The sequence below is a fragment of the Carassius carassius genome, chromosome 31, assembly GCF_963082965.1.
Source record: "Carassius carassius chromosome 31, fCarCar2.1, whole genome shotgun sequence".
In the NCBI taxonomy this organism is placed as follows: Eukaryota; Metazoa; Chordata; class Actinopteri; order Cypriniformes; family Cyprinidae; genus Carassius; species Carassius carassius.
Window position 1 is genome coordinate 13,436,508 of NC_081785.1, and position 288,358 is coordinate 13,724,865.

The 288,358-nt window shown below is 38.0% G+C and overlaps 9 protein-coding genes, 5 long non-coding RNA genes and 2 pseudogenes across 25 annotated transcripts in view; 11 read left to right on the forward strand and 5 right to left on the reverse strand.

Annotated features, from left to right (window-relative positions):
* The window catches only part of LOC132111588 (MAM domain-containing glycosylphosphatidylinositol anchor protein 2-like), a 178,674-nt gene extending 155,980 nt beyond the window's left edge, over positions 1-22,694 (forward strand). The window contains exons 11-18 of one of the 2 annotated variants that reach the window (XM_059519025.1): positions 3,138-3,315; positions 5,003-5,020; positions 14,489-14,509; positions 14,972-15,127; positions 17,466-17,630; positions 19,943-20,073; positions 20,327-20,429; positions 21,205-22,694. In XM_059519025.1, the coding sequence (XP_059375008.1) occupies positions 3,138-3,315; positions 5,003-5,020; positions 14,489-14,509; positions 14,972-15,127; positions 17,466-17,630; positions 19,943-20,073; positions 20,327-20,429; positions 21,205-21,293 (861 nt within the window). In that variant the 3' untranslated portion in view covers positions 21,294-22,694. The remainder of the gene's footprint in view (positions 1-3,137; positions 3,316-5,002; positions 5,021-14,488; positions 14,510-14,971; positions 15,128-17,465; positions 17,631-19,942; positions 20,074-20,326; positions 20,430-21,204) is intronic. The other variant, XM_059519026.1, reaches the window with a different exon arrangement.
* Positions 22,695-38,157: 15,463 nt separating this feature from the next.
* LOC132111589 (mis18-binding protein 1-like) lies at positions 38,158-46,725 on the forward strand. Of its 2 annotated transcripts, XM_059519028.1 has the most exons (18): positions 38,166-39,370; positions 39,457-39,498; positions 39,529-39,555; positions 39,671-39,775; positions 40,153-40,433; positions 40,558-40,631; positions 40,826-40,947; positions 41,344-41,434; positions 41,502-41,614; positions 41,871-42,043; positions 42,182-42,257; positions 42,344-43,400; positions 43,603-43,772; positions 43,889-44,028; positions 45,420-45,559; positions 45,704-45,782; positions 45,919-45,970; positions 46,070-46,725. In XM_059519028.1, exons 1-18 carry the CDS (start codon positions 38,728-38,730, stop codon positions 46,174-46,176), a joined length of 3,492 nt encoding a protein of 1,163 aa, XP_059375011.1. In that variant the 5' UTR covers positions 38,166-38,727; the 3' UTR covers positions 46,177-46,725. The 2 variants fall into 2 exon arrangements, with proteins under 2 accessions (XP_059375010.1, XP_059375011.1); XM_059519027.1 differs by having other exon boundaries at positions 38,158-39,370; positions 39,457-39,555.
* A 2,356-nt stretch (positions 46,726-49,081) lies between these two features.
* Positions 49,082-51,420, forward strand: LOC132111591 (uncharacterized). The gene is made up of 4 exons (XR_009424826.1): positions 49,082-49,242; positions 49,348-49,452; positions 50,915-51,086; positions 51,327-51,420. It is a non-coding gene; the product is annotated as an uncharacterized LOC132111591 (long non-coding RNA).
* A 58-nt stretch (positions 51,421-51,478) lies between these two features.
* Positions 51,479-84,401, forward strand: LOC132111917 (HEAT repeat-containing protein 5A-like). Its single transcript, XM_059519536.1, has 21 exons — positions 51,479-51,492; positions 51,596-51,846; positions 51,933-52,055; positions 53,096-53,199; positions 53,368-53,373; positions 60,879-60,961; positions 61,121-61,191; positions 65,013-65,094; positions 66,527-66,632; positions 72,262-72,373; positions 72,690-72,835; positions 77,046-77,269; positions 77,425-77,429; positions 77,712-78,034; positions 80,146-80,254; positions 80,337-80,528; positions 81,565-81,692; positions 82,304-82,448; positions 82,739-83,082; positions 83,610-83,862; positions 84,060-84,401. The coding sequence occupies exons 1-21, from the start codon at positions 51,479-51,481 to the stop codon at positions 84,338-84,340; spliced, it is 3,102 nt and encodes a 1,033-aa protein (XP_059375519.1). The 3' UTR covers positions 84,341-84,401.
* Positions 67,015-67,578, forward strand: LOC132111592 (uncharacterized). The gene is made up of 3 exons (XR_009424827.1): positions 67,015-67,133; positions 67,268-67,457; positions 67,564-67,578. It is a non-coding gene; the product is annotated as an uncharacterized LOC132111592 (long non-coding RNA).
* LOC132111590 (uncharacterized) lies at positions 72,032-80,523 on the forward strand. The gene is made up of 4 exons (XR_009424825.1): positions 72,032-72,486; positions 72,690-72,861; positions 80,146-80,254; positions 80,337-80,523. It is a non-coding gene; the product is annotated as an uncharacterized LOC132111590 (long non-coding RNA).
* Positions 84,402-85,634: 1,233 nt separating the features above from the next.
* LOC132111593 (E3 ubiquitin-protein ligase HECTD1-like) lies at positions 85,635-117,731 on the forward strand. 7 transcript variants are annotated; one of them, XM_059519031.1, is made up of 43 exons: positions 85,635-85,883; positions 89,274-89,329; positions 89,987-90,224; positions 90,635-90,869; positions 90,988-91,215; positions 95,950-96,231; positions 96,403-96,673; positions 96,788-96,864; positions 97,259-97,357; positions 97,465-97,579; positions 97,860-98,034; positions 98,176-98,314; positions 98,412-98,582; positions 98,735-98,957; positions 99,084-99,347; positions 99,435-99,511; positions 100,089-100,223; positions 100,346-100,492; positions 100,570-100,664; positions 100,843-100,948; positions 101,056-101,190; positions 101,288-101,427; positions 101,568-101,891; positions 102,277-102,443; positions 103,665-103,841; positions 105,065-105,898; positions 107,002-107,223; positions 107,437-107,615; positions 107,935-108,091; positions 108,487-108,709; positions 108,821-108,875; positions 109,180-109,362; positions 109,727-109,940; positions 110,027-110,109; positions 110,265-110,392; positions 110,489-110,690; positions 111,353-111,490; positions 115,054-115,661; positions 116,014-116,092; positions 116,541-116,634; positions 116,868-117,018; positions 117,199-117,343; positions 117,454-117,731. In XM_059519031.1, exons 3-43 carry the CDS (start codon positions 90,085-90,087, stop codon positions 117,589-117,591), a joined length of 7,755 nt encoding a protein of 2,584 aa, XP_059375014.1. In that variant the 5' UTR covers positions 85,635-85,883; positions 89,274-89,329; positions 89,987-90,084; the 3' UTR covers positions 117,592-117,731. The 7 variants fall into 7 exon arrangements, with proteins under 7 accessions (XP_059375014.1, XP_059375012.1, XP_059375016.1 ...); XM_059519029.1 differs by lacking the exon at positions 89,274-89,329; XM_059519033.1 differs by lacking the exon at positions 89,274-89,329 and having other exon boundaries at positions 107,437-107,570; positions 107,938-108,091.
* A 689-nt stretch (positions 117,732-118,420) lies between these two features.
* Positions 118,421-121,304, reverse strand: LOC132111594 (AP-4 complex subunit sigma-1-like; annotated as a pseudogene).
* A 7,588-nt stretch (positions 121,305-128,892) lies between these two features.
* LOC132111595 (striatin-3-like) lies at positions 128,893-157,352 on the forward strand. Its single transcript, XM_059519037.1, has 16 exons — positions 128,893-129,359; positions 139,939-140,042; positions 140,137-140,210; positions 141,467-141,545; positions 141,692-141,868; positions 141,990-142,128; positions 142,207-142,348; positions 147,498-147,631; positions 150,983-151,158; positions 151,308-151,355; positions 153,859-153,980; positions 154,093-154,260; positions 154,335-154,475; positions 154,617-154,724; positions 155,279-155,365; positions 155,554-157,352. The coding sequence occupies exons 1-16, from the start codon at positions 129,111-129,113 to the stop codon at positions 155,721-155,723; spliced, it is 2,118 nt and encodes a 705-aa protein (XP_059375020.1). The 5' UTR covers positions 128,893-129,110; the 3' UTR covers positions 155,724-157,352.
* A 144-nt stretch (positions 157,353-157,496) lies between these two features.
* Positions 157,497-162,877, reverse strand: LOC132111596 (cochlin-like). Its single transcript, XM_059519039.1, has 12 exons — positions 162,659-162,877; positions 162,221-162,269; positions 162,044-162,088; positions 161,628-161,784; positions 161,421-161,554; positions 160,982-161,050; positions 160,847-160,906; positions 160,607-160,754; positions 160,423-160,526; positions 159,266-159,492; positions 158,652-159,165; positions 157,497-158,510 (listed from the first exon to the last, which is right to left on the reverse strand). The coding sequence occupies exons 2-12, from the start codon at positions 162,252-162,254 to the stop codon at positions 158,338-158,340; spliced, it is 1,665 nt and encodes a 554-aa protein (XP_059375022.1). The 5' UTR covers positions 162,255-162,269; positions 162,659-162,877; the 3' UTR covers positions 157,497-158,337.
* A 3,884-nt stretch (positions 162,878-166,761) lies between these two features.
* On the reverse strand, positions 166,762-169,597 carry LOC132111918 (visual pigment-like receptor peropsin; annotated as a pseudogene).
* A 329-nt stretch (positions 169,598-169,926) lies between these two features.
* LOC132111597 (sec1 family domain-containing protein 1) lies at positions 169,927-186,407 on the reverse strand. Of its 2 annotated transcripts, none has more exons than XM_059519040.1 (25): positions 186,321-186,407; positions 185,419-185,489; positions 185,219-185,307; positions 184,981-185,071; positions 184,749-184,871; positions 184,473-184,560; positions 184,290-184,379; positions 183,040-183,095; positions 182,526-182,611; positions 182,066-182,165; positions 181,521-181,660; positions 180,733-180,823; positions 180,574-180,647; positions 180,242-180,323; positions 180,025-180,121; positions 177,533-177,603; positions 176,015-176,094; positions 175,829-175,891; positions 175,665-175,740; positions 174,874-174,927; positions 171,810-171,862; positions 171,476-171,509; positions 171,075-171,140; positions 170,731-170,799; positions 169,927-170,129 (listed from the first exon to the last, which is right to left on the reverse strand). In XM_059519040.1, the coding sequence occupies exons 1-25, from the start codon at positions 186,349-186,351 to the stop codon at positions 170,106-170,108; spliced, it is 1,899 nt and encodes a 632-aa protein (XP_059375023.1). In that variant the 5' UTR covers positions 186,352-186,407; the 3' UTR covers positions 169,927-170,105. The 2 variants fall into 2 exon arrangements, with proteins under 2 accessions (XP_059375023.1, XP_059375024.1); XM_059519041.1 differs by lacking the exon at positions 186,321-186,407 and adding an exon at positions 185,956-186,304.
* Positions 186,408-187,693: 1,286 nt separating this feature from the next.
* Positions 187,694-193,075, reverse strand: LOC132111598 (G2/M phase-specific E3 ubiquitin-protein ligase-like). Of its 2 annotated transcripts, none has more exons than XM_059519043.1 (14): positions 192,670-193,075; positions 192,444-192,541; positions 191,820-191,921; positions 191,604-191,728; positions 191,019-191,181; positions 190,805-190,911; positions 190,325-190,441; positions 190,091-190,176; positions 189,905-190,007; positions 189,258-189,571; positions 188,939-189,120; positions 188,671-188,843; positions 188,157-188,368; positions 187,694-188,015 (listed from the first exon to the last, which is right to left on the reverse strand). In XM_059519043.1, exons 1-14 carry the CDS (start codon positions 192,719-192,721, stop codon positions 187,768-187,770), a joined length of 2,082 nt encoding a protein of 693 aa, XP_059375026.1. In that variant the 5' UTR covers positions 192,722-193,075; the 3' UTR covers positions 187,694-187,767. The 2 variants fall into 2 exon arrangements, with proteins under 2 accessions (XP_059375026.1, XP_059375025.1); XM_059519042.1 differs by having other exon boundaries at positions 190,091-190,215; positions 192,670-193,073.
* Positions 193,076-226,735: 33,660 nt separating this feature from the next.
* Positions 226,736-228,086, forward strand: LOC132112078 (uncharacterized). The gene is made up of 3 exons (XR_009424882.1): positions 226,736-226,889; positions 227,428-227,512; positions 228,049-228,086. It is a non-coding gene; the product is annotated as an uncharacterized LOC132112078 (long non-coding RNA).
* Positions 228,087-248,598: 20,512 nt separating this feature from the next.
* On the forward strand, positions 248,599-283,058 carry LOC132111599 (serine/threonine-protein kinase D1-like). Of its 2 annotated transcripts, XM_059519044.1 has the most exons (19): positions 248,599-249,188; positions 263,590-263,728; positions 267,691-267,822; positions 267,902-268,062; positions 268,327-268,350; positions 272,451-272,658; positions 273,422-273,499; positions 274,032-274,230; positions 275,081-275,204; positions 275,330-275,407; positions 275,606-275,891; positions 276,951-277,003; positions 277,397-277,469; positions 277,739-277,845; positions 278,016-278,177; positions 278,367-278,465; positions 279,130-279,397; positions 281,228-281,313; positions 282,022-283,058. In XM_059519044.1, exons 1-19 carry the CDS (start codon positions 249,024-249,026, stop codon positions 282,238-282,240), a joined length of 2,661 nt encoding a protein of 886 aa, XP_059375027.1. In that variant the 5' UTR covers positions 248,599-249,023; the 3' UTR covers positions 282,241-283,058. The 2 variants fall into 2 exon arrangements, with proteins under 2 accessions (XP_059375027.1, XP_059375028.1); XM_059519045.1 differs by lacking the exon at positions 268,327-268,350.
* On the forward strand, positions 263,740-266,526 carry LOC132111600 (uncharacterized). The gene is made up of 3 exons (XR_009424828.1): positions 263,740-264,261; positions 264,947-265,095; positions 265,209-266,526. It is a non-coding gene; the product is annotated as an uncharacterized LOC132111600 (long non-coding RNA).
* Positions 283,059-288,358: the final 5,300 nt, after the last annotated feature.

Genomic DNA, 288,358 nt, shown 5'->3' on the forward strand with positions numbered 1-288,358 from the left:
ATATATGCAATATTAAATGATCGTGATTAGCTAGCTGCAGCAGAAGAGAATATTATCAGTGAGTAATGTTATAATATACATATACATTTAGCATTCAAATGTTTTTTTTTTTTTTGTTTTTTTTTTATAAATCTCATGCTCACCGCTCCCTTTTTTTGTAAAAATGTTGTGAAATTGTAATCCATTTTAAAATAACTTTCTAATTTAATACAGATTTAAAATGTATTTGATGATTTTTTTTTTAAACATGATACACTTTTTTTCAGGATTCTTTGAATACAAGGTTTGAAAGAATCTTATTAACATTTATTTTTTGGACTCTTGATCACTATTGAATGGAAAAAGAGCAGATTGAACATTGAGCCTAACATTCCCTATTTGAGTCCTACAGAAGTCAGAAAATCACAACAGGTCTGGAACAATATGAGAAATTAGTAAATAATGAAAGAAAGTATGAAATTTTTTTAATTAACTATTCCTTAAGTGATGTCATATAACAGTTAAAAAGTATAAAGCTGAGCTTAGTTTCAGTTATGTGCACATGGACACAAGTATTGACATTCTGCAGCATGAATGATCTTTTTTCTCATCTGTGCAGTCAGCCAAGGTCATTTTCTTGGATCACAATAGGTTATATACACAATAGGTATTTAAGTTGGGTATTGTATCAGTGGCACCAAAGTTCTTCAAGTTTGTTTTGTCAGCCCATGTGTGCTCTATCTGCCCTGTGCTCTTCACACTCTCCTTCAGTGTGAGGGCTGAATGCTTCAGTATTAGCCCCTCACATCCACAACAAGGTTTAGAGTGTTTTGCTCAAGGATGTATTAAGATTTGAGGGCTGTGCTGAAAGACACAGAAGGTGCCCGGAGCTGTGCACACTGAACCGCATGAAAAAAGCAGATGCATTTCAGTTCTTTAATGACCCAATATGGTGTTGAAGGATGCTCCATGTCAAGTGTTTAGCTCTAGTGTAAAAAAAAAAAAAACAACCTTGACATTGGGTTTTTCTTGTTTTGTTTGGAGGTTAAGAGCCAGTTTAATTTTTTAGCCATGCAAAAATGATCTTCTGTGATTATGGGGTTTAATTGAGTTTTAGGTTTAGCAGCTTTACATAGATAAGATCAAATGCTGCTTAAAGCCGTCTGTGATAATACCACTTATGAATGTATTGATCTTTTTAAAGGGGAGAGACTTTGAAATAAGCTGTTGTTGTATGATGCATTGCAGCAGGAAGGTGCTTTGGGAGGAAGAACAGTCTATCTTTTCTTATATGTGCCCGCACCAATGCTTTTCCCCTCTACAAGATCTGCAGGCATGGAATTAGAAATCTCACAGAAGCAATAAACAGTAATTGGATTTGGCGATGGAAATCTCATTACCAGGAGAGAGAGACCCTGATGGGAACACTGGCAACTTCTCAGGGCTATCGCTGCCACCCTCCCCTCCTCTCTCTCGCCCCACTGATTTAACCAATCATCTTGTATTTGAATCCAGTGATACTCTTGGTGACGAGGCTGAATGTCTGTCGTTGGTTTGACAAACAGCAATTTTAAAACAGATTCAGGTGCTGCACTGAAGCCAGTATGATGTAAAATTGAGGTTTAAAAACTTGTATTAATGTTTAAGGTCCTGTTGTTTCATTATTTCTTGATTATTTAGGAATATATTAATTTTATATTACCATACAAAAGTTTGGGGTCTGTAATTTTTTGATGTTTCTGAAAGACGCCTTTTGTACTCATTAATGATGCATTTATTTAATATAAAATACGATGAATACAGTAATATTGTGAATTTTTACTGTTTTCTATTTTAATATATTTTAAAAGTGATGGCAAAACTGATATCCAGAATATCCAGAAGTGATTCCTCCAGTCTTCAGTGTCACATGATCCTTCAGAAATCATTCGAATATGCTGATTTGGTGCTCAAGAATCATTTATTAGAAACATGTCGTGCTGCTTAATATCTTTTTGTGGAAACCATGATACATTTTTTTCAGGACATAATCTGAAATTCAAAAATAAATTGTTTTAAAAATACAAATTGTGTCAATTATTGCTTCCTTGCTCAATCAAAGTATTAAGTTTTTTCAAAAAAGAAATAGTGCATGTCAGATTACTCAAGAAAAATGTACTTGTACTTCCTACAAAAAATATTTTGTGTTTACCCTCGCTGCAAATGAAAACTTTTAATCCTATAGACAAGTGAAAGCTCTGGGTATTCACAAACACTTCCACAACCTTCAGATTCTCTGTTAGTGATGAGAACACTCATTCTGGTCTGTTTACTGCCCAGCAGCTCCCTTCAGGAGATCCAGGAAGATTTCATATAGGTGCTGGATTTTAATCAGACATGTCTTCTCTTTTACCACCACAATAATGACAAGAGGCATCAGCTGAAATCCATTTATGCTTTCATTCAAGCACGAGCTGAAGCAAGGAATTGACTTCTTCTAATATTGCATAATAATTCAACTTGCAGTAAAAAGTTAATTGAGAGGGTCAGGGAGCTAAAATGCCTTGTCAAAATCAATTAGTCAGCTCACGTATCTCACAAAAAATTCAATAATGTTTCTTTTTTGCCCGTTCAGGAACTTTTTGGGATTGTCACCCCATGCGCTTTCTTTCCTCGGTGAAAAGCATTGTTTGAAAATGTCACCTCTGGTGTGTGTAGGTGTTTGTTTAGAGCATTTGTACTGATTTGCATCGGACAAGTGGGACCATCTCCGAACGCAACAGTACATTTTGAATAATGCCATTGGCCGGTGCCATTATAATCAGAAAAGTTCAATTTGAAATAAAGAACCCTGTGTTCTTAGCTTAAAGAATACAGACAGAGAAAAATACTAAGGAGAAAGAGACTTAATATCATAATAGCTCTGTGAGACATTAAAATGGCTAGAGAAAAAGAGCTGGTCAGCTCTTTTCAATATTACGCTCAATATGTGTTGCATTATAATATTAGTATTTAGAAAGGATGTTTTTAATTAATAGTACAGACTGAGACGTATGTTTTTCTTCCCTAGGGAATGTTATTAAAAGGACCTTTTGGGAATCATTACTTGTGTATGTTGGCTTGATGCTTTATCATAAGGTGTTGAAATAAAGAACTCATAATTATGCTCTTATCCTCAGACGGGGCATCAGAGATGGTGGGAGCAAGAAATCCCAATAGAAGACAACATTCAGAAAGGAGAACTGCTCACCTACAACCTCACAGAACTCATTAAACCCGAGGCCTACCAGGTCCGCCTCACACCGATAACACGGTTCGGAGAGGGGGATTCAACGGAAAGGATCATTTGCTACAGTGGTAAGAAAAAGCTTGTTTGATTATGGTCATGATTGTTTTCCCTTTTTTCAGGTAGTTTTTTTTTTTTTACTATGTGAAAGTACCATGGCATGATAATTTAGATCTACAAAATCGAATTAATATCATTGCATCCCTACTAATAAAGTCCATATGGAATCTCTAGGATTTAAAGTCATCTTGAAATACAAAATAATAAGAATACTAAAATTTGTAATTCTTTAAGACACTTTTCTCTGAAATCATTATGCATTCAGTATAATTTTGTTATGCATAAGTTTTATTATTCAGTTAGAGAAATGAAACATTTTCACCGGTGATCTCAGACTTTTGGACCCCACTGACTGAGTGTAGTGTGTGTGTGTGTGTGTGTGTGTGTGTGTATATATATATATATATATATATATATATATATATATATATATATATATATATATATATATATATATATATATATATATATGCTTGTTAAAATGCAAATATTTATCTGCATGTGGAGAATGTTAGTGTACTGATACTGACAGTGATGTGTGTCTGTGTGTTTTAAAGTCAAGGTCACTTATAATACAAATAATTCAATTTTCCGTTCATTTAAGTTCAGATGATTTGATACTCCAAATAAAGTGCAAATGCCTCATCTTATTATTAAATCTTCTTTTAATATTTGTGTGCAAATCTGCTAATCTAACAAAAGACCAGCAGAGGACATTTTAATTATTGTTATTTTTTAATGTAATAGAGACCTCTGCTGGCTGAGTACATGAAAAATGCACCTATTATTTATCTGTTGACATGCATTTTAATAGCAGCTGTCATATTTGTAATACTGCTTCCTGTCACTGGTAATTTTATGGGTGATGCCAGGGTTCTTGTTTATGATTGGTTCAATTTGTTTACATTTGTACTGCTACCTATTCCATGCCTTTATCTCAGAATATCAGGATAAATGAAATATAGCTCATCACAAAGCCAAAAAGTTAACCAAAATTAATATGTACTTATTTTAAACAAATCTGTTATATATAATTATTGAAAGAATACAACTGTATCACAAAATAAAGTTGCTATCAAAACACAAGTGGGTAAACCCTTTCTGTCAAAAGGAGCTTTACATTTAAGATCAAGCAGTCAGCAATAGGAAAGAAATAAAGAACAGTCACAAATCAATAGAATAAAACTCAAAGCCGGCAAATCCTGTGTGAAATATGCCTCAGTTCCTTTGGCAGGCCTGTGTCACTGCTTGTGTTCGTAGGGGCCGAAAACAGATGGGCATACTCAAACCTGAGCAACAAACAAAATAAAATAAATTTGAAAGCAGGTTCCTGTGTTTAAGATAACATCTCATACTTGCCTTCTCTTACTCTTGCACATGAGTTCTGTCCTCGTTGTTCGTCCCGGCCCTCTCTCGTCTCCTGATACCTGATTGGTTTTCCTTTACAAAGCACCCAATTACATTACAAAGAAATAAAAAATTATAATTTACAGGCACAAAGAGTTTAGGAGCACATTTTTATACAGTAACTTGCCTAATTTTATACAATTTTAAACACAAACTTATTTAAATTGAAATATAAATCTGTAAAAGATGACCACATGGGCTATGTTTTCATGTTATCTACTATTCTCTAAAATTGACCAGAGCTATATATCTTACTGTATATCTTACTGTTTTGTTTTGTGCTTCTTAAAGAGGCCAGTCAAGATGCAGGTAACGTATATCAAGTCACCTAAACCCTACGTCTGTGGTGCCTGAACCCCTTCCCTTCTTTACTGGAAAACCTATCGTAATGTGGCAGCTTTATGACCTCACCAATGGCTGGATGCACTTGGGCACATTCATTAACTGTGCACAGTGTTCTGTTATCAAGCTTGCACAACCCCAGTGTGATATTAGAGACTCTTTAAAGGCGCTGTCTTTATTTTAAGCCTTTATTGAAATACTGTGGAAAGTCGACATGTCCTGGTGTGTGACATGCTAGACTCCATCCAAAACTATTTTAAGTAAAGTAAAGTGAAAGCTATCAAGTGAATGCCCTTTACCCTCTGTGTGGTATATAAAATTAGGGATTTGCAAGAAAAGGCCACAGAAGACCTGTGCAGACCAGGTGCAATTTCAAAAGCAGAGAAAAAAATCTTCAAAAAATCATTTATTCTTTCATCTGATCATTATTTCATTTGCTCATTGGTCATAGTTTATTCAGAAGCTTGCCCATGTGATATGAAGCCCTATGGCTCTACACGGTCTTTGTGTCAGGTAATGGAAATACCAGTGCTAAAAAAATTGAAAATGTCTCATTCCATAACGTCTCCTCTGCTATTCCATTTCCCCTAAAATCATTTCGCCACAGGGCTCATGGGAAAATACCATCTGTATTGAGAACTTCCATCAAAGGGTCCAGCTTTTGCCACTGTGACATTATGCATTTTAATTGTCTCAATAACCTGGAGAGGGTGATAGCACAATCACACCACTCACAATCCATATCCCAGCTTTCATAATCATACAATGGCATTTAAGCTGCATGTAAATGGTTGGAGAAGCTCTCTGTGAGGATGCCTTCTGTTGGTTTGCTAAAACTGCACATTTATGTCTACGTTTATGCATTTGGCAGATAGTTAAATACAAAGTGTCTTACATTACATTCAAGATACTTTTTTTTCAGTTCATGTGCAATTGCTATTAATATTTTATGTTAAAGGGATAGTTCACCTAAAAATTAAAAACACACTTACCCTCATGTCATTGCAAACCCCAAACCAGTTCAGCGAAAACTCCGCCCCGCAGCTGATTCTAAAGATTTCATTGGTCATGTCAGTCACAGCTCTGGATGCCTACACCAAACACTAACTCCTCACTCCAACCCTAGCCTATGCTGGGCGGGATTTTTGCTAAACTGGTTTTATTTAATTTTTTTATAGTCATATTTATCATTTTTAAATAATATATAAAAAATAATATATTTGTGTATTGGTATATATTAATTACATTCATTAAAAAAAATAGCAACAAATATTTACTTTTATTAAAACAGGATAATTTATCTGTCTGTGAATTTGAATGTCACACTGCTTATTTGCCTCAAAATAATAATGAAACATTATTTTGATTAATCTGACAGTTTGATGAACCAAGTAAAGATGTTCCATTATTGTTTAGTATTTTTCATACATTTACATTTACTGTATGCAGTTGGCAGATGCTTAAATCCAAAGTGACTTGCAGTAAATTTAGTGTGTACAGTTTTTTCAGTTCATGTGCAACACCAGTGAATTTATTATGTTAAAGGGTACTTCACCCAAATATTAATAATCTATAATTTTTTAGACCCTCATGTCATTCCAAGCCCATATGACTTGCATTCTTTTGTGAAATACACACAAAAAAATATATATTTGGAAGAATGTCTCAGTGTTTTTCAGTCAATGGGATCCAGTGTTGTTGACTTTTATTGAATGGACAAAAAAATGTATAAGGTTTAAAATATCATAAGAAAGCAAATCTTATAGATTTGGAATGACATAATGAAAAATGAATAATTCATTTTTATGGTCAATCATTTTTTGGTCCATGGTTTATTTTACTTTTTTTTACAGAATGTAGAAAATTTATTCACAAGAATGAGCCAGAATGTGTTTTTTATTGGAAAGGCAAGCCATCACAACCTGTGGCAAAGGTTGCACAGTGTTTGTTAAGACTTTGAATGGCTGTGGTTCAAATTAGTGCATGGACAGTGCCAGACAAATTAACAAGCCACCAAGAAGAATTGATGGACTGTGTCATTTGGTATCATTCTACAAAGCAGTTATTCAACACATAAACTTGCCTGCTGCCTGTAGATTGCTTTGGAAAGCCACCAACTGGCAGCTACAGATGAGCCTTACAGAGAACACAATCAGACTGAGAGGACAGTGCTAACAATCTATTATAATTGTATTGTCAAACAGTTAGTACACCTCATCACGACTTCACTATGGTTGTCATAAATGGCATATTGTTTGTTTATTTGTTTAATGCTGATGATATTAATAATAATGATCGACTGCAGGTCATTTAAATGCTAATGTAAGTCAAAGCATGCATTATAACAAAAGGCTTTAATTTGAAGTATGTTGATGAGGATGCATGTTTGATTCTACTCATTAATTTTATAGGCCTTTGATTATGTGTGGGATTACTTGGACTCAATGGTAACATAAAGTTCTGAGATGCCTTCAGGTGTTACAAACACGCCAGGTTCCACCTCCACACAATCACAACGCACACCCTCACCGGAGTTCTAAATCGCATCCACCTGATCCTCATCACCAGCCTATCACCGCAGCACCATAAAAGCCACACACACGCACTCAAACATTGTCCGGTCACGTTCGCGACAAGATCATTCCTGTATGCTTACTATAAGGACTAACTCCTCTTCTACTCTCTCCAGCGATTCTCTCCGAAGACCCAGTTCCCCAAGTGTGCGTGTGTGTGGCTCACCGTCTCTCCAAGAAGTCTTCACCCTACCTTCACGGATCCATCCTCATTGTCACTCATCACTACCTGCTCCTCTGCTTGTGTCTGTGTACAATAAACATCTTCATTCTGTTACTCCTCAGCTTCCCGAGTGATCCGTAACAGATGACCGGACCCGCACCGCCAGGCACAAGCATGAGCCTCACGTACCCCTTTCAAGATCTGGTTGATGCACTCCGACGAACACTCATGGCAACACCAGCACCTCCTACACCAGCGAGCACTTCCACCGACCCTGTCATCACTTCCTCACCTGCCGTTCACGCCAGTCCCATGGCCAGGCCAGCGCCCTACTCTGGTTCGGCGGAGGAATGCAGCGGATTCCTCCTTCAATGTTCGCTGGTCCTGGAGATGCAACCGCACTTGTACCCCACTGACCTTTCAAAGGTAGCCTTTATTATTTCCCAGCTGCAAGGTAAAGCACTACTGTGGGCAGATTCTCTCTGGACTCAAAATAACCCAGTTATCCAGTCTTATTCTAGCTTCATCAACCATTTCCGTGAAGTTTTCGGCAGACCAGCTTGGGACTCTTCCATTGGTGAGAAGCTGTATAATCTAAAACAAGGAAAAATGTCTGTCAATGAATATGCCCTTCAGTTTAGGACTCTGGTGGCCTCCAGTGGATGGAACAAACAGGCTTTACTGACGACCTACCGTCAAGGATTGGAACCCCGAGTGCGGTTGCATCTTGCTGCATACGAGGATACCATCGGACTCGAGCGATTCATCCAGCTATCCATCCGCTTTGCCACTCGTATGCAGTCATGCTTAGAAGAGCACCAGGGCCAGTCGCATTCCTCCACACCACTCTGCCGACCAGAAAACGTCAGCCCCCCAGAACCAGCCAGTGAGCCTATGATCCTCGACTCCTACCGCCTCACTATGGCGGAGCGTCAGAGACGGCTGGTCCAGAATCTGTGCCTCTACTGTGCAGCCCTGGGGCATGCAATAGCAGTGTGCCCCGTCCGTCCTCCTCGTCCTATGGTGAGTGCCATTCCCCTTCAGCGACGTCTTCTGCCCTGAACGGGCCTCCAAGCTGCCTCCACACCGGCCGTGGGACTGTGCCATCGATCTGCTGCCGGGTGAACCAGTGCCAAAGGGAAGGATATATCCCCTATCCATTCCCGAGGAGAAGGCCATGGAGGAATACATCAAGGAGGCGCTGGCCCAAGGGTATATTTGTCCATGCTGCTTCGAGCTTTTTCTTCGTAGAGAAGAAGGATGGAGGCTTGAGGCCATGTATTGATTATCGAGCACTCAATAACATCACTGTTATTGAGTGCTGCCCTGGAACATCTCCGTGTTGCCACTGTGTTCACCAAGTTGGACCTCCGCAGCGCATACAACCTCATCCGGATACGTGAGGGGGACGAGTGGAAGACCGCCTTCATTACCCCTACTGGTCACTACGAATATTGCGTCATGCCTTATGGGCTTGTTAACGCCCCCTCCGTATTCCAGGATTTCATCCACGAGGTACTCCGGGATTTCCTCCACAAGTCCATCTTGGTATATATCGATGATATCCTCATCTATTCCCGGAGCCTGGCAGAACATCAACTACCAGGGACTACCAGCTGTATACCTCAAAGCCGAAAAATGTTCCTTACATCAGCCCTCAGTGCAGTTCCTTGGCTATACCATCAATTGCAGTGGCATCCGGATGGACGAGGGGAAGGTGAGCGCAGTCAAGGATTGGCCCACTCCAACCACCATCAAAGAATTGCAGCGTTTCCTAGGCTTCGCCAATTTCTATAGACGGTTTATACACAACTTCAGTACCATCACCAGTCCTCTTACCAATCTCCTCCACCAGAAACCTAAGTCTCTCTCCTGGACTCCAACCGCCACAGAAGCCTTCCAAACCCTTAAACAGGCCTTTACGACTGCCCCACTCCTGGTCCATCCTGATCCCGATTGGCCCTTCATGGTGGAAGTGGACGCCTCAACCACTGGAGTGGGAGCGGTCCTATCCCAGCAGCAGGGGAATCCCAGCCGCCTTCATCCATGCGCCTTCTTCTCCCGGAAACTCAACCCGGCGGAGGTAAACTACGACAACGGAAATCGGGAATTGCTAGCCATCAAACTAGCTCTGGAGGAATGGAGGTATTGGCTAGAGGGAGCCAAACACCCATTTCAAGTCCTCACTGACCATAAGAACCTAGAATACCTTCGAGTAGCCAAGAGACTCAATCCCAGACAGGCCCGCTGGGCGTTATTCTTCACTCACTTCCAATTCACCATCTCGTACCGCCCAGGGGTGAAAAACGTAAAGGCAGATGCCCTATCCAGATGCTACACTCTCGAAGAGAAATCTGAAACTCCAGAAACCATCCTCCCAGAAAATATCATTGTCTCTCCGATTACTTGGTCTTCTGACACTCTTGCTCCAGCCGAGCCTCCTACCAACACCCCTCCGGGTTGCCCACCGGGACACCTATACATCCCCAGGACACTGCGCACCCCACTCATCCACTCCACTCATACGTCACTTGGCACTGGTCACCCAGGGGTCAATGAAACCCTCTCGCTGCTAAGGGAACGCTTCTGGTGGCCCAACATGGCCTCAGATGTCAGGAGGTACGTGAGTGGATGTACCAGCTGCGCCATGTCCAAAAGTCCTCGCCATCTACCATCTGGCAAGCTCCATCCTCTGCCCGTTCCTAATCACCCGTGGTCACACCTAGGGGTGGACGTCATTACTGACCTCCCGCCTTCAGATAACAATACCTGTATTTTGGTTATAGTGGATAGATTTTCTAAATCCTGTCGTCTTCTTCCTCTAAAGGGCCTACCTACAGCCATGGAAACGGCTGAATTACTGTTCAACCATGTCTTCAGGTACTTCCGCATCCCAGAAGATATCGTATAGGACCGAGGCCCCCAGTTCATCTCCCGGGTGTGGAAAGCCTTCCTTTCCCTCCTAGGTGTGGCCATCAGCCTGTCCTCCGGGTATCATCCTCAATCAAACGGGCAGACGGAGAGGAAGGTCCAGGAGATCGGACGCTTCCTCCGTACCTTCTGTCACGGCCACCAGAACTCCTGGAACCAATTCCTGGGGTGGGCCAAGTACGCACAGAATTTCCTCCACCAACCCACCACTGGACTCACTCCCTTCCAGTGCGTACTCGGCTACCAACCACCTCTATTCCCCTGGTCAGGTGAACCCTCGGATGTCCCCGCCATCGACTACTGGTTCCGGGAGAGCGAGAGGGTCTGGGACGTGGCACATCACCAACTTCAGCGGGCACTTCGCAGACGCAGGACGACAGCCGACCTTCGCCGATCCGAGGCTCCTAACTACCAACCTGGTCAGAAGGTCTGGCTGTCCACCCGGGACATCCGCCTGCGTCTACCCTGCCGCAAGCTCAGTCCCAGATTCATTGGCCCATTCACCATCACCCTGCAGATCAATCCGGTCACAAACTCCAGCTTCCCCCTGAGTACCGGATTCACCCCACATTCCATGTGTCACTCCTTAAACCTCACCATCCTTCTGTCTCTCCCTCCACAGAACCTGGCGAAGCCGAAGCCCCCCCGCTTCTCCTCCTAGATGACGGCGCGGCCTACACAGCCAAGGACATCCTGGACTCCCGTCGGCATGGTGGGCAGCTGGAATACCTAGTGGACTGGGAAGGTTACGGTCCAGAGTAACGTTCCTGGGTCCCACGCAACGACATCCTGGTTCCCACCTTACTCGATACCTTCCACTCCAATCATCCCAACCGACCAGCTCCCAGGGAAAGAGGACGCCCACCACGTCGTCGGGCTCTCAGGAGCGGGCCGTGGGGAGGGGCGTACTGTTACAAACACGCCAGGTTCCACCTCCACACAATCACAACGCACACCCTCACCGGAGTTCTAAATCACATCCACCTGATCCTCATCACCAGCCTATCATCGCAGCACCATAAAAGCCACACACATGCACTCAAACATTGTACGGTCACGTTCGCGACAAGATCATTCCTGTATGCTTACTATAAGGACTAACTCCTCTTCTACTCTCTCCAGCGATTCTCTCCGAAGACCCAGTTCCCCAAGTGTGCGTGTGTGTGGCTCACCATCCCTCCAAGAAGTCTTCACCCTACCTTCACGGATCCATCCTCATTGTCACTCATCACTACCTGCTCCTCTGCTTGTGTCTGTGTACAATAAACATCTTCATTCTGTTACTCCTCAGCTTCCCGAGTAATCCGTAACATCAGGTTTTTTATGGGCATCGCAAAAACCCAGTCTCTATAAGACAGCATGGCTTGTACTGTATCTAGCCTGAATTGCATTACTGCAATTTATTACTCAGCTCTGCACATTTAGGTTTTTATCTTGCTTGTTCAAATGAAAGAATTGAATATGTTTGGATTTTACCTTAAAGCTTGCCTCTGAGTAAATCCTCTCCAAGTGGGAGATATACTGGGTCTAATTGCTTGTGTGTTTAATGATGTTGACGTTTTGCTTTTGCCTCCTGCTCCAGTAGCTCTAATTGTACTTTTACAGGGATGCAGGGAGAGAGAGAGGAAAAAGGAGAGAGCATGGAGCCCATCAATTTAAGGAACGTGTTAATGCAAGCACGTGTTTCCAAATGCACAACATCTGTTTGCTTTAACCAAAGCAGGCCTCTCCTCCTTACCCTTTAGAAACAGCTGGGCTGTTTACAGAAAGGGAACTGTAACCTTCATGGAATGATGAACTGAATTGCTGAAATAACTAAACTGAACTGAACTGAATGGGAAAAACAGCTAGTATGAGAAGTTATTTGTGATCACGTGTGAAATGTATATTGATTGTATTTTTATCATCAATGTTGTTTAGCAGTCATGCAATGTTTTGCAAGCTTAATTCAACATAAATTCTATTTTATTCTATTGATGAGAATTCTATTCAATCTTGTTGTTTATTGTTCTATTATCTAGTAATTTGTAATAATTCCTTTTTTTTCATTCTATAAGAAATACATTTTAACAAAAGTATTTTTATAAGCTTTTTTATATGAATTGCTGTATAGCCAGCCATTTAATAATTAAAATATATATATATATATTAAAACCTAATTATTATTCATGATAAAGTGTATATTGACTTTCCCATTCAAATTAGATCAGTTACTTTTATCTAATTATTTAAAAACAGAAAAATTATCTGAGTTTGTGAATGTCATTTCATACTAAATATTTGGCCAAAAAAATGTAAACATGAATTGTTGTAATTTGATGTTAATTTTAATAATGTAGGTTAAAATGGCATAAGGAATTGGAAGTAACATCAATTTTCATGTGCTAAGTTTATATTAATTTGTATAATAAGTTTTATTTTTATTTTAAGAGTCTTCTAGCATAACATATCCATCCATCGCATTAAACTACAACATTTATTCATGTATTTTAAATAAGTGTGATTATTAAAAAACTCTTGAGGGTTAATGAGCCAGGAAAATATCCTTGATAACAGAGAAAGCAGCAGCCATTTCCATTTGAAATGTTCTACCCTACCCTTCGTCCAGACGTAAAAGTTTTTATCAATTTAGCTTGAGATACTTCAAAAATCACCTCCAAAACAGAAAAATTCATCCATTTCAAGGAATGACTCGCTAACATTTTGTCTTCCTTGACAAAATCCTCTGTTCCCCTTAAGGCTGTGATTCCCATGAAACTTCCATCATTCACTCATACATTCATTTGTAAATTCTCTGTATGTTGACAGACATTTGCAAATTAATTTCCCTTTTCTTTCCGTCTCCTGTCAACTTTTTACTTCTTCATTTGTATCATCAATTTCGTGTGGAGCTGTTCCCCCTGCAGTTCTCAAAGCAGACATTTACACTGACAACCCCTGTGAACATCTGCTGTGTTTGAACGCCGTCGTGCTAATCTCTCTCATTATAGGAGCCTGATCAAATGCCAGAGCCGATGCCACTTTTCCGTCCCAGAAGGCGACTGTTGCACTGTACTCGTTTTACTGCTGAAACGTCAATTTGAGAGACGCATATTGATGTATTTCTTAAAATTCTTCTGCTGAAGTTATAGAGCCCTTGCCAATAATATGTTTTCTAACATTTTCTGAGAGGATGACCATTGATTTTTTTTCCCTACCCTACATAGAAATTCACAGCTTAGCGTAATCACTGCTCTTGGAGGATCCAGAGAGTTTTCCGACTTAAATAGGATTGCACAGGGTTTTTTTTGTATTCTATTAAGGCACTGAGCTAAGTTGGTTGAAATAGGGATCGGTTTCAGTCTCACTATCTTTTCCACACATGCCCTCTGAAACCTTTGTTCCACAATGCACCTTAGCCCTCATTGAGGCTGCCTGGAAGCACACGGCTTTCTGGCGCGCTCAGATAGGCTGCCTGTGAATGGAATGAAGAGAGAGATACAGGTCTTTATGGTTCACCTGAGCATTGCACAGCCTCATAGCGTCCTCTCCCCACACAAACACCTCTCATGCACTGACGTGCTATTTCACTTCCCCTCTCTAACTGTGTGATACATGGTAATGATGCCCAAAGCACTTTCTAAACACTTCTCTCCAAGGGCAAACACCATTCTCCCCTCTCTGAGTCCCTTGCTGTTTTTTATAATGGTTTATTAACCAGCTATGTACTACAAGCCTTTCACAGCTTGGATATTGCATGCATAACCTCTTCTATTTTCTGTTTTACAGCACCGGTGAATCCTCCTTGGAGTGAGTAATTATATATTTTTTGTATATTTCTATTCTATGTATCATTCTAGCATACATACACTATCATTCAAAAGTTGAGCATCTGTAAGTGAAAGAATTATGTTGTCATTTCATTTAATCTTTGTGGTTTCTAGTGATCAGAAATATTGTGACAGCGCACACACAGTAAATGATTAAAACATTTAAATGTAACATGAGCAAAGGTTGACTTATTTCATGAATACTAAAATCTGATCATGATAAATTTAGTCTTAAGAAAATGTATTAAAAAGTGTATGTCTCTAAAGATCATAAAAGGGTTTGTTTTAGATGCTCCCCATTCACTGATATTGTATAAACAACCAAAAACGTATTCATGTACAAATAATCATTCTGAAATGACTGAATTGTCTGTTATAGCTTTTTTAGATGCACTTTCTGCACACTCTTCATTGTTCTGTTTCTCTGCTGAACTATCCATAGGTAAGTTTCACTGCGGCTTTGAAGAGGACACCATCTGTATGTTCACCCAAGATAAAACCGAAGAGTTTGATTGGACAAGACATAGTGCTGCCTCCAGGGACACTAAATATACACCCAACACTGGGCCCAGCAGCGACCGCACCGGCTCTAAACAAGGTATACTGCACTTAAATATAGACCTTTAGATTTAGAACTACACCTAAATATTACAGCACAAAATTACAATTTTCAGAAGTAATTTAATGAATTGTCATTAGTCAATGTGGGTGGATGTCGAGTAAAAAGATACATCGTCAGCAAAGTGAAGCCTTGTAGAGAGGGGCTAATAGCATTAGCGTCCAAAGGCACTTTCAATTTCTCATGTTGCTAAAAGAGTGTGCAGGCTGGCTTTTGATTGGATGCCGTTTAGGGGAAGATGCTCAGTGCCTTCCATTAGCTGCACTTTCAGAGAAATGGTGTCAGGCATTAAACTTGACATCGGACTTGCACAGCTCCGGTGTGCAACTGGATCATTTCCATGGGTCAACACATCACTAATATAATCAGCTTGTCTAGTACTTTGGTAAAGTACAGGAATCTGGAGAATGCAAGTCATATGTTCAGAAGTGGGGTTTTATAGAGAGAGTAATGCAGGGATGACGTCATTTTTGTAGGCCATCCCAGAAGTTAGCATCACCCTGGTTCCTTCAAGAAAAAAGAGCTTTGCATTAGCTTTTAGATTACTGCAGAAAATGATCAACAAAGTTTGTCATTCTTGCACATGATGAATTTTGAAGCCTCACTTATTATTTAATAATCATTAAATATTGATTGAAACTCAAAACAAAGAAGACATTTAAAACTTGTGAATGATCAAAAACCGTGTTTCTATTAGTATTTTTTCACATGGAACAGATGAGAAGAAAAGTTCATCCATGTAATCTGCAAGGTGCATCCATTTTTGCGACCCCTGTTGCAAAATTACAACACAAACTCAAATTATCAAAACATTTAACAATACCTTAATATTTACATGATCTAGACATATTACTTGAATGTTGATTTATCCAGTCCAGAAAAACAAGATGATGTGCTTTAAGGGATGTTTACAGGTTGTGGGACTTCATGGCCAGGTAAACAGGCCTATTTTTAAATTTGTAATATCATTTCAAGGCTGAACAACAGGACCTATTAGTTGTCTAAATCTGGTCTTAGAAAGAACAGAAAACATGAGCAGGTTTATTTTAGTCAAGCTAACAAATTATGTTGTAATATTACAGCAGTGGGCTTTAAAGGGTTAAGTGAACTTAAAGCAATCTTCACATAAACCCATTATAATAAATGTCATATTTAGCTACCTGTACCCTTCAGCAAGCAGGAAATATACAGAAATTTAATAAAGTTATCAAACACTTAATGCATCTGTGCACATCTGAAAAGTCTCCTGTTCGATGTGATCATAAAGACATTCTGCGTCTAAATAAACAAAAAATTCTTGTCAAGAAAAAAAATACAGATGCAACAATTGTGAGTGGGGTGACTAACCCTTATGTTAATTGTGTTCAATATTTTTAACGTGTTAAACTGAAAAAATTAATCGCATGAGTTAACGCGTTAATTGTGACAGGACTATTACAAATTACAAAGTCTGATTTAGAATAGTTTAGAAGAGAGCAAGTATAGACACAGGAGTTTAGCTTTTTATCGTCATGATGTTTAATGTCCCTGACAGTCGCTTTAGTCCCATTTGGCCACTTGATAGCAACTACCTTTTTCAAGCCAAAAAAACCTCACAAAACTACATATTAAAAGAAAATGACATATTACTGATGTATTTTGTCACAGAATCAAATTTTTTAATATCTTAAAGCTTGTGTTAACCACGGACCTTATGTTTAGGCATTTAACCAAAAACCCATTCTGAAAAACTATTGACTGCAGGACGATGAAACTGGAAGTGCTAAAACGTGGGTTTTAGGACTCATTCATGCAGCACTCTGTTAATATTTCAATTAATGGATATTTAAGGGCTTGTGTGAAAAAAACCCAAGTCAATATCTCTTTAAGTCACTCTGACCTGATATGAAAAGAAGAAAAAAATGGCCTTTTAAGAGGTTATGAGAAATGTGAATTGAAAAATCTTTTGTCCTGTGCTATGGAGTCACTGAGGTCCTATTGATTATTCTTAAGTCAGTGCAGAGTTAGGTGGAGGTGTGCTGAGAGAACTTTTTGAGCCGCTGTATGACATTGATTCTACACAGTTAAAATGACTGTGCCAAATGTAATTTGTATATGCTGCTGTTTAAATGTATCACTGTTTCCATAAACAATTTAAGCAGCACAACTGTTTTCAAAATTGATAATAATAAATTATATCGAGCACGAAATCAGCATATTAGAATGATTTCTAAAGGATCATGTGACACTGTAGACTGGAGTAATGATGCTGAAAATTCAGCTTTGTCATCATAGGAATAAATCAGTTCATTTGTATGTGCTTGTGCACTTTGTACAGGTTTCTACATGTACATCGAGACCTCACGACCACGTCTGGAAGGAGATAAAGCACGACTGTTGACTCCATCCTTCAATGTTGCCCCTAAAAATCCCTACGGGAATGTGGCCACCAACCCAACATACTGCTTCAGCTTCTACTACCACATGTATGGGAAACATATAGGTAGGTTAGCACAATACATCATAAAGAATCCTGATGAGATTAACTTCCAATTCGTGTTGATCAGTGTTGGGAAGGTTACTTTGGAAATGTAATAGGTTACAGATTACAAGTTACCCTATTTAAAATGTGTAACCATTCCAACTGTTTTAATAAAGTAATATAACTTATTACATTTTATTACTTTTTGATTACTTTTCTAAATTATTCTCAAACATGTATACCAGGCAGTGTTAACCTTAAAGTAGAACTTAACTGATTATTGTCAGACTCCTTCATCACTTGAATTAAGATTATAATAGTTTAATTTAAGGACATACATAAACCTAAATAGGAAACAAGACGGTTATTAAATAAGCATGTGTCCTATTCTGTGTCCCAATTCTGTGTGTGTGTGTGTGTGTGTGTGTGTTAGTCTGTCAATCTGTCTTCCTTAGGTTTGACATTGAAACCTTCGATGTTGATTGTATTTTCATAGTTGGCCTATACGGAACATATTTTGCCTAATATATTTTGCACTGAACTGTTAAATTTGTGCCCTTTTCTGATTTCGTTTTTCAATCAGAATTATACAACTTTGCCAAAACGCACCTTGACCATTCTGAGGCAGATGAGACTAAAATGTAATTATTTGGCCTCAAAACCAAATTATATGTAACAATAAATCTAACTGAACCTAAGCAGTTCTGCAAAGAAGAGTGGGCAAATATTGCAAAGTCTACTGTAGATGTGCAAAGTTATAGAGACAAGAGACATATCCCAACAGACTAAAGGCTGCAATAATAGCAAAAGGTGGTTCAACAAAATACTGACACAAAGGGGTGATCCTTTTTCATACCTCACAGTCCTCTGGATGTTGGAAAAAAATGTCTTTTTTTTTCTCGGCGGCAGAGAAGTCAACTCAATGGTTCTGTAAAAACAAAAACTGTGTCCGTCTTCATTCCAGGCTGCAATGCAACAAAATGTGATTATTTTAAAGGAGGGTGATTCTTTTCTATACACACTATAACTTTTATCTCAGTCTATTTTTTATATTTTACCTTTTACTCTGTGGCAGAAATTGCCATATTTATGTTTTAACATGCTGGTCAGAAAAGTGCAGTGTACACTTTGGCCTTTTCTGGGATGGAAAACCTTGCTATTAAAGGTTTCTAGTGGACTGTAAGTGCTGTAAATGATTTAGACCAATAACTCAATTTGTGCTATATGGATACATTTCTATAGTTCCCTTTTTCATGCTCACTTTATGCTGTTGCAGTTGAGCTGGACATGCAATTGCACTTCTGTGGTAGTGATGACCTCCGCAGCCCCTCAGACAAGCTTGTAACTGCAATTTTCTGCTTCACAAAGCAGTGTGCCTTTAGAATAGAAAGTGTGGGGCTAATTCCAACTCACCAGGGTGTTCTCTTCCTGGCTTTTGACACGTGGTCCCGGGTTAAAAATCCATGTGCCCAACAAGATCTTCTGTCTGGTTGCACAGCAAAGAACCAAGATAACATGGTTAGATGGCTGTTTTGATATGAAAACCTACACAAGGTGCACTTAAATGTGCACTTAAATCAATTTTTGTTGTACTGACACCTAGTGGTGTGGAAGCAGCATCATGCAAATGCGATCATTTACAGATGTAAGTGTACAAATGCAGTGTTTACACACAGCCATAATTGATTTAGTGCACAAGTGAAACAGGACATAACAGTTTAGTAACAGGATGTTACTCAAATAAAGTGAGCGACATTCAGCTGTCCGTGTAATCTCAAAATGTAAAATACAAGTTATTAGAGTACTGATAAGCCTAGAGTCTGCATCTAATTTTCAAAAGCACTTCTTCATTTCTTGATGTGTAAAACAATTTAATGAGGGGAAAATATTACATCATTAAAGAAGAACAAAGCATAAACAAGGTTTGTGTGCGTGTTGTGCATTGTTTTAATGTTTCGCTTTGGTTAAAGGATTATATCTCCAGAAAGTTTATCTTAGCATTAATTGCATCACATCTCTGTAGCACTAGTCTCATTGTCTCATGTCCGAATCCCGAATCTGAGAGATTAATACAGATTTTCTTCCTAGTTTTCCTTTAAGCAGTGTAAAATTAGAGTGTAGCGTTATGTGGCATATATACAGTATTACAACAGCAGTGGTTGTGTTCTAAACAGTTTAATGATTGATTATTTTCCTGGAGATGAAGATGAGGTCTCTTCAAGGTCACTGGACCTTGCAGTTGCTATGTAACTCAAAGGAAGGGTTCAAAGTCAACTAACCATATTGCATCTAATGACTTCTACTAATACTGAGTGCATCTGCCTTTTTTCCAGGAACATTAAATGTGTATTTGAGGCAGAAGAGCCAGACGGGTCAAGATACTTCTGTTTGGACCCTGAGTGGGAACCAAGGAGACCGTTGGAGGCAAGCTAGAGTTAACATCAATCCCACATCCTCTTTTCAGGTGCCTCTTTCTGCTTTATTTTTCTTGAATAGTAATACACAAATAATGATCATATAATAAAAATAATTATAATAATATAATATTTTATGATACAACATGGATACTATTCTGTTCTTATTTATTATATTTCTTATAACTTATGTAATTATTTAATGAACTATAGATATTTTAATATATATGAATTCAGAATGAAATGAATAGCCACTACAAAGTGAAAATGTGTTTGGCTTTATTTTCCCGTCCATTCGTGTAGATGGTTTTGGAGGGTATACGTGGTTCTGGCATTGAAGGGGATATTGCTGTAGACGATGTGACCATAGAAGAAGGAGAGTGTCGAGACCCCCCACCCAGTAGTAGTGAGTATAATGGACAAGAGTTTTAAAGCAATTATATGAGCAATGGCTTTTGAGTTTATTGCAATGAAATAAATAAGTAAAAAAAACTATCATTTTTATTAATGCATTGAATTAATACATGTAATTTATTCATATTTATCAGGTTAACATTTATCAATTTTAAACAATTTGCAGCATTATAACTTCAGTTTTTGATCCTTTAGAAACATTTTGAAGTTTCGTTGATAAATTAGAATTAGAAAAGAACAACTTTAATTTGAAAAATTAAAAAATCTTTTGCAGTATGATAAATGTCTTCACTGCTCCTTTTGATGAGGTTATCCCACATTCTTATTGAATGAAAGTATTCATTTCTTTCCAAAAAAAAATAAAATAAAATGCTGAATTTGCTGAATACCTGTTTAGTCTATCACAATGAATCACAAGAACACACAAGTGTGAAAGAAAAAGCTAATATAACAAAGCTAATATAACATGGACTGTATTTTCTACACTTTTTACATTTTTCTTATCTATAACAAGATAATCCACCAGCTCGAATGACTCTTTTCATGACTCACAGCAAATGTTTACAGTTAATTTCTCACTCTCTTTTGAATTAAAGCATAGCATGTTGCAAAAAAAAAAAGATGTTTTTTAGAGATACAGACCGTAGACAAACCTCATTAAACTTCTAGAAGGCAGAATTGCTAATCTCTGAATATTTATACAGAACTGAGAAATGGATATTTGTTCCCATCAGTAACTGCATTTGTTCTTGTCTTTATTTCCTCAGATATAAGATCCCTGGCTTCTCCCGCTGCAGTGCATATATGGCAGCTCTGGCTCACTTTACTTTTGGTCTTGGTTGGCCTCCGAAGGTGACCTCATCACATGGAGGTGGAACCCAGCTTTGGCATTCATAGAGATTTCGGCTGACACGGACTGCCTGAACACAACAACCAAAGATTCATCCCGTCTACACAAAAGGAACGTAAAGGTTTTAGATCAGTGTGAAGGAAGAGGAAGCCAGGGAAGGAATCTAAAGCTCGCTAACACAGTGATTACACCGGAGTCCACTCAAGACCTTGTGGAAAAGCCCATTACTGGTGTCAGTGTTATAAAGAACAGAACAGGTGGATGGTTACAGCAGGACGGCTTGAGAGACTTAATAGGGGAATCTTTCAAAGCACAAAGACATAAGATGTATTTCCATCACTACATGGTTTTTGCTTTGTTTTACGTCTGCTACTGTCATCAAAGACCTCATAATGTCACAACACGTAATCCTGAACCACACGAAGGAAGCTTCCGAGGAGGAAAAAACAATGATGGTAACAAAAATGAATGATCGTTTGGAAAAAAAAAAAAAATTCATTTTTTTTTTATGTCTGAAAATAGAGATATGTCAAATACAGTTACGCTTTTTGTAGGTCCTTGTGCTCTGATGTTATTGGTTTGACGTGAACATCAGGGCTCCACAAATGCGTGTTGTTTTAAAGAGCGTTTGGAGCATACAATCTCAATGTAAAGTCTGTTTTCGGACAGTTAGGGCGTTCATGTACTCCTCCTTTGTGCTTTAACTGATCAAACTTTAACAGCTCATCATGCAGCTAACACAATGAACACCGTCTCTCACTGAGAATCCTTGAGTTGACCTTTCATTTCAGCACGGCTCTGCTAAACAACAGCTGTAGAGAACTGTTTAACATCACGCTGTACCTGCTGCTAGTGTGGATCTGCTTATGGTGGTTACGCTGGACCCCTTGCAGTTGTTTTCTTTAGGTGCGTAAAGATAGCCGTCAACTTCGGACCATGTTCTCTAAGGAACATGGAGTTGCTGTCTGTAATGAAATCAAGTGCCTTCAGAACCTTCTGTAAAATCATTCTACTGTGCTACTTTATCATCTAGCATTTCCTTTAGGCACAGTTTAGCGTACATACACACGTGAGATGAAAGGTGAAAGTCAGAGAGCCACGATGAGAGACAGGTGCCATGTTGCAGCCTATCACTGATGTCTTGAGTTGCACATACTGTTGATAGATGGTGACTTATTTTTATTTCGACAGCATCCCTGCCACCTGCTCCACATCCGACTGATATAAGGAAAACAATGGTGGTGGGACTGGACTAAAAGCACCATTGGTTCATCAGTAGGACATCTGGGAGCTATTATCACAGGTGAAAAACAGCCAGGAGAGTCACTATGAAATCCTCCTTCGATCTGATGAGACTTCTGTGCCGCCGAAAAAAAAAAACATTTTTTCCAACATCCAGAGGACTGAGAGGTATGAAAAAACAGATGGACCTTTAGAGGAATGATGCTCTCACTGTACAAGATGATTAACCTTGATCTGGATCCATCCGGTTGGATTCGTACAAATGATATTTTATTACTCTGATGAAAATGACTGCTTTTACTGAACTAAAACTCTGAACTACCTGAGACCCTCTGATACCTTAACCTGCTGGTTTTTGGACATGTATTGTAAAATCACTTTTCTCATTCATAACGTTCATTTCCAAGGAAGAATTACTTTAGTCTTTCTGTTTTGTCAGCCCAAAAATGTTGTTTCAGACAACAATATATATATATATATATATATATATATATATATATATATATATATATATATATATATATATATATATATTTCACAACATTTTTTCATTTCTAAAAATCCCTTTGCATTACTATATTATGGCATAATTTGAATCTATAGTATGACTTTATAAAATGATATAAAATATATGAGATTATATGCAAATACACCTGGTTGGTAGGTCTATGGAAATGGTTTGACACTTATGAATATCCAGACAAAGCACAATGTGAAATATTAATATAAAAATTCAGAAACAGTTCCTTCAAAACAAAATAAGTTGTTTTTTCTCCATTTTATTAAAGTTACTATCAACAGGAATAAACTTACTTTACATAAAGAAAAAAGATATTTTACATCTCGGTTCAATAAAAGGCTTTCATGGTATTGTGTGGGGTTTTTTTCTTTTACATATTTATATATATTATTTAGATATTTTCATTACTGTAATTAGACTTTTTGTATTTACTCTGACATCTTGGAAGAAAATGTGCAGGAAAAAAATGCTGTTAAATGGCAAAGCAAAAACTTCATATTAATTTAATTTAAAATTATAATTTCTTATCCTCTGAAACAAATCTTGAGTACTGATTGATCCGAGGAAAATTTCTCAGACAGATTTTATGTACTGGAGGAAGATAGATAGACAGATTTACAAAAATGGATCTGTTTTGTCAATTGTATCAAAAAAAATCAACACTATATTGTTTAATTTGCCCATAATATGTAAATATGCTTAAATTGAATCACTTCTGTGTTGTTTTATTTGATTCAAGCCAAATTCAAACATTCAAGCAGCACTGTGTGTGTGTGTGTGTGTGTGTGTGTGTGTGTGTGTGTGTGTGTGTGTAGATACATTTTGACATTGCTTAAAATGAAAGCTTAGAATTTTTGAATAGATAGTGCAGTTGCAGTTGCGCTAACCATTATTTAACAGAACATTTGCCATCTCAATTATGATAAAACTCATGTGTGGATGTGCCTTGGGCTTCAAACTCCCTTAAAGCCCTTAAAAGTGTCTGCTAAATGAACTTGGGGATAGGCTACCACTAATCCTTACAAAGACACTTCTTATTTTTTAGTTTGAGGGGTCTCACCACAGGAGGTCTGGTAGTTTCATCAAAAAAAGATTACAGATTCACTTTTGGACCTCGTTTGATCTTCTGCTTACACAAAACACAAAGTTAAGATTGTACGAATGTAAAGATGACACTCGCTCTTGCTGAAATGCATACTTTTTCAGTTGAGTAACAAGCTTATTTACTGATCTTGACAGAAATTTCAGCCTCTTGTGTCCAGATATGTCATCTTGTTTGTGGGTTTATCAGAACATCTGAAAGGTTGGGTGGCCAAGTCAAAAAATGAAAGCAATTCATTCTAGGACAGCCATTTCCATGAATGTCTGAACTATGCAAACTTTTTGCAACCTCTGACCCTTTGTTTAAAAAGTGAAAAAAATGAACTTCTATCAAGCGTGGAGGACTTTTGCACATAATGCCCTGGAGCTTATGATGTTAGGAATGGTTAAAGACCCTCCTTTAGGTTATCTTATAAGTATCCATATGATTATCTGTAATTTATGGTCTGAAAGTCCCTACAAGCAGGTCCATTTGTCACCAGTGACAAGCACACACACCGTAATGTATAAAGCTTAAGGCAACTTTCCCTTTTGCCTTCCAGTGCTGTCATGTGAAATGAGATTATAGCTGAACCGGTTGGACACCGTTCTATATTTATCTCATTAAAATGATTGTATGAGGTGCTAGTTAATAGCTATCATACATCAAATGTAAATGATATATTTTTTTTGGGGGGGGGGGTCCGGGTGTTTTGAGTGGTATGATTTCTGTGTGCCTTGTACGTGTGGGCAGAATATTTTCCCGTAATCCATTATTTCATGGCAAAATGCTCCAAACAAAGCAAGTGCCATCTGTTTCCATGCCTGCTGTACATTTCCATTTCTATCCTTCTCTCCCCTTGCCCCACTTTCTCTCATGTGAAAATATTAACTTAACATACAAATGAAAAAGCGTTGCCAGGCCAGTGATGCAAAGCAACAGAAAAGTGCATTGTTTGAGCGGATTATTGAGAAGAGCTGGACAGATTTTTGAAAATATCCTCAGCATGCTGAAAACACTGGCCTTGCAGTTTGTCCGTAATGCGCTTCTTCTTGCATCCCCATATCATATCAAGCAGAGAGCTGTTCAAGTATCTGCCAATGAGTTTTTAATGACCTCCACATTTATACTCAGGCAGTGTAGCTTTGCTTTTCCTGCAAATGTGGTTTTTGTTATGGATACCTTTTGTTTGGTTAGTTGTTTCAAAAAAGCAAATACCTCATAATTCAAATAGCTTCATATAAAATGAGTGGTCCAATAGATCAATAATAGTACAACTTCTAACCTGTTTGAAAAATGCATATAATCATCATCGTAAACATTGGTTCACTCATTTTATGAATAGCTTTTATTAAAACTATTTGAAAAACACATTTTAGTGAAGTATCAACCAATTATTATTATTATTATTATCATGCCCATTAATTACTAAAGCCATTTGAAAACATGATTATTAATACTTTTGAATTAGTGAATACTAATACGAATAATAATAAGTTATAAAATTGCTAGATCCTGCAATTTAGATCCTGCAGCACCAAGTATAGTGTTTGACAGCTCTCTAATCAAAAATTGAAGATTGTATTATATAATAGAAGAAAAGCTTTCCCCCCTGTGGCTGGTAGATTCTGCAGTTCAATTAGACTTCAGTCCTGTGATGTGTGCGTTCAGTGGAGTCTGAAACACTGTAGGGCTCGCGATTCCATCCACCAGAGATTTCTCTGTGAAGTCTCTGCTTTACACGTCAACGGGCTAACATCTTCTTCTCACACACACACTGAGAACCTGAGCCTCTGCCTTTTTTATACACTCTTGTGAGTTATTTCACACTTTGCAAGCTGGGTCTTCTACAACACATCATGTCATTTTGCCTAAGCGCAAGTGACACCGAAGAGAATCAAACAAACATTTTATGAAGAGTTTGATAGAACACATATAACATTCAAATACCATTTCCCCAGATGATTCTTCAAATAATCATACAAGCGGTATTTCGTTCCCTTATACACTTTTTATACTTGTAATACAAAGAGCCTTGCAGGCAGCTGGGTGCTTAGCTCACCGAAGTTTCAAGTTCTTCGAGCATTAGAATGAGCTTTAGTTTGGTTTAAAGGTGGAGAGTGTGATTTTTGCTGGGTTAAAATACTTTCTCCTATCCCAGTTTGATGTGCAAAGTCAACAATAAATAATTAGTTGGTTGATTCCCTCAAAAAATATGTGTAAAAACTAGGTTTGAGGTGCTTTTAAAACATTACTCTGTTTTAGCAGTTGGGTCCTGTAAGCCTGTTTGCCCGGACAACTGCAGGTGGGTGACAGGTGAGGAGACCTGGATCTGTTTAGTGCCTTTCTTACAGAAGTTACACAGGTTACCTTAAAATATTTTCGTGTCGGTTACTTAGAATCTGCCACAACATTCTCACTGCCTTGATTCACGCTGTATAAGTTTGATGCCAATGCAAGTAGTTGGTGAACACTGTGAAAGTGATGCTTTTAAATTACAACTGTGACGTTCCTTCACCTGGGGTTAAAAGCGGGGTTTAGAACAACAATAACCCAGTATTAAGCACAGTGTGAAAACACAATTGTATTTCCAATTCTTCCTGTAGAGTCTTGTGGATCTTCCAGCAGTGGTTTCATCATGTAAAATATTGACTTTCTTCAAAATGTGTCTGGAAAAAGTAGGCTATTATGACTTATTTTGACAGACTGAACATTAAGGTGATGGAATATAAATGCGCTGTATGAGAAGAATGAAAGGTGCATCAATGAACAGGAGCTGCTTCCCATGCTAAACTCACCAGATACTGCATCCAGTGTCTGAAGATTGTTCTGTATGTCATCTGATGCAGGTCCACCTGTCAGACAGGTTGCAGCTGTCACTGTTAGAGTAATCCATTCCAACTCTGTCAGAGATGCCAGAGCAGATGCCATCACAGTATATAGACACTCAATGGGTGGTGGGAGTTTAGGCAGAAAATATGATGTGATCAAAATGCATTATATTGAGTTTGACCACTTATTATTACATAGAGTTGTTCCAAAAAATTATTTGGACACTTCGAAAAATATTGGAATGTCATTAGATAACAAAATGTCTAGAATAGAATAGAATAGAATAGAATGTTTAATATTTTAAAAAGAGATTGTACAAGCATTAAGCAAACGTTTTCAGAAAATTATGTTTGTTTGGTTCTAAATTATGTTAAATAAATAAATAAAAGATAATCTTCAAAATGAAGACAGAATATATTTGGATTTTTTTTTTTTTTTTTTTTTTGCAAGCCTTTAGTGGAACATGTTTATACATCCACTAACAGTAACTTAGAGGAAAATAGACATATTTAATATATTTAATTCCAAGAAGTAGATAATGTGGAATGTTAATTAATAATTGCTATGAACTGATATAAATTATGTTTTAATAATAACAAATACTGCACTCATAAACTTATGTTCATTTATTATTTTACTCTTATTTATTATTACTTTTAATTATTAAAGATGTTGGGTTTCCTTTGGGTATAGTTCAATACAAAAAAAAGAAAAACTAAAAACAGTCTCCTTCCATTGCAAATGCCAATTGCTTTGATATTTTATTATGCAAACAAATTCATGCATTTTCTAAGTTTGGCTTAATTTATCCAGATATTTTTGGGGGCTGTTGTATGTGCTTGGTTTAACTCTATCCTAATTAGACAGGAAGGAGAAGTAACTAGGGTCATACAGTACTTGTAAATGACTAGGCCAAACATGTACCTGTGTGTTGTTGTGGAGCATGCCGTTTTGTTGTGCTGAGTTGCACCTTCAACCATTAAACCCAGCAGCTCATCTTCTCCAGAAACTGGTGGTGAAAATAAAAGTTTAGATGAGTTTGAGAAAGTGTAAACAATGTAGGATGTTTCTGTTTGTCTTTTAAGTAAACACTGTTGATTTACTCTTTATGGAGGTTTCCATAATGATTCGATTACTGAGAAGGCACATACTACAGTGCCTTTAAAGTTCTCTGGAGGGGAAAAAAGTGCGTGGTTAAAAATTTATAGCTGCATATTTTCACAACAGACATTCCTCGAGGCATTTGAAAACAACATAGCAAGATTTTATCGGTGTAGCTTGAATTCAAATGTATTTTTTTCAACAGCCTGTTTGCTATAAATTGCATTTCCAAATCTGCTACAAAAGTAAATGATTCCCGAATGTGCCTGTCCAAACCTAACCTGAGCTACTGGATATTTTTAATTTTGTTCTACCTGGTTTTGTTTTAAGGAGTGACCACAATGTCACCAAGGAGACAGGAAAGGAAAAATGATGGAGGTTCATTCATATTGATAATCAGCTGTCATAAAGGAGCCAGAGTGAGTGATGGCGGCCGTTCTGCTCAGCTGCATTTGGTTAGTGGCTATATTTACGATAACATCCTCCTGCATATACACACTCAGCAGTACGTGTCTTATATAAATGTACCATTTCTTATATTTAGGGTGTGAACAGAGGGTGAATCTTCAGAGCATGGCAAGTTTCTTCTACAAATGTTTTTGAGCGAATGAATGATATCTGGTTTGTGACTGTATTGTTTTTTTTGAGTCGAGATTCACAAGTTGCTGATCTGATTTTTCCCTGAAGATTTCTAATCTGCACTGATAGCCAACAGCAAGCATCAACACAGGCCAGAACATCTCTGGAACCCTGCTGTTGGGGCATCATACTTATTTAAGTGACAGAGAAGGTGTGGACACAGTGAAGGTCAGGCCTCCTATTTCTCTGATTGAGTATTGAGCTCAATATTAGAGGACGATGCTCGGAAATGACCTGTTATTTAGACAATGATAGCATTGTGCTATTGCTTGCCCATGAAGACCCTTACATGCATAAGACAGATACATGTACCAACTTACAGATTCCTATCATGTAGACTCGAATACTGTATACAGACACACACTTATCCTCTCGTCGATTTGGGAAAGTGACAGTACCTGGGACAATCCTCTTACACGTCTGCATTTGGGTGCTTGGTTTGTTTCCGTGGTGCATTAACAGGTCAAGTAATTACGGGACTGGGAGTAGGCTGTTTGGGTCAAAAAGCAACACACACACACTCACACACTCAACTCAATCATGCAGTCCTTGACCCTGCAGCAGCGAGAGGATGCATCTCCCAGATCAGCACAGCGACCCAGCAGATAAGAAATGATGAATGCAGATTGTTCTGTGGCTGACACTATCATCAGTCTGTGGTGACTTAGTAGCAGCAGGAGTCTACACCCTGGGCTCCGGGCGTCCGTGAGTGATGACCACTCCTACAGCATGCTCGGCGACATACTAGTGGCTGCCGTGTATGAAAACCAAATACCAATCCTCTATCAAACGCCTCCGGAATTGCTTCTTTATCTCTGTCTGCAACTGTATGACAAAGAGAGACATCAGCTTGCCGCTTTTAATCTATTAGTATTCCTCGGGAAGAATGCTTTTTTTTTTATTGTGTGTACTGTGTTTTGTAGCACAGTGCTCATGGTTTGCTTAATAGTGGGAACTGAGCCATCAACCTTCAGTTTTACTATCTCTGAGGCTGAAACGATTGGACAAAAATTCATTATTTTCTCATTATTTGCTCACCTCCTTTTTTCTTTTTTTTAAATAGTGTAATAGATGCTCTTTTTTTCATCTAATTGAGCTTTCAAGTCTATAAAAGAACACAGAAGTCTTAAAAGTGATCCATACAACAAAATCTTCAGCCATCTATCGCAATTCAAATCGCATTTTTGTATTATTAATATTATTAGTAGCAGTAGTAGTATTGCAGTATCTTGAAACAATGAAGACCCAATTAAAAGCGATTATAACCGTGACATCAAATCCAAAACTAAGCCAAACAAAAGAAAAAAATAAAGAAGAAAGCTTATTTTGTGCATTTTAAATCAAAGGATAGATTTAAGACTTCACAGTTTTTCTTGATTTGTTATTTCTCTTTTCTGGTGCTGTTTAAAGGTAGTGACTTATTTGTATCTTAAAATTAGTAAAAGTATATATTTTTTTCCATTTCCCATTTACATTTGACAATAAATAATTAGGCCTGTGTATAATTATCATAATAGGCCTATATAGAATTAGTAAATTCACAATATACCTTGCTTTAAACTCAACATCATTATCATGAAGATAAACATCTTGAGTTGCATTTCAATGTAAATTCATTTCTTTCATCACTGCAGCCAACTGAATTCGATGCGCATTAACCAGATCCGTGCATGAATCATTCGGACTGGTATTGTGAACTGAATCAACTGATTTAATGAAACCTTCTGTCTCAGAAGAATGCATCATTCACGAGGTAGATGTAATGCTGACTTTTTTGACATTTTACTGGGTTAGTAGTCATTCCAGGGAAGTCAGTGTTTAAGATTTCACACTTTACATTTGTAACCCCTGGGCTCACGTTTCTGATTTGCATATTTATGAGACCAGTAACACTGATTATTGAACGATTACAAATCGCCACATGTACTCATCATGTTTCACTAACTCTTTGTAGATGTAGGAAATGTCACTATGAAGAGGTAAGCATTGCTCAGTGTATGACTGGTTGTCTGCTTCTAGCACTGTTCACTCTTGGCACTGCAGGGTTTCATAACCCTGGGTTTAAAAGAGGATAACCCACGGGCATAATTACTTACACTAACTGTGTGTAGAAATGATCACATCCAGCTTCTTAGCAGGTGGCTATTCTTTCTGTTATATGTTAGTTTGTGTAATTTTTTTACTCATAATCTGTGGATATGATTGTGTCCCTCTGTTCTACCCACAAAAAGATTTTCTGCCTTTCTCCCAAAACTTGATTTATTAATGCTAAATTCCCTTTTATCTCTCTCTTTTAAATAAAAATGCAATGGGCTCCCCATGCAAATAGACATATCGATTATTTTTCTGATTATGTATCTATAATAAATGTTTTCATGCACTACCAAATATAATGTAAAGTATTTGTCTGGAAGAATAGTATTTTATTTATAAAAAGACCATTATTAGGTCTATTTTCCTTCAGCTCCCTATGGAATACACTGTTCTCTAGTTCAAAGAATGGGATTATTTATTCATTGTTTACATCAGCACTTTGAGCAGCTTATGAAATAGAAATGTTCTTATGGCACTCATCCACGTGTTTGACCAGCTCTCTTTTTTATTATTTTGCTCCACCGCTTTATTGTTCCCACTGTTGCTTACCATTCTCTTTCTTTCTCTATCTAATGGGGTATGAACATATTAAACATTTGGGATATTTTTCATTAGAATCTGAAAATAATGTTTTTGACAAGAGGCTCAAACTAATGTCTGAAATTTAATATTCTTCTGTGACTTAGATTTCCTATTAAATTCCTCTCTTTAAGCTTTATTGGTTAATGGAAAATATCTACATTCCCTTTTTTGAACAGGATGCATTTGGCTGATTATGAGCTGTATGTTGCATGTCCTGTTCTTGAAGAGGGTCAAAGATTTGGCTGGGATTGTAACCGAACCCAAGAAAATAACAGTCACCTTAGGTAAATATGCAAGATTTGAATTAGGAGTTCATTTTGCACGCATTCAGCTTAAATTATGTGAGACTGGTGGTTAGAGTTTTGGAAACATATTTGGGGAAATTTAACATGTTTTTCTCAGCTGTTTAAAGCACAATTTATTGCAGTGGATCCACTGGTGAGCGAGTGATGTAAAAATAAATGTGTTTTTTAATTTATTAATACATCTGTTTTGATGAAGAAACATCTACATCTACATCTTGGATTGCCTGAGGGTGAATACATTTTAATAAACATTTTCATGTTTGGCAAAAAAATACAAAATAAAAAATAAATCAACATTTGGACATTTATAGTTCTATTGAGAACCTCCTTGTATACTTTAAAGAGTGATTTTGAGACATTTTTGAATAAGATGATTTTTTACACTAGTAATGGTACTGATTTTATTATTTTACTTTTGAATTGTCCTCAAAACATCTGAACTATATGAAAAAAGAAAACATATTTGCTGGAGTTTTATTGTTTCCTAAAGACCTCTATTTATATCCGTCACACTTTTTACTTCAGTTATTATGGTTTTTAAACATCTTATAAAACCAATTGAAGATTTGTGTAATTGCACTCAATGGGCCCTATTTTAACGATCTAAACGCAAAGTGTAAAGCGCACGGCGCAGGTGCACTCAGGGCGTGTCCAAATCCACTTTTGCTATTGTAATACTCGGATTTGCGGGTCTTGAGGAATTCGTGCTTACCGAGTATTATGCGTGGGTTCTTGGCTATTTGCTGTATCTGTCGTGGTCATTTGATAGTGGAGTCAGGACAAGTCTTCTGTGCTCAGAACTCTTCTCTTAACTAACTTGTCATCGTTCCACCAGATTTTCTCGTGGTCTTTTTTTTCTCTTCCTATCCTTTCTCCTCCCCTCTCCCTATCTTGACGTGTTTTCCTTTCCCTCACGCTCGCGATATCTCGCGTACTATCTAACTTTATTTAAACCTTCCCATTTCAATTCTTACACTATTTTAACGACGGAAAAACGGTTGGCGCTCCCGGGCGTATGGTCTAAACGGGTTGTCCCTATTCTCTTAATGAGTTTTTGGGGCGTAACGTGCAATAAACCAATCAGAGTCTCATCTTCCATTCCCTTTAAGAGCCAGTTGCGCTCATGCCATGACGGATTTGCACAAAGACAGAACTCATCTCCAAGCTGAAACAGATCTGCTCGTGTGCGAGCAAACAGCCTAATTCTGATACATGTGATTACTATCCATTATGGCATATATATATATATATATATATTTACTAAGCCTACAAAAATCTTATACTGCAATCCTTTAATTTTTAATATTTGGCATGTTTGTGTGCTGCTGTACGTCCCTGTGTTTAATAAGCAGCGTGTAGAAATACTAATAAATACTAGTAGAAATGCTTTAAATAACAAAGAAAAAACATTGCGCCAGACTTTAGACCAGGTTTGAGTTGGTCTATGGTGCAGTCTATTTTCAGCTCCTTAAAATAGCAATGCTCCAGCAATGCGCCTGAACACACCTCTTTTTTTAGATGGGCGCATAAATGAGCGCAAATGCATTTGCAAATTAAACAACGTGGCGCTGGACGGGAAAATGTGAACGGCCACGGACTGAAACTAGCAAACACACTTGCGCTGCGCCTTGCGTCGCATTGCGCCGGGTGTAGATGATAGGGCCCAATATCTTACAGTTACCGAGGTATAGACCGTGTGACAACAAATATATATATATATATATATATATATATATATATATATATATATATATATATATATATATATATATATATATATATATAGATATATCATATAATGCCATCCTCCTGCGCATGCAGCACTGTTTTTGCCAGCTTCCTGTATAGCTCCCTTTAGTTGTGACACAGGTTTCATTGTGCCAGTATGATACAGCGTTTGCATCAGGATGAGCTGGCAAGCTATCTCCCAGATAGTCTGTGTGTTCATACACCATCTCCTTTCTCGTAGATCAGACAGCCATTTCATAATGATGGAGAGCTTGGACTTGACTGTATTACACGAGCAAATTGCTTTCTGATAAGAATGGAGAAGTCGTTTACTCACAGTAGAGTGGGGGCTTCACCATTCTCAAAATGAGAAATGATTGTGTGTGGAGGAGAATGCAAAATCCCTCCATAGACGGTCATGGAAGAAACTAACAAGTGGATAGCATCCACTTGATGGCATTGATTATGTGTGATAATGTGGGTAGGTGCATAATGTCCCCCACAGCCGTTATTGTATCATTTCTCCATTGCCATTTTCATCTCAGTCAAAACTAAATTGATAAGGGTGGCGTTTCATTGATTCATTCAAGATACCTTGAATTCAGCTCCAGCTAGTCTGGCATTCGAATTATTTAGGATTAGATTAGTGAACTTAAAAGAAGTCCAAAATTCCCATCCAGAGCCCGACAGCTGTCAAAAGCTGCAAAGTGTTCCAGGCTCCTTTTATGGTTCAAAACACTTTCAGGGGAAATTCAAAAGATGCTTTAATAGAGACATTTCCCCCCATTTTTAATCAAATGTAATTTGAACTTTGAGAAATTCTGTCATGGTGTGATTCTATAATGACTTTTGCCGGTTAGATACTCGTATAAAGGAAACAAAACACATGGGGATTTTGTTAATTTAAAGGCAAAATAACATTCTAAGCAAGCTAACACTAATTCATAATTGCAATATCAGAATCCTTTTTTTGGGTATTTGCAGAACACTTATAATTCTGAAAGATGTTGAAATGTCTGTCTAATAATAAAAATTCAAAGTGATTACCACAATCTCTTTCCATTTTCTCCAGACTGCCACTTTTACCATCGTAGAGCATCTGTCTGAGGCATTAGAACATACAGTTTTCTTGCTGAGGTAAAACACTGAAATATCCGTGACATGCATAATGACCTGAAATGAAACATTTGTGAAAACATAAGGAGAAGAGACAGAACCACATCTTTCACACCCTGAATGGCTGAAGCATTCTAAGCTACAACACTCTCTTTCAAATTACAGGTATGCTGAAACATTGCAGGCTTCCCGGTGGACACTATGTTTCCAGTCAGAAACTCCAAAAGTGTTTTCACTCAGTCTCCACTGTTACTTATGAGCACATTATTTCTCCCTCAGTGGGATATAATGTGGGATGATATGTTGGCCTTGTCATCTCTCATTTGATAAATGCTCCATCCTCAGCTAATGGAAGATTTCTCACAGCTTCAGTACGCCATAAAACTTCTCGGAAGCTCTTACAACTGTATAACCTTAGAGTGGGATTAAAACATCTAAACCTTCACCCTTCAGTATTATATATGCAATGATGGATCCGCTTTACTTCAGCTACTTGCTAGCACAATAGTGTTTAATTATATTAATGCCTCATCAGTTTGACTGGGCCTTGATTAGTTAAAACCAGATCAAAAGCCTTTAAAATAAATTTTTCATATTGTAAACTTTCATACATCCAAACAGAGAAATGCAGTGTGGTAAAATGTCCATAAATGTTTATTCAGCAATTATGAAATTATAAAACCTGAATATGATAATCCGGTTTAAAAGGATGTGATCCAATGAACCCACCTTCTGAGTGTGCTTATGGCAAACACTTTCTACAATCTTTCTACAATCTCCAATCTTTCCACTTTGTCATGTATGTATATTTGTCTTTCATAGAACTGCCTTGTCTTTACTTTACACTAAGCTTAACATTAATGCAGAATATCACATCTTGCGTTGTACTTCCAAAGTAAAAAAAATTCTGGTACATCTACTTGCACATAATTAGGTTTATTTATACTACGTATTTATTTATAAATATTGTTTGTGTTTTATGGTGTGTTTCTAGAAGGATGCATGAAGAGGTAAAATTGTGTATATTAATTTCTTTCTGTATACTCAAGTGTGAATATATTGCCACCTAGTGGGGGTGATTGGATGTTATGGGTGGAAAAGAACACTCATTTCAATAATTTAAGACCATGAGTGAATATACCATTTTAACTATATAGCACTTTGTTAAGAGTCAAGTATATACTGATTAGATAAATTGTCATTGGCACAACGTATTAAAGTAAAAAGCAAGTCATGTTTCTCAAGCTCTTTAGAATAAGCATCTTCTGCTATTAACAATATATTTCCATTTTCCATCTTCAATGAAATGTTGCTTTATGTTAAAAAGTCACGCATCGAGGCAGATGCTGAAGTTGAAGAAACACTGATTCTGGACCATTATGGTGTCTGAAAGACAGGAGTTGATTCTGAATGAATTTAACCGGGGTCAGACAGACATACAATGTTTACTCATTCTGACATAATATATTTACAGTTCATATACAATTCTCACCTCACTTTCAGGATATATATAAACATTAGCTAGCATGAAGTAACTGTGAAAAAGCGTTTATAAATCTTAGTTGATTTTAAGTCAGAAAGAGCTTTATTTACACACACAACGAATCTGAGTGTTTACTAATCATGTATCATTAAAATCAAAAGGTGCATCTGTTAATGTTACGTAATGGACCTGAGCTAACATGAACAGTTAATTAACATTAATAAAGATGAATAAATACTGTAACAAATGTATTGCTCATTGTTAGATAATATTAATGCATTAATTAACTTTAACTTTTTGGACCTTATTGTAAAATGTTACCCAAACAATAAAATAACAATAAAATAATCGAATACAACAATAAATGTTATCCTTAATGTTAGAATTGTATATGACTGATATTAAATATTTTTAATAATAATTATTATTATTATTTCATTTTTTATTTGGGTCTCCAATGAATCTATGAAAAACGAGTTCACCTTGTCGGTGATAACTTTTTCTCAAGTGAGGAATTTGTCTTGTTGGTATTTTAATTGCTTAATCCTATGTTTTCCTTTGGAATTTACTGAAGTTTCCCGGGTTTAAAACCCTTTTCTGTCTTTTCCAGAAAGGAAAATCCAGAAAGCTTGGATCTTCAAACCATTGTTTATAATGCACTGTTCGTTTGGTCAGGGAGGACAGACCGTTAAAGGCAACAGAGGAGAGGCAGAGGTCTTCATAGTTCAGCAGCTCCAGGCTGCTCAGGCCAGACTGCATCTGGAGTCACTCCTGTGTGAAAGACAAGATAGGACGGGTGATGACTCTGCTGAAAGTCTTTTCTTCACCATATTTTTCTTTCCTGAAAGCATATAAACCTGGATCATGTCCACATGCTCTGATTGGACACAAAAATAATTATCAGGGGGAATCCAAAATTTTGGCCCCATTCTCAAGGAAAGGTGTTTTGAGTTGGGCAGGCGCCTCAACAATGCCATGAAGAAAAGTTTTATAGCTAGGATTTTTTTCTTCATGGTAATGTAGTGTGGTAAGACTGACAAGTTGCGAAATAGCAGCACTTATCTCTGATATCGAGGCTCTCTTGACCTCACAGTCAGTTGTCTCAAAGATAAAAGTGAGCTGGTCAGACAGCAACACATTGACGGATGACAAGCCTCTGGAGGTGTTGTAAAGCCCCCAAGTGAGTGTCATCAGAGCTGTGCCATCAGTGCACTGAACCGATCCACGCCAGCCACAATCTGTTGCAAGACTTTTGCTGTTGCCTTTTAAACAAAAATAGACTTTAATTTCCTTTGGTAAAGAGTTTGCAGAAATCTGAGTCATAGAATTTTTGGAGGACAATAAAACTGCTTGGTCTCTTAAAGTAAGCGCAGTTTAAACAAACATTCAGTTTGTCGCAATCAGAGATAAATCCAAACTCATGGATCCAAATTTCTTCCGGTAACATTAGTTGAATCTCGGACATGGTTTCATTTAACAAACGGCAACATGTTTACTGCACATCTATTTCCTACACAGATCATTTGGTATTCTCTCCAAATATACTGAACAAAATTATAAACGCAACACTTTTGTTTTTGCCCCCATTTTTCATGAGCTGAACTCAAAGATCTTTTTCTATGTACACAAAAGCCATATTTCCCTCAAATATTGTTCACAAATGTGTCTAAATCTGTGTTAGTGAGCACTTCTCTTGCCAAGATAATCCATCCACCTGCACATTTTAGAGAGGCCTTTTATTGTGGCCAGCCTAAGGGACACGTGTGTAATAATAATGCTGTCTAATCAGCATCTTGATATGCCACACCTGTGAGGTGGATGAATTATCTTAATTAGCAAAGGAGAAGTGCTCACTAACACAGATTTTAGGCAGATTTAGGCCTTTTTTGTACATAGAAAAAGTCTTAGCTCTTTGAGTTCAGCTCATGAAAAATGGAGGCAAAAACAAAAGTGTTGCGTTTATAATTTTGTTTAGTGTACATACTTCTTACACACACTAACTTAACTAGGCTGGCGTTCTTTTGAATCGGATCTTTTAAAGTAATACATTGAACCGGTTCACTAAACCATTCTAAAAGAATAATTTATATTGAAAAACTGGAATGTCGGAAAAAGTGTGTTACTACTTTGAAAGTATACATGTTATATCCGAAATATTATTAAAGAGGTGTATATTAACTTTTCCAGCATGTTCGAATTTACAGAATTGTTTGAAACAATTATTTAAAAAGAACTGTCCGAAGAACCGATTCACTGAAATGAACCACTCACTTCCTAGGGGGGCATTATTGACGGAAGTGACGCAGTCCTTACGCGACGCGAGACGTTAGCCGCGCTTTATCCGGGAAAATTCAAACGAGTTTATGTGGTTAGCGAGTTGGTTTTTTGGGTTTTTTTTGTGTTGTTGGTTCTTTTTGTTTCACTTTGTGATGTGTAATCGATTCGGGAATCGGGTTTGTCGACGGAGTATTTTCGTTTTAACATTAATATTTTACAGCTAACGTTAGACTGGATTTAGAGAAGTGTTTATAGTTTAAATCGATAAAGATGTTTATAATACTAATGTTGCGTGTATAAATACAAAAACTGTGACAGGTTTTTCATAGAAAGTGTCCAATTTTATAGACGAGAGACAGTCTTTATAGACGAATCAATTTTTCGTTTTTAGTTTCTTTTGTTAATTAAATTTTGCTCTTCGCATCTTAACGTTGACTTTGATGAGAACATGGACCACTGTGGGGCTGGAAACATTTTCTAATAATACAACAATGTATCATCATCTGCAATACTATTTAATAGCTCCTGAAGCCCCTAAGCCTGGTGATATGATCACACCAGTGAAAACCATACCTAAAGTAGCTCACAATTGGGCAACTGGATCCAGCAGAAAGATTTCAAACCGAGATGTGTTGGTGATGAACTCCACTGCACAGAATGCTGAAGAAAACAGCCCAAATATCCCATGTGAGCTCAGCAGCATCAATCCCATGGCAGAGGTCGCCCCTCTAGATAAAGTGGACATGATGCTGAAAGGGTGCAGCGAGACGCCAGCAAAGATTTTTGCAAGAATGAAGGCAAAAGTTCAGAGACAAAATTCGGAGGGGCCTGGGGAAGCCTCTGATCATGTAAGCATCAGAGAAAGCCGTGACCGTGTCCCCTCAAACCCTGTAGCCCAGACCTCTCAAAAGACTAACGCAAACCAGGAGACATATGTGTTAGCCCTCTCACCTCCACAGTCACTGAGAGGAGATGCACAAGCTGGAGAAATGGACTTACCACAGGATACCCATTCCATCAATCTTCATAAAGTGCCTGGAAGACAACATGAAACCTTTAATATGGAGTCAGAGTCATTTATTGGTTAGTGCTCCATTTATTTATTTTTCAGATGTCCTACATATTGATGAAAATAAATTCTACTACAAATATCCCTTTTCTTTTTCTAGAGCCCTATGTTTTACTTGAGAATATACCTGGGGAGATGTTATCAGAGATGAAAGAAACACGAAAGCAAATGCCAGAGAATCTTTATAACAGAAACAGACGTATGATTTTAATATTATTATTTTAGTAATTGCTGTTGTTTGGCATTTAAGGACAGTTATATACAGTGTGACCTGACTTATTTATAAAAATCTGTTTGTATTCGTTTTTCTCAAGAGCCTCATATGCTGTTGAACAAGGTGGTTCCTGATGACATGTTAGCCCAGATTCAGCGGAAACCCATCACCTATGTCAGCGGTTCAAAGGAAATCAGAAATAAAGGTATGATTTTTAATTTCACTCTTTATTACTGATAAAATTAGAGTGGTTTCAAATAATGTATATGTCTGGATATTAATCTTTTTTTAATGACTTAATACTGATGCTCTGTTTATGATGACAAGTATTTGCAAAATCAGACAGAAATGCATAACTCTTAAGTTAGTTCTTATTTATATGTTTATATGTATGAATATATGTGCACTGGAAGCTTCTGTCACCACGACACATTCTGTGTGTGTGAAAACATACTTGACATTAAGTATTATTCAGAATTTTACTTAAAACTGGGTTACAATGCAGACTTAAGAAAAATAGCTATCATAAAAAGAACAATAAGACCCTGATCATTACACAGCTCTGTTCCTATTTAATTGCAGGTGGTGTTGTATTTGGTGAGAGGAGCATTGCAATAGAAAAGGACAGTGAGGAAGACCTCCAAATAGACACATCCAGTAGTCCTGAGTCTGAGTCTGATCCGTTTGGTCAGTCTGCTTGCACAGAAGTGGTCCCTGGACTCCCTCAGCCTCCTCATAATCTACTGGATGATCCTCTCCTGCAGCTCTGTCCTCGGGTGTTGATCCCACGAAAGACAGTGTCTGTGTTTCAGTCAAAACAACGAGCTAAACAAGCAGATGTAATTCTAGATGAAGGAACCAATGTAAGTAAAAAAAAATAGCATTTGTTTTTTTTATGGTTTTTAAAATCATTAACGAAACGAAAATGCAAAAATGTGATTTGGTGGTTTTATATTTTGTAGTTAGTACATTGTTTTTGTCTTTTAGGTGAGGGGGATTCATTTAAGAGACTGGGTTTTGAAACTTCTCAACAAAGACCTTGTGGTTGATGGTATTCGCATGTAAGATATTTGCTTTCTGCCTTTTTCCTATAAGTCAAGTTTGTTTGATTTTTTTTTTTGTTTTGTTTTTAAAGAATTGGCATAGTGGCTGCACTATAATATAATGTACAATGTATTACAGCGTTATGCTTTTTCATTAATCATCCATGAAGTTGTTTTATGTGGCTCTAAAATGATTTGTTTGATACATACAGAGATACTATGATACCTTGGCACAGCAGTTTTATCACTGAAAGAATCTCAAGCAATGTTCTCAAGACTTCATCTGGCAGAACCTATGTCCTCATTGGGAAAATGGCCAAACATCCCAATTCACGTAAGAAAATGCTTTTTAAATGTAGTTTCATAACAAGGTTCGGGAGGAGCACGTCAGATACTTAGCCTAATTAGCACAGGTGGAGCCACTTAAGATAATCAACCTTAGGGTATAAATACAGCTGAATTAGCCTACCTGTCTCCATCGACGGTTTATCAGCATCCCTCCTCCACCCCATCTCCTCCACTAGAGTTCATTTTACACTTTTATATACGGGCGGGGGGGTGTACTCTAGGTTCAGGCCATTCCTGAGCTCGGAGCCCCTTCCCCGGACAGCACGCAAAATATGCATTATAATACTTCAGCTAATTATATGTAAGTGTGAACTCGTGAAATCAAGCTGCATTACTTTGATGGTGTACATTTCATTTGACAATTTTGTTTTGACCCTTAAAGCGTTTCCAACATGGTTTTTGAAGAAGTTTCTTTTTGGGTTTCCAAAAATGTGGAAGGAGTACATGGATCAATTTTTGCGTGGTCATACAGGGTAAGTAGCCTCAACTCTGTTATTATGCTGTTTATCAAATTATAAAAATAAACTATTCTTGTTTTAGACTGCAGAAAAATCAGAAGGACAACAGTGTTGCGAAACCTCCCAATGCTAAAAATCAACAGGCCCCTAAAATCTCAACCCGCAAACTTCCCAAAATTCAGGGCAATACAATGTGTGAGTATATCATTTCAACAGTAAAGGTGACACTTATATCAGTAGACAGTTTGCAAATCTGTCTGAATGATTTATAATTGAATCAGTCATAATTAACTGATTCATTTATTGTCTTGCTGTGTTTATATTTAATTGGTGTCTGTATCAAAAATGTTCGGTTTTTGTTTAAACTATATTCATCCCCATAGGTTTGAAATGGTCACGCAAATATATATATATATATAATTTTATTTATTTTATTTTTTTTGTGGGATAGCTCCCAGTCCCATAACTCCCACTGACAACATTCAGCGGGGCAGTGCAAAAGTTTCCCGCAGTGGCCGACTCATCAAACCACCTTTGGAATACTGGAAAGGAGGGAGGATTGTTATGGATTCTGACATGAACGTCACTATCCATGAGGACTACTCTACCTCAGTGCTGTCCACGGTACTCTTCTCATTTCATTCAGCACTGCAAACAATGTCTTTGATCTCTAGTGGCCTTCACAGGGTCTTTTTATATTGTTATAGTGCATGTGGACCATTTCTTAAATTAGATTAAATTTGATGTTATTTTTCTTTCCAGCCAAAGAAACCAGTAACTATGGAAACATCACAAATCACAGAGGAACAATCATCCAGGCCTGAAACTCTGGGAAGAGGTGTGCATTGACAACACGTGTGTTTTTAAAGTGCATTTGTTTGTTTGTTTTAATTCATAATTTCACATTTGTTCGTTTTACAAAAGGGAGGCGTAACACATCTAGCAGTGAAGATGAACTGTCAGTGCCAATGAGGAGGATCAAGCAGCTTTCGAAACCCCAAAGAAAAGTCCAATCTCAGAACAATCCACCTCCAATTGAGAGCAAAACACTGAATAAACCTTCAAGAGCTCAGAAAGGACCAATAGTTATGGCCCTCAGCTCAAACTCAGGTCATGCTGTGAAACAAAAAGCTAGTCAACCTCAAAGAGCCTCTCTGAGAAAACAACAGGAAGGAAAAGAGAAAAATGCTATGGGTTCAGGGTCAGAGATGATGGAGAACACAAAGGTTGATTCAGTGAATGGTCATTTCTCACCTAGGGATGGAGCAGTGTCATATGATGATCAGGAATCGGGCTTTGAGAATGATCAGAAGACAAAGAACCACGGCAAGTTCCCAAAGCAAATTCAGGGGGAACCACAATCCATGCCTCACGACAGCAGTTGCTTACGCCGAAGTGCTCGCATATACTCCAGAGCCCTGTACTCTACTGACTCTAACAGCTCATTTGCATCTCCAGACCCTCCGAAAAGGCGACAAGGAAAAGGGTCCACACACCGTAAACTGCTAACAAAACCTCATAAAACTGAGACCTCTGTGGTGCGAGATTCTACCACCCGTAGGGAACAACCTGAACAGGACATAGTGAGAGGTTCACGTAGACCAAAAAAGATCTTGCAGCAAAACTCAGACGCTTTGGTAGGAGATACCGTTGATTTTCCCTCAGATGATGACGACAAAGAAAGAAGACGACATGACAAGAAGACCACGTTATTGTTGAGGAGGACAAGACAGAGGAAAGCTAAATCTGATCTTAAATCCAATAGACACTTTGCGTCCTCAGAGGACATGCATTCTGAGCACTCAGAGGATGAGGAAAGTGTTCAACATGCCGTTTCAAATAACAGAAGATCAAAGAAATATGAAACCGGAAAAGCAAACACAAGAAGCAGAAAGCCACAAACAGAAAACAGCAATAAGCATGAAGAAGATGAGCTATTAGATGGAAAATGGACTGAAGAAGAGCTACAAAAACTACATGAGTAAGTTTTAATCTTGAATTATGAATTCTATTGTTATTATTCTTTTTTTTTGGGGGGGGGGGGGGGGTAAGTTTACTTGGTTTTTTACAGGATAAGAAAAAAGTGGTTGTAAGAAATTCCATTATTTTATGGAATACCGTCATTCCTTTGGATGCATAAAATGTAGACAGCTCATGAGAGCACTGTTTATTTCTCTGGACAGGGCTGTCAACTCATTACCTAAGCACAAGAGCGGTTACTGGGCAAATGTTGCATATGTTGTCGGCACTCGTTCGGCTGAAGAGTGTCAGGAACAGTATAATTCCAATCAGAAGACCAACAAAAGAACCAGAATAAAAGCACAAAAGAAACCAGAAGCAGATGAGGAGCCAGGTTTCTATACTTTACTGTATAATTTGAAGGGTTATGACAGTTTTTACAGATTTACAAATTCATGCATTTGAAAATGAAAAAAAAAAAACAATCTCTGATCTTGCTTTTTCTCACAGGAAAGGAAATAGTTGAAATAACTGCTAAAGCTGGAACACTAAAAAGGAGACAGCAGATGAGGCATTTCTTGGATCACATGCCCAAAGATGACCATGATGATGTGTTTGCCAACTCACCAATGCACAATAAGCAAATCAAGGTGATTTTGTTGTCGATTGATTTTAAGCCAGATGCTCTAAGCCAGGGCTATTCAATTAGTTTCATTCGAGGGCCGCATTATCAAATCGAAAAGTTGAGGTGGGCCGGTGGGTTGGTTTGGGGGTTTATCTTATTTATTGAAACATAACAGTTTCAATAAATAAGCTAAAGTAACCCTAAAGAAGTGTGGTATTTACTTGGAAATGTGGTACCCAACAGTATGCAAATATATAAAACCATAATAAATAAAAACTTGATAATTTACAGCTGTGTACAACTATTTTCCTTGGAACAAATAAATTATTTATACAAACTTATAGCTGTTGGTGAGAAATAATAATTATTTTATTTATAATTGTTATGCTTAAATGAAAATATTCTGACAGTGAGACTTGTTAACCACAGGCTCCCACTGTATAAAAAATGCCTAAACACAAGTTAAAAACTATACGCACCTTTACAAAGAAACTGACATAATTTCATAACAAGCATTAAATATATATTCCTCTACCCACCTAATAAAACTAATGCAATATAAATCACTATATTTACTATTAAACTATATAATATTATAGTATATATTTACTATATTTATTTATTACTACATAGTATTCAATATAAATATTGCACATTTCTGCCCAACCATGGTAAATTACTACAGTAAATGTGGTAAATGTTTGTAAGGGTGATTAGGGGATTTAAAGTCTTCTAATTTCGGTCATGCCACAATGTTTCTCCTGCTTTCCTCAACAGTCTTGTTGGGAATGTTGAGGCTGTTTCATCCGATTTAATACTAATTAAATCATCGAGTGATTTGTGGTTTGTAACAGAAATGTTTCTGTCGAACTGAAACGCTTCCACTGGTTGTCGCAACGCTGTTTAATATTAGTGTGTCCGGGACCGGGAGTAAACGCAACTCCGCGCTGGGCCGTGTTTAAACAACTAGTGAAACAACTGAAAACATCGCTATTTGTTGTAACTGTACTGAACGAGAAACCGCTTCAGATGATTCAGTTACGGAGCGGTCCGAATGAATCCGAATAGTTTTAGACCGTTATGCAAGCGCGTTTAGAAAGAATCGAACCAAAAGAATGATTCATTCACGAAGGATTGGTAGCCTATCGCTGGTTCAGTCGACATAAATTCGGGACACATATAATAACTGCTGAAATATTCAAAACATTTCTCAGGTCAATCGGAGCGAAAAGAGGAGGAGGGAGGTTGGTGCCGTCGGGCCGCATGGAGATGATTGGCGGGCCGCATGTGGCCCGCGGGCCGCCAATTGAATAGCCCTGCTCTAAGCTGCACATTTAGACCTGATAAAGGCCCCTGTCTGAGTGATACCATATCTTGTCTATACCCTATGAAAATATAACCTGACATCTTCTTTAGTTGCCTGTATTCGCTGCAAATGGAGATGAAAATTTCAGCCTGCTTCAAAACCCTCAGACGCCGAGTTCTAGCATTTCAACTGCTGCTAAAACCCCTCAGTGTCTGCACATTAGCCCAGGAATGCTGGGATCCATCAACAAGTACGCTTTCATCTCGACTGCCAAAGCTATTTTTAGTGGACGGATGCTGAGAGCACTCATCAGGCTTAATGCCTCATTTTTCAAAAATGCAGATGTCTAATTTGGGTCTTTGTATAATAAACCATCAATTTTTTTTATTTTAAGGAATAACATGGACAAGTACATATTCCATTTTCAGAAGAACAAGAAAGGACGGAAACGGGGCAAAAAGGCAGCACCAATAGTAACAATCTCAAAATCTTACTTATCTTTAATGTTGTTACCATAAGTGATCCAACTGGTTTTTATATGTTTTATTGATCGTAACATGTTCTGTTTTTTCCACCTGTTAATGATGATGCAATATTCTTCTTGTGTAGGACAAGCTTACACCAACTCCAGTAGTCAAGAAGACTCTAAAGAGATGTGTTGGTATGCAAGTTACATTTTAGAAAACACAAACATGCTACAGCATATGGAGTTAAAAAATGTTGTTTATCAATATTCACCCCCCCACTGTGTTTTCAACAGCTGAAGATGATGACTTTGTGGTGTGGAATATGCTGTCAGATAAAGATATCCCATCCAGAGCTGATGATAGTGACGAGGAGGATGATTATTTTATGGAATACTGCTGAGTTTCACTATTATGGTATAGCATCATAGTTTAAAATGTATCTTAAATCCGTTCGTTTCAGTGCTGTTAATCACATTATTTTACAGTGTTTTAGCTTCTCATTTTCCCAATAGTTTTTAAGTGTTTTGGTTTGTCAAACACCAGTGCTCATGAAATGTTTGCTAGCTGTAGCTTACAAAACATCTCATATGAAGAGTTTTAATTTCCCTTGTTGAGCCAGTTCTTTTACAATGCAGTGTTTATCAGCGGGTTGTATATATATTTTTTTTTATTTGCCGTTCATAATCTGTGGAGGTTATACCATAAAATTCTAATGAAAGCGTAAAAATGTATCTGGTGTAAAAGAAGTTGAAAAGGCAACATTTTAGATTCTTTTATTTGATTATAGAGTAAATAAATATATAAGCAAATACAATGAATGAACAAATAAAACGGTTTAAGCTTAATCTTTGTCCACCAGTTTTACTCGAGTATGCTGTGCTAGCGGTACAGCTGTGGCTTTCTTTGTCATGTTCATTCAAGTTCTTTATAAATATATTTTTTTGGAAAATGTCTCTGTTGGTCTTTTAGTTTTCTGCTGTTTTTGAAATGCCGTGTAATAGCATATTAACAGTTAATGCCTTTATATTTTCATCTTTTTATCTCTAAACTAAACTTATACTATTCTTGCACCAACACCTTTTATATACTATTGTTCCACCCTCTCTCTCTGAACCATAGAATGTATTTAGATAAGCTATTTTTGATACAGTAACTTTTTGGTATGCTTTGGAGTCCACTCCTACATTGAAAAATCCTGCCTAATGGGTAGCTTTGCTATAATGTCCATAAATGCTGCCTAGGTAGGTAGCTATCTATTAACCAAAAATGCTGTTCAGGTACGCAGCTATTCTGTAATGCAGATAAATATAGTTTCATAAGGTAGATATAATAGCCAATAAAAAATAAAAGTAGGTTTTTTTTGTTTTTTTCTCGACATGCAGATGTCTTGTTATATTATACACAAACAGTCAACTTGAATAGGATATACCTCTCTCCCCTGACACTACAATTGATGGATTTAGCAGGTAATACACATTTTGCTCAGGATATTCTTATTTTAAAGACAGTGATTCGCTGATTTTGAAGATTTATCTCGCTAGCATGTCAGAGTATTAGTTACTTAGCATTGGATAAACGCTAGCTTTAGTCTAAAATACCTGACACTTAATAAATCACGGACAATTACATGTATGTTTTGGCTTGTGACATACGTTTAGTCAAAAGTAAATGTTAGAAGAGAACTATCTTTGGGTGAAGTTGGCAGCAAATCGGATTAGTCCTGTTCATTTAGTCTGGAGACGGCATCTGACGTTACTGTAAATCAATAAATCAAATACTTTTTTATGAAAACGTTTGTATTTACTTATCCAGTGGATATTATTTAATTTGTATTATTTGCAGTGGATTTTATTTGATTAGAAAGCTACATGTTAACAGAGTAGCATAAAACACTTATAATATGCATATTAAATTCACACTGAAACTGAACATAATGGACATAATCCATACTTCATAGCAGCGACATAACTACTTTTGGAAGAAGGGATGTTTCATTTATAATAAACCCTTTATAAACTGGCATGTTCGCACACACTTGCACATTCAGATTACATGAAGTTATGAAACCAGACATGTAATGAAGTCCTTATAAGTAAATGCAGATATGTAGAGTCAAATGAATTGCATAAGTTCTTTTTTAAAACATCTTTAGTGCATCCTTTGTGGCTGTTTTCAATCCTTCAGATGGCACAGACCCCCGAATGTGGTCGTCCTTGTTCAAGGGACACCCCATCCTAAAAGTTAAAAGGCAGCTATATATTTTCATTTATAAAGTCCCAATCTGTACTGTGAAAACAAAAAAAAAATATTATAAGTATGTGCAAAATGTTATTAGAGAATTTAGTTTCTATTTCATTTTATTATTATTATTATTTTTTTTCCCTACTCACCATAGTACTGTACAAGGTTGTTTAAGTTAACTAAAACCATTTAAAATAATAATTACTTAAAAGAGAATAAACATTTACTGAATTAAATTAAATAAAAAAAATCCAAAATTAATTTTATTTTAGCTAGTTGCCACAGCAACAATTTTCTTTTTCATTTAGTTTAACCCAATGTACTAAAATAGCGAAAACTATAAGTGAAAATAAAATGTAAAAAAAAACAACTTAAAATGAAAACGAAAACTGAATTAATTGTTTATTTGCTTGCTTATATATTAATTTTTATAATGTATCTGTATTCACTTTTTTTGTTTTAAACACTGTTTTTCTGTAAACTTTTAGGGGTTTTAAGTTAAACTTGTGGTTTATGTCAGGAAGGATAAGGTGTCTGGAATGTGAGTGGCGCTGCGGTCGAGCTCTCAGGTGAAAAGCTGGAGTGTGAGAAGAGACAGGAAGATGGAGCAGGCTCATAGTTTATTGCTGAACAAGGAAGCCTGCAATCAACTACAATAGCACCAGAGGGCTGAGTTTGTCTTCGAGTGGCTGCGTTTCCTCAAGAAACTACTCGCTGGCACAGACCGGGTGAGTTGAGGGTGCTGACAATAAGCTCTCAGTTTGAGAAGAGACACTTCTGTCTGTCTCTTTCTTTCTTTCTTTCTCTCTCTCTCTCTCTCTCTCTCTCTCTCTCTCTCTCGAGCACAAACACATGCAAGCCTCTTTGAACAGACTGATTATTTGTCTGCCTTTCCACCGGCTGTTTCTCAGCCTGGAATGAACTAGTGATCTGTCTGTCTGGTTCTTATTGGTGAAGTTCCAAGAAACCGCAATTAAAGAGCAGCCCTCAGCTAAACAGTGAGTCTGCATGTATTTGTGTGGCAGGCCAATGTGAAACAGAAGCAGAAGCGCCTGGTGGAGCAGCTGACGGCGGTACTGATGAGTTCTCCCGGCCCCCCGACTCAATGTCTGGCGTTGGTGTACTGAGTGGGCGACTCCCTCACATGCAGCCTCACTGTGGACCACTGCACTGACATCATCACAGCAAGGATGACTCGCCCAGCTTCCTGCGTACAAGACTGTGAGTGTCATAAATCTGCTCTCCTACACGCACGCGTCACGCACACCCAACGCCTGCGCTGCAGATGATCCACTGACAGTGAGTTTACTTATAGCTCCCTACAGGGCAGATGTGGCCTGTTCTGGGTGTGCTGTTTGAGCAACTGGGACAACTGCTCATCAACTCGTTTAAAGAGACTATGGCAAACCTTCTGAAAGCAATGAAGAGCGCAGAGGTACGTGTGACAGCACACAGGCATGTGATTTACAGAACACAGAGATGTGACTGTACTCTACTGTGAAAAAACATGCCTGTTCTGACACATAGTTTTGAGGTCAAACGGTGACTCAGGTGTTTTTAATCATCACATGCAGTATTTTTATTATGACCATCACAAATTGCTTAGGATCAGTTAGCTGATGAAGTACATTACTGTTGAACGTTTTTGGGGTCAGGACTTTTTTTTAAAGTCCTCGAAAATTCTTATGACTGTAGTGTTTATTATAAATGATTTCTCGGTGCACATCATAAATATTTTTTTCTTTCATATGCCCTGATAATCTTTAATCAGCTTTCACTTCTCCTTGCAATCTCTGATCTCGTCTCTGATGACATGTACAATAATCTCACTCCTTCAGCAACCCTTCAGTGATCCAGTGACCCAATCAGTGTCCTATGGTCAAATCAATCCTGCCTTAATTTTTTGTTGTTGTCCAAGAAGCTGTTTCACTCGGGTATACATCACAATAGGGAAGAAAGGACGATCACAACTTGTTTCATCTAGACTTGAATGTTTTTGATAGAAGCCTGTTATGCTCACCAAGGCTGCAATACAGTAAAACCAGTAATATTATGAAATGTTATAACAATTTAAAAAGATTATTTTCTGAATGAATATATTTGAAAATGTAATTTATTTCAGTTATGGCAACTTTGACTCCATTCTTAAGCGTCACATGATCCTTTAGAAGTCATTCTAAAATGCTGATTTGAAGAAACATTCATTATTATTATCTTACCATCATTGTTGAAAACAGTCGTATTGCTTGATATTTTAGTGGAAATCGTGATTTTGTTTTTGTTTTTGTTGAATGAAAAGTTAAAAAGAATCACATTTTTTTCAAATACGTTATTTTGTAACAGTGTAAAAGTTAATAATCATGTTGTATCAGTTGACTGAAGGCAAAAACACATTTTGTTCTTTCTTTCTTTTTAACTGATGTTTATATCAACCACAATTCAGTTTATAATATTCTTATTACATTATTATATTCTCACAGTATCACAATATAATTAAAATATGGATCCTAAATGTTAATTTAGTATTTCTTTTAGAGGTTTTAGAGGGAGAGTAAACACTTATTCTTCTTCCATTGAATAGCAAATATTATAAGATTAATAGAAATTCTTCATTTATTCCGAACAAAAGCTTATATGAATTTTTTTTTTTTTTTTGCTCAAGTCTTCCCAGAATTACTATTCATTTGTAAAGTGAATTATTGTTATTATTATTTTTGTTTGTATTATCATCATTGTTATTTTTGGAAGTGTGAAGTTTGGTGTGTCTTCGTAGTGATGAGAAGTGTCAGAAATTCCCCTGAATATTTCAAATATTACTATAATCCCCAGTGTATTTTTTGCTTTTTTTAGTTTAGAATCTTGAAGTTGTGAAATGAACTATTTTCTTTTTTTGATAGTGTCTTCTGGCGCTCCAGAGAGAGGCTGTCTTCCTGTGCTCCTCAGAGCTGGAGAATGTGGCCACTCTTTGTTTCCGGGCCTTCGAGGGCTCAAATTATGATGTCTGAGTCGCCATCTCAAAACTGCTTGGCACTTTATTAGCATTGGCACTGGAGCCCAGAAAAGCCATAGGTGGGTGGATTTTATTCAGTAATCTCAGTAACTTCCTCAGGGGACACTGAGCTGATCATTTACCCATGGAGATCATGGAGATGAACATCATTCCCTCCTCTCCTCTGTAACGCATTCTGCTTTTCTTTTCTTTCCTCTCCCACTCAATTCCATCTCTTCTATCATTTATCCACTCACACTCTCTCTCACGCTTCTCTTCTTTTCATTCTTCCTCCCCTGTTCCTGTGGCTTTGCTCTCAGCTCCGAGGCCAGGCTCTAAGCGCAGCTCCCTGGAGGAGGTGATGGAGCTGCTGAGTTCTGGTTTCCTGCGGGCCAGTGGAGCCGGATTCCTGCACACAGGTCACTAACCCTCCTACAGCCCGGATCCGAATGTTGCTGTTTTGAGTCACTGCATGACTGGCTTTATGTTAACGGTAAAAAAAAAAGAACAAATGAAGGTCATATAATAATCAAAAGAAATGTATTTTCTGCCTTTATTATGTATGAGTTATCTGTTATGCAGAAAAAAGGATTCTCTCTCTTAAACAGACATGTGTGGTGTTTGTGTCCATTCTGGGTGGCGCGTGGCTGGAGAATCACTTCTCCTGTCTTCTTTCTCTTCTCATGGTGTGTGTGTCTCATGGACGGGCGACGCAATACTCAGCAGATGCTGTCCCCTTCATACTGATGGCCGCTCTTGGCACTTTTCTGGGGAAGAAGGCTCAAATCGCTACTGCCAAAGAGATCTGTCAATTGATCCGCAAACAGAAGAGGGTTGTGGGTAAGAAACTCAGCCAAGGGCAAATAGTTAGGTTTCGTTGGACATTGAGTTGTCATTTCTTAAATGTATCCCTGTGTTCCTGTCAGACGCAGCTCTTCATGAGGGGAACATGGAGATACGTGTGAGTCCTGCGGATGTCACAGCTAGTCAGCATGTGCTGGTGTGTGCACTCTTAGAGCTGGGCAGTCTGCTGCAGGACCCCAGCATAGGTTTGTCATGCATTATTAACCAACAAACTCTGGGCACCCCCTTAAACACTTTCAAAGGATGTTTAGATACTCCATGGAGGGTGCATACAGTTAAAGGGTTAGTTCACCCAAAAATGACTCACCCTCATGTCTTTCCAAACCCGTGAGACCTCCGTTCATCTTCGGGACATAGTTTAAGATATTTTAGATTTAGTCCGAGAGCTTTCTGTCCCTCCTTTGAAAATGTGTGTACGTTATACAGTCCATGTCTAGAAAGGTAAGAAAACATCATCAAAGTAGTCCATGTGACATCAGAGGGTCAGTTAGTCATACATTTTGGTCCAAAAATATCAAAAATTACGACTTTATTCAGCATTGTCTTCTCTTCCGGGTCTGTTGTGAGTGCGTTCACAACACTGCAGTGGCACTTCTGACGTATGACGCTGCTGACGTGTTATTTTTGATGCTTGTTATTTTTAAAAAGTCTTACTAACTCCAGATTTTGAACAGTAGTGTAGTTTATTATATTGCAATTCTATATTCTGTTCATGCCAATACATTTTAACTATTGGATGGACAGGATGTTAAGTATTAAATGGTTAGAAATGATGGCCTCATAAAGGTAAAAATATTCTGGGAGACATATATTGCCCAGTAACAGAGTTACAGTAATTTCAAAAATAGCTGTAATATTTGTGTCAATAAAACTGGTATAGACAACATCCTGCTCCTAACATTACACATTTGTGATGATTTTTGTTTTTGATGGTCTTATACTGAAGTTTGAACCAGGATCAAAGAAAGATGTTTTTCAAGTTCTATAGAAATATCTCTGGATTTTGTGTAAGTGTGTCTGCTCTTTAATGGATGTGTCACAGTAAGGCCTGGATGAAGGAGTGAGCAGAAAATGTGCCTACAGCTGCAGATTCAACACATCCATCCTGCTTCAGAGACACCATCTTTAAAACTATTTCAGAAAGTGCTCACATTGTCGTCTCTGATGCCTTGAACTTTACTAAAACTGCGTGTTCAATAGTTTCTTTGTTTTGTTTTTCTGACAGGAATGTTGGACACTGTGATCTCTGTTCTTCTTCGCCCCAGCTCATCTGCTCGACTGGCTGCTGCCTGGTGCCTGTGGTGTGTTGCTGTAGGGATGCCTGCTCAGGTGGCAGTGTTGCTAGACCGCTGTGCACAGAGGCTAAATGCCCTGAAGTCATGACCAGAGGCTGTAATCAGCCGTACAGGTCTGTCCGCTAGGAGTATCACACTCCAAGGGCAAGGTATGAATGAGATTTGTGTCTATATGTGTCCTTGTATATGCCCTCTTTTAAAGCTCACGGTAAGTTTGTACATGTTTTTTTTTTCAAATGTTTTCGGTTCTATTTGTGCTATATAATAGATGCTTTAAGTTTGTTTGTACTAGCAGCATTTCAGATCCCTGTAGTCAGTGAGTCTCTGCTGTTGCTTGCTTGTAGGCGTTTCTACACAATTGCAGTTTTCAATCAGACGCCAAATCAAATGTCTAGACTCCCTTTGGTAGTTTCCACACTGCATCACTGCTCATTTTAATGAAGATGAGCTTGTGAGGTTGGTGTCTGAACATTGAAAATTGAAACTGAAAATGAATGACTAATTTTGAAATGGATGACTTGCTGTAAATCAACAATGTCATTGTTAATGTATTATTTAGTATTGCATACCAGAAAAATTTAAACCTTCTTTTCCGCGAACCGGTTATTTCAGACGGTTCGATTCAATAAACCGGTTGAAAAAAACGGTTCACCGGTTCTTTTACACTCGACGTAATGACGTCATTGGCGATGACGTAATGGTGTCACGTCTATTAAACATTGAAATATATAAAGTCAGTAATCATAACTTAAGTCAGTCAAAAACCTCATAATCATGATAAGTTTACAATTAAGTTTTGCAATAATAATTTAACAGCAATAATGTGCATACGAGGATTTAAGTCTTGAAGATATAAAGTAGCCTAAATAAATTAGGTGTCATCAGCGCTGAAACCATGACCCACTTACTATACATAATACATTGCGATGTATTTGTTATTAAATGAAAAGTAAGAAAGAAACGGTTTTCGGTTCAGTGTAATGATGATCCGAAAACCGATGCAACCGGTTCTTGACTCGAGAACGAGAATCGCTCTAACCGGCACGTGCTGCAGTTCAGTATCATCAGCTGCTCTACTTGTGTTCATGTTCTGTTTACTACAAACTCAATTTGTGAATGTGTCATCATCAACTATAAATACAGTACAGATATTTCATAAATCATCCCTTATTCCTATTAAACAGTCTTTAGAGTCTTAATTATTGTCCAACTTCCCTAAAAACCCCCTTTGGCCTATACATAATCTACAATATACAGATTAGAAACATTCATCTTAAAAAAATAAAATAAAAGCAAAATAAAATATAGTTATTTTATCACACTTTCCCATGACAGAAGACAGAATTAACAGAATACTTGAAAAATTACACACATGTGCTGTATCATCAGTTCATCGGTTATCAAATCGGACGCGTCCGAAAGAAACGATTCTCGGTTCAGTGTCCTGGTGATCCGACAACCGATGCAACCGGTTCTTGACTCGAGAACGAGAACTGCTCCAGCAGTGGGCGTGTTCGGTCGTCATCTGGCTCGGCTCGGTGTTCATCTTCAGTTCGGTCTTCACAGCAGTTCAGTCAGTGTACTGTTTAAGTAAATTAATTACCAGACATGGGGACTTGTGACTTGGTGACTTGGACTCGAGTCGACTCGAGTCGCTATTTTTATGACTTGTGACTTGACTTGACAAAAAATAAAATACTTGAGACTTGACTCGGACTTGGAAGTTAAAGACTCGGGACTTGACTTGAGACACCGATGACTTGAATGACTTGAGTGTTAATCACATTATGTTTTCAGTTTGAATATAAAATATATATATATTTTTTTTTTAAATAAAATTGATTACTCAGCTGGAGCGCAGGCTGAGAATCGCGTTGTCATGACTAGACCAGGACACTATCATCAGTCATGCCCTCTCTACCTTACGCAGACCACGCCCACTTAGATCAGATTTCACATCACATCAACATCTCAGCTTGAGGGGTACCGAGGGTCATCGCTTTTGTCGTCAATAATTCGCGCCTAAAAACGCGTGGAAATCGCTAGTTGCGCCGCTTTCTCCTTGTTTCCAAAGCGCTCGGACAGTTGCGCCCCTGAGGCGTCGAGCGTGTCGCACCGCGTGCGCGTCGCGACCGCGTTGCTTCCATTGTGAGCGCGCATACCGGTGGCGCATACATGATGGGATAGGCCACATCGTGCTTGGCTTGCAGACAAGACTCTCGAATCTTATATTTTGCAAGTGCAATACCTTGTAATAGAGGTAATGACTTACGGATGTACTCTGAGAGAGAGAGAGAGAGTGTGTGTGTGTGTGTGTGTGTGTGTGTGAGAGAGAGAGAGAGAGACACACTCGTGCTTCACCTGATGAAGGAAACCCAAACAGAGCCTGACTCCAATCACAACCCCAACATTCAGAAACTAATTGACAAAAATCTGAAGTATAATTATGATGAAAAATGAAAAAATGAATTTGAGCTCCAAACCAAACTCCAGTGTTATTCGGCCCTAAACAGAACCACAAAACTGGCAAATTACTTATCACTCAAGCAATTAAAAGAAAGACAAATCCTTTCAAAATATCGACTCAGTGATCATGATTTGGAAATAGAGATTGGTAGACATAAAAGATCCTGGCTACCGAGAGAAGAGAGACTGTGCAAACACTGTGAGCTGAATCAAACAGAGGATGAGAAACACTTCCTTCTTGTCTGTCCCAAATACAGCACTACAAGAGAAACATTCTTCTCACAGTTTGAAGCTTTGAATCGTTCATTCTTGTCTCTAAATGACTCAGAGAAACTACTCTATATACTTGGAGAGAATGAGACGGCAGTCAAAATAGCTGCTAAATATTTATACACCATACACACCATACGAGAGGGATAATTTATTATATTCAACTGTTTTATTTGATATTCTTAATTGTATATAATTACTATTATTAATATTAGAAATATTATCTGCTGCTGCTATTTTTATTGTATTGTATTTTATTGTAATCATATTTTATTCTGTATCTAAATGCTAAATTTGGCAATACTGTAACTCAAATGTCATGCCAATAAAGCAACTTGAACTTGAGAGAGAGAGAGAGAGAGAGAGGAGAAATGTAAGAAAGTTTAATGTTGTATGTAAACTGTGTTTGTGGGGAAGTCGTGGCCTAATGGTTAGAGAGTCGGACTTGCAATCGAAGGGTTGTGAGTTCGAGTCTCGGGCCGGCAGGAATTGTGGGTGCGTGCATGTAAAGTTCTCTCTCCACCTTCAATACCACGACTTAGGCCGGGTTCACACCGCAAGCTGCAGCGCGTTAGCAGCAGGTAGACAGAGCAGAAGCAGCGCGCGCCTATTTTGCTTTCACACCGGCAGCGGAGGCAGCGAGCAACTGAACAGCGGATTTTGGTCAGAGTACTCTATAATGGGTACGTTCACATTGCTTTATTTCCATTTAAAATACATTTAAATAAAAAGACTTGGCAAGAAACTTTTTTTAATTAATAATTTCATTGTTACTTTTGTTGCATCTTTGTTTTGCTGTCTTTGTTTTCCGTGCAGTACGTGTTATTGATAGAAGAAAGGCCATCGCGCTATATTTGTTATTAAGGAGACTATGAAAAAGACGCATACTTTGGGTTCATCCCATTAACCGACGTAGGAGAGAACATGGTGCATATTACCATCTTGTTACTGGGTTTGTTTGCAATCAAATTTACCAAAGGACACCCTGAAAACCAATTTAATAAACGGTTTTAAATTATGTGTATATTGTAAATAGTTCACAGCCTTGACTTCCTGCTCATCTTGAAATCAGCATTTACTTGTTTATTACATATGCATGTATCACCTGGTTTTGTTATTTGTGTGCTTATGTGTAATTTAGAAATTGTAAATAAATGGTTCCAATTGAATCAATTTTGAATCAAATAGACTATTGAGTTGTTCGCTCGTGTGCCAGCAAAAGCGTCAAAAAACACTATAAAATTACTTACCATCTGCAATAAGAGCCGCTGCAACTTCATCCATGCTTTTTCTTTCTCCTGCAAGTCTTTGTAAAGTACATTGTGTGGATCATAAAGAACTTGATATTTCTCAACTTCCACGATGAGACGAGTGTCGTCCATTATTGTCTTTCCAGGTGCACTCTGAAGACCACCGCCTGTGACACCACGTGCTGTTGTTTATGATTGTCAGCACGACATCCGTTCTTCTGCCAATATATAGGCCTAGTTATAAGAATACGACTACTACTAATAATAAATAAATCTCCAAGGCTAAACTAGCAATATAAATTATTTAAAGTTGTTTTTGTATTTCGGCAAAAAAGTTTATTTTTGGATAGAACTGTAAGTACTTTAACAGATTTTGTAAAAAAAAAAAAAAAATTATAAAATAATAATAAAAAAAAATTATAATAAAAAAATAGAAAAATGTGATTTTAAATATCATACATTGTTATGTAATTTGCTAAGAACACAGTAGATATCATTAATGCAAATTTTGGGCAAAATTCCTTTTTCGTTTCAGTACATGTGTATTTTGGCCCTGATCATTGTCACTTTATCTTCTATACATATTTTTTTATATTAATTTTCTTTCCTAACATACTCCAGTTCTTGTTAAAACACCCTATATGTGCTTTTTTGTGCATTTAGAGCACTTTTTGTGTGAAATCATATTTATTTTGTCCATCAAATGTGTACTTTCACTTTAACTGAGCGTCAGCAGCACAGCAAAAATAGACCCAGCGCCGAAACGATCGCGACACTGCTGCTTCTGCTCTGCTTCTGCAACGCTCTGCCGCGCAGCCTCTGCGTGCTGTGTGAACGCTCTCATCTGTTAACATAGGCACCGAAAAAAATACGCGCTGCTTCTGCTCTGCTGCAGCTTGCGGTGTGAACCCGGCCTTAGGTGCCCTTGAGCAAGGCATCGAACCCCCAACTGCTCCCCGGGCGCCGCAGCATAAATGGCTGTCCACTGCTCTGGGTGTGTGTTCACAGTGTGTGTGTGTGTGTTCACTGCTCTGTGTGTGTGCACTTCGGATGGGTTAAATGCAAAGCACAAATTCTGAGTATGGGTCACCATACTTGGCCGAATGTCATGTCACCTCACGTCGTTTGAGAGAGAGAGAGAGAGAGAGAGGGGGGTGTTCAGAGAGGAGTCTGTTGGATGTTTAGCTGTTATTTGTTTTATGGACTCAATGTTGAAAATGTAAAACATTTCTGTTGGCAGAAGTGAAAAATAAATAATTTTATGAAGTTACAATTTTGTTTGATTCCATGATGTATTTTACTGAACATGAGTATTTACAATGCAAATCCAAATTATTTTAATTTACTGTTACTTATATCTTGTCTTTTAACTTTATTAAGATCAGATTCTGCAGGTAAAATTACAATAATAAGGTGACTTGACTTGGACTTGACTTGACTTACTACAGGACTTGACTTGACTTGACTTGACATAACTTGTGACTTGACTTGACTTGACTTGCCCAAGAAAAAAATACTTGGGACTTACTTGAGACTTGAAGGTTAAGACTTGAGACTTACTTGAGACTTGCACATGTGTGACTTGGTCCCATCTCTGTTAATTACCCTGGGATATTGGTTTATTCTGACTCAGATGGAGTGTCAGCCACATTAAAAAAGTTAACAGCTTAAGTAATTTGTGGATTAATGATTATTGGAGACGCGAACCGTTTCAAATGATTCAGTTCGATTTGGTGAACTGGTTCAACCGGTTCACTAAGAAGAACCGGTTAAATTGAACGATTCGTTCACGAATCGGACATCACTATTCTGTAGAATATATTTTTTTTTAAGTATTGTTGTTATGATGCTAGAATTTCTCATTTAAAAAGAAATACCTTAAAAATAACAATATTCAGTATCATTTTCAATACATCACAGAAGATTGCCACAGCATTAAGGGCATAAGACTTTACAGGTGCATCTCAATAAATTTAAATGTCGTGGAAAAGTTCATTTATTTCAGTAATTCAACTCAAATTGTGAAACTCGTTTATTAAATAAATTCAATGCACACAGACGTAAGTAGTTTTAATTCTTTTAATTGTGATGATTTTGGTTCACATTTAACAAAAACCAACCAATTCACTATCTCAACAAATTTGAATATGGTGACATGCCAATCAGCTAATCAACTCAAAACTCCTGCAAAGGTTTCCTGAGCCTTCAAAATGGTCTCTCAGTTCACTAGGCTACACAATCATGGGGAAGACTGCTGATCTGACAGTTGTCCAGAAGACAATCATTGACACCCTTCACAAGGAGGGTAAGCCACAAACATTTATTGCCAAAAAAGCTGGCTGTTCACAGAGTGCTGTATCCAAGCATGTTAACAGAAAGTTGAGTGGAAGGAAAAAGTGTGGAAAAAAAGATGCACAACCAACCGAGAGAACAGCAGCCTTATGAGGATTGTCAAGCAAAATCAATTCAAGAATTTGAGTGAACTTCACAAGGAATGGACTGAGGCTGGGGTCAAGGCATCAAGAGCCACCACACACACACGTGTCAAGGAATTTGGCTACAGTTGTCATATTCCTTTTGTTAAGCCACTCCTGAACCGCAGACAATGTCAGGGGCGTCTTACCTGGGCTAAGGAGAAGAAGAACTGGACTGTTGCCCAGTGGTCCAAAGTCCTCTTTTCAGATGAGAGCAAGTTTTGTATTTAATTCGGAAACCGAGGTCCTAGAGTCTGGAGGAAGGGTGGAGAAGCTCATAGTCAAAGTTCCAGTGTTAAGTTTCCACAGTTTGTGATGATTTGTGGTGCAATGTCATCTGCTGGTGTTGGTCCATTGTTTTGTTTTTTTAAATCCAAAGTCACTGCACCTGTTTACCAAGAAATGTTGGAGCACTTAATGCTTCCTTCTGCTGACCAGCTTTTTGAAGATGCTGATTTCATTTTCCAGCATGATTTGACACCTGCCCACACTGCCAAAAGCACCAAAAGTTGGTTAGATGACCATGGTGTTGGTCTGCTTGACTGAACAGGAAACTCACCAGATCTGAACCCCATAGAGAATCTATGGGGTATTGTCAAGAGGAAAATGAGAAACAAGAGATCAAACAATGCAGGAGCTGAAGGCCACTGTCAAAGAAACCTCCATACCACCTCAGCAGTGCCACACACTGATCACCTCCATGCCACGCCGAATTGAGGCATTAATTAAAGCAAAAAGAGCCCCTACCAAGTATTGAGTACATGTACTGTAAATTAACATACTTTCCATAAGGCCAACAATTCACTAAAAAAAATTTTTTTTATTGGTCTTATGAAGTATTCTAATTTGTTGAGATTAATTAATTAAGTAAGTGAATTGGTGGGTTTTTGTAAAATGTGAGCCAAAATCAATTAAAAGAATCAAAGACTTTAACTACTTCAGTCTGTGTGCATTGAATTAATGTAATACACAAGTTTCACAATTTGAGTTGAATTACTAAAATAAATGAACTCCATACTCACACACACCCTCTCCACACTGGGTATGAACCAGTTTACTGCTTTTCGATCTTCAATATGCCCACATAGACAAGATATGCCTATACTCTAACAACCAATGTGCTAGTGTATTTTCTGTTTTCAGATTTTTTTAACCTCCTTTTTGTTCTTTCTGGTATTTTTATTCAAGGACTGACTGTAATGGAGCATCACTTACCTCGATTGCTGTTGCTATGGAAATGTGCCTTCCCACAGTCTGTGAAGGACGTGGAGAATGAGCAGCGGCATGGAGACTCTTTCACCTGGCAGGTGACCCTGGAGGGGCGAGCAGGAGCACTGTGCAGTGAGGGCTTTTATGAATCTTCTCACGTATGTCTCTCTAGATCTACTCCCTTGACATCACAGTAATAAACTTTGTTTTAGATTCTTTACTGTTGACTCCAAATAGTAATAAACAGGATGTTTGGTCTTCATAGCTTGTTTCATCTCCTTTATAGCAGTAAAGAGTCTGGTGGTGCACTGCGAGTGTATGAGATCCTCACAATGGTTCAGCCTAAAAGATATGAAGGTCAGCAAATTCTGAAATGAGAAAGTTAATTGGACTAGATGTGTTGATGTTTTATGCATTTTAATCAAGACTCACAGTTTGTGTTAATAAAAAAGTTTGTATTGTCAGAATTACAGCAGAAATACAAAAGAAGGTATATTGATTGGCAGGTGGGGGATTTTGTGTTAGACAGTTGGGGACTTTCAAGTCAAAAAGGTTCAGTTTGGTTCACCCTATCAGGGTTTAGTTTGTGAAAATGGCTGGCTGACTGTACATTATCCCTTACTTACTGAGTGGTCATACCATGGTATTCAGTTGAAATGTGCTACAGAAACAGTACATGTAAGCAGAGGTGGAAAGAGTACAAAAATATTCTACTCAAGTAAAAGTACCATTACATTAATGAAATTTTACTTAAGTACAAGTAAAAGTACCAGTCTAAAAATCTACTCAAGTAAAAGTAAAAAGTAGCTCATTTAAAATTTACTCAGAGTAAAAATTACTTAGTTACATTTTAACAGTGGGAGGGAGTCAAAAATGGGACAGGCCAAGGTTGTCAAACTCAGTTCCTGGAGGGCCACAGTCCTGCACAGTTTAGATATAACCCTAATTAAACACACCTGATCCAGCTAATCTAATCATTTAGGTTTATTTGAAAACTACATGATATGTGTGCTGGAGCAGGGTTAGAACTAAACTCTGCAGGGCTACGGCCCTCCAGGAACTGAGTTTGACACCCCTGGGATAGGTCTATTAATCTCAAACTACAACCCGAATTCCGGAAAAGTTGGGACGTTTTTAAATTTTAATAAAATGAAAAATAAAGGAATTTCAAATCACATGAGCCAATATTTTATTCACAATAGAACATAGATAACATAGCAAATGTTTAAACTGAGAAATTTTACACTTTTATCCACTTAATTAGCTCATTTAAAATTTAATGCCTGCTACAGGTCTCAAAAAAGTTGGCACGGGGGCAACAAATGGCTAAAAAAGCAAGCATTTTTGAAAAGATTCAGCTGGGAGAACATCTAGTGATTAATTAAGTTAATTGATATCAGGTCTGTAACATGATTAGCTATAAAAGCTTTGTCTTAGAGAAGCAGAGTCTCTCAGAAGTAAAGATGGGCAGAGGCTCTCCAATCTGTGAAAGACTACGTAAAAAAATTGTGGAAAACTTTAAAAACAATGTTCCTCAACGTCAAATTGCAAAGGCTTTGCAAATCTCATCATCTACAGTGCATAACATCATCAAAAGATTCAGAGAAACTGGAGAAATCTCTGTGCGTAAGGGACAAGGCCGGAGACCTTTATTGGATGCCCGTGGTCTTCGGGCTCTCAGACGACACTGCATCACTCATCGGCATGATTGTGTCAATGACATTACTAAATGGGCCCAGGAATACTTTCAGAAACCACTGTCGGTAAACACAATCCGCCGTGCCATCAGCAGATGCCAACTAAAGCTCTATCATGCAAAAAGGAAGCCATATGTGAACATGGTCCAGAAGCGCCGTCGTGTCCTGTGGGCCAAGGCTCATTTAAAATGGACTATTTCAAAGTGGAATAGTGTTTTATGGTCAGACGAGTCCAAATTTGACATTCTTCTTGGAAATCACGGACGCCGTGTCCTCCGGGCTAAAGAGGAGGGTGACCTTCCAGCATGTTATCAGCGTTCAGTTCAAAAGCCAGCATCTCTGATGGTATGGGGGTGCATAAGTGCATACGGTATGGGCAGCTTGCATGTTTTGGAAGGCTCTGTGAATGCTGAAAGGCATATAAAGGTTTTAGAGCAACATATGCTTCCCTCCAAACAACGTCTATTTCAGGGAAGGCCTTGTTTATTTCAGCAGGACAATGCAAAACCACATACTGCAGCTATAACAACAGCATGGCTTCGTCGTAGAAGAGTCCGGGTGCTAACCTGGCCTGCCTGCAGTCCAGATCTTTCACCTATAGAGAACATTTGGCGCATCATTAAACGAAAAATACGTCAAAGATGACCACGAACTCTTCAGCAGCTGGAAATCTATATAAGGCAAGAATGGGACCAAATTCCAACAGCAAAACTCCAGCAACTCATAGCCTCAATGCCCAGACGTCTTCAAACTGTTTTGAAAAGAAAAGGAGATGCTACACCATGGTAAACATGCCCCGTCCCAACTATTTTGAGACCTGTAGCAGAAATCAAAATTGAAATGAGCTCATTTTGTGCATAAAATTGTAAACTTTCTCAGTTTAAACATTTGCTATGTTATCTATGTTCTATTGTGAATAAAATATTGGCTCATGTGATTTGAAAGTCTTTTAGTTTCCATTTTATTAAAATTTAAAAAACGTCCCAACTTTTCCGGAATTCGGGTTGTAGTTGTTTTTAATTAAAGGAATCAGTTATTTAGAATAATAATACATTTGGGCTGTTGCCAAGGAAATCAGTATCAACAAACTCATCTTTTAATGCAGAGGAAATGCAGAATATTCATTGGAAGTGGCATTTAGATGTATCACACTGTGTAGTGCTGGACAAGAATGCATTTAACCTGCAGTTACAAATGCATGAATAATGTTTTGATATACAAGACATAACATGTTGAATACTCATTTGAAATGATAAGAAATTAATTATTTAAAAAAATCTAAAGATAGCCTACTTTAAATGTGAAATTAAAATGGCCAGTATGTGTCAGCAAGTCACTGTTAATAAGTGAGTCATTGCGATTGAACCGAATCATTTAAACGTTTGATTCATTCAGAAACGAAACACTGTCACGTTGCTCAGAGACGCAAAACTGTGCTTTGGTGGCTGTGTTTGGAATTATTTTCTGTTGTAGAAATAGAGCTAAAAAAGGCAATATGGTGTCTAAAACGCAAGTCTCTTAATTAACTTGTTTACTGAACTGTTATATATATGTATGTATATATTCATGGAAAAGATGGCATTCTTTGTGTGATTTTGATTTAATATATGAAATTATATAAATATGTGAATTTTCTGCCCCTATATCTTCAATTTTGCGATCATTCTAAATGCATTTTAGGAGACTGAATCACACAGTGAAAGAACGCACTATAAATGCGCGCGCACATCATTAAAACAAAAATAGCACACTCCTCACCACTGTCTTTTTGGCTAATTTGTGCAAAACCTCTTGCTAAAATGTCAAAGCTTCATTTTAACCACCAATGCAACGATGCAATTATTTAGCTTACCTCTACATTCTTGCGAAGGGTTGATGTCTTGTCGAGATTTTATAAGCTGCTAGTTTGGTTTTAGGCAAGTACAGCTTACACTGCATAATAGAGCATACATATGGCCAGGGGTTCACTTCATTTCCTTCGAGTTCAACTTCAGAATATGACGGGGTTTCGTTTTCAGCGGTGTCTGCACCACTAACGCCTGTTTTGTCCGTCTGCATCTTTCTTTTGATTTTAGCGCCAGTTTGCCCTCCTGCTCATTATTTACTGCCGTAGTTTCCAGGGAGCGATTTATTATTTTTATTTTTATTTTTTTTACTCAGTAATTAATGTGTTTTAAAATGTAGCGAAGTACAATACTTCAAACAAAATATACTTAAGTAAAAGTAAAATTACAAATTTAAAAAATTACTTTAAAAAGTATTAGTACACAAAAAAGCTACTCAATTACAGTAACGCGAGTAAATGTAATTCGTTACTTTCCACCTCTGCATGTAAGTCACCCATTTTTATTATGCTTTGAAATTTAAGAGAGCTGTTTAGGATACTTATTTTCCTATCCTACAGTAACATATGAAATTGTACTGTTTGATTAGCCAAATATGTATTTATTTGTTTATTGTGGTTTGGTTGTGTTGGCTCAGAGAGCTTTGACACAGTGTTGAAGCAGCTGCTGAACGATCTGACCGGGCCAGAAATCACAGCATGTGCTGAGCTGAACCTGAGGTGATTTTCCCCCACCTGGGAATTCAGCAGAAGTACGTCCACTGTTTCCACAGAGACTCCTATCAGAGGGCTGCTTGAGTGTTGTGGTTTCTGTCATTCATTGGTATGCTGTAGCTGTTAGATTGGAGTGCTTTTAGTTCAGTTCATTTGAAAGAAAACACTTATGTTCAATAAGTTTCTTTATATAGGATCTTTATTCAAGTTGTAAGCTTCATAATGCTTCACATGTGCAAATGAACAGGTAATGAATGAATGATGATGAATAGTTAAAATTCTCAGATGAAGTTGGCTATTTACTAGTTTGTTTCCCTCAACTCTATAGTGGCTTTCATTTTCCTAATGATGCATTCCAATTCATGAATGATTTATGTAGTTTTATGTTTGTTTTATGTTACATTCACTAAAATGTGAATGTACTAATGTTAACCAACATAACATTTTAAAGATATTCAGATTGTTAGGATTAAATGATACTTTTACTGATAGTGAATGCTTGTGGGAACTGGCCTTGATGAGGTCCAGAGACGTTTTTGAAGCACTTTCTTATGCAGCCTAGCCAAATTTACATCCAGACATCTGCATGCATTAGTATAATTGGGGTTTGTTCTGGCCCTGTCCCATGCATTATTAAACATAGCAGTGGAGAGAAAATTATTCTGATCATATGGGGCCATCAGTCCACTTGCAGTGTATCTGTCATCCCACTAGCAGCTTGTCTAGATTATTTTTTTTAAATGTTTGTTTTATTGTTAGAAGTGCAACAAAGATAACATGCTTTTTGAATCTATATTTTTACAGTTTTACAATTTTATATCTGTTTTAAAGAGGATTTTTAGAGAAGAACAGCTTTGGAATCATAAACAACTAATTTTTTTAAATATAATGGATAGATGAATGACTGAAATAATGTCAGTATGCTTTAATCGTGGTATTTTCATTAAAAAAAATAGTTTAGATTTCATAAACCACATGACAATGCCCTTTTCAGGTATCTAGTGAATTAAATACTTGCATTTACACCTTTTTTATTTTCACTTATTTTCTTTTAATTTAGGTCTTTGTGGATGATTATGATTGAAAATTAATACGCCTCACAGTGCAAAACATTTACCATGAAGGAATGCTAAAAGCCAAAAATCTGTAACTATAAGTAAATCTAGGCATCCAAACATTGTGATGTATGGTATGGATATTTATTTTAAGTTGTTATTTATTATTAGTGGTTTTAGAGTTTAATTTGTCATTTGCTTTATCTAGTTCTCACTTAATCTAAATGATGTAACTGTGGCATAAACAGTTCACCCAAATATATCCAATATCAACAAAGTCTGTAATATTGGCTGATAAACTGGTACATACATATAATGCATCCCTAGGGAAAATAAGATATTGCAGTAGTTGAACAGTACATCTGTTGTATTTACCGTCTCAGGGCTCAGTTCCTAGAGCAGTTCTGTGAGTTTGTGCATCAGCTGAAAGGAGCCCGGCTGGAGACTGTTCAAATCCATGTAGCTGCTGCTTTCTGCTGCACTTTGAAGGTAAGAAGCCATTTAAAATCTCTGCATTCACACCATGTTAAGACACTTTGTTTCTCTCCCCCTGTCCTTTTTTTGCCATATAGTGTTTGGCATCAAGTCGGAGGGAATTGGGGTCAGAGGAGGTTCAAAGACCAGCACTCTCTCTCCTATTGGGGGCGCTAGAGGGCCCAAACCCTCTGTTGTGTTGCATGGCTGCAGAGGGTTTAGTTAGGCTTGTGCAAGTTCTTAATGACCCCAGTTTCACTGTTTCCATCACACTTATGAGCTTTGACAAGTGCGTGCATGACAAGTTGAGTGTAAAAAAATAATATGGTTTTGAAATTAATGTAAATGTGTTTTAGACTAAAGACAGCGAGTGATGCCATCACACACACAGGTCATGCTTTGGCACTCAGCGCAGTCTACCATTACCTTAGTGGGATTAGCTCCCCTCAGTACCTTAGTGCCTGTGTTGGGGTCCTGTTCACCCTGTCCCAGGACAGGACCTCACCTGAAGTTCAGGTTCACAGACCACATGACTGTTTATTATCACTATAATAAATAAATCAGGATACCATTGATGTGCTTTCTTATATAGAGGGTTGTCAGGAAGACCAATGCACTAACCTTTCACTGAACTATTTGCATGTATGCAGATGTGGGCTGTCCATGCTCTTTTCATGGTTGTGGATCTAGCAGGCCCTTTGTACCACAGTCACTTGGAGGCTTGTTTCAATCTGCTGCTACCTTTGCTGCTCTCAACGCCACATACACATGTGGAAGTACAGCAAAGCCTGGGCCGCTGATTTAACGCCCTCATCACCTCCATGGGACATGATATGCAAGGTGCTCACATTTATTTACCCATAAACACACTCACACATTGTCATCATGCAGGTGAGACCTTTACACACTCTTTTCTCTCTGCTCATTTAATGTAAACTGTCCCCAGGTGAGGGTGCAGGTGAGGCCAATTCAATCGCTTGCCTCCAGCAGCTGCATATGTTTGCGCCACGCTTTGTCAATCTAGCCAGCCTGGTGCCCAGTCTCTGAGTACATCATCAATGTTTTCGGCTTTCTTGTACAGGAAGTCTTATTGGATTTTTCTTTGTTGGTATGTTTTGTCTGTCTCTCTGCTGTCAGGCCATTTTATTCCCTTCCCTTTGTTTGCACTTCATATTCCCTTTTTTCTCTTGCGTCTCTCTGTGTAATTACGCTCTGTTGTCGTCCTGTCATTTTTCCCAGTGTGAAACTAACTCAAGAAGGGTCTGGTTTTGAGCTTCAGCAGAAGACATTGGCACTGCCTCTATCTGCAGGGCTAATGCCAAGGATTAGGTTTGCTTGGCTTGTTCTTTTCTAACACTGACCACCCACACAGTGCACATGACATTCACATCCACAGCTGTGGGCTCATGCCAATTCAAGCAATTAGCTTTATTACTATGAGAGTGTCACGGTTGGTAAACCGTGATCTCAGGGTTTTGCACTTTGTGGGTGAAGTCTGTGTGTTACGCGTCAGCACTGATTAGTTTGTGGGTGTCTCCGCTAATTGTCATCAGCAACAGCTGTCACTCATTACTCATCCCTATATATTGGCTTGTCTAGCGTCTTGTGTTTGTGAGAGCGTTGTTCAATGTATGTAACCTATGTTTGCTTTCTTGTGTGTTTCTGCGTTGGATGTCTGTGTCTCCCCGGAACCCCGTCCACTCTACGCACATCACCAACAAGCAACTTCACTTACCTTCGGCTCGCTTCCCCGCAGTTCCTGTGTCACCCTCTCCTGCTGCCAACTCATCTCCGCCATCCGGATACTTCACCCACCTGCACCATCCTGGACAGTGTATTCCTCTCAGCTTCATCTTTGTGTCTTGTTGTCGTCTTGTACATTGTCTTCATTAAACTGTGTTAAACTCGCACTTGCTTCCTGCCACTCCTTCACCCAGTCATTACAGAACGCTCTCCGAGCCTCCGTACTCACAAAATTGGATTTACGTAATGCTTATCATTTGGTCCGCATAAGGAAGGGGGATGGATGGAAAACCGCCTTTAACACCCCTAGAGGGCACTTTGTATATTTGGTGATGCTGTTCGGGCTCTCCAACTTGCCAGGGGTTTTCCAAGCACTCTTTAATGACGTGTTGAGAGACATGGTAGATCAGTTTATGTATGTTTACCTGGATGACATACTGATTTTTTCTGCATCTCTCCAGGAACATGTGCAACACGTCAGACGAGTGCTCCAGAGATTACTCGAGAATGGACTTTTTGTCAAGGCGGAGAAATGCGTATTCCATGCACAGTCTGTCCCCTTCCTAGGGTATATTGTCTCGTCTGAGGGAATACATATGGATCCTGACAAAGTTAAGGCTGTGATAGATTGGCCATCTCCAGATTCCTGTAAGGCCCTACAGCGGTTTCTGGGGTTCGCCAATTTCTTTCAACGTTTTATTCATAATTTCAGCCAACTAGTCTCACCTCTGACTGCCTTGACCTCCCCCAGTACTCCGTTCAGGTGCTCGGATGCAGCCGAGACTGCATTTACCAACCTCAAGAGCCGCTTCGTTTCGGCTCCCATCCTTGTAGCCCCTGATCCCACACAGCAGTTCGTGGTGGAGGTCGACACATCAGAGGTGGGGGTAGGAGCAGTTCTTTCCCAACGTGCTGCCTCGGACGATAAGATGCATCCCTGCGCGTTTTTCTCACATCGTTTATCTCCTGCTGAACACAATTATGACATTGGTAACAGAGAATTGTTGGCTGTCAAATTAGCTTTAGAGGAGGGGCGTCACTGGTTGGAAGGGTCAGGGGTACCTTTCATTGTTTGGACCGATCACAAGAATTTAGAGTACATTAGAACTGCCAAAAGACTCAATTCCAGGCAGGCTCGGTGGGCACTTTTTTTCGGTCATTTTGATTTTACTCTGTCGTACCGCCCGGGTTCCAAAAATGTCAAACCCGATTCTTTGTTACGTCTTTTTGATCCTTCCGCATGCCCGGTGACTCCCAAGTGTATTTTACCTGAGAAAATAGTCGTCTCAGCACTCGTATGGGAGGTCGAATCGAAGGTCAAGAAGGCCTTAGAAGGGGTAACGCCTCCGCCCGGATGCCCACCGAATCGTTTATTTGTGCCAGAGGAGTTACGGTCCGAAGTTATTCAGTGGGGTCACTGCTCTAACGTTACTTGTCATCCAGGGATAAGCCGAACCAAGGGTTTAGTTAAGCAACGATTCTGGTGGCCACTTATGGCTCGTGACGTCCACGATTTTGTTTTGGCTTGCTCAGTTTGCGCCAGTGGTAAGTCATCTAACCGGCCTCCAGATGGGCTTCTTCAACCGCTGTCTGTCCCTTCGAGACCCTGGTCACATATTGCTCTAGATTTTGTGACCGCCCTCCCGCCCTCTAATGGCATGATGGTCATTTTGACCGTAGTGGACCGGTTCTCGAAGGCGGCACATTTCATTCCCTTGCCCAAATTACCTACAGCCAAGGAGACAGCGGTCACTGTCCTAGATCACGTCTTTCAGTTACATGGCCTCCCGGTAGACGTGGTTTCTGACAGGGGATCCCAATTCATATCCAAATTTTGGAAGGAGTTTTGTAAATTGTTAGGAGCGACGGTTAGTCTGTCTTCGGGTTATCATCCCCAGAGTAACGGGCAGTCTGAGCGAGCCAACCAAGATTTAGAGAGAACGTTGCGATGTTTACTCTCCAAGAATCCTTCTTCCTGGAGCCAACAACTCTCTATGGTGGAGTACGCTCACAATTCGTTACCAGTGTCAGCCACGGGCCTCTCTCCGTTTCAGTGAAGCTTAGGTTACCAGCCACCGGTTTTTCCTAGTCTGGAGTCTGAAGTCGCGGTCCCCTCCGCTCACGCTTTTGTCCAGAGGTGCCACCGCACCTGGACCAGAGCCCGCGAGACTCTGCTCCGGATGAGGGAGCGCACTAAGGCCAAGGCCGATTGCCACCGGTCAAAGCCTCCCGTTTACGTCGTGGGTCAAAAAGTGTGGCTTTTTACTAACAATATTCCTCCGCTCCGTTTCTAACAAATTAGCTCCCAAATTTATTGGCCCGTTTCCTGTCACCAAGATCATTAGTCCGGTGACAGTCCGCCTCAAACTACCTCCAGCGTACAGGAGAATTAATCCCGCCTTCCATGTGTCCAAAATTAAACCCGTGTTTTATTTACGTATTAATCCGCCTACCCCAGTTCCCCCACCGCCGCGTCTCATAGATGGGGAACCTACTTATTCGGTGAATCGTATTCTGGACTCGAGACGGAGGGGACGAGGATTACAGTACTTGGTGGACTGGGAAGGTTACGGTCCGGAGGAGAGGAGTTGGGTACCTGCTAGGGACATACTGGATCACTCCCTTATTGATGATTATAATCAGCAGGTAGGCCCTTCTGGGAACTCCAGGAGGCGTTCTTAGAGGGGGGGGGGGTGTACTGTCACGGTTGGTAAACCGTGATCTCAGGGTTTTGCACTTTGTGGGTGAAGTCTGTGTGTTACGCGTCAGCACTGATTAGTTTGTGGGCGTCTCCACTAATTGTCATCAGCAACAGCTGTCACTCATTACTCATCCCTATATATTGGCTTGTCTAGCGTCTTGTGTTCGTGAGAGCGTTGTTTCATGTATGTAACCTATGTTTGCTTTCTTGTGTGTTTCTGCGTTGGATGTCTGTGTCTCCCCGGAACCCCGTCCACTCTACGCACATCACCAACAAGCAACTTCACTTACCTTCGGCTCGCTTCCCCGCAGTTCCTGTGTCACCCTCTCCTGCTGCCAACTCATCTCCGCCATCCGGATACTTCACCCACCTGCACCATCCTGGACAGTGTATTCCTCGCAGCTTCATCTTTGTGTCTTATTGTCGTCTTGTATCATTGTCTTCATTAAACTGTGTTAAACTCGCACATGCTTCCTGCCACTCCTTCACCCAGTCGTTACAGAGAGCTTCAGTCCATTGCTCTCTCTCTCTCTCTCTCTCTCTCTCTCTCTCTCTCTCTCTCTCTCTGTTCCTCACACAACCGGGTGCACACACACACTCACAAGTTTAGACTTTGTTAGACAGTATTTGAGAAAAAACACACTGTTTTACAAAACTGTTTTTCAAACAGTTTGCTCGTCACATCATTTAAAGCTCAAAACAAGCCTTGACAGTAGCCCTGCTGTCCCTTTCTTTGTCTGAGCTTTTAAGTTTTATATTATTATAAATAATATTATGATATAATATCAGAGGTGTGCTGTATGAATAAATAATTTCAGCTAGTTTTTATTTCATTTCATTTCATTTTTTATGCCACCCAACACCAATGTCTCATATCTATTCTTCTGTTATTGATTCACAACTCATCGTTCCTAGTCGTAAGACCATACTAATATCAAGATCTTATGTTACTTTTAATTCCATGTGTAAAATTTAATCTCAGGACACTTTATCTCCTTTATCTTAAGTGAAATATGTTTTAATCCTATTCAGGATTCAGGAAAAGGCCTTGGGATTGGCTTAAAATGTTGTGAACTTTGTGTACAGGCTCATGACAAATTCCTTTTGTTTTTATCAGTGTTTTGTTAGTTTGACTTGCAAAGAGTTGCGTCCTTTGAGTATTTAGTTTTTCATGGTCTTATTGTTACGACTCGGCTGCAGCTGCTGCTGAAGAAACTCAACAGAAGGAGGATGGAGATCGATGACGACTCCTCTGCATTCCTCGCAAAGTCTGAATCCAGCGGCCCCTTCAATAACCTGCGCTGGTCCACTCGTGTGTTTTCCATGGAGTGTGTGTGTGTTGTATAATAGCACAGTGTGAGAATGGAGACAGGGCTCACTTCAACATGACACTTGCTCAAGAACAGCGTTTACATGAATCTGCAGGTTAGACACATCACTTCTGTTGTTAGAATTTTTTTTTTTTCATTTCCATTCTTATCCAAACTGCTTGTGTATTTGCTGTAACTGTATACTGGGATGTCTTTCTTGATGTGTTCAGTAAATCACTGGATCTTAGCGCCACCTTCTGGATTGATTTATATACATTTGTTAACACTGTTAATACCAGCACCCCTTCTGTCTCTCAGATTTCCTGGTTCTACACTTGGCGGACCGCATGGCTCTCATAGCAGCCACAGACCACAGCGATCAGCTCCGACTGGCTGGTTTACAAACACTGCTGGTCATTATCCAGAAATTCTTCAGTGTGCCAGAGCCCGAGTTCCCTGGACATGTCATTCTGGAGTAATATCAAGCAATGTGAGCATGAATCAGCCAGTATTAAAATCAACTTTGCACACTTTCATATGCCCAGAAAAGTGTTGAAAGAAAACAATTGCTTGGCTAGAACAAACATGAACATTGATTGGCAAATCAATTAAATAGGATATTTCCTAAATGCCTTTGAATTAATGATCGTTATTGCAAATGTAATTGTAGGAAGCAGGCCCCTGCAAACTGTTTATTTATTTTTATGTATGGACCCTTTTTTCTCACATTTTTATTGATTGATTGGTTGTGCTGAAATTTCCTAAACATACCACTTCTGGTTCTCAACTTCAACTTCAGGAGAAGATTGATGGAAAATATCAACAGAAACCCCAACTTCATCACATCTTATAATATATGTAATATTATATGTTATTTTATAGGAAGTTAAATTAATTGTGTATAAATAAAAAGATATCTAATTCAAAATAACATTTTGTTGAATTATCATTATTATTATTCAATTTAATCATTATTAAATTATTAGTTATAGGGACAAATGTAGCTTTTCCAGTTTCAGACAAACATTATGAGAACTTCGTTGCATCACCAGTTGTTTATATATTTTGAAGACCGCTAAACTAGAGGATATTTGAACTTTATGTTTTTAGCTGTAGAGTAAAGCTGTTATTCTTAGAACCCCCCAGAAGTACCTGAGCTTATTCATCAGTCTCTTGTTACTTAGTGCATGTGCATGTCTGTGTGCATGCATGTGAGAAAATGTATCACTTAAACTACATTAGGTTATCTGTGTGCATAGTGGGGGGCCTCGTTTCAAACAGTGATGTGAAGCATCTAAGCTATATTTTATATTACCATTCTCCCAGCCACTATTATAAGATGCATCCTTGGAACAGTATTGAAACAGGTACAGTGTGTTATGGGCACCTATTGACTTATTCACACTCTTGTTTTTTATTTGAAAGAAATTTTTGTATAGACATCCAAACATAGGCACAACTGTTATGATTCCCTCCACTACCTGTGGTGGCTCTGTTTTCCTCTATTAATTGTTTGGCTATGTGGCAATATGTATTCATGTGTTATTGTGTGCAGGTGTGATTTGTAACGAGTGGGTGGAGAGACACCCTTTAAAAGCAGAGGCACTCCATGGAGAGAGGGAGATGACTTGGGTTCGAGGCAGCTACCATGCTTGTTGATCTTCCTGCAAATTATGTTTCATTGTAGTTAATCTTCCTTTTGTTTTGGGTTTTGGCAATTGTCTAATAAATACCCTAGATAAATGAGTCCAACTGACTTTGTAGTCACTTTATGTTATGATCAGTCTGCCTGACTATAACATATGGGGGTTCGTCCGTTTTGAATCGTAGGAAGTAGTTTGTTTTGTGAGCGACTGGTTGGTGAGTACCATCACTTTTCTGGGTAGAGGAGCGTGCACCTCAATAAGTAAGTCGTCGGGCAGACACTGAGTCTGCCACTTTATTATTTTTGTTTTATTATTTTTGGTGGTATCCTTAGTCGGTACGTTTCGGGGGTTGTGATAGACTGCGTAATCGGTCTGCTACATCCTCACGAGTTTAACGTTTAATGTACACCGGGTAGGGGGATCCACTGAAGACTAGTAAGGCTAAGTTTAGTTTTTTTTTTTGATAGGTAAGTAGGGTTTTGGGTGTAGCAGTGAATCTCCCAGTCCTTTGGTACTCACTTAGTTTTTCTGTCGCTTTAGTGATTTAATAGTGCACTGCAGGAAGTAGTGTTTAAGCAGGTGGAGGTGTTTTAGCCCATTCATGTGTCTAACTTTCCCTCAACTTGTCAGTATTGTGGCGTGGTGGTGTTATGTTAAAAGTTGTGGTCATTTTGGGGTTAGCAGCCTGTAGTTTTTTTTTGTTTTGCTTATTTTGGGTTTCAAAATTTTTCGTTTAGTCATGTCTACAGTTCAAGAGTTTGCTGAAAAACCTTCTGTAGAGGCGTTTAATAATCTTAAAAAAGATCAACTTTTTGAATTGGCTACTTATTATTAAATTGAGTTGTCTGCTTCCGAAAAACGCCTTAAAGATAGCATTAAAACAGTTCTGCTACCAGTTTTGGTAGAGAAGAGGGTTTTGCCTCCTGTTGATATGAGAGATTCTATCCGGTTGAAAGAGCTTTCTATTCGAGAGAGAGAGTTAGACAATGAGAGAGAAGCGTTGCGTTTAAAAGTTTCTGAGAATGAGTTAGAAATGAAACGCTTAGAGTTAAGAGCTAGACAGGAAAATATTGATCTCAGTTACACCGGGTCTTTTGATGTGAGTAAAAACATTAGGCTTGTACCACCGTTCATCGAGAAAGATGTAGAGAAATTTTTTCTGCGTTTTGAGAAAGTTGCATCTACTTTAAATTGGTCGAAAGGTGTTTGGACTTTATTAATTCAGTCAGTTTTAACTGGCAGGGCACAAGAAGTGTATTCTTCACTTTCACTGGAGCAAAGTAAAGACGATGATGTGGTTAAAGCCGCTATTCTTTGTTGTTACCAACTAGTCCCAGAAGCTTATCGACCGCGCTTTCGTCGATGTGAGAAAACTGAAGATCAGACTTATATCGAGTTTGCTCGTGAGAAAGAGGCTTTATTTGATCGATGGTGTTCGTCAAGTGAGGTAGACAGCCAGACGAAGTTGCGAGCTTTGATTCTGGTGGAGGAATTTATAAACTGTTTGCCTGATGTTGCAGCTACTTACCTAAATGAACATAAAGTCAGTTCTCTGCATGAAGCTGCTGTTTTGGCAGATGAATTTGTTTTGACCCATCATATCTTTAAAGATAGATATAAGTCTGGAGGTTTATCTCCAAAACATAGCTATGCTGCCGTCCATTCTTCCAGTAGTCCAGAGCAAGCTTGTTTTTATTGTAAGAAGCCTGGGCACTTGGTGGCAGACTGTCCAGTGCTGAAAAAAAAACAAGCTGCAAAAGGCTTTGGGTTGATTAAAGCGTCTCCACATTTTACTTCGCCCTGTCTTGAATTTTCAAGCGATGTAAAGACTGGCTATGAACCATTCCTTAGTGATGGTTTTGTCTCGTTGCCTGATGATGATAATTTAATTCCTGTACGCATTTTGCGTGACACTGGTGCTGCACAATCATTCATTTTGAAAGGAGTTTTGCCTTTGTCTGAGACAACAAAAAGTGGCACCAGTGTATTAGTTCGTGGCTTTGAGATGGGCTTTACTGTTGTTCCACTTCACCAAATCTTGTTCAAATCTAGCGTAGTCACCGGCCATGTTGCGGTTGGTGTTCGGGAATCTCTGCCCATTCCTGGCGTGTCTTTTATTTTAGGCAATGATTTAGCAGGTGGTAATGTGTGGAACCGAGTGAGTTCGGAAATTCTCCCTCAAGTTGTTACCGTGCCTAAAATAGCCGACCATGAGTGTGTAGAGAAAAATCCTGATGTTTTTCCTGCATGCGCGATTACTCGTGCTATGTCGAGGAAAGGAGGGCGCTCTATTTCTCCTGTTGAATATGAACTATCCGATTCTTTCTTTGTGAATCTTGAGTCTGAGACGTTTCCTGAGTCATCGGCTATTGATCTATCTAGGCCTGATAAGAAAATGAATCAAATCATGACGGAGCCTGCGTGCTTGTCACGCACAAAGTTGATTGCTGCTCAAAAAGCTGATGTGTCGTTGGTCTCTTTATTCCGCTCTGCCTCATCTGATATTAACGTTGATGAGGAACTACAATGTTTTTTCTTTCAGGATGGAGTTTTAATGAGGAAATGGAGGCCTTACAATGTGTCAGACCATGGTAACTCTGTTTATCAGATTGTAGTACCCGTTGAGTACAGAGATAAAATCTTGAGTGTAGCTCATGACTGCGTAGCTGGTCATATGGGAGTCGCTAAAACACTAAACCGTGTTAGTCAACATTTTTACTGGCCAGGGTTGAAGCGGGATGTAGCTAATTTTTGTAAAACTTATAAGGTCTGCCAGGTGGTTGGCAAACCCAACCAGAAAATCCCTCCTGCTCCTCTATATCCCATTCCTGTGTTGGCTCCACCATTTGATCATGTCATTGTTGATATTGTTGGTCCACTTGTGCGTTCCACGAGTGGATATCAATATCTGTTAAAAATGATGTGTGCAGCTACTCGTTTTCCGGAGGCTATTCCTCTGCGAAAAATTTCTGCCAAGGTGGTCTTAAAGGAGTTGTTAAAGTTTTTCTCTGTGTTTGGTCTGCCAAAGATCATTCAGACTGATCGTGGATCGAATTTCATGTCTCGTGTGTTCACCCGTGTTTTGAAACAGCTCAGCATACAACATAATGTTTCCAGTGCCTATCATCCGGAAAGCCAGGGGGCGCTGGAACGCTATCATCAAACGTTGAAGAGCATGTTGCGGCATATTGCCTTGAGACTGGTAAGGATTGGGCAGATGCAGTTCCCTGGCTGCTGTTTGCCTGTAGAGAGGTGAGACAGGAGTCACTTGGATTTAGTCCTGCTGATCTTGTTTTTGCACATACCATACGAGGTCCATTGGCTGTATTAAAAGATCAGTTTTTAAATGAACTTCCTGCAAAAGACATTCTGAGTTATGTGTTACATTCACGTTCTCGTTTACACAGAGCCCGTGAGTTAGCCCATGAAAATCTTGAGAGAGCACAAGACAAGATGAAAATTTGGTATGATCGTAAGACCACAGATCGACATTTTGAGGTGGGTGATAAAGTACTTATGTTACTCCCCATTCCTGGATCTGCTCTACAAGCTCGTTTTACTGGTCCATATCTGGTAATGCATAAAGTTTCTGACCGCGATTATGTAATAGCCACTCCAGATCGACGGCAGCAGAAGCGCCTGTGTCACATTAATATGTTGAAGCCTTATTTTGAGCGTGCTTCTGTTTGCCTAGGTTCATCTCCAGCTGAGCTGGGGTCGGATTTGTCGAGGCCTACGAGTGATAAGTCCATGCTGTTGTCTGTTGTGGTGGAAGAGAGTGATGAAACTGAAAGTAATCCACCTCGTGCTCTAATTGAGGGTCGTCTTAACAACACTAAAATGCTCTCAGTTTTAGCTGATCACCTCCCACACCTCACCGATTTTGAGAAGACTGACATTTTGGACGTTGTTCGCCAATTTCCAGAGTTGTTTAATGATGTTCCAAAACAAACTCACCTTATTGAGCATGACATTGATGTGGGAACAACAACACCAATCAAGCAACATCCGTACAGGGTAAACCCTTTGAAACGTGCCGTGTTAAAGAAAGAAGTAGAGTACATGCTTGAAAATAACATTGCGGAACCAAGCAGGAGTCCATGGAGTTCTCCATGTCTATTGGTGGCAAAGCCTGATGGAACGTTTCGGTTTTGTACTGATTATCGGCGTGTTAACGCAGTTACTAGACCTGATTGTTACCCGTTGCCCAGGTTGAATGCTTGTATTGATCAGGTGGGTTCTGCAGTTTTTGGTAGCAAGTTTGACTTGCTGAAAGGCTATTGGCAGATTCCCCTCACCAGTCGAGCAAGAGAAATATCTGCATTTGTTACCCCCGACGACTTCCTGAATTATCACGTTATGGCTTTTGGAATGCGCAATGCTCCTGCAACGTTCCAGCGATTAATAAATACAGTGCTGTCTGGCATGTCTGGCTGTGAGGCCTATTTGGACGATGTGGTCCTTTATAGTGCGTCATGGCCAGAACATGTTCAGCAGATCCGAGAGCTATTTTGTCTACTGTCCTCAGCCAATTTGACTATCAATTTGGCTAAATGCGAGATCGGTAAAGCAACAGTCACTTATTTGGGTAGAGTAGTAGGAGGTGGTCAAGTGCGTGCTTTGGATGCCAAAGTTTCAGCTATTTGTAGTTTTCCTCCTCCTGCTGATCGTCGTGAGTTACGCAGATTTCTTGGTATGGTGGGCTACTACCGAGCGTTTTGCAAGAATTTCTCATCTGTAGTAGCTCCATTGACTAATTTACTTAGTCCAAAGGTGGTATATCAGTGGTCTGACCAGTGTCAAAGTGCCTTTGAAAATGCAAAGGCATTGCTTATTTCAGCTCCTGTGTTGGCTGCTCCTGACTTTGCGAACCCTTTCTTTTTAATGGTTGACGCGAGTGATCAAGGTGCTGGCGCTGTTCTCCTCCAAGAAGGAGTGGAGCACGTCCATCACCCTGTTTGCTACTTCTCTAAGAAGTTTAATCAACATCAACGGTGGTACTCCACCATCGAAAAGGAGACACTGGCCCTGGTTCTTGCTGTCCAACACTTTGAAGTATATCTGGGTGCATCAGGTAGAACGATCGTATATAGTGATCATGACCCCCTGAAGTTCCTAAGCCGGATGAGAAATGCCAATCAACGTCTGATGCGGTGGAGTTTGATCTTGCAGCCTTTTAACATTGAGGTCAAGCATATCCATGGTACTGATAACGTCTTGGCAGATGCCTTATCTAGAGTACCTTAGTCCAGTATTTCTGTTTACCGTTAATTGGTAACGTATGGTCGCAATTTTTTTTTTAAATTATGTTTCTTGTTTATATTTTGATTATGGAGACTGGAGTCACCATTTTGGTGTGGGGGTGTGTTATGTCCCTCCACTACCTGTGGTGGCTCTGTTTTCCTCTATTAATTGTTTGGCTATGTGGCAATATGTATTCATGTGTTATTGTGTGCAGGTGTGATTTGTAACGAGTGGGTGGAGAGACACCCTTTAAAAGCAGAGGCACTCCATGGAGAGAGGGAGATGACTTGGGTTCGAGGCAGCCACCATGCTTGTTGATCTTGCAAATTATGTTTCATTGTAGTTAATCTTCCTTTTGTTTTGGGTTTTGGCAATTGTCTAATAAATACCCTAGATAAATGAGTCCAACTGACTTTGTAGTCACTTTATGCTATGATCAGTCTGCCTGACAATAACAACAACTTATCTACAATACTTATTTTAGCATAAACTTTTAGATCAGAAGATCTCTAAGGCAAACATTTGATTGGGCTGTTTTAAATACTGAATGTTGTTTGATGTTGTAGGTTGGAGCTGCACTCCCTCCTAAAGTCTGCCAGGTGTGCTGTTTAAAGAACTTAACCATTGTTATCTATAATGATGCACTTTTCTGTTCCTTTGCATTTACCAGCAAATACCATGTAACCCAACACACTGTTTCAAATCTTAAGCTACATATTTTGTCACGGTCAAATTTGGGCATCCCAAATATGTTCCTTTTGTAGCATGAAAATTCCCAAAACAATCTTTTACACTTTAACCTCTTGAACCTGCTTCATGCTTGTTTTCAAATACCTCGAGTTCCCGTGGGTTCACTTGACCTAGTTTCTTTTGTTGCCATTCAGGTTTGCAGTGCATGGATCGCCAGTGGGGTCATCAGCGACCTGCGTGACCTGAGAAGGGTACATCAGCTTCTGGCTTCCTCTCTCGCCAAAGCTCAAAGCCTGGGACGAGGTACTGAACACCATCACACAAATATTAATTTTGTTAATTTTCCCACTCACCTGTGTCTGAGTAAATCTATGTGTCTGTACAGGTGTATATCACAGTGGTACAGGGCTCCAGGCAGCCATCTTCAGCAGCAGAATGATGAGGCTGGGACTGCAGGTCCAGCAGGGGCTGGTTTGCTCAAACTGGTCCAGACTGAGCCGCCTGTGGCTGGCTGCCCTTCAGGACCATGCCCTGCTCACCCTGCCCTCACAATACTCCAGTCAGCTCCCCTCCACAGGTCACCACTCACACTCTGTTTCTCAGATTACACACCTACTTAATGGAAAATAAGTAGATATACTTCTTTACTTTCAAATTTGATATTAGTGTTATGAAAAATAACTGTCTAATTTATGTGCTTCTAGTGCAAACAGATAAATATAAATGAATAAAAACTGGCTATTTGCAAAAAGATTGTCCAACCTTGTCGGCCAAAAACTCATACTATTGTTAAATTTAGGATTCTTTGATGAATTGTTCAAAAGAACAACATTTATTTGAAAAATAACTCTTTTATGATACTACAAGTTTCTTTACTGTCACTTGGGATCAATTTAATGCATCCTTACTGAGTAAAGGTTTAATATATATATATATATATATATATATATATATATATATATATATATATATATATATATATTACTGAACCCAAACTTTTGAATAGTAGTTTAAATGTTTAATTTTAAAATGGTAATTCAGATTATGCAGATTATTTTATTACCATTTAAACAATAGTGGATTGATTGATTATTTTTTTTTATGTACCTTGTTTAGAGCAATTTTATGTGAGTTCTAACATGCCTCTTTGTTTGCCAGGTGGCTCGTTTTACACTGCAGAGAGGGTGAAACCGGCCCGTCAACATTATTACAGTGCCTGGGCTACAATTCTCTGCTCTCTGGCTCAACAGCACTGAATTCATCATGGTGGATGAGGGACCTGTCAACCTCTCCAGACCGGTCACACCCTCCTCCATGGGCCAGTCTACCTCGCTGAGTAGTGTCAAATTCCCTGAAGACGTCAACACTGACCGCCTCCACCTAATCCTGGCTACAGATCTCAGTATATATCTCCTGTTTCATTAAGTGGATGTAGTTCAAGGTTTATAGGGTATCCAGAGCTACCTCACAATCATGATAATAATAATAGGCTGATAATAGGGATCATAGATACTTGAGATATTTTAAGATTTTACTTCTGAAAGATTTGAGATTAACATGTTTTTAGTCTTGTTTAATGTTTTATATTCAATTCAATACACTTTTCGCATTAGGAATCAGTGTGGAGTTTTTGTGTTCTCCTCACTCTGGAGACCAAATGGAAAAGATTGTTTCTTGTCTTCAGGCTCTGCAGGCCTTATTGGAGGTGTATTGGCCCCGTTCGAAAGTGGGCAATGATCAGGTATTCTCTTATCAAAAACAGATCAAAAGATTTCTATTTCAAATGCATGCTTTCAAATTTGAAGACACACACACACGCACGCACACACACACACACACACACAGACAGAGAGATATATATATATAAAACGACGACTTCGCCATCAGAGGAATAAATTGCATTTTAAAATCTCACAGTTTCACAATACTGTTTTTAGTACTCTATTTTCTGGTCAAATAAATGCAGCCTTGGTGAGAATAAGATGCTTCAGAAACATGTTGTAACATCTTGGCAACCCCAAACTGGTTTTTCTCATGTGTTGTTTAACATTGTTTTTCTTAAAATATTGCATCATTCACTCTGGAATCTCCCAGCATTCAACTGGCTGTGCTGGAACTGGTGCAACAGATTGTTTTTGCTGCTCAGGAGCATGTCAAAGAGAAATGTCACAGCGCAGAGGGTAAGTTTCTAGAGCTACTTTGGCTCAAACAGTGTAAAGCATACATAACCCTCTGAATTCATCTTTGTCTGCTGTATTGGGTCAGTTGATGATGCTGCAGCAGAGAAGGAAACTATTCCTGAGTTTGGTGAGGGGTGGGATACTAGTCTCTTGTTCTCTGCACACTTGTCAGAAAGCTTCCACAGCTCAGCCCAAACTGGCTGGCAGCCCTACTGGGCAGGAAGGACAGACCTGCTCCCTCAGCAACACTGACTGTAGACTCGTCACATCTGCTCTGGCCATCTTCTCAGAACTGCCCTCCATCTGTTCACCAGAGGGTAAGAGGTCCAGAGAATTACTGCGGCCATAGCAGCTTTCAGATTATGAGAAAATCATTCCTCCAGCCCACTTTTCATTTTCTTTAGTAAATTTAGGAATTACACTTTTTTTATCTTATTCTATTAGAAGGTCACATGAAACAATATACAGTTCGTTTGGTTTTGTCCTCTATTAAACATTTTGTCATACTTTAATATGAAATGTCTCTCTTTTTTATTTGTTATGAATCTATAAATAATCAGAAATCTGACAGTGTTTTATTCTAATCTGCTGCTGGGGGTGTTGAGAGAGGCGGTGAAGGGCTCTGTCGGAGCAGAGAATGGACAGCTGGTACCAGGCATCCCTCAGGCCTTGAGCACTGTTCTCTCCTCTCCCATGAGCAGAGCTGAGAAGAGTCTTAGGGCCTGGACTGAACTGCTGCGATGTGCACTGCATTCAGGTAGTTCTCGCTCATCTCTCTCTCATCAAACACAATCTGTCTGTGTGTGTGTTCAACGTTTATTTGAGGAACATTCTCTGGTTTTTCATGGATTGTTTTGGATGGATAAAATGGAGCCTGGAGTAGATGAGGTCACCGTGTTGACATCTCTCACCATCTTCCTGCTGTACGCCATTGCTGAAGTGACCACAGAGGTGAGCCCCTGCAGACGTGCTGCATCCAGACATTCAGAGCCAGTCTGGAATCTAAGGACCCTGTGGTGAGTGAAGAGGGATTTTTACACTACAGTTCCAAAGCTTGGGGTCAGTTTGTTTATTTATTTTTATTAATTAATAGATAAGCTAGTACTTTCATTCAGAATGGACACTTTAAATTGATCAAAAAGGACAGCAAAGACTTTTACATTTTACAAAAGATTTCAAATATATGCAAATAAAGCACTATAGTTCCCACAAAATTATCAAACAGCACAAGTATTTTCAACATTGATAATAATAAGAAATGTTTTGTTTGAGTAGCAAATCAGCATATTAGAATGATTTCTGAAGACTGGAGTAATGATGCTGAAAATTAACCTTTACCCTAACAGGAATAAATCACACATTAAAATGATTAATATAGAAAACAGTTCTTTTAAATTTCAAACATTCTGAACAGTAATATCTGGCTATTTAAACGAGGATCTTTGCTACAATTCCTAAAGAAGAAATAAACTGTTGAGTATTGTTCTCTACTCTCTTGTTCTCTAGCCATTTCCCATTTAGGTGCTGAGAGAAGTTATCAGTGGTTAGTATCTTTATTCCAAGGCCCAGTACCGGTAGCCAGGCCATTTATTCTAGCTCTGGGTGGCTGTTTGGTGTCACAACAGCAGGAGGTTGAAAAGAGTCATCTTCAAGGCCCAGCAGAGCTACAGGCCTTGCACGATGCCATCCGAGCCCTGGAAGCACTAGTGTTTGCTGCTGATGAAACTCACTGTAAGTGACTGGAAATGTTTACAAGTTATACCCCCAAACAACTGTAAGTTATGATATCATAAACATTTTTTTTTTCAGAATTCATTGATTATGAATGTCTTTTTTTATTACTCTTAGCAAAATATTATAGTGTTGTATAGAATCTGACTCAATATTATAAGGACACCAAGCACTGAGTATGTGTTTTAACCTTGCAGGTCCACAGCTGGTGGCTGTGCTGTTGCTCATCCTCATCTCTCTCCAGCTAGATGAGAATGCTTTGGCATCGGCTCCGGCAGCCTCTCGCTCACTGCACGAGTCTGCCTTAGGAGACCTCATGCGGATCGGCCCCCAGCACTCGGCTGTCTTCAATGCACTGATGGCCTCCACCCCGCACATGAAAGCCAGGCTGCAGGCAACCATCAAGGGCAACCAGGAGAGCATGAACACTAAGGCACAAACAACTCGGCTCATTAGCAAAAACACGCCAAGCATTTAACTGAAGATCAGTTTCCTGTGAATCCTCCTGACTGGATATGATACGAGTATTATGATTTTAATGACTGAGTGAATGTTGAGGTGGTGTTGTAATCAGCTTTGTTTTTAAAGATAAATCAATTTAAAATTTGTTTTTAGTAATTGTAGTCAGTTTTAAAACTGCATTAACCTCTATGAGGAACTTAATACATATTTACTCAGAAAGTAAGGTGAAGTGTGTTTCACAAAAAGCAAAACAGCTGAACCATGGGAGTGAATTTTATATGACTAACATTTCTATAAACATTTTGCTAGTTTTAATGGTTACCTTGCTGCAGCTCACAATTCAACCTGACCAACTGCACTGCTGGTAATTGGTTATTTGCTGACTTTACATATACAGTTCTAGAGCATTTAAATATTATACATTTAACATATATGAAATATTTTAAGTTGCTTAGAGATAGTTGCGTGTTCTGATTGCATATTCATGATAAATCATTACAAACAGATATTTGCATCACATCACTGCACTGCTATGTGAATATATCTGCAGTATGCATTCATATGGAAGTCATTTCTGCCACATAAGAAAATAAAATCATGGTATTTTGGTAATTTATGAGACAATAAGTCAAAATTGTGACATACTAAGTTAAAACTGAGTAATAAAGTATTTTTCTTTTTTTCTTTTTTTGTATTTGACTTTTCATAATTTTCACTTCAAATAATTTAACTTTTCATGTCGATTTTGACTCCGTTACTATTTTTCATTGTCAATATCAATTTGTATCGCACTACAAACAAGTTTTAATGCAAATGGAAGATTTTCAGCTAATATTGGACCATTGCTTATTGCCTGTTCCTATAAACTTAAGCTGCTGCTTTCTGCTAGAAGCAGTGAGATCAAGTGCAATTATGCATTTGTAACTGTACTATCTATTTTGCATGTTGTAAAATGTACAAATTAAAAATTAGGGCAAGATTGACATTTATTTTCTGAATATACTGGAAGAATACAATCTAGTTTTGCTTCAAGAGTCGCACTGGTTTTAATTCGCAGTGGAACCTGGAATATGTCCTTATTTAGACATGTCCAGTCTGCTAGGATCACTGGATAAAATGAATAATGCATTTCAAAGTTTTCAAGATGAACGTTTACCTACTAAAACAGTATTTGATTTCAAAGAGTAAGTGTCACTGTTCACTTTCTACAATTGTGCAATCTAGGTGAATGGTTTGGAGTCTTTGTGCCGACGTAGTGGACTGTAAATGGCGAGGTGTTTTAGCGCCCCCTATCGCTGAGCCACATCACTGCATGCCTCTTACTGCTGCTGCGGAGCCTCGTGATATGCGGAGCCTCGATTAGTCCTTTCGACGGCTCTCCATTTCACTCAATATTTCCCCCGTCGCCTTCCCGTTCACTTTGACCTCTACCTTACAGCAAACAGAAGCGGGGAATGAAGCAATATTCACATCTTGCCGTCTGACACAACTTCATCCAGAGACGAATTTCGTCCACCCTGTGTGTTTTTTCTTATCTTCTCGTCGTTCGGCGATAAGCGGTGAGTGTTTGTTTCGCTCGGTGGAGGGTTGGTTTCTCAGCCTGACAGACGCGTTCAGGCCGCGGGCGTCTATTCAACTTTAGCTCGAGGATTTACTGGTAAACACAAGGCCGCGTTAGTGTTACTTGGTGTTTTCTGTGCTTTTGCCTTAAGTTTAACTCCAACCGGTTATATGTGAATAGAGAACATATTCATCCCCAATATAAATGAAGTTTGGGATTAATTCAATTAGGTTTGTCGATGTGACGCTAACATTTTAGCTAATCCCTGCTAACTAACCCTCGCTTTCACGGCCGATAATTTGTGTTTATATCAATTTGCTGTGGAAACACATTGTCAAACATGACTTTAACGTGAAAATAAACGGTTTTGGACTCGGTCATGGAGTGTTGGCTAACATAAGCTGTCTGAACTCAAGAAAGAGGCCACCAGGACAAGATTGGACGTTAATGTATGACTTTTTTCCCCGAACTTGCCTTCTATAACGTTTAATCACAATTATTGAGTTTGATAACGTCTTATTGTTAATGGTTAGAGATTTTCAAGGTTAACTAACTGTTTGTTCACCTGTTTGGCTCCCAGGTTCATGTTAGATGACCATACACGAAGTTAAACACGCGACATGATATTATAACTCAAACACAATATGCGTGTATCCTATTAACGTTCAAAACTGCCGTCTGTGCTGACTGTTAAGGTGGTTTTGTTGTGCTCCTGTATAGCCTGGTGTCATGATGACATCGGTTGCAATCAAGTTGTTGTTTTTTTTCACTCCTTAGTCAGCTGCACTGGCAGAAAGTCAAAGAACCTCATTAGAATTATGTCTGTCCGTCAGATATCATGAATGCTAGAGCCACGGATAAGATGGATGTCTGCTTTGCTGGCACTTTATTTTAAGTTGATCTCTATGCTGTAAGAACAACAGCAGGCAAAATCTAAAAATACATTACTACTTGAATTAACTTGGACTGGAACTTACTTTGGTATTAGACACTTTACATTTCTTCCTTGCTCTCATATTTAGCTTAGGTGGGAATAATTTTAATGCTATAGTTAGCCCTGTAAAAAGACCAGACAAATAATATAATAGTCAGAAAAATGACTATTGACTATAATGAATATTAATATCAGTGGTCACTATCAATAATGCATCTTATTATAAAGATATTTAAATTATTAGTTTTGATCAACGTTTTGTAGTTTTAATTGTGAGCAGCTAAACATAAAAGGCCATGGGATACAATAATGATTTGAGAGATGTACAAATAAACATTCCTCAAAACAAAAGCCAGATGTATTAGGGCTGGACGATTATGGCCTAAAATCAAAACCTCGATTAATTGAACATTTTGCCTCGATTACGATTATTGAACGATTATTTTGGTTTCGTTTTTTTTTTTTTGCCCTCTTAGTTCACTGACAAGGTTTGTACTGTAAATATGATTGACTATCAGCAGTTATTTTATCTATGTTCTTAACATTTTCTTACTAGGGTTGGGTATCGTTTGAATTTTATCGATACCGATTCTTATCGATTCCTAGTTTCGATTCCAATAAGATAAATCCAATATAAAAAAATTAAGTCAAACATTTAGATGTCAAACATTTTTACAAAGCATTCTGTTGCAGCTGAATAACATGAGCAAAAATCAGCAGCCTAAAAAACTCTGCAAGAGGAATTTTGCCTGCGATTAAAAAAAAAAATACCATAGCAAAAACAACTAGATTTATATAAATTTCAAATATTAAAGTGTTAAAGACAAGTAATATGATATGTCAGTAATAAGAAAGGAACAAACAAATCAATTAGCAATATCATAAATAAATAAATACAACTAAACTAAATTTCAGGTACAGAAACTGTAATTAAAACTTTAAAAACACTGCATAGTTTTCTTTTTATAAATAAAATAAAGATTAAGTTATTAATCTTTAAAAAAAAATACTGCACATTTGTGTTTTCTTTCTCCTCTGTTTATGTTCACGTAAGACAAAAACGGCTGTGTTTATGATGATATACTGATGTAACGTTAGTTTTCTGTATCGTAGTTTCGACTCGGAACAACCTTTTCTACAGTTAAAATACATAGAACAGTCCGAGAACGGACACAAACCGGGAACCCGCAGCGCGACCGGTGTTCTGACAAATAATGCTACCTATCAGATTATGCTACACCGGCGACCGCTACTCTCTGTGCACGCGCTTGTGCTTCATGTGCGCTGCACACAAACATGCTATAATAAGTTTTGAGATTCTAAGCTACTTTAGTGATAAATCACAGGACAGCACTGACAATTACTTTCTGTGTTCCTCTGTGCGCGCGATCTTCATAGCTACTGTTTATATGAGTGTTCGTGCCACAATGCAGCTGCGCGAAATGGTAGCTCGATATAAGAATACACATCCGTTCATCTAATCGCTTAAATGTCCAAACCATAAATCAAATACAATTGACAAAGTTTAGTGAAGACGCAAGGCTCACCGCTCACACCGCTTTGCTTTTATGCCATTGACTGGACGGGGCAGAGTCATGTGGCTACAAACTCACTAGTATTCTTTTAAGGGGGAAGTGTTAACAGGATTAAAAAAAAAACGAAATAACCGACATGGGAAAATTATGTCGGTTAGAGGTTATGAATTTCGGTTTTGATTATTTTTCGATTAATCGTCCATCCCTAAGATGTATCATATTTGATATTTTTTTAACGTGATTAAAATATGAGAATATGTATTGCTCCAGTCCAGTAAATATTTAATTTTTAAATCTTAATAACAATATAAAAATGACTTATGTTTGCTTTATAAAAATAATTAGATTTTGTAACAAAAAAACCTGTGTACCATGAACTGAAGATTTAGGAATTTTTATTGTTATTTTTAACTAAAAAAAGTATGAACTACTGATGAGTGGCCAGAAGGCATGTAGTAGGTTCTATAAATATTTTTCAGCAAAGTTTTCGTCATGTTGATATTTGATAGGCCTTAGAAATTAATGTATCAAGTATGATACAGTATACAATCAAGATCATAATAATAACTATATGAAGATAAAATTGTGTGTTATTACTGGATTGATGGGCTAATAGCCTTGAAATAAACGCATCCAATTCATTTGAAGGTATTATAATTATAGGAAACTTTCTGAGTTGTCTTTCCAAGAGAGAATGTAACCCAGGGCTGTGACTTCAGAACTTGTTTTCAGAAGTTTAGTATATTGAATCTATTGTGTGGTTCACAATGGTCCAGTGTCACTGCTAAAAACAGGTCACAAAACCAAAAAGGTTTCAGGTTTGATTAATCACAGAACATGCATATTTAAACTTGTTTTACAGTAGCGAAGTGACATGGTGCTTGTGTGTGTGTGATGTTTTTTTCTCCTCTCCATCCAGTAAATCCAACAGTTGCTTTGATTGTCAAGTTCAACAGAACATTCTTCCTGAATCAAGTTAGTCATTTAATCTGTTGATAAGTGGATCTCTCTGTTAGTCTCTAAGAAGGTGGTGGATCACCTGAGCAGTAAAGAACAGATTTCTGCTATTTCACACAAATCTCCCATTCTAATGAATTTATCCTCATGATTGACTCAGCTTGTCTGTCTCAAGAAAGTAGTGCTGCTTTTTCTTTAATGTTTTTTTTTTTTTTGTCAGAACAATAAAAGCATAGTGATTTCTCAGTTTGTGTTCCGTACTGTGTCTCTGAAAAGCTAGGCTGTTCGTGCCATACAGGGTGAGTCACTGATGAACTATTCATCATGCCGAACTGTTGTTGGCCAAGCTTACTTATCAGCTAATCACAGCGATTTCTTTCAGTGCTTTGATTACAGGCAGCAATTCATCATGTTTATAGTCTGCTTTACTAAGTTCATGCATCTTCAAGGAGTCATCTGCTCCACCCATTTCATTATTACTCAAGAGTTTTCCTTCTGTTATTTAAGAGTAGTGTTTTCAGATCAGTGCCAAAAGATACATACCAAAACAAGTAGGAGAAGTTGGAAGTCAAAGCCCATGGCAACATTGCAGAGGATTTTGTGTGACGTTTTTGTCTTCTGTTGTATACCCGATGTCATTTCCATGCTCATATTTTGATCCTTTTTCTCATGAAGGTGAAGACTTGATGAGCCAACAAGAGGACCAGTGACTGCCCCTGTTCATTTCTCTCCTGCTGCTAGCAGGGTTGCTGGGTGTTGGGTAGTGGGGCATCATGGCAGACGTGGACCCAGACACATTGCTGGAGTGGCTGCAGATGGGACAGGGTGATGAGAGAGATATGCAGCTCATCGCCCTGGAGCAGCTCTGCATGCTGTTGCTCATGTCAGACAATGTTGACCGCTGCTTTGAAACGTAAGTCTGTATACTGACGAGGTGCCAGTTCTGGTTGGCTGAAGGTTTTATTGCTTTTGACCGTGACAGTAGAGCTATTCATAACTGTTATATTTAAATATAAAGTTTATATTTACAGTAAGGTTAATACGTTTTACAGCATGTCACATGAGTTAAAGATATACTGTTCATTTTGAGAGGTTGGAGTAATGTTTTGTTTACCTAGGAAGAACAGGAGACATGCATTGGATTTCATTATTTTCTGGCTTTAAATAATAATAGAAATTGATTTGACACATTTTAGGTTTATTGCATCATGTATGACTGTTGTATTATCTAACAAATTAATCTTGTATCAGCATTGTCCCTCCATATTGTGCAGACCTAATAAGCCTTCATTTCACTCTGACAGTGCTGTCTTGTCACCGCAGGTGTCCTCCACGGACATTTCTCCCAGCTCTGTGTAAGATCTTCCTGGATGAGAGCGCACCAGATAATGTACTGGAAGTGACAGCCAGGGCCATCACCTACTACCTGGATGTGTCTGCTGAATGCACCCGCAGGATTGTGGGAGTTGATGGAGCCATCAAAGCCCTATGTAACCGGCTAGTGGTGGTAGAGCTCAACAACAGAACCAGTAGAGATCTGGCTGAACAATGTGTAAAGGTAAATTGATATATGACTGCCTTGACTTTAAGACTTTTTTTTTCTAGTCAATTTTTCCATTGCTGTTTTTGAACTGTAAATTCCTTTGCATGATGGTCATACTGTCTTGTGTCACCAGGTTCTAGAGCTAATCTGCACACGGGAGTCTGGAGCTGTATTTGGAGCGGGTGGACTGAACTGTGTGCTGAGCTTCATAAGGGACAGCGGTCATCTTGTGCACAAGGACACATTGCACTCTGCCATGGCAGTAGTTTCTCGTCTCTGTAGTAAGATGGAGCCACAAGACTCTTCTCTAGAGACATGCGTGGAGTCCCTCTCTAGTCTGCTGAAACATGAAGACCACCAGGTAAGTGCATGAGTAACACTTCAAGGGATAGTTCACCTTAAAACTTGAGCGTTGTAAGGCTTCCTAGCTTTTTTTGTGTGATGAATGGAACTGCTTGAGCTCCCTGCATGAACACTGGCCGTGCCAAACTGTATATATCTGCAAAGCACTTCTTAAAGTTATCAACATTTTAGGAGTGAAAAAGAAACTTGTGCAATGAGAAAATAAAGTGCGGGACATGCTTGATGTTAAGAATTAAGTGCAATAAACCTTGAAAAGTGCTATCACACACCTGAAATGCATGCACAAAAGTCCAGCATGCGATCACGAATTCAGATCTCTTACAGCAGTTACTGCGCTTCAGCGGTTAAATACACACAATGAAAATGACCATCTTGGTTTTTGACTGAAATGAACATAAACAGCTGAGAAAGAAAACCTGTGTGTATCTATAAATTGGGTGCGTGCAGCTCTTAAAAGTGATAGCAGACTAATATTCCTGCTGCTGTCTATCTCTACAATGTTAATCAAGAAAAAAGGGAATTACTCACTAATCTTGACTAACTTTACTAGCTTTAATAAGGATAAATGTTTGAATGTTTCATTCATACAGTGAAGACTGTACTGTGTTTTACTTTTAAATTTTTATTACTTTATTCAATTACTGTATCATCTTGAATGCTACTGTTAAATAGACTTACTGTACCTAAACACACTGTTTATTTCATTTGTGTCTTTGTTTTATTGTATTAGTCCTTTTGTTTGTTACTTGCATCTGTTATTATTAATAACAAAAATGACTATATCATTATATAAATTGTTATTGTGAAATAAAATGACTCCTACCTGGAATAATATTTTGGCCATATTTCCCCCCCACTAGCTCATGCTCTCAGCTACCTTATCAGTGTTGCAAAGATCTATGCAGTAGGGCTGTCAAAATTGCTCAAAAATGACGTTAGAATATTCCCTAAAAAAAAAAACACGAAGATTCGAACATCTGGTGGCGCATGTTGTCAATGACGCGCATTACATCAATAACAGGACAAAATAATACAAAGAGACATAACTACTTGTATAGGTAGTCTATTTAAGTTTAAACATATTTGACAACGTATTACCTACACAAAAACAAGGAAATCAATTAATGGCCAATACTGCAGACCTCACGCTCTCTCACCCACTCTGCGCATAAGGGTTTAAATGAACAAACAATTTTTTCAGTGCTGATCAAGAGTTTTGTGCAAGCAATTTAAGGTCGCGAATTCTGTCCCAAATATAGAAGGCTTCATTCAGTGATTGAAACAAATATTATTAATATTAATTGAAGTTTTACAGCATATAGAACTGGCATTGAATGCTCCGAGCGAGCTGTGCTGTGGTAAACATGGAACTTTTCCTTGACATGAAACGATAAATAATCAAACCTCGGATCCATTGCTTGACAGAACTCCCCGAAGCCTGCCCCATCCACGACACTGATGGTTCTCATGTCCTTACAAATGAACGAAATTAATTTATCCGTTATGGCCTCTTTGTCGTGTTGCAGACAAAGAGCTTGTGGCGGGCGATGCAAAGTAACATTAAGTGTCAAGACGTGACTGTTTAGCTGGAGTTCCACACATTATGCCATGCTCATTTGGGTGCACATTTTTGAGATGTGACCTCATGGTTGAATGGTATGCTAACTGTATCTTGAATAGCTTGCATACAGCTTTATCTCACGGGTCAACAATTTTACCTCGCTTTCTCTGCTGCGGTCGAGTTGGGCTCTGCACTTGCTGTCATCTTCCATGAAGACGCGTCAACTTTCAGCAGTGATGCTGTGCCAGACAGTGCGACTCCTGTGACCTGTCCCTGAACCCTCAGGCGCGCTAGCGCGCCCACTCGCAAAGCAGACAGCCACGCCTCTACTACCGCGGGCGTTTTTTCCACTTTTTTTTAATTCAAAAATTTTCACCTTCGAAATTCGTTTTTTAAAAACTATTCGAATTTAGAATTTTCGTTGACAGCCCTACTATGCAGACCTGTAGGCTTGCCTGTATCTTAGTCATTGACTGGTAGTTGCTCACCATAGGCCTGTGTGGTGGCATTGGCTACTTTAACATACACAATTTTTGGTTCAGTCGGACTGAATTCATTCCGATTGATGAATCTGAATGTAGTGTTTACATGAACGCTAAATAAAGTGATCGAGTTGATGTAAGTCATAAGCTTCAAATCTGATTTTTTTTTTTTTTTACACGCGCACACTTCACAAATAAAGAGTTTCTCACCATTCGCACAAAATAACCACTCTCCTACATGGTTTCTTTATTTGTTTTTAACAGCAGAATTAATATTTATCTATTTATGGGCATTTATTGATAAATAATATACAGTTGTGGCCAAAAGTTTTGAGAATTACATAAATATTAGTTTTCAAAAAGTTTGCTGCTAAACTGCTTTTAGATCTTTGTTTCAGTTGTTTCTGTGACGTACTGAAATATAATTACAAGCACTTCATACTTTTCAAAGGCTTTTATCGACAATTACATGACATTTATGCAAAGAGTCAGTATTTGCAGTGTTGACCCTTCTTTTTCAGGACCTCTGCAATTCGACTGGGCATGCTCTCAATCAACCTCTGGACCAAATCCTGACTGATAGCAACCCATTCAACCCATGGAGTTTGTAAGAATTACTGGGTTTTTGTTTGTCCACCCGCCTCTTTAGGGATTGACCACAAGTTCTCAATGGGATTAAGATCTGGGGAGTTTCCAGGCCATGGACCCAAAATTTCAACATTCAGGACCCCGAGCCACTTAGTTATCACTTTTGCCTTATGGCACGGTGCTCCATCGTGCTGGAAAATGCATTGTTCTTCACCAAACTGTTGTTGGATTGTTGGAAGAAGTTGCTGTTGGAGGGTGTTTTGGTACCATTCTTTATTCATGGCTGTGTTTTTGGGCAGAATTGTGAGTGAGCCCACTCCCTTGGATGAGAAGCAACCCCACACATGAATGGTGTCAGGATGCTTTACTGTTGGCATGACACAGGACTGATGGTAGCGCTCACCTTTTCTTCTTCGGACAAGCCTTTTTCCAGATGCCCCAAACAATCGGAAAGGGGCTTCATCGGAGAATATGACTTTGCCCCAGTCCTCAGCAGTCCATTCACTATACTTTCTGCAGAAGATCAATCTGTCCCTGATGTTTTTTTTGGAGAGAAGTGGCTTCTTTGCTGCCCTTCTTGACACCAGGCCATCTTCCAAAAGTCTTGGCCTCACTGTGCGTGCAGATGCGCTCACACCTGCCTGCTGCCATTCCTGAGCAAGCTCTGCACTGGTGGCACTCCGATCCCGCAGCTGAATCCTCTTTAGGAGACGATCCTGGCGCTTGCTGGACTTTCTTGGACGCCCTGAAAGCCTTCTTTACAAGAATTGAACCTCTTTCCTTGAAGTTCTTGATGATCCTATAAATTGTTGATTTAGGTGCAATCTTAGTAGCCACAATATCCTTGCCTGTGAAGCCATTTTTATTTAACGCAATGATGGCTGCACGCGTTTCTTTGCAGGTCACCATGGTTAACAGTGAAAGAACAATGATTTCAAGCATCACCCTCCTTTTAACATGTCAAGTCTGCCATTCTAACCCAATCAGCCTGACATAATGATCTCCAGCCTTGTGCTCGTCAACATTCTCACCTGAGTTAACAAGACGATTACTGAAATGATCTCAGCAGGTCCTTTAATGACAGCAATGAAATGCAGTGGAAAGGTTTTTTTGGGATCAAGTTAATTTTCATGGCAAAGAAGGACTATGCAATTCATCTGATCACTCTTCATAACATTCTGGAGTATTTGCAAATTGCTATTATAAAAACTTAAGCAGCAACTTTTCCAATTTCCAATATTTATGTAATTCTCAAAACTTTTGGCCAAGACTGTACATATAAACCGCAGTGTCATGCTTCTCATATTTATCACGCAGTAAAAATGCCTTTCCACGTGCCCAAAACAGGTTGCCTGTGGATGAGAATCCAAAACAAAGACTGGTTGGAGGTAGTCCTGCTCCACTTCACAGTTGCCGAGTGAAAGGAGTTTTATAATGACAGAACACGCATTTATACAACACTTTATTCAAAAGGAAGAGCCATTTGTTCCGCGTGTCATATGGCATTATGCTATTTCTGAGTCATTGCACATGCGCAGTACTTTCAGTTTCATGGTTCAATCCGATCGAGTGTTTACATGCACTCTCAATCGTATTAGAAAAGGAATAAACCACCCCCTTCAATCTGATCGAAATTTCATTCTGATCAAGCTCAGTCAGATCGATTAAAGTGTTTACATAAAGGATTTTCAGTCTAATTGAGCCATCAATCCAATTACGAATGGATTATCTGGTTGCATGTAAACGTAGCCAGTGTCTCATGATTCTCCACAAGTCATTCTTTGAATAGAAAGTTCAAAAGATTAGCATTTGTTTGAAATATAAATATTTTGAAACATAAGTCTTTGTCACTTTTGATTGATTCAATGCATTGTTGCTGAATGAAAGTGTTCATTTTCATTTTTTTCTGTTTTTACTGAACCTAAACTTTTAAATTGTAGTGTAAGTAACTATTGGTTAATAGAAAAACAAAATCAGGTTTATACTTTCATGTGTAGATCTGTTTCTTTTTGGTAGTTGTAAAAGACTGACTTTGTTGGTAAAACTACAAATAAAGGCATTGTCAAATTAATGGTGATTATTGTTCTGGTGTCATGCACAGGTGTCTGATGGAGCTCTGCGTTGCTTCGCTTCACTGGCGGACCGGTTCACGCGGCGAGGAGTTGATCCAGCCCCATTAGCTAAGCATGGACTGACAGAAGAGCTGCTGTCCCGTATGGCTGCGGCAGGAGGGACGACATCTGGACCGTCCTCCACCTGTAAGCCTGGCAGGACCTCTAGTGGAGCCGCTCCATCTGCTGCGGACTCTAAACTGAGCAACCAAGTGTCCACCATTGTCAGCCTTCTGTCCACACTCTGCAGAGGCTCACCACTTGTCACACATGTAAGATGTATATTCACAGAAATATACTTGCCATTTGCTAAATGTCACGAGTACTGTGTGTTTCCTTATTTTTTTTTTCTTTTTAATGACATCACTGCAAGAGGATGTGTATTAAAATCACAGTTTCCACTGGTTTCTTTTCATAAACATTTGTGTTGCCTCCTCCTCCAGGATCTTCTGCGCTCAGAGCTGCCTGACTCTATGGAGAGTGCTCTGCAGGGGGATGAGCGCTGTGTGCTGGACACCATGCGTCTGGTGGACCTACTGCTGGTGCTGCTCTTTGAGGGACGCAAGGCTTTGCCCAAATCTACAGCTGGTTCTACTGGCCGTATCCCTGGTCTGCGGCGTCTTGACAGCTCCGGGGAGCGCTCTCACCGACAGCTTATTGACTGCATACGCAGCAAAGACACAGATGCTCTCATTGATGCCATTGACACCGGTGGTAAGTGTTCAAGTAGTGCATGCAAGATCATTTGTGGAGTGGGTTTGAGGGCTATTGTCACTTTGATGTCACATCTTAACTAACATGTACTGTTAATTTTTATTTCCTTCTAAGCATTTGAAGTAAATTTCATGGATGATGTAGGACAGACTCTCTTGAACTGGGCATCTGCTTTTGGAACACAAGAGATGGTAAGAATCTTTTACTTATTTATTTTTTTTAAATATGTGGAATGTTGAATTAGTTTTTCAGTGCACATGATGCAAGAAATTGCCTTCAGGCACAGTGAAACAGCATGAGCAAACGAACAGCATACTTGTGAATAAAGGTTACACAGTGAATTTAAGACAGCATTTTATGTGGAGAAGACACAACTAAATGTACAAGACTGTAATTTTGGCGCCACCAGCAGCAGTGTTACAAATGCCATGCATAATGAAAACTAATACAAGCTGTTTTCTTGACCCTATGTGTCTGGTATTTGCTCACGTTAGTTGTAATAATGGGGTCAGAATGGGCTCAGTGCAACAGATTAACATTGTTTAAGGATTGCAAGCACTCAGACTGTATTCTGGCCTGCTTAAGGTGGAGTTCCTCTGCGAGAGAGGTGCTGATGTCAATAGAGGCCAGAGGTCATCCTCTCTGCACTATGCTGCCTGTTTTGGCAGGCCACAAGTAGCCAAGGTAAAGTGTTTGTCATGTAACTGACTCTTTCTATAGTTATTATACATTTTTATTATACATGTTTTTAATGTATTCTATTTATTTTATGGCACATGTTTTCCCAATAGACTTTACTGCGCCATGGGGCCAACCCTGACCTGAGAGATGAAGATGGGAAGACACCATTAGACAAAGCTAGAGAGAGGGGACACAGTGAGGTTGTAGCAATTCTCCAGTCTCCTGGTGAGTCCATCAGCTTTCATCTCTACTTCATGACAATATTATTTCTCCTTCTTCTTTTGAAAGTAAAAGTTTCAGAAGATTGAACTAAAATGTGCTTTGTGGGATTGGCTTATTATTCATTAAATGTCAAAAGTGAGGCTATATTGTGCTATCAGTACATGGCCTAGAAATAACAACCATGTGCTTTAATGCAGTTGCTCACCATTAGTTTTGTAATGGTGAATTCAAGGGGATTTGTGAGATTTTGAAAATAAAGTGTTTCTTGTGGTGTTTGATATAGGAGACTGGATGTGTCCTGTCAATAAGGGGGATGACAAGAAAAAGAAGGATGTTAATAAAGAAGAGGAAGAGGGCAGTGAGCCGAAAGGTGACCCTGAGATGGCACCCATCTACCTGAAAAGGCTGCTTCCAGTATTTGCACAGACCTTTCAGCAAACCATGCTGCCTTCAATAAGGTGAGGGGCTCTAGAGGACCATCAGTGCCAAACCATTTCAGAAAGAAAATCAGTATAGTAACATTTTTGTATTTTGTTTCCAAATGTCAGGACATCAGTGCTTTCCTTTCATTGATAGTTTTTGTATAATCTCTTTCACAGGAAAGCTAGTTTAGCTCTGATCAGAAAAATGGTGCACTACAGTTCTGAAGTTCTACTTAAGGAAGTGTGTGACTCTGATGCTGGACACAACTTGCCCACTGTACTTGTGGAGATCACTGCAACCGTGCTGGATCACGAGGTTGGATGATTTGGTCTTTCCCCTCCTGATGATCTTTTCTGAAAATGAATAGGTTTGAAGTTAAGGCTTATTGACCTTTCTACTCCCTTTTTCACAGGATGATGATGATGGTCACCTGCTGGCACTTCAGATCATTAGGGATCTAGTGGATAAGGGAGGTGACGTGTTCTTAGATCAGCTGGCCAGGCTGGGGGTCATTAATAAGGTGTCCACTCTGGCAGGACCCACATCTGATGATGAAAATGAGGAAGAGGCCAAGCCTGAGAAGGTCAGACTCAACTCATTCCAGATTTGATGCTTTATTGTCGTTGAGTTTTTTTACTTTGTGCATCTAAAAAATCTGTGTTGATGAATAAACAGCTTTTTCTTGGAACTAATCAGAATTTGCTCTGAAATAAATGAGTCTGTCCTATTTTCCAGGATGATGAACCACAAGAGGATGCCAAAGAGATCCAGCAGGGGAAGCCTTACCACTGGAGAGACTGGTCCATCATCAGAGGCAGGGACTGTCTCTATATCTGGAGTGATGCAGCTGCTTTGGAGCTTTCCAATGGCAGCAATGGTTGGTTCCGCTTCATCCTTGATGGTAAACTGGCCACCATGTACTCCAGCGGAAGCCCAGAGGGCGGCTCTGACAGCTCAGGTAGGTTTCCTGCAAATAATCTGGTCAATCAATGAAAGAACAGAGCTATCTTTGCATCAATTAAATCGAACAGGATGGCTCCTGGGAACTATAGTAGCAGATGCTTTCTTTCCCTCACTCCCATAGAGAGCAGAAGTGAGTTTCTTGAGAAGCTGCAGCGTGCCAGAAGTCAGGTCAAACCGGTCACAGGCAGCCAGCCCATCCTGTCCACACAGGCCCCCACCAAACTCACTGTGGGAAACTGGTCTCTAACTTGTCTGAAAGAGGGTGAGATTGCCATCCATAATTCAGATGGCCAGCAGGCCACCATCCTGAAAGAGGACCTGCCAGGTTTTGTGTTTGAGTCAAACCGAGGCACTAAGCACTCTTTCACTGCAGAAACCTCTCTAGGTAAGTTTGGAATATTTGTTTAAATGCATCCAGTTTGTCAGTATCTTTCCTCAGTTGCTCAGTAATTGGATTCTTTGTTTGTCACAGGGTCCGAGTTTGTTACTGGCTGGACTGGTAAGCGAGGAAGAAAGCTCAAATCCAAATTGGAAAAAACTAAACAAAGGGTAGGATTACGGAGCATTCTTTTTATCCTTTAAAGCAGTGATCCTCAAATCTGGCTCGCGAGATCCACTTTCCTGCAGAGTTTAGCTCTAGCCCTAATCAAACACACCTGAATTTGCTAATCAATGTCTTCAGGATCATTAGAAAATCACAGGTAGGTTTGTTTGATTAGGGTTGGAGCTAAACTCTGCAGGAAAGTGGATCTCGCGAGCCAGATTTGAGGATCACTACTTTAGAGCGTGACTGACAGATGTGACCATTCATATTTGAGTCATTGTTACACGATTCTCAGTAATCATTCTAATATGCTGATTTGTTGCTCGAGAAACATTTCTTATCAGTGTTTAATAATACATATTTGTGGAAACCATAATACTTCAGGATTCTTTAAATAGAAAGATAAAAAAAGATATATATAATATATATATATATAATGGTTACATTTCTTTACTGTCACTTTTGATCAATTTAATATGTCATTGCTGAACAAAAGTATTAATGAAAAAAAAAAAAATATTTCTAACACCAGTACATTTTATTGTATTGCATGACATTAACTTTCTCTTTCCACCTCTGTAGGTGAAAACCACGGCCAGAGATCTGTATGACGATCACTTCAAGGCTGTGGAGAGTATGCCAAGAGGTGTGGTGGTCACTCTGAGAAACATCGCCACACAGCTAGAGTCTGCTTGGGAGCTACATACTAACAGACAGGTAGAATTAAGCTTAAAACTTTATCTACCCATACAATATACTTTTGTCAAGTTTATTTTAGGTCCCATGTAGTTGAGGTCAAAAAGAATATAACAGTGAGAGTTTGCTTCTTGTTTCTTCAGTGCATTGAAGGTGAAAACACATGGCGAGACCTCATGAAAACAGCTCTGGAGAATTTAATAGTTGTTCTTAAAGATGAAAACACCATTTCTCCATATGAAATGTGCAGCAGTGGCCTCGTGCAAGCACTTTTTACTGTCCTCAGCAATGTGAGTCAACAATTTAACTGTTAGGTTTAAACATGTCTGCTTTTATTACCCTTTTAATAATCATGTTTTCCTCACAGAGTGTGGAGCTAGATGTTAAACATGATTGTAAGCCTCTGATGGAAAGAATAGATGTGTTCAAGACTGCATTTACTGAAAATGAAGATGACGAAAGGTAAAGTTTAAATTCTGTTACACATAATGGTAGTTGAGCTAGATACGGCATGTAAAAATAATCTTACCTACATTTCTGGGTCTCAGCTAGCAGCTTATTTGTCTGATTTGAACACAATATGAGAACTTGTTTTTCTGTAGTCTGTTTGTCTTACATGGAAATTGTTTCTGTCCTCTAGCCGACCAGCAGTTGCCTTAATCCGCAAACTGATAGCAGTGTTGGAGTCAATAGAGCGCCTACCTCTCCACTTGTATGATACTCCAGGCTCAACGTATAATTTACAGGTCAGTATCCATGTTTGGTCTAATATTTTGAGTTTGGTGCATGTGAAACAGTGACAGGGTCATTATTAATGGTGATATTTCATTAAAATCTTTTTCTGTCATATTAGATACTGACAAGGAGGTTACGCTTCCGTTTGGAGCGTGCTCCAGGTGAAACGGCCCTGATTGACCGAACTGGTAGAATGCTAAAGATGGAGCCGCTGGCCTCTGTTGAGTCACTGGAGCAGTATCTACTCAAAATGGTAGGAAAGCTTTTTTGTGTTTATTTCTTCTATTATTCCATATTTACTCCAGAAGAGTAAAGAAAAGATCATAACTTTGTCTCATCCCTTTCCCCAGGTGGCCAAGCAGTGGTATGACTTTGACAGGTCATCATTCATCTTTGTTAGGAAGCTCAGAGAGGGTCAGAGCTTCACCTTCAGGCACCAGCATGACTTTGATGAAAATGGAATCGTGTACTGGATTGGCACCAATGCGAAGTGAGCTGCTTTGTGCTTTTTTTTTGCATGATCATTTAAAAGGATTTAATTGTACTTGTTTATTCTTACACTTCGAACCCCAACATGACCCATTTAAACAAAACGCTGTGCATAAAGAATCCACTTCTGTTTGACCACAGGACCGCATATGAATGGGTGAACCCCGCAGCTTATGGATTAGTGGTGGTGACTTCCTCCGAGGGCAGAAACTTGCCCTACGGCCGACTTGAAGACATCCTGAGCAGAGACAGCTCCGCCCTTAATTGTCACACCAACGATGACAAAAACGCATGGTTTGCCATAGATCTTGGTTTATGGGTCATCCCCTCTGCATACACACTTCGCCACGCTCGTGGATATGGTCGGTCCGCCCTCAGGAATTGGGTATTTCAAGTGTCCAAAGATGGTCAGAACTGGATGACTCTCTACACCCATGTGGATGACAGCTCCCTCATGGAGCCGGGGTATGTGTTTAACTATTATTTTGGAGTGTGCGGTTATTGTGTTCTGCCTACTTTGACTTGACCATAGCGCTTTCACACAGCGCGTTGATCCCAGAAATTTGCTAAAAAATTGCCAGAGTGCCTTCTGTGTGAGCGGAAACATGTCTGGGGATTGATCCCGGTAACGATCACGGGTTGAGGACCTACAGAAAATTGCCGGGATAAGTCCTGGAACAAGCCTGTGTGAACAATTCAGGAAAATCGCTGGCAGTGTGGATGAACCAAAAACAAATGATCCTGGGACAAATCACGCGACACATTATCTGTGTATTTTCTGGAATCTCAGTGTTAAGAGGCTTATGTGTCTTTTTTGTGCACCTTCTAATATGACTCATTACTGCCTTAGGTCAACAGCCACATGGCCTCTGGATCCATCCAAAGATGAGAAGCAGGGCTGGAGACACATTCGTATTAAACAGATGGGGAAAAATGCCAGTGGACAAACGCACTACCTCTCCCTGTCTGGTCTAGAAATCTATGGCACTGTTATTGGTGTGTGCGAGGACCAGCTGGGTAAGTACCAATCATTTCTAATACTACACTGTCTTAATGTAACCCAATTATAATACTTATGCGTAGTCAGAAAGCTGTTTGTTGTAAGGATATGAGTCTTTGCCATGTAATTGATCTGATTTCAGTAACCTAACGTCATTGATTTTTCTATTGAGATTTGGCTCCCAAGGCACTACATGGCAACATTCAACATTTTGTAATGTGCTACACTATTTCACAATACACAGGGTTTGGCTTTAAAGTTGTGATGTAACTAGGGATGCTCCGAATGGGATTTTTGAGGTCGATCACAGAAAGCAGTATCTGCCGATACAATCACGATACCGATCTATTTAAAACATTTATAGTAATAGTCCAGAGCTTCCCACACAGACTTTACTTGGGTGGGCTGCCCAGGCATATGTGGAGAAACATTTTTGCTTTCATTATTTCTATCCTTATACTTTTTTTTTTTTTTATCCGCCCAAAATAATGAAACCATTCACGATCGATTAACTAGTGTTAAATCTCCCCGCGCCCTACACGTTTCATGTCTGCTTGTTCTGTGTGCATGAGAACTGTTTACTCCCACTGACGTTCCCATGTGTGCTTCAAAGACGCCGCAGATATTTCACAGACACAGGGCTCGACAGTGTGAGCAATTCAATCACAAATAAAATAGATGTGCGTGAACTGTAAAATGTATTGAAGGAGCATGTGTGCGAATAAAGCGAAGTCCCTCCGGGTGAGTTTTCTTGAATTTACTGTCATAAAAATCGATTGCGCAAGTGACAGTTCCTGTATCAACTGATGTGTGACATTCCTGTGTGATGATTTGAAGTGGTTTGTGCATTTTGAGAGGGAAAGAGAGAGCACGCGCGGTGATTCACTTATGCTGTTTATAAAATTATGTCCCACAGAAGGTTTTCAAATGACTTTATTTAATGAAGAAATATGAATTGCACCTCACCTTCAGCATAATGATTATTTTACCCGCAACAGAGACTGAGATGTAATAGAAGTAGCTTTGAAGAGTCATCTCTCATCACGACAGTGTTGGATTAAGTAAATGAAATGATCAGGCTAACATATGAGTCATTAAAAGGAAGCTTTTTAGCAAACATGTCATTTTAATTTGTCTACACTATCACATAAAATTACCTTCCTTAATTGCATGCTATTTAAATGTGCTTTGTCTTTGCTCATTTTTGCAATCAGTTGAGGATTGTTCTGCATTGTCAGGTAAAGCAGTGAAGGAGGCAGAGGCCAACCTGAGACGGCAGCGCCGGCTCTTTCGCTCTCAGGTGATGAAGTACATTGTACCAGGGGCACGGGTGGTACGCGGTATCGACTGGAAATGGAGGGACCAGGATGGCAATCCTGCTGGAGAGGGCACTGTGACTGGAGAGGCTCATAATGGTGAGGACCAATGTCACTTTTGTTTTCTTAGTGTTTGCATCCAACCATTGATAGCTTGTATAGGACAGCACAATGTGTAATGCTTATGCCATAGCAGATTTCTGTACAACGGTGTTCAAGGTGTCACTGCATCGGACCACTACATGAAAAGTTTTTTACTGCCCAATCGACAATGGAGTTCAGTGGTACTTCAATGTTTAAGGGAAACAAATTGTGAACATCAAGTGCATTTGCATGTTTTGAGGAGCTTTCTGCAGCAAATCCATCACAAGTGAGGGGTGGTGATGGAGTTACCCATTACTGACGTGCACACAGTAAAACAGAACAAAGGTTAAATCACATTGGACTTGTTTTCCCAGCATGCCTCAGAGGGGCTGCTTTCAGATCAGCCCTTCTTATTTTCAAGTATCTTCACAAATACTTTAGTGTAGTTAAAGAAAACAACCTATGGCTGGGTTGATCTGAAACCAATCTTTCTTCCTGTGTTTACTTTACTGATCTGACGCTGTCCTCTTGCTTCTAAGAAAATCTGTTTCACACTCTGAAGTTCAATGATAAGTGTTAGATTACTACTTTTTGCTCTCTGCAACTGTCACTCCATACTTTTTTGTTTTTATTAGTTTGCTATTTTGAAGTACAAGCTTTATCCCTCTCCCCCAACTTAACAGGTAACATTTTTGATGTCCTACTCGTATTATTTTAAGCATTCACTCTGTTGCTATTGATTCTTTGGGAAGCCATGTTTCCGTGTGTAAAACAGCATTTTTAACCTGTCTCCATCAGTCAAGTCAAGTGCATGTTGATGTCACAATTTGCCAGCTCCGAATGAACTCCATTGCAAGTGTAATTGACACTGACCAAAATGATTCTTCTGTTCTTTTTCTCAAGTGGCTTCGTAGCTTGGCATTTGCAAAATTCTACTGCCTTGTTTTATTTATTTTTATTTGTCATTTTCTGTGCTTCATGTTTCTACCTCACCGCTTCACCTGGACCAGAGTGATTTGGGCTTCTTCTTAGATGATTGCAAGTATATTGAATATGAAATAGAGAGATTTTGTAGAGATCTAAAAATCTAATTGACCTCATCCAATGATCTTGGTTTATTCTGTTATTTCTGGTCCAGTGTCAAGCAAAAGCTGTTGTCTTTGACTCGCTGCTGTCTTTCTCTGCTCTCTTGCTGGGTCTCACCCGTTCATATCCCCCCTCCCTCCCCCACTTTCCAGGCTGGATTGATGTCACCTGGGATGCCGGTGGCTCAAACTCGTATCGTATGGGTGCGGAAGGGAAGTTTGACCTCAAGCTTGCGCCAGGGTACGACCCTGAGTCAGCGCCGTCACCCAAACCTGTCTCATCCACTGTTGCAGGAACGCCGCAGTCCTGGAGCAGCCTGGTGAAAAATAACTGTCCAGACAAGGGTGGCTCATCCTCCACAGCAGGGGCCAGCTCCTCTAGCCGCAAGGGTAGTAGCAGTTCGGTGTGTAGCGTGGCCAGCAGCAGCGATATAAGCCTCAGCTCCACCCGAGCAGAGCGCAGAGTCGAAAGCCTGTTGGAGCAGGGAATAAGCATCGGAGGAGGGCCTTCGGGGGCGGAGGGCCAAGAACCAATTGTTGTGCTTTCTACAGCTGATGCTGGCTCTGCCTCCAGCACCAGCACACTAACTGCAGACATTGGAAGTGAAAGTGGGGAACGTAAAACACCAGCACCCGATGGCACTTCAAGACAGTCAGACGAGTCAATGGCTATCTCTATGGGAATCGTGAGTGTGAGCTCACCAGACGTTTCAGAGTCATCTAGTAAGGACGTTGCATCCCAGAGGCCCTTGTGCTCTGCTACCAGTGCACGACTGTCTGTCAGCTCACTTTTGGCAGCTGGAGCGCCCATGAGCTCCAGTGCCAGTGTCCCCAACCTGTCCTCTCGGGAGGCCAGCCTGATGGAGTCGTTTGTTCGCAGAGCACCTAACATGTCTCGTACCAATGCCACCAACAACATGAACCTGAGCCGAAGCAGCAGTGACAACAACACTAACACACTGGGACGCAATGTAATGAGTACTTCCAGTGAGTATCTTCAGCTCCCCATTTTTCTAACAGCCAATATAAGGTTTAGGTCAGTGGTTCTCAACCTTCAGACTTTGGACTTCAGAACTGTTTTAATCTATGGGCACTTTTAGTTTCTACAAATTTAAAAGTAACTTCAATAGTCAAAATGAAAAGAATCCAGTTTCAGGATTTCTGAAGTTTTAAAAGTTGAATTATCTTTTTATCCAATGAATTTACTCTCCAAGTAATCTGTCATTTACTGAATAAGGATTTTTTCAGAGGTTCTACCAAAATAAAATATTTTAGAATTAGCATAACTACCGTATTTTCCGGACTATAAGTCGCACTTTTTTTCATAGTTTGGCTGGTCCTGCGACTTATAGTCAGGTGCGACTTATCAAAATTAATTTGACATGAACCAAGAGAAAACATTACTGTCTACAGCCGCGAGAGGGCGCTCTATGCTGCTCAGTGCTCCTGTAGTCTACACTGAAAACATAGAGCGCCCTCTCGCGGCTGTAGACGGTAATGTTTTCTCTTGGTTCTAAATAAATGCAAATTTTCCTCATCATGACGTATTTTTGGACTGATGCGACTTATACTCAGGTGCGACTTGTCTGAAAAATACGGTAGTAAAAAGTAATTAATTCTAATAATGTCTAAGGAGTTTTAAGATCTAATTAATTTACCAATCACACTGTTCTCAGAAAAATTATAGTTAGAAGTGCACTCTAAAACATGTTAGTAGAGAAATAGAAAAAGGAAAATAGTAGTATTTCCTGTCTTTTGCCACCATTACTTTGCTATGCCTTAGACTAGATTTGCATTAATAAAATTTCATTTGCTTGTCAGGCCTTTCCAAGATGTTTTATGAACCTTATTTCTCATTATGTAACCGCAACCATTTTGTTGGAGGAGTATGGAGTTACATCCTGCTCTGGATTATTTAACTGTTCTGCGAATATTAACATGACTCAAATTTTTGCCATGATTTGCGTATTGCAGCCTTTTGAAGCATGTTTAGTTTGTAGAGCGAGCTCTCAGTTTTCAGTTACCTGCTTATTTAGTTATTTTTGGAGACTAACCACCATTTTTATTGATTTGATTTGTTTTGTTTGCAGCTTCTCCTCTCATGGGTGCGCAGAGCTTTCCTAACCTTACAACCACTGGTACCACCTCAACTGTCACAATGTCCACTTCCATAGTAACCAGCAGCAATAATGTAGCCACGGCAACTACAGGTTTGTCCGTCGGCCAGTTGCTAAGTAACACGCTGACGACCAGCCTGACTTCTACATCTAGTGAAAGTGACACAGGTCAGGAGGCTGAGTTTTCGCTCTATGGTAGGCCATGTTACATTTATTAATCACTCTCTCTCTTCCCTCATCCGCTGTTGTTGTAGTACACACCCTTTTGTCAGCAGATTTGTTTTTGGCAAACTAGTTTTTTGTGCTTATTACTAAGCTAATTATCAGTCTTGTTCTCTGAATTCATCTCCTTGATTTATTTTTTGCAATATTAAAGCTGATTATTTTCAATGATATTCTATCACTCAGACTTCCTGGACAGCTGTCGGGCTAATACACTGCTTGCCGAGTTAGATGATGAAGAGGACTTGCCAGAGCCAGATGACGATGATGATGAGAATGAGGATGACAATCAGGAGGAACAGGAGTATGAGGAAGTTCTGGTACGGTCCAGGGTCAACCTTGGTTACCACGTTCATATTCATAGGGTAAAACCTGTTGTAGTTTCAATAATAGTCCAGTGGAAATCCTTTGTTTTTGGTTTTCTTCGTGATCTCCTTTCTGGGTTACCTGAAATTTGGTGTTTGTATTTTTTTTTTTTTTTACTTTGGTGAATAATGGTGGATTTATTGGTTAGGAATGTATTTGTTGTTCCTGTTTTATTATTATTATTAGTTTGTTTGCTCGTTTACTAGCATGTTTTCTCTGTGTAGCATGTTAGGAGAAATGTGTTGCACGTTTACAAGCAGTTGAGCATTGTGTGTAAGAGAGCTATACCATTTTGCTTTTTCAATGGTGGTCTGAAAGGAGGAAGAGGAGTATGAAACCAAAGGGGGTCGTCGCAGGACATGGGACGACGACTTTGTGCTGAAACGACAGTTTTCTGCTTTAGTACCTGCATTTGATCCTCGACCAGGCCGGACTAATGTCCAGCAAACTACTGACCTGGAAATCCCTCCACCAGGTACTGTTGATGCTGTAGAAAGGGGATTGTTATTTTTAAAGCATTACACTATGATTTAGTATTTTTTCATTTTCAGTTTAGTTTGAGTAATTTTTTGTGACATGCTTTTTTTATTTAATATTTTCTTCTATTTAGCTTTAATTAATTTTTATTTTAGTGTTAGTGATTTTTCTACTTTAACGCAAGCAAAAATGAGCAACATTACCTTGGGAGCTAACTGAAGAAAGTTTCCATTATTGAAATATATTTATATTTTATTTTATTTCAGCATTATTTAAATTAATAAACACATTTTTATCGTTTTTGTTAATAATGACACTGGTTGGCTGCTGAGTCAAGCACCGCAATCCATTTTGATTTTTACATTGCAAAAATCATGTTTAATGTGCTCCTAGGTACACCTCGCTCAGAGGTCCAGGAGGAGGTTGAGTGTGCGCCTTCACCCCGTCTGGCTCTCATTCTGAAAGTGGCAGGTCTAGGGACGACGCGAGAAGTAGAACTACCTCTCAACAACTACAAGTGCACCATTTTCTATTATGTCCAAAAGCTTCTCCAGCTTTCATGCAATGGTGCTATTAAACCTGACAAGCTTAGACGCATCTGGGAACCTACATATACGTGAGTCAATCATTTCACAGCTGTTTTTCTTATCAAATTGTTTCCATTTTATGTAGTGTGTTCTCCTAGACATCTGTTAATAAACGTTGTTGTTGTTGTTGTTTTTTGTAGGATAATGTATAGAGAACTGAAGGACTCTGATAAAGAAAGAGAGAGTGGAAAGATGGTAATGACACGTTTTTAATGTCTCTACCTATCCTCCTTTCATTCATTTACTCACTCTCTTTGGCTCATTCAAATCTTGGCTGTTTTTTTTTTTTCTGTGGTTGTCCACGATGAGTAAATGCTCCTCCTCAGTAAACTGTCTGTCAGCCGTCACTAACCTTAAAACCAGGAGACTGTGAAATGACTCCCAGTGGTATCTTGTTAAATGCACGGGCCTCTCTAGTGGTTAAACCTACTGTAATGCATGTGTATTGCGTGAGACTTTACAATCAGGAAAGACCAACATTTGGTTCTTCCTGTTGTAGGGTTGCTGGTCTGTAGAGCATGTGGAACAGTACCTTGGCACAGATGAATTAGCAAAGAATGACTTGATAACCTACATGCAGAAGAATGCAGACTCAACTTTCCTGCGCCACTGGAAATTAACCGGCTCTAATAAAAGTATTAGGAAAAACAGAAATTGTTCGCAGCTCATAGCTGCATACAAGGTATAAAATGCCATCGAATGTGCATATATCTATACATACCATCTTTATTTTCCCTTCTCTGTTTTTCAAGTATTTTTCTATTTCTTGCTTGACTGTCACTTGTGTAGCCACCTGTTACTGTCCTTTTGTGAATTTTCTATCCTAAATGGGTGTAAATGTTGTTCCATGAGAGTTTTTAGGGTTCATTGTGGACTTCTCTATTTGGTTTGATTTTTAACTTTTTGTTGTTGTCTTTGGCCATAAACTATATAATTTTGTAAGAATGCAGTAATTGCATTGGTATAGGTCTGTTGTGATTTGTTATAAAATGGTTGGGAGGAAGAATTCCAAGTAGTTTGTGTTAAAAGTTCATACGGTTTTTCAGGACTTCTGTGAGCATGGCTGCAGATCTTCAGGGCTGAGTTCAGGAACGTTGTCCGCCACGCAGAGCTGTGATATTCTGAGTGCTGCACGCGAGCAGGCTCAGGCCAAGGCGGGCTCAGGACAGAGCGCCTGCAGCGTAGAGGACGTACTGCAGCTCTTGCGCATCCTCTTTACTATCGGAGGAGAACCCTCATCCGGCCGCACACTACAGGAAGGTAAGGAGTTTATCTGCACAATATTGTCTTTTAATCTGTTATTTTCTCCATTAGTATGCATACAGAAGTCAAATTTCTTTGTGTAGATGTGGAAGAGCTGCAGTTCAATGCATCACCTGAGGAATTCACCAGCAAAAAAATTACAACCAAAATCCTGCAGCAGATCGAGGTAATTTGATGTGTTAATTATGCATGTTAAATACATTAAAGATACAATACCGTTCAAAGGTTTGGGGACTTATTTAGCAAGAATGCTTTAAATTGATCAAAAGTGACAGTAAAGATGTGTAATGTTACAAAATATTTCTGTGTGTTGTCTTTTAGGAACCACTGGCCTTGGCTAGCGGGGCTCTCCCAGATTGGTGTGAACAGTTAACCAGCAAGTGTCCTTTCCTTATACCATTTGAAACCCGGCAGCTTTATTTTACCTGCACTGCATTTGGAGCCTCCAGGTCTGTGATCGTAGTATTGAAAGAGATTTTTACTTCATACAATATTCTAGAATAGTGTGTGAAACAGCGATTTGAGACTTTTGCATCTCTCTCTAGGGCTATTGTCTGGCTCCAGAACCGAAGAGAAGCCACTATGGAACGTTCCCGGCCTTCCACAACGGTTCGCCGTGATGATCCTGGCGAGTTCCGTGTAGGGCGGCTCAAGCACGAGCGTGTCAAGGTGCCTCGCAGAGAGAGTATGATGGAGTGGGCTGAGAGTGTGATGCAGATACATGCTGACAGAAAGTCTGTACTGGAGGTAAACGCCACAACATAATGTTTGCTCAGAAATTGTGTGGTCTTAAAATCTGAGACTGCTAGTGATTAATGCTTTTGTTTTCACTACAGATTATATTTTCATTGTACATGTAAATGTACAGTTTTACAGCATTTGGCATGTTTTTTTGTTTTAATGATAGCAACACTGGAGCTCTCCACAGTTTGATAATCAATGCCATTAAGTTTTTGCATAGAAAAGACTCCTAGATATGGTTTAGTAGTTGTTTTTATTTGTTTTTTTGTATTTGATTTTTTTTTTAAATCCTGGTACTGTTTATTCCCAAATTGAAATGACAAAAAATCCAGGTTTTCAGTGTGGTTTCAAGCTTTTGCACCTCAGTGTATTGGCTAAGATGTTTTCTTCTGTTATTTCTGCTGCAAATTAAAATTTTGCAAGTTTCCAACTATTAACTAAAATTGGGAGCGTTGAAACATGATTCATTTTGTAATTTCTGTAAGTTTCACGTTTCTCATTCTGTATGTTTCTCAATGTTATTTTTCTTTAAATTATATTTAATAGTATTTTTATGTAATAAAATCATTCTTCCAGTGGCTCCCTGCTTGAGAACCACTGCTCTATAGCAGTTAAAATCCGTTTCAGGGTGTTTGATGAAGACTGATAATGATTGTTATTTTGCACAGGTGGAGTTCCAGGGGGAGGAGGGCACTGGTCTTGGACCCACTCTGGAGTTCTATGCTCTCGTGGCTGCAGAGTTCCAGAGAACTTTCCTTGGAATCTGGCTCTGTGACGACGACTTCCCGGATGATGAGTCACGTCAAGTAAGTATTTAGCCGTTTCACCTTAAGGCACCAGTCCAGATATGACACATTGTTTTTAATTAGATTATTAACCCTCGGCAAACATGCCTATGCCTTTTGTGGAATTGTTTCCTTATAACTCCGAAAAGAACTTAAATCACTCATTTTTGGGGCACAAATAAGGGCAATACATCATTCGAATCTGTAAAGGGTCTACTTTTATTTGTAAATGCTCATAATAACAAAAAGGTTGTGTTTTCTGCTGTCTCAGTCTCCGTAAACAACTTTCTGAAACGCATCACTAAAATGAACCAAAACTCAGAATGCTTTTGACACATGAAAAATATATATATATATATATATGTGTGTGTGTGTGTGTGTGTGTGTGTGTATGTATATATACAGTGGGCACGGAAAGTATTCAGACCCCCTTAAATTTTTCACTCTGTTATATTGCAGCCATTTGCTAAAATCATTTGTTAATTTTGTTTCCTCAATGTACACACAGCATCCCATATTGACAGAAAAACACAGAATTGTTGACATTTTTGCACATTTATTAAAGAAAAACTGAAATATCCCATGGTCCTAAGTATTCAGACCCTTTGCTCAGTATTAAGTAGAAGCACCCTTTTGATTGAATACAGCCATGAGTCTTTTTGGGAAAGATGCAACAAGTTTTTCACACCTGGATTTGGGGATCCTCTGCCATTCCTCCTTGCAGATCCTCTCCAGTTCTGTCAGGTTGGATGGTAAACGTTGGTGGACAGTCATTTTCAGGTCTCTCCAGAGATGCTCAATTGGGTTTAAGTCAGGGCTCTGGCTGGCCCATTCAAGAACAGTCACGGAGCTGTTGTGAAGCCACTCCTTCGTTATTTTAGCTGTGTGCTTAGGGTCATTGTCTTGTTGGAAGGTGTACCTTCGGCCCAGTCTGAGGTCCTAAGCACTCTGGAAAAGTTTTTCATCCAGGATATCCCTGTACTTGGTCGCATTCATCTTTCCCTCGATTGCAACCATTTGTCCTGTCCCTGCAGCTGAAAAACACCCCCACAGCATGATGCTGCCACCACCATGCTTCACTGTTGGGACTGTATTGGACAGGTAATGAGCAGTACCTGGTTTTCTCCACACATACCGCTTAGAATTAAGGCCAAAATGTTCTATCTTGGTCTCATCAGACCAGAGAATCCTTCAGGTGTTTTTTAGCAAACTCCATGCGGGCTTTCATGTGTCTTGCACTGAGGAAAGACTTCCGTCTGGCCACTCTGCCATAAAGCCCCGACTGGTGGAGGGCTGCAGTGATGGTTGACTTTATACAGCTTTCTCCCACCTCCCAACTGCATCTCTGGAGCTCAGCCACAGTGATCTTTGGGTTCTTCTTTACCTCTCTCACCAAGGCTCTTCTCCCCCGATAGCTCAGTTTAGCCGGACGGCCAGCTCTAGGAATGGTTCCGGTCATCCCAAAGTCTTCCATTTAAGGATTATGGAGGCCACTGTGCTCTTAGGAACCTTAAGTGAAGCAGAAATTGTTTTGTAACCTTTGCCAGATCTGTACCTTGCCACAATTCTGTCTCTGAGCTCTTGAGGCAGTTCCTTTGACATCATGATTCTCATTTGCTCTGACATGCAATGTGAGCTGTACGGTCTTATACAGACAGGTGTGTGGCTTTCCTAATCAAGTCCAGTCAGTATAATCAAACACAGCTGGACACAAATAAAGGTGTAGAACCATCTCAAGGATGATCAGAAGAAATGGACAGCACCTGAGTTAAATATATGAGTGTCACAGTAAAGGGTCTGAATACTTGGGACCATGATATTTCAGTTTTTCTTTTTTTTTATAAATTTGCAAGAATGTCGACAATTCTGTGTTTTTCTGTCAATATGGGCTGCTGTTTGTACATTTAATGAGGAAAAAAATTTACTTAAATGATTTTAGCAAATGGCTGCAATTTAACAAAAAGTGAAAAATGTAAGGGGGTATGAATACTTTCCGTACCCACTGTATATGTATGTATGTATGTATGTATGTATGTGTGTGTGTGTGTGTGTGTGTGTGTGTGTGTGTGTGTGTGTGTGTGTGTGTGTGTGTGTGTGTATATATAAAGCTTGAAGTGTCTACTTTTAAATGAATTAAGTCATGTTAAAACAAATATTCTCTGATGAAAAAAATTCAAATGAAACTAATGCGAGGTCCAGTTTTTCCTGTCTGAGTTCATTATATGTAATGTGACCACTATTCATATGGTAATCATTCATGTGAAATGTGTGAACCTGTAAACGCCCACATCACCTCTGTAAACAAAACCTGAAGATTCATCAAGTTCATCTCTCGTCGCTTTGTACCAAATTTTGCCACCTAAAGGGGTTAATCTCATCATCAACAACTGAGCCAATAAGCATACACCATGCTTTGTGTCTAATTCAGTGATTGGCTCTGGTGAGGCATCAAGGAAAACACGTTACATGACCATTCATTCACACTGTAGCATCATGCTACATAAGAACAACTCATAAAATGTATTCTATGCTCTTACTCAAAACTCTTTAAACCACCATTGAGTGTTTTCATTAACTTACGATTGTGATCCAATGTGTGTCTTGGCCATATGATGTTGAAGAAACGTGTTATTTGTAGCCTTTTACATAAAGGTAATTGCTACACCTGCATTGCTCATGTAAACACCGTATTATGAAAATAGGCAGAATCAAAAATGATTATACTGAATTAAAATCATATACTGTCGTAATAGTGTTTATTACCTTCAGTTTCATCCCTATAAATGTTTTTCTGAAAGTTCTCTGATACATGTTCATCTTCGGACACAGGGCAGGTTGTGGACGTGTAATATGAGGGACATGTGAACAGCGAATGAGCTTCCTTTGAGTCAGAACCATGATCATGGAAGAGAAAACAGGCAGACAGCACTGGAAGCAGCTAAATGAATAGAAATGATGATTCTGTTTAAGCTGTTTTTAAATGAAAACACACTAAGGACATTAGTCCTGGGAACTTCAGCAGTGAAGAAAGGTCTTGTCTATCTCCTGAAAAAGCAGACTTTTTTTTTGAAGAACTGCTGAGTGATTTAAAGATCTTGAATATGCAGCAGTGAGCCTCACATCACTGAAAACGATTTGATCTTTATTTAAACTATTTGCACTGATTTATGTTGATTACGTTTTTTTCCTTAGTGCAGTGGCTCGCAAGAGTCTTTGAGTCTGTTAAAACCTCAACAAATGAAAAAAAGAGGTAATGTGTAATGCAAGTATTTTGAGGTAATGTAATCGTTCAAATGGATTTCATAAAATTGAATTTCAACAAAAAATACGTTCATGAACTGATATCGAATTTCAATATCGAAATTCTTTCGAACTATACCCAGCCCTACTCAAAAACATAAACATGTACATTCGTGTTGCCTACATATTATTGTAGCACAGTTTGTGCTGAATACAGTGTAATCAGACTTTAGCCATATGTTTTCTTTAGACGTATATTTTGAAGATACTGGAAAAAAGCAGAAATCCCCCCTGACCCCAGAGGGTTAATTAACTTTACCATTTATTTATTTATTATTTATCAGGTGGATCTGGGCGGAGGCTTGAAACCACCAGGCTATTACGTGCAGCGTTCCTGTGGCCTTTTCCCTGCTCCCTTTCCTCAAGACAGTGACGAACTGGAGCGTATCACCAAGCTTTTCCTGTTCCTTGGCATCTTTTTGGCCAAATGCGTCCAGGACAACCGTCTCGTGGACCTGCCCATATCCCAGCCTTTCTTCAAGCTGCTCTGTATGGGCGACATCAAAAGCAACATGAGTAAGCTACTTTATCAACCTCGTGGCGAGTCTTACTGCCACTTCTCTGAAATCCAGTCCGAAGCCTCCACCGAGGAGGGTCAAGACACATACTCGGTGGGTAGCTTTGATGAAGACTCCAAGTCCGAGTTCATCCTTGATCCACCCAAGCCCAAGCCACCAGCTTGGTATCATGGCATCTTGACCTGGGAGGACTTTGAACTGGTGAATCCTCACAGAGCACAGTTCCTGAAAGAGCTGAAGACACTGTCTGTGAAGCGCAGGCAGATCCTGGGTAGTAAGAGTCTGTCAGAGGACGAGAAGAACACACGGCTGCAGGATCTCATGCTGAAGAACCCTATGGGCTCTGGCCCACCACTTTGTATAGAAGATCTAGGGTGAGAGATAAATATCACTTTGTATATTAATCAAAGAAAATTAGACAACAAATAGTTTACAGTCTCCTTGTAATACATGTTATGCAGTCTCCTTGTTGTACATTTACTTTTGTAAAACCAGGTAATATACATAATCACGACCAAATAACTTAAACCAAACCTTCACCGTACAGTAAATGCATGTTATTTATATTACTCTGTACTTAATTTTGGTGTAATATTGTAACAAGGACAGATTTAAAAGCATAACCTAAATGTAGTTTGAGATGTTTCATGAATGTTACTTCCTTGGTTTCTGCAGGTAGTTTTAATTACCGACGTTACTCATCTAATGTCTTATTTTTGTTATTAGATTAAATTTCCAGTTCTGTCCATCATCCAAAGTACACGGTTTCTCAGCAGTAGACTTGAAGCCCAATGGAGAGGATGAGGTATGTTATATCTTGTTCGGACACACCATCTAGTGTCCTGTAAAATCCTGATAATGCAGCCATTCAAAACAATCTGCCTCTCTATTAAACTGAATTCATTTTTTGTGGTTTTGATTATTTTGTGTATATGCAATGCATATTTTTTTTACACCTGTATTTGTATTGCGGTGCTATTACCCTTAGTACCACTGCTTCTTGCCATCTAGAAAAAATTACACTACTATTCAAAAATTGTGGGCCAGTAAGATATTTTCATCTATTCGGTGTTCTAAAATATAAAATTAATAATTTCAAAAAATAAATGTATCATACACGGAAGATTTCATGACAAAACATTTAGTGAATGAATTAATTCAAGGCTAAAAAAATATTACTGACCCCAAACTTCAGGACTTTGGTGTATATGGTGAAGATATGAATGCTAATAATTCTACTGTCCTCTCATCAGATGGTCACTGTGGAAAACGCAGAGGAGTACGTAGAGCTCATGTTTGACTTCTGCATGCACACAGGAATCCAGAAGCAAATGGAAGCCTTTAGAGGTATGGCAGGATTGGCAGGCTTCAAATACTCTCATGCCATGTACTCATGTAACTAGGCTATACATCAGTTTATTATGAAATATTATTAAATTTTTATTCTTTAGTTACAAGTATGTTGCCAAATGTGAAATGTATACAGATACTTCTTTAGTTTTTTTGTGTGTGTTTGTGTGTGTGTGTGTGTGTGTGTGTTTGATCTGTTCTAATTGCAGCCTGTATTTGTTTTGCTACAGATGGCTTTAACAGGGTGTTTCCTATGGAGAAGCTCAGCTCATTTAGTCATAAAGAAGTGCAGATGATCTTGTGTGGCAACCAGTCTCCATCCTGGACCGCTGAAGACATTGTTAACTACACAGAACCTAAACTTGGCTACACGCGGGACAGGTAGACAGTACTGTTATTTCTACATTTTATGATGTGATGCTGGCTATAATGGCTGAATAATATGGTACATGTAAATGTCTTTGAAATAAAGCTTTCTAAAATATGTCCAATAAATTAAATAACTTACTTGGCCATATTCCATACAGTATGTATCATGCTGATTATTTAATTGTATTTCAGTCCTGGTTTCTTGCGCTTTGTTCGAGTGCTGTGTGGAATGTCATCAGACGAGAGGAAAGCCTTCCTCCAATTCACCACAGGCTGCTCGACCCTGCCCCCTGGTGGACTGGCCAACCTTCATCCACGTCTCACAATAGTCCGGAAGGTGTGCAAGAATACAATTTATTAAAATCTATAATGCTATAACCCTGCCATTAAGTTAACTTAAGAACTAAGAGTCTCCCTTCATACCTGCTGTTGTCTTTTCTCCTCTAGGTTGATGCTACAGATGCCAGCTATCCTTCAGTTAACACGTGTGTGCATTACTTGAAGTTGCCGGAATATTCCTCTGAAGAGATCATGAGAGAGCGCCTCCTCGCTGCCACTATGGAGAAGGGCTTCCACCTCAACTGAGCATGCTCTCCCTACATCATTGACCAACTCCCATACTGGTGAAGCCCGTCGTGTTTTGTTGCAGAAAATAAAGCTGTGCTCTGATGAAATCCTTTTTTTCCTAAGCACCTCACATGTACCCAAATAAACCGGAAAAACAGTCCCATTGCCGCTCCACTAGCTCTTGAAACTCCACTGACTGCTTCACAAGGTCTTTCCCAGGTCACTCTAACCGCTTTAAGGGCTTGAGCCGCTGGCAGCCAGGGTAGTCTCTCCTCAACTACTGCGTTTACTGTCATTGTAAATTTTGGCATAGACCATATTTTTCAGCCCCAGATATGACCATCTGCAGCGCCAGACCCTGGACACAAGCACACCTGCTTCAGTAGAGTTAACTATAGAGTGTTTGGGCATTTCCTTAACCGGTTTTAAGTTTTACTAGTGCCTGCATTGTTGAAATATTAGGATTTTTTTTTCCTTTTCATTTGTTTTACTTAATCTGTCTGCGTACAATCATGCACATGCTTTTCCTTTTTTGCTTCCGTTACTGTGAGTATGTTTTCAACTGTTCGTTGCCCTGCTAAAGGATCAAAGTCCCCGAGTGCATTTGTGTAATTTTACAATAAAGCTATAGATACAGAAACACTGGTTCTGTGTGCAAGGCACATTTAAAAAAAAGAAAAAAAGACAGAGCAAAAAGCAAGCTGTGCTTTCCCTTGTATTTTCTTTGTATATTATAAACATTTATTTAACTCAAGTTGCAGTTTGCAGTAAACCAATATTTTCAAATGTGTATGCTCCAAAAATAATCATTAAAATGTTTGCAAAGTATCAACACTGTCTTGTTTGATTTTTCCAGCTGATGATGAACTGACTCAAATGTTTCTGTTCCTGAATGTGATTCAGTTTCATACTTTTTTAGAGGAACTTTTAGACATCTTTGACAATGCATTAAGGGGATATTACAGATCACATCAAAATTATGTTAAAAACGATTTTATGGAAAACTGACCCTAATGTTAGACTATAGTGAGAAGCTTTTATTTCTATTTGTAACATTGGATCAGCTTTCAGCCATCTTGTCCAGGGCCAGTAGTGGTGCCAGTATCCAGTTCTTGTTTGTCTCCACAATGTGTCCATTCAGGATCATTTTATCAAGTATAATGTACACTTTATCTAAATTGAACATGATCTGATTGTGCATTAAGGAATTAAATCCTCATTTAAATACTCATGTATCATTAAAGAAATAGTCAAGACAAGATTGGTCAACAATACTTGATGTGAAATTCCACTTATAAAGGATACACCCAGCTCACTCTGTCCCAAAAAAAAGGAAAACCTAAATCAATTGTAAGGGAACATAAAACATTTAATATATGTCTTTACTCCGTTGTAATACTCCTTAAATAAAATGTCAATACACACCACACGACTGAAATACTTGTCTAACACCTCGACGAAGTTGTGCACGAGTTCATAGACTGAAGAGTTCATTCTATGTGAAAGAGAGCAGAGACCATAAATCAGATTTCAAAAACTACAGAGTGAATATACCACTAATTAGAACATTTCACCAAAAATACAGCTAACCTCATTTTCAGTGATGCCAACAACAATAAAAAGAGGTGCATACTGTTGATAGACCAGTCTGTGGTCCTTATACTCCACAAATGAACACTGAGCAAGAAGAAATACAAAATAAGACTTAAGACATCTTGAGTTCAGCCGCAGATTTTAATTCTGAACAGTCAAGTTTAAAGATTTTTTCATTAAACAACCACAGATTTTGAAGTCTACAAGGTGGGAGTACATACTTGTATATGTAAATTATATGTGTAGATGCATAGATATGTGTCACACAGTAATGCTTGCATAATGTGTAGTCGTGGCCAAAAGTTTTGAGAATTACATAAATATTGGAAAAGTTGCTGCTTAAGTTTTTATAATAGCAATTTGCATATACTCCAGAATGTTATGAAGAGTGATCAGATGAATTGCATAGTCCTTCTTTGCCATGAAAATGAACTTAATCCCAAAAAAACCTTTCCACTGCATTTCATTGCTGTCATTAAAGGACCTGCTGAGATCATTTCAGTAATCGTCTTGTTAACTCAGGTGAGAATGTTGACGAGCACAAGCCTGGAGATCATTATGTCAGGCTGATTGGGTTAGAATGGCAGACTTGACATGTTAAAAGGAGGGTGATGCTTGAAATCATTGTTCTTCCATTATTAACCATGGTGACCTGCAAAGAAACGCGTGCAGCCATCATTGCGTTAAATAAAAATGGCTTCACAGGCAAGGATATTGTGGCTACTAAGATTGCACCTAAATCAACAATTTATAGGATCATCAAGAACTTCAAGGAAAGAGGTTCAATTCTTGTAAAGAATGCTTTCAGGGCGTCCAAGAAAGTCCAGCAAGCGCCAGGATCGTCTCCTAAAGAGGATTCAGCTGCGGGATCGGAGTGCCACCAGTGCAGAGCTTGCTCAGGAATGGCAGCAGGCAGGTGTGAGCGCATCTGCACGCACAGTGAGGCCAATACTTCTGGAAGATGGCCTGTTGTCAAGAAGGGCAGCAAAGAAGCCACTTCTCTCCAAAAAAAAACATCAGGGACAGATTGATCTTCTGCAGAAAGTATAGTGAATGGACTGCTGAGGACTGGGGCAAAGTCATATTCTCAGATGAAGCCCCTTTCCGATTGTTTGAGGCATCTGGAAAAAGGCTTGTCCGAAGAAGAAAAGGTGAGCGCTACCATCAGTCCTGTGTCATTCCAACAGTAAAGCATCCTGACACCATTCATGTGTGGGGTTGCTTCTCATCCAAGGGAGCGGGCTCACTCACAATTCTGCCCAAAAACACAGCCATGAATAAAGAATGGTACCAAAACACCCTCCAACAGCAACTTCCAACAATCCAACAACAGTTTGGTGAAGAACAATGCATTTTCCAGCACGATGGAGCACCGTGCCATAAGGCAAAAGTGATAACTAAGTGGCTCGGGGACCAGAATGTTGAAATTTTGGGTCCATGGCCTGGAAACTCCCCAGATCTTAATCCCATTGAGAACTTGTGGTCAATCCTCAAGAGGCGGGTGGACAAACAAAAACCCACTAATTCAGACAAACTCCAAGAAGTGATTATGAAAGAATGGGTTGCTATCAGTCAGGATTTGGCCCAGAAGTTGATTGAGAGCATGTCCAGTCGAATTGCAGAGGTCCTGAAAAAGAAGGGCCAACACTGCAAATACTGACTCTTTGCATAAATGTCATGTAATTGTCGATAAAAGCCTTTGAAACGTATGAAGTGCTTGTAATTATATTTCAGTACATCACAGAAACAACTGAAACAAAGATCTAAAAGCAGTTTAGCAGCAAACTTTTTGAAAACTAATATTTATGTTATTCTCAAAACATTTGGCCACGACTGTACACTGCTTGATGTTTCTGTTGTTTATCAATATATCTCCCATGAGGGACAGTAATATTTGAATGTCTGTTTAGTTGTCTATATTCATAATATTTCACACGGCAAACAGTGGCTAGTGATACAAGTGATGTGGTTAAACATTCATTTGGAAGTAAATGTTTCTGATCTCTTCCTTCCTCCGCTCGAGGCATCCCCTGACCACGTCAGCTTCAAGAGCTGCTCTCTTCCCAAGCTCCACTTGTTCATAATACTTGGACAGGCGAGTCTGCCCGTTTGTTTACCATAAGTAGGAACTTGATCATAGTAATTCAGAAGAGTAGCCAACGCTAGGAAGGAGGAGAAATTACGTCATTACGTCTGCAAACAACTGGAAGGGTTAAAATATATATGTATGCATGTATGTATATGCATGCAGATGCTTTTATCCAAAGCGACTTACAGTGCATTCAGGCTAACAAGACTTTAGAAAGACTTGCAGTCATAAAACAATTGTAATGTGTTCATTTAAGTGTCAGCTACAGTGCACACCTTATACATTTTTTATATATATTAAAATAAATTCTAAAAACAAGACCCATTTATCACTTTCAGGCACATTCCTGTGAAAGTTTTTTTTTTTTTTTCTCACGTTCCCTTACGAAAATTAGCCATGGTTTTAACAGTAACACCAAAAATCATCGTTCTTGTAGCCATGGTAAATGCAATTTAACCATGGTTTTGTTACTTCAAATAATAATTTAAAAAGAAGTATTAATATACTGTAATATTTTTTGTTGTTGTTGTTGCTATAAAAACAGACCTAAGCCATCAATAGCATTTAAAATGACTTAAAATGCATTATATAAAAAAAAAAAACAATGATGCAATAGTGATTGGTTAATAATAACACTGTTAAAATACATAATGTAGGCAAATACAAAATAAACAATTGATGTACATGTTATTACAAATGCCTGCAAAGGGAGCCAAATGTCATGTAATTGCTGCTGTTAAACTTATAGGACAATCAAATCCTTGTTTAGGCTACTGACCAAACATTTAATTAGCTTTACTTAATATTTCATTTTTGGCCACCTTTTTGCTATAGATGACACAGCCTTTATAATTTCTTCAACAAAAAATGTGCATATCACAACCCTTAAAAAATAAACCATGGTTTATCATAGTAAAACTGCTTAATTTCCTTTTCCATGATTTCTGAATGCTCGAGACTATAAAATAAAATAGAGTCATAATAAAGTTCAATTCGATTCAATTTATGCATTTAGCGGACGCTTTTATCCAAAGCGACTAACAGTGCATTCAGGCTATCAATTTTTACCTATCATGTGTTCCCGGGGAATCGAACCCCCAACCTTGCGCTTGACCCTGCTTAGGGCACCCATTTGGGCAGGAGCAGCCCTGTATATACAGGTCCTTCTAAAAAAAATTGCATATTGTGATAAAGTTCATTATTTTCCATAATGTAATGATAAAAATTAAACTTTCATATATTTTAGATTCATTGCACACCAACTGAAATATTTCAGGTCTTTTATTGTTTAAATACTGATGATTTTGGCATACAGCTCATGAAAACCCAAAATTCCTATCTCAAAAAATTAGCATATTCAATTCAATTCAAGTTTATTTGTATAGCGCTTTTTACAATACAAATCGTTACAAAGCAACTTTACAGAAAATTATGTTTCTAAAATATTTAGTAGTAGCTAGTAGTTTGTGCACGTTTGACAGGATTTTATAAAAATAAAAATAATAATAATAATAATACAAGACGTAGTCAGCTAGATGATGAACTATCAATATTATTAATTAATAGTAATTATATGATGCAGTCACACATGTAGCAATAATTGTTAGTTCTGTTTGTTGATTCAAGGTTAGGATCATCTGGGGTCCTCTGAGGGTCAGCATCATCTCTTCTCAGGTGTTCTGGATCCAGACTGGAGCTTGTGTAAATCCTAGTTACCACGGGATGTAAATCCCGTGGCAAAACATAGAAACAAAATAGAGACATCATTAGCATAGCTGCTGATCCAACAAAGTAAAATTAGTTTAACCCAAGCTAAAGAATAAAAATGCAGATGCAACTACACTCACAATTTAAGAGATACATTATTCGAATGCTTGGCGAAAGAGATGCGTTTTTAATCTAGATTTAAACAGAGAGAGTGTGTCTGAACCCCGAACATTATCAGGAAGGCTATTCCAGAGTTTGGGAGCCCAATGCTGTAAAAGCTCTACCTCCTTTAGTGGACTTTGCTATCCTAGGAACTACCAAAAGTCCAGCGTTTTGTGACCTTAGGGTGCGTGATGGGTTGTAGCGTGGTAGAAGGCTAGTTAGGTACACAGGAGCTAAACCATTTAGGGCCTTATAGGTAAGTAATGATAATTTGTAACTGATACGGAACATAATAGGTAGCCAGTGCAGAGACTGTAAAATTGGGGTAATATGATCATATTTTCTTGACCTGGTAAGGACTCTAGCTGCTGCATTTTGGACTACCTGTAGCTTGTTTATTGACGAAGCGGGACAACCACCTAGAAGTCCATTACAATAGTCCAGTCTAGAGGTCATGAAAGCATGAACTAGCTTTTCTGCATCAGAAACAGATAACATGTTTCGTAGCTTGGCAATGTTTCTAAGATGGAAGAATGCGGTTTTTGTAACATTGGAAATATGATTTTCAAAAGACAAATTGCGGTCCAATATAACACCCAGATTTCTGACTGTAGAGGAAGTAACAGTACATCCGTCTAGTTGCAGATTGTAATCTACAAGATTCTGTGTGGTGTTTTTTGGTCCAATAATTAATATCTCTGTCTTATCCGAATTTAATTGGAGAAAATTATTTGTCATCCAATCTTTTACATTTTTAACACACTCTGTTAGCTTAGATAATTGGGAAGTTTCATCTGGTCTCGTTGAGATATATAGCTGAGTATCATCAGCATAACAGTGGAAGCTAATTCCGTATTTTCTAATAATATTACCAAGGGGCAACATGTATATTGAAAATAGAAGGGGACCTAGGACGGATCCTTGTGGCACTCCATATTTTACTGATGATAAATGAGATGACACCCCATTTAAGTAAACAAAATGGTAGCGATCGGACAGGTAGGATCTAAACCATCTTAGAGCCTGCCCTTGAATACCTGTATAGTTTTGTAATCGATCTATGAGTATGTCATGATCTATGGTGTCGAACGCAGCACTAAGATCAAGTGAGACTAGAAATGAGATGCAGCCTTGATCTGACGCAAGAAGCAGGTCATTTGTAATTTTAACAAGTGCAGTTTCTGTGCTATGGTGGGGCCTAAAACCTGACTGAAATTCTTCATACAGATCATTTTTATGCAGGAAGGTGCTCAATTGAGCAGACACAACTTTTTCTAAAATTTTAGACATAAATGGAAGATTTGAAATAGGCCTATAATTTGCCAGTACACTAGGATCTAGTTTTGGTTTCTTAATAAGAGGCTTGATAACCGCCAGCTTGAATGGTTTTGGGACGTGACCTAAAGATAACGACGAGTTAATGATATTGAGAAGCGGTTCTTCGGCTACAGGTAACAGCTCTTTTAGTAATTTAGTGGGTACAGGATCTAATAAACATGTTGTTGGTTTAGATACAGTGATAAGTTTATATAGCTCTTCCTGTCCTATATTTGTAAAGCACTGCAGTTTATCTTTGGGTGCGATGGATGAAACTGAAGTGTTAGACGCTGTAGAATCTACATTCGCTATTGTATTTCTAATGTTATCTATTTTATCAGTGAAGAAATTCATTAAAGGCATTACTATTTAACGTTGGTGGAGTATTTGAATCAGGTGGCGTCTGGTAATTTGTTAATTTAGCCACTGTGCTAAATAAAAACCTTGGATTGTTTTGGTTATTTTCAATGAGTTTGTGGATATGCTCTGCCCTAGCAGTTTTTAGAGCCTGTCTATACCTGGACATACTGTTTTTCCATGCAATTTTAAAAACTTCCAAGTTAGTTTTTCTCCATTTGCGTTAAAGACTACGAGTTACTTTCTTGAGAGAGTGAGTATTACTGTTATACCATGGCACAGTACGTTTTTCTCTAACCTTTTTCAATTTGATGGGGGCAACAGCTTCTAATGTATTAGAGAAAATAGTGCCCATGTTGTCAGTAATTTCGTCTAATTCATGTGTATTTTTGGGTACAAATAGCAGTTGAGATAGATCAGGCAGGTTATTTGCGAATCTGTCTTTGGTGGCTGGAACAATAGTTCTGCCCAGATGGTAACGCTGAGACATATAGTTAATATCAGTTATACGCAGCATGCACGATACAAGGAAATGGTCTGTAATATCATCACATTGGGGTACAATATCTATAGCAGTAAGATCGATTCCATGCGATATAATTAGATCTAGTGTATGATTAAAACGATGAGTGGGCCCGGTGACATTTTGCTTGACTCCAAAGGAGTTTATTAGGTCAGTAAACGCAAGTCCTAATGTATCATTTGCATTATCAACGTGAATATTAAAATCTCCCATGATTAGCGCCTTATCAACTGTAACTAGAAGGTCTGAGAGGAAATCTGCAAATTCTTTTAGGAATTCTGTATACGGCCCTGGTGGTCTACACACAGTAGCCAGAGCAAGAGATACATTAGATTTCTTTTGCATGTCTGACAGTGTAACATTTAGCAGAAGTATTTCAAAAGAGTTAAACCTGTATCCTGTTTTCTGGGTAACATTGAGAATATCACTATATATTGTTGCAACACCTCCTCCACGACCAGTCTGACGGGGCTCATGCTTATAACAGTAGTTTGGTGGAGTAGACTCATTTAGACCAAAATAATCATTTGGTTTTAGCCAGGTTTCAGTCAAGCAGAGTACATCAAAACTATTTTCTGTGATCATTTCATTTACAATAACTGCTTTGGGTGTGAGTGATCTAATATTTATGAGCCCAAACTTTAAAAATTGTTTTTGTTCATTTACTTTACATTTTTCTGGTTTAATTACGATAAGATTTTTTCTAGATCCTACATTATATTATATTTTGACCTCACTATTCGGGGAACAGACACAGTCTTAATAGTTTTTACAGCACAAGTACTTTTATCATTTAAGCGGGTGGAACAAAACTCATCATAATAGTCATTAGAGAATTGTCTTACTAGTCACATGGAGCGAAGTGTCCTGGAGATGTTGTCAGAGAGCAGCTCCGCTCCGATTCTGCTGGGGTGTAATCCATCAGCGCGAAACAGCCTAGGACGCTCCCAGAAAAGATTCCAGTTATTAACAAATAGCAGTTTCTGTTCTTTACACCATGACAACAACCATTCATTTAAAGCAAAAAGTCTACTGAACCTTTCGTGTCCTCGGCGATACGTGGGCAGTGGTCCTGACACGACGATCGTCGCCGCGGGCGTCGTGCTGCGAACCGTCTCGATCAGGCTGCTGAAGTCCCTCTTCAGCGTCTCCGTCTGCCGCAGCGTGGTGTCGTTAACCCCGGCGTGAAGCACGACCGCTCTGGGGCTCTCGTCGACCTTCAGGGTCGCGGGTATCTGCGCAGAAACATCGAGAACACGAGCACCAGGCAAACAATGAGTGTGCACTTTACCTTCGGCTAACGTAGCACTTACGTGTCGGACGATGGAGTCTCCGATGATCACAGCGTCGCGTCCTGTCTCGCGGAGGGGAGCGAAGCGGTTCCGGATGGAGATGTCGAAGGCAGGAAGGGGAGAAGTCGTGAAAAGGTTCTCTAAACAAGCTATTAACCTAATCATCTGAATCAACCAATTAACTCTAAACACCTGCAAAAGATTCCTGAGGCTTTTAAAAACTCCCAGCCTGGTTCATTACTCAAAACCGCAATCATGGGTAAGACTGCCAACCTGACTGCTGTCCAGAAGGCCATCATTGACACCCTCAAGCGAGAGGGTAAGACACAGAAAGAAATTTCTGAACGAACAGGCTGTTCCCAGAGTGCTGTATCAAGGCACCTCAGTGGGAAGTCTGTGGGAAGGAAAAAGTGTGGCAAAAAAAGCTGCACAACGAGAAGAGGTGACCGGACCCTGAGGAAGATTGTGGAGAAGGATCGATTCCAGACCTTGGGGGACCTGCGGAAGCAGTGGACTGAGTCTGGAGTAAAAACATCCAGAGCCACAGTGCACAGGCGTGTGCAGGAAATGGGCTACAGAGAAGCAGCACTGGACTGTTGCTCAGTGGTCCAAAGTACTTTTTTCGGATGAAAGCAAATTTTGCATGTCATTCGGAAATCAAGATGCCAGAGTCTGGAGGAAGACTGGGGAGAAGGAAATGCCAAAATGTCTGAAGTCCAGTGTCAAGTACCCGCAGTCAGTGATGGTCAGGGGTGCCATGTCAGCTGCTGGTGTTGGTCCACTGTGTTTTATCAAGGGCAGGGTCAATGCAGCTAGCTATCAGGAGATTTTGGAGCACTTCATGCTTTCATCTGCTGAAAAGCTTTATGCAGATGAAGATTTCATTTTTCAGCACGACCTGGCACCTGCTCACAGTGACAAAACCACTGGTAAATGGTTTACTGACCATGGTATTACTGTGCTCAATTGGCCTGCCAACTCTCCTGACCTGAACCCCATAGAGAATCTGTGGGATATTGTGAAGAGAAAGTTGAGAGGCGCAAGACCCAACACTCTGGATGAGCTTAAGGCCGCTATCGAAGCATCCTGGGCCTCCATAACACCTCAGCAGTGCCACAGGCTGATTGCCTCCATGCCACGCCGCATTGAAGCAGTCATTTCTGCAAAAGGATTCCCGACCAAGTATTGAGTGCATAACTGAACATAATTATTTGAAGGTTGCCTTTTTTTGTATTAAAAACACTTTTCTTTTATTGGTCGGATGAAATATGCTAATATTTTGAGATAGGAATTTTGGGTTTTCATGAGCTGTATGCCAAAACCATCAGTATTAAAACAATAAAAGACCTGAAATATTTCAGTTGGTGTGCGATGAATCTAAAATATATGAAAGTTTAATTTTTATCATTACATTATGGAAAATAATGAAGTTTATCACAATATCCTAATTTTTTGAGAAGGACCTGTGTATATATATATATATACATATGTATATACATATATATATATACTATGATCAAGTGATTTGTAAACTGATTATTAAAATAATTGTTTTGGTGAATAATCATTTTCACCAAAATACCACAGTTACCACAACTATTGTTAATACTGTAAAATTATTACTGCTAAGTGGATTGTTTGGCAGAGCTTGTCATGTGACGTCATCATGGCAGCGTCCATGAGGGGGCGACCTGCTCCATGTAGAAAAATACAGCTCTTTTTTTTTCATTTGATATTTTTCACAGTGGCTGTTATATACTTTAATTATTTTATTTTTAAAGAGTGTGAAATATTTGAAATTAGCAAAAGAAAAGTGCACCGAAAAGAAAAGGGTAAATTTCATTTTTTTACTCTGCCCTACTATATATAGTAAATAAAATGATCACATTTGTTATTTGTAAATTGATAAGATAATTTCTTTAGAACCAATAGTTTTCACCAAAATATCAGTTACTACAATTATTGTTACTACAATAAAATTGTTAACGGTGGATTTTTTTCATCTTTGTGTACATCATTAAAAAAAAAACATTTCAAACGTGCTCTTAATTTTTGTAGGAAAAAAAAATCTGAAATAAAATTGAGCGGAACCTTTAAATTATGAAAAGAAAAGAAAAAAATGCCTTTATATCAGTTGAAGCTATTTTATATTTTTACTTACGTCTGACCTACTTTATGTCTATCTAATTTTCAAGGCCATATTTTAATATCTTCAGGTAGAGCCAGTCGCTGATGACTCCAGACAGCGCATCCCATCATGCAGCGCGCGAGCCAGTCCTCCCTCCCTCCCCCCTCAGCAGGAGACTCACATCCAGGGATCGGACTAATGGCGGCCGGCAAATCCGTGCGCTGACACGAAACCCACAACAGCCGCTCAGGTGCCAACCGATTTCGTGGGGTGGGCAGGGCGACGTAGCATCGCTACACGAACGGTAAAGAAGGGAGGGCTGAGGGGAAACAATCGGCGACTTCTAGCAGGACTTTCCTATTTTTAATCATGGATGAACAGCCCGGCGGAGGAGGAGGAGGAGGAATGGCCGCCCAGAGACAGCAGCAGCAGGGCAACAGCAGCATTAATCCCCAGATCCCCAGCAATGGAGGAGCGCCTATGGTTCAGCAACAGCAGGACGAGATGCCCAGGCCCCAGCAGTACACGATCCCGGGGATTTTACACTACATCCAGCACGAATGGGCCCGTTTCGAGATGGAAAGGGCCCACTGGGAAGTGGAAAGGGCCGAGCTCCAGGTAACGTTACAGACCCGTGGGTTTGCTGACACACTAGTTAGAAACTTCAAATTGCCATCAAATCGGCTGCTTTATTTGAAGACTTAACGTTTATTTATTAGGCAATTTACTACAGCTCTCGCGAGCTTCCTATCCGCCCCGTTTATGCTTAATTTAAACCCTGCCGTCATTCTAAATAAACGAATCTGTCAGCACTCCAAGTAACTTACGCGTGACATGACATTAGTATGCTTACATTTTAATACAGGGATCTAGTGCGACGCTCGTAGTGTGGATGGCCTGAGCTAAGCTAAGCTAATGTGACATCGCTGTGTATTAACGATATTGCGCGACTCTCGGTACGATCGAGTCAGATTATTTTATCCGCGAGCACAGGAGCGGGTCTGATAGTCGTTGTTGCGGATTAATCGTGTCACGAGAAGGCGGCATCTGTCACCGAAAGCCAGGAGACTTTGTCAACTATTCTCTTGTTCTGCCATTTTGTTTTGGTCAATATGGCGTCCCTTCTTTTATTGATCCTTGCTAATAGCGTTCACTTTCACACCTCACTGTAAATGTCGTGTTTTTGTGACACTCTCTATCCGTTCTTTTAAAACAATATAAAGTAAACGAATCCGTTTCTTTCTATTTAACCTGAGAGTTCACTGAGGAGAAATGTTAGGCAGACAGTCACCGTTCACCTTCATTCTGTGGGAAGAGACCGAGATACAGTGGAAGTGAATGGAGACCGAGACTGCGAGCGGCTAACATTATGACCAACATCATATATACTTCACATAAGAAAGTTATACAGGCTGGGAAATACACGAGGGCGAGTAAGTGATGACTTAATGTTCAGTTTTGGGTGAACCATTCCTTGAAGAGTGCTGTGAGCAGATAGTCTCGTTTTGCTCCACATTTGATGTTTCTGATGGATCATTCGCCTTATTTAAATATCTGAATGTATCAGCAAATATATAACACCGTCATATTTATTTATTCACCCTGATGTTTTTACCAAACCAGACTTTATGTGTGACACAAAAACCATTTGACCGGTATTGTGTATGCAGGTTTTGACAGCCAAACCTTTAACAGCTGCAATAACTTGTTCTTAAAGGAATGGTGTACTCAAAAACCAAAATTGCCATCCTAGTGTGTTGCCAAACCTGTATGACCCACATACATACTTCTATGGGACTTAAAAGAAGACATTTTGATAAATATCTCCACAAGACAAACAGGCATCTTAGTTCATTTTTTGTTTTATTTTGTGTGAGCTGTGTTTTATACATTGCAACACTACTGTTTTTGGGTAAACTATTACTTGAAGTGTTATGTTACCTGTGTTTGTGTAGCGGTCATATTTTTAAGGCCTACTAGAGCTGAGAGTGTCAGTTTATCGTCTTGCGAATGAGGAAAGCAGCTGGTTACGTTATGTAAACAGTCTTCCCTTCGGAGGCCGAGCAGTTTTCACCAGCCCTGTACAGACTTGTTCGGTGACATACTTTGAGGATGACTTCCAGCTCAAACTTAATGGGCACTTTTCATTATTCAGAGGAAGTCAGCTTGTGCTCTCCCACACTCATACCATCCAGGTTTTCTCAGAAAAAGTTGGTCTTGTTTATCTGCTCCACATTCCATGCTTCAGATCTTCACTTGCCACCAAATCATCCGAAGCACACTGAACAACATACAGCAGACCAATTCATTCTAACAGTTAAACCATATCGAATCATGAATCTTTATTAAATATGAATGTTTTGATTCTCCAGCCTTATGGGCAGATGTTTGTGTCCACTATCAGGAGCTCTTCATGCATTTAGCTTCTTTTGTACGTGTAGGAGACTTCGCTAATGTTATGGTAATGGCTAGTTGTTTAGTTCTGCTTTGACAATGTCTGGCTCTAATTGATGTGAAACTCTTCTTGTCAGTTTATTGGGCTTCGTAGGCATAGCTGCTAGCAGAGATGTCCTGAGCTGTCACACGGGGAAGGGGCCTGATTAGTGTTATCTGGGTTAGCTCAGGGTTTGTAGGTCAAGCACCATCTTCAGAGTCATGTTAGTTTGTCAAGTGCAGGTTTTATTTTCGTCAAATTGTAACTTTCACGAATGTCTATAAATCTCTGCCATTACCTCCTTCAAATGTTAAAATCTGACAAGTTCCGACTGAAATCAATCATTGCTAAACAATTCACAGTCACACTTACTCAGTCACAGATATTCAACAGTATTTTTCAGCTTCGATTCAGCAGTTTTTAAAAAGCAGTGCTATTTTAGTAATATTTACATTGCTTATTGTTTTTATTACCATTTTGAATTGCCTGTGATTTTTATATTTTCAGGTTTCATTTTTATTTTAGTTTTTGTTATTTTTGTAGTTTTGTTACTGTTTTAGTTATTGTTGTTTTTTCTATTTAGCCTAGCTTTATTTTTACTTCAGCTTTAGTTGGTCAATTTAGTACTTCAGTTTAAACTTTTATTTTATTTCAGGTAGTTGGCAACATTTCTATTGTTGATTTCCTTATTGGAATAAACAAAAATAATTGTAATAGTTGTACTTTCAGTTTTAGTCAACAATAACAGCACTGGAAAAGACAATTTATTAACATCAAATATCTTCTATTTGAAACAAGAAGACAAGTAGTTTGTGTACTACTTCTTCACTAACAAATATTGTCAAATATAGTCACTTTGCTTCCACTTTGTAACTCACGTACTTTGTTCTGAAATTTCGTATATCTGACAAAACGGTGTAAGCCATAGCCTAACCCTAACCAGTCAAATGTGATGACCAGAACTAACTTTTGTATAATGGTGAATGTTGTATTTTTTGGAATTGGGATATTGTAGTTACATCCAGTTTTAATGAATCATTTTGTAACAATATTACACTTTCTTAAATAGTTTCATTCAGTTTATTTCTAACTGAAATATGCATTTCTGCTTCAGATGAGCTATTTGGTTTGGTTTATACACATTTTGCTTGTATAAATATTGTACTATTACATTTTCAGTATATTTCCATTGTACTATTATTAAACCCTTAGGGTCCCCTCATTCAGCTATTTTTCTCCCACAGCACAGAGTATTTTTAGTGTCTGTGTTCAGTGTACGCAGCTGAAATGCTGTTCTGCTGATCTTTAAATCTGGTAGGTGACAGAGATTCCCAGCAAGCATCAGAGAGCTGCTTGGGGCTGTGAGCAGCCAGCTGTTCCTGGCCATATGTACTAGCCCTCCTCACTCTGTTGACACTTGCAATGGGGTTTTAACACAACAGTGTTCCATAATATTACCTGCCAGCACTACAGTTGTGCCGATAGACAATCGTATCATGTTAGATCACAATACTGGTGCACTGCAGAGAGCACTATGATTTGTTATTCACACGCACAGTAACTGAAATTTGAAACTGTTCAAAGAAAAGACTCTGTCACATATATAATACACTACGCATCCAAAGCTCTTCCCTTTGTGCTTTGAACTTTTCTACGAGTTGCGCTGTGACTCCATGTTACTTCAAGCACATCATTCTGCACTCGGGCTGTGCATTAGCGTTCGTGCCGCTCTGTATAGAGCCTGTCAGGTTATAAACCTTTTGTGCAATGATGATGTTCTTTAATAATCTAAATATTCTGTGCTTGTTTCTGTAGCTGAGAAAAAGTAAGCATTATAATTAGGAACTTTCAGTGTTTTTATTAAATTATCATGTTATACATATTTTCAGTCATATTAAAATATTTTATGACATGACATCTATATGCTACTTGACTAAAAAGTGTTGTTAATAGATTACGGTAATATTAAGCTGCTTTTAGCCTTACCCTGGAGTTGGTTCACTCTCCGGCTATGAAACGAAGTAGATAATTCAATAAATTAGCATGATAATATCGTATTTTGGCAATCTCGCATACTGATGATATGACTATGGAGCATATTGACCAACACTAGCCAGCCCTTCGCACTGCTTAGGAAGTGAGAATGAAACTGAATCACCCAAAAATGTAGGTCTAGCCAAGTTAGTCCAGAATTAATACACTGTGTTCATGCTATTGATGTGTGCTCGATCATTAAAAACATGGTACGGTGAATTTCTAATGGTTTAATGCTCCACTTATTCAGACTCGGCTCATTAATATTCAGATCTTAATGCATGTATCCCATTACAGGGATGAACCAAGTAGTAATCTGATCACTTCAAGTTACATGTTTGTTAGTTGGAGAACTTTTGAGTTGGTCAAATTAAATTGTAACACAAGACTATGACAACTAGACATGATGGGGGTGTTTTATGATCTCCTGACTTTCAGAGAACTTATTTATGATATGGGCCATGTTGGACAAATGGAGATGTTTTGAGGAAACCCTTGTAGAGTTGAAATGAATATCACCCACACATTTACCAGGCCTGCTATGGGAAAGGACTTTCAAATTTCCTTTATTTTTTTACTTTTCTTGCTACTCACCCTTTATTTAGTTCATCGTTATCATCAGTATTTTGTGTTTGTGGTTTCTCAGATTTCTCGACCGCAGTGTCAGCTCGTGTTGGACTGCCGTGAAATGCTATAACCATTTGCAACTTAGGAAAATGAGTCCTCGATTAACAAAAGAGGAAGCTAGACCAACGAAACAGTGACCATTCAGTCAGTCCCTGATGCAACTTTAATCATTATGACTAATGCTGCAGATGACTTTGCTCTCACTTAGTAGTCTGATTAAACTATAACTTACTTGCTTACACACTGAATAGTTTGGATCTTGAATCAGGCAATGAAGTGAATAATTGTACAAGAGCAGCAGTGTGAGCAAAGACTTCATTTTAATTTGTTGTGCCAGTGTTTTTATATATTCCAGCTGGTTTTTTGAGATTTTGTAGAGATGATTACAGATTCTTTTCAGCACAATTGCAGGCTCGAGAGAATGTCTGATTGGTTTATAAATTAAAGTAAATTTTCTTAATTGTAATACAATACAGTTCAAAGGTTTGGGGTTAATAAGTGTTTTTTTTTTTTTAAGAAACACTTTATTCAGTTAGGACAAATTAAAATGATCAAAAGTGACCGTAAAGACATTTATATTTATTGTTCGACTGATATATCGCCAAGGTATATTTGGCATTTTTTAAATATAGCACACAGCGCTCACATTCTCCCTCTTCATGTTTGCTGTCGCCGTTTAACAGTTCTGTCTAATACAGATAGAATTGTGTCTAATAAACCGATAGAACTGTTAAACACAGAAATTAAGTTAGACAAAAAGGTGTTATAATGATTGCTTTTATGTTATTAGTTTATCGTCAACATTGAGCAAATACACATTTTTATAATTTAAACCTAAATAAATAAAATTGTATTTTACAAACCTTGAAGGATTTCAAGGACTTTGAATCCAGCTGTGCGATCTTGTTAAGTGCATTTATATCCTGCATGATCCGTGTACGAAAAAATGTAACGAAAGATTTCTATTTCCACAAAAAAAAATATTTTTCCACAAAAAGCAACACAACCACATTTTTTTTTTTATAATCAATGTTTCTCAAGCGCAAAAATCTGCATATGCTTATGGGGATCATGTGAAATCAAAAACTGTAGTAATGAAGATTCAGCTTCATGAAAAAAAATCAATTTTAAAATATATTTCAATTGAGACCAGTTGTTTTAAACATTAGTAGCTTCACAATGTTACTGTTTTTAATGTATTCACTATATGATCAAATAAATGCAGCCTTGGTGAGAATATGAAAAAAAAAAATAATAATCTTACCAACCCCAAACTTTTGACCAGTAGTGTATAGACATAGGTTTTGGATGATGTATAAAATAAGAGATGTTGAAAAAGATATTTTCATGATATGCAGGTTGTTCTTCTGAAGCGTGTCAACATAACAGAATTGCACAAATAGTTTTCCCGTCTCTTCCCACATCTGCCATCGGTTGGACAAACCGAGCAATGTTCAAACAGAACTATTTTTTCATAGCGCTACAGAGTTTGTGCACAACCAGCACTTTTGACAGTCAACTTACTATTTAGTGGCCTTTTAAAAGTTGTCTTCATCCAGTACAGTTTATTTCAAAGAAATTAGTCGAACATCTTTCGTGAGATAGTATGTCAGACGACAGGTTAGTCGACAGTTCGTAAAATGGTCATTAGCTTGTAATGTTCGCTGCTGTTAACTCATTAATCTGACAACTGTATGGTGGAATGTGTCATGCGTCGGTGAGGGCTATTCTTGCCCCACGCGCTGCAGCTTGCTCTTTTGTAAGGCTCTAGTTTGGGCCAGTGATCTCACTATGTTTCCCCCGGGCTGCCTGTGAGGCATCTCAATGGAGTGACCTCACACATTGATTCCAGTGCTGTGAACGTGGGGGTGGATTGTAGGGCTGAACGATATTATCATATCTCGACGATGTCTCGTAAGTATCGCAATGTTGATGTCAACAGTCAGGTAACAGACAATTATCGACATTATTGGGTAAAACAAAACAAATCGTCCCCTTGGAATTATAAGGTTCTATCTGCATTCCGAGTAGTTTTGAGATATTGAGCTTCAAAGTTTTTGTGTTCCATTCGACTGTGTAGATAGAACCTTGTTTTTTTTTTTTTAATTTTTTATAAAAAGTCCTATAATGTACACCACATTAAAAAAAATCTATCTCCTAATGTAAATACGTTGAGACGGAATAAGAATATGTGAATAACTCAATTTTGACAAAAATGTCAGATAGAACCTTATAATTCCAAGGGGACGAAATGGTAAACCTAGTAAAGTTTGAAAAAAATATTTTACATAGCCCCATAGTCAAGAGTTGAGTTGAGAAAGAAAACGAGGGTGTATTGGATCGGTGCATTGACAGCAGCCACTGCCACCAGTCATTAATGTTAATCAAAGAACAAAAGAAAAGAAAATCCCTCACTAATCTTGACCAAATCACTTTTGTAAGCTCAGTTTATATTTTATTTGCCTGTTGTTTGGCGCTGACTACTGTAAAAGCAACATGCATCTGTGTATGTGTTCCAATATAATTTATCCTTATTCAGGGTATGGGCCTATTCTATTTTGATCTGCATTTTAATAAATGTTAGACAGAGAAAAAGGCAAAAAGTAGCTCTGCATGCGTTTCTGAATATTTATTTAAACACTGTATAATGATGAAAAACCACAAACATGACTGGTATAATTAAAATACACAAATTCCAATATTTTTTTATAGATTAGTTTTGTAAAAAAAAATTTATACAATATATAATTGTTTAATTAAGCTGAGATATAGGAATATAAACTTTCAAGTTGAGATGAAGATGTTCTGCAGATGACTGCAGCCCAACACTGAATATTATATTGTGGGCATTGTATTTTGATTTGCTCAGAATTCATTTTTAATCCTATATGTTCTACATTTTCTTAGGGTAGTTTCATTGGATACAAGTCTTTGAGTAATATAAAGTAAACATTTTCACAAAATTAATTGACAGCCCTAGTTGTTATGTTACTATATTTATTCCCGTTACTTCATTGGGGGACCTATTTCGGTTTACAAAGTATTACACAATGCTTCTCAGCTATATTGCTTGTCAGTTATTTGAGTTTGACCGTTAAATATTTTAGTTCATGAGGTGAAGGTAGTGTTGACTCGATCAATGGACTGGCCTCTCACTGTCCTGCTTGGTTGTGCTATGTTTTACCAGTCAGAATGAAATGCCCATAACTAACGTTTTTTTAAAGTAAAATTTGGAACTTCACTTTCATTTAACAAGTTGTATTAAACCCTATGTTTCTATCTGTCATTATGGATTTTAGGAAAATATTGTATGATGGAAGACCACCTCACCTTTCCTGTTTCTGTGAAAACCACAAAGGATGTCCCTCTCTAGTTTACCTGCCAAACACATAAAGTTGTCGTGAGAGCCTGCAAGAGCTTTTTTTTCTCCAGTAAAGGTTGAGGGTTTGGGTTGTCTATAAATACCCCCTCCCCTAGCCTCCTCTCATTCACTTCCTGGCCTTTAAGAGGGGTCAAGTTGCACAGCTGCTCTCATTTGCTAATGTTAACCTCCTCTATAGAGCTCTGTTCCTCTGGGTCATCGCCCGCCAGTGGCCTTGTGTTTGTTCCTCTTTAGAAAATCAGAGATCTGTGTGTTCTTTTTCTTTTTTTCTTTTTTTGGTCTGATTTTCCAGGGCAACTTTAGCCAATTAAAACTGGTTTCTGGCCTTCATTCAGTCTGAATCGTCAATCGATGTGACTGATTCATTAAAAAGAACTGCACCAATGAAACGATTTGTTTACAAACGTATATTGCACTAAATGTTTACTCTTGTGGGATGTCGACAAGGGCATCGCTATTCATGTTAGTATAGAGTGGGGGAACTATGAATTCAATTTGTAGGCAAAAACCCAGAAGGGAGTTAGCATTTAAGCATTTCCGGTTCCATCCTCCCAGAGTCAGTGGGTTTTATGAATGGGAGTTTGAAAACATTTTTTTTTTTTTTAGTTTTAATAAAGTATATACTAGGGATGCAAACGATTAATCAGTGATCGTTTAATTGTCGTTAAGAGATTGATTGATTAAGGCTGTCGATGGTCGGTTAACCGATGTAATGGCGCTTTTCCATTACCAGTACCAGCTCGGCTCGGCTCGCTTTTCGCTCCGTTTTCCATTGCAGATAGTACCTCCACAATAGTACCTGGTTGTCATAGCGACGCTGCAGGAAACTGCCGTGACGTAATCTTCTACGCGACACACACCCTCGGGATGTGGCTGTTTCTCACAGCAAGAAGACAAACGTTGTTTCAGGAGAGCCTGAGGGCAGCAAAACGAAACACTGCTGAAAAAAACAGGAGTGTAATGATGACGCAGTGAATAGTGACGATTCTCTCTGACCAATCAGCAGTCTGCTATGTTTTCACGTCACATTATAGTATCGCCTCAGCTCGCTTGGAACCTCGCCGGAGGTGGTACGAAAAAAAGTACCTGGAAGCCGGTACAGGTACAACTTTTACACAGTGGAAAACCAAACAGAGCCAAGGCGAGCTGGTACTGTGTAGTGGAAAAGCGCCATAATATTGGGCTGCGTGCGGCTAATGCGCGCTCAACACATGCGAGCGGCTGTGAGTGACAGTGACCATATATAAATGCATCATCATTAATTCACAGTGTACTAATTAAGCTTTTCATGTGATTTAAACTTTAAAAGTACATTAAAATAGAAACAACACAAAAGTTATTCAACATGAAACATGAAGATATTTCATCAGATAACTGTGCTCTGCAGGGCTGCGGGATAGATAGACTATTCATTCCTACAACTTGTTAATTCGTTCCTACGACTTATTAATCTGTGACTATTGTCCATGTTTTGTTAATTTTATTCCCTAAATAACCCATGATTTAACTGAAATAAGGTAACAAATTAATAAATCGAATGAATTCTTAATTCATGAAATCTTTCGTTTCCCTTCACATGTTTACCACACACAGTGAGAATTGCGATTTAAAAAGTGAAAGATAATAAAATAAACCTGCAAAATTAGAAGATTTAAGAAAAGAAACCGGCAAACCAGAACAAAGCCACATTAATGAAGGCTATATCTCGATTATTCCATGTAAACACCACATTCACTGGCTTTACGTGGTCACGGTGAAAGTGAAACTTTAATGATGCAACTTTATGAAGCACTTTAATAGTGCTTAAAGCCATGCTAAAATTAAATGTTTACGACCACATGAAGCTGTTAGAAAGCAGAAAGTTTGAGGATTTTCTAGAAGCAAGGATTAATAACATTTTGTGTAACCACTGTAACTGACCACTGAAATGTGGTACTTTATTAACTAAATGAAATGTAATCTTACCATATCCAAAAACTTGCTCTCTCTTGGCTATTTAATAGATTAAATGTACTAGAATTTTATTGAATGCTACGTGGAGGCCCTTTTTTTAAAATTCATATTAGTAAGGATTTATTTACTTTTAAATCACCTTATTTCGAAATGTACAGAAATACATGCTTTCATATGTGCTTTAGTTATGATTAGTTAATTTATTCACTACTTATTTATTATTAATGTTTCATTTCAGTTTTAAGTTTGGCTGTAGTTTTGTATGTACTCCAGTTTTTATATTAAAAGATTCATGTAACATGGATTAAAATTTATCCACAGAGTAAATCTTTTTCACTGAACATGTTTCTGAAAAAAAAAAGAGAAAAAAGTTATGGGAAGCATGATGTGGGTGACGTTTAAGGCGAGCAACCATGATGTAGCTTGTCTATAGCCTAGGTCTAGCTTTTTAGTTCATAAGTTATATTATTTTGTGAAGATCATTATCTTGATGGACAAAACGTGCAAGTATCATGAACTATGATTGAACACAGAGCTTATTTTTTATGATAATTCAGAAGTCTATGGAAAAATCCTATTGGCTCTTTGTCGAGTGGACCAGTGTGATGCTGACAGCCGATTGGCCTACAAAGTGACATCATAGTTCCCCTACTCGATATTATTTTGGTGCCAAGTCTTTCTCATAACATTCAATTCACAAGTTGTCAACTTAGCTAAAATATATAAACACTAGTTTAACCTTTTTGACCTCCTTTTTTGTCTTGCAGGCCCGAATAGCATTCCTCCAAGGAGAAAGGAAGGGTCAAGAAAATTTAAAGAATGACCTTGTTAGAAGAATAAAAATGTTAGAATATGCATTAAAGCAAGAAAGGTTTGTAGTGTTTTTATTTATTTCTTTTTATATAACATTGCGTATACATACAAATATTATGCATTTTAACGAAGATTCTTTCTTCTGTTACCAGAGCAAAATACCATAAATTAAAATATGGGACAGAACTTAATCAAGGTGAAATGAAAATGCCTAGCTTTGAATCAGGTAAGTGGACACATCCTACTTTTGAAAATTTGTACATACACTACCATTCAAAAGTTTCGGGTGGGCAAACAATTTTTAAGGTTTGAAGTCTCTTAAGGCTGCATTTCTTTTAATCAGAAATAATGTAAAAATAGTTAACCTATATTGTGAAATATAATTTGAAGTAACTGTTTTATTTTAATATATTTTAAAATGTAATATATTCCTATGATGGCAAAGCTGAATTTACAGTCATCTTTGGTGTAATATGATCCTTCAGAAATCATTCTAATATGCTGATTTGCTGCTCAAGAAACATTTCTTATCAGTGTTGAAAACAGTCATGCTGCTTAAAGGGATGCTCCAACCCAAAATGAAAATTGTGTCGTCATTCACTTACCCCCATGTAGTTCCAAACCCGTAAAAAGCTTTGTTCATCTTCAGAACACAATTTAAGATATTTTGGATAAAAACCAGTTGGCTTGAGACTTTCCCATAGATTGCCAAATAAATAAGTGTCAAGGTCCAGGAAAGTATGAAAAGCATTGTCAATAGTCCATCTGCCATCAGTGATTCAAGCGTAACAATAGGAAGCGACGAGAATACTTTTAGTTTACTAAGAAAACAAAAATAACGACTTTATTCAACAATTCCTCTTCTCTGTGTCTCTCCAAATCAGCATAGCGCCAATTTGGGAAATCTGAGCTGTACACAGATGGCTTATGCTCTTCTGTATCAGCCACACCACAAAGATACTTTTTTTTTATAAATTGAATAAAGGAATTGTTGAATAAAGTCATTATTTTTGTTGTGCAAAAAGTATTGTCGTCGCTTCATAACGTTACAGTTGAATCACTGATGGCAGATGGACTATTGACAATGCTTTTCATACTTTCCTGGACCTTGACACTGTTATTTACTTGGCATTTACTTGGTCTATGGGACAGTCTCAAGCCTCCTTGTTTTCATCCAAAATATCTTAAATTGTGTTCTGAAGACGAACAAAGCTTTAACAGGTTTGAAACGACATGGGATAAGGGATTAATGACAAAATTAAATTTTTTGGGTGGAGTAACCCTTTAATGTGTTTGTGGAAACTGTGATGCATGTTTTAATAAAAAAAACAGCATTTATTTGAAAGAAAAAAAATTGCTGAATAAAAGTAGGAATTTTAAGAAAAAATAACTGACCCCAATCTTTTGTACGTGTATATACATGTATGTTTCGTTCTGTATTCACTAATGTAGTTTTTTTTCTTTTCCTGTTTCTTAAACAAGATACCAAAGATACAGAGGTCTCGGCTATACCTCAGAACAGCCAGTTAACGTGGAAACAGGGCAGGCAACTCCTCAGACAGTAAGTAGTTTATGCTTCTTATGTGGGTGTGAAAGTATCAGTCCGGCTCAGTTCATGGGCACCTGCGTCGTCCGCTCATGGCTTGCTTATGATTGTCTGAGTTCTGTTCTGACTGTCTTTATACCTCTCTTCACCTGTCCTTTAAGATATCTTCAAGAAGTAGGTTATACGGACACAATACTGGATGTCCGGTCGCAGAGAGTGCGGTCTTTACTGGGGCTGTCAGGCTCCGAGCAGAACGGTTCTGTGGAAACCAAGAACCTAGAGCAAATTCTCAATGGAGGAGAGTCTCCAGCTAAAAGAAAGGGACAAGACATAAAAAGGTACAGATATCGTTTGAATTTTTTTGGCTTGATTTATGTGGTAGATTAATATAAAAGTTAAAGGGAAGATTTCCATGTTAGCTGTTGTAAAGCATTTCTCATGATGCCTTTGGTCTAACAGGAATCCAGAGGTTCTGGAGACATTTAATTTTTTAGAAAATGCCGACGATAGTGATGAAGAGGAAGATGATGAGGGGGATACAATGGAGGATGTGCCTGACAGGAATAATAAACGTAGAATAAAGAAACATAAAATAAAGGTGCGTGACAATTTTTGTTAGTTATTGTTCTCAGTATGATTGTTTATGTAATGTATCCTATGATGATAACTTTTCCAGGTCGGAAATGAAGGTTTAGCTTCCGACTTACCGGATGACCCCGACACAGAGGAGGCACTGAAGGAGTTTGACTTTTTGGTAAATGCAGAGGATGGAGAAGGTGCCGGGGAGGCTCGGAGTTCAGGAGACGGCACTGAGTGGGGTAAATGAGTGCTTGCCCACTTTAAATATACAAAATTGATTTCATAAACATGAATCATTGTTTAAAAAAAATTAAATTCTTTCAATTCTAAATAAATTGCAGATAGTGAGAGATAAACTCAGAATTGCGCGGAAAAACTTGCTTGTATAGATTAAAGATTTGTAATGAAGTAGGGCACATCTCAAAAGGAGTGTTTGATGATATAGCAATGCCTGCAGGTCTATTATCATGTGTTAAAATATGACCTGCAATTAAAGGCACAATATGTATGTTTTCACAGCTAGAGGGCATGTATTCAAAAGAAACAAAGGCGTAGTTTGATGAGGCCGTGACTGAGTGTGGAATCATGGGAGCAGGACATAATGTTCTCCGGCACCGTCCTGGATCTCTGGCGTGCAAAAAAAATCCTACATTTAAAAAAAAAAAATCTTGTTGATTGGATATCACTTTCGAGTCCATGAGTTCGCCTACCAATAGTATAAGAGGAGCAGTTTTCATTCTCAACCAACCTAACATTACTAGCCAGCCAGAATGTTTTGCTCTTATAAACACGAGATGCCCATAATGGTATCCAACTGCAGAGTCACAGCCCTGATGAATGGAGAAGCGTGACAAAAAGCATGTGAGGCGCAATGGTCAAAGATGTCCATCTAGCGCATATTTACATAGAATAACTTTGTAAACAGCGCAGAGTAATCATATCATCTCCATAAGAACAAAATGATTGGCAGAACATATTTACCGGGATTTTTGAAATGGTCCTGTTCACACTAGGGTTGACTTAGCCGATGGCTGATAGACATCACTACATTCGCCGTGCGTTTCCCAGAAAATAATTGCACACCTCAGAACGTTCGTCAGCCAGTCAGATTCAAGCATTCAACGTATAATAAACTGTATATAATGAATCTCTGTTATAGATCAGTGGTTCTATAGTATTTACACTGTTACGGTGTTAGGAATTGTTAGTTGTTTTCCCTTATAAGGATTCACGCTTCGGGCACACCTCCCCCCAATCCCCCTGCCAATGTCATTGTCCATCGCGATGTTTCACTGACATCGTCCGATGCTGAATTTGAAGACATTGCCCAACCCTGAATTTGAAGACATCGGCCAACCCTAGTTCACACATGATCTATTAATAGTAACTTACCAATAATTCACCAGTGAAGACTGTATGTGTGAAAGGGGCTAAACTCTTCCTCTGTAGGGCCTATAGGTCATGAATTTGAACTGCTTAACGTTCATCTGGAAAAATTGTGCATTATCCCACTAGATTTGTAAAGTAAATAATTTCTAAACCTTTACCAACACAAGAGAATACGTCAACCTATGTCTAAATATTCCATGTATTGTACATCACCATTTCAAAATAAAAGTTTCTGCATGTGGCCAAATATAAACATTTTATGGATTTAAACATTGTTTACAGACCCTGTAGACAAGACAATGCTGAATAAAGTCGTAATTTTTCTAATTTTTGAACCAAAAATTATTTTCGATGCTTCAACAAATTCTAACTGACCCTCTGATGTCACATGGACTACTTTGATGATGTTTTTATTACCTTTCTGGATATGGACAGTATACCATACACACAGCTTCAATGGAGGGACTGAGAGCTCTCAGACTAAATCTAAAACATCTTAAACTGTGTTCCAAAAATAAACGGAGGTCTTACGGGTTTGGAACGACATGAGGGTGAGTCATTAATGACATAATGTAAATTTTTCGGTGAACTAACCCTTTAAGTTAGTTATGTTCATATTTACTTGGAGGCATATGACAAATATTTTGTCATTGAAAATATATTTAAAATAGTATTAAAATATTGTCACGTTCTAGTGAACCAAGTATCTGTATTTTGTCTCATCTGGTGAGCTAAGTGTATTGTCACACCCCTAGTGTTGATAAGCAGTGTTATAGCTCATAATCTTCCAAGTGCTTTCATTCTTCAGGTCAACCGTATATACATGAAAAAGAAAATCAGTTTGAATAAGGAACGCAATAACTTTGACATAGTATCCTTTCAAATGTCAAAGTTGTCACAGTCATTGCATGCTTTGCATGTGCTGCCCCACCGGAAAAAAGTTCAGGCTCAGGATTTTTTATTATTTATTTAAACCCTGTGGTAATTGTCATCTTCATCCCGACAACCAAAGCAATCCGATAGGACTCGGGCAGAAATCATGTTCATGGATGAGCTAATGATTTATTAACGTCCCAGAATGAAGCAGGGAGAAGCGAAACGAAGCCGCTGAACGAGCATGGTACACGGCTCGAAGGCAGCAGAGCTTTTATTATGCCACAGTCGACCACTTCCGTTCATATGTATGTGGGTAGTGCTGTTTTATTATACTAAATGCATTAGAAAGTTCTATTATAATGTGCGGTCAAAATCGAGGGTGTATGACGTCATTGGCAGGCGACACAATTACACTAAGGACACGGTCCGTGTCACCAGATAAAATTGTTTATTTCTCTGGATTTAAACATTCTTTGACAAGTTTTGTATAAGTAAAAAAAGTCAGCAAAATATATAACACTTCTAGAAGTTTTTGTATATTTTAGTAAAAAAAAAAAAAAATCTTACATATTGTGCCTTTAAAATACTACTTCCCCCCCCAGACAGGAATATTTTGTTGTCATTACTTGCCCTCTTGTTGTTTCAGATCTGTAGACCCCAAACTTTTTAACTAGTGTGTCTAGACGACCATAGTAGGCGTACATCAATGTGAATGATGGCTTAAGTCAAAGCTGTCATAGCGGTACAGAATACTTGGAATGTTAGTGGTATTTTGTTAACAAAAATCACTGTCTACAGTCGTGGCCAAAAGTTTTGAGAATTGCATAAATATTGGAAATTGGAAAAGTTGCTGCTTAAGTTTTTATAATCGCAATTTGCATATACTCCAGAATGTTATGAAGAGTGATCAGATGAATTGCATAGGCCTTCTTTGCCATGAAAATTAACTTAATCCCAAAAAAACCTTTCCACTGCATTTAATTGCTGTCATTAAAGAACCTGCAGAGATCATTTCAGTAATCGTCTTGTTAACTCAGGTGAGAATGTTGACGAGCACAAGGCTGGAGATCATTATGTCAGGCTGATTGGGTTAGAATGGCAGACTTGACATGTTAAAAGGAGGGTGATGCTTGAAATCATTGTTCTTCCATTGTTAAACATGGTGACCTGCAAAGAAACGCGTGCAGCCATCATTGCGTTGCATAAAAATGGCTTCACAGGCAAGGATATTGTGGCTACTAAGATTGCACCTAAATCAACAATTTATAGGATCATCAAGAACTTCAAGGAAAGAGGTTCAATTCTTGTAAAGAAGGCTTCAGGGCGTCCAAGAAAGTCCAGCAAGCGCCAGAATCGTCTCCTAAAGAGGATTCAGCTGCGGGATCGGAGTGCCACCAGTGCAGAGCTTGCTCAGGAATGGCAGCAGGCAGGTGTGAGTGCATCTGCACGCACAGTGAGGCCAATACTTCTGGAAGATGGCCTGGTGTCAAGAAGGGCAGCAAAGAAGCCACTTATCTCCAAAAAAAAAACATCAGGGACAGATTGATCTTCTGCAGAAAGTATAGTGAATGAACTGCTGAGGACTGGGGCAAAGTCATATTCTCCGATGAAGCCCCTTTCCGATTGTTTGGGGCATCAGGAAAAAGGCTTGTCCGAAGAAGAAAAGGTGAGCGCTACCATCAGTCCTGTGTCATGCCAACAGTAAAGCATCCTGACACCATTCATGTGTGGGGTTGCTTCTCATCCAAGGGAGCGGGCTCACTCACAATTCTTCCCAAAAACACAGCCATGAATAAAGAATGGTACCAAAACACCCTCCAACAGCAACTTCTTCCAACAATCCAACAACAGTTTGGTGAAGAACAATGCATTTTCCAGCACGATGGAGCACCGTGCCATAAGGCAAAAGTGATAACTAAGTGGCTCGGGGACCTGAATGTTGAAACTTTGGGTCCATGGCCTGGAAACTCCCCAGATCTTAATCCCATTGAGAACTTGTGGTCAATCCTCAAGAGGCGGGTGGACAAACAAAAACCCACTAATTCTGACAAACTCCAAGAAGTGATTATGAAAGAATGGGTTGCTATCAGTCAGGATTTGGCCCAGAAGTTGATTGAGAGCATGCCCAGTCGAATTGCAGAGGTCCTGAAAAAGAAGGGCCAACACTGCAAATACTGACTCTTTGCATAAATGTCATGTAATTGAAACAAAACTGAAACAAAGATCTAAAAGCAGTTTAGCAGCAAACTTTTTGAAAACTAATATTTATGTAATTCTCAAAACTTTTGGCCACGACTGTACTTTCAGTCAGTGCTTTGTGGCACACGCTGGCCCTGTGGTAGAAATTATATAATTAGGCCAGTTGCTGCATCAGCATTCCTGACAGCTTCCAGCACAGGAGATTCTCTTACTGCTCTGACCAGAGCCAGCTGGGTCAAACACATCAGCTCATTGCATCCATCCCACACCTTCACTTCTGCTTTCATCTCTGACTCTTTTTGTCTTACTCTATTCTGTCTGTTCTGACCCACTCCTAAACTAAGGTTTATGAAAATGTCACTATATATAGGACATATATTTTTGGTAAAAAAATGTTTTTTACCATAAGCGCTCTGTATATTTTCTTATGACTGTATCTATAAGGGTTGCACAGTGTATGGTTCTAACAAACGGTTAAAAAAATTTTTTAAAGATAAAACTATAGAAATTAATATAGAAAAATAATACATAATACTATTATATACTAAAGTAATGCCTATTACAAAATGCATAATACAAAATTTGTAAAGGAAAAAAAACACTTTTTTTTACAAATTGCATTTTATGAAACATTTATTGGAAAGTATAAATATTTAGAGCTAATATAATATGTTGCAGTAACATTAAATATATATATATATTAAATTGCTCTACATCAGTTATTAGAAGTGAAATTGATTACCTCGATTTTTAGAACCGAAAGTTAAGGTTATTACCAGAGGCTGGTGTCATATTAAAGCTGAAATTTTGTTATTGAACTGCTGATGTGTTTGTGTTAAACTGTCTTTTACTCAAGTCCTGTTTTTCACTACAAGGGGTGGCACCTTGTTTACTGGGCCCTTCTCTTCTCTTTCCTATTCTTAGTTGAGACTTTGCCATTCACTCGTGGTGGGAGCAAGTCCCTTATCATGGGCTCTGATGACATGTTGGAAAGTGTGCTGGGCCTTGGAGCACTCGCAGATCTGAATCCCAATGACGAGGGTGAATACAGCTATGATGTAAGTACCCCAGCTTGACAAAGACTACTGCTCCTATTCTATTCTGCCATAAATAAATAATAGCCTCTACTTTACGACTTTGCGACTCCGAAAGTCTCCCTGTGGTTCAACAACAGACACTAGAGCCCTGCATTTCAGCCCGAGTCCGGCGGTCCACGACCTTTTTTACGCCTCTCGAGCCAGGCTTTGGGCCAATTTTCATTTTCATAAGTAATGCTCATAAATGTGATGGGGGATGGGGGGGGGGGGGGTAGTAAGGAGATATTTGAATTATTTACTAATAAACTAGTGTTTTCTGAGTCTGTGTGGCAAGGATGAAGTTGCCTGTCTTACACTCTCCTCATTAGGGATGGCTCGATACCACAATTTTGGCTTCGGTACGATACCAGAATCTAATACCTCAATATCGATACTAAATTGATACCACAGGTGACCAATAACCAGCCTCAAAAGTTAAATAAATTGAAACAATTTTATAAAAAAAAAAAAAAAAACACTGCTTGAAACTCTGCTGCACCAAATGTACAAACCAAAAGTATAAAAATGTTCATACCCACAAAAAAAAAATCTACAGCCAAGCCAGGGAATATACAGTAAGTTTAATGCATTCCATAAAGTAATGTTAACATGCTAAACTAGTATTAGTATATTTAAATAATATTTACTGATTTATCTAGATTAATAAATGTTATAATACTGTTAGGTCAGGTTACCTAATGAATGTTTACAAATGTAGCTTAATTGTAAAGTGTTATTCTAACATTAATATTAGTGATATTCATATTACTACTATTACTCTCTCTCTCTCGGCTGATTCCTCTAGGGGTTGCCACAGCGGCAGAAATAGTAGTATGTCATTTATTTTAGTATCACTAATACTAAAATTTATATTGCTAATCTCTTTATTCATTCAAATTCAATTAATATATTATTGTTTGAAAGTGCAAAAATTATGAGACCTAAACTTCATTCATTGGTTCCAGCGTGTCATGCAACCACATTTGAGCCTTCGTGTTTACCGTATCTTATAAGTAGGCTGTGTGCGCTGATCAGTGTTGTGAATAAAAGTCTAAATCAAATCAGGTGAATGATGGACTCACCTGTCGATCTATGAACTCCTTGAATAAGTCAGGATGAGCTACAGACAAATGCTTAGCCAGATTTGAAGTGTTGCCCGCCGTTGCGACACATGATTTCAAACAGCGTTTGCATATTGGTGCATTCACGTCTGTAGCTTCACCTTTTTCATTACCTCTGTAGGCAAAGTAATGCCATATTTCACTCCTGCCTTCTTTGTTTATAAATTGCGGTGGTGTATAATTAGCTTGATCAGTTTGATCCATCTTGTTTCTCCGTTGTCACTTTTTGCCGGTTTCAAGTGACCCGCGTCTGTTTGGGTATCGCACTGCCACCTAGCGGTGATCTTCGAAACTGCAGCGCAAATACCGAATTGAGCAAAATTATGATATTGTACCGTTTGAAATATAATATAAGCATTGCATCTTTTACAGATTGTTTTTGTTTTCGATTTGTTTTATTTCGTGAAGTAGTCATTTAAAGCTTTCTATGGATATATTTATCATGTCTTTGAGGCATGTTTTCACTGAGTGTCGGTTCATTTTTGTACTCCTGTTAAAGACAACACGGCAGAAAGCACGTTTTGTTGATATTGTGAGTGCACACAAATAAAAGTAGACCCTTAGCAGTTTTGAATAGAACTGTTATCGGGCCTTAAAAGTTAGGTCCGACAGGACCCGAGCCCGACAGTTTTCGGCCCGAGCCCGACAAGTACATTTTGATTGACAGCTTTTTAAAAGTTTACCCGTTTACAGCCCGACATTATTCAAATTTACGCACGCCCACAGCTCTTTTGCCTTTTGTCAAGAATGTGTAATTTCAATGTGTAATAGGCCAACGAGCCTGTGTAAAATTATATAAATTAAGACCCGATGGGACCTGACAGGTTTGGGCAAAGATCTTCAGCTCTAGTTATGAATGTTACTCTTACCTTTATGAGCAAAAATGATGGCATATCCACTGAAAAAAATGCAAGTGATCACGCTGACATCTCCTGAAGCGTCTCCGCACAAACTATTGGATACACTGTCAGAAATAGGGGTACAGTAAGAGTCCATTTCTGTCCCCCAAGGTACAATCAACAATGTTTGAGGGTCAAACAGGTACATATAGGTTCCCAACCCTGTGCCAAGGGTACAAAAGCTATACCCTTGAGGGTATAGCCCCAGTGACAAGCCATTGTACCCCTAAAGGTACAATTATGTACTTTATTTTCTGAGAGTGTGTAGCGCACAGTTATGTGGGTCTAAAGTTTAAACATTGTTATATGCTTGAACTGTTTTATATCTATAGATTTTATTTTAGGTAACTCGTGATGATTTGAGAAGGTTAAATTGATCAAACATAGGCTCATTGTCTGCCGTTGGCTGCTTGGTCGTTACTTAAAAAAAAAAAAAATCCTTAAACTTTTATTAATTTATCAAACAAAAAATGCACCAAACGTTTTTCTAAATTAACTTAATAAAAAACGAAATGAAACAATCATTTTGCTAATACATACAAAACTGAACTATTTTAATAGCTGAAACAATAGTAGAAGATGTTTAGGGACTGTTTAGCTGTTCAAATCAGACCACTAGAGCATCCCTTCATTCAGACACAGTGGAAGATCTGATCAGAATCAGTGTAGAGGGAAGATTTTGATGCCAGAAAGTGTGTGTCCAGCTGGTTTAGCCAAGGCCAAAGATCAAGAAGACCAAACTACAGGAGTTGGCCATCCGAGGGGCATGTGACTGCAATCGAGGATAGTCCATAAGACATTGAGCCATGAGATGTTCAGTTTAAAGCTTAATTTAGGTTTTCTTTTTATTGAATTTATCTTGAGATTTTGTAATTTTAATTTTCAGTTCAGTGAAGCATTTTAAGCACCAACACTTTTTCAGTAAGTTATCTTTCTTAAAGAATTGTTCTTCAAATAAAGAACTTTATGTGGACCAGATTGTTAGTTAATCATTTAGGCTTCAAGTCAATATTGCCTATATGGACAGCGAATTAAAAAAAAAAAAAAAGTTTTAAATGTAATGCGGTCAAAAATTTGGGTAAACCTAACTTTTTCTTAGGTGCACCAGTGCAGAAGGTTAGTCTAGAGCCCTGTTAGTTTAATTCTGTATAAAGGTTACAGAGGACCTCAGTTGTCCAAGCCGGTTTGCTGTGTGCTTTAATAGGACAACTATCCTAATGCTTCACAGTCAGTCGACCTGCAATCTCCAGGTTTCATTTCACAGTTGTTAAAATGCCTCTACAATGGCCCCTCCCCTCTCCCTCTATTTTTAGCTGCCAGCCAATGAGAACGTGTTCAGGAAGACATGGAATCCCAAATACACCCTGCGAAGCCACTTTGATGGAGTGCGGGGCCTGGCCTTCCATCCTGTGGAACCGGTGTTGGTCACGGTCTCGGAAGACCACACCCTCAAACTGTGGAACCTCCAGAAAACAGTTCCTGCCAAAAAGTATGTGTTCGCTGTGGCTTTCCAGGGAAAGGGATGTCTTGGGATTGGTTTTGGTCTACAAAATTATGTCTCGAGAAGCACATTGATTTTATCATGCAACATTCATGTTCCAAACAAACCACTAAACAAAGTTTCATATTGCTTCACAGAAGTGCCTCTTTTGATGTGGAGCCCATATACACGTTTAGAGGGCATATGTGAGTATTCATTTCATAAAATTGATCTTTTATGCACTTTTTTTGCTTTTTGCTTTGTTTCAAAACATTCGAGTTTATCCTAAATGTGTTAAATAGAGTGTTGTGAAGGTATTGATGATACTGTACATGTAAGCATTGCCACAGCTGTATGTGTTCAGATAGGTAGTGTTCTCCTGGCCTATGGAAGGCCTGTGCATGAGATGGTTACACTTCAGAGAATGTGTTCCCACGGACCAAATGTGGTAGCTTTTTAAAGATGCATTCGCTAAGTTTATTTTTGTTGTTGTTGTTTGCCCTTATTCATCCCAGTGCACTAATACTTTATACCAGGAGTGTCAATCTCACTCCTTGGAGGGCCGCAGCCCAGCAGAGTTTAGTGAAGTGGAAGTGAAAGTCATGACATTTGCCAAGTATGGTAACCCATACTCAGAATTGGTGCTCTGCATTTCACCCATCCAAGTGCACACACACAGCAGTGAAAAGTGAACACACACACACACACAGCAGTGGGCAGCTATAGATCCAGCACCCGGGGAGCAACTGGGGGTTCAGTGCCTTGCTCAAGGGCACTTCGGCAATGGGTATTGAGGGTGGAAGAGAGCACCGTTCAGCACCTTCTGGTTACTAGTCCGGCTCTCTAACCATTTGTCTTACTAGGGAGATGAGAGGGTCTGTATTACTTACTACTGGAGAAAGCTAACAGCCAACTTGCATCACGTGCCTTAAAGTGGTCATATGATGCAATTTAAATTTTTGCTTTCTCTTTGGAGTGTTACAAGTTCTTGTTGCATAAAGAAGATCTGTAAAGGTGCAAAGACTAAAGTCTTAAATCCAAAGAGATATTCTTTATAAAAGTTAAGACTTGTCCACACCCCCTAAAACGGCTTGTTTAAACACACCCCCACATCTCTGTCACTATGTGGGAAGATTTCCAAATGCCGCCCAAATGTCATGCAGAGAAAGAAGGAATGCCTTTTTTTTCTCTCTCTGTTGGCGCGATATGCAATGCAACGTTTAAAAAGACAGTATTAGTCATTATAATCAGTAATTATGTCCCCACTGTATGTTTGTAATGGGTTTTATTGTTTTTGTCTTGTTATGCTGGTGTTCTGACCGGGACATCCATAACAGTTTATGTTGAGGGGTGTAACATTTCAGTCAGACGCTTGAAACGTTTGGCCAATCACAACGCACTGGATAGCTGGCCAATCAGAACACACCTCACTTTTCAGAACGATGAGCCTTGTTAAAATCGACGCGCTTCAGAAAGGTGGGGCATATAGGAGAAACAATAATTTACATTATTTGGAAAATAATGTGTTTTTTGAACCTTAAACCGCATAAACATTTCATTACACCAAATAATGTTATTTTTAGCAACATCATATGACCCCTTTAATATCCAATCACATTATAGCCTCTATGTCAATTTCGCTGTTTACAGTCACCATAGAAAAAAAAAAAGAAATACAGTAAGCTGAATCTTACCCTTCGCAAAAAGTCAGTGACGTCGTCTTATAAAACGGCATTTTATTTGGTAAAAACTCTAAAAATAGTTAAATCAAAAAGTATTGCTTAGTGTAAAATGTTGAAGATTAGCCGATAGGCTTTCAATTAATTAAACTAAAAAGCTGTTTATTCAGCGTAGTGAATGAAGCATCTCCATTAACATCCTTTAAAAAAATAAATAAAAGGGTCTCGTCTCCTTTCCCACTTACTGCCAAAGCAAAGAGTAAGCATTAGCCGCTAAGCTTTTTTGACTAAAGGTTGCAGGCTTGGCTAAACTCTGCAGGGCTGTGGAACTGACTTTGACACCTGTGCTCTATACTGACACATACTGGTCCAGATGTTTACTTGTATTCATTTCTGAGATTTCTTGCCAGAACTTTTTATGTTGTTGTTGGTGGAAAGCAGTTGACTTCTGCATTATATATAAACAGTCTAGCTGTTGATTGAGTGCTTGAAGTCCCAGCAGATGGCTTGATTATTATGGTTAGTAATGTAGCTGGTCATATGTATGACAGGGCTGGTCATGTGATGTCAACCTGATGCTGTCCATCAGGGGGCGACCTGCTCATTGTAGAATAGTGGTTCTCACTCATTTTGACTCCACCATTGTCCACAACGATTTTAAGCTCTGTTGCTTTTCCAGTTTTTGATTTAATGGATAAGGATTTAAATGTGTAACAAATCTTTACCATGTTTTTATTTTTACAGATTCTACTCCAATTATTTTAGAGCATGGCATAAAAAGTTGAGGCATGAATCATTTTGCTTACAGATAGCACTTGAGGACTTGAAGAAAAAATGTTTTGCTTAAAATGAGAACTATGTGCTATATTAAAAGTTGTTTAATGTTATAAATGTGTTAAAATAAAATAAAAACAATTGATTTGATATTTTCCTACCTAATGAATTTACATTCATAAAACTTTTTAGGACCAACAATAATGTAATCTGTTGGGACTTTCGGACACTAATATTGTTTGTTCTGTTGCTGCAGTGGGCCTGTGCTCTCATTGGCTGTGACCTCGAGTGGCGAGCAGTGTTTTAGTGGTGGAATTGATTCAACAATACAGTGGTGGAACATCCCCAGCTCTAATGTAGACCCTTACGACACATATGGTGAGAAGATGAAATCCATGTTTTTATGACTTATCATTTTGATAGAACTTAAAAGTAGGAAACCTGCCTGATCACTAGTGTCTTCTCTATGTGTGTCCTCTCTTTCACTCAGATCCCAGCGTGTTGGCCGGTACGTTGTTGGGTCACAGTGACGCTGTGTGGGGATTGGCTTACAGTGGAATCAAAAACCGGCTGCTCTCGTGTTCAGCTGATGGGACGATCAAGCTGTGGAACCCTCAGGAGAAGTCACCGTGTCTCAGCACATTTAACTCCGACAGAAGTGAGGGTGAAGTCTCTTGTATGCAGTATTCTGTAATCGATTGACATGTTGGCAAACTCATTTCTGTTTTTCAGATCATGGTGTTCCCACATCAATTGATTTCAACGGCTGTGATCCCGCTCATATGGTGGCATCTTACAACAAGGGAGATGTCGTTGTTTATGATCTAGAGACATCACAGCCCGTCTTGGTATTCTCCGCACAGGGAGAGAGCAGTATGTCCTTCACATTTGTTCTAAAAATCAGAGTGCACTTGTGGAAATGTGATGTACTGTTTAAAATATAGTTCAGAAAATTAAATTACAGGGATGTGAAAACTGGATTTCTGATGTTTACTTTCTTCTGTATTGTTGCAGCTATTCCTTTTGGCAATCACATTAATAAGTTAGTCACCCACCCCACCCTGCCAATCACAGTCACCGCTCACGAGGATAGACACATCAAGTTCTTTGATAATAAATCAGGTGGGTTTTTTATTGTATTTTAAAAATGTGAAGAAACTCCAGTCTTCAGTGTCAGATGATCTCTCAAAAATCATCCGAATATGCTGATTTGATGCTCAAGTATTATCATCACAGTTAACAAAAAAATTGCTGCTTAATATGTTTCTATAAACTGTGATACATTTTCTTGGATTTTTGAATGACTAGAAAATTCAAGAGAACCGCATTCATTTCAGAAAGAAATCTTGTGGAACATTATAAATTTTGATCAATTCAGTGCATCCTTGCTGAATAGAAGTACAAAAAAAAGACTACTGTGTGTCTGAATTTTGTTGTGTTTGTCAATATGAATTATATTCATATTATATTCAGTCATGTAACATATGTTCATTTCTTATGTAACTGCTTTTTTAGATTCTCATTTTGTATTAGTTATTTAGTTCATTTAATTATGCACTGTTTGTTCATGAAACATTTTTTGTTTTAGTTATATTTTGCCAGAAGTCACTAATATCCAGAGGCAAAAATGTCAGATTTGTTGAAGTTTCATTTCTGGGATTAATCTTTTTTTTTAGGTAAAGCCATCCATGCAATGGTTGCTCACTTGGATGCTGTTACTAGTCTGGCTATAGATCCAAATGGCATCTACTTGTTGTCAGGAAGTAAGTGTTTTCGTTTTCCTTAGTTTTTTTCCGTACGGCTCTTTTCCCTTCATTTATCCTTTATTGCATGTAAACATGTATCGCATGTATATTATCCACCGAAGAACAAAATTCACAGATCTGAAAATAATGACAGAATTAAAATTTTGTGCAAAACTATCTCAGTATCTCTTCTTCATCTTACACAGGTCATGATAGTTCCATCCGCTTGTGGAACATGGACAGCAAGACGTGCATCCACGAGGATACCGCGCACAGGAAAAAGTCAGACGAGGCCATATACGATGTTGCCTTCCACCCATCTAAGGCATACATAGGAAGTGCTGGAGCTGATGCCCTGGCCAAAGTGTTTGTATAAGAGAACATCCGAATGAACGCATACGTGAAGACGAGAGAAAGAAAGGACTGCTTCACTGCCTTGTGTAACAAGCGTAGCATTTCTCACACTAAATTGAAGTGGCTTCCACCTTCGCTGTCAAACTCACACCACACACACAACATTACCAGGTGCCAAGAGGGGGACGGGCCATGTTTTTCCGAAGCCAGTGTGGAGTGCTCATTCAGTTTTAATCTTACTTCTTTTTTTTTTCTCCTTAAAAAAAAAAGAAACCATATCTGTAATTTAATGTAAGTCAAAGCTGGAGTGAAACCAGTGTTTGTAGCTTTTGACTGGTTATGAACTGAGCTGATAATGTGTCCTGTAGGTATGTTTCAGTGACCATGGAGTGGTTATCATGTTCATCAATAAGTAGGTTGTCACCGACCATCATCCGGGCACCAGAGGAACTGAGTCCCGCCCTGCCGAGCCATAAACCAAACCCTAATCTCAGTCGTCATCCTCACCCTGATGTAGCGGTATGAACCCTATTGTTCATACCTTTAGCGTTTGTTTCTTTTTTGTGTAAAAAAAGTATAGTTTTTATAATCAATTTTATATAAATAAAGACTGTCATAAATTTAAAGGGACTAGAATCCCACTCAAGCCCTCCATTTTATGCGGTTCTCTTTCATGAAGGTCTTGTGTCTCTGGAAACCCTGGATGAGTGCATCTTTCATTGCTTTATCATTGTTTTATCACCTAAAGGAGAGACTATACGCTAGTAGAAGCACAGCGCGTGGTGTCCTGAGAGCTTTTAGGAATTTACAAATAAACTGCAGCATCCTGTCACTATGTGATGTTTCTGTACACCTTACTGTAAAATGAGTTTAAGTATCACAGGTAAGATATCCGATTGCTATTTATTTTCAGTTTGTGGATAGTCTTATCCTTTGTTCAGAGCGTAGCTTTATGGTAACTCAAAGACTGGGCTGTTGCTAACCGACCCCACAGGTTATCTGATAGGAAATTAACGTGTATGGGTTAATATAAAAGCTCTGTTAAACACACCGTTTCTTGGATGGTTGAAAACCAGGTTTAAATTCACCTCATGATGCTGGAGTCAGGGGAGAAAAGATAAGTTACAGGGAGAGATCACCCCAAAATGAAAAATCTTTCTTTTACTCCCCCTGATGTGATTACAGGCCTGTATAACTGGGACATAAAAGCTATTTTTAGAAAAGAAATGGAACTCAATGGTCATCAAAACTCTGGTTGCCAACATTCTTCCAAATGAAAGCCATTCAGGTTTAGAATGACACGAAGGCGAGTAGAGATAGAATTTTCATTTTTGGGATCGGAGTTGTCAATCAATTGTATTATAAATATTTGGTTCGAACCTACTACCCCAATCTGTTCAATGATTTTTAAAGGAAACAATGCAGTTTAGGTGTAACAAAAGACTTTTTGTTGGTGTAATGCATGATTAATACTACAATAAAGTATTTTTTCTAGTCTTCCAAAAGTTCAGATCAGTTTGAAGAGTTTTGTAAGGTTTTTGATTTACTATGAATCAACAGATTTTAAAGATTGTACCACATAGCAAAACAACTGTTGAAATGTACATAAAATGTCTATAATAAATATTAAATGGTGTATCTGTATATGCAACATGCCCCGTGTCTCGACAATTAATGCAGCGTTGTATTTTTGACGGGTAGTTGATGACGAATAATGATTGACAGGATTCAAGATTCTAATACAGATGTTTGTACTGAGAAAGACTCGAAATGAACAAAAGGCTTAGCCTGTTGAGATGGTCGAGTTGTACAAACACTTTGTCCTTTATTCAAAGTAATAAATTATAAACAAATGTACAAACAGTTTGATGCCCCTCCTCCCAGGCTTCATTTTTCATTACGTGAGGCAGTAAAACATGCACATGGAAAAACAAAGAAAATAGGTTCGATAAATACATTAAAGTATAATTGAAGAAAAGGGGGAAAAATGCTATTGTCTATAATCTAAACGTTAACTTTCCAACCGTAATCTTCGTCAAACCCAGATATACGTGATTCATTGTGAAAATGTGAGGTTGCAAACGTAGTACAGTGCATGTATATTGTTTGCTACCCCTGGGAAGAACTATATTTTGTTATATAACCCAGATTTATTTATGCAATTGTGTGAATGAAAGCTGTGTATTGGTGTAGGCTACTGCCATCAGATTAAGAGGGCCCTGCTTCACTGACGATCTTCTTAACTGCTTTTTCTTACCATCTTGTGCACTACCTTGCATAGCTGCAATAGAATCTTCATGTTCCGAAATGAATATAAAAGAGCCTTTTGTTACAGTGACTCCTCCACAAGAAAAAAACACCAGCCAGAAGCAGCGAAAGAATGTTTTTTTTTGACCAGGAACATAAAGAGAAAGACTATAAATCACAAATAATTACATTCTCCACATTATAGAGAGGTTGACATACAATACTGTGTGATACATTCTCAGTTAAGCTGTAAAATCCTTTGGATCAAACCAATACCTTTATAACAAAACCTTTCAAATTCCTTTTCTACAAAAGACAAAATAGATTTTTCTTATTCACGCTTGCCCTTTTTTCTCTTTCCTTTTCTCCACTTTCTGCAGTTGCACTGTCTAGTTGAACTCTGTGAAGTCCTTGCAGATGCCCTGTATGATGGGCTGCTGGAACTGTGCCAGGCCCATGAACTCGCGAGTGAAAAACACATGGCTTTCCTTGGGCTCGGACGCCATTGCCTTTAGATCTTCCATCGGAGCCCAAGCTACGCCCACTGTATACACAGTGATTCCTGTTAAGGTACAAGAAGAACATAGTCAAGATGACATCACACTTGTTTACTTTGTGAATGCACTATTGATATTTGGTGCATTAAGACAAAAAATGGTTGAAATCCTAGGTTCTAGATGGAATGTCAGTGTAAAAAGCATACCCTCCCTCTGGGCGGCCATAGCCGGCCCTCTCACTTCATCATAAGACTGTCCATCAGTGATGATGATGAGGAAATTCTTGTTGGAGCCTGTGCAGGGTTTAAAGAGACTCCGCACTGCAAAGTTGATGGCGTCTCCCGTGGCCGTTCCTCCGCTCATGTACGGGATGTTCTCCAGGGCCCTCAGAGCATTATCTTTTGTGGTGTGGTCATTGAAGTTGAACTCCATCCTTTGGTCGTAGGTGAACTGAATGGCACCGATGCGAGATCCAATGTCAGAGATGTCGAAGCTGCGTGCGATTGATAGAAGAAGGTCCAGCACGAGCCGAAAGTTCCCATCACCTACGCTGCTGGAGCCGTCAATCAGGAAGCCCAGGTTCACGGAGTTATAGCAAGTCTTGCTGCAGAGCATCTGATCAATGGAGCAAAGTTTATGAGCTAGTGGCTTCACAAACTTGCTGGTGCCGAACCAGTTGGGCATGGTGAATGTGAAGAACTCATTGTCCTTGCACACTGCCTGTAAGATATGTCGGTATAAATGGATTTCAACAAACTCATATAATACCACTGATAACTTGTGTTTTTCCCACCATGAATTCATACGTGAAACATCATACCTTTCTCATGAAGTCATGCTCGCTCACCAGGCTCATCTCCTCAGGGGCAGGTTTGGCGACAGACACAAAGAAGATGTTAATACCAGACTCTCGGGCTAAAATTGCTGCCTCCTCCACATTATCAGAAGGCCACCCATCGACAAACACCACAATGATCCGAGGGTAACCTCTCCGAACACCAAAATCCGGATTGAAGAAGTTCCTTACAGTGTGTAGTATGGCCTTACCTGTGCAAAAGACAATAACTCAGGACTGCCAAGTTCTTCTTATTTAGGCCAAAGCATTTGTGTCACATATCTTTTATTTAAACAAAAACATATTGACTGTGAAAACTAGAGAAAAAATTATTATACAATGGAAGTTTTTTTAAAGCACAAATGTGAATTTTTTTGCATGCTACATTGTTATATGACTAGATATGACTCTTTTTGAGTCACTGATTCATTTATTCAACCAGTTCTACAAAACTTGATTCCTTCAGGGGCAAAACAAATGACTGCCTTTGAGTAACAGAATCATTCACTCAACCTATTTGTTTAAAACAATGACAAAACAGCTCTTTCATTCAGGAATGTAACAAGTTTATGACCAAGTTATTGAATCATACATTCAACTAATTAGTTAAAAACACTGATGTGTGTTTTTCAGAGATGCCCAAATGCTGTGGCTTTGTTTGGAACTATTTTAATTCCCAGAAATAGGCAAAGTCACTGGTAACACTGAAAACAGGTTTTTCCTTTCATGTTGACTAAATGTTTGAAGAGATAGTTCACCCCAAAATGAAATTCTGTCATCGTTTACTCACTCAAATTGTTCCAAACCTGTATGAATTTCCTTCTGTTAAACATAAAATAAGACTTTTGAAGAATCTTGGTAAGCAAATAGTAGCTGGTCCCCACTGACTTCCACAGAATGGAAAAAATCCATTTCGTCAGAAGAAAGAAATTCAACCTCAAGTAAATGTTGACAGAATTTTGATATTTGGATGAATATTCCAGGGACCTATTGACTTCCACTGTAAGTGCATTACAGTAAATGGTAATTGTTTTAATATTTATTTATTACTTTTAAAAAATAGCATGATTTAATTGAGATGCTCTAGATTCATTTCATCCAATCATTCATTTGAAATGTGAATTGAAGTTGAGGTTATAAACCTGTATTGGTATTGCCCCCGATGTATGGGATCTCTCTGATGGCAAATGTCAGATCTTTGGCTGTTGTATAGTTTGACAAGTAGAATTCAGTTCGAGGTGTCTCACTGGAAAGACAAAGATGAAGTTATACTCGCTGACAAAGAAAGAAAAAAAATGCGAAACAACTTGGATTTGCACAGATCACCTGGTTTGCACCACTCCTACATGAGGACCTGGTGTTCCAACCTTCAGCATGGCTACAAGCTTACTGACAAAGCTCTTCTGCAGGTTGAAGCGCCGCTGTCCAATATTGTAGCTGCTATCCAGCAGCAAAGCCATATCGACTGGGCAATCTGGAACATCATTTAGACAGCTCTTTTATGTCACAATCATATTTGGTTTGACTAACAATTTAAATTAGATTAGAAAACCAAGTCATACAGACCCCTGATTATTGTTATTGGAGGAGGAGGCTTCTTCGCTGTCTTTTTGACTGGTTTCTTGGCTGCAAGGGAGAAGTATGGACACTCAGTGTAGACTTCATATGCCAGTAATTTTCAGTTTTCTGAATGCTTGTTACCTGCTCCAGATGCAACAGTGGCAGAACTGCTGGTTTGGCTGGACACTTCCAAAGGCAAGCTAATTGTTCCTGAGAAAAAAGACAAAAATGTAACCTGACAAATCTTTATCGATAAACAACTTTAATTCACTTTTATATTCCATTTCATTTTATACGCTTATCTTATCATTTATATAGACCAACTGACCTATGTCAGCAATGTACAGTATTATGATATTCTGATTATACTTATTCTAATATGATTGTTATAATTCAATATTATATTGAATTATATAATATTGCATAATTCAATTACATCATTTACATATCACATTGTAAATGATAAAATTATATTTTTATTGTTGACAGTGTGCAGAGCGAGTGAGTAAACAAACATCTGTAAACAAATCTACAAACCCTAGCATTTGTAATAACACAAAACAGAATTGTCTCCACTCACTGGCCACAGTGAAAGATGAGCTCCATTGGGACAGGGACTGAGACTGGATGCCATGAGCGTAAGAGCTGAGGTAGTTTGTCCTCCCTTGCAGTCCGTGAACCTCCACAGGTCCACCAGATAGACTTAAGATTCCTCTGGAAGACAGACAAAAACTTTCCTGGCTTTCGGAAATTCTAACTAACTTGATCATCATTTCTGTGATTGTACCTGTGTATTGCTGCTCCACATATGCTGGAAACAGAGGCATATACTCCTGAACCAAACACTGACAGACTCCAGAGAGTGCAGTTTGCTGGGCAGAGCACCATCTTCCGTGTGTCTGGAAGATCCACCGCACGAGTCCCACAGCTAATTGGTGTTGGAACTAAGAAATGTACAACAGATATTACCCATAAAATGATGATGCATCTGTCAGATAAAATAAATATGTTACAAAAGAATTTACAATTATTTTCCCGAAAAATTCTCTTAGTAACTAATTAAATAATGAATACAAAATAAACAATTAAGTAAGTGTTTGTCATTAGTTACATAAAAATGTAAATTAAGTGGCTCTAACCTTTTAAAAATACAGGGGGAAAAAAAGTAGCTAAATATTTATAATGGTAATGGAATCCACTGACCATTTAAATCAGATCCAAAAGTGCAACAGGTCAAAGACAGAATACCTGTAAAAAAAAAAATAAAAAATAAAAAAAAAAATAAATAAAGACTATAATATCTTTCCATCGTGACATTAATTCAGAATAATACACAAGAAATGTTCAGTAACAATCACTTTGAAGAAATGAACTGCCTACCTAATACATGAAGTACAGCAAACCACATCGACATGGCTAATGAAGATATCTGTAGAGACCAAAGAACATCATACCAGGCAACAATGAATAAACCCCATTTTTCAATCATTTTTATAAAGCTTTTTGTTTTTTCTGAAAAAAAAAAATCTAAATCTTCTAAGGCTTTAAAATTCATCTTCAATTTTTCTTTTATCTGGGTGTTGTAATATTTATTTTGTGCACAGAGGTGAAATCAGATAGGATACAGGAAAAATTTAATCTCCCCAGACACATCCATCACAAACAGCTCCTTTGGAACTGCATACTTCAGTTAATCCGCTCATGAATGAGAGAGAGAGAAAGAAAAAAAGATGCATATCTGGATATATAAAATTAGCTTTATTAAAATGCACCAAACAGCCAAAAATCATTAACCCATGAAGATTAAATACAACTTACAAATATTGTGTAGGATGACGTTTCCTCAGCCTTAAAAGCTTTATAGAAAAAAATAAAATCAAGTAATTCCGTTATGGATGATATTCCAGAGGTGTCTGAATATTGAGGAAAGAGCTAGTCCTTTAAATAATGTCCCCGAAAACCCCAATGATTCTCTGCTGACATCACAAGAGGCGGGCCTTACACCCAAACCACCTGAAAAGGACATGGTTTTAAATTCTCCTGCTTTTCAGACGTTTAGAAATAGGCATAAAATGTACTACAGTTTGTACCCATATAATATCTATATGCTTTAACTTGTGTAGTTTAGTGGTGAGTAAAGAGGGCTACAGAGAGGAGAATAAACAACAAATAAACGCCATGCACACTTCATGACTAGGTCCTGACTGGGGTTGAAAATAATCTAAACACACATAATCTCATTCAAAATGGTCTAAATGGACCTCAAAGCCATTTGAGAAGACCTGACTCAACAGAATAGAGTCTTAACAGGTAGTAATTTAGTCATTAGGGTCAAGCAGACCTTTTTATCCTAAATGATTTTCAAAATACTTCTGCATCAAAACACCTCTTAGACAAGGCTTATGCTGCAAAAACTGTAAATCCTCCATGAAATGTATTTATCTTCAGTACAGAGAGTGCTTAGCATGTGAAAAGACAAGAGGTCCCTGTCTTCTAACTTAACTTTTATGTAATCATCCGAAATAAGCTGAACTTTGGATCATTTCCAGGTTTAATCCTGGCAGCAAACAGAAATATGATAGGTCCATGTTTCATTGGCATTGTGCTGTGGATGTTTGTAAGGGTACGTGCTGTGCTACAAGGTGCTTATTCAGTGCGCCAAATTAAAAACCTCTCATGGAATGACACTCAATCCATCTGTTATGAGCCTCTTTGAACAACTGTCCCAGTGTCTCAATTAATGAATATTTCACAGAACACAAAGTCTATGTCGTCTAAAGCGATCTTTCACAAAAAAATTCTTGTGAAGGTCATGGTGGGAACATCAAGCCTTTCAACCAGCAGTTTAAGAAGCTTATTGATGTGCTAAAACTGGAACAAGAAATGGTGAACTGGTACTTTATATTGTGGCACAATCAGGCGGTCGTTAATAAGGTATTAATAAGCAATGCAGCATAATATGTGTATATTAATGTGTATATCAACATACAATTAGTATTTACATGACATTAAATATTTTCATTAAATATTGATGACATTAAATATTAAGTATTCTACAGTATATTCAAACAATACCATTCAAAAATCTTTTATTCAGGAAGGACACATTTATTTGATCAAAGGTTAATTGATTTTAAAGTTAATGTTACAAAAGATTTCTAATGCTGTTCTTTTGAACTTTCTATTAAGAATCCTAAAAAAGCTGTCTTTAACATTGATAATAATCATTATTATTTTATTTATTATTTTCTTTTAAGCTCCAAATCAGCATATTATATTATAATGATTTCTGAAGGATCATGTGATACTGTAGAAATAGTTGCTGAAAATTCAGCTTTGGAATCACAAAATTCACATTTATTAAAGCAGTAAACTGTTATTTTAAATTGCAATTATATTTCACAAAATTACTCTTTATACTATATCTGACAATTATAAGATACTTTTTTCAAAAAATAAATAAAGAAATCTTACTGAACCCAAACTTTTAAACAGTAGAGTATTAGAGTGTATATGAACTGCTCACCATTATATTTACTGATGACATTCAAATGAAAGTGCTATAAAAAAAATAAAAATAATAATAAAAAAAAAAAAAAACACCGCTGTCCCCTTAAGTAATGAAATAGGTTTTGTTAGATTAAGCAGGTGATGGTTTTCTGTGATTTGGTATTACACAGAGTTCGTTCTCATTGGGGCAACTGATGTTCATATGGAAAAGTTGGCTTGACTGCTCTGGCTTTGTGCAGTCACATGAAAAATAGCTGAAAAAAGGCAAAGTGACACACAAGTTTCTTCCCAGGCCAGTCACGTTTCACACCATGTGAGACTTCATGGGAGATCCACAGCTTTCGTCCAAGAATGCAAAGACTACCACTTCACTTCTTATAAATAGTAGTAACCGTCTAATACTTCGATGGATGTCTCATTTAGGCGACTGTCTTCACCTACAAAAATATTAGCCTTGGCTAATTCTGCATAGACTTGAGCCCAGATTTGTCTGCTGAAAAGAGAAATTTATTTTCCCAAAATAAAATACAAATATTAAAAAAATGTATTCCTATGTTGGAAACATTAACCAGAAAATACAATATTTCATGATTAACATAAGAGAGTGTATATATTAGGTTTCTATTTTTTAAAGGAATATTCTTTTTATGCCATGCTCCACATTGCGAATACACCACTGCAAAAGTGATAGGTCTTCAAATGTGGGGGGGTTAAAAAAATACAGATCACGGGACACTTTTACTGTATTTCTGAATGCAGGGGTGAGCATAAAAAGGTTTTTTTTTTTTTTTTTTTTACTCATACCCACTGCCAAACGTAGTGCACAATGGGCATCTTTTCATCTCTTAGCAGATGCATGACTTTCTCTTAGGACTTTCCTCTCATAAATCATAAAATTATACAGCATCGCACTGATTAATATTTTCCAGCATTTATTATTTTTCAAATGGCATAGTCTTGCACCAAAATAAGCATATGGGGTCTGTGCCAAAAATCTCCTTGCATAACAGACCTACTTTAATCCCCAGGACCGCTAATGAGAGAGAACGTTCATCACAACATCATGCACACCGAGATCATCTTAATTTGTGACCACTGTGGGTGACTTATTCTTTTGAATGTCATTTGAAAAGGCGACATGCTTGGGTAGAGTTTGTTTGAGTGCTCTGAATAGGGCTGGAGGAGGACATTTCCCACAACTGTAAGATCAGGTCACCGAGGTGTTAGTCATTTCTTTGAGAAAAGTCCCTGCTCATCTTACCACGTCCCACTTGCTCCATCCCTCTGGTACAGAGTATCCCATGTAAACTGCACACAAAAATAAAAAAAGATTAAAGCATGTTATAATTCCCTGTTTAACCCTTTACCTCATAATTATTAACTGATCATTTGTGTACTATTTTTCTATTCTATGCCAGGTTATAATTTTTTTGCTGTGACCCATGAGGTCAGATTTGTTTGTTATTAATCTGTTTGTTCTGAAACTACTGACCTTGAATTATGACTCTGGATTGTTTGACTGTTCCTGCTGCTCTGTTTGGACAAACCTTCACTGTTCTTCTGACTATGAGCACGCCTGCTGCTTTTGAATTATGTGCCTGGATAATATAAATAAAGCACCATTACCTGACAGTTCTGAGCTTGAGTAATTTGTATTCAGTCCAGACAAGTCCTGCACATCTTCTGTGTGTAAACATACTTGGCAGTAAAGCACTTTCTGCCTTCTGACATTACGGACTGGTCAAACAGGGACGCGGCTGAGAATAGTTGTGGAGAGACGGGACATTCTTACTGAACAGTCCCTCCTGCTCTGGTTCCTCCAGCCCATCCTAGAGGTTCAGGAACAGTCAAACAATCCAGAGTCCTAATTCCAAGAACAGACAAGATCAGTAACTAGTTCCAGAACAAACAGGTCAATAACAAACAAATCAAACGTCTTAGGTCACAAAAAAATTCTAGGCTGGCATAGGACAGAAAAATAGTACACACCACGATTCCTGCTGGTGCTATGCTGATTACAGCGAGTTTAAAATCTCAGCACTGATTATAGCCCTGTTCAGATTGGTGGATGGGAGAATGAAGTTGGAAATAAATGAGAAGCAGACACCAATGTACTGGGACCAGAGAAGAATCTTTAACAACCCTAAATTGGGGAAGGATGTAATATAGACATCCCATTAAATGTGTTGGCACTTTACAAGCCTCAGAGACCGAGATCAAGTAACATACTGTAAAACCCTTGAATTTATTGGATTCATACAATGACCTCTCGCTCAACATGAAGCATTTGTAGACAATGTGACCCATTCTCTAGCTATTTGTTGTGAAATTAAGATAATACAGACAGTGAATGTACTGCATTATTCTAATATTATAATCTTATATAAACATTCAGAGAACATAAAAGACATCTAAAGTCTTCCAGAGTCGCTGGGTTTCCTCAGTAATCCATGAGGACTGACACTCTTGCTGGACTCTGCTAAGGGCCTACACTGGCTTTCTGATTCAGGAGAACTCTCTGCCTTTCCCTCTTGTACGTTTTCACTTGCATTATGGTCCACCGGCTCATCCTCCATAAAACAGTCGACGCCGACCTGCACATCATCAGCCCGGGCCAGTGGCACAAGAGGGGTGTGCCTGTGCGCTGATGTGGGTCTCAGGCAATAGAACAGAGCCTGCAGGTCCTTTCGGAGCTCATGCCAATGTAGATAAACGGATTGTAGAAACTTGCTGACTTGGCAAAGAGGCTGGCCAGGATGCTGTTGGGTGGGGGTATTTGGTAACCCCAGGCAGACCACATGGAAATGACTGCATACGGGGACCAGGCCAACAGGAAGGCAGCACACAGCTGATGACGTAGAGCTTCACTGGAATGGAGTACAGCGCTTGTGTCCAGTTGATTTTGCACGTGCCATACCCATGAACTGCAGAGGAAATACAATTCAGTGATCTCTATTTCAACTCATTTTCAATTTCTAAAGATGGTAAACGTCCTTGTTTTCAGTCCTATCTCTGTAACTACCCCAGCCCAGAAGTGGAGCTCCGGCCCAGAACAGAGAGCACAGCCAGACAGCAGCTATGACCAAACAGATATTATGCTTGTTGACGTGATGAGCTGAAGGACATGGCAGAAACACCCACATCAGCACAGTCCTCATAGCATAATCATGCTGATTTATCTAGTATTTGTGCAGCCAAGGCTAAAGAGCTTCTTAACAAAAAACAAAACAAAAAAAGGGCAAAAATAACATGGTTCTAGATTTATCAAAAACTCAACTTCAGATGATTTCAGGTCTTGAATTTGTTTGGGTCAGATCACTGCGTCCTACTGTAAATCATACTGTGTTTCAAACTTTTTAATGCCAATGACTCCCAAATTGGATGATCGCCCTGTGAGAGATACCTTTTTCTAAAATATAAAGGCAGCTATAAATTGAATGCAAAAAGATCCACTTAGACTGTATGAGAAATGAGCACATGAAAAAAAAAATCTCTTTTACACAGAATATATATTTCCCAAATTCCACTAGGTGCTTATTGGGATTATAACACATAGTCCTATTATGCAAACTATATATTAAATTCTCCTTCAGAATGAATAATAATGGAAGCTGTTTTTATCAATTTATTTACATTTTTATTCTTTTGGTTCTTATATGTATTGCCCAGTTTATTATTTATTTTAAAATATAATAAATTAACAACTTTGGCCTTTAGAAAGGAAAATTTAACTAACATTACCATTTAATTTCACATTTTTATTCATAAACATTTTATATATGAATGGTAGTTTAAAAATAAATATCAATATATTTAATTAATATATTACAAAACATGTTAAACAAATGTTTTATTAAATCTACATTCATATAAATTTCTTGTCAAACCACATACAGTACCACCCCTGTCCTAGAATTTGGTAATTATACGGCACCCTTCCCTAAACTCGTGTGTGTGGTTTTAGATACATTTTGTAATGTAATTATAGAGCAGCTTTAAGTGCATGAGTGCACTTGGACTAAATATGGGTAGCAGATATACAAAAGTATAATAAACCCAGCAAGTTTGGCAAAGATAGAGCATACCATGCTGAGGCTGGCAACCTTTGATGTAGCGGATGACATTGATGGCTGTCAGTGTGTTGATGCTGATGAGTCCGAAGAGCAGGATTATGAATCCGTCCACCTGGCCAAGACACAACATCTTATACATTGCAAGCAGGTTTGGCATTCTCTGCAAACCTGAGGCGGTAATAGCTGACTTTTCTCATCACCCACTAACCAGGCCCTGGGGAACAAGCCAGCAAGATTAGGGGATAAAAGGACACATGCATGTGTACTTGGAACGACTACAAATAATTCATCACTTCAGTCTCTCCTGCCTCATAACACCACCTGCCAGACTGTGAAGGGAACACAGTGATGGACCTCTCACATGTCACCAGATACTGCGTGATATTCTCTAAGAGCATTCAATGAAGTGAACTGAAGGGAATCATGCTTAAAAGCACTTGATCATTTGAACTTTTTGTACTTGAATTCATCTGGAGGATATCAAAATTCTTTTATCACCTCATGTCATTCTAAAGATGTAGGACTTCCTTTACTCTGTGGATGATAAAGATATTTCATTCAATTCATGTTTTAGTCCATAGAGTGATATCTAATGGGGTTCAAAACAAATCGGACCCTTTAATTTCCATTGTATGTAAAAAAAGAAAAATAGATTATACTCTTTTGTATTCCACAGAAGAATGTCAAACAATTTTAAGGCAGCGTGAGAGCGAGTATCGTCTCCTTACCTTACAAGTACAAAATGTCTTTATAAGATAGCCGTCATCTCTGAGCACATCAAAAATCTCAAGGATTCCACGAGAATAACCAAAAATAGCAATGCTGACATCAGAAACTACAGGGTTGAGAGTCAAGAAGTCCTGTGGTTCAAGAGACTTTCTTTGCTTGGTTAAAAGCAATATTACAACCCTATTTCCAATCCAAGAAAGCCATCCTATTAAAAAAGAAATGTAAAATTAACTGATTATTTCTTCTCGTGTGACATCTTTCTATGTAGCGAATTTTAGAAAGAAACAAATCATAGTAACTTACAGAGAATTCAATGAAACTAGACCAGACCTTACCTTAGACCTTAGTATCACCAAATAGACCCCGATAGCCGTTTCTTCTTCACCCGGCACTCGGTAGACTGTGATCTACACAGTTAGGTTGGAAATCGTTAGGTTGGACTCATCTCAGGGTGAAGTTTGCTAGGGTTCACAGTCTTGCTCTCTTCATTGGTGGAAGATCTAGACGACTAGACTGAATACCCTCAATCTACATTTGAGCAAACAGCTGAACTGTAACAGAGCACCAGTGTTGAACGAGACTAAGTGCAATCTCCTTATCTTGTTAAAGACTTTAGAGACTGAGATTTTTGGGACATTTCTCTTCAGTCACCAAACCACTTAAGGCATTTACCTCTACTCTTGAACTCACCTGACGTCAATAAACCCGTGATGAGGCATAAGATAATATGCTTATGACCCAAAGTAGACTCATAGAAAGAAAACAAAGTGCAACTGGTATGTAAGACTTTATTGTTGGGAGCCTTTAGTATTGAATTAAATAGTATTGGAAAACAGTATAAAGTACATGGAATATGAGTGATTCTGAAGTTAGAGGGGTTTAAATGGAATATAACAGAATAGATCTTGATTTCAGTTTCGAGAAGGGTGGAGAACTGGACTTCAATGCTCCTCCTATTTCTGACCAAGCTGTGAGAGCTGTGGAGAAATGAATGGGTTTAGTCTTAACCGTTCTGATACTGCATAATCACATCAACATTTAAACAAAAGTAGGATTACTACTGTAATTAATTGTTCAGCTCACAGTAAGTGTCCTATTAGTTCATATAAGACCACGGAAAGATTTGGGAGAAGCAAAACACTCTTCCCTCTTTTTCACTCAGAGCAAAGGGGTAAAAGTATATTAACGAGGAATTGATGTGGGGGGAAAAACTAGGCAAAATGTTAAAAAAATATTTACAGAGGGAAAGGCACGTTATGACTTGGTGTCAATTTTGTTGAGACAAAGTACAACACAGATTTGCTTCAAGCGGCAAAAAGCATTCCAAGACACTCAAAGCAATGCTGTTCCCTCCAACCTAAGGATAATCGGTTGGATTTTACAGCAATGGATTGCAAAGCATCTGATTTTTCCATCTTAATTCTATAATTGTATATGAAAACTTGTTAATAAATTAGTATTTTTATCTGAAGTGCGGTGCAAATCGGGTGACTGACATCTTGAATGTTACATTTAAATATCCTGTTTTTCATAACCTGCACTTTATGTAAGTTTATGCAGTAAGGGAAGTGATTATACCTGTTTCATGAACTGGGCTGCATTGAAAAGCTCACTACAGCCATAAAGAACCCGCTTCCCTTGTCTGGCCTGTAGAGAAGGAAATCATTACACTCATCTTCAGAAGCAAACAAAGTTCTGTCATGACAACTCTCTGAGGGATTGGCATGGTAATGTACATAACAATGTTAATGTATTTGGTCTTGGCGAAACAGATCTGCTACGCTAATCAGCTGTGCCATGTGTTAATGATGTCATTAGGTCAGATTGAGTTATACCTATCGGACTGCGCCATCTAGAGTTTCATGCCAGAACTTTGTATTTCTTGTAGCACATTTTAGATGTCAATATGTGTGCAGTCATACCTTTGTGTAGTCAACAAGATTTTGATACTCTATGTAATTGCCCCCACCAACGACAAAGACGATGGCCTGTGAAATGAAAACGTGTCATCAGCTGTTAAAGCTCAATAGTGCGTGAATTTCAATGGAAGCTGTACAAATGCTCTATATTAAATAAAACCCTGTAATATTTCTCAGAAGGACTCAAATGACCCTCCTACAGATGTGAGCTCAGACACACAGGGCCTTCAGCTCATTTTGTCAGCAGCAAGGCCTAATCTCCACTAGAAACAGAAGGCTATCTGTGCCATGAATTAACCCTGCCAGGTAACAGTGCATGGGTGCCAAACCATTAAGATAACGTATCAACATCCACATGGTGAAAATCACAACAATCAGATATCGGCATTGCTTTTTACACTCACCTCTTGAAAGGGGTTCTTGTTCCTTGGAATGGAGCTGAGGGAGTAAAACAGTTAGGATTAATTCATCTTCACCGGCAGAGAGCAAAAATAGACAATATTTGTGGGAAAAATGACAGATCTTATATTCTAAATATTTTTGTTGGAAATGTACAGCTTTGGCAAGGATGTACAGATCTGTTATTTACCTAACTTCAGTACTGCCTTATGTGTATGTAATAAAGACACAAGCGATTTCGAATACCTCCATGGATCAAATGCCTTTAACATAATATTTGAATACAGCTGGACCAAGTCAAACACAAAGATGTATAATCTGAAAATATAAAGAAACTACCTCTCGCTTCCGCGAAGCATCTTTGGATCAAAGTATCTGTAGTCATCAGTCTCCTACAAAAAACACAACACATAACATTAGGGATTACAGAGCGCGAAAGTAAATGAAGGATGGAATAACACTCAGAGCACCCTCCCCACATCACCATCTCCTAAAAACCACCTCATCCATCTACATTAAACGCTTATCAAGATCTAATGCTTCCCAGCAGCCATTCACCTAAGGAGGTTCAAGAAGCCTCAAACAGTAAAATGTCCTCCAGTTTTACTCAAAAAGCTAGATTATCATCTCTCTGCTTTGAAGAGTCTCGACACAAATTGAGGAGAGATGTCTCTGAGGCGAAGGCCAATGGCCTCCTACTTCCTCATCTTCCTTATCGGATGGGCCAAGCCTGGCTCTTCCCCCACAGGACCTCAGTCAGCCCGGCCTGGTGCTCTGGCGCATACTTCATTCTGGGAAGAAATACTTTGCCGTCAACTCACTGAAAAAAGTGCCTCACTGCATTTCCAAATGGTGAAATGCTCCAGATTTTTCTGCTATCGGCTTACCCTTGCTTGGTGCCGAACACACCCTTGCAATCTTGTTGCACAGGCCCATCTGCGAGGACTATCTGACCTGCAGCGGAGGCAGGAGATTCTGTAGCGCTCAGCCACCCAGCTTTTTCAACAACAGCCGTATTGTGCAGGGCACTGAAATTCCAGTAGCTGAGAAGATGATAATACGGTTATGTACAATTCAAGTTTATGGGCAGCGAAGGGGAAGCATTTCCAGTTGGTAACAGGATATGGCAATCTGTCCACCCCAGCTTTTGAGATTGAGAAGATCAGAGGGACCCTGAGGGTGTTTCAGAAGGAAATATGGTCTTTATGTCAAGTAACTAGAGGGGGAAGCTAAAATGCCACAGTTACACAAGCGGATGATTGCAAGAGCAAATATGTCAGCTAGCTGTCTCCATTACAGCGCTTTATACATACTTAAAATGCATTGAGACAATTCTTGGAAGTGTGCTTAGGGAGAATTCAAGATGTCTAAATAGAGAGGAGTCCTAGAAGTCATACTACGAGGGCGATGTCAAAGATTTGCCACATCATCTCTTCTGTGGTAATTCCACGTTTATAAAAAATCTGCATCCATCATTCCCCCTGCACCATACCGGCAGTTAGTTAGCATCGGGAGAAATTTTCAAAGCAGATTTTTCCTTCAAGGCTATCCAATGATAACTTGAAAACAGCCAGTATGTTCAAATAACCGATGCTTCATATACAGACGTTTTGCAGAGAATGAGATCCTCCAGCGTAGCAGAACACAATCCCATTATCGATGAAATAGCTTCGGCTTCTGTTAAGACGTCCCCTAGTGCTGCTCACATGAGGGGTTTGCACCTTTGTTCCACCTCAGAAAGGTGAAAAGCCCAAATGGGACTTCTTCCAAATCCCTCAGGCCTAGAAACTTAATACATTAGCCGCGTTTCCACTGGCGAGCTTAAACCGGGCGTTCTAGTGCGTGCCAGGGCCAGTCACGTTTCCACCGCACTTCCGGGGCTTGATCGTGCCTCGCCGGGGCTTCCTCGGGGGCCAATGGCCAGGGTTTTGTGGCCCGACGAAAAACCTTGGGCCAAAGCGGGCCAGCTGGGGCTAGAGGAGGGGTTATGAACAAAGGCGGAGTTTCTCCGCGTCTGGAGAGCGTCTGCGCTGTGGATCATTTCAGGAAGATAACAGCTTTAACACTGATATTAAAGACTTTTTAAAATAATTTGAGATCAAAACTTACTCTTAGTCAGCAGCGAGTGATTGAAATAACTTGATCCCATGTGGATTAATCACTAAACACGCCGATGTAAAAGACTATGCAGGATAAACGTTACCATAGTAAACATGGTAAATGCAACCACTTTTACTTTTATTTATCACTTATATTTAGAAACATATTTATCTGTCGTCTTGTCTCGAGAGTTTAGCTCCACGTAGCATAGCCTACCATCAAAATATTATAATGATTTTTGTTCGGGAGCTTTTATAAAAATATAGAGTCTGCACTGCGGATCATTTCTATAACACCAGCATTAAACACTATTTTAAATAAGTCAAGCTCAGTCAGCAGGAGTGTTTACAATAACTTGATCCGATGTGAATTACAATCACCATACAAGGCAGAAATATTTATAAACGATGCAAAAGACTATGCACGCTGGGCATTAACATTACCATAGTAAACATGGTAAATGTGAACCGTTTGAGGAAATCAGATGTCAGCTTCTTATTCTCTATCACAATCGTGTAATTATTTAGTAACTTATATTATCTGTCATAAGTCTCGTCTCGAGAGTTTAGCTCCACGTAGCCTATCATAAAAATATAATAATGTTTAATGTTCGGGAGCTTTTATAAAAATAGAGATATTATCATTCATTCTAAATGTGACGTATAGGCCACTTTGGCTACAAATAAATAAAAAACAGACTTGACTGAATAAGCAGGCTATTTTCATAAGAGTTAGAAAATAAATAAATAAAATACAAAATAAATGTATTTCTGTGTGATTAATTCTGAGTCCTGATAAATTAATTCATTACGATCAATGTATCACTTATTCTACTATAGCAAAACATCCATGCCTTTGAATTTGAATATTTACCAAAGCATGCAAACAAACGACCGCTTTTATCATGTTCGTTTGTGATCGCGCATGTTCCAGTGATTTATTTCTTAGTTTTCTGATAACTTCTCTTTGTTGATGAAATGAAGGCGTTTCGTGAGTGACGTTGTTCCAGAGAGGCTTCAGTGCCTCATTCAGTGTCCCATAGCACTGCAGAGTCATACGCTTTAATCCGCAGTGGGAGGTAAAGCAGGCTGCCTTGGCGATACACAATACCATGTGCACACTGGACACAAATACACTAATGATCTTTAATCATTTTCTAATTTAAGGTTTTAGCTAACAATAAACATTACTCTTAATTACTGCAAGAGATACATACTAATGATCAGCAAAACAAGTTTAATATTTGTGCTTATGAGAAGATGAATGCATGTGAAGAAAGGGAGAAATAGACAAGGGCACTCACCGGGTTTGACTTCATTTCCATCAAGTTGTCCAAGATGCGAGTAACCGGCAAGTTCTATGAAAGAAACGTTTGAAAATCATAATAAACCCCCAAAAAGAGACATTTAGCATATGCTTTTAATACAATAAACTTCATCACAAGCAATTTATCAGGCAAAAGCCACAAGTGCTGCAATATCAAATCAATTATGGAGAATCTAGAGCAGAAGTAAAAAAAAAAAAAAAACTGACCATTAATACATCACTTTTTTTTTTTGGCAGTGTATCAAATCATATATATTTCAAAAGTTGCTACCATGATGCCTGGGTGTTCCGGGTGTTTTTAGCACATTGTTTTGCTGTTTCGTAGTTTGTTGTTTTTAGAGCATTGTTATAGGACATATAAGAATGTTATAAAATTGTATAAAGACATTCCAGTCAGCCATCACAAACATTGCAGACACTAGACAAGGTTGAAACTAGTGCATGTGCACAGCTGTATGCATACAACAAGAGTTTACGTTGAAACTGAAGTATAATTTGATTATGGGGGTTTTTAGTACACTCTGATGTGTAGGGTGCTCTTTTTGGTGTTTTTAGGACACTGTTATGTGGTTTTGTGGGTGATTTTAGCTCATTGCTATGTGGTTAGTAGCCTGTCCCGGCGTCCCTGTCCTATGCTGCCTAAACTGTCTGGGTGTATTTTCACATCATTGTGCAGTTGCCAAATTGTTGGGTGGTTGCTTACTAAGTAAAAAGAGCCCAGCTTTTGTGATATTCTGGTACTTAGATACAGCCCAGGTAAATACTTACATGCTGTTTCAGAACCAGATTTTTCACCCCCTCCATCACAAACTGGGAGCCAGTGTTCATCACCCGCGAGAAAAGTCTGAAAAAGGACAGGCCAATGCGTTCAAAACACATATTACATCAACAAAAGGATTCATATTTTGGGAAATACATTTTTAGCTTCATACCCCATTGGTTTCACTCCACTGCTCCCGTAATTGGCTGGGGTTGCAGCCATCTTCGTAAAAGCTCTGGAAAATAGGTTATAATAGTTGCAACACTACTGTTCTCATTTTTCTACAAAATTTAAAGTAGTAACTAGGCAAATGTGAAAGTGTGTTATGGTGTGTTTGTTGACAATGGCCAGAACTTACTTCCATTGCTTAATGTAGTTAAGTGGGGATAAGTCGCAGCCTGCATCAACCAAAGCTTTTTTGTACTGCTCTAGATCAGACTAAAAAGAACAAACTGTCTTTATTTATTCAACACTCAACTCTCAAAATCCAACAGTTTAAAGGATCTGTTTTTTTAGAATGAAGGATGACTTATAGCTCACATGCCATAAGCATTCATCAGCGTAAGGAGAAACTCTAGTTGCTGTTAGAGACAGATTCGTCTATACCACATGAGTGAGAGGGCTGTTTTCATGTCCCCAACCTCATTACAGTCTCAGAAAACAAACAACAAAATGATTGCCAACAATAAGCTACGCTAGCTCAGGAGGACACAGATGAAAGAAAGGATAACCAAAAGACGTAGAAAAAAAGTTCAAACTCTGAGCACACTTCTTTTTTGGAAAGTCAAAGCTTTTACAGCCTGCACTGATAAACATAACAGAGGATGACAGCCCTTGTCCAAAGCACAGGCCAGTGCGCTTTCTCCAGGGTTGAAGTGTGGCCACTTGGACACTGTCTATCCCAGCTTGGTACCACTGGTCCAACCCCTCGAAAGTGTACTCTAGAACTCAAAAATGTCATTTGTACGTCCCACAAAAGAGATCTTGCCATGAGTTGAACAATCCTGCTTTATCAAGATACAAGAGTAATAATACTTGGCCGTGGCATAAAAGCGTGTCAGTGTTCCTCAAATCTGCGCTGCATGTGTCCCAAAAAACAACAAGGCTTTTGAAGAAACAGTCTGAAAGTACAGTTTAAAAACTTTGGCCGAGCTTCATAGGGAATGGACAGAATGTTTTTGGCTCCATGTGTCCATAAACAATGAAATCCATGCATTTGCCACTGATTATAATAAATTGTGGTGTTACCGAAAGCGCACATCAGGGAAGCCCACCACAGTCAACCTATGATTTAGGGTCATTTATCTAGGACTCTTAAGGGAATTTTCTTCGACTGCATTCATTACAATTTAAGCTCAGTCAATAGCATTCAGGGCATAATGATGATTACCACAAAAATTAATTTTCATTTGTTTCAGATGTTTCACTAGTACAACCACAAGACGTACAACTAACCTTTTCTATGTAAAGTTAAATCTAACTTCATCCAATCAAACATTATGCCTAAAACCACTGTAAAAACGACAGCTCAAATAATACATATGTTTTAACAGAACAATTAATGCAAGCACTTTTATAAAATTGTAAGGTTCACACCTTAACCCCCCCCCATCCCCAAAATAGGCCCCAATGACTTTCACTGTAAGTGCCTTACCATAATCTTGATTCTTGCTGTTTTTAAAGAAAACAAGGGACAAGTTGAGTTATTTGGGTGATAATCAATATTATGCCACAAATGCTGTTACTAAACTTAACTAAAACTGGATTGTTCCTTTACGGTTGCTATGATCTGAATTTTCTTAGAGGATATAGCTGACCATGATAACTATTTATAGTTTGAATACTCTTTGTTCATGACTGTGATGTGGGGACTTACCTCAGATGGGGGCTGCTGGGAAGTGATGAAGTAGATCAGAAACAGTCTCATCTTATCTTCTGCTGTTCCAGCTACCAATAAGAACAACATTTATACACTCATTATGCAAATGCATACAGTTAATTTCATTTCCGGAACAACAAGAGTTTTTCAGTGTCTGTGTGTTTTTGTCCTCACTATTGCTGAAACATGACAAAAAAAAATCACACATTGCACTCATCATAACAAGAAAGCACTGTAACACTTGAAAAACAACTGATCATTATCATTATAGTTAGTGGCCATTCCTGTGTACTCATAAGAAACCCATGAACCTACAAAGGACCCTGTGGAGATCAAGAAACTGTGTCCTCTTGAAACCTCACAATGCTGGCAGGAGAGAAAACAAATCTCATCCTGTGGTAGCATCACAGAGAGTCTTTAAAGCAGACCGCTTTCCCCTTGGGATGTGATGTATATCAGGCCACTAAGCTGAAAAAAATGACTGGATGAGGACGCAGGGTGGGATAGGCTCTCATTAGGGGAATGTGGTATGAGTTACTCATTCAATTAGTTTCGTTGATCTCTCAGGATGGGGCTGTTCTTGGTAAAACAAAGTTTGTGACAGTAAGGCAGTATGCCATGCTTTGAGGGATATAGTGGTGTTTGGATAACAGTCAAGCTCAAAAGAGCAGCTGATGAGTCAAGGCTTATTAAAGCAATAAGCCACTTGAAGCCAAGTGTTATAGAGATTTTACCACAATTATGGAGTGTTGTCAGACAGACTGTCTAGATTGTCATGGTTGCCAAGCCATAAATAAATCAAAGATCCTATTATTATCATCGTCATTAATATTATTACTATTACCTAGCATTATTATTGGTTTGTAGCAACTTATGCTGGTAGCATAAAATTTAAATGATCTGCCAAGGATGCACATATTTTGCTATTTTATAATTGCTTCGAACGGAGCTCATCCAATCAGATGTTGGAGTACCACCAGGTTATTTATTTGCATGGCACTTCACATTTATTATTATTATTATTTTATTTTTTTAATATGTGGGGTTTTCTTCAGGGAATTGAATAAAAGATAAAATGGACTCTAATCTAGGGCTGCACGATTTTCTGATAAAAATTGCAATTGAAAAAAAAAAAACGCCAAAGTTTACTGTGCTTGTTTGTAGGGCTGCACATTTTGGTCAAAAATGCAGTGATTACAAATATAAAATATCACTATAAAATAATAATAGAAATAAAGATTATTATTATTACTATATAACATTTAAAACAAAATTCTATTACAATATCTCACCATAAAATACAGTAATAAAATTTAATATAAAAAAAATTATAATAAAAACTATAATTCCAATACTGATAACACTGAATTTCTTTATTTTTTCCATTTTCCAATGATCAAACCATCATGCTTTTATTTTAGCAGGAAGCACTTAAAGCTTCTCAGTTTATAAGTCCTTTTTATTACAAGTTTGGGAAGATAACTGGTGCATTGTTGAATTCCTTAATGCACATTAATAAGTTAACTCTCAACTGCATGAGAATACCCAGACAATAATAAAAAAAAGATGTGAAAATAATCCCTGACCTGGCCAATTAAGACAGGATTAAAATCAAGTATTAGTTTTGGTAATTACTGCATTACCACCTCCCCATATAAAAATAATCCTTTCTAAATAGGGTTTAGGGATGGAACTGATTACACTGATAGCCTTCAGTGCTTAAAGGAACACTACTATTTTTGAAAATTTTCCAAATCCCCTAGAGTTAAATAGTCGAGTGTTACTATTTTCGATTCCATTCAACTGATCTCTGGGTGTGGCGATAGCACTTTTAGCTTAGCTTAGATCATTGAATCTGATTAGACCATTAGCATCCCACTCAAAAATTACCAAAGAGTTTTTATATTTTTCCTACTTAAAACTTGACTCTTCTGTAGCTACATCGTGTACTAAGACCAACAGAAAATTAAAAGTTATAAAAAGCAATTTTCTAGGCCGATATGACTGGGAACCATACTCTCATATCGTAATAATCAAGGAACTTTGCTGCCGTATAATGGGTGCAGCAGGTGCAGTGATATTAAGCTGCGCCTGAAGTAATCACCAGCTAGTTTGTGTTGTTGCATCAATAGCGGAGTTGATGGGGACTATTTTCATGCATTGTGTAAAATCACTGCGCCTGCTGCACCCATGATAAGGCAGCAAAGTTTCCGTCGGGCTTAGTACACAATGTAACTACAGAAGAGTCAAGTTGTAAATAGGAAAAACATCGAAACTCTTTGTTCATTTTTGAGTGAGATGCTTACGGTCTAATCAGATTCAATGATCTATGCTAAGCTAAGCTAAGCTAAAAGTGCTACCGCCAGACCTGGAGATCGGCTGAATGGATTAAAAAACGGTAAAACTCAACTATTTTAACTCTAGGTGAGTTGGAAATGAGCCTATTTTCAAAAATAGTGGAGTGTTCCTTTAACACAAGAAAGACTCACCATCAGGATCACTGATAATGTCCAGCAGGGATTTATCAAGTGTGGACTTGCTCATGAGTTTCTCCTCATATTCGAAGTATACATCAAGCTTACGGCTCTAAAGACAGAAAGGCAAATTTAGAGGTAAAATATGCTGCTCAACCTAACAGAAACAATACAATGTGCAGAGAAAATGTAACCCAAGAGATGAAAAAGATTTTTCTCATGAAGCACTGACCTTGATGTGGTCCAAAACCGCTGTGGCAACATTGGTGTGGAGGTCAATCAGTCTCTTCTTTTCCAGGAGCTCAGGAAGAGAACTGTTTAGAGAGAAGAGCATGCTGTTATCCCACTCTATATGCACAGGGTCAGACAGGGGTACAGCGGTAGGCCTTTGTGAGTACAATGACTAATATGTAAAACAGCTCTCAAGCAATATGAGACAACTACTGGTTGAAATTAGATTACATCAGGATATTTTTCCTATACATCATGTAATAAAAACTGGAGAAATAAAAATTGTATATAAAAAAATCCTTAATTACTTATTTGTTACAAGGAACTTCTTACCTGACAGCTGAAGTAAGTTTGGCAGTGTTATCTGACAACATACTAATGGCTCCATCATCCTCCCCTTCTAAGCCCTTTGAGGAAAACCACATTTTTCTGTGTTAACCAGCATGCAACAGTTCCATCATATACAATTTTGCATCAGCCTTATTAACCTACCATGATACTCTTGAGGCGTTTAACCTCATCCTCTTGGGCTCGATATGTATCTAGTTCCTCCTGCACAGCTTCTGCAACCTCAGGAAATGGACTGAAATGGTGAACAAAAATTAATTCAATGCTTTCCATCCAGAAGTGGCTGAAATAAATGACAATAAGCTGTTGTAAATATATTAGTATAAACTGCTGGATACAGTCCTTAAAGCAGGAATGAAACGAAAACATTTTCCAAAACTGAACTGGTTATATTTTGCAAAAAATAAGCAATGACATAAAATAATATTAGCAAATGTTCTTAAATATTAACAAACACTGTGACAAATCATTTGACTAAAACAAGACAACTAGGGATGTCTTCCCATCAAACATTTGCATGCTTGAAAGTACAGTTGGTTAATTAATGTCCTTAAAGGGATAGTTCACACAAAAATGTACCATTTTGGTGCCCACTGACTTCTTTTGTGTTTCACAGAAAAAAGAAACACATCTGTTTGAAACAACACGAGGGTGAGTAAATTACTACAAAATGTTACTTTTTGGGTGAACTATTTGAAATTGTATTATACTAGGACAGAATAAGGTCTTTGGAAAGCAACATCAGATGTAATAATTTATATTAGACTTAAGAAAATAAATAAGATATATTAATTACACAGTCATTAGTTCAAAATAGTTCACATCAGAATACTAGAAGTATAAAAAAACCACAAACCTAAAAACATTTAAAAATGCACAGCAATGATCTCCATTTGAATACATTTGGAGTTTTACCAACAGTAGATGATTACCTTCCTTTGTGTTTTTGCCAAAATTTGTCAGCAGCAGTGAGATCATAGCTCTTCTTGTTTTTCTTTTTTGGCCGTGCTCCAGCTGGACTGGCCTCTGACCCTTGAGACTCCTCCACACTGACCCGGTTCAGGTGGAAGTCCTGATATAGGGGACATATGGGTTAGGCAAGGCAAAAGAACTGAATCACAACACAATACAACACCTAAAATAACATGCATGTCAGCTTTTACTAATACAGAATAAAATCCCTCAGAGTACTGCTGCCATACTGTCGAATTGAGATGATATTAAGGCAGAAGCAGTTTTGAGACGGTGGAAAAATACCCAAAGGATTAATGATCACTGGCACAAAAAGCAACCCAGCACGTACATTCCACATTTCATGAAACCCCTTTGTCATTCATATGATAACTGCGATAGCTTCATCTTTCCATATGCTGCGACTTGGAACTACTTTAGGGAATAAATTACATTAACACTAGTAGAAAAAAGGGAGAAATGAATTAATTGTGGGTCACACAAGTTTATTTTAGGTTCTGCTCACCAGTACATCATGAATGAGAGCCTGATACGTCCATGTGTGATGGAGAGGAGTCGCTAGATCCAGGTTACGATCGGCAAGAACAAACAGTGGCCTCTGAAAACTGTGGGAGTGATGAAGGGAAAGGAGGGATATTTTTATGGTCTGATACTAAAACCTTTCTCAACGTTCTAGACCTTTCTTAAAGTGTCCCAGTTAAGGACACTTGACTATCTATCTGTCTGTCTATCTATCTATCTATCTATCTATCTATCTATCTATCTATCTATCTATCTATCTATCTATCTATCTGTCTGTCTGTCTGTCTGTCTCGGCTACCTTCATCCATCTGGAGGTATTTGTTTTGGATTTAGGGGTTTACGATAATAATTTTAAGATTAAAGTATTATTGCTTACACAAGTATCCTCTATTAAAATCATTCATATGGAGGTGTGCAAGACTGTGAGTGTTTTTTTGCTCCACCTGAACTGGCCAGTGCCCGCGGTGTCTCCGGTGAACAGGCTGTTACGAGCGTCTCGCAGATTCTCTCTCAGTTTCTTGTCAAGTTTCTGAGAAAAAAAAAAACCAAGTTTAATTACCGTTATTATTATTCCATTAGAAATGAGTTGTACAATATGTATAAAATATATGAATCCAATAAACTGAGCAGCAGGTGTTAATTTTGTCTCATATTACAGTGAGAAATTCCTTTGCTGAAACTAATCATCTAAAACTCAACACTGAAAGCAAACCAAGGTTGGACCAAATCCCACATATGGAACAAAGAGGAATTTTATACCAGCAGACTATGAAACGTCCAAATGCACTGTAATGCAGAGATTAGTGTAGGGATTGAGGTGATAAACAAATGACCAAAGCCATTCTATAACACTCAATTCTAAAATTCATAAATTCGAAAAGAAGATAAAGTTGTCTCAGACTGGTCATAAAGAAAGTATCAGAGGAACATTAAAAAACAGAGCACTTAGTCTCTTACCACGGCTACCATTTCAGCAGCATTCCCTCTTGGACATCGGATTATTGGGACAGCACCTATGATAACAGGAAAGCTCACTGTACTGCCAATAGGAGGGTGCATTGAATATCTGCTCCCAAGCTACCAAGACACATGATTACATTTCAAAAACAACAATTCAGGCCTGATCACTGCACTTAATTTGAATTGTGAAGTTTCTGCCATATACAATTCTAGTAGTCATTTAGTAAGTAAACAGACCTAACTGAAATATCCAATGCATTATCTAAATATTTTTTTCCCTTTGAGCAATACACAAACAATGTTTGGAAGGTTCTGCCACCCAGTGGCTCTTTATGACAGTTGAGAGTTAAACTGTTGGTTGTAATGTGAGAATTAATATAAAAAAAAAACCTGCTCTTTAATTTGATTAAATATCAAGTCTTCGTCAATCTATAATTTTCACAGTAACTTCTTGTACCATTAAAGAATGTTGCCTTATTAGATTTTAAATGGATTAAAAAGCAGTGGAAATCTCCATATGAGGAATGGATTGTGTCTACTTACTGCGCAAGATTTCAGTAAGCAAGAAAAACTGAGTATTATCCATTTCTGTGCTAAAGAATCTTTAAAGGTGAATACTTTTTTTTTTATGTTAAATGCCAGCTTAATAAACAGACAACTATAAGTAAACCATTTGTTGTTTGATTCCCTTGAAGAGAGTAATCAAGATTGTGGCTCTGATGGAAATACCTGTTTGGGCAAACAATGGAAGACAGAGGGAGTGATTGAGAATCCTGGTTGGAATCACCAAACATTAATTCTGCTACTTCATTTGGTGCTGATAGTGGCATAGAAATAGTATTTTTCTTTTTTTTAAGTAATACTTTTATTCAGCGAGGATACAATAAATTGTCAAAATGGAAAGTAAAGACATTTATAGTCTTGCAAAAATGTATATTTTAAATAAATGCTGTTTTCAGCATTGAAAAAAAAAAGAAATGTTTCTTGAGCACTCAATCAGCCTACTATAATGATTTCTGAAGGAATAGGTGACACTGAAAAGTGGAGTAATGGCTGCTGAAAACTAGTTTGCCTTACAGGAAAAATTTGAAGTTTGAAATATATTGAAATTGCAATAATGTTTCATTATTAAAAATGTTTAAAAAAAATGTTTTACTGTATTTTTTATCAAATGAAAGCAGCCTTGGTGAGCATAATAGACTTTGAAAAAAACAGCAGTGTATATGCATGGAAGGATAAAAATTTACCAAGAGTGACAAAAAAGCAGAAGAGACTATCCACTATTGTGTCCATTATGCCATCCATGTCTGTGTCCATTATATCTGGTTTATTGATTGCTGAGGGCACAGAACAGTATTACCATTAATAACATTCAGATTACTAATGAAACAAACACGAAGTCAACACTTCAAGCCACTCTAGCAGCTTACCATGGTAGGAGATGTGTTCTTTGTTTTGATTACAGAGAATGAACATATCATCTTCAAGTGTGATGAAGTTCAAATATTGATCAAATACCTGAGGAGGAACAGAACAGTCTAATATTTGAACTGCATAATGAAAATGAGCAGTACGTTATTTGATTTCCTTCAGGAATTCACAGAGGACGTCTGTTCAGTAAAAAACAAGCTTTAATAAAAAAAAAAAGATTTTTAAATTAACACTAGCAAACTGAATCAAATTTACGACAAATGTTTTTGACTTACTTTGGTCACCAGGTTTACAGCATTAGCTGCTAGAGCAGCACTTGCTATGTCCTCCAGTTTGCTTCTAGAGATTGCGGATATGAAGTTCAAATAGTACGACTCATATAGTTGGTTTCGGAGATCCTGTAAAAGTGAAAATAACTTTTAGTTCTGAAATAGTGTGATCCTCACAGATTGTCCTGGAACGGGACTGACAAAAAGACTGACTCCATTATTCAGTGATCATATTTACTTGACATATCCTGTCAATGTTCTCCTCTGTGGGCATTACAAAGTAAATGGCAGGAACATCTGGAATGGGGTCGCGATCTGAGTGCAACAAGCTAGAGGAAACAAACAAAAAGTAACCGATCATTCAAATCAATCTAATCAAATACATTTATATATATATATATATATATATATATATATATATATATGTATATGAAAGAAATATATAAATAAATAAATAAAATCTTAGATGTCCTTACAGGTGCAGAGTGATGCCAATGTCCCGTAACTCTTTCACAGACAGCAGGGGAGATATGATGTCTTGGCCAAAGCGATCGTAAATAAGAACCTAACAAGAATAACAAAGGCAAATTATAACTATAAAAGCATCCCTGAGCCACATTTTAGAAAAGCAAGGGATACTGGAAGGGTAAACCAATAGGTGTGTGAGTACCCTTACCTTCCATACTGGCTCAGCTGTTGTGTTTTTCAAAGGAGGGGCATTGAAGTTTAGCATTCGCTTCAAAGCAGCTGAGGACAGAAACATCATAAAAATTTAATACATCAACATTTTTAATAACATCTATAACTACTTAAAATCATTTACTATCGCAAAGAGACTAATTTACTTGATTGTGTTTCAAAAGATTTGCGTGCACGCATACAAAATTGTATTTTAAATAAATAAATAAAATAATTAAAGCCTACATGCGATGACAGGATTTGACCAGTAAAACTATTTTTTTTTCCATATTTAAGATTATGTATTTGAAACACTATCCACACGCTATTCATTTTTAAAACAAATTATCTATTGCACATCCATAAAGACAAATTTGATATCTCACAGGAGCAAGTGCACAGCAAGTGTAAATAACCATTAACGGCAATGTCAGCTACAGAAAAAAATAAAAATAAGCTCAGCCTAAAACAGTATCCATATAACATAATGATCATCACTATTTTGTGTCACTAAATATTAAGCATAATAATTTACGTTAAGTCACTTTAGCTAGCATGTGAATTCATATCGTGGGTTCCTTATGACAGGTCTCTGGGATATTGACAGCCGTATATTTCTTATACGAGCTGGTTGGTTATATGTAGTCAAATCACAAGTGCTTCTTTATCTAGTCAAGCAGGATAATAGTCCATTCAACTGATGTTATCCAGCTGTTACATGAACACCGTTTGCATCCTCAGCGACACTGACAGGACTGTACAATTTCAACTGTTTATGTATTCGGTATTATTGCATGTATTTTAAATACAAATGTTTTAAAAACCGCGACTGAAATCACTAATATCAGTTATATTAACAGTATCGAGAGTTTCCATATAAATTCAAACGTATAAAGAAACCTGTCTGTTTCTCCCGGACGGAGGCCGCCATCTTTAATATTTATGCAGTGACGACTGTGAGGGTGACGTGGCAACGGCCAAGCGCTGTCTGCGTACAAGAACGCGCACGCTTACGTAGATGATCACAGAGACGTACAGAGATGATTGAGGTGCGCACGATCTATCTGGGGGTTTTGGTTTGGCCCTGTCAAATTTACAACGATTGATTCAAAGTTGCTGGATTGAACAAAAGTTTTTAATTATTTTTATGTCAGTGGTTTTCACTCAGGGGGCCAGGGCCTCTAGGCGTCCATAGTGAATTTCCAAAGGGGTTTTAAAATTATTTCAAGTTTAATTATATTTAAAATGTGTGATTTTTAGATCCATAGACATATATGGACTTTATGTATGACTATGAAAATGCATTGTAAAACTATTCATTATCATGTTTAATAATGATCCAATGAGTGAAATAATCATAACCACTTAAACTAATATATTGAAATCAGTTTTTCCAAAAAATTTATTTCATACAACAGTTGTGTCATACTTTTTACCACAACCAACAACTTAGCCCTAATAAAATTTCTTCAGACCATCTTTTTGATTGTTCAGTAGTATCAAAACTACTAGATCCGCAATCATTTAATAAATCAAGGGGGGGAACACTGAGGGTAACAGAAAAGTACAAAGTTTAATAAATTATGACAGATATAGAGACAGCAAACTACCATACACTCTTAAACTATGTCTGGAGAAATAAAACATTATACAAAAACAAAAGCATACCAGCTTCTGTATGTTTCTAACATGGGTCTCAGGCACAAAACGGTGAGATCATTCAACTCAGTGACTAATGATTCATATAGTGGCAGCAGTTAGACATTGTAGGGCAAAATTAAATAAATAATAATAATAATAATTGACAATTGCACCATCTTGTGGCTACCAAAAACATACAACCTGTTGTACAATAAAAATTAATCAAATAAAATCAATAAATTCCCATTACTGCTAAATACACATGCTGTTTGACAGAACACAAATCTACTCAATAGTATAAACTTTGGCCATGCTACTAGCTATAACCTATGCACTTCTGAACTGTGCACCTAAATTTACAAGAAAAACTCTTTTTTAATTAACAAAAAAAAAAAATCTCATCACAAATCTAAATTTGTGGAACACGTATTGCTTTGCAGCTGAAGACCTAATGGGGCTGTGCGGCTCAAAGCAAAGCTGTTAAAAGCTGTCTCTCTTTTCTGCTGAGGGATTCTAACTTACTGATAATTAACAGTGGGGACTTAGCAACACCTGGGTTAATGATAAAGTGAGGAGCAATCTATGATCAATTAATGTTAACGTGAGTTAGGTTAGAAAAAACTGTTATAGAGCATTGTAGATAATTAGGTAAATCTACACTGTAAACGTACGGAAATATCTAGAAAGGAGAATTTTTTTTTTTTTTTTAAATGTCCTGCGTAACTGAGAACTGACACACTGTGTAATCCAAGTGTTTCTTGAAGAGCTCATATGAGGGTAGTATTGGCAGAATGAGATGATTGGCATCATAGTAGCTCTGAGGAAAGGCACACGAGGGGTCCGATGAGCTGAAGAATGAAATAGAGGGGGTGGGATGGAATCCAATGGATGGAACCAAATCTGTAGCAGTGGCAAATGTTAGGAGGTCCTTGAGTGATGCTGCACACCGACCCTCTAAAACACAAGGCAAAGGTTAAGATCATGCAAATAACAGCTTGTTTTCCAACACATCTTAATGTCATATTTGATTATTAGAAATATGCACAAGAATCTAAATACTTCCAACACACAATATGAATTCTGCAGCGAACGTACCGTCACACTCATGCAGATACTTTTTCCAAAAGTTTAATGTTGTGTGCTCTTTTTCTTGTTGGTCTTTTTCTTCTGAAAACTGGACTGTAAAGAGCTCCATGACTGATTCAGCTGTGAGCTTTTCCACAGGCCCACAGAAGACTGAATGGAAAGCCTCTATACACATCTGAACCTGCTCAAACAGTCCTAGTGTCCTCAAACCTTCACGAAACCTGAGAAAGGCAATATGAACTTGAATGAGCAAGTGAGAAAAAAAAACATTAAACTTATCTGCTGTATACACTACTATTCAAAAGTTTTCTTAGTAAGATTTTTTTTCTTTAAATTGATCATAAGTGACAGTAAAGGCTTTTACATTGTTACAAAAAATTATATTTCAGATAAACTGTTCTTTTGAACCTTTCTATTCAACAAAGAATACTGAAAAAAATGCATCACGTTTCAGCAAAAAAGACTGAAGACTGACACTGAAGACTGGTATAATGCTTTGCCAGCATAGGGATAGATAACCAACCTCTGCAGAGGCAGCTGTAGTCTGATGATCAGGTAGAAATTTAGTACATCCTCCACCAACATGTCCTTCTCTGAGAGTTTGCTGATCTTTCGCCAGCAACCTGCTGCTTCCAAATACTGTGACGCTGACTGCATTGCGCGTCTCAACTCCTTCACAGAGTTTGCCTCTGCAATCTAAAAGTGCACATAGAGTTTAACAGGTTCACTATAATCACGTGTCTCAGTGCAACAGCAGTATTAAAGTACAGTGTACGAAAAACAAAACTCACCTGTCTGATTTTGTGTGCTAAAGCAGTGTCTCCAAGGTCTTGTAATGTAGGTCTGTAGTTTGTGGGGTAGTTAAACAGACTATGGTACAGTGCTGGAGAGAAGAAGCCCAAAGGGGGACCTCCGTGAACCAAAGAGAGGGCCAACAGACTGCCGACTTCAAAGTAGAGATCATCCCTGAGAGCTGTTCACATACAACAACAACTGTTAATTTTGAAGGGCACCTAAGTTGTCAGCAGTGAGAGGTACTGTACAAGTCAGGAATAGTTAAAAATTTTTATAAGAAAAGTAAATCAAAAAAAAAAAAAAAAAGAGTCTTACCTTTTGAGTTCAGAGCCAGGTTTTTAGTTCCATCAGGTCCCTCAAAGATTTCTGACATCAACAGTTTCGAAACAAGCCGTCTGAGGAAGCGACGCTGATTTCTAATGTTGTTGTTGTTTAGTTTGTCTTTGGAGAATTTCACAGAAAGTGTGCAGCAGGGATTAAAGTCACTTTGCCGCAGAACCCACAGAGCTGCTTCCAACACCCCAACATCATCATCATCTTCTTCCACTAGCACATCTGTGAACTGCTGCTGTGATATCTGACAGGCCAGATCCATTAAGACCTCTGCAGAAGTGGCTGGCACACACTCCCTAGAATACAACGATAGAACTACTACTACACCAAAATACAGCAAAAATAAATAAATAACAATAAATTATTATATGATGATAAAATGTTATAATAATAATGTAGTTCATATAACAACGATTATCAAATAATTCAATTTAATAAATTCAATTAGATAAATAATAATTATCATGATTAATAAATAATAATAGATTTCATCACAGAGCACTTCCAAAAGTTTAAGGACGCATTACAATCAGAACACAGCTTCTATGGTATAATGGTCCAGAGGCATTAAGTTGAAATAATCAAGAACATTTCCTATTCATATCAGATGCAATTGATTAGGAAAATACCTTTTACTGATGAGTGAAGAGTGAAGGTCAGAGATATTTCTAAACAGCCGCTTCCTCTCTTGCCTTATAGTCAGTGGTGTTTCAACATAGTTTGGCAATGACACTGGGGGAGAAAAACAATCCATGCCTGTAACTTTGGAATAACTCTACACAAGCACATTTTAAACAGAAGTTCAGATAGCTCACTTTTTCCCTCAACAGCAGCTTTACAGTCAGCACAGATCCAGTCGCTTTCGTAAAGCTTAAGGTTGGAACATTTTCGATGAGTTCCCCTAGATCCACACAACATGCAACGAACAATTTCAAAATACCTGTAAAGCAAAGGCATTTCTCATTTTAACAATAGTCGGAATCCTTTTCAGAAACAAACCGATTGAAATTTCATGATTTCAGAATGGCTAAATAAAATGCTCTGATTACCCTGACTGTGAGCTGTATTTGCGACCTTTTTGACTGCGACACTTCACAGCATCACAGTGCTGGTACACTTGCAATAAATCTCCATATGCATTTTCCTCTAGTTCCCATGCTGCATCCCTGAAAAATATACAATATGTTAAAGGAATAGGTCACCCATAAAATAAAATTTGCTGAAAATTTACTAAACCTGAGGTCATCCGAGAAGTAGGCAGGTTTTTTTTTTTTCCATCTGAACAGATTTGAAATTTAGTATCACAGGACTACATTTTGGATGGCCTAAGGGCGAGTACATTTTCAGCAAAATAAATTTTTTATTGCAAAAAAATATATATTAAAAGGAAAATTTTAAAATGCATAAAATATATAAAATGTAAATAATTCCAGCAGTCTATGAAGGATACAAATCAAACACTAACCAATCAGAATATTTTACATTTAATCACTAGAATCAATATCAGAAAGAAAACACATTGGATTTACCGCTCTGGTATATATATTCCCATTCTGAGCATTTCCTGCTGAAACAGGTCCTTGTTATTACAGAGTGTGCATTTGAAGAAAAACATGGCAGCGCTGTGTGCATAATGCTGAAACATAAGAGAGTAAACTCAGGCTCAAATTTCAAATCCCATATTTTTGTATTTTATACTTTTTTTTTTATTCATATCATTCATCTAAATTTGTGGTTAATTACCTGTACACAGTTTCTGTGAAACCAGCTGCCATGACACGCAGGACACTTGAGGACATTGTAGGAGAGGACGGGTTCAATGGGCTCCAGACAGACGGAGCAAGAGAGGGGCAGACTGGGGCTAGAGACGCAAGACTGACTAGGTGCGTGCTTTTTACAGAAAGACCTGCAAATGATTGCCATCATCAATAACGAGATAAAATGAAATTACCAGAAAAAAAATAAATAAATAAACTTTTGAACACGTTCAAAAGTTTGGGATCATCATGATTAAAAAAAATAATAATAAAATTATACTTTTATTAAGCAAGGATGCATTAAATTAATCAAAAGTGACAGTAAAAGAAATTGATAACATTGAGATTTCTATTTCAAATAAAAGCTAATCTTTTCAACTTTCTATTGATCAAAAAATCTAGCATGGTTTCCACAATATTTAGCAGTACAACGGTTTTCAACATAATAATATGAAATGTTACTTGAGCACCAAATAAAATAAAAAACCTACCCCAAACTTTTACATTTTATATTTCCATCTCGTCTTCCAAAGACAACCATCACATTTTGCATATCAGAAGAGACACTTACGGAAACAAGTCTGTGAACTGGAAAATAAACTCCTGCTCTATCCCACAGGGCATGTGGACCATTTGCCGACATCTTTTGATGGAGCACCCCACCGAAGCACCAAACTTTCTGCAGTACATGCACCTCTGCAAGTCAAAAAGTAATAGCTGTAGTCTCAGAAACATTTCTACAGCGTTAAACAGAACATGCCAAGGGTCAAATGTGTACTGTACTTACCAGCCTCAAAGATCTGCGGATCTCCTTTTTTATGTCATCCACAAGAAAACCATGAACGTCTTCATCTTCCTCCCCTCTCTGACATATTCCACTGGACATCAGCTGTAAAATTAGTGTGAAGATTAACTGACTTGTACCTTTATGCTTGAGTTATTATTTTGGTGACACTTTTACGATGTACAAAATAATTTAGAATAAAGCTGTTAACTAGATTTAGAAGCTGAAAGCTTTCAATTTTGAAAACAGCCATGCAAAAAAAAAAACAACAACAACAAAAAAAGACAATATCCAAGGTTTGATATTCTGCATTCCCATAAGAGATTCATGACTAGCAGAACATTTAGAAATAACCAGCTATATTTATAAATAATTTATATATATATATATAAATAATTTATAGAATATAATAATAAATATAATATTATTTATGCCTAAATGTTTATTTCTCTTGCCTTGCAACCTATTTGTGCTGTAGAACAGCTGGACATAATGTATGATCCATACATAGCATCATAAGATATCTTATATTTAAGGGTAACGTACAGTTTTACAACACTAGAAACTAGAAAGGGACTCCAAAATGAAATTCATTTCACAAATATAGATCATCAAAGTCTGGCTCACCAAACAGAAATAGTGGACTGTCAGTTTGTGCTGTTGGAGGGTGATCTTCTCTCCATACTTATCTGGAATGTTGTCACATCTCTTACAAAGACTACAGACTAAAGGACAGACATAGATATGTGATTCATTTGACAATATTGTGTTAAAAATGGTGCATATCTGATTATTGGTATTATCGCGACGGAGAAATTCGTCGCTACATAAACCTGTAGGAAAAGCAACTTACTTAGGTCTTTGTCGTCGTGAATCTGTTTTATTTCGGTAGTCTCCTCTTTCATCGCTTTTATTATTGTGTATTACACAGCGAGCATGAAATAAAACCTAAATTTTACAATGGTGATTAAAAGAGCTCTAGCGGTCTGTTACAGGGCTTGGCAAGTTCAGTAACATTAACCACCATTGGACTCACTTTATTACGAGCTTTTTCTTGTCTTCTCTTTTTCGTAAGACAAAAGCACATAGTCCTTAGGTAACCGGGTTTTTTAATAAAAAGATATTAAACTGATATAAGTTATAATTTTATTATGAGAGTAAGAGTATAAATCGCATGAAAATTCAAAATTCCCTCTGCCAGGGAAAATCCGCCTCTGCTTGCTTTTGGTTGGTTGAATTCAAAACAAAACAGACATTTTCCTGTGGGAGTGGCTCTGGGGTCACGAAACACGCAATTTCCGTTTATTTTACAAAAGAAAGGTATACGAATTTTGACAAAATATAACGTTTGAAGTTTGATTTTGTGGAAATAAGCTGTATGAGGTAGAAGTCCCACACTGACAGTAAGTGATACTTTTACATTGTGTCGTTATATTTAATATTTCATACTAATTTTTAGAGCTACATCAAGGTACCCACAAGTTTTTATAATATTTATAAAAATAAATAAATACAGGAAAAAACATGCTGTATTATGTAACACATGATCTGTAAACATGAAATGCAACATTAGTGCTGCCTTAAATTTGGCAGGTGCCATGACAGTATATATTTAATTATTTTTATTATTGTTATAATTTGTATTTGACTGTTTAATAATGTAAAAAAAATCATATCATTTTACTTAATTTAATATTTTAATAAACTGTATATTTAGATGATGGGGTTATAATTTAAAGCATTAATTTTACATACTTATTTCTGCTATAATTTCCAAATGCATTTATTCTTTCACTGCAGAACTGACCAGTGTTTGTAAAAGCAAAGGCAGCATATTTTATGATTAATATGCTGCTTCAGCTGCAGTTTTTCACTGCCTTTGCAAAGTAAAGTTGACTTTATAGACCACTGTGCATAAACTGGCTTTTGGTTTAATTGGTGTAAAGCATTACATAGCACTTAGTGTACATTGATGTCTGTGCATTGATTAAATACTACTAAATAATCAATGGTTTGAAATAATAATAAAAATAATCTAAAAAAAGTATGTGAAAAGGCCATTGGATTTATCTACTCAGATTCCTAGATTTTATGATACATAGAAAGCTTCTGACAGTTACTTGTTACCTTTGAAAACAGCTTTGGAGATAAACTATCTGTTAAAGGATCACCTAATGTGAACTGCCTTCCTCTCCTGCATTAAACAACAATCTAACCTTCATAGGAGAAATTCTTACTTCAAACTCTAATACATTTGAGAGGTGAGAAAAGAACTGATGGTTTCACACAGTGCCTGCTTTCATTGAAAGGGTTAAACCTAAGAGTATGTGCCTAGTTGATTCTTCATTAGTATCACTAACCAGTAGGTGGTAGCAGATCAAAACAGTTCAGAGTGTTGAGAACTGCTTCCCTTCCTAAATCTGACACAGATCTTCATCTTATGATATTTGTACGCTAATTTTACTAGAACAAAGCATAGGTTTTAAAACCATCTTTTTAGTAAAGTGACCAAAGGGTTGAATATTAATTGCAGACATTTCCTTAAAGCTTTCCCCCTTTAATAGTGTGTGCCAATATGCTTACAATGTTTATTGATTTGTAACAATCAGCAATTAGTAATGAATTGTAATTACTTTTGCATTCATTTATGTATTAATTGTATATATATATATATATATATATATATATATATATATATATATATATATATATATATATAGGATGTTGTCTTATGTATTATAATGGAAAAGATTATGGCCACTGTAATAAGTACTGATTAATACATCTGAGATACTCCTCTACCACTTCAGCAAGTGCACACAAAATCTGCATTCAGTCACTAGATGCACCTGTAAACTAACATGTGCTGCCCTGGTTGGCAGTCACAAATTATTCAAAGACTTAATGGATTAAAACAAATAAGTGCTGTGCTGCAACCTGAGTAGATTCAAGAGACCCAGATCAAGGTCTTGACTTGCCTATTGTTTGACAACACTTGAGAGGAGGTCCTTGAATGCTCTTTTGACTTGAGATATAAGATTACAGGTCATGTTTTTCCTCCCTTCACTAAATTCCAGAGGGAGTCCAAACAGCTCCCTCAATTTTCGATGCAGCACCTCCCAGTGTCCAATGCTTCTCAGAGTTTGCATTATGCAAGCTAATTTAGCCAATTATGTACAGGTGTGATGCTAATTCTCCTCTCACATACTGAGCTCCCAACAGTAAAAATAGTATAATTATACAACTGTTTCCATGTTTTCCTTCCCAGCCACTGCAACAGCTTCTGTCTCACAAAAAACAGCGTTTCACTAAAGGCTATCTTGAAGAATCTGCCACGACTTTCTCTCTTTTCAACTCAACTGTTCATTGTTGTATTTTGTGAAGCAGGTGTGAGACTGTATCACACTCTGTGTGAAATGTAACATTGGATATTATAGCACAGGCACAAACTAACTTGGAGTCTACATAGCCTAAATTGCTCCATTTGTCAATTGAGAAAAACATGTTCTCTTGTTTTTCGCTGGCAGTTTTGCCAATTATGTCTGGAATGTCACAGACATAGTTTTGCTATTACATACACTCTTAAAAAAATAAAGGTTCATTTATGGTTCTATGAAGAACCATTAACAGCCATGGAACCTGTCCATTGCACAAAAGGTTCTTTGTAGTGGAAGAATACAAAAAGAGTTCTTTAGATTATTAAAATCTTATTCACTTTAAGAAAAAAATAAAAATAAATTAGGAACTGTTCACTAAAAAGGTATCCAATATGGTTTTTCCATGGCATCACTGCAAAAAACCCTTTGGAACCTCTTATTTTTAAGAGTGTAGAAACAGGAAAATGTGTAAATGGTAGTTCAATGAGTCTTCTAAATTCATAGTTACAGATGGGAGAGTTAACCAGAGCATACGAAAGTTAATCTCAAATGTTTCTTAGGAAGTGTAATGCATTCCTGATCCCACACTTTCACACACCACCTTCCTTCCTTTTTTTTTTTTTTTGATAGTGATAGAGCTTACACCGGGGACAGCAATCTTTTCATTATATTCTGTCACTTTTGAAACATTTAATCGACATGAGCACCAACCCTGATGAAGAGCTCTCTTCTCCAGACAAAAAGAAAAAAACTCGATATTATTATCAGGGTATGTATAAGAGCTGCAAACCAGTCCTTGAAATTGATGGCTGAGGAACACATTCCCCTGAAAGAAGTCAAATTAAATGATCATGGTCCCTAGTTAGCTGCCCTTTCAACATATTCGAATTTCTGTAGGGAATAGGATTGACTCTGACCCCACTCTAGAGGCCTCCTGGTGCACATGTGTAACAGCTTGTGATATCTCATCTCGAGTGGCTTGAAGAAATCGCTGTCTACACAGACCAAATAATTCTGTCTCTTTGACCTGTGGTTCATGGAAGTCTAATTATCAGCTTCAGCGCTAGGCTCGCTGGGGTCCCCGAGCTGCCTTAAAGGCCCTGGGCTGTCACCCTTTCCGTCTCCCCTCCCAAAATGAAAATTGAGTTGTCTGCAGAGTGATAAAATGTGTGTGCTAATCAGAAATGTGAAAAGATCCAGGACAAGAGTGGCACTATTTCTGTCTTTCTTCCCTTCTATCAGATTATCTAAAGTTTTACTAACATATATAATCACTTGAAAGCATTCTTTTGGAAAAGTGCACCATTTCATATCATAGATGCTCATTAGTCTTGTTAGCATGGAATTACTTAATGATTTTAGATGGTTTGTTTGCTTGAGAGTTAAAACATTTGCAGATTTATGCCATTTATCCATTAAAATAAAATAATAATTTGCATGTTTAATAAAGTCTGCATTATTGTTATTTCTCATTTATTGTGAGATAATATGGCACTCCATAAATGTAAACATTTTCTTAATATTAAGACACAAGAACAGAGGAAAGCAAAAATGTCAATGCGCGTGTATGTGAGAGAGATGGGTTGGGGGTCTCTCATTTTTCATCACCCTCAGGTCACAGGGTTCACTCTTGGGTGGAGCCTTTTCTTTCTGAGGCATGCTGGGGTATCAATAACTTAGTGTTTCACCACACAATCTTTTTTTAAACTGCTCTGAAAACAAACAGAAGCTGGACTGCCATCACCAGGACTGCAGCACCATGATTATCGACACAGGTAACACATTCACATGTTGTAATATTGTTGCATGCAAGAGCTGGATCTTTCTGTGAACATTATTCTGACGCCGGGTCTGAAAATGTCGAGCTGAAAAATGGTTTTATTTAAGAGCGTTTCAATTCAACCTTTGAACCTAGTGCGGATGATTGGGATGTTTACTTCCGTTCCCGTTTTTGCCAACTAACATAATTCAAGATCGACTTTTCCTGTTGCTCTTATGACTCCACAAACAAGAAAAATAACTTTTGAAATTGCATCTCTTAGTTTCACATTGCATTGGTTTGGCGAAATCTAATTTGAGAGAAAATGGCAACCCAGCTGTTCTTTTGATAGAGAATCACCAAAACATGGGTTGCATAGTCCATCCTCATCTCCACATCAATGAGCTTTTCTCTTGTCTGCAAGGCTATAATTAAAGCTCTGTGCTGTGCTAGAGCTAATTTATCCTCCTTCTCTGGCTCTGTGCTGAAATCAGGTAGCAGGGCATGATTGCAGTGGATGGGGTGTTGCGCTTTGTCCTTCGAGCTTGTGGAGCACATGTGGATAAGCTCCCATTAAATATACAAATTTATTATGCAAACAAAAGGGGTTAATTGTCCACATATTTGTATGCAGTGTGTAAATGAATTATACAGGGAAAATGTGTTTCATAGCAACCGTCTCTGGAAGGAAGGTCGGGTTGTTTTTTGTTGCTGCTATGAAGGTTACAGTGCACTATCAGAGTCATCAGAGAGAGACATCGGAACAATGACCAGTTCAAAATTGACATTTTACTGCAATATATATATATATATATATATATATATATATATATATATATATATATATATATATATATATATATATATATATATATATAAATTTAGGACTAAAGCAGGATGTAAAAATAAGAAAAGTAAAATTAATTCACTAGAGGTTTTTCATATGCAACAGAATCGCCATATAGAGGTTTAAGCAGCAGACCAGAGAAAGTGAGATCATTCATCTCCTCCATAATTAATTGCTTTATCTAGTCAATTAGGCATGCATGTTAGCACCTGCATGTTCCCTGAAGACAAAGGAGAGAATTATTTCCCAAAGTAATAGCAATAGCAATAGCTATTATCTGCAATAGCAGATAACTAATTTCAGCTTTAATTTGCTATAATTTGAGCTTTAATATTTTGTCAAAATGTTTAAATTATAAGATCAGATTAATTTTTAACAGCATGGAGTAGCCTATTGGTTCTGTGGATTTTTTTTATTTATATAAAAAAAAAATGGAGACAACAACAGGGCATTAGGATGCGCAAATGATATATATAATTAATAGAAATCCCAATCAGAAATCCATCACAATGTTTTTATGAAAGGCTCAACAGTAATTGTACTAATATGGGAGAACTGTCACTGCTACAACAAAAGACTGCTTTGTAAATGATCTTCCTGATTTGTCTCAATTCCTCAGCTCCTCCAGTACTTCAGAAAAACTTGATGTTGTAACAGAAACGATGGACTCCCTCTTTAGCACTTTAGACATGGTTGCTCCTTTACACTTAAAGAAATCAGTCAGACACTGTGGTATAAAGCAACATTTCTAGCATTTGTAAAACCAGATTTTTCTATCTGAAAGTTTTCCAACTAAGTTACGACTAATGCTCTCAATGTCAAATGCAGAAATGCTAATTCATGCGTTCATGACCTCGAGGTTAGATTATTGTATTGAATCTATTGAGTGGTTGCTCTGCGCGCTTAATAAGCAAACTCCAGCTGGTCCAAAATGCAGCAGCTCTGTCAACACTACACTGGCTCCCTATTAAACATTGTATACATTTTAAAATCTTGCTAATTACTTCTGAAGTCCTGAAAGGGTTAGCTCCTCAGCACTTGAGCCATCTCTTAACATATTTTGGTCCTTCACGTCTGCTGCGATCTCAAAACTGGCCATTTGGTAATATCAAAATCAACTGTGGGCAGCAGATCCTTTTTTCTATAGCGCCCAAACTCTGGAGCAATCTACCTAGCATTGCTGAGGAGGCAGACACTCTGTCTCTTTAACTTGGCATACACATAACACACAATAAACATAAACACTTTTTTATAATTCAAATCCATTAACTGAACTGAACTGGATGATGACATCACAATAGTAAATGAACTGACTTTAACTGAAAAACGGACTCTTTTCCATTTTCCTCCTGCATCATCAACACACTATTTTAGCCCCCAGCCCCTGAGAACATGACCATGTGCATGAATAACAGTTCAGGCCGAGCAAAGATCACCAAACTTTACAACAAAGCAGCAAAGCACAGCAGATGTAAGACACAAGTCAATCCATCGTTAAAGGGATTAGGCAATGTTGGTTAATACATATTTGAGTTCCTTTGGATTTCATGTGCATAAGTGATTGACTATGTAGCGTCTCTCTCCAACAGGGAATCAGGGATTTTGAGGATGTCAAGACCTGGATAAGCCGTACCATGAGGGAGTCACATGAAGATTTTTAGCAACAGTGAACCAGTCCCACTCCTCACACTGTCTATTTCTTCTGGGAGAGTCTGGAATATAGAACAGTGGCCCCAAAGGTCTTTGGACACACTTAAAACATATGATTTTTATTGCATCAGATACAAATTCTTATTACCATCTGGTCCCAGGGAGTATTTTTAAACAGTATTGTATAAACTCAAATTGTAATGTTTTGCTTGAAGTGTTGTAGTTTAGTTCTTCTTTAAAACAAGTGCCATTTAGTTTCATATGTTATTTGTCCATACTTGTTTGGGGCCATTGTACATCTCACAAAGGCCAGTGGGAAAAGTGGTCATGTTTAATGATTTTGTAGGAGTCGTCCTAGTGAAAGTCACAGACAGAGCAAGAGAATACGAATGAGAGAGATAAACACATCCACAAACATATCAATGTAAAATCAATGGCAGACTCAACACTTTATTTCAACCATTGTGATTAATCAGAAACACTCTGTTTTTTTTTTACACTCTAAACAATGTGTCTCTTACCTGATGGCTCTCTGAAGCTGTTAAGAAACTTTTTTACAGTTTTACAGCTTGACCCCTTAAGCCCTAATTTAACTTGATACTGGAATAGTGTATAAGTGTAAGCCGTAGAGTCTGCAGATAAATATTCCTTTAACCAGCACTGCTGTGGTATTCTTGATTTGTGATAGATAACTGTCAAAATGCATTGACAACCTTGTTTTTAAGGTTAGCATGTTCCAATTAGCCCTTTCTCTGTAATGATGGTTATATACTGTAGCATATGCCAAATACACGATTGTCAGTGTCAATGGATCATTTTCTGCAGATATTATAGACCTACATTGCTTTATATGCACATGGTTCTGTGCATATGACATGCTTTAGCTTAGGCTAAACAAGCTAAATGTGCTCCCACTCTAATTATGAGTAATAAATATATACATAATATAGATTTACTGTTTAAATATCAAATGCAGCTGATGCTGTTTTTATTAACCCTTGACAGAGAAGCAGTATGTGTATTTGTTTGTTGTCTGCTTCGAGAACATTGGTGTGACAGGTTGAAATGCAGTCCAGAAATATGTTGCCTAGAAACTAATAGAGTGAATAACCCAATATGTATGTGTTTGTCCTAGTATAGGTAACCATTGGCAACAGCAAAAATCTTTCATGTTAACCTGCACGTTCATTTTTTATTTATTTTTTAACAAGTATGAGAGTTTCAGTGTCATGGGATGACTTGACATTTCATGCATGAAACTATATAATGCACAAATGTTTTGGAATTTAATTAATTAATTTTATCCCATTTTTTTATTTTATTATTATAATTTTTTTTTGCTGTTTCGCAAACATAGCTGTTTCAGCAGGAACATATTTCTTGTATTTATTAATTAATTTATTTATCATGACACAAATTAATATGTGCTCATCATTTTTCCCCCACACAGTTACAAACATGGATTGTAAAGACTCAGTCAAACCCACTGCTGACATGTCTGAGGGGAGCTACATTTCTGTTCTGTGCTTGCATACTCGTAAATGCTCCATAAATATGGCCCAACATGGTTATCCATTATATATGGGGACTCGTTTTAAGACCATTCCCCCTGCACATGCACAGCTGGGGAGTGATGGGGGCGCACACTGCTGGGAGAGGTGGAGGTCATGTTAAGTTCGCTCCACTAGTCTGCGAGCACCACTCAGGATAATCAAGTTTTTGAAATAAGGTGCCTTGTGCTTACAGTATTACTTAATTACTTAATATCTTAATTTTTGAGCCCATCATTTTACACACACTACAGACCTCAAAAATATTTTTTCTCTTTTTTTGGTATAATTACATGTTCTTTTGATATCAGCCTAGTAACACAGTATAATCATCATTATTTGCTGAACTAAAGCAATTGTAGACATACATTATCTGAAGAAAAACAAAAAACAAAACAAAAGAAAAAAACAAAAACAGTACCTGTACCAGTGCCTATTTTGTTACTGGCACAGGACCCTCAAAGGATACTAATATGCACCCTTATATTACATTTTAACGTCAATCAACAGCATTTGTTTTGATCACTACCACATAATGTTAATTTACTACTACTACAAAAACCAAACAAAAAAATTATATATATATAGGTGTGTGTGTGTGTGTGTGTGTCTGTCTGTGTGTGTGTGTGTATATATATATATACATATATACAGTACAGACCAAAAGTTTGGACACACCTTCTCATTCAAAGAGTTTTCTTTATTTTCATGACTATGAAAATTGTAGAGTCACACTGAAGGCATCAAGGGCTATTTGACCCAAGAAGGAGAGTGATGGGGTGCTGCGCCAGATGACCTGGCCTCCACAGTCACCGGACCTGAACCCAATCGAGATGGTTTAGGGGTGAGCTGGACCGCAGACTGAAGGCAAAAGGGCCAACAAGAGTTCTCGGGGAACTCCTTCAAGACTGTTGGAAGACCATTCCAGGTGACTACCTCTTGAAGCTCATCAAGAGAATGCCAAGAGTGTGCAAAGCAGTAATCAAAGCAAAAGGTGGCTACTTTGAAGAACCTAGAATATGACATATTTTCAATTGTTTCACACTTTTTTGTTATGTATATAATTCCACATGTGTTAATTCGTAGTTTTGATGCCTTCAGTGTGAATCTACAATTTTCATAGTCATGAAAATAAAGAAAACTCTTTGAATGAGACGGTGTCCAAACTTTTGGTCTGTACTATATATATATCTATCTATATATATATATATACATTTGTTTAGCCCTTCCATCACAGCACATTCATGAAAACAAAGGGATGCGAGTAGTCTCCTGACCTCCGGATCAGTGCTTAAACCTCTTGGAACAGACACAACACAAGTGTTAAAAATGCCAGTTTGGTAAAAAATACCAACGCTGGATCAACAGTCTTCTAATGGGATTTGATCTTTCCTTTGCTCCTCACAGCCGTAGGTCATTCCCCTCATCGTGATGTATTTTAGGGTTTGTCTTCCATGCTGTTCAACTGAATTCCGCTACATTGTTAAAGATCTTTTGGGGGATTACAGAGACACATTTTTCATCATGTGGTTAAATTCACCTATAAAAACAACCGAAAATGACCCGCACTGTTAATGCAACATGACATGGGTGGCTTTGAGCCGTGGACTGGGCACAGACCCGATACGAACAGGGCAATTGTTTTCATGCTCTTTTAATGGTTTCACTCAAGCAACAGATTACAGTGCAGACATTTCCAACTTTGAGTGTTTCTGTCAACGGGAAGCATCTGTTCAGGGAAGCTTAATTACTTTAATGAAATAGAGTTTTAGTTGGGTTGTCAGGTGGTAGGGCTTGTGAGGGGCTCTAGATGAGGCCCTGGGGTCACTGGATACTGGATATGTCTTTTCCTTCATTCTGTTCCACTGTGACTAGTACAGATTGACTTCATATGTTTATAATGTATGTACAACTGTCTTAGAAGTTTCGCTACTTGATTTTTTTCTCTCAAAGAGTCATTTTCGTAGGTATGCAGGAGCTCCTCATTAATGCGCCTTCCATGACGGCCTCTGTCAAGATAGAGAGTCTTAGCATGGTAGGGGGGCCTGCAGGTGGATTAATTTGTTCTGCCAGGTTCCCCAGGCCCCATGCTAATAAAGGGAAGAATACGGATCAGAGCTCATGCCATGGAGAGCTGTCTAACTCCAATGATGCCCTGCTGGAAATCCTGCCTGGATTAACAAATGACTTCCCTACTTCAAGCCCTTATTAGGCAGTGTTGGTCTCCCCATGCCACGGGAGCAATCCAGGGTGAGCAGGTCGGTGAACAGTTTGGGCTGCAGGGTAATGAAGCATGGGTAAGCGAAGAGCGGCCCAGCTCCCAACAGCACACCTCCTTTCCTTGTCTGCTTTCCCAAATTGGATGTGTTTATAATACAACATGGTCCAGAGAACAAACACAGAATGTGGAGGGCATGGGGACATCTCTCCTCTTTTCTCTGCTCCATTGTTGATGCGTAGGTGTCTGTCAAACACGGTTTCCATCAGCGCAATCGTGAGGAGCTGTACGACTTACATCTGGCCAAGTGTGAAACTCAGTATCATCTGAGAGATCTACTGTTAAATCACGACTTTTATTTGTCGCCAAACCTTTGCTTGAAACCAAACACAATGTGACATTAGACAAGGCAGGTTTATTTATATAGCACATTTCATACACAATGGTAATTCAAAGTGCTTTACATAAAAGAGAAGAAGAAAAATCACAACAATAAAACAAGGAATTTAAAAACTTTGAAAATGATTTAAAATTGATTTACTGTAAAAGGTTTAAATTGAATTTAAAACAGTTAATAATAGAAAATGATTATACATAAAATATAGTTAAGTCAGTTCAGACATTGCATAGTGCTCATTCAATAAATGCACAGCTAAACAGATGAGTTTTGAGTTTGCATTTAAACTAATATTTTAGCACATATGATCTCTTCTGGAAGCTGTTTCCAACTGCGGTTGACATAATAACTAAAAGCAGACCCTTGTTTTGTGTGAACCCTTGGTATTTCTGACTCGATCCTAATGATCTGAGTGGTCTGTTAGGCTTATATTCAGTGAACATATCTGCTATGTATTTTGTTCCTAGGCCATTTAGTGATTTATAAATGAGTAAAAGTACTTTAAAATCAATCCTAAATAGATTCTTATACATACAGTATACAGCATATACAGGCTAAACAAGAGCGGTGCAAAAATTGAGCTTTGTGGAACTTCGCATGTCATGGCCGTCCACTTAGACTAATGCTCTCTCATACTCACATAATAACCTCTCCCTTCTAAGTATGACCTGAACCATTTGAGTACCATCCCAGAAAGCCTGACCCAGTTTTCCAGTCTCTCTAATAGAATGTTATGATCGACAGTGTCAAACGCAGCACTGAGATCTAGTAATGCCAGCACTGATATTTTGCCAGATATCATTTATTATCTTAATGAGCACTGTCTCTGTGCTGTGGTGTGATTGGAAACCAGATTGAAAATTGTCCAGGTATCCATTTAAGTATTTGTTCAGCTGATTAAAGACTACCTTTTCAATAATATTGTCTATAAAAGGAAGATTTCATATTGGTCTATAATTGCTCAGAATGGTGTTATCAATATTGCTCTTTTTCAAGAGGTTTAACAACTACAGTTTTCAGGGAGTTTGGAAAAGTCCCAGAAAGAAGTGAGGCATTTACCACTTCTAAGAGGTCTGCTTCTAAACAGTTTAGCACCCTTTTGAAAAATATGTGGGAAGTGTGTCAAGATAGCAGGTTGACGAGTTAAGGTGCTGTACTATTTCTTCCAGAATTTAGCTAACTTCTTCTTGATATTGCAGTTTGATATCATGTTAAATAGTTTAGATATTCTACTCAAACATTGCATTTTAGAGACATACAGTATTTAGTAAAATAATGAAAGATTAGCTATTGGTTGAGTGAAGAATTTAAGCTTTTGATGGCAAGGTTTATTCAGGTTGTAAAATGTCATTGTGGCTTTTTTCAAAATAATTTAAATTAACAATTCATTATACTGTAAAAATATATATATATTTGTAAACTTTTTTAGGAAATAATATGTACACTGATATGTATTCAAGGTGTAAAGGAAATATGATATTTATTTTTATTTGGTTTCACAACCATATGAAATCAACATAAGCACAGAGAGAATTATATGTCATTGATCCAGGGCCAATGTGTAACAGGCCTCTTATTTTCAGCTGTAATTTAAAAGTTTTCACTTGTCCTGGTTTTAGTCTAAACAGCATGTTTTCAAGGGTGTTTTCAGCATGCACATGAGGGGTTTTCAAACTGAAGGGCTACAAGGGAGTGCTAGGGGATCCATGGAAAAGTTCAGAGAAAATAGTGTAAAATTGAATAAATAAGAAATAAAAAAATTAGAATGAATTAGTTTGATTAAATATATTAAAAATGACATATAAAAAAATATATTTAAAAAAAATATAATTTTTTTTTTACAATGAGTAGAAAAACAACAGAATAATGTAACTAATCTAACTAAATATTTTCCAAATAATATTTATATTATAACTTTTTATTCACTATAAAAAAAGCTATATTTAGATGGCTATAAAATTTTAGGATGGGGTATTTTAGGGACATTTGCATGTAAAAGTCTGAAATCTGGTGCTGTGGACAATATTTGTTATATTGGTATTATAAGGTTTTGAAACAGAGACAATCTTTCTGAAGAAGTTAGTTTCTACAGAAGTTCTGTAAATCTCAGGCCACAATTTAGTGATGGATCCTACAACTTCTCCATGTATATAAAATACCTCTGAATTTCACGTAATGGTTGGGCTAGCACAGTCAGTCAAAAGCCTCTTAACTGGGAAGGCAATTACAAAATATTACAGAAAAACTTAAATCCGGTCATGCTTTATTAAGTTATTCACCCTTGTCTAAATTGCCTGTAATTGATTCTGAAAAAAAAACAACAACAACAACATGTGATTCACTACATCTGATAGAGATTAAGGCCTCTATAAATAAGTATTTTCTAAATTTAAAAAATATGTGTTTATAGTTAAATTTTCCTGCAAGCTCTTAAGTACTTCTTCAAGAGTAATAAGGAACATGTAAGAGACTCCTCCGTATATTTTTGTACACGCACCCTCGGGATCTGCTGTTTGTGTTGGATCATGGGAATGTGTTGATACAGTTAGTGTGGTAACAAGCAGACATCACCAAGCTGACATTTTGTGTACCAGGGGTGTGGAAATACCTCCCTATCTCTCACTCATGCCAACCCTTGAGGGGGGAGTGAGCAGAGTAAGAGGCTGGCGGAAGGACAAGGTGTAAAGGGCTCCGCTCTCCCTGATCCAGGACCGTGCCGCTGGGGCTTAATGCAATCTATAAGCTCATCATCTTTTTAGTATCAGCGAACGAAATGTCTCTGATTGGTTTCTATGCTGAACATAGTGTACACACAAAGCACCGATGCTGTGTACACAAGACGGCCCAATCGCTGGGAGCTGTGTGCTGTCCTTGCTTTCACAGCACACTGTCGCTTTAATAAATAAAGCACTCGCTCCAGTTAGCTGCTCAGTGAGAGCCCCAGCAAAGCCACATTGCGTGCAAACCCGGCTCACTGCTCGAGCCATGGAGTGCTTGAGCCTAATTCAAGCTGACATGTTACAGTAAAAGTACTTTATAAAATCAATATTATATTCACAGCCTTTGACAACCTGGGACATCTAAGATAAAGGGGAAATAAGGCGTAGGGTAAATAGTCCTGCAGCTGTGTCACTCGCTGTAGGAGGAAGCCCGGAGAAGACACAGGGGACCGCAGGGAGAATTAGTGCAATGCTAGTCATGTTTTATACCAAGGTCTTGACATCAATGAAAACATTATAAAACGGCACGCAAACTCTGACGGAGAAAAAAAAAGAGAAGGAGCCAAACAGAGGCAGAGCTGGTGCAATGAAGGGCGAGTCGCCGCCTATTCAGAAGTGACGAAAAAGAGAGGGTGGGGATAAGGTATAGAAATGGATACTTAAGGAGAGAAATATTACTGCCCAGGGTGTTTGTCCTTTGGAAATCGATCTGTGTCTGTTCATATTTACTGGACAATTAAAAAGGTGGACACGATTGCAAAAAAACTGTGGCTTCTCAAGCATAAGAAATTAGCATCAGGGTTTTGGTAGGCCTTATTTGCATTGTGTATTTAACGGACATAAGAAATCCTTTGTAAAATGTATTTTCTAGATTTTGTCACATAAATTAAATAAGAAATCTAAGTTTGTGGTGGTATGGCTTTCCACTCCACTTCTAATGTTATTATATTATATCACAATATTATACAGTAATTATATTTATAAAATATTGACAAAATAGATATATTATTACTGATGTTATTATTATTGTATTAATATTACATAATATCGCCTGTTTTATAGATAAAAATAAATGTTAAAATAGATATATATATAATTTCTTAAATATAATATTAATATACTTTTACTATGTTATACCACAATATTATATAGTTATTCAATTCACATTTATAATACATTTATAAAATTACTTGTTATTATTATTATTATTATTATTAGAATATTACATATTATAGACTGATTTTAAAATATGATATAAAAAATTTATTGAGTAATATATATACATTTGTGTGTGTGTGTGTATGTGTTTATTTATTACTTTTTTTTTTAAACACAGCAACACGTACATTTCACTTTCAGATTAAATTAATTAGAATTATTGCCACCATTCAGTTATGATTGACAGGTCATTTCATGATTCCCCTCTCCAAGTGCTCTAAAGCTGCAGATTTCAGTGTTTGTGTAATATTTCCAGAGATAGCATTTATTTATTTATCCTTCTGGCTGGCATGTTGAGATACAGCATGGGAGGATTATACATGTGCTACTTCGGATAGAGTAATTTAGTATCCACAGAGGCAGGCACGCACACTGACAGTAGTGCAGCTGAATGACTGAGGCCAGGGGAGTTTAATAGGTCATCGTCGAGAGGAGATATGTTATGACATGGACGCAAGTTGTAAAAGGTCAGAGGAGAGGGAGTGCACCCCACCCACTGCTCCCCCCACTCAACAACCACTCCAAAAACCGGCAAAATCAACAGATACAGCTTGATTAACCCTTCACTTCATCATTATTTAATACATAGTCTTTGTTCAAAACATATGTTTTCAGCAAAAATTCTGATTTTTTTTTTAATTGGACGGGTTGGATGGATAATTGTTCAGAGTCAGAATGAGAAAATGGGATGCTTGTGTATTAGTTCACATCCTAATTTGCTTGAAAATGGATCTTAATTTCACACCTAGCTGCAAACCTAATGTGTCAGCTGTTTGAGTGACTTCAGGAAGTCAAGTCAAGTCAAGTCACCTTTATTTATATAGCGCTTTAAACAAAATACATTGCGTCAAAGCAACTGAACAACATTCATTAGGAAAACAGTGTCTCAATAATGCAGAATGATAGTTAAAGGCAGTTCATCATTGAATTCAGTGATGTCATCTCTGTTCAGTTAAATAGTGTCTGTGCATTTATTTGCAATCAAGTCAACGATATCGCTGTAGATGAAGTGACCCCAACTAAGCAAGCCAGAGGCGACAGCGGCAAGGAACCGAAACTCCATCGATGACAGAATGGAGAAAAAAACCTTGGGAGAAACCAGGCTCAGTTGGGGGGCCAGTTCTCCTCTGACCAGACGAAACCAGTAGTTAAATTCCAGGCTGCAGCAAAGTCAGATTGTGCAGAAGAATCATCTGTTTCTGTATCTGGGGCTCTAGTTGTCCTGGTCTCCGCTGTCTTTCAGGGCAGTAGAGGTCCTTTCTAGGTGCTGATCCACCATCTGGTCTGGATACGTACTGGATCCGGGTGACTGCAGTGACCCTCTGATCTGGATACAGACTGGATCTGGTGGCTACGGTGACCTCGGAATAAGAGAGAAACAGACAAATATTAGCGTAGATGCCATTCTTCTAATGATGTAGCAAGTACATAGGGTGTTATGTGAAGTGTTCCCGGTTCCGGTTTACCTAATTAATGCAGCCTAAAAATCCTTTAACGGATTTGGATATTAAAAGCATATTAGTATGTTATGTGTAAGCCAGGTTAAAGAGATGGGTAATATAGAAGCAATATTTTAAAATCTATACGATGTTTGATACGGAGCCAGTGCAGTGTTGACAGGACCGGGCTAATATGGTCATACTTCCTGGTTGTAGTAAGAACTCTTGCTGCTGCATTTTGGACTAGCTGTAGTTTGTTTACTAAGCGTGCAGAACAACCACCCAATAAAGCATTACAATAATCTAACCTTGAGGTCATAAATGCATGAATTAACATTTCTGCATTTGACATTGAGAGCGTTGGCCGTAATTTAGATATATTTTTGAGATGGAAAAATGCAGTTTTACAAATGCTAGAAACGTGGCTTTCTAAGGAAAGATTGCGATCAAATAGCACACCTAGGTTCCTAACTGATGACGAAGAATTGACAGAGCAACCATCAAGTCTAAGACAGTGTTCTAGGTTATTACAAGCAGAGTTTTTAGGTCCTATAATTAACACCTCTGTTTTTTCAGAATTTAGCAGTAAGAAATTACTCGTCATCCAGTTTTTTATATCGACTATGCATTCCATTAGTTTTTCAAATTGGTGTGTTTCACTGGGCCGTGAAGAAATATAGGGCTGAGTATCATCAGCATAACAGTGAAAGCTAACACCATGTTTCCTGATGATATCTCCCAAGGGTAACATATAAAGCGTGAAGAGTAGCGGCCCTAGTACTGAGCCTTGAGGTACTCCATACTGCACTTGTGATCGATATGATACATCTTCATTCACTGCTACGAACTGATGGCGGTCATATAAGTACAATTTAAACCATGCTAATGCACTTCCATTAATGCCAACAAAGTGTTCAAGTCTATGCAAAAGAATGTTGTGGTCAATAGTGTCAAACGCAGCACTAAGATCCAATAAAACTAATAGAGAAATACACCCATGATCAGATGATAAGAGTAGATCATTTGTAACTCTAAGGAGAGCAGTCTCAGTACTATGATACGGTCTAAATCCTGACTGGAAATCTTCACATATACCCTTTTTCTCTAAGAAGGAATATAATTGTGAGGATACCACCTTTTCTAGTATCTTGGACAGAAAAGGGAGATTCGAGATTGGTCTATAATTAACTAGTTCTTTGGGGTCAAGTTGTGGTTTTTTGATGAGAGGCTTAATAACAGCCAGTTTGAAGGTTTTGGGGACATATCATAATGACAATGAGGAATTAATAATAGTCAGAAGAGGATCTATGACTTCAGGAAGCACCTCTTTTAGGAGCTTAGATGGTATAGGGTCTAACATACATGTTGTTGGTTTAGACAATTTAACAAGTTTATACAATTTTTCCTCTCATAATGAGTCGAACTGTTCCTCAGGGGGTCTATAGTGCACTGTCTGATGCGATACTGTAGCTGACGGCTGAATGGTTGCAATTTTATCTCTAATAGTATCGATTTTAGAAGTAAAGTAGTTCATAAAGTCATTACTGCTGTGGTGTTTGGAAATGTCAACACTTGTTTTAGCCACTGTATTGAATAAATACCTGGGGTTATGTTTGTTTTCTTCTAAAAGAGAAGAAAAGTAATCGGATCTAGCAGTTTTTAATGCTTTTCTGTAGGATAGGTTACTTTCCCGCCAAGAAATACGAAATACCTCTAGTTTTGTTTTCCTCCAGCTGCGCTCCATTTTTCGGGCAGCTCTCTTTAGAGTGCGAGTATGCTCATTATACCATGGTGTCAAACTGTTTTCCTTAACCTTCCTTAAGCGTAGAGGTGCAACTGTATTTAAAGTGCTAGAAAAGAAAGAATCCATAGTTTCTGTTACATCATCAAGTTGTTCTGAGGTTTTGGATATGCTAAGGAATTTAGATACATCAGGAAGATAACTTAAAAAGCAGTCTTTTGTGGTAGAAGTGATGGTTCTTCCATACTTGTAACAAGAAGTAGAATTTACAATTTTGGCTATATGAAGTTTGCACAAAACTAAATAATGATCTGAGATATCATCACTTGGCTGCATAATTTCAACACTATCAACATCAATTCCATGTGAAAGTATTAAATCTAGAGTATGATTTCGACAATGAGTAGGTCCTGAAACGTGTTGTCTAACCCCAATAGAGTTCAGAATGTCTATAAATGCTGATCCTGATGCATCTTTTTCATTATCAACATGGATATTAAAATCACCAACAATTAAAACTTTATTTGCAGCCAGAACTAACTCGGAAGTAAAATCACCAAACTCTTTAATAAAGTCTGTATGGTGGCCTGTATACAGTAGCCAGAACAAACATAACAGGGGATTTATAATTAACATTTGTTTCTCTGGATAATGTTATATGAAGCACCATTACTTCAAACGAGTTATACTTGAAGCCTGCCCTCTGAGGAATCCTGAAAACGTTGTTATAAATTGAAGCAACACCTCCCCCTTTGCCTTTTAGACGCGGCTCATGTTTATAACAGTAATCTTGGGGGGTGCACTCATTTAAAATAATGTAATCATCAGGTTTAATCCAGGTTTCTGTCAAACAGAGCACATCCATATTATGATCAGTGATCATATTATTTACAAATGCTTTCCTATAATATTGCTATAGTAAATATACATCGGAAACAATTCACTCAATTTATTTTTATTTAGTGACTTTTTAATGAGATTATATTGTGGTATAATGCTCAATTTTATTAAAATAAATAATCTTTAGAATTCCGAAACCATAACTGTGTCTCAAATGACGCACTCCACTATGCACTAATACACTATGTATTAATGCATTATGTACTCAACATGTATGGATTATATTAGGTTATTTTGTCATTCATATATGGATTCTGATAGCCACTCCCCATTCACTACTTAACTAAAGCTTTGATAGTTGAGTGCACAAAGTTTTCCACACTTAGTTCGTTCAGTTATTTAAGTGCATTATTTGGGGAGCTAAAGTGCACTTTATTTTCAGAGTGAACAACGTACTCACACTATTTATACTACAAGACCTCACAGAATAGTGCGTAAGTACGCGATTTGGGGCACTCCTCAACTTTTCCTTTCGCTGATCTTCACACCACAGGATCAGACTTTTCTGAATGCATGAATGAACTGACCTGTAAATCAATGTACTTGTGTACACTGTGTGACAACACTAACAGAGAAATGGAGTAAAGTATGGCTGAGCAGAATTTCCCCAGAACTAGCTCTAATTTTAGCAAACTAACGTTGTCCACCTGAGGCAAATGTTCTATATAAAAAAAGTAGTTGGTAGTGGCATGATATAATGATCATATCAAATGGTAATCCATATGATACTTTGATATATAAAATGCAACTAAATTATCATATTCATAAACTATGGTATTCAAAGGTACTTAAAAGCCATGGTTTAGCCATTTACAACAATTTTTTTTGCTAGGGCTTTCGATAATCTACTCAACTGTTCGTTTTTTTGTTAAAGCAAATGCTACAATCTCATGAGAATACTTAATTATTTGGTGATTTCTTACGAAGTCATACAATGTTATTTGTAGAGATCTTTGTAGGAAAAAAAAACACTTTAGCATGATTATCTAACCCTAACTGTCAGTGGGGCGTAAGCTGATTGTATGAAAACATATTAATGAGATTGTAAAAATTAATATGCATTAGCCACTGATTCTGCAAAACTGCCATGTGAGTATTAAGTAAAAAAAATAAAGAATTATTATAATAATGTCCAATATTAATCATTATTATTTTAAAATAGGTAAATAGATAAATATGGTACTACGTACTCATTATTATAGGCCGGTCCTATGATGCAGCACTTCATATTATAATGTGACGTATGTAACAAAGTCCCTCTCACAAAGTTGATAAAGCTAAATTTATATATATATATATATATATATATATATATATATATATATATATATATATATATATATATATATATATATATATATATATATATATATAAATAACATATTCAAAAACATATGACCTGAAAACACACAAAAAAAGCTTATTTTATTTTCCCCAAATTAAATAATATCATATAGCTTTGGATTGACATGAGGGTTAGTAGATGATGACAGAATTTTCATTTTTAGGTGAACTGTCCCTTTAAGGCAGAATGTCTTTACTTAGTGAATCACTGCTCCCTCATGCCCATTGCATTCCACCTCTCAGCTTCCTACCATTTTCTATTATTAACAGCATTTTCTTGCTTTTTTCATAAATATATTTGTCTGGTATACATTGTGCATACAATTTTCAGCACAGTTGATACTGTGAATCTTTCTGCTTCAAATGGGACATTTCTTCCTCTTGACTTTACAGGTCTGAAGCCCATTTAAAGACACTTACTGATCTGGCACCAAACTCTACACCTAACATCCGTGGTTTTTGTGGCCCTTGTTAGCACAGGCACTCTCTGACTCCACCCCTTTCTGTGTAAATGTGTGTGTGTGTGTGATTATAGAGTGATAGACAGCTTGTTACCCTCAACCTGAGGCGGCGCCTCGTTAACACAACCCTTGGAATATGGACATAATGAAAGAACCTGGCAACACATCTCACTCACTCTATTAGCCTCTCAGTTTCCTCTCTGGGAAACTGCTCAGGGCCTCCTTTCAGAGTGGCCGCACAAAGGGCCCGATTCTTTAAACGCTAGACAGGCCCACGGACAGCTGGGTAGAAAATGTCACACGGTGCGTGGAATGCCCATTATCAGACACACTCATTTGTTCTCCAGGCCCTCCAAACCCTGTCAATCTCCACATCCCCCTTCCCATCAGCTACACACACAACCTGATACCGAATTGACAAATCGAGCCTTGCGTCTGTGACAGTATATAATAAACTCGGGAAAGGGGGAGCGGCGAGTCCATTCCGTTCTGCCCAATCTAATTGGTTTCGACATCAAAGATGTCAGTCAACGCTAGACTCCCCTTTTAGACAGTTTCTCTCACTCTCTCTCTTTCTCATTATGCCAATGGTCCGATTAAAAGAGCCGTCAGTTCCCTGCACTGAGGGATTTGGTGGAAGTCATAATTAGTGATTTCATTTGACAGTGCAGTTCTGTCTCCATTTAGTTTTTAACACCCCCAGGCCACATTTTTCACAAGGAGTTGTCTCAACTATATGGTGATCAGCATTGGTGCACCTGGTCTGAGATCCACGCGGTCACACTTTCGCTATTGTCTTTTGTACACTGTGTTCATAGATGGCCTCGCAGGGTGCACTTTGCTGAGGTTTTACCAACTAATCGACACTTCCATTCAAACTTGGTTAATAAAGATGCTGGCGATTGAGCGTGCTAAATATGCTATGCGAAATTCTAGATTATTACCATGTGAAGTTTCAGGGTTGTGCGCCACTCAGAATTGAACTGAGGATGCTTTTAAATCATTATTCCTGAATTTGAATTTGAGGAAGCAAACGTGCAAATTTGAATTTGGATGTAGAATGAAAATTAGTTAAATAAAACTGTATTGTGAATATAGTGATGATTATCAAGACAAAGATGTTGGCTTGACGAAGCTTTGAAAAACATACCTTAGAAACATACCTTAGAATCTCACAGTTACATCTAAAACTCTCCTCGCATTATGAGGAACTGGCAGTCAGACTGTAATCTTTTTACATCTGCTGTCACTTTCTAAGAGTCATGTGCTGTGAATAAATTGTCGTATCTTTTCCTGTGGGATTTAAATACTGCAATCCATCATATGATTCTGCCTATATTCTATATTTCTAATTTTTTCCCGTTTTTGTTCCAGGGTGAAAAGCAATAACAGATGTAGCTATACTGTGATTTATAGCTTATCTAACCTTACAGGGCTACGTCCCTGAAGTTAAGACTTAGGTCAGACCTGTTTGACATTTGGAGCTCCTCTAATGAGTTATTCTGTCTCAGAGCTTCACTACTCACTGTACCATACAAACTCCAGTTGATTGGCAGTTTGTGAATCTATGCGCAGCTTGTCTATCCTAGAAGCATCACCACCTGCTGTTGCATGACTGCTTAAGCTCCTGCCCCATACAATTTGACATTCAGAGTGACTTCAGAAAACATCAATAAATAAATAACCCAGACAAATAAATCCACTGAAATACTCATTTGAAGGCTCAATTAAATGCTTTGTGATTGTAATATGCTGTGGATGCATTTCAAATGTAAATTATGGTATTCTAACACATTTGGTTTTCCATCTTTTCCGTCTTCATTTAGACGCCGGTTCTACAGGCTCACAGCTGGACTTTTGTTTGCCACTGCACTCTCCGTTTTTTTATGTTGCCATTCAGACGATATTCATACGGCAGGTTGTGAGAAATCAACGTGTTAGGTCTTAAGTAGATGTGGCAGAGCTCAATGGCATAAGTCATCCAAACACTATTACATCTATTGGCTAAGTCAAGTTTCCTTCTCATGTTGGCACTGTCTGTGTGATTGGACATTAGACACTATCTGTTTCCTGACTTGTAATGTATTATATCCTATGAGAGGAGACATCCATTCTTCAGACCCTGATGTTTAATTCAGATTGTTGGCTTAAGCCACAGTACCTTATCATATGTGAATCCTATAAGAAGTTAGAGAAGAGACATGATTACAGTGTGGTGCTGGAAGACATTTTTGTACTTCATGTAGCTATAGCAGCTAGTGTTGTCTTTTAAAAAGAATTAGACTTAATACACTGCAAAAAAAAAATAGAAAATAGTTTTCATGTAAAAAAATAAAAAAAATAAAAAATAAAAAAAAAGCAAAATCACATATTAAGATATTAAGGTTTGTTTACATTGTATCTTGGGTATAAATGTATTTTAACTGGGAAAATCTACAAAAAATATCTGCAAATGGATTATATATTTTTTTTGATAATGTAAACTTTAAAAATAATAATAATAAAATTTTTCTTCCCTAAAAACATAATAATAATTATTGTATTGTTTATTTATTTATTTTTTACTGTAAAGCATGACAGAACACTTATTAATCAAATATTATTTTTGAAGTGAGGCAGGGGCACCTTTTATTACACATATTACACATGCATTTTATATCTATATATCTGTATCTATATCTATATTTATATCTATCTATCTATCGATCTATCGATCTATCTATCTATCTATCTATCTATCTATCTATCTATATATATATATGTAAAACATATTTGCATCTATGGAAGAGGATGTATGTTAAGATGTTTTAGAAGAGATAACTGGGCTAGATAAATGATATAGCTTGGCAATGCCTGACACCACGCTTTTCCATTTCAGGTGGAAATCACTGTTAAGGGCTGACCGGCCTTTGACACTTTCTATCACTCACAAGTGCTGTATTAAGTGCTGTAGTGACATGCGACAACAAAAATCCTTACAGCATCTATGTTTGCACCAATACTTTGGGGTCAACAGGCTTTCACATACAAAGACCATATTTACAAATACAGTGTGGATTACGACATGATGGCTGTGAACGTGAACTCCTTAGCTTAAACCAATGCACTCAATTAAGCATTTGTCATAAATTAGTGCACTTGAAAGATTTATGGATTATCTTGAAACAGGTTTATATGTAAGCTGATCACATGGAGTTAGCAGGTCATCGCTCATTATGATAATCCCTGATCATTTGTTTGAGTCAGACAGAAACAAACAGGTTCAACCAATCCCAACACTTAATTTCAGGCTAAATATAGGTCATGGGTCATCAGTATCTAATTGGATCCAGCACAGTGAACTATACAGAAAACCATAGGCAACTTTCCTGTAGGTAATACCTGATCATTAATCTCATTTTTTTTCCTATGAGGACAAATCCTATCACTACTGGGCATTTGCTTCTTTGAGGTGCCATGAATACTTTAGCCCCGTCCATTCATCTGGCACACCTCAGCCACGCAGTTTAATTTGACTTCTGGAAGGGATCCCAAGGGTGATTCACACGCACAAATGATTTTTCTACTTATAGGCATGCATATATCAGAGCGCTCACCTCTCATTCCTGGCACTTTCAGATATCTGCCCGTAAATTGTTGTCCTCTAAAGATTTTCACATGTGAATTGTTTTCAATCTATACATGCCCACGTGCGAATTTCTGTTCCCATTTGAATTTGCAGATATTGATTGTTCTTCGTCCATGGACTTGAGTGTGAACAGGAGATCGATAACAAGCTGTAAAAATCACATATCAAGCATTAAGTATAAAAGAGAGGTCCAGACATTTAGACAGAGGCTGAATTATTCTAAATGTGAAAGTTTGGACACCAGTACACAGCATTTGCATATGAAACATTTTAAACACCATTTCATTTCGTATTTATAATCAAGGACTTTAAATCTATCAGAATTACACATTTTCACTGTCCAAAAGAGCCAAGATCAGGTGTCAAATCAAAACATCTCTCTCTGAAATGGATACAAATAATGCAATGTTAGATACACAGCGCCCCCTAGCAGAGAGTGTGGAAGTAAATGTGGAAGGATATTCCCAAACACGCACAGCAGATTTACAGCATGTCTATCATAAGCAATCTTCAATAGGCCTATAACAAATGTGAGAATTTTAGCTATTTTAGCTAAAAAATATTATTATATTACAAAAAATAATGATGTGAAAAAGTACTTTATTCCAACACCTACATTTAATTTCTGCCTCAGTCTGCCTTTAGATGGCAGTGCTCCATAAAGTTTCATATGAAAGCCCCTTACCGAGAGTACAGTCTTAACTTTAGACTGTTTCTGCAGAAGAAACATAATTATACACATTCCTTTTGAAACCAGAGCTCTTGACACATTAATGTATCATCAAAATATTTTTCGCTCATTAATATGACTTGTTTGTGCTACTGCTTACTAATATCTTGTGTTGTTAACATGCCTATTAGAAAAGGCATTTGAATTAAATCAGATTTTACATAAGGCAAAACTCACTTATCAATTAGGCTGTGACTGCATAGGTGTTTTTCGACAAATAAACAACTTAACAAACACACCACTCTGACACGCAAGGCTGATTCAGAACAAACTCTCTTTTGAGGTGAACTTGGCGAAATTAGTGTGGCCCTCAAAGCAAGTCAGTATTACATTTTAACAGAGGTTTTGTATTATTATGTCACTGGAATGGCGACCTGGTGCCTTGAGGGCAATGTGAAAAAAAGAAGAAAAAAGACTCAAAGAAAGAGAAATTTGAAAATGCCGTGTGTGAGGAACTGTGAGGAAGAAGGAAGATGGGAATTGCTAATTTAAGCTTGATCAGGAAAGTATAGTCTTCACTGTAAACTTTTAGAGATATTTAAATCGTGCGACAACTATGATTCACACAGTTATTTTAAGGATGAATGGAAAATTAGTTTTGACAATTATTTTGGTACTTCATACAGGCTTACCACACAAGTTTATCTAAATCTTTATTTATAGATATTTGTAGACAAACAGTAAAGTTTGTAACTTTGGTTAATAAAAGTGGTCTATGAAAGTTGAAAATAGTTGTATATGTCTGTTTAGATTTGAGTTTTTGACAGTTGGAGTTCTTAAAGAGTTTCTCATTTGAACATTCAATCAATGTTAATGGGACTTTTGGAAATTTTGAGTCCTATCAGTTAGAAAATATAAACACTGTAAGAATAGACTAAATGTGTGACCCGAGTTTGGTGTTGCATTAAAGCTCTAAGAGTAGATTGTGTTTATAGTTTAAGTCACATAATAATAATAATAGTAATAACAAGGCTAAAGCTATATAGACCTTTTAGTGTATGTCAGAGCCATATAGAGTGTATGTCAAAGGTACCATCACCACAGCAACGTCACACAACGTCCTCAACTGCATGGTAACAGCATCTGCGAAGACGATCGCACACATATACACAACATCTATACGGTTGGTTTCTGTCGAGACGTGTTGTTGATCCTATCCTGTGTTGTTTGGCAGTGGCACATTTTACCGCATTGTTTGTCTCACTCATTGTCTTCATCACACTCACACTTGCTGCAGTGTGAGCGCGCAGTATTTGCAGATTTTAAACTGTTGTCTGAGTACGAAAACTAAGTGCGATTTGATGGACACTTGTTTGTCCACATTAGAAAACAACACTGCTTGTTTTCTATGATCTCCCACATCATTTTCTGAATGGCTGCCTGTATGTAGTTCATCCAAGACTAAGATTCAACTTCTGATGAAGATGCTTTAAAATGTAGTGGAAAAATTGATTTGAGGCACTGCCTATTTACAGCAGCATTTTTAGTGTGTATGATTGTGTATCTGCGCGTGTGTGCTGTGCTGGAACAGAATCCCACTGTGCTAAATGACCTGTGACTGAAGTCTTCCATGTCAACCCTATGATTCACACTGAGGCCCCACGTCACTGTGCACACACAAGCTCAAATGAAGGCGGCTTCCCACCAACGCCGAACCCGGGCCTATGAAAGCGCGTGCACGCACCACCTACGTACACACACAAACTGAGCACACGTCAGAAATATTTTGATTCTATGATGTAGCGCACAGGCATTTTCCTCAATGCATACAATTTGGTTTCCGCCCTAGAATTTTCAGGAAATAGTCCTGCGATGTGTTGATTAAAATAATTACTATTTTGGGTTTCACCTCCAGTGTTTTGTGTTATTGGTACAGAAAGTGAGGGTGGACTCCAAACAAACAAACAGCCAAAGTGTGTGTGTGTGTGTATGTGTGTGTGTGTATGGGGGGGGGGGGGGGGTGCTATCCGAGTTATCCGGCAGAAACAAGACATGTGACTGGTTAATTCTCACTGACACAATAAACCTGGATAAATGCACAATATCAGAAAAATCTTCATTCACATCAAAACTGAATAGTGTTGCCAAATTGGGCTTTATTAAGCTTCACACCACTTCTACATTAAACAGCAACATGTTTTTTTTCCACTCAGTTCTCTTTTTCACTCTCTCACCATCTGTTAAATCATGGGGGAAAAGTTGGGACTTAACAAGTTTCCACATGTTGCAGGTGAAAGTGGCACAATTTTTAATTATACCTGGACTCCACTAATTCCAAATACTTAATATAACAAATGGCAAATCAGCTCCTGGCTGTTCCCTGGATAATTGGGACTTGCTGTACTCAGAGTATCTTCAGCGTCTGCTACATTAATTAACGCTGCAATGCACCCTGCCACAATATGTTCTGTATTTGTTCAAATTGATTCCCCTGGTAGCGTCTGTGAAAGGTGGGAAAGCACAGGATGATGAGGCTCCAGCCTGAGCTTCATTAGTCAGGCTCACAACCCACTCGGCCTTTCACTGCTTCAATTGAACTCCTTGGCTAACATATATGTTTTAGCTGGATAGTATAGAGCAAGTTGTGCTTTCCCAACCAGATTAAGTGGCAGAGCTAAAGATGCCCAACCCATTCTCACTCCAAAGGCGTCAAAAACCGAAGCATGGTCAAGCGCCCCTAGCGTCACTTTTATGACGCCAAATGTGCCTCTCCGCGTCGCAGTTTCGACGCACTACAACCTTCATTGCTTTCAGTGGGAAACTTTTGGCGTCAGAAATTCGACGCGAGGACATGAGATGTTTATCGATATGAAATCACATTCAAGAAGTCTCATTCAGCACACATCGCGATACTTGCCATCAGTTTACAAGTGGCACAGGTTGGGTGAGTAATCGTAAATACACTCTTTTAATGCCTTTTATAAAATGTATTCTGTCTTCTTTATTAATCAGATTAGCGCTATATGTTTAATCGCTGTATTATATCGGTCATCCGCGGCTGTCTTTGAATTTCATTGCGTTTAAATAAATGAACACAGCTGCTAATTAGTGTGATTAAACTCTATTGGTCACGTGACGTGCCATAGACCTCCGATCCGTTTTATATTAATTTCAGGTTCAATGATGTAAGTTGTATTTGTAGTAAAATCATGGTAAACACGACACTTACAATAGTAATAAATGAAATTTGAAGTTAAAACACAGTAAACGGGACATTTACCATGTTTTTACCACAGTAACTCTAGTTTTACTATGGTATATTAATAATCAATTCAACAATACAATAATCACCAAACCAGCTATGTTTGTATCACTGTAATGTTAGTGTTTTTATGTGCTTTTATATGACAGATATCACAGTAATCATATGTTCTGTACCATGCTTTTAATACCTTTTAATGTAAATCCAAAAAAATAAAACAAATTCAAAATAAACAAATAATAAACAAAATTTATTTTTCCATCTTGCAGTTCATTCATATCAGTTTTTATCTAAATATTTTGCTCACAGATCATTATAAACATTCTGTATATAATTCAATTTTATTTTCTCTCCCCTTTTTTATTATTTTTATTTTTAGCTGAAAAGACGTAAAAGCAGTCAGTTTGTTTGTTTCTGGAGAGGTATTCCTTCAGAAATGGAGAAAACTGAAAGCTGCGGAGGCAGACATTTGCAGCAGTAATTCTGTGATAGTTTTACCCTTTTATCAATCATTCCTGCTGTTATAATTTGTACAGCATTTGTTGTTTCTTAAACTGTTGCACTGTCCAAATACCCACACTTGCCATCTTTGCACTTGACCACTTGATTACTTATTTGACGTCTTTCCGGTACTTGGCCTAGTGTTCGAGTGAAAATAAGTGTGTGTCGAACTTTTCATGACCTGATGACTGTGTTTCCCAATCCTGGTCCTGGAGAACCCCAGCACTGCACGGTTTTGGTGTCTCTCTTATCTGACAAACACACTTTTGAGGTCTTGGAGTCTTCACTGATGAGGTGATGAGCAGAGTACCCAAAAACTGTACTCAAGTAAAAGTAAAAGTACTTCTAGAAATATTTACTCAAGTAAAAGTAAAAGTACTAGTCTTGAATAGTAACTTGAGTAAGAGTAAAAGAGTATCGGATAAAAAAATCTACTCAGTACTAAGTAGTTAGTTACTAGTTACTTTGGGTCATATATACTGAGTCTATTTTTATTTAGATATATAGATAAAATGTATTTAATGTATGTGTGTGTGTATAAATGTATATATTTCATCAGCCTTTACTCCAATTTATGTAATTTATTATAAAACCTTGTCTGTTTACTTAAGTATCAGATATAGGTGTCATGCCATAACATATTTTTAATACGACTGACTTTATATTAAATGTGAATTTAACATTGAAAGTTAATGTGATATAAATATTGCTACTAATCTTTCATTGTTCAGAAAGAGAGCAAATAACATTTACATTATTAAAGATCATTTTCACTGACAGTCTAGATTTCAATCACTCTCAGAAACTCCCATTAAAATCACTGAAACTGTTAACACTGTGAAATCAATATCTTAATTAAAGATTCGTACACACACATCTGCACTTTGTTGTTTCTGACGAGAGAATTCGCCAGAAAGAGGTATTCAGTCAGTGAGCGAGTGAAGGAAGCACCGGCATTTTAGCGATGACTCATCGGAACACCTCTGATTGGCCAATGCTTTAATAAGCTCAAAAGAATCATGTGTGATTGGTTATAATGCGCAGTGCTGTAAAAACGCGTCTGTCTCTGGCTAAGCGCCAGCAAGCGATCGCAGATCTGAATTTAGCAGCCGATGATATGACTTGCTGAACGTACTCGCACCGGTGTTATTGTATTAAAATTAATAAAATCTTAATCGGCTATTTTTTGTCTTTTGGAAGCTGCATTCAACTTGACTCCCCTCTGTTATAAGCCACACGTACAACAAACTAATGTCACAGTGGTATTGTGTACTGTAATCGAATGTAGCCCAAGTTATTACCTGTTAAACAGTAGAGAGCACACGCGGTGATCATCTAATAAGAATCTCCATTGCAAGCAAATAATAGCCTTTGCAGATTTGCTTTCAATTCAGTGCAGATCCATAGCCACGTTTTCTACGCTGCTGATGTTCTTAAACGTTACAACTCTGAGTGAACCACTTCAGTCGCTCAGCGCGCGCGGCAGGGAACTGAACGACTCATTCAAACTGATTCATGAACCAATTCACTCGTTTGCCAATTGGTTTGATCAAGCCTTTGAACAGAATTGACTCAAAAGATTGAATCATTCGCGAATGGGCATTGCTCATTGCCCAGAGAAAAGTAGACGGCGCCTTTGGAATAAACTGAAGCATTTATAACATTTATTGCATTAAGATAAAGTAACGAGAGGAGCGACGCCCACAGTAACGAAGTAAAAGTACAGATTTTTCCCCAAAAATTTACTCGAGTAAGAGTATAAAGTACCCATCTTTAAATATACTCCGGAAAGTATTAGTTACCCCAAAAAATTACTCAAGTAAATGTAACGAAGTAAATGTAACTCGTTACTACCCACCTCTGGTGATGAGTTGAATCAGGTGTGTTTGATCAGGGAGACATCTCAAATGTGCAGTGTTGGGGTTCTCCAGGACCAGGATGGGGAGCCACTGCCTTATGGGACACACTTATGTGTTTACAGTGATTTTTAATATCTAATTATCAATTTTCACATACTGTACATTGGACAGCTTTCTGTGACCTCTTGTGAGATCTTGGCAAAAAGTCTGACGATTTATACCAAAACATGATGCATGATGGGATACACTAAGCATTGTATAGTGCTCCATAGCAGTATTGGAGTAATTGCACAGGAAGATGTTACCACCTGCTGGGCATTGCTGCCTGTCGCACCTCCTCCAGTGCCCATGGGTCAGCTGCAGGGTCATCAGCCAGAAACCACCATTCACCAAAGTTTCACTCGTTTAATTCTGGAACGTCTCCTGGTGGCGGAGCAGTAACAGGGACGTCTCCCTGTCACCCCCTGCAGCTGATCGCTGTTCTCCCTGCAGCTGTTGTCTGGGGTTAGGTGTTCTTCCCCCAACTCCTATCTTTCCTCCTCAGCCAGAGCCAAAAGCTACCTTTCTCTGCCTCCTCTGCCAGATCCTTTGTGGCCCTCCTTAGCCTCCCTCCGGTCACTCTTGCTTCCCTCAAGAGGCGTATGGTTGACAACCCAAGGAAACCTCGACATCCGACCTCCACTGGGTAGATGGTCGTCTTCCAGCCAGCCTCCCGGCACTCAGCAGCGAGTTCTGAGTACCTGGCCTTCTTCCGTTCGAAGGCGGCCTCGATTCCCTCCTCCAGTGGTACAGTGAGCTCAATGAGGTGTATCGATCTTGCCTTGGTTGACCACACCACTATGTCTGGCCGGAGAGATGTGGTGGTTATCTCCGTGGGGAACCGGAGCTGCCTGTCCAGGTCAACCCTCATGTTCCACTCCTGGTTGGGGGAGAAGGGCCTTGCTGTTTCTCTTGATCTGGTGCTTCTCCTTACCCCTCCTTCCGACACAAAGATGGTAGGGTCCTTTGCTGATGGTGGTTGTTTGCTACCCTGTCGACACTCTTCCACTCTTCCAGAGGCCTAGCTTTCTCAGGACCTGATCGTGGCGCCATCTGTAGCGTCCCTGTGAGAGAGTGATCTTGACAGCCTGACAAGATGTGCTGGAGACTTGCGTTGGGGGCATTGCAGAGTACACAGGATTCTTCATTCCCAAACCACTGGTGGAGGTTCTGAGGGCAGGGAAGCGTGTCATAGGTTGAACGAATGAGGAAGCTAAGTCTTGCCTGTGGGATCTTCCATACGTCTGACCAACTGATGTTCCGGTTCATGATTCCCTCCCAGGTTGTCCAGCTTCCTTGTTGACCCTGCGACACGGCCTTGATTTTGTAGCGATCTTCCTCCATCCTCGTCACCTCTGCTACCACCATCTTCTTCCTTTGCTTGCGATTGGCCTTGGACCAAAAGCATGGCGTCTCTCCCCATCCTAGCCCTGCTCTTCCTGCCTGAACTCTGCCCATGATCTTCCGGTGTTGTAGCCGACCGACAGCTTGATTGACCTCGGTTTGGGCATTCCACTTGCGGCCAGTAGGAACCTTGACATTTGCATTCCTTACTGACTCGTCTGTGGACTCCCTCAGCTCGAGAACCAACCTGGTCTTTTCTTGCATGTAGCCCAACTGTATGGACTGTAGTGGCAGCTGCAGCATGTTTTTTCCAAAGAGACCGGTTTCAGATAGGCACCGTGGCAACCCCAACCACTTTCGGATGAATGAGTTGGCTTTTCCATCCATCTTACTTACGGTTGATGAGGGAATCTCACTCATTTTCAGGGGCCACATTACCCTCCTGTAGAGTGTAAACTGGTAGCACCAGACCTTATACTTCCCAGGGAGTTGGCTTTGATCAATCCTTGCCAGTCCGTCAGAGAGCTGCTTCATGACGGTTTTCCCCATTTGTTTGTCAGATAGGTCTGCAGTGTACTGCCTCCCCAGGCTTTTGATGGGTTGCTCTGATAGGAGTGGGATTTTTTCCCCTCCAACGACGAAGATGGTATTGTCATTTCTGACTCCTCTTCTGAGGGACAAGCTCCGGGACTTGGAGGGCTTGATCTTCATTCTTGCCCATGATATCAATTCGTCCATCCTCTTCAGCAGTCTTGATGTGCATGCTGCTGTCTGAAGGAGGCTGGTGACATCATCCATGTAACTCCTCAGTGGAGGAAGCCTCTTACCAGTTGGGAGTTTGATCCCCCCAACCATTTGCCTTGGCCCGATGAGGATTATTTCAAAGGCTGCTAAAAACAGTATTGGAGAAATAGTACACCCCATCGCGATTCCTACTTTGAGCCGCTGCCACCCGGTGGTAAAGTCCTGGAGGGAGAAACACATCTGCAAGTTGCTAAAGTACTGAGCTACCAGGTTCTTGAGGCAGGTGGGCATGTGGAAAAATTCCATGGCATAGTTGACCTGCTGATGCGGGACAGATCCGTACGCATTGGCAAGGTCGAGCCAGATGACATGCAGGTCGGTCTTCTCCCGCTTGGCCTTCTGGATCTGGTCACAGATCATAGTGGAGTGCTCTACACATCCTGGGAAACCTGGAACTCCTGCTTTCTGGCAGCTGGTGTCAACATAGCCGTTCTCTATCAGATAGTTGGTCATCCTCCTGGCTAGCACTGAGAAGAAGATCTTTCTTTCTACATTCAGTAGTGCAATGTTTCGGAATTGGCTAATGTCTTTGGAGTTAGTTTCCTTAGGGATGAAGACTGCTAACGCTCTTTGCCACTCCGATGGAATGATTAGCTTTTTCCAGGCAGTTCTCATCAGATACCATAGCAGCTCTAGTACCTTGGGGCAGTTCTTATAGAGCTTGTAGGGGACCCCATTGGGCCCAGGTGCGGAAGAGGACCTTGGGGCATGATGTTGAACTCAACTGTTGGCTTTGCCGGCTGGTGTACGTATCCTGGAGTTCCTAAAGGGACGCTCCTTTGTGGATCACTGTACTGCTCTTTGACATGCTGTTCCAATTTCTCCCTGGTGGTTTCAAGCTTGCCGCTCTTCTTTTCCTCCAGTAGCTGTCTGGCATGCTTGAAGGCATCCTTGAAGAAATTGCCACGCTCTTTCTGCTTCCGCTGGCTGCACTTGCGGATGCGTTCAGCTCTGCGAAGCCCGGCTAGCCTTTTCCGGACCTCCTCCCACAGGACTTTCAGACCCTCTCTCTCTGCGTGGGTTGCCTTCCTCCAGTTCTTGCGGAGTTGCCGATGCCTTTGCACAAGTTGGAGGATTTCCCTTTCCCTCCTTCCCTTCTCTCTCCTGGCTGTCCTCTTTTGGGGACAATTTTGCCAAACCTGTCTTGACAAGTGGCACGTAATTAATAATATTTCCTTCCTTTCTGTCTTACAGGATTGTTTGCAGATAATGCTGTTCTTCTTTTTCAGGTCTACAATATCGAGCTCAACAGCTCTTTTAAGAGCAAACCCTCACAAACCTTCCTAAAAACTAAAAGAGCTATTACTGAGTCTCAGTGAATCTTGCCATGATCAGCTCTTCCCAGGTACCATATTTTCCGGACTATAAGTCACACTTTTTTTCATAGTTTGGCTGGTCCTGCGACTTATAGTCAGGTGCGGCTTATTTATCAAAATTAATTTGACATGAACCGAGAGAAATGAACCAAGCGAAACGAACCAATAGAAAACATTACCGTCTACAGCCGCGAGAGGGCGCTCTATGCTGCCAGAGATGCTGCTCAGTGCTCCTGTAGTCTACACTGAAGACATAGAGCGCCCTCTCGTGGCTGTAGTCGGTAATGTTTTCTCTTGGTTCTTGGTTCTAAATAAATGCGACTTATAGTCCAGTGCGACTTATATATGTTTTTTTCCTCATCATGACGTATTTTTGGACTGATGCGACTTATACTCAGGTGCGACTTATAGTCCGAAAAATACGGTACATTTGTTTAGAATATTTTTAAATCAACATTTACTCATCAAATGCTCTGGTCTGAATCTTATTTTAAATGAACTTAATTATATGTTTAATGAGCAATATTAATTGCACACAGAGTAAGTAGAGATTATCTTGTTTCACAGAAGATAAGGAAGACCAAGGAAATTATTTGCTCAGGATGAGGAATGAAGATGGCCATCTTGTGCTCAAACAAACAGAAGTCCTCTGGTATTTGTGTATTAAAGCAATGCTGCGTTATACAGCACTTTATGATGATCTCTCACAGAACCGTTCATGTCAGCCTTGATTTTTTTTTTATACTATTACAATTACAGCATGTTAGCAAAGTGTGACTGGACATTTTTAATCTTATGTTTTTAAAAACACACCACCTGTTTTTTAAAGCAGACAAGTATCATTAAATTTGTTTAGTTGATATAAACACCAATTGACATTATTTCATTGTTTTGTAAATGTTGTGTTATAAATTGTGAATTGATAGTTGATTGGTTTGAAGCAAGAACTTGCACTGCACAGACTAAAACACATTTGTGAGAGAAGTCAGGAACTCTGGAGAAAGATTCTAGAGGAAAAAAGACACATTTACTGCAACAATAGATGAATTCTAGAGGCAACAACTCTGTCTCTGAGTCTCTGAGAACTACACATGCTAATGGAGTCTCATGAGCAAGACCTTTGCCTCTGTAACTTTTTCTTAATTCTTGCAGTATTACATTTTTATTGCAGTATTTTAATTTGTACAGATGATCTCATCAGCCAAATGAGGGGTTTTGACCAAGGACTGAAAGAAAGGACTGAAAGAAGAGGATAGGGTAAATTGTCTTCAAGGAAAAAGCATCTCAAAAGGTCTTAAAGCAGCTTGAAGAATGGTAAGTGTACAGTACTACAAGGGTCATAGTTGCTCACCCTGCTAAAATCACGCAGAAAGCTGAGCTCTCTGTCCATTAAACAACTTCATCTGGATTGTTTGTTTTACTTTGACCAGGTCTGGGATGTTAGGACTGAGAGATCCTCTGGCTGAGAAAAAGCTACACCACATCAGTGCTGGATATCAACCACAAACTGTTTCCAGACACGAGAGAAGAAGACCATGATGGGGAGATGAAACCAGTTTAGATGTGATGATAAGGAATCATTATTTTCTGAAACAGTATCAAATGTCTTATATGTATCTCAGTTGACTGGATGGGATTGTGTGACTTTTAAGGACATTTCATCACTCATCTGTGTGAACTGATTAATATATGAGGTTGATGTATTTTTGATGATAAATAATTATTTTCCTTGAATCTTATTTGTCTTGATGCTACTTTATCAACTTTATAGTCTATGCTTCAATAAAATGAAAATTGTGAATATTGTGTTCTGAAGATTCTTGGTAAATACCTAATTTTACTAGGTAGGCTCATATGTGTTTATTTTAGACTTGGCAAAACTACATATTAATTATTGGGATTATTTTTTACTTAAGATATACACATTTTTGATCGGATTAATAACATCTGTGACATCAGTACACCAGAAAGTTATATTTTATATTTTAGTAACAAATATGGCAATTTTTTGTGAAATAAAGGGAGTTACGAGATTAATTATTTTGCATTACAAGATGGTGCCATGGGCTTTATTGTTACAAACATTTGAGGGATAACTGAGAATGTAGCAGGAATGATCAATGTGGATCTTGAACTGCATTAAAACCAAGAGCATGCACATTACTGATGTCCAGCACATGAGGAGCCAGATGATTGATTTTTGCTAATTAGTTGGATTTATATATATATTAGTAGTCTTAGCACTGCATGAATTTGTCCTTGTGTAATAGTGAAGTATCACAATGTGTATACAGTAAATTGTCCTTGATTACTGCTTTATAGTGGGGAATAGATAACGGCAAGTTGTTGCAGGTTCATCCATTATATTTATTGCCATTTACTTCAAAAATCAAGGAAATAATCTATCATTTTCATTATTAAATAATTTCTTTCTAATTTTTCCATGTTTCATCAGATGGCCTCACAATGTCCTGTCAAAAGGTATAATAGCTATGATGTAAGAATAGAAAACAGTGGACTGTGAAAACTGTCAGATATATATTGGGGTGGTGTTGGTGCAGTGGATAAGACACACGTCTTTGGTGTGAGAGACCCGGGTTCGAATCCACTGAGACACCAATGTGTCCCTGAGCAAGACACTTAACCCCTAGTTGCTCCAGAGGCGTGCGACCTCTGACATATATAGCAATTGTAAGTCGCTTTGGATAAAAGCGTCAGCTAAATGGATAAATGTAATGTAATGTAAAATGTATATAAATGTGACTCAGCTCAGTTTGTTGTCCATGATGAGGAGAACACATATATGTAGGTTTTACTGCCCTTCTACCCCCAGGGGCCCAGTAGCACCCCCCGGAAGAGCACAAAACTGTACATTTCAAATGGCTGTAAATCAGAGTCCAATTAAAATATCAAAAAGAAAATGGGCAGGATTATTACTTATGCTATGCTGATAAAATAATGTTGAGCTCATTTTTCAGAAATAAATGGAAAGCTGGCATAAAGGCATTTTAAATATTGCTCACTGTAAAATACCACATTTCAGCCTGCCTCTCAAATATATCATAGAGGTTTGCACAATGAACATATTTAGATATCCAGTTTTCCTTAAAATAAATAATTTATTTCGTTTCGTTAATAAAAAGTTTTAAACTACATTACCCACAAACCTCCGTCGTTCTATCTATGGAAAGGCAAAACAAGGCGCTGTTTTTTGTAGTTCATTGAAGTTATGCTTAGGGTTAGGATCTCGCTAAAGATGCAATTTTTCTCAACATAGCAACACTTCATTGTTGACTTAATATATTACTAATGTGATGATAGCAGCAAAACTACAGTGTTATCTGCTAACAATCCTGTAAGACAGAAAGGAAGGAAATATTATTAAATTACATGCAACTTGTACATTACACTGGGTTTTGTTTAGACCATAAAAGCAGCCTCTGTGAAGATGCTGTATAATTAAATGATAAATGCATCCATTATTAAAAGCAAGTAATTAATAGCAAGCTATAGTCATATGAATTCTTTTGATAGTGTCAGATGAGACAGTCCTGGGGCTTGTACAATATCATACAAGTGTTAAACTGAATTAAGACTGTGATATACGACTGTGTTTAGGGTTCATTTTTAAGACTTTGACCCTGTCCAGATACCCACACTTGCAGTCTTGGCCACTTGAGAGTGTGTGTACGTGACAGTGTGTGCACAAGACTGTTCTCAGTCTTAATAATGCCAAAGCACAGCATCCTTAACACACACTAAACCTCTCCAATACTGCTCCGGAGCACTATACAACGCTTAGTGTATCCCATCATGCATCATGTTTTGGTATAAATCGTCAGACTTTTTGCCGAGACCTCACAAGAGGTCACGGAAAGCTGTCCAATGTACAGTATGTGAAAATTGATAATTAGATATTAAAAATCTCTGTAAACACATAAGTGTGTCCCATAAGGCAGTGGCTCCCCATCCTGGTCCTGGAGAACCCCAACACTGCACATTTGAGATGTCTCCCTGATCAAACACACCTGATTCAACTCATCACCTCATCAGTGAAGACTCCAAGACCTCAAAAGTGTGTGTGTCAGATAAGAGAGACACCAAAACCGTGCAGTGTTGGGGTTCTCCCGGACCAGGATTGGGAAACACAGTCATCAGGTCATGAAAAGTTCGACACACACTTTTGGTCACTCGAACAATAGGCCAAATACAGGAAAGACGTCAAATAAGTAATCAAGTGGTCAAGTGCAAAGATGGCAAGTGTGGGTATTTGGACAGTGCAACAGTTTAAGAAACAACAAATGCTGTACAAATTATAACAGCAGGAATGATTGATAAAAGGGTAAAACTATCACAGAATTACTGCTGCAAATATCTGCCTCCGCAGCTTTCAGTTTTCTCCATTTCTGAAGGAATACCTCTCCAGAAACACCACTGGGCTGACTGCTTTTACGTCTTTTCAGCTTAAAATAAAAATAATAAAAAAGGGGAGAGAAAATAAAATTGAATTATATACAGAATGTTTATAATGATCTGTGAGCAAAATATTTAGATATAAATTGATATGAATGAACTGCAAGATGGAAAAATACATTTATTTTATTATTTGTTTATTTTTAATTTGTTTTATTTTTTTGGATTTACATTAAAAGGTATTAAAAGCGTGGTACAGAACATATGATTACTGTGATATCTGTCATATAAAAGCACATAAAAACACTAACATTACAGTGATACAAACATAGCTGGTTTGGTGATTATTGTATTGATTATTAATATACCATAGTAAAACTAGAGTTACTGTGGTAAAAACATGGTAAATGTCCCGTTTACTGTGTTTTAACTTCAAATTTCATTTATTACTATTGTAAGTGTCCTGTTTACCATGATTTTACTACAAATACAACTTACATCATTGAACCTGAAATTAATATAAAACGGATCGGAGGTCTATGGCACGTCACGTGACCAATAGAGTTTAATCACACTAATTAGCAGCTGTGTTCATTTATTTAAACGCAATGAAATTCAAAGACAGCCGCGGATGACCGATATAATACAGCGATTAAACATATAGCGCTAATCTGATTAATAAAGAAGACAGAATACATTTTATAAAAGGCATTAAAAGAGTGTATTTACGATTACTCACCCAACCTGTGCCACTTGTAAACTGATGGCAAGTATCGCGATGTGTGCTGAATGAGACTTCTTGAATGTGATTTCATATCGATAAACATCTCATGTCCTCGCGTCGAATTTCTGACGCCAAAAGTTTCCCACTGAAAGCAATGAAGGTTGTAGTGCGTCGAAACTGCGACGCGGAGAGGCACATTTGGTGTCATAAAAGTGACGCTAGGGGCGCTTGACCATGCTTCGGTTTTTGACGCCTTTGGAGTGAAAATGGGTTGAGATGCCATGTGATTTGGATTAGGGTCTGTTACTTTTTATTTCCAGGACAAAGATATACACATAAAGTGTAGCCTAAAAGGTTAATGCCAGTGAGATTCTAGAATGAATTTCATGCAGAGTAGAGCATTAAATCAGGCCTTATGGAAGCAAATTAATCCCCCCCCCCCCCAACCCTTGCAGTAAAAGCAACAATGCATGCTAATCTTAATATCTGAATATAATGTGCTTCCCTTTGGAGATTGCTGTCCGCAGGTGGGCAAAAATATCTTCAGATTTATTCTTGGAGTATCAAACCTAAAGATTATTAGTGGTAGACAGAGATGAACAAAGAAATTGATATATTTGTCCCCTTGTTTTTACAGGAAGTCATGCATCTGAGCACATCTGCACAAATACTCTTCGATTTTTAAATGAAACAGATTGTTGCATATTTACCCATCCCCCTTTCTTTTCCCTCTCTTTTTCTCACTCTTTCATAATCAAGCAATTTCATCATCCCTCATCCACTCCCTCTCTCTTTCTCTCTCTCTCGCCACACACGCACACCTAGAATAATTATCCTGATCTGTGGTAGAGAGTGTCCTTCTGTCTACCGGCAATGTCTGCATTGATGGCCTCTCTTTCCCTCCTCTGGAGTCTCTACCTTTTTTGGATTAATTTCAGCTTGCCATTCTTTCTCGTTTTCTCTAAGAGGATTGTGCAGAGAAGCCTGTTGTACACCCACACACAAAATCTCCTGTCTCCGCCCTTATGTGTTACAATGAGAGATAATGGTTGAGAGACAGGATTTCAAAAATGACTGGCTTTACATTCCATAAACACATTAAAATGAGTTATCTTTGTGTGTGTGTGTGTGCGTCTGTATGGGGAAATGTGACGAACAGGGTATGTGAAACAGAAAATAGATAGGGTAAAAGGGAGGGAAAGAGAGAAGAACTACTGAGTGTGTTATTAAGCTTTGTGTTTTCCAAAGCAAACCCAACTCAATATTCATTTGCTTACATTTAATTAGCTGAATTTCTAAACATTACATACAGTTACATACTGGAAAACTAAAAAAAAAAATAATAATCAAAGGATTAGATTAAACTAAATTCATACAAATTGGGTTTGCTTTACTGTATTTTGCCAATTTCAAACCTTAGAAACATTTGTAGCAAAAGAGCTAATGTCCAGATGGAGAGCAGCCGTAAAATTTTCTGAATGTGTCAAAATTTTAGACATCTGAGAATTGATAAAAAAATCTGTTATACTATGGGGAAAATAGAGCAGAAAGGGTAATGTCATAAAATTTGACATTTCACCACAAATATACCTCTGAATTATATATATTCAATAAAATGAATAACTAATGAATGATGTGTTTTCAAAGCATACTATATGAAAAGATCAGACAAATACTGTCTGTTATTGGAAACTGGTGACTGCTTCCAACAGTAAAGATTCCTTCTGAGCAGCACAAATACCTGATTTTACAAGTTACACCAGGATTAATTTCTTTGTCTCTGCTTTTCTTTAAGTTGGAGACTGTATTGTGAGACTACATTTTAAATGCTTGTTTTAAAGTAGATATTCTGCTAAAACCTAAATTAAAAAATTACCTTTTAAATATCTGGTAAAAACTGGCAGCTGTGGTTGTTGCCAGAAAATCACTGTAAAAAGTATTGTGACAGTGTTTCCACAGGATGGTATAATTGTGCCTGTATGTTTTACAACTAATATTTTAGAACCATATTTTCAGTAAAGAGTAGAACAGTATTTTACGATAAAATGACAATGTAATGTTAAACCATTTAAATTTTTTCCCTATAATGGTAAAGTGACTTACAGTTATCAATTAACAGCTTTTTACTGTAGCATTTTTACAATGTCAAACAGAAGACAGTTGTAGATTGAAGCCTGGTACAACCTAATGAACAAATTTGCATTTCTGGCGACGTATCTGTGAGAGTGCCCCAATAATGAACACTCATTATGGCCAGCAGGACAGCATTGTTCCTTCTTGAAAGAGCACCTGTGCATATGTATACATGAATATATATGTAAAGGCATCTGGAGGAGCTGATAATATATGCGTGAATATAAGTGAGAACAAGAGAGAAGAGATTCAGTATGACTGTTTAAAAACACTCTCTCTCCCTCTCTTTAGCCCTCTCGTTCCATCTCACACACAAACACACCCAGCTGTAAGGCTGCTTTCTGGTGACATACAGTATGTGGAAGGCATATGTTACACAACCATTGTCAGCGTACCACCGTTTTATTGGTAAACAACAAAACTCAGTTTGGTCAATAAATGATCCGTGGGCGTGCCATCGAACTCAGGAAAGCCTTCGGCGAGTCCCTCAGGAGCGCCCTGCTGCTTTTGCGTCTTTTGTTCGAAAATTCTTCAATAAATAACTACCCCTTAATGAGCCTCTTTTTTGGCGGCGATGGGTTTTCAGACATTTGCAGCCAAATGTCTTTTGTTATTTACAGCAGCTATTTTCATGCACTGGCGTAGTCGATGTAAAATAACAGTAATTGCTGGATCGTTTGCAGGTTGTTTAGCTTGTGTACCGAGCCAGATGAGAACAGTTAATGAGCACAGCTTCCAGCGGCAATTAGTGAAGCAGTCGTGTACATCACAGATGATTTGCAATTAGCTAGCTACATATTATATACACTATGCCAGGAGTGCGATAGGCGCTTAGATGTGTGTTTGTAGGAGGGGTGGGCGACTGGCAGGGGTGAAATCTGTACGCAGGGATGAAGGGGACACAAGATGCTAGCATATATTCACACCTATTCCTCATTGGAGACCTGTGCTTGAGGGGATTAGGCCCCTCCTCCTTTATTCCACTTTACATTATGATAATTGGCTTAATGGCCTGGTTCAGAGACAAAAAAATATCCATAGTTGTGCTGCAATGTGAGGCCTACGTAGTGAGGGGAGATATAATATCATCATATATATATGCTATATTGTCTTTTTCATAGTTTGCCTGTTATAATCGCAGTCATTCGGTATGAAGAAAAATGCCTTTAAAGGTGCAAAATAATACTTATATCTATAGCCTGTGTATTAAAGGCAATTTGTTGAGTGCTAAAACATGGAGATGTATTCTGGCTCCTATAGAAGGAGCGTATATGTCAAAAGTGGCAGTGTGTTCACGGTTTATAATAGTGCCATGCATAGGAGAGGGCGGGAAATCACTTTTGGTGGCTGTTTCTTGCGTGACATCATACAGCACCCTCTGTGATATCTGGTAAGACTGTCAGGTCCTCTGACAGACATGCCAGATGGCTTTGTGTGTGTGTGTGCAGATCATTTCATTGTTGTTACACTCCAGGATAGCAGCAACGTTGACACCTTTTAGCTGCTAAAGTTCAAACCTTAAAACATGAATGCATTAGGAAAAATAAAGCAACAGAAATCATTTGTATTTATCTACCAGCGGACTTTCTCTAAAGCTGGTTTGATCATCCGGATGGGAATTGCTACAAATGTGTAACATATATGATTGTCAGTGCCTTGTTTATACCACACTCTGCTGTGATCTAAACCCATGAAGATTCATTATTTATAAGCTTGAACGTCATCTGTTCTGAAGACTGTGCATTTCTTTTCTTACTTACATCATGGTGTCTTACATATATCTCAGGAGCAAACTGAGAAATTAAGAAGCATATAATATTAAGGTCCGAAATCTATTTAATTCACTAGGATACCTGTGTTTATTAGGTGACAGATATTTTCATACATACCGTGTTGCTTTAAAGGCTGAGCTTCAGGTTTTAGTCTGGTTTCTGACAGAAAACATGTCGCTGTTTATTTGCCTGCTGGGGCAGAGGAGAGCAGACACTGAAATGCATGGATTGTGATATGGCTTCATATCTCCCTGACAGGACCTGTCAAAATGGCCACAGGGTGACAGACTCTCCCTTGTGGAGATTAATTAGACCACCAAATATGACACTGCAAGAGTTATGATGGAGAGCTAAATAAATAGTTTAAAATGGGAGTCTGGGACTAGTCACATTTTTTACTCCGGCACATTAAATAGAAAGAAAAAAAGAAAAGAAAAAGAAAAAAAATGAAATAATAAACTGTTGTTTTGGCCAACTGCAATTGTATATAATAAATTTTAAAATGATTGTGACAACTTACCCCGACCTGACCAAGTTACAGTCATTACAGTTAAAAAATCTACCTTCATTACATATTTGCCTGCCAAAAAATATATATATACACTTTTCTAAATGTATGCCTGAATGTGTGTGGTTTATTGTGATTACTCAACATGCATTACTATAGTTCTATTAGTTAGTACATTAGTTACTAGTCTACACTGTGAGTAAATCACTCGCATATGCAAATTTCAATGCTAGACGACTAAATAATGTCTATCATTAGCCAATGGCTAATAAATTGTTAGATTTCAATCAATGATGTTTGAGTTAGAGGTTAAGTATAAGTTTAAAACGGGTATTTCACTTGCCTTCACTCAATTTGAAGACTGCACGCTTGAGAGTTTTTAATGGATGCACAGCGTATCTGACGCATAGTAAACTTTAGTGTGAAGTTGCCCGACACGCCATTGCTTACTGGAAAGCACTCAGTGTTTCTCTCACGCATCCAAAGAGAGGGAGAGCAAGACAGTCTTACCATGCAGAATTGATGTGCTACATGTAAATTATATTCTCTGTTGTATTTTCCTGTCAAGATAGTGGAGTTAATTTGGAATGACTGGAATGATTCAGCCTTTAAAGGAACATTCCACTTTAAAAATAAAATAACAATAGGCTCATTTTCCAACTCCCCTAGAGTTAAACAGTTGAGTTTCACCATTTTCGAATCCATTCAGCCAATCTCCAGGTCTGGTGGTAGCACTTTTAGCTTAGCTTAGCATAGATCATTGAATCTGATTAGACCGTTAGCATCCCACTCAAAAATGACCAAAGAGTTTTTATATTTTTCCTATTTAGAACTTGACTCTTCTGTAGTCACATTGTGTACTAAGACCGACGGAAAATGAAAAGTTAAGATTTTTTAGGCCGATATGGTAAGGTACTATACTCTCATTCTGGCATAATAATAAAGAAACATTTCTGTTGTACCATGGGTATGATAGCGCACAACATTATATAATATTACAATATAACCTCACATACCTAGTCTGCAGTGTGTAACATCAGTCGTTTCATTCTAGGAGTTCAGTTTGTCAGCCAGCATATGCTAATTTTTACAATTAATTTAAAATGATTCACTTGTTGTGAGACATAGATGAGAGCAAAGGGAAATATGGTTTTTCTTTATATTTTAAATGTATAATTTAAACCAGTTCATCAGAGGATTTTCTGTCACACATATACACTGGCCTATTAAAGTGTTCAAATTGGCCCAGCAATGCCAGCCATCATTTGAAAGAGGAAATGTTCAGAAGCAAAGAATGCAGTAAAGCAGCAGTTTAGTAACCATTACTAGAAATGTGAAAGCAAAAACACATGTTGTTAACCTTGTGTTGTAAGAAAACAGTCTGGTAAGATGAGACCAAGCCAAAATGATCAATCTACTAAAAAAATTATATTTTCTAGAAAAGCTACAGAATAATGCAAAAAAACCCAGAACAAATTAACATAAAATAGATCAAGCTTGAAATGGTCAATGTCCTACAGTTGTTAGTCAATGTATTTGAGAATGTTGCGAAAAACAAACAAACAAAAAAAATAAAAAAAATTAAAACGGACTGGTGCATATCCACAAATTATTACAGGAAAATGTTATTTTTCAAAATATTAAAATGAGGTAATTTGTTCCCATAGCATATTTACATTTTCTTTTAGTCAAGAATATTCTCTGACATAAACAATGTAAAATTAAAATAACTGATTTATTTAATTGTGCTTTTTGAAAGAAAAATGTCAGAGGTCAGAATATGAATCAGCTAAAATGAGAACATTTTACTTAGCATACTTTTGCAGCCTATAGACGTTCCTTGACATAATATTGTGACGGACAGTCTTCTGTAGAGCAGGTACAAATGAAACATTTAAAATATACTTAATTCATATTCATGCATTTTTATGAGGGGCACCTGAAAGTTATTAGGTAACCACTGTATAATTATAAACTCAATGGCTTAAATGTTCGGTCAACAGAGTTGCTGTGTGATGCCAGTTCAAAGAATGACTTGCATCCTAAACAAACAACTTCATACTTCTGAACTAAAGAATACGATTTGTTAGTGGGCGGCGAGAGAAAGGCCAGAGCAAGGGTGTTCAATTTACAGGTTTGAAACTGTAGATTAATGCAGTCTCCTGGGAATCTATTATCAAGTGTACTCATACATGCAACAGTGACCACCATCCGCCCTAAATCCAGCCACACCCTGTAGTGTACCCAATTAGGCCTGTCCCTGGTGACTGGGCAAGGGGAGGGCCTGCCGAGGTCTGCCCTGTGCTAACGAGATTGGTGACAAGCCAGTCATTAGCGGCCTGTGACTGTAGAACTAGTGATATGAGCCATTAGGGGACAGTATCCGTCCTATTCAAGTCCCAAATGAACGCAAGCTATGCTTCCACAGTCCCTGCCTGCCTCCACAAGCCAATTAAAGTTGTTATTGGGAGACACAAAATAATTAAAGGTGCACTTTGTTGTTTTTTATTTTGGGTGCTGAGGGACCGCCCCTGGCAGTGTTGCAATATGTTTTCTGATGTTTGCTTTTCAATTTCCCAGTTAAGTATCAAAAATAAGCCCTGGCCAGCATAATGAAGAAGCCATTTCTCATGCGAGAGTGTTGTAATCATGTAAGCTATTTACATACTGCCATGATCGTGTTTCGTCATGATATCATGAAGAATAAACATGCCACTTGTTGATAAATGGCCAGCTATAATAGCTGTATTACACAGCTAAACACTAATACACAACTATACAAATTTTAATAGTTGTATTACATCTATTACTAGATAAACAAACACACACATTTTTATATATATATATATATATATATATATATATATACATATTGGTAATTATTTTGATTTTGTCAGTAGAGACTTCAAATACAATCATGCTGCACATTTTATGTTGCATTCATGACAAACAGAACAGTGCATTTTTGGTCTATATTTAAAAAAAAGAAAAGGAAAATAGAAAGGAAACAGAACTACTAAAAAGATTCTTTGTAAAAACAACAATTACGATTGTACTTAATTATGTAATATTTGCTTAATAATATATTTCTTATATATATATATATACAGTACAGACCAAAAGTTTGGAAACATTACTATTTTTAATGTTTTTGACAGAAGTTTCTTCTGCTCATCAAGCTTGCATTTATTTGATCAAAAATACAGAAAAAAACAGTAATATTGTGATATATTATTACAACTTAAAATAATAGTTTTCTATTTGAATATACTATTCCTGTGATGCAAAGCTGAATTTTCAGCATCATTACTCCAGCCTTCAGTGTCACATGTAACATCCAGTCTATCACATGATCATTTAGAAATCATTCTAATATTCTGATTTATTATGAGTGTTGGAAACAGTTCTGCTGTCTAATATATTTGATGAATAAAAGGTTAAAAAGAACTGCATTTATTCAAAATAAAAAAAATTCTAATAATATATATTCTAATAATATATTTTCTTTACTATCACTTTTTATCAATTTAACACATCCTTGCTGAATAAAAGTATTGATTTTATTTAAAAAAAAGAAAGAAAAAAAAATTACTGACCCAAAATTACTGACCATTAGTGTATATTGTTATTACAAAATATTTATATTTTAAAATTATAGCTTCTTTTTTTTTTTTTTACTTTTTATTCATCAATGTATCCTAAAAAATATTAAGCAGCAGAACTGTTTCCAACTTTGATAATGAATCATCATATTAGAATGATTTCTAAAGGATCATGTGATAATGATCCTAAAAATTCAGCTTTGCATCACAGAAATAAATGTTAATTTAAAGTATAATAAATTTAAAAACAATTATTTTAAATTGTAATAATATATCACAATATTACATTTTTTTCTGTATTTTTGATCAAATAAATGCACTAAAAGTACAAGTAAAACCACTTGGGTTTCATTTTGCACGTATAAAAATAATAATTATTTGTATGGATTTATAACTGCTCTGCAGAGGGCTCTGTGACTCTATAGTACATCTGTTTTTTAGACTAAACTTGTTTGTGAGCACATTTTCACTAGAGGATTCCCAAGGCCTCAAATTAAATGTCCCGTAGGTTCCAGAAGTAGACAAGAGACAGAGCAAAGAAAAGATACACATTATATGCACACACCTGCAAACAAACATGCATAAATCACAAACAACTTGCCACATCATTTCATTTATACCCTAAAACAAATACGATGCAATCACAAATCAACTATAGCTTATTAAAGTTATGCATCTGTCACCACAAGCAACTTTAAAGTAAAAAAAAAAAAAAAAAAGTAAAAGTGAAGCGTGGCCAAGTATGATGACCTATACTCGGAATTTGTGCTCTGCATTTAACCCATCCAAGCACACACACACACACACGCTGTGAACACACACCCAGAGCAGTGGAAAGCCATATTGCTGCAGCGCCCAGGGAGCAGTTGGGGGTTCTGTGCCTTGCTCAAGGGTCTCACCTCAGTCATGGTATTGAAGGTGTAAGAGAGTGCTGATTATTCCCTCCCCGGTCCTGAGACTCGAACCCACAACCTTCGGGTTTCAAGTCTGTCTCTCTAACCTTTAAGCCAAGACTGTCCCAAAGGACTTAAAGGGACAGTTCACCAAAAAATAATATTCTGTCATCATTTACTCAGCTTCATGTTATTGGAATTGAGCTTACTGGAAACAGAGCCGAACTGGATGATGACATCACTGTATCATCAATAAACTGACATTAGCTGGAAAAAATGACACTCTTTTATTGTCTTCTTGCATTATCAACAAACTATTTTCCTGTTTGACACTATAAAGCTGCTTTGACACAATTAGTATTGTATAAACGCTATACAAATAAAAGTGACTTGACTTGAATTCATTTGATGTGTATATCTATCTTTTGTGTGAAATAGGTGTCAAATATATATATATATATATATATATATATATATATATATATATATATATATATATATATATAGTGTCCATAAATGAAAGTTGGTTGTGTTGTCTTGGCAAAAACAGATTCAATATTATTCATAAAAACATAAATAAATAGTGTTCCACAGAAGAAAGCATGTCATAAAGGTTTGAAATTACATGAGGGTGAGTCAATAATTTTCTATTAAAAAAAAATCTATATTTTTGAATGAAAATAAAATTAATATAGAATTCATAATTTATTACCATTCTAAAATATTTTTATAAATACCTTTTAGGTGAACTATCTCTTTAACATTTATTTATCTAACATAATAGGTGTTTGTAACTACAATGCCTGCTTTCGATGCGGTTGAATGCTGCACAAATAGACTGACTATGTGCAGGCCCAACCCAAAACACTTTACTTCACACATCTATCGGGGTATTGGCATTTACATACCGTTATATATGCTTCCTATTGTTATTTGAATTTCACCCAGCAAAACTACAACATTCTGAACAGGACCTTTTTGCAGAGTCCTCAGAAGTGTCATTGCAGAAAAGGCGTCTTCGCTGTGGGGATTTAAATCACTGCCAAAGTCACAATCACAATGAATATAAAACAAACAGAATCAGCCAATGAAATGAAGACTTTTCGCTCAAAAGTGGTCTCTCCAGATAATTAATATGCGTCCCTGCTGACCACATACTGAATAAACAAGATCTGCACAACAAAGTTTGTGTTGGAATGTTGGAATGTTGGAATGACGAACTGTCATTGTCAGTATCACTCACTATACCCACCCCCACCCCAAAAATAAAAATAAATAAAAAGATAGTTTATCATATCAAATGAACCTTTTGCATTACTCTTAACATAATGAACCAGAGCATTATGGGAAGGCAGGCATCCAATTGCAAATCACTTGAACTGTAAGTTTTGTTAACTTTGAAGATCTCTGCAGAAAAGATAATGAATGGTAACAAAAGGTCAGTGAATAAAGGACTGAATTAGATTGAGCATGCAGAGAGGTCACAGTGGCTGAAGAGATCCACAAAAGATTGATGAGTGGCTCTTGTCAAACAATGCTTTCACATAAGACATGCTCATTTTCCTTTGATGCACCCACTTTAACCCTTTTATTGCCATAACTTTAATTCAGATCTGTGTGCACCCAATATTTGAGGAGTGGTGATTTTACATTGTATGTTAAGGAGATAAACATTTGATTCTGAGTTTCGAATAAAGAGAAAAAAAAAGCTGTTTTTGAAATTAGATGCTTATGTTTATGCATGGCCTGATATGACCTGAACATTTTCAAATGATAAATGTTTATAACCAGATGATAATTTTATATTTGAATTGCGATATGATAATATCCTTGAAAGGATAAATGATTATTATTCGTGATTCTTTGGAGTTTCTATGAATATGGATCTACAGTAAGTGTATAATTATTCAGAATATCTGCTTTTCATATATTAAAAGAGTTATAAAGTTTATATCACATTCACACAAACTGCTCTGAATACCGGTAAATCTCCTTTTCTCCAATATTCATGTAAAATATCTACAAATATTGACATCAAAATACTGTGGAATTTCCTCTTTACCACTAATTGATAATATCTTATTTCTTTCTATAAGCAAAATATATATACTGGAAATGAACTCTTATTTAGAATTGGATTGCTTGAAATGCATCTTTAACCAAACCAAAGCACAACCTCCACTGGCCCAAGATTCCAGACCTGACACCAGCCGTATCAGTCAAAACCTCCATGCCACAAAAAGGCTCGATGGAGCAGTCAGTCCACTCTCCAGAATTATAAATATAGACATTTTCCCTGTCAGTCAGATCAGCACTGAGGATGTAATGGGCATTGAGTTAATTGCTGAGTGAGCCACAGCAAGAGAAAGAGAGAGAGAGTGAGCGGTGTACTAAACTGAAAACTGTCATTTCTGCCAAGCCCCTAATCATTTATTCTCCATTTTCGACCATGTTACTAGAACTCTTTCCCACTTATTACATAAATTGCAATTAGAAGTCATCATGACATGCTGCTGGGGGTCCTGACCTGTAATGGCTCCTAACACAGAGAAACCTTATTATCTGTCAAGAGGTGCTTTGGCATATGCCAGCGTTTTCTCACTCTTTCTGTGTGACATGCTCCAATAATCTTTTGACTTCCTGTCTTCTGTAATTTAGACTTATTTAAGGAAGATTATTTTACAGGCTTATGAGTGGAATAATTTTAGTTCCTTTTGTCACATGAGAAATCACATGTCATGAAGAGTTTACCGAGTCAAACAAGAATCGATGCGCATGGAAAGGTTAGCCACCTGGAATAGAAGCGGCATGCGAGATGTTTGCTCCACCTTAACAAAATGCTTTGCTGTGGTCAATCCTCACATTTCAAAGAATCAACCGAAAATTGGCGACGAAATGTGCAGAGTGAAAGAAAACATCCTTTAATGACGGTAATGGAAAACTGATTTACACACACACACACACACACACACACACACACACACACACACACACACACAAACATTCTGTCATAATTTACCCTCATGTCATTCCAAACCTTTATGACTTTCTTTGTTCTCTGGAACACAAAAGGAGATCATTTGAAAATGTCTCTGTGTTTTTATGCATGTAATGAAAGTTAATGGGGTTCAGTGTTGTTTTGGACCTGACTGACTTTCAATATGTGGACAAAACAGTCTTATATGTTTGGAATGACATGAGGGTGAGTAAAATGATGACAGAATTTTCTATTTTGGTTCAACTATCCCTTTAACTACATATAATAAACTAACTCTAAAGGTTAGTGTTTAGGCAGCTAGTTATTTTAAAAATGACATGGATTATTAATTATCATAAATGGATCATAATAAATCTGTCAGCCTGTGAGACAGAACAGTTGACTAGAGAAATATTTTCACAGTGTACTGTATTACCTATTCAAATCATTATATCTTAAAAAAATAAAAATAAAAATGACATTTGTAGTCATTCAAATAAACTACTTTTGACAGCCAGCCAACAATACCACTTCCTGTTGTGAAAACAACTAACTGTAACAAATGTTGCCACAATCAACACATCATTTGTTTGGGGAAATTTGTTGCTCTCTGACAAAGCAGTAAGCCTGTGTGGGTCTAATTTGACCTAAAACAAGCAGCCCTTTTAGTGATCTCTCTAATTGAATCGAGTGATATCGGTGGCCTTCTGTATGGTACTACAGCAGTGATGAACACACAGTTGCTCTGTGCGTGGGAGGCGAGCATCCTCTCTCCTAGCAACTACAAGTCCTTGAGCCCTTCTGTTTACAAAATGCCGGCACACACATAGGTGCATGAACACAGTTGGTCCACTCAAACCTGGTCAGAATTATTTGTATCCTAATGTGTAAATTTCAATCTAAATAAAAGGCATGAGCCTCTCAACTCTGTTTTGAAAAAAGCTATAACTGGTGTGCCCTTGTCAATGTGAACACTGGGCTGCACTGGACAAACACTAATGGCACTTTTCCACTGCAAAGTACAGCATGGTATGGTTCGGTATACGGTTCACTTTTGGGTGTTTTTCCACTGGGTACAGTACCTGGTACCTGGTACTTTTTTTAGTACCACCTTGGTTGAGGTTCCAAGTGTCACGTACGGGAACACAGGAGGCGGAAAATACAAGTGCAGTGTAGGTTTAATAGGGTTATCCAAAATCAGAGTCAAAACAAGCCGGGGTCGTAATCAAACATCAGTCCAAACCAGAAACAAACAAACAAACAAACAAGAACAGGAACAGGAACTCGAAGACTAGGAACGCGAGGACACTAGGTGACGGAAAGTAAGGACTCCATCCAGAAAAGGACTGGTTAATATAGGGAGGATAATGACTAACAAGTGAAGACACCTGAGTGCAATTAACAGGAGTGCAATTACTGTGATGAAGGGACAAGGCTAGTGGGAATTGTAGTGCCTATGGTGAGGTGCGTATGGGGAAGTGAGACCACTAGTGGACACCCAGGGAAACAGAGACCAGACAGCGTGACATTACCCCCTCCTCCACGGAGCAGCTACCAGATGCTCCACCCGAACCCAAGAAGAGACCAAGGAATACAGAGACCAGGAGGGAGGTGGAGCTGCGGAGGACCAGGGGGAGGGACGGAGGGCCAGATAATAGAAGGTAACAGAGACAGGATGTGCCAAAAAAAGCAAAAACAAAACAACAAAATACAAGTCCAGGGGAGAACGGAAAGTTTAGTGGCCCAGGGCCGAACCGACAGGGCACGAATCCAGGGTGGAGCAAGGTGGAATTGGAGCCATGCCGTTGAGTCAGAAACCCACCAGGGCGGCGCAGAAGACCACCACAATCGTGCGGTCGAGACAGAAGCCCACCAGGGCGGCGCAGAAGACCACCACATCCGTGCGGTCGAGACAGAAGCCCACCAGGGCGGCGCAGAAGACCACCACCAACGTGCGGTCGAGACAGAAGCCCACCAGGGTGGCGCAGAAGACCACCACATCTGTGCAGTCGAGACAGAAGCCCACCAGAGCGGCGCAGAAGACCACCGCAACCGTGCGGTCAAGACAGAAGCCCACCAGGGTGGCGCAGGAGACCACCACAGCCGTGCGGTCGAGACAGGAACCCACCAGGGCGGCACCGAGGACCACCACAGTGGGACAAGCGGCCATCTTGGGCAGTGGCGCTGGGTTGGTGGCCATCTTGCGCCGTGGCGCTGGGCTGGCGACCACATTGTGCTGTGGCGCTGGGCTGGCGGTCCTACTGTCTGTAGACCCCTGTCTAGAGTCGGCCATCCCACCGAGAGAGACAGGTGTGGCTGAGTCATCCCACCGAGATCGATGCTGTAGGTAACTGGTGAACCCCCAAGAGTCCAGTATCTCCAGCCCCTTCATCTCCCACCCATGCAAAGGGTCATCCAGGCAGTCGTTGAATAGGTCCTTCAGGGCCCCATCATTATATCCCATCCCCACTGCCATTGTCCAGAACATTTGCGCCAAGCACCCCACCTCACTCCCCTTTTGACGGAGAGTGGTTAGGTTGGAAAGTCTCCCCATCCGCTCCTCTATGGTGGCTGGGGAAGGTATACAAAATCCCACACCGCTGGATCTTGGCATGATGGAGTCCTTCTGTCACGTACGGGAACACAGGAGACGGAAAATCCAAGTGCAGTGTAGGTTTAATAGGGTTATCCAAAATCAGAGTCAAAACAAGCCGGGGTCGTAATCAAACATCAGTCCAAACCAGAAACAAACAAACAAGAACAGGAACAGGAACTCGAAGACTAGGAACGCGAGGACACTTAGGTGACGGAAAGTAAGGACTCCATCCAGGCAAACAGAAAAGGACTGGTTAATATGAGGAGGATAATGACTAACAAGTGAAGACACCTGAGTGCAATTAACAGGAGTGTAATTACTGTGATGAAGGGACAAGGCTAGTGGGAATTGTAGTGCCTACGGTGAGGTGCCTATGGGGAAGTGAGACCACTAGTGGACACCCAGGGAAACAGAGACCAGACAGCGTGACACCAAGTGAACTCCAAGTGAATTTTAAATGATTGTTGGGAAAATAAAAAGAGTGGAGGGAAAAGTTTTGGATGGAAGTATGAACAGTGGGTCAAAGATTGTGGTCTGGAGAATGAAGTAATATGTTCCAACATGCCATTAAACGGGGTATCAGTTTGGAATATTCCTGAACCTACTGTTGAAATGAGATTGTTGGAGGCCCGGGAAAAAGCAGAAGAAAGATATATTAATAGTTATGAAATCAATGTTTTTATGAGAGAAAATGTTTATTCTTTTATACAGATCTATACAGATGGATCTAAAGACCCAATCAAGCAAAAAGGGGGCATAGGAGTGTACATTCCATGATTTTAATCGAAAATAAGTTTAAGGTTAAGTGACAAATTGTCTGTATATTCTACAGAATTAACTGCAATAATAGTAGGATTGCAGTCGATAGCACTGATTAAGCCAAATACGTCACACAGGACTAAATCCAACACTTGCAGTAATGGGGAAGCATGAAAATGGTATGTGTGATGAATGTGATGTTTTTGAAACAGTAGAGCATGTGCTTTTTAAATGTAGTAAATATGAAGGTAAGAATAATTGCCTTTTTTGAAATATAGAGAACAGGCCAGTGAGTTTTGTGGACCTTCTGGGAAAGGGTTTGAGTCAGAAGTTTAAGGTGAGCCCACCTTAAACCTTAAAGAATCGAATGCAACTGCTTTGAACAAGAATACCTTTTTTTGAACAACAAAAAAAGTTTTGTTGTCTGTTGCGGAAGTACAGACGTTCCTCTCGTTGACAGCAGAGAAGTGAAAACGTTTTTTTTAAGAGTCGTGGCAGTAGAGGCAGCGCAACTAAAGCGGTACTAAACTGCAGTGGAAACGCAAACCGTGCTGAGATGAGCCACTTTTCCACGCAGTGGAAAAGTGCCAATAGAAACCTGCGGGTGACATCACGGACACTATGTCCATGTTTTTATACAGTCTGTGCTTATGACACAGAGGAGACACAACAGTACCACTAGATTTAAATCAGCACAGCCAGCACGTTTGTGTATGTTTTAGCATAAACTAATGCTTTTATTCAGTAATATGCATAAAAATGGTCAAAAGTGACAGTAAAAACATTTATAATGTTATTATAATTATATTTCAAATAAATGTGCCACAAAAAATGTTTAAACATTGATAATAAGAACAGTTATCAATAAATGAGTGCCAACAATAACTGAGCAGCAAATCAGCATATTAGAGAGTTATACTGAAGACTGAAGTATGATGCTAAAATTCAGTTTTGCATTACAGGTATAAATGACATTTGAAATATTTCATATAAATTATAAAATATATTAAATATACTTCACAATATTAGTGGTTTTAATGTATTTCAAAATGTTTTCAAACTTTTGACAAGTACTGTACATGTATTTATAATTTTATTTGTGGTTGCTTTGGTGTTACTGTGTTGTTCTGAGCAGTTTAGCATGTTGCTATGTTGTTGTGTTTAGGTTGTTTTGTATAATGAAAAAAGCCCAGCCTACCAGTGTTTTATATTTTCCTCTCAATTGGTAATAGTGTGGTATTGACCACCACTATTACGTTGTTTGAAGGATGCCACATATGGTTTCGCGGAAGTTTGGCGGAAACTATGGTTACCATGGCAATTGTTTGTCAGTGTACTTTTTACTGTCTATGGTACCGACTCTATTCCACATGACCTGTAAACGAAAAATGATTGTATCTATGTTTCAGGGTGTTAAGAATGAATCCATACCACAGAAACTTTACCATTCACATCCCCGTTCGCCATTGCAGCAGCGTGTGAGTGTCCGTGATGAAGAAAGCAGCCAGGAGGCGGTGTCTGATCAGAGCCCAACATTAAACATATCTGACGTCTATATCTCCATCATCACCATCATCATCGCCTCTCAATGTCCAAATATTTCTTTGCATTTCCGTACTAGCGGTTTTTATTTTGCTTGAAATTGGCGTTTTTCGTCTGTTTACTCTCTGAACGTCTTTAGGGATCTGAAGTTTGCCTCAGTTTGCGCAACCGGTGTGTGAACTCGATCCAACAGCCCGATCTGATCCGTCCAGACGTGATTGTGTGTTGACACCAGGGGATTCATATGAGCGCGCCACCGGTGATCCGACCGCCGAGCCCCCTCCCGGGGTCGCAAGGCATTTCCTTCCAAATCCAGATCGGTTTGAGCCGGGAACCCGTGCTGCTGGACTCCGGCGAGTTCAGCCTGGCGCAGGTCCGAGAGATGGCATGCTCCATCGTGGACCAGAAGGTAACACTTTCCATATCCCTCATGTTTCATTCATCGCTGTTCACGTAAAACCACCATATATGTAGCCTAATCATCCTAAATAATGAAAGAAGTGAGCCGTCCGAAGTTTGGAAATAACTTTGAACTTCGTAGACTGCTTAGACATCTGGTGCTTTTTTTCTTTCCAGTTTTTGAGTTACCACGAACTTGAAAGCTATATTTATATTGGCTCTGTGTTTTAAGGCAGCATTATGATAGCCTGTTCAAATATCTTCCCAATAGATTTTATATTATTTATTTAAGAGTGTGTTAAGCAGAACATACAGGCTTACAAATGAGCTTTAAACGTTCAAAGATAAAAAAACTGATAGAAAATGGCGGTTAAAAATGAATTATTGTCATACTGTGAGTTTACTCCAAGAACTCAAGCAAATGTGTTGCATCATTAAGTGTTCTGCATTGTATTTTCCATTGACAGCAATGACGACATGGTGACGTCGGGCACTTTTTGAACCAGTGAAGGGCTTGTACTAACACACAGCATCAGGCCTGCAGGCCTGTCTCTCCTACTGAATTGCATTCTTTCTATAATATTCAGTGGATTATGCCCAGGTTTTATTATCTGTTTGGGGATATCGTACTATACAAGTTAATGTTGCACTGAGTGAACATCAAGGCAAGAATTACTTTGGCTCACCTAATATAACAGTTGTATAATCACATGTAAACTGCATTTTCAAGAACAAAGTGACAACTGTTAAATAATCAGATTAAATGGATAGTGATTACTAAACAAAAAACGTAATACCTGCATTGTTGCTATGGAGTTTATTATATTTATATATTTTTTTTGCCTTCTTCATCCCATGACTAATACTGCTTTGGCAAAATGACACTATAAGAAGTGACAATGGCATTAAATTAAGAAACAGATTAAAACGTTAAGATTAAGATATTAGAATATGTTCTTAGAAATCAAAAATTAAATATTTATTTAAAATATTTAGACTATTTATATTGTAAGACAATAATATTTGAAGTTGCATGTTTTTGTGTGCCCTTAATTATTATTATTTTTATTTATATTATTATTTATAATTTTCTATTATTTTGCCAGAATCTTGTGATCTACTAAAGAAAACTGAATTGGAGCTCTTTGAGTAAATGAAGTTAAATGTAGCCCTGCCCTCATATTTCTCTAAATCCAGGTGAAAATGGTTCTTTAACAAAACTCTTTTACGTTTTTGATTTTTTCCATACTTTTCTTCTCCCCACAGTTCTAAAATATTGGTTGAACATGATGAATTCATGCTGTCAAGTTTGTTTCGCTTCCAGCTGTCACAAAGAAGTTCTAGTATCATAAAGGTATTGAGTTGGAACAAAGGTTTTCAGTCAATAAAATTACATATTTCTGCTTTTCCTCACACAAAACTACTGTGCTAGTTTAGAAGCGTTGTAATATAGCGAATCGGTCATATGGACCTTTTGTCCTTTCTGAAGCTTAAAAGTCGCTGGTAACTCTCTACTCTTGTATGGAAATGAACATTCTTATAAATAACTGTAATGTGTTTCATTTCGATAAATATGGTTAGTGTACATGATTTTAACTTTTTTTGTGTAACTTTGTTTGTGTTTGGCATGACATGAAATAATTCATTAGTGTGTGTATATATTAGTATATAATATAATTAGTATATTCATATTCTCAGAAATCGCATAACACAGTGATAACACAGCAGTCAGATTGTCACCACCTCTTAAAAGGCACATACTGTATGACGACATTTCCACAGTTATTTACATCTTTCAGCAAAATGTGTTTTTTGTTTTGTAAGCACCTGTGCTGTGACTCGTCACCAGAATGATACTAGCTCCATAAATATTACTCATTGTGCACGTCTTACGAAGTTTGTTGAAGAGACACGAGGTGTTGACAACAACATAATTTCCCACCATTATCAAACTTAGTTTTCCTCCCAAAATCTCTTTCCCTCCATTGAGGCTTCCTAGTTTATTCTGCAACACAAAGTGCAGAGGTTGCAGTCTGTAGTGTTTTAAGACATACAGGTGTTAAAATACAGAGCAGTATTTTGATAAGCATAACAACAAGCATCTTGTGATGCTTAACAAGAAACGCCTTTTTTTTTAGGCCTGACATTGTCAGTATGTGTTTTGGAAAATAAAAGTACTTGTTTAAATATATTTAGAAGAAAAATAAATGTGAATAAGAACAACAGAACTGCAACCTGAGCTCCTTTAATAACGATGTATACACGTTCTCAGATGGAGAGACTCTCTTGAGCATAAGCACTCGGAGCATTTAACACTTTAAATAGTTCCATGTGAGATGATGAATAAGTGTGTATGAGGTGAAGGTGACATTGTTGTGCAGACAGTCTCAAACAGTTCTGTTCTTATATTGTTTAGTTGTACTCTATGTGTTGGAATGTGTTCGCAGCATGGAGGGAGGAAGTTTACTTTCGTATGTCTACCTGCGCGCAGTACTGTGCTGTTAAACGGGTGTTCATATGGAAAAGAACCTGTAGAGCCTGTTGTATATATGCAGACTTAAGGCCCGTTCACACCAAGCATGATAACTATAAAGATAACAATAAAGATATAGTTCTAAAAATAATTTTTAATATTAAAGAATAGCAGAGTCCACACCACAACTATAACGATAAAGGCACAGAGAAACGATATCGTTGGAATCACTTTCAAAAAAATTTTTTTTCTGATGAATGATAAAAACATTGACAGCCAATCAGAATCAATCCTGCTGTAATGAGCTCGAGAATTTAAAGCAGCAGACGCACGTGCACTTAGAATAAAAAGACATTATTGTTCGCTGGTGTGGACGCTTATATCATTATCTTTATAGTTATCTTTATAGTTATCGTTCTTGGTGTGAACGGGCCTTAAGTCTTTTAAGGAAGAGTGACAATTAAAACAAATTGTTTACTCAATCTAATGTTGTTCCAAACCTGCATGATTTTCTCTCTTCCATGGAATACAAAAGGAGACATTTTAATAATGCACTCAATGCTCTTTTCCATGAAATTGCAATAATTATATACATATTATAAATATTTTTTAAATCAGCTTAAGACAGCTTAAATGAGTTTCATTTAGGTGAACAGTCCTTTTAAGGAAAAGATGTTCTACACATAAGCTGGCCTTGGCAATCAATTTCAGCTAGTTACAACTTCATTTGGTCTCTTTGCTTAGCTGCTTTGTTATGGTACAAGTTAAGGTCTGAGCCAGAGGGCGGTTTAAGTAAAGCAGAGGATAACAGATTTCTCTTGAGCTGTAAGGATGAAGGACTACCCTCAGTCAAATCTCATAAAAGTCATGAAAGTTAGAGCAAGACTGCTTGACCATGAACCAACTTAAAAAGTGTAATAGAATTTCTGTCATAATACAATGTGCAAAGCTTTCCAACAAACTAATGTGGTGATTATACATTTGTCATGGCAAGATTTATATAAATACCAATAGATTTATAGCTCAAGACATGTTTATATTGTCCTTTTAGAAACAGAACATGAGGATGTTCACAGAGATTATAAAAACAAGATTATAAAAGTCATATTGAGGAAAACATTTTAAAAGGACAGAGTGAAAATGTGTCACAGATTTATTGTAACAAGGCATGGTGAGACCTATAAACATATAATGATAACTTAATTAGCATCCACACCAAAGCACAATCATGTTCTGTTTATTAAGCACAAGATGCTTTAAATGCTCGTGCTCTTAAAAGCATAATGGATTTTGATTGGCTGTCAATGTTTTTCGCAATCATCAACTAGAAAAAAAAAATTGGTTTGAAAGTGATACCAACGATATTGCTGCTCTGTACTGTTGTGGACTTCACTATCCTTCTAGTCACTGTATCTTCATCGCTATTGTTATAGTCATCAACCTTGGCGTTAATGACCTTTACTCAATGATTCAGCTGATTCAGAATCACATTCTGGGAGACTTTCTATGATTACTAGTCTTAGACTTTGAGCAAATGACCAAGTGATTCCAACGTGGAAGACAAACACATGATATTTCTAAAAGCAAGTTTGAAAAATAAACTTTATATGAAAAAATATTTCAAAAGAATCACTCTATACATTTACAATTAGAAGCACATAACGAAACTAGCAAAAAAGGGCAGCATTATGACATGCGGTGAAAGAAATGAAAACTCTCTTTACCATCTCCTCTTCTTTCTCACATTGACAAAAGCCCTTAGTGCTATCAAGGGGCTGCCTAATAGACTGTGAATCCATTAGTGCTCTGGATTATCAGGCTTAATTAAAGTGATAGCGCCTTTGTTTGAAGTTTGCACCTTTTTGCATTACCACTCCTCAAAGTGTTCTTATTAATCAGCGGGGCTGCCGCACTCTTCATGCTAAGCGCTAACCGATCCATTGCTCAGTCCATAGCATAGACGCGGCTGGCAGATGAGCAAAACTGATGAGGGCTGTGTGGAACAGCTTCTTGTGTTTGACAAGTGATTTCATGTCAGCTTAATGCATCCATCATGGGTCTAAAACAAGGAAAAAAGATCCTTGTTGTTGTGGAGTTAGGTTTATTGATGAAAATGGAGTCTCTCTGAAAATGGGAATGTATTTTGCTATTCACATTGTTACAAAGAAATGGGCTTCAAAAGCTGTAGAATTTAGTGCTATTATACATATACATTGCCTAAGACATTATATTTGAATTATGGATATTAGCTTATATGGTCATCTTCCCAGCATTGGTCTTCCTATGTGAGTCTTTCTAGTTGCTTGGCAACTGATTATGATTGCCTGTGAAGTACTTATCTGAGTGCTATTATGATGACGAAAGCCATGTGTGGTAGGCTCACGCACTCACAGACACACACACACACACACACACACACACACACACACACACACACACACACACACACACACACACACATACTTGCATTTTTGGTTTACAGGGACTCTCCAAACACACACACACACACTCCCACATTGGGGTGAGAAATGAAAGCTGCACAAAGTCCATTGTTAAGCAGCTGTCCTGGTTCTGGAGAGTATTCAAAAAGCTTTCATTACCATGAGAAACATGACGGTGTGCATGTGTGTACACGTACGTGTATGTCTGTTTTCGAGGACTGTGGTTTTATATCATCCCATTCATCTTGATTTTTCAACAGTGTGTAGCAGCGCCGCAAAGCACCCTTTGGTCTTTCAGCCAATCAGGTGGCTGAATGGATTCTTGTTGTTGTATATAATACTGTTGCTCTGGCAAAATAGTTTTGAAATGTGTTTCTTGGTTAAGGTGCACCCATGCAGCTCAGGGCTTCAGCTTTGTGCTGTTATTAAATAGCATTATTCAGATATGGGCTTTCATATGCTCCAACCTGGGAATACAATGGAGACTTAATAAAGTAACTTGTTAATTGCTTTCAGTAATGAAGTAAACACTGCATATTGCAGTAATTTAAATTACTAAAAATATGTACTGTTTGTCTCAGTGTCAATGCAGTTTACTGGGAGGTTATATCATTTTCATGGGTGTTCAATCAGGGTTTGGAAAACACAATTATCTCTTCAGGAAAACCAAGCACAAACAGTCTTTTAATGGTTTTTTTTAGTCTGCACATCCAGTTACTGAAAAAATCCCTGCAACAAGGTATAATTGAGCCACTTCGAGTTGAACATTAAAGAATCACCATGAGTTTTTCAGTTCAAGTGTCTGATTTATTTAAGCATTTAGCTCTTTTTGTTTGTTTTGCTTATGTAAATGAGGGGTGAAATTTCCTTTGACATTCTTCGGGTCAGTGATGTAAAAAAAATGATCAAAAAAGACATGGCAGTAAAGACATTTAGAATGTTACAAAATTCTATTTCAAATAGATGCTGTTTTTTTAAACTTTCTATTCATTGTTGAATTCTGGAAAACATATATTAGAATTTCAACAAAAGTATTAAGCAGCACAACAGCAGTTTTCAACCGATGATAATAAGATTTTTTTTTTCTTCATTCGTTTCAGTGTATTAAAATTATTATGCTAATTCAGCTTTCATCCATCATAGCAATATATTGCTAAATTTAGTCTTTTGCTTCCTCAACCTCATCACGGGCTCTACTCTTCACAACAACGGTAACACTACAAAACCAACATAACAGAAACCTTTGTAAATTATAATATAAAACAACATTTAAGAACTAATTTATGTCCCTCTATGTTAATCTTGTGTAAAAACACACAAAATAACACTTAATTTCTACATTTATTTTCCTTGTTTTCTGATGCAAAGCATGATGGGAACTAGAAAACGCAATCATTTTAAGTTCACCTTACTACAACAAAGTTTTGAGTTTACAAACCTTATTTAAATTAAGTCCAATAAACTTTCATTATTATTTGAGTGCAATTAACTAATATCATTTGATTAATTTCACTGTTCGGTTTTACAGTGAGGGTGTAAAATATGTTTTTTTACTTTTAATTGATGGTTACACCACATTTTCTTTATTGTGGACATTCTTATTGACTCTTTAAGATAAAACATTTGCAACAAGGCAAATGCAATATTTTTTTTTTAAGTAAACAGCTTTCAGAATCTCCCTTTATCTTCATATTCAAACCAATGGAAGTGAATGCCACCTTTAATAAAAAAGTCACTCTTAAACTGGTTAAGACTTTAAATGTTCTTAATTTCATATGAAACAACTGAAAGCAGTACAGTGAACGAAGAAGCACACAAAAGCTTGGCTAACATATTGTTTCATGCACCTCATGCTGTGCGAGGTAGTCCAGTTCACCCTATCATAGGCAAAATATCAAAATTATGAAGTCAATTTAGAGGTGCACCACCCGCTAAGCCTGTCATGTTATTTTAATGATCTGCTGTAGCACCTCAAAGCCCAATAGAACTGGCGCTGTCTCCAGCCGAGTGCACTTTGCTAAGGGTTAGTTAGTGGGCATGTCGGCACTGAGGAAGAGAGCTGTAAAATACTCACTAATAAAGTGTGAACATACAGCTATTAAGGTGACAATGAGAATCTTAGCAGTCCTAAAAGAGAGCTGTAATTAGATACAGTGTGCAGTATCATCTAATAGTGTCGCTCATCCAGATGATTCTCCACAGGATTAAGCACATGTAAATGTACAGTATGTGAGTGAGAACTTAATGTTGAGCTTTGAATTGAGACATAAAGGTCTTTACCATCTCAATTATTATGGCTTGATTTTTTAAATTGGTGCTCTGCTCCTTTTAGCCTTTTTGGCCTATCTCATGCAATGATAGTAAAATTAGAAATCATCAGTGCAAATTGATTAAATGGATAGCTCACTAAAAAAGAAATTCTGTCTTCATTTACTCACCCTCATTTCATTCCAAACTTACTGTTTTCCTTCTGTGGAACATACGATATTTTGAAGGACATTTTTGCTGAAGTCACTGAGCTCCTAAACTAAAATTTTAACTTTCATTGTTTGGACAAATGATGATAGAAATTTCATTTTTGGGTGAACTACCTCAAACTTGTTTTTTTTTTAGATATTAATATGGTTTGATATGCCATGAACCTTGTCTATAACATCTTGGGCCCTTTTTTAACGATCTAAACACAAAGTGTAAAGTGCATGGCGCAGGTGCACTCAGGGCATGTCCAAATCCACTTTTGCTGTTTTAACAACGGAAAAATGGTCTGTGCGCATTTTTGGAATGGGTTGTCCCTATTCTCTTAATAAGTAATGGGCGTAACGTTCAGTAAACCAACCAGAGTGTCATCTCCCATTCCCTTTAAGAGTGAAATGCGCTCGCGCCATGGCACATCGCTATTTACATGGCGGAATTTGTTGGCGGATTTCAATCGAAGAAACCGATCTGCTCGTGCTCGAAGTTAAAGCATGCAAGCAGATCATCTACAGGACAAGCTGGAATCCACCAAAGCTTCCCGAGTGGAAGAAGGCGTGGGAGGAAGTAGAAATTCATTTATCATTATAAGTAGTAATAGGCTGAAATGCAAATAGGTAGCCTAATTCTAATACACGCAATGACAATTCATCATTACATTTGTATATTTATGTAGCCTACACAGTAATATTCTTTTACACTGTAATCCTTTTTTTTAATATTTGGCATGTTTGTGTGATGCGCGTCCCTGTGTGTAATAAGCAAAGTCAACACGCACTGACCCGCCCAGAGGCGCATTTTCCAAAGTGACTTTAGACTTTAGGCCAGGTTTGAGTTGGTCTATGGCGCAGTCTATTTTCAGCTCCTTAAAATAGCAATGTGCCTGAACACACCTCTTTTTTAGACCAGCACACCCATAGGCGCACAAATGGGCGCAAATGCATTTGCTAATTAAACGACTGGACTGAAACTAGCAAACACACTTGCGCTGCTCCTTGCGTTGCATTGCGCCGGGTGTATGATAGGGCCCCTTGTCTTTGGAAGAAGGTTGTTTCCTTGTGTCTGTGGGTGTGTGTGTGTGTGTGTGTGTGTATTCGGTGCATAAATAGAGGAGCAGTGCTCCAATAGTATTGATCAGTGGTTGTTACAGCACAGCCAGCAGCTACTAACCTGCAGACTACACATGGTTTGGACAGACTGCTTGACTGATGCTGTCTAGGCCCATTGACTGGTTCCCTCTGAAATCTAGTGTGTATGGTTTTCTGGGCACATACTTTACAGCACTCTAATATTATACTTTTTCACTCTCAGGTATTTTGAACTGTGTTTTATACAGGAACTGCTTTTATGATGAGTACATAGATTGTTGGATTGAATCAGTTTGTTGAAACCCCCTTTTAACTGCTTATTATTCCATGAGTCGATGGGAAACAAAGCCATTATTCATCCACTATCTGGTGCTCAAGAAACATTTCTTTTTATTGTAAATGTTGAAAACAGTTGTGTGGCTTTATATTTTTGTGAAAACCCACAAGGTTCTTTGATAAATAAAAAAGGTTCAAAAGAACAGCATTTATTTGAAGTAGTTTAATATTTTTGTATGTTGATCAATTTGAGTATTTAATTTCATTATTTACTACATTATTAATTTCCATATTACTGCTATGCATGATTTAACTAATGCACACTTTTGTTTGTTTTGCATTAAATAGGTTTAAAATGTAATATGCAAAAATGTTTAATAAACTTTGTGTTTTTTCACCTTTTTTAACATATTTTAAATTGAATCTGTCACACCAAAACATTTAAACACATAGTTTTTAGGGCTTTTCTACAGATGCTTTATGTTAAGACACAGGTTTTATAGTTGCTGTCATCACCACACAACATTCATGCAACCCTAAAGGGATAGTTCACCTAAAAATGAAAATTCTGTCTTTATTTACTCAACTTCATGTTGTTCGCAAATGACTGACTGACTTTCTTCTTTGGAACAAAAACTACTAGGCTATATTTCAAAAAATGTCTCAGTGTTTTCTGTCTATATAGTGGAATTGAGTGATAACCAAAGTATTCTTCAAAATATCTTATTTTGTGTTGCACAGAACAAATAAAGTCATATAGAGGAATGACATGAGGTTAGGGTAAATCATTTCATTTTAAAGTTAGCATGGATGACGTGAGGAAGTATGACAGCAACTATAAAAGCTAACTGTTTCATAAAATAGAATTATTGGTGCTTCAGATACAACATTCTTAAATATACAAGTCGTCAGCCACATTTTTTAAACTTGTTTTGGACAACGTGTTCTCCCTTCTGGCACGTTCATACAGTTTCTCACAGCAAACTGCACTGCCAGAGTTACAACAGTGTTAAGTTCATTACACTTCACCCAACCACTCTGAATTTACTTATGGTGAAAGTTATAAAAAAAATCAAGTTGAAACATTGAGAACTCCTCTGGAAGTGCCAGAAATGACTTTGATGGACAATGGACGTCAAATGGACAATAATGATTAAATAATTTTTAAAGTGAATAAGAAAATGTTTCTTAGGATTGCATCTGCTTAGCATGTATATATTTATGCCAAATACTGACAGAGTATAAGTCAATACAAAGTGCTGACTCATTTTTTCTTGACGTGCAACATCTGACTCACCCATGCTTTTGCACACAATGGCTCATAATACTACAAGGAAACAAACCACACTGCTCTACTGACTTTGGTACAGCGTGAACAGCTATTTCTCTACTGCTCAAAGCCTCTTGCTTATTTATCATCCTCAAAACTGATTAAAAGACAAAGGTCTGTGCGTCATTGGTGTCTGTTCTTCTACTGGCATGGATTTAGTAGCCTAATATAGTTAGACATCACCGCATATGTGCTGCTGCTGTTGAAGTTGTCATCTTTGTTGCTGATAATAACCCACATCTTTAGTCTGCACTCTTGTTTTCCCTTCACTTCCTTTACATCTGCCATGATGGAACATGAATGACACACGTCACAGGGCAGCTCTTATACATGACAGTATTTGGTTTAGCTTTACATATATGCTGTGTCCAAATATGCCTATTTCTCTACTATATCCACCTTATTTTTAATGTACATGTAAGAACAGGTTCAGCCATTTGTAACTTGAATGTGTGAGGCTTCCCGTGTCTTCTGCTTCCAATTATTTTTAGCTGACCAAAATAGCTTGTAATACTGCTTGATATTGCTCACTGGTATTTTTTATCATTTTATTGTAATGTATTGTTGTAATTCTTACTTGCAAACCACGAATGGGCAAGATGTAAGCAGTGTCCCACATTTGAATTATGTTTTTTTCCCCCTGAAATTACAATACCACAATATTAAATACAGTAAAATGCAACTCTCATTTAAAAATCCATAATGTTCTAGCTAAAGCGAAGAAAGTAACTAACTAATTGCAATCATAGAGAGGGATTTTCTGCTGACGACTGGACACTGAAGGAATCAGTGTGGACCTCATCAAAAGTATTTAAATACAATTAAACCAAGCAGAGCATCTTCTAGACATGCACTAAAAAAAGAACATCCTAATCAAACCTACCAGATCCAACAAAAAAGTTAAAAGTTCAAGTTTTACTGAATACAGTAAAATTGTATTTAATGTTTGCATGGTATAATAAAGAAAAACTAAACTAGTCGCTACTTAAGAAAATGTATTTTAGTATAAAATGTGATTTTTATCTTCTAGCCTGTTAGTCAGTTCATTATTTTTAGTAGACTTAACAGGCCGCATAGAGTAAATTACATTGTATCATTCAAACCTGGGCAAACTACAGTAAGTGCCAGTCTCAGAGCCAGTCAAAATTAACAGAGCTTATTGGTAATTTACTATAAAACATGTTATCATTCCAGCGTAATGGCTAATAGATTTTCCAACTCATGTAAATCAAAATTTACATAGTATTAGTAAATGTCCTGCATTGTCACATCTACGTACAGGTACATCCTGCAACAGAGCAGGAAAATAACCAGGTGGTCACTCGTACAATGCCTACACACCATTGTTCAAAATTTTTTTAATCATTACCTTCAGTAAGTATGAAAACACAGTAAAAGTGTGCAGTATGCAAAAGTACCAAAATTACCCACTACCTCCGAATTAGATTAGACTAGATTCCGAAGTGCGCATCTGATGGACTCTTTACTGTCCTATTAGGGAAAACGGTGAAGTGACAAAACATATTTTTGAAAGGTCACGAAAAGTGCATATTTAAATAAAGTATCTATATAATTTCAAACATAGCTATAATGTGTTTTTGCCTGCATACTAGGCTAAAAGTAGGTTAATATGAATGCAAAGGTTAACTGATTGCAAATCATCCAAAATATCCATGTGCACATCCACCGATATGTAAAAATGTATTTATACATGCTAAAGCTTAATTGTAATAGCAGTTATTCAATATGTATTTTATATGTAATATAATGCATAAGTCCCAATATGACAATAGGTTGATATCATTAGTTTGAGTAATTAAAGGGCTATGGTTCTTTAGGATGCCAAAGCGGTGCTGGGAGGAAGGAACAACGGTTTAATGTTAAGAGCAGGGCATTGAGCCTGGTATGGTGTAGGCGAGAGGGGGTTGACAGTAAGAACAGATGATTCACTTCTTATGAGCTTTCACAGCACTTGCTGGCTCGCTCTTTCCCTCTGCCCATCCATCTTTCTCCTTTCCTTTTTTTCCTAACATACCTACCTTTTTAGACACATACAAGTGCTCACTCCACCCTTACAACCAGCTTCAGCAACCAGTTGTTTAAAGGGAAGACAACATCCAAATTGATGTTCTTCTCGCCGCGCTAGCCTGTCATCTATAAAACACATACAGAGAGATGGCAGAAAATGACAGTCATGAAAGACCATCAAGCAAGGGGGTCCGGGCAGCTCTCTAAGAGGCAATAACATAGAGTTATTGTCAGAGGATTCCACCGGTTTGAGCCAGACATCTCCCAAGGGGTTAATGACAAGGATCGGTGTGTCTTTGGCTTTGATGGCTCAGACATGCAGCAGATATATGTGCATCCATTTGTGCCAAACAAATGAATAGTGCTCAATCAGGAAAGAGCCTTGGGTGTCCGCTGCCATGACAACCCACACTGTTACAGTGAGGCTGCTGTCATGGTGACCTCAAAGGCACACTTGCTTCTGTGTATCTTCATTGTGTAGCACTCATTAGAGCTAGACAAGAAGGGACAGAATCTGCACAATTAAACCGCATAAAGAAAATGTGAAAACACATACTCCGTCCCACAAGTGGTGTCAAATTGAATCTAATAAATGCCATAATGTCGTGAAAATACTGGAGGATATTTTATGTGTGGGGCTTGAATCTAATTTCTATGCATTGGTTTGGAAAGAGTGCTTGCGGTGTGATGCTTTTTTATTGAGTCTACTGCCTTAGTAAATGATATGCTTACAACACATTTTGGTGCAGTGTACATCTTGTGTGGGCGTTCGGAGGTGAGCTCCCCTGCCTGGTTGCTAAACAATGATAGAGTCATCGCTATTTTCTCCAAACGAGTGCGCTGGTTAGAAGCAAGCTTGAAACATTAGTGGCGATCAGATGCTCTTTAGAGACTCTGTAAAAAAGTACATTTGGAATTATGAATAAATGTTACAGCGCAATTCGACTGGATTGGGAACAAGGCGAATGATTAGTGTTCAGTCTGTTAACCTATAGCCTGATAATCATCATATGCTTTCACGGTCTGTTAGCATCCAGATAGCTTGGATGGAGCTGTTTTGTAATTTCGCAGTTTCTTTCTCAATGTTAGTCACTGCTGTTCGGTGTCTCTATTTAGAAATTGGATTTTCTCCTCGTTCTTTCACTTCCTTTTCAGTGCCATGCCATACTTTGCTCTCTGTAGATGCCTCTTCAGAAATCTCATTCGAAGCAGCTTCCTGAATCTTTGTACGTTTAAATGCATGCAGGAACATCAGGCACATACATGCTTTCAGCTGCATGGTTGCAAAACCAGAAAAGCAATTATGAAGTGTGAAAAAAATTTAATCAGGAAAAGGTTGAACATAACGTAGCATTTGAGAGCTGTCTGACTTTAAATTTGGGATTTGGAATTTGAATCGAATTGGCCACACCCAGGACGTTTAATTGGAATGACAAGAAGAATGAAATGAAATACTATTCAAAAGTGCAAAATATAATATATATTATATAATATCTCTCAATTGCTTTTCCTCTGAAGGGTGATGGGTATATTATGTTATATTGTATTATATTATATGTCATGAATACTTTATAATATTGTCTTTATGTGTGCTATTTCAAAAGCTTATACCCAACACAGTTTCTACCAGTACATTGTGCATGTGTGAACTTTTAGAGAAATGTCAATGCGAATGCAAAGTCTAAATACAAGTTGATTGTGACAGCCAGAATAGTTTTTATTTGGGATTTTTTTGTTTGTGGTGTAATAAAATCCAAATAGTTTAGATCTGAGTACCCTTTGCGAATTGTGTAGGTTTGAATTGACATTACATGCAGGCCTTCTCTGCAGTGTTGCTGCAACTCAACCCAGCAGGGATCAATAGGGAATGAGGCTAGTGAGCCATTTCCCCAGCGGTCTACACGGGTCAGTCAATATGTTGCTCTCTTCTTTTGACATTGAATTGATTGTGAGGCTGCTGTTCGTAAAACTGTTTAGGAGCAGTCAAAGAGAGAGAGAGAGAAAAAAAAGAAAGAAAGAAAGAAAGAAAAGCATTTAATGCTGTAAATCTGTTTTTGTCAGTCAGGTTTGTCCCATGAGCATCATAATGATGGTTTCTGAGTAATTTTTAATAGCTGAATGAAAGGCTTCAGGTATGAAAAATGTCTGTAATTTGAATATGTGGGCAGGGCTTTTAGACGCATTATACGTCTGGCATCAAGCAATTTATGTAAGCTAACCATCATAAACTACACACCACCCAACTCAGTGTAGCCTTTACTCTGTAAAAATACCTGACAGACATAATTTTTCTTCTGTCACAGTTCCCAGAATGTGGCTTCTATGGGATGTATGACAAGATTCTTCTTTTCCGTCATGATCCAAACTCGGAGAACATTCTACAGTTGGTGAGGTGCGTGGCGGAAATTATGGAAGGGGACCTGGTGGAAGTCGTCCTGTCAGGTAAGTGGCGTGTTCAATAGTTCTTGCTCAGCATGTAGTCATGCCCCTAGGCGCAGATGTACATCTATCGTCTTCTCATTTGTGGCATAACATATTGTTTTATAGATCGGTTAGACAAGACACTGTGACTTTGCTGCAATACCCGCCAAAGTTTCCGCAGTCTGCCACACACCAACGTGCGATTCCTGTGCCATTTCTGACTGTTATTTGTCTCTTAGTCCCTCCATTTCCCACTCTGGAAAAGTTGATGTGCATCCAAGTTTTGATGCAGCACCCGGTGTGAAAACAGGAGTTGCTTTGCTAAAGGAAGTGATGGAGGTATCGCATTTGACACTGCTAAAGTGTTTCTACAAACACTTGGCAGGCCTTTCCCTCCCTTCCTCCCCCTCTTCTCCCTGTGCTATGTCAGGTAATTGAGTAAAGCCTATTCTGACGAGGAAAAGTGGGGACTGACACCTCCTCTGCCCCCAGCCTCTCTACCAAGTCTGGTGTGTTTTTCTGTACATGTGCATGCCTGTGACAAGATGAATCAGGTGATTAACACACCCAGATGCACACATTCTTATAGACGAGCCCAGAGTAACACTTCTCAATGACACACTTGACAGCTGCTTTCACTGTAAAGTAACACAGAAGAGTTTTACAACTGTCACAAAAGTAAGGTCAATGGTTATTAATTCGGACACCCCCTTAGAGACCCATTGTCTCGTCACTTTTCTCGAAAGGTATAATTTGACGCAAAAGTAAATCAGTGGTCCATCTCATAGTTTTAATTTACTAATTTAGTAAACGTATTATTTTAAAGCACTTTTAAAGCTAAGAAAATTTGTTTGTATAGCAAAAGTTATATTTTTTGTAATTGGCCTGAATCTGAAAAAAGGCGAAACGAGCAGGCCAATAAATGCTGATCTCTCGGATTATCACTTTGACAGTATCTCCTGCAGTAATTAAAAAGAGCAGCATTTCATGAAAATATGACCTACGCTTTCTCTGCTGGGTCTCTACCCAGTTAAAGTCAGTTTGAAATATATTTTCTGCTGGATAAATTTAGAGTAACCATGGGTTGGCTTCAGTGAAGCGCGCTGACAGGACATTTGGCTGTGCCTAGATCAACATAATTGCAACTGAGAAAGTGCATGAAGATGCAAAAACTGTATGTGAATATTGATAAAGTATGCATGAACTTTAGTGTGCCAAACAATGATTTCCCTTTCACAGGCCAGAGTGTGTTGGGCCAGAAAACTTCCAATTTCCACCAGCAGCAAGGAAACAAATTACAGGAGAAACAAGTATTTGCATTAAGTCAACTCAGGATGCCTTTTCAGCATCATACTCATTTCCCTGAAGCATTTAATTACAGTGTACAGGTAGTTCAACTTGCAAACATATCTTGGTCCTTAAACAAAAGGCAAAACAATAAATTGAATGAATTGAGGTAATTTAGCTGCAGAATGGCTAATCAGAATGTATTCTACTTCAGTGTACTAGGGGAAGCCATGTTGGAGAGGAGGCAACATGCACGCGTTGAGGCAGGCAGTTCTCCCGCTGCGCTCGCCACTCAGCCGCTATTGGTCCTGTCAACATGCAGCCAACAAGAGCCAATCAAAACACTCCAACCACCCCAAAAGCTTCCCTTTCATAGTACAATTTGCAAATATAAATAAAGCTGGGTTTGTTTGGAAGAGTTTGGATGGCAATTAAAAATCGTCATATCTCTGGATTTCTTTCTGTTCTATAAGATTATGCTGTGCTGCACAGAGTCTTATATTTAGAGGTCACGTGAAATAAATAGTGAAATAAGTTATACAGAGATGTTATGCAGCTCTTAATCTGCTTCTTTGTTGTATTTTAAAGCTCTCGGACCCTCAAAATTAGTCCTTAATTAATTAGTGCCTAACCACAGGCCCTTCTAAAGGGACCACCATCTCTAGCCCATTAACCCTGACAGACACATGGTCTGCCCATCTGATTAGAATTAGGCAAGGCCAGAGAGCCTGCTGCCCAGGCCTTGTGGCAGTCCTGTGGAGACGGGAAAAGCGTGCCAGACTGGCCATTGATAGATTGGATTTGGCCCACCCGCTCATCCATCTGTACCCCAAAGATACACATGCCTTGTGGGAGCTCGAAAGAGGACTGTTCATAAAATACAGATATAACTCCCTCAGCAACATTTGTTTGCCTTTTTAATCATGACATGTTTACTCAGTGCTGCTGGGATTAGGAGCGAAGCAAATTCCCTCATGAAGTAGAAAGTCCAAATAATGCAAACAAAAAATGTGGTTATTAATGTGAGTTGTTATGGGAAAACAACTAATTATGGTTTTAAGTTGATCTATGATCCATGACTCACTTTACTTGAACAATCACAAATACGCACATATAACAGATGTTTCAGAGTTTAAGGTTGTCAAAACTTGACATCTCTCATCAGGTATTGCATTTCCTTTAATGAATTGCCAAGGATTTACATTGATGGTTTTAGCAGATGCAGTTTTACCAGAGCATCTTCAAATAAAATGCACAAATCATGTTAATTGCAAGTATCAGGACAGTTAGCTGCGAGAATAATGAAAAAGATCAAATCTGAGGTCATCTGATCAATGTTAATGTTGTAATTGTGAGGTATAATTGTGGTTGTTAAAGTGAGCCATGGATATGAGCAGCTAATGAGAAACCCTGAAACGATCACATTTTAAGAGACAAAAGATTTACGATTTTCAATTTGGTAGAATATCAAAGAGTTATTATGTAACTATTAAACTAAGTCAAAGGATAGTACTATTTGGAGTAAAAGAACACATGATGTTGGGGATAATGTTTTTTTTTAGAATAAGTATGTTACTTATGTGTCTTGAACCTCACTAAAGATTCTTTCAGCATTTATTTTTCCACAAATCATGTTACTTCCCATCCTAAATAGTTATTTAAAATAATATTTACTCTACTATTATTGTGCTCTATAGCAAGACAGAGGGGTCATTCCTGTTATTCAGTAAAAAATTATAATGCTAGGACATATTTATATGAAAGTGTACAGCACAGAAATATGCTGTGGTAAAGCTCAGGCGCTTTATTAATTATAGCTTGACTATTTGCTTATTAGCTGGGTCCTTTACAGGGTGGAAATAAAGAGCTAATATTAGAATTGAGTGTTAGCTTACATGTTTTAACCTAATTTAATCTTATTAATTGTTAAACAGTTTAACTATTTTTTGATTTTGTATAATTTTATAAAATAAAAAAAAATTAAACTGTGACAAACCAGCTAATACCACAACACATCACAGATTTCATCAAATCCATTGTTACACTCTCAGACAAAAAGGCACAAAAATGTCACTGTGGCAGTACCCTTTTAAAAGGTACGAATATGTACCTTTCATGTACCGATATTTAGGGGTAAATAAGGTACAAATATGTACTTTTTAGCTTTTGTACCTTAGGATACAGCCCTAGTTACAACTTTTCTACTTTTTGTTCTAAAAGTATATAACATTGTCAATGCTGGATAATATGACATTAACGAATTGGCTTTTTAAAGGTATGGGAACTTAGGAAAACATATTAAATAATTGCCAATTGAAACAACTTTCCCATAAATCATCAGTCGGTATAAACATTTTGACCATGGACAGAATGCGTTAGAATATCTCTAAACAAATCACAGCTTTTATGTTGACATTGGAAAAATGACAACATCCACTCCAAAACAAAAGTCGTGAATTATTTACAGTGATTGTGGCAAATGAAAACAAGCTAATAAGCTAATATAATTTCTCTCAACCGAATTGTGAACTACAACATATTACATGGAAAGGTACTTGATCACAGACTGATGCACATAACACCTGAGTGTTGATCTCAGGAGAAATACACTATATTGGTCTACTGGAAGTTACTTTGGATCAAAATATATGAGAAAGGTACATTTTGCTTTTGTGTGTCTTGTTTCAAACATTCAGCTTCAGCTACAGAAGAGGATTTTCAAATCAGACCTCATGCCCTGTTTGTTCACTCATATCGAGCTCCAGCGTTCTGCGATCACTGTGGAGAGATGCTGTGGGGTTTAGTGAGGCAGGGGCTTAAGTGTGAAGGTAAATGTCTAAACAGCTTTACATTAGGGGTAGAAACAGACCACCACGTGATGTTTTTTTGTCACTATCTTTGTGCTAGGCTGTGGGCTGAATTACCACAAACGGTGTGCCTTTAAAATCCCAAACAACTGCAGCGGCATCCGTAAACGACGACTATCTAACGTGTCCCTTACCGGCCAGACCAACACTCGCTCTGTTTCTGCTGAACCGTCTCCCAGCGCCTCTGATGAAGCTTTACTGGTGAGTTTGATGGTAAAATCCACACCATACTACATCAAATTCTCCCTTCTTTCTCAGTTACAACATAGAATACTCAAATATATATCAAATTATATGAATCTTACAAATACAACAGTTACCTAATAATAATCTCTGGTCATAAATGTGGCCCCTATTTGTTCACCCTATGCTAGTCCTGCATGCTTGTCCTGTTTATTAACACTACTCATTCTCTGTCTGTCTCTCTCTGCCTCTCCCCACATACATTCTTGCATTCCTGCCCAGTCTCCTGTCAGTCCTAGCATGGAGGTAGGCACAAACTAATTTAGCTTTAACCACCTTGTGATTTTTTTTGTGTCATACACCCCCTGTTGTATGCAATAAGAAAAAAAAAAAATTAAATCTGTTTTGTTTTGAAGCTTCATTTCATAAAGTCAGATAAAGAGTTATTTACTTAAATTTGAACCTGACACTAGAAGTGTTGTTATGCACAAGTAGAGTTTGTTTTAAGAAAACTGTTAATCGGCTGTTGACGGCAGAATCAAACATCTGTTAACTGTTCTCTAATCTGTTCCCTACACCTAGACAGGTTACAGCAAATGAGCTGCATCTGTAGTTTAGCTGTACAATGCCTTACTTTCCATGTGAATCTACTTAAGTCCTTCGGTGAAGTGTACAACATGGCAACAGGAAGCTATTGATCAATGTCTTTCTTTAGAGCACATTGAATAGTTGATTATGCACACCTGCGTGATGTCAGATCTATTCACTACAGGTGGTAAGACATCTGCATCTTTGCCAATCAGCAGCACATTAAAGATCAGCTTGATGAGAAAGTTGTTGTTCTAAGTTGATGCAAATTCATCAAAGCTCAGCATACAACAATCTCCCTCAGCATGAACCTCGTAGAGCCCTTGTGTTTTTTTGTTCACCTAATCGAGAGCGGTGTTTGGCTCGGGTTAGTATCTGTGAGCTCATGTGAGAAATTAATACTTTTGAGTTGCATTTGATAATAACTATTTAACATAGTTATTTGCAAAAATTTACTCACGATGGGTTTATTTTTGGAAGATATTTTTTGTATAAATGCATACCTTAAAGACTTGAACAATATATTGAACAATAAAACCTCTATTGCCCAGGAAAAAATATATATTTGTTTTTGTGACGACAGGCCCCAGTTGTCACACTATAGAATGGGGTAAGTTGTCACAGTTGAACCTGCCATTGAACAACGAGTTACAGTACAGACCAAAAGTTTGGACACATCTTCTCCTTCAAAGAGTTTTCTTTATTTTCATGACTATGAAAATTGTAGAGTCACACTGAAGGCATCAAAACTATGAATTAACACATGTGGAATTATATACATAACAAAAAAGTATGAAACAACTGAAAATATGTCATATTCTAGGTTCTTCAAAGTAGCCACCTTTTGCTTTGATTACTGCTTTGCACACTCTTGGCATTCTCTTGATGAGCTTCAAGAGGTAGTCACCTGAAATGGTTTTCACTTCACAGGTGTGCCCTGTCAGGTTTAATAAGTGTGATTTCTTGCCTTATAAATGCGGTTGGGACCATCAGTTGTGTTGTGCAGAAGTCAGGTGGATACACAGCTGATAGTCCTACTGAATAGAGTGTTAGAATTTGTATTATGGCAAGAAAAAAGTACAGGAAAACGAGTGGCCATCATTACTTTAAGAAATGAAGGTCAGTCAGTCCGAAAAATTGGGAAAACTTTGAACGTGTCCCCAAGTGCAGTCACAAAAACCATCAAGCGCTACAAAGAAACTGGCTCACATGCGGACCGCCCCAGGAAAGGAAGACCAAGAGTCACCTCTGCTGCGGAGGATAAGTTCATCCGAGTCACCAGCCTCAGAAATCGCAGGTTAAAAGCAGCTCAGATTAGAGACCAAGGTCAATGGCACACGGAGTTCTAGCAGCAGACACATCTCTAGAACAACTGTTAAGAGGAGACTGTGTGAATCAGGTCTTCATGGTAGAATATCTGCTAGGAAACCACTGCGAAAGAAAGACAACAAGCAGAAGAGACTTGTTTGGGCTAAAGAACACAAGGAATGGACTTTAGACCAGTGGAAATCTGTGCTTTGTTCTGATGAGTCCAAATTTGAGATCTTTGGTTCCAACCACCGTGTCTTTGTGTGACGCAGAAAAGGTGAACGGATGGACTCTACATGCCTGGTTCCCACCGTGAAGCATGGAGGAGGAGGTGTGGTGGTAATTTGCTGGTGACACTGTTGGGGATTTATTCAAAATTGAAGGCATACTGAACCAGCATGGCTACCACAGCATCTTGCAGCGGCATGCTATTCCATCCGGTTTGCGTTTAGTTGGACCATCATTTATTTTTCAACAGGACAATGACCCCAAACACACCGCCAGGCTGTGTAAGGGCTATTTGACCAAGAAGGAGAGTGATGGGGTGCTGCGCCAGATGACCTGGCCTCCACAGTCACCGAACCTGAACCCAATCGAGATGGTTTAGGGGTGAGCTGGACCGCAGACTGATGGCAAAAGGGCCAACAAGTGCTAAGCATCTCTGGGAACTCCTTCAAGACTGTTGGAAGACCATTTCAGGTGACTACCTCTTGAAGCTCATCAAGGGAATGCCAAGAGTGTGCAAAGCAGTAATCAAAGCAAAAGGTGGCTACTTTGAAGAACCTAGAATGACATATTTTCTGTTGTTTCACACTTTTTTTGTTATGTATATAATTCCACATGTGTTAATTCATAGTTTCGATGCCTTCAGTGTGAATCTACAATTTTCATAGTCATGAAAATACAGAAAACTCTTTGAATGAGAAGGTATGTCCAAACTTTTGGTCTGTACTGTATATATTAAGCTGTTTAGCAAAAATACACCCAGTAAAACAATTATGAAATCTAAAACAATTCTTGAAACAGTATGTAAAAGTATGTGCACAAAATATAGACCAATTAGACAAACAACATTATAATTAACACAAGTGACAACTTGCCCCAGTATAATTCAACAGTTTGCCCTGACCTGACATTTATTAAAAATACCAATGTACAGTCGTGGCCAAAAGTTTTGAGATTTACATAAATATTGGAAAAGTTGCTGCTTACGTTTTTATAATAGCAATTTGCATATACTCCAGAATGTTATGAAGAGTGATCCGATGAATTGCATAGTCCTTCTTTGCCATGAAAATTAACTTAATCCCAAAAAAACCTTTACACTGCATTTCATTGCTGTCATTAAAGGACCTGCTGAGATCATTTCAGTAATCGTTTGTTAACTCAGGTGTTGAAAATGTTGACGAGCACAAGGCTGGAGATCATTATGTCAGGCTGATTGGGTTAGAATGGCAGACTTGACATGTTAAAAGGAGGGTGATGCTTGAAATCATTGTTCTTCCATTGTTAACCATGGTGACCTGCAAAGAAACGCGTGCAGCCATCATTGCATTGCATAAAAATGGCTTCACAGGCAAGGATATTGTGGCTACTAAGATTGCACCTAAATTAACAATTTATAGGATCATCAAGAACTTCAAGGAAAGAGGTTCAATTCTTGTAAAGAAGGCTTCAGGGCGTCCAAGAAAGTCCAGCAAGCACCAGGATCGTCTCCTAAAGAGGATTCAGCTGCGGGATCGGAGTGCCACCAGTGCAGAGCTTGCTCAGGAATGGCAGCAGGCAGGTGTGAGTGCATCTGCACGCACAGTGAGGCGAAGACTTTTGGAAGATGGCCTGGTGTCAAGAAGGGCAGCAAAGAAGCCACTTCTAAATATGAAGCCATGAATAAAGAATGGTACCAAAACACCCTCCAACAGCAACTTCTTCCAACAATCCAACAACAGTTTGGTGAAGAACAATGCATTTTCCAGCACGATGGAGCACCGTGCCATAAGGCAAAAGTGATAACTAAGTGGCTCGGGGACCAGAATGTTGAAATTTTGGGTCCATGGCCTGGAAACTCCCCAGATCTTAATCCCATTGAGAACTTGTGGTCAATCCTCAAGAGGTGGATGGACAAACAAAAACCCACTAATTCAGACAAACTCCAAGAAGTGATTATGAAATAATGGGTTGCTATCAGTCAGGATTTGGCCCAGAAGTTGATTGAGAGCATGCCCAGTCGAATTGCAGAGGTCCTGAAAAAGAAGGGCCAACACTGCAAATACTGACTCTTTGCATAAATGTCATGTAATTGTCGATAAAAGCCTTTGAAACGTATGAAGTGCTTGTAATTATATTTCAGTACATCACAGAAACAACTGAAACAAAGATCTAAAAGCAGTTTAGCAGCAAACTTTTTGAAAACTAATATTTATGTAATTCTCAAAACTTTTGGCCACGACTGTACTGAGAACACTGTTAAACCTGTGACATAGCCCTTGATACACTACATTATTTGTTCACAGCAAAAAACTCCATCAGACTTTTTTCCTGGACGAGGCCGCTCCAACTCTCAGTCATATATAGGTCGGCCAATCGAGTTAGACAAGATCCTACTGTCTAAAGTGAAGGTGCCACACACATTTGTCATTCATTCCTACACGCGCCCCACCGTTTGCCAGCACTGCAAGAAGCTCCTCAAGGGTCTGTTCCGTCAGGGACTACAGTGCAAAGGTACAAACTTATCCTCAATAATTCAAGCTACGGTTGTAGAATGATCCTCTTGAAAATAAGACTCTTTATTGTCATACAGTAATTGCTTTAGTATCTTGTTGCTTCGTATAATAATGTGCCTGGTCTAAATCCCCTCTGATCCTGATGTTTCTGTGTAATTCTGATTCTCTGTAATAAAACTGTATTAACTCATCTGAGCCGCCATTGGAGAATGATTACTAATTGCTGTGAATCTTTAATTTGTCCAGAAACCATTGCAGCTTATTCACAATATCCATTCAATCTAATTACACAAATTATGTTAAGTACACAAATGTGTTTAATATAATATTCACTATCGTTTCTCCTGCAGATATGACGCTCTGTTCACGTTTTAATGCATGCAGGTGATATTAAAAATCTTGGTTGAAATAGACTATGATAACACATTTCCACAGTTATTAACATAAGATTTATTTATATATATATTTGAAAATATATTGTACATTTATAACTCTATATTTGTGTTGGCATTGAATTACAGAAAACTATGACTATTTCTATTTCTATATCTTTTTGTGCTTCTGAGAACCCGAACTGGTTTAATGTTCATGCGTTCAGCATGCGAGGTCTAAGCCTGTCAGCCACCAGCACAACAGGAACTCATATGTTTATGTGCCAGATTGGTAGTAAACTCTCTCCCTCGCTCCCCCTTTAACTCATTCTCCCTCTCTCTGTCTCTCTGTCATTCTTATCTACTCTCTTTTCCCACACACTGTCTCAGATTGTAAATTCAACTGCCATAAACGATGTGCACCCAAAGTGCCAAACAACTGCCTAGGAGAGGTGTCAAGAAACGGAGGCAAGTCTAACTTTAGCGTCACCATGCAATTCAATGATCAACACTGCAATTTGATGACAAAAACAACAATATTTATCCAACTGAACCTTAAACGTGTTGTGAACTTCATACTTCATTGGTAGCATTATCTGCTCAGAAGACAAAACTGGGGTAATGTTGTACGACTAAATCTGTTTGTTTATATCACTTATAATAGCTAAGCAAAAAAATTATTTGTTATAATACCAGAGCAATAAAAATGGAATTTCTTTCTGTACATTAACAGTAAGCATACAATCTGATGCAAAAGCTTAAGAGCATAATGATATACCTGCAATGGGGACCCTATTATAATATTCCCTATTTATATTATATATTATTAACAGTACTTTTCTGAATGGCAATTTGAAACTGCTCATTTTCAAGTTCTGCTTTCTGTGGTTGGTGGTGTTAAACTGACTGCTTTTTTTACACACATTATGCATCACGTGACTTCCTTTGTCTTGGTTTGCTTTCCTGTTTGTTCCAATGCTTTTCTTATCATGGCTCATAGATCTGTTGAGTCCTGGTCCTGATTCAGATGTGGTCATGGAAGAGGGTTGTGATGACCATGACGGGGACAGACATAGTCCACTTATCGATGACATGGAAGAGTCTCTGGTTGTCGACTCTGCTGCTCTTTTGGAAGCTGGGCATGGTGAGCTTGTCGATTTCCAAGACCAAGACCCAGATGAATCCAACAGAATCATCAGGTAGCTCCTCATCACTTCTAGAAGCATTGTAAACAAAACCAACATCACAAATAGTTGTCGTTTGTCCAAAAATGCACCATCACCCACTTGTCTCAGTGAGTCAGTGATTGCATAGAAAAACTATTGAATGCAAAATAAAGAAATAAATGACTGCAAACACTACTGTTCTTCTACTACTGTTTAAAAATTTGGGATCAGTCAGATTCTTAAATCTTAAATTTATTATTTTAAAAGAAGTCTCTTAGGCTCAGCAAGATTGCTTTTATTTGATCAGAACTACAGTGAAAACTGTAATACTGTAAAATATTATTACAGTTTAAAATGTATGATAGATGATAGAAATAGATGTGCTGGTTAATATTTCTATGGAAACCTTTTTTTTTTCAACCCAGGATTCTTTGATGAATAGAAATGTAAAACAGCATTTATTTAAAACTGAAATCTATTCTAAATGTCTTAACTATCACTTTTGATCAATTGAATGCTTCCTTGCTCAATAAAAGTGTTTATTTCTTAAATATTTTTTTCCTGACCCCAAACTGTTGAATGGTAGTGTAACTATTACAGCATAACAAACATTAAATTAAATTAAAATACTCAACATTAAGGACAATGCATAAAATAATTTCTCAAACAGGAAAAATATAACAACAATAAGAATTTACTACCAGTCTTGCTGTGTTCTATGCAACAATTTGAGTTAAAACCTGTTGTCTATGTTTGTCTGTTTGAGGACAAGTACAAAATAAAAAAGGAACTAAACAGTATGAGTATTCTAATGATACGAAATAGTTTTTGACCTGCTGTTGACATGTTCTAGAAGGTTTTGACATGTCACCCTGTTTGTAAGCCCTTCCACCAGCAACAACATCCCACTTATGCGGGTGGTTCAGTCTGTCAAACACACCAAGAGGAAAAGCAGCAATGTTATGAAAGAAGGCTGGCTTGTGCATTTCACCAGCAAAGACACATTGGTAAGTGCTCTGGGTTTCCATTATAAACATTAGGAATTTATAGGTGACTTGCCAAGTGAACTTTTCACACTGTACATGATGATTTCTTGTAAGGTTTTATTATTAAAAAAATTTTTTCACACTAGCGTAAGAGACATTACTGGCGACTTGACAGCAAGTGTATCACCCTGTTCCAAAATGACACTGGGAGCAAATACTATAAGGTAACTTCAAGTCAAAAAACAAAGTCTGACACTTGAAACACACAATTAATCTAGGAAGTATCATTTTCTTTGATTATGTCGATAGTGTGTCTTGACAGGTTTTTATGCATCACTGTACACATCAGATCCACGCACATGTCTCTGCAACATCATTAAGGTTTCAGCTTTCCGTTAAGACCTCTTAACCTTTTCCAACAGGAAATACCTCTATCTGAGGTACTGTCTCTGGAACCAGCGAAAACATTCAACCTTCTGCCTGAGGGTGCCAACCCACATTGCTTTGAGATTGCTACAGCATCTCTAGTGTACTATGTGGGAGAAAACCTGGCTCGAGCTGACAGGGGAACACCGGGCTACGGAAGCAGCGTGCTTATTAGTGGCGTGGGACAGGACGTGGCCCGCATGTGGGAGATGGCCATCCAGCATTCACTTATGCCTGTCATCGCCAAGGGCATATCTCACGGCGGCCATCACAGCCACCACAGTATGAACTTCATGGTGAAACATTTAGAGGCTCATGAGAAGACCCTTAGAATGTTTCTGGGGGGAAAACACAACAAATAAAGACATGCAGCACAGTTTTAATATTACATTGTGTGCAAATATGTGCTGCATTTAATGAATACCCTGTTGATCATAATGCAAGTACATTCTATACATATGCAGGTGTGTAGCATGAATGCAATTTACTACCAGCATGCTGGCATTGACATGAGACATGCAATATATATATATACACATATATAGTATATAAAAGCAATCATTAATTCAATATTAACTGTACAGCAATTCTTAGAAAAACTCCACTTTACATCAGGCTATTTTACACCTACTACTGTATGTTTTTATTGTAGTAATATATTGAGATATATTTTTTCATATACTGCTAATGGCAGATTGTAGTAGGGAAGTATCTGGACACAGGCTTTTGTGATAAATCACAAAATCACATCCAGACATTTTAGAGAATACATTATATATGGCCATTTATTATACTCAGTAAGAAAAATGAGCACCTTAAATGTGTTTATGATGATCAACTTGACAAAAATACAATTATTTATAGGTACTTGCAATGATATATATTATTCTAACAGTAAAAAGGTGTACTTGACAACACCAGTGCTATTGCAGTATTAATTATATACTATTATGGCATTTAATCATATTTTGAATTATATTTTATTTTAATATTTCCAGTTTTTAAATTTAAGCGTATTAATTGTTCGATGTACTTTTTTGTCATTTTTATTATTTTAGTTATAGTTATTTTAGTTCTTCAACTTCAACTCATTTTATTTCAGTTATCTGCAAAGGCAGCATTTCTAATTTTTGTGTAAATTTTACTCATATTTCATTTTTCAGCTTTATTTTAATTAATACAATTTTTCTATAGTTTTAATTTAATTTAAACTGGTGGGCCTCCTCAAAGCAGTATTGTGCAGGTGAAATTTTTAATTTGCTTTAGAATTTTCTTTGAGGTGATTTTGAGAAACTCTTGTAATGCGATATGTATTGTCATGCAATTTTCTTATACCAACAGAAGAGGTGTCCATTAGCATCTCTGTATCCAACTCCCAGATTCAGGAGAATGTGGTAAGCTTTTTCTTATATTTGAGACGTATATCTCATATACCTTCTGCATCATGCTTTGTTTTCATGTGTAAGAGCTCAATGTTCCTGTCGGCTTGCCTATACCTGCAACCTTGAGTTCTAGTGTGAAATAAACACACAGTGCCTCTATTGGAGATTATTTTGATTACCTGCTTGGCCATGGGGTTGCCATGGTTACTCGAGTCTTTCTGACACAGTCCTAGTGAGATGGGGAAATAGCTCTTTAGGCTACTGGTCTGAATTCATACATTGTTACATTACAAATAAGAAAAGATCAGATCAGAAGAAATCTGATGCATCAAGCAGTGCTTCTGAGCTTTGGGAACAGCCCATTTTTGCACATACGCTTACATTTAGTTTCTGTTTTTCTTACAGGATATTAGCACAGTGTATCAGATTTTCCCTGATGAAGTACTTGGCTCTGGGCAATTTGGCATTGTCTATGGAGGTAATGTACCAGTCTATTTAGATGAGCACCCGGGGAGGAAATGTTTTGGAATCTGTATAATAGGACAATATTTAATGCATATTTTACTGTATTTTTTTTTTTTTTTTTTTTTTACAAATTGTATGTGGTAAAAGGAATGTGTAATGAGGGTAAACACTGTAATATTTACAGTAAATAGACATTTACATATAACTATACTTCACATCCAATAAATGGAAGACAAAAATACAGACTCTACAATATAGATCATCCATTCTGATATAACACAGGAAAACACAGGAAAACAGGCAGAGATGTTGCCATCAAGATCATAGATAAACTGCGATTTCCTACCAAACAGGAAAGTCAACTGCGTAATGAAGTTGCCATTCTCCAGGTAAATACACAGATAACACACACACAAGGGAAAAAAATGGCTAAATGTATTGAATTACAATACATTAAATGTTTGTCCAGAAAGACGATTTAGATTGAACAGCAATAATACAATATTGACAATTTAGGAATTTAAATAATACATATAAGTGTTGTATCTGTCTTATGTAGAACCTCCACCATCCCGGCATTGTTAACCTTGAGTGCATGTTTGAGACACCAGAGCGTGTCTTTGTTGTCATGGAAAAGCTCCATGGCGACATGCTGGAGATGATACTGTCAAGTGAGAAGGGGAGGCTGCCAGAACGCATCACCAAGTTTCTCGTTACGCAGGTTCGTCTCATAGACACTGTGTTTCTCACACTCTTGACTCTAACACAACAACGGCAGAATCAGTACACACAATCCCATATAAATATTTAAAGCAAAAATAAATGGTAAAGCTGGACCTATGCTTTTGCATTTTTATTTACAATGTTTTATACGCATTAAAATAATAACGCTGTTCTAATCTTTTCCTAGATTCTCGTCGCTCTCCGCCACCTTCACTTCAAAAACATTGTTCACTGTGACCTCAAACCTGAGAATGTTTTGTTAGCCTCCGCTGACTCTTTTCCACAAGTGAGTAAAATCCGAACAGAACGAGAAGCGACAACAAAAGAAAGGAAATATCTGAATGAAGCGAGGCCACACCGAAATTAACATAAATGGATCTGTTTTTGTAAATTGGCAAGAATAAAAGATGGTAATTATAGCGTTCTCATGGTGTGTTCGAGGCATAGGGTTGTGTGTGTCTCTACATTCTAATGAAAGATTTCTAAATTATCCTCCCATTGTTTCTTCTGTCTACTGCACGAGCTTGTCTCTGGAGGCTCTCAAGCGGAAAGATGACTCACTGTTTGAGCGCAGGCAAACATTTTGGAAGAATACTAAACAAATCACTGTGTGTCATTTACAAATATTTAGCAAAAGTGGAAGCAGAACTAAAGCTGTCAGCATCTGAGCTTGGTTCTGGTGTCCTCGGTGCTTGTTGCTGTGCACAAATATTTAAAGGTGGAAAGTGTAGATCAGCAGGAGATCCAACTGGGTGATAATTTCACTTGACTTTCGTTCAGACTGTGACAACTGATCATTATGGCGTCTGTGGTGTTAAAAGCTAGCGCGAGAACAAAAGGATGTTTTTTTTTTGGTCTTTTGTGCATCTCAGTCCTAGTCAAGTAAAATAGCCAATTCCTTCCGGTGTCTGCTTATTGTAAAGCTCATTATTCTTTGGTTTGTCTTACAGGTGAAGCTGTGTGATTTCGGTTTTGCACGTATTATTGGTGAGAAGTCTTTTAGGCGTTCGGTGGTGGGCACCCCGGCATACCTCGCCCCGGAAGTGCTTCGCAACAAGGGCTACAACCGCTCGCTGGACATGTGGTCGGTTGGTGTCATCGTCTATGTCAGTCTCAGTGGAACTTTCCCGTTTAATGAGGATGAAGACATTCACGACCAAATCCAGAACGCTGCTTTCATGTACCCACCAAACCCCTGGAAAACAGTGACTCCAGAGGGTAAGTTCTGGGTAGAATGGATAGTATGTGGCACAACCATCAATGAATGTGGAATGAAGAAAGGGACTGTTCACTCGAAACCCTCATGCCATTCCAAACCTGTGTAAGTTTCAGTTTTTCTGTGGCAAAGACAATAATTTATTCTGAAAAGCATCTCAGTGTTTTTTGTACAAACAATGAAAGACATTAGAGTCCAATGTTGTTCTGGACCCCTGTGACTTTAATTATATACTCTAGACAAAATCAGTTGATCATTTGAAAAAATATTGTCTCTTGTGTTCCACAGAAGAAAGAAAGTCATACATGTTTTGCTGAGGTGAATGAATTTGTATTTTTAGGCGAACTGTCCCTTTAACAACAAATAATGATCTCCAAATCAGATTTAGTAGTAAATAGATTGAAAAGCTTTTAGAAATACTGAGATAACTATTTAAACCAAGTCAGAAGCTAGCTGTATTAACCTCTCTAAGCTGGAAACAATTTAGAGTGCAATATGTGTGTTAATCCTCAAAATGTAAGCAGAGCTTTTTTGCCAATCCAACCTCACATGGCCAGCTGTATACAAATAATCTTATAAGACTAGTTTTTATGAATTCACTTAGCTCATGTATGAATGAATATGATCTCATTGCACAAGAAATCTTATTTCTAGCCAGCCTGCTACTGATATCCACCTAGTTATGTGACGTTAAAACCCTATTTTGAAGTCATGCTTCAGCTTGATGTTTCTACTAAAGCTTCAGTTGTACTAATTATCGCCGCCATGTGACTGTATAGATGACCTCAACTCACCCAAATCATTTCTGTTTGGCTCATGGTTCATGATATAGGAAGATATGATCAGTATTAATGTAAAGTAAAGGCTAAGGTCTAGGATAGGTAATATTTGCATTTAAGTCATATGCAATCTGCATGAATAGTATTGACCTTCATCTCATTACCTTTTTGATGCCCTCACCTTTGACCCTGTTTATTCACTAATGCCCTCCTTCTTCCTCATTAAAATAACAAGAGAACCAAAGACCACACTTTACTTACTTAAGAACACAGGCAGTGTGGATTTTTATTTATTTATATAGTTTGGTCGCTATCAAGTATGGCTATTTTAGCAATTACTTTGTTTTTAAAACAGTTTTAATTGAATTGGTTCCTTTTTACTGTGAAGTGAAAATATTTAAGAGCCATAACAAAGAGTATCTGCTTCATAAAACAAGTTGCCAAGTTTCAGAACGAATTAGGTTAGATGAAATTTTTTTTACTGCAATGCATTCAAATGCATGTGTAATGGTAAATACACAGAATTTATATTTGCAAAAATATTTTTAATTATAATATAATAAATTCTTGAAAACATTTTAACAAAATGTAACAGAATATAAAATGTATTATTTTTTCAAAATGTAAATTTTTTTCTAAATTTATTTTAAAATTATTTTGTTTTATTTGTTTTTCAAAAACGTGTAGTAACATTAAATGAATACCCGTCTACTAAACTGATGGTAAACTGTGTAGATGTGGGAGAGAGAGAGACGTGAAAGAGGAGGAAAGGGAAAAGAAAAGATGAAGAGAAGAGGGAGCAAAGGTTAAAGAAAGAGATTGGTGAGAGCGTGCTCAATTTTTGTTACGACCCATTCATGTGAATAATGCCAAACGATCCCTTAGACTAAAGCACAGAGGCCTCAAGGTTAAGAAACTTTGGAGTGTCTGAAATTTGTGACCCCTGAAATAATGTTAACAGGATGTTGGTTTTGCTCATTATTCCTCTGGGCACAAAATCTTTCAGGTTTTCCACCACAGCCTGGCCACTGACAACCTGTTTTGTTATTACAGCAATTGACCTCATTAATAACCTGCTGCAAGTCAAAATGAGGAAGCGCTACAGCGTGGACAAGTCTCTCAGCCATCCATGGTTACAGGTTAGTAGATAACGACTTTTATACACCATGTGTAAAAAAATAAAAAAAATAATAATAAAAAACCCTGCCTTTACATTTTTAAACAAACTTTCGAAAGTAAAATTAACATGTAAATAAATATACATACAACAGGGAACTGAATGTAATGTTTTCAGATACTAAATTGCATGATAATATTGTTCAAAACTATGTTAAATGCAATAAGCGAAACATTAGAGTGCTACATTAGTAGGACTTAAGTACATCTTGATATGCAATTTCATAATTACTTCAATTGTCTTTGAAATATGATTAAAGTGTGTCATTGAATGCACTGACAAGCATTTATGGTAAAATAAAATTATACTAATAATGTCATTTCTACTGAAACTTGCATGTCAAGTATTTCAGTAAATTTGTAACTGCACATTTGTAATTTACATTGCTATTTAAAATATATTAAATAACACATTACAGTTAAAATTATAATCAAGTACTTTACATTTGCTTTAATATGTTCATCATCATAATACTAATATACTTCTTCAAAGCATTATAATAGATTAAAACAAAAATTTAAAATGTAATTTAAGTAATACTTTTAGTTTGACATTACAATGAAGTGCACTTTTTAAAAATGCACTTTGTATTAAAAGCATAGTGTTTTATTTACTTATTTTTTAACAGTGTGAAATATTGTGGATCCCTAAAGATATATCTTTATGACAGGACTACCAGATGTGGCTGGACCTGCGGACTCTGGAGTGTAAAATGCAGGAGCGATATATCACCCACGAAAGTGATGATTTGCGCTGGGAGCATTTTGCAGAACAAAATGGCCTTCAGTACCCAGCCCACTTAATCAACCCTCATGCCGATGTCCGTGAAGAGGCGGAGTCTGACAAGCTTGTGATGGGCATGCTCAGCGACAGAGTCAGTGTTCTGTAAATTGCTGCCTACCCCTTTAAGGGGACAACAACGGAACTCAAGCCAACTGTATACTGCGAAATCACCACTTTAGCCAACTGTAAATGCCTTGACAATTTCTAAAAAAGTACTGCACAATTCCATTTAACACTACACTACAGAACAAGCACAAATTTCGCTATACACACAGTGCCTAAGCCACAAAAGCCAATTTATCCATACATACAAAAACAACACATAAAATCTAACAACAACAACAACAACAACTGCACTTTAACTACTATGAACAAACATAACTTACAAGCTCCTTTTGTTCTTAAGGACTTTGGAGTTTAACCTGAGAAATAAATGTATTAGTATTAGTATTATTTTTGGAATTAACTGGCATGACACAGTCGAAAACACTGTATCAGCAGTATTTGTTTGTATAACTCACAAACGAAGTCATAATATATATTAAACACATTATAAATTAAGTCTTTTATTAACAAAATTATTCTGCTAAGAAATACCACCACAAAGATTTTGTGGTAACTTGTTGCATCAACGATAATTTAACTAATCTATAGCAGAGAGCATTTATAGCTTTTGTGGTTTTGTATTTATGTGCTTAAGAATGTGTGTGTGTGTGTGTGTGTGTGTGTGTGTGTGTGTGTGTGTGTGTGTGTGTGTGTGTGTGTGTGTGTGGTACTTCGGGGGTTGGTTATGTTAGTTTTCTGTGCAAGTGCAAGACAACAAAGCAACACTGCCTGTGGACTGGAGATGTTTTTTCTTTGCTTTCTTCAGAGATGTTGGAATAACAGCTGGTTGTGTACGCATAAAGAATTATGTGCTCATGACAGATGTTCAGTGTGCTTCTTTCAGTGCTCCCTTTAAGTGAAGATAAGATGTGTGACAGTGATATCAGCAATTCTGTCCAAATGGCTATTAAATGTTAACAAAATATATCTTTAGTTATATAATCATGGGCTGGAATGAGTGCAAGTCACAGAATGGCAGCTTGGAAGATAAGAGCACAAAGGTGAGTGATGAAGCCATAGTGCTTGAAAAAGGATCATACTGTATACTGTGTGCTAGTGTTTTTGGCACGCTGCTGCTTCATCGCCAAATCAAGAAGGTGTTATCTGCTGTCTGCCCTCAGCGAGACTGGTTCCTGATCGACAGATGGCGCTGTATGCTTATGCAGCATTAAAGCCTGAAAGGTTCGGCGGGACACTACATGCAGAAGGTTAAAGAAATAGACGGGCAGACAGTCGAAAACAATATCAATACAACCAGAATCAAGAAATGTAATTAATTTGACCCATTTTCAAATGTTTGTATCAGTATGGGAAGTTAGCTCTAATTAGCTGCCTAAGTATAAAAGTATAAAAAAATAGTTTAGACGCCATATTTAATTTTTCGTGATTGAAAATGAGGCGGGGGCTATACGCAGTGAGTAGGCTACGCTATGATTTTTAATGCCACGATTTTGCACAAAATGTTAGTTTTTTTTCGTCAACAAGATTATCGTAGTATTATTGCTATCGTAGTAAAATTGGCCAAAAGTCCCCGTATCATCACTTAAATCTCTTAGTAAGTCTTCACAGAAACCGTATTGTTTATTTATTTATTTAAATAGCCTACATTAAATCTTTTTTAAAGATTTTAAATACTACTTTTAAACACATTTTTAAACATTTGGCTTTCTTATTTTGAGCGACAGTGGCCTTATCGTAACCTATGTCACAGCCTCACTAAACATTTTTCTAATTTCTATACAAATTTTTATTTGATATTTTTTACACATTTATATAGCCTAGGCTGTATTGGCTATAGCCTAGCCCCTTTATCCAGCTCATTTCTCAACGTATTTTGTCAAGAAATGCAAATTCCATTTCCATAACTTTTGCCTGTTTAATTAGAAAATGTCCCATTCTAAAACTGCAGTCGGTCTTTATGAATCATTTACACAACGCCATCAGCCTATTCCTGGACAAGATATGACGAGCTCAGACTGAAAGAAAGGGAAGAACCTTACAGATGGACTGTCTATCGAGTTACGCATGATTTGAGTCTGTTTTTTCTTCTCTCTCTCTCGTCCAAACTCCTCCCCACAATAGATGGAGAATAGAGCCAATAGTACAGGTGTCACACGACCAAAAGGAACAGGCTATGTATGAACTGTATGTGACTCATATCTCATCTAAAAACAAGAAATTCGATTGAAAACATGTTTTACAAACGTTAAATAAAATGTTGTGAACAAAAACATCTTTATTGTGAAGTATCTGCTAAAATCATATCAGCAACATTAAAAAATAAAAACCTAGAGTGTCAAATAAAATAGGTTAGGGAATTATATAGGTGAGATTCCTCCCAGAATTAGTATTTTCATAATTTTATAAATTATTCTGATCAAATAGTTCAGTTAATGCCATGTCATAGCCTAATGATGGCGAAAAAACAAACAAACAGGCCTAATACAAATAAATGTAGCCAAACTATTAGCTATTCATTTCAAATAAATCTCCATTAAACGAACATTTTTATTTTTAAAAAAGTAGGCCCTATCTGTACAATCGGAAGAGACTGAATTACCGTCTTTTAAAATAAACTAGTGAAGAACTTTTATCCACGTGCTAATTGCTTGAATTTCTCAAGAATAAAAAAAATTAAGAAAATTATGCTACATTAACAGCGTACAAATATGTAATATATCTACGTTTCCTACAAGAAGGGACAATAATCAAGGAATATAAAAGCAAAAGCTGTATTAAATTATGCCTTGGTAGATTTCTTATCAACACATTCGTCTTTTTTTCCTACCATATGTAGGCTATCTGCTGGAGTTGCACATGTTTTCTAGGGAATGTGACGTGTACTCGGAAAATAGTATGCAAATGAAGAATAGCAGCTTTGGCAGTGAGTAGCCATATGTTCTGCAATTGCATATTTAAAAAGAAAAAAAAGGAGCGAGAGACAGGGATATATCCTGAAAGGATTGTTGCCGTAGTAACTCCGTTTTTCTTCATCCTGGATGCGTTGGCACAGACAATTTCACCAAATGGAAAACAAATATAATAGTTTCGCACATCTGAATTATTTGGTTCTGTCAGACAAAACACGCAAATATTTTCCCCGATTCCGTGTTGAGCAGCAAACATGAAACCAGACGGTGAAAAAAAAAGCCGAATAAATGACTTTTCAGTCATGTTGCTTCCTCTCTTTGAAAAGCTTTGGCTACTTTTTGAAGACTAAATATAAAAAGCCGCAATTTATTCTGTTAGGCTATTATTTATTGGTGAAACCATGTAATATAGGCTTACTAATATTTCTTTTTTGTTTGAAATCGACTTAAGAAATAATGATAATTAGCAGTGTTTTAGTTAGGCTATCTGTGACTTATGCATGATATCCTGTACCTTAATCAGACATGTCTCGCTACTGGATTGAATTAAACGACCTTTCAGGTTAAATGGTGATTATGTGAAAACAGGTCAGGGCTGCGCGTGACAGTTGTCTGCAAAACGTGCGCGTGCATTTATGAGCTATATATGCGCGCGCCAGCTTCATCTATCAACCCCCAGTTATCATCTGCTTCTGCAAAGGAGGAAATTAAAAGAAAGATTAAGACTTTATTTATTTATTAAATGTTGCTTTTATACAAAACACTATGTCGGTCATCTCACAGAATGGATCCAAAAACATCTTTCAACTCAAACAAAACTTCGCTAACCTGAATACTAAAATAAAATTTACAATAGAATATACATGATATAAATAATAAAATAAGTTATGACCATACTTATTACAATAAGTAAATAAATATAATGCTTAGTTTTATCCTTTAATTTACATATAGCCTGTATTTAAAAAATATGGGTTAAATGGGTTCAAGACATTTTAAATACATTTATTTTCTCTCATTGAAACAATGATTAAAGAGTTTGGTAGAACGCTAGGGGACGCCAAAACAAATTGATGGAGATCAGATATTTACAAACTAATAATAAATATTTAGAACAAAAGAAAAACACCACAGGTTGTCACTTTGACACAGCTTTCGTTTTACTTCAAATGTAAGGTAGCAATTCATCTTAAGTTTTTTAAAAACTATTTAGTGGGTTGATTTTTATTTTATTTTATATAGTGTATGGCCATGTTTGTGCCTAATTCTCAAACTTATCAATATGTGAACTGGGTATTTGAGTCTTTAAAATGACGAATCCTGAGAAATAAGTGAAAACTAAACCCTTCTCTGATTCACAAAACTTGTAGAGAACTAGCTCTCGTGGCCTGTTTGTTGAAACCACACTACTTCACAGTGTACACCCCAAAACATTCCTTTTCACTTAAAATATATCCTCCTGTTCTGAATTTCTCCATTGGGAAGTTGTTCAGCTGAAAAATTAGACTAGCTAAATATTATGATAACCTTTTCCATCCTAATTTGCACACATGCTAGGATCAACATCAATTACAGTGCAACATTTCAAGTGCATGGTTCAGAGAAATGTCAGGGAGTCACTGAAGGGGAACGTGGGGTTTTCGGGGTGGGAGTCAAGGGGTCAATATTAATTTCCTCAAACCCCATCTCTTAATTCCTTACATCATCACTCTTTACTATTTACAGTTCCCAAAATACTGTACGATCAGTGTCTGGATCACCTATTCAAATCTCGAACATCGCGAGGATTTCATTTAAACCCTGCTTATGCTTTTATGTTTATATTTATGTTTATCAGTTCAGAGTTGTTTGGGCAACAGTGCGGATAAGAGGCTCATGCAAATTTCTGCACAGATCGGTCATCCGGCTGTGTAAACTGTTTTCTCAAGCGAAGGAAACAAAAATAGCCCTGTAATTCCACTATCCCCAACGTGTTGCTAAATGAGGTTATTCTGGTTTGACAGAGCCCACTGCGTGGACCACTGAGAAGCCCCTCTGTGGCGGGAATTCAATAGTTGGCACTGGCGCACATACCCCTTGCACGCAATGGGCTCATAGCGGAAGTGGAGCGATGGTCGGGTCCACTTCCGCCCACTGAAACCCATCACCCAAACAAATGAATACCTCTTTGTACTAACAGAGGCGAAAGCTGTCGGATAGGGCACTCTCTTCTGGGATTGGGCAGAATGGATGCACAGGGATTCTCTGCGTGTTTGCTTGCTATGTGGTGGAGATTAGTGGGTTTCCAGGCTTGGCAGAGGGTGGAGGTGGGAGATTAAAGGTCTTCCTCTGCACAGCAGGGCAATTTTAGTGTGGCTTCAGCAGGCAAGGCTGGACAGTCTTAACAGCAACATTAAATATCTGTGGTGTCCAGATGATTGCTCTGCTTCTGTAGAATTGACTGTACAGAAACTTCAAGCGAGGCTTACATTTGCCATTAAACAACTAACAGATTAGAAGTTATATCACAGTGTGTAAACCTATGTGTCAGTGTAGGTCATCCACTGATGATTATAACACAATTTTAATGCATTCTCTTTCTCACATGTAGCCGTAGTTCATTCACTCTAAACCCGACCCTAACAATGCAATCCTGCAGCTGAGCACTTTTAAAGAGAATTTTAAATGCATTCCTTTACTTAAACATTTGCACCTGATCCCTTTCCTGATTAGAGACAAGCTCCTTAGACTAGCTGAAAGCATGTAATTATGTAATGTTGTCAGGTCTTAACATTAGGCGGAAGTACAGCACCAGCAGTCAGATTCACATGACTTTGAAATATTATCAATCATATGTACCATGTATTTGCAATGCATTTAAAAAAAAAATAAACTAGAAAACCTATCAGTTTCAACTAGTTTTTGAGTCTTAATAAATTAAGAGTAAATGCTAATTGAAAAACTTAAACTTTTAAATAGTCTGTGCTATTTAATATGCTCAGTTTTAAAGATGAGTGACAGTGAAGGTAGGTTTAATAAAATAATAATAACATTTTAGTAAAGCCATCAGATGCACAACTTAAAAATATAATTGATCATGTTACAAGCTTTGAAGTATTTAATCTGCAAAAATCTTAACTAGATAATTGTTTTAAAAATGCAAAGGTCTACATTATGATATGGATGGTCTATGATAGAGCTGACTGTCAAGAACTGTAAGACTGATATGATATAATTTATTATCACACTATTTAAAGATTAAATTATTCT

Coding starts and splice junctions, on each gene's coding strand:
- LOC132111589 (XM_059519027.1), top strand. CDS start 38,728: ATGAGAACATGGACCACTGTGGGGCTGGAAACATTTTCTAATAATACA. Junction 40,632..40,825: donor GTGGTTGATGGTATTCGCAT/GTAAGATATTTG, acceptor TGATACATACAG/AGATACTATGATACCTTGGC. Junction 41,615..41,870: donor AATTCAGGGCAATACAATGT/GTGAGTATATCA, acceptor TTTGTGGGATAG/CTCCCAGTCCCATAACTCCC.
- LOC132111917 (XM_059519536.1), top strand. Junction 81,693..82,303: donor CGAAAGTGGGCAATGATCAG/GTATTCTCTTAT, acceptor CACACTTGTCAG/AAAGCTTCCACAGCTCAGCC. Junction 83,863..84,059: donor TGCTGCTGATGAAACTCACT/GTAAGTGACTGG, acceptor TTAACCTTGCAG/GTCCACAGCTGGTGGCTGTG.
- LOC132111593 (XM_059519031.1), top strand. CDS start 90,085: ATGGCAGACGTGGACCCAGACACATTGCTGGAGTGGCTGCAGATGGGA. Junction 103,842..105,064: donor GACTGGAGAGGCTCATAATG/GTGAGGACCAAT, acceptor CCCACTTTCCAG/GCTGGATTGATGTCACCTGG. Junction 108,710..108,820: donor ATCTGGGAACCTACATATAC/GTGAGTCAATCA, acceptor TGTTTTTTGTAG/GATAATGTATAGAGAACTGA.
- LOC132111595 (XM_059519037.1), top strand. CDS start 129,111: ATGGATGAACAGCCCGGCGGAGGAGGAGGAGGAGGAATGGCCGCCCAG. Junction 142,349..147,497: donor AGGAGACGGCACTGAGTGGG/GTAAATGAGTGC, acceptor TCCTATTCTTAG/TTGAGACTTTGCCATTCACT. Junction 155,366..155,553: donor CATCTACTTGTTGTCAGGAA/GTAAGTGTTTTC, acceptor CATCTTACACAG/GTCATGATAGTTCCATCCGC.
- LOC132111596 (XM_059519039.1), bottom strand. CDS start 162,254: ATGTCGATGTGGTTTGCTGTACTTCATGTATTAG. Junction 162,089..162,220: donor TGCTGTACTTCATGTATTAG/GTAGGCAGTTCA, acceptor TTTTTTTTACAG/GTATTCTGTCTTTGACCTGT. Junction 159,493..160,422: donor CGGGGGCAATACCAATACAG/GTTTATAACCTC, acceptor TCTTTTGCACAG/GTAAGGCCATACTACACACT.
- LOC132111597 (XM_059519040.1), bottom strand. CDS start 186,351: ATGGCGGCCTCCGTCCGGGAGAAACAGACAG. Junction 182,166..182,525: donor GCGGGCACTGGCCAGTTCAG/GTGGAGCAAAAA, acceptor TCACTCCCACAG/TTTTCAGAGGCCACTGTTTG. Junction 171,141..171,475: donor ACAAGAACCCCTTTCAAGAG/GTGAGTGTAAAA, acceptor TTCATTTCACAG/GCCATCGTCTTTGTCGTTGG.
- LOC132111598 (XM_059519042.1), bottom strand. CDS start 192,721: ATGAAAGAGGAGACTACCGAAATAAAACAGATTCACGACGACAAAGAC. Junction 191,729..191,819: donor TCCGCAGATCTTTGAGGCTG/GTAAGTACAGTA, acceptor TTTGACTTGCAG/AGGTGCATGTACTGCAGAAA. Junction 188,844..188,938: donor TAGCACACAAAATCAGACAG/GTGAGTTTTGTT, acceptor GTGCACTTTTAG/ATTGCAGAGGCAAACTCTGT.
- LOC132111599 (XM_059519044.1), top strand. CDS start 249,024: ATGAGCGCGCCACCGGTGATCCGACCGCCGAGCCCCCTCCCGGGGTCG. Junction 249,189..263,589: donor GCTCCATCGTGGACCAGAAG/GTAACACTTTCC, acceptor CTTCTGTCACAG/TTCCCAGAATGTGGCTTCTA. Junction 275,408..275,605: donor CTGGGAGCAAATACTATAAG/GTAACTTCAAGT, acceptor CTTTTCCAACAG/GAAATACCTCTATCTGAGGT.